Genomic DNA, 288358 nt, shown 5'->3' on the forward strand with positions numbered 1-288358 from the left:
TGAATCCTTACCACCGCTACACCTGGCTTTCAGCAGAGCCTTATCTGGCAGCGAAACAGTTAATTCAGCCTCATTTACTGCCTTTTAAAATAACATAGCTAACATGGCTGACTTAAACAAATGTGGTTCAGATGTACAACCTATGGCATTAGGGAAGGACAAGCGGATAAGAGGTCATCCGTGATTTCGATTAAGACATTAATGAGCGAGCTTGGATGAACGTTGTCAATATAACTATTTGTTCAGCACTTTGAAATGTACAGCGACAGAATTCAGAACATTGGCTGGATAAATAAAGGGGAAATATAAGCAGACAACAAAAGCTCTTACAATATACGATGATTCCATTTCTCTCAAACAGGCTATAAGCTACATGTGCACCATGAGGGAGGAAATGGACCAAATTATTAGGGTAAGGCACATGGGCTACTAACAGCTTACTACACAACATACACTTAATATTACTTTCTTGGCTACAGTATACATATCTCCCTGGCATTTTACATAATTTATGCAACAGCATACAATACATTTTTGGACTCAAAAATGTCCTTCTTGTGGACTCCAGAAAGAGGTGCGAAATCCCGACTTGGAATTCCAAGTTGGATGACCATTCAAAATTATTTTCCATATGTTCGCAGTCGGAGCTAGTTTTATCAGAGTTCTCAGTTGTATTGAACTCCCTGAAGTCTGAGATTTCCCAGTTCCTGGTTTCCAGTTGTTTTGAATGTGTCCGAGTCATGCTGGATTGACAGCATGGACAATGTATTAAAACTTTTCTGGCCCATGGCGCTACCCCCTTTTTTGTGATATCCAATTTGTAGTTATTTGCAGCAACTCTACTACGGACTCGGAGCCAAGCCGCACTGATTCTTGACACACTGCTCGCTTAACCTGAACTGATGTTCGAGGTCAGCTGGCAGGCTGGCAGGCGCCCGGCGCCCAGCCTGCCACAAGGAGTCGCTAGAGCACGATGAGACAAGGACATCCTGGCTGGCCAAACCCTCACCTAACCCGGACGACGCTGGGACAATTGTGTACCGCCTCATGGCTGTCCCGGTCACAGCCAGCTGTGACACAGCCTGGGATTGAACCTGGGGCTGCAGTGGCGCCTTAACACTCATTGTTGAATTTGCGATTTGCATCTTGTTGTGTAATGTTTATGTCCAATGGCCAATAAGCACTGATACGTTTTATCTACAATTTCTCTTCATATGATAAAGATTGAAAAGGATTTGCAAGTAGATTGCCGACTTGATGCATGACGATGACTGCTTGTCTAGCTTGCTAGCTACGATTTTGAAAGTATGATGTTAACATGATCAGTCCAATCAAAGCTACGTGATTTGACATAATTTTATCTGTGGTGTCATGACGTTGGCCTGGGGGATAGGTTTATGACAGTCATAAATACCTCTTCCCCCCTTTTCCCTCTCTCTACCCCACTGAGGTTACATTTGCAAAACCCTTGGTTAACATAGAGATTCTGGGAACATCAGAAGGTGGGGAGAAATTAACTATATTCTGGTAATCCGAACAATTGAACATATGCGGTGGTACTTAATGAATATGATGTCAGTTCGGTTGTCATCTCAGACATTCTCATCAATGATACGATGACATAAACTCTACAGTGGAAAGTCTACACATTAGAGTTATCGGATTCACATGGAATTGTTGTTCAATTTAAATGTTTGAATATGAAATTATTCGTGATGAGATTAAATGTGATTTTAGCTTCTAAAATGTGAGATTTGGGTTTTCATAAGATAGGGCTGCTCAATCAGTGGCCCGCCCCTGTGAAGGGACATGGGCTATAAATCTTTTCAAACACACCCTCCTCTCCCTTCCTATATAAGCCCTTGACGACAATATAACCTGTTCCGAAGATGTGAGGACGACGGTCCTATGTCAGAATGGTTCAGATGTCTCCTGACCCCTCCTGTCTCAGCCTCCAGTATTTATGCTGCAGTAGTTTATGTGTCGGGGGGCTAGGGTCAGTTTGTTATATCTGGAGTACTTCTCCTGTCCTATTCGGTGTCCTGTGTGAATCTAAGTGTGCGTTCTCTAATTCTCTCCTTCTCTCTTTCTCTCTCTCGGAGGACCTGAGCCCTAGGACCATGCCCCAGGACTACCTGACATGATGACTCCTTGCTGTCCCCAGTCCACCTGGCCGTGCTGCTGCTCCAGTTTCAACTGTTCTGCCTTATTATTATTCGACCATGCTGGTCATTTATGAACATTTGAACATCTTGGCCATGTTCTGTTATAATCTCCACCCGGCACAGCCAGAAGAGGACTGGCCACCCCACATAGCCTGGTTCCTCTCTAGGTTTCTTCCTAGGTTTTGGCCTTTCTAGGGAGTTTTTCCTAGCCACCGTGCTTCTACACCTGCATTGCTTGCTGTTTGGGGTTTTAGGCTGGGTTTCTGTACAGCACTTTGAGATATCAGCTGATATACGAAGGGCTATATAAATAAATTTGATTTGATTTGAAATTTGATTTGATTCAGATAATAACTACAGAACGAAGCCAACATCAGCGTGAGCTTTGGTTGCGAATGGTATGAATTTTGAACTCTTATTCACTACAGAAGTGATACCTCCTAGCTGTTGAGTTAGCAACAGCAGATGCAAACGAGGGTTAGGAAGGAACAGACAGAGTACCTGTCTATCACCCAACGACGTTACTACAACCTATCCAATTGACAACCAGAGACATTCTTCAAAGGTCTTGGTTGGGCATCACGGCCTTCCATCTACCACCAACCTACCGAAGCGCAGCTCAGAGTAAATATTTATTGCATTTTCCTTTTCTAAATGGGCGGTAATTTAGAATGCATAAGATACTCTATTTACGATAGCACAGCTTCGCCTTTGTTCCTCAGTCTTCCCGCTCCTTCACTCAAACCCAGCCCTTTTCTTTTGTGTAACAAGCTGTCATCATTATGGATCAAGTCGACAATCTACTGTCAAATCATTTTCAATCCTTGTCATATGAAGAGAAATTATGCAGAGAAATTTTTAATAAAACATTATCGGTGCTCATCGGCCATTGGACATAAACATTACACAACAAGTTGGAAATCGCAAATTCAACAATGAGTGGTTTGAAAGGAATCAGCGGCTAACTGCAAGCATTGCAAAGCAATCACTAGCCTGCTATTTAGTGGAGTGGATGTGTGGTCCAAGTCTGGGTTTAAGGGTCTTTTTTCCAAGTTTAAAAGGATGAACATTCAACATTGGCCCTGCTGTCAATCCAGCATGATTTCTGACGCTTTTAAAACAACTGGAAACTTGGAACTGGGAAGTATCAGGCTTCAGTGAGTTCAAGACAACTGGGAACTAACTATATGTTTAAATATAAAATATGTTTTGAACGGTCATCCAACTCGTAATCCAAGTCGGGAACCCTTTCTAGAGTTCCGACCTGAATATCACCAACGTCATGATTCAACCTTGTTTTTTCAGAGTTCCCAGTTGTCTTGAAAGCATCATAAATCCAGAGAATGCCAGACTTTGATGACAAAGTTTGATGACAAAATAAGCCCAAAAAAATCAGCCGTGCCACCTTCCTGTTCAAGTCAGCACAGCACAACAAGCTGAGTCCAAACATTTCTTGTATGCTGCTGCATAAATTATGTAGTATGCCAGGGAGATATCTATACTGTAGCTAAGAAAGTAATAGCTAAGAAAGTAATACTAAGTGTATGTTGTGTGGTAAGTTGTTAGTAGCCCATATGCCTCACCCTAATAATATGGTCCCTTTTCCTCTCATTACAGCCTACTGTTCAGACGTGGTGTTGCCCATGTAGCCTATAGCCTGCTTTAGAGAAATATAATCATAGAATACTATAAGAGCTTTCTTTGTCTGCTTATATGACCCCTTTATTTATCATACGGTTCTGACTTGGTGTACTGTAAGAACTACCCATGTTCTGAATTCTGTTGCTCTACATTTCAAAAGTGCTGAACAAATAGTTATATTGACTACATCCATCCTAGCTTGCTCATTAATGTTGTAATCTGAATTACGGATTGCCTTTTATCTGCTCGTAATCCCTTTATGCCATAGTTTGTACATCTCAATGGGCCAATTTTGTGCCGCCCTAAAAGTCACTAGATTCCAAAGTTACTTGAAAGTTACCAAAATTCTGGTAGTTTACTGGTAGACTTCGAAAGTTTCTAATAATATACCCTCCCTTTGCGACTCTAGTTATAACACAGGCAGAGTGATCCTTTTTCACCCCCACTAGCATGAAGAGAGGGACTGGAGCTGAGCAGGCAATCAGCCCCTCAGCAGCATACCACAGCCTCAGCTATACTCTGCGATAGAGATAGAGAGATACCCCAAATAGAGCTGGCACCATGCCATGGCAATGGCCATGAGAGGGTCAGAGAGCATGTCTGCTAGAGGTGACCGGGATGTGTGGACAGATAAGACAAGGGGGTCACATTCCAGTATGGCTGCATGGTATATAGTTCATGATCCCTTACTCATACTGTAACTGTAACACTGTAGTATTTCATTTCCAATCCCCCATATCTTTTTTCCTAAATATATATATCCATATACCTACCTACCTACCTACCTACCTACCTACCTACATACATACATACATACATACATACAGTGGGGCAAAAACAGTACACAGTCAGCCACCAATTGTGCAAGTTCTCCCACTTAAAAAGATGAGAGAGGCCTGTAATTTTCATCATAGGTACACCTCAACTATAACAGACAAAATGAGGGGGAAGAAATCCAGAAAATCACATTGTAGGATTTTTTTATGAATTTATTTGCAAATTATGGTGGAAAATAAGTATTTGGTCACCTACAAACAAGCAATATTTCTGGCTCTCCCAGACCTGTAACTTCTTCTTTAAGAGGCTCCTCTGTCCTCTACTCGTTACCTGTATTAATGGCACCTGTTTGACCTTGTTATCAGTATAAAAGACCCCTGTCCACAACTTCAAATAGTCACACTCCAAACTCCACTATGGCCAAGACCAAAGAGCTGTCAAAGGACACCAGAAACAAAATTGTAGACCTGCACCAGGCTGGGAAGACTGAATCTGCAATAGGTAAGCAGCTTGGTATGAATAAATCAACTGTGGGAGCAATTATTAGGAAATGGAAGACATACAAGACAACTGATAATCTCCCTCGATCTGGGGCTCCACGCAAGATGGTCCCCCCCGTGGGTTCAAAATGATCACAAGAACGGTGAGCAAAAATCCCAGAACTACACGGGGGGGACCTAGTGAATGAACTGCAGAGAGCTGGGACCAAAGTAACAAAGCCTACCATCAGCAAGGGCATTGAAGATGAAACTTGGCTGGGTCTTTCAGCATGACAATGATCCCAAACACACCGCCCGGGCAACGAAGGAGTGGCTTCGTAAGAAGCATTTCAAGGTCCTGGAGTTGCCTAGCCAGTCTCCAGATCTCAACCCCATAGAAAATCTTTGGAGGGAGTTGAAAGTCTGTGTTGCCCAGCACCACCCCCCAAACATCACTGCTCTAGAGGAGATCTGCATGGAGGAATGGGCCAAAATACCAGCAACAGTGTGTGAAAACCTTGTGAAGAGTTCCAGAAAACGTTTGACCTCTGTCATTGCCAACAAAGGGTATATAACAAAGTACTGAGATAAACTTTTGTTATTGACCAAATACTTATTTTCCACCATAATTTGCAAATAAATTAATTAAAAATCCTACAATGTGATTTTCTGGATTTCTTTTTGTCATTTTGTCTGTCATAGTTGAAGTGTACCTATGATGAAAATTACAGGCCTCTCTCATCTTTTTAAGTGGGAGAACTTGCACAATTGGTGGCTGACTAAATACTTTTTTGCCCCACTGTACATTTTACAAACCCTGTATATTTTACGTTGGTTATCTTGTTGTTATTAGTCCAACCCTTCAGCTCCATTATCTCTTAACACCATCCATTTTGGATTTCTATTTGCCATATATTTTTCAACTGTGCTGTGATGCTTCACAAAAGTACTGGACCTTTCTGTTCTCATCGCTTCTACAGATTGTAAATTAAAGATAAACATTTTTGTTAAAATAATTATTATATTATTCATTGATTGACTATGACTTTTCAAATCACTCAGTATTGCTATCTGCCAGGTTAGTTCTAGGTAAACGTTGCAATTCTTCAGCCATTCTTGAACCTGTGACCAAAAATGAACTACATATGGACAGTACCAAAATAAATGATTTTATGACTCTGCCTCCTTGCAGTAAAATCTGCTGAGCTCGGAAAATGATATCCCCCATATATATAACATTCTATTGGTTGCAAAATGTTGTATAATAATTTTAATTTAAAATTTTGAAATTTTTAATCCGGTGTTGTTTTGCGTGTCAATTCATAAACCATGTACCATGGAATCGGTACATCGAAAATCTCTTCCCAACTATTTTGCAATTTATATTGCACAGTTGTCAGTTTTTTGGTCCTTAAATGAAATTGGTATATATTTTTTTTCTCTAACCATTTATGGGTTTTAATGCAGGTCCGACAGACAAGTTCTTTACTTTTTCCCCCTTCTACTTGCCTCTTCCATTTTTGTGGTAATGCTGCAATTAGTTGGTTGTCATTTTGGGGAGAGCAGACATCTCCATGTCTGTTTTAGCTGCATGTGTAACATAACTCCACCAGTCCTATTTATGATATCATTTACAAAAATTATACCTTTTTTAACAATTTTATCTAAAAATACGTTGTTTTAATCAATTAGTATATTTGAGTTTAAACACTGACTGTTTTTGTGGAAGCTGTGCTGTGCCATTTACCCTACATTTTCCCCCATGTGGGCTAGCCCCCTAGCAATTTGAGTTCTAGTCAATGAGTTCAGCATCTCATGATTTAAGTGACGGCTAGCAAGATACACACACAGCAGAGAGAGAGAGAGCAATGACGTGGTGCAGATATCTGCACATACAGTATGTGACATAGTACAACATTTTCGGAGACCACTTTTGGCTCATGAGCTCTACTTTCAGAACTACTGGCTAAAAAGTATCAGAAATTCCCAGAGAATCTCTTTCAATTCCTACCACCATTATTGATTTTAATTTGGGGTGCAACAAATTCTTCTCCACAGGTGAACATGCTCAGGGTATTAGATTAGCTTGTTCAATGAATTATTCAGTTGGAATCTAATCCAATATTCTATTCAGGGATTATTTTCTCTCTGCTGAACTCAGAAACCAGATTAATTTCACTCTATACCCTGCCATCACACTACTGTTCACAGTGAAGGAGCTGAGAGAGGGAACCAATAGGCATCTCTAAACCATCACACAATAGAAGACCCCACAAACACACATGCATCTGGAGGACCTTTCCCTTTCAGTCCCATATTCAGCCCTAACAGCATTACTCTGCACAGTCTAAATCTGGGCTACTGGGTTACTCTGGCTGCATTCACACAGGCAGGTCAATTCTTTTTTCCACTAATTGATCGTTTGACCTATCACATCAGATTTTTTCACATCAGATCTTTTTCAGAGCTTATCTGATTGGTCTAAAGACTAATTATTGAGAAAAACATTTTTGAATTTAGCTGCCTGTGTAAACGCTGCCTCTGCTGTTCATTGGCTGTATCCCATATGTGAATGTGGAGGTAAAGCCACCTGAGGAGCCTGCCTGGAGTTGCCTGGGGTTAGGAGTCAGCCAATGGGCGTGTCTACACATTACATTTAAATTCTGACTTCTGCTATCAGAATACGAACCTCGCAATGAAAGTTGCTTCATGGTCTGATTGTGTTCAGATCTGGCTGACCACTTCAGGAGGTGGTCAGGGATGCCCTTTGTGCAGATTTCTCCACAGTCTGGACGCAATCAGACTACTTAAAGTGCAAACAGTGGTCGACCGTCATCAGCACTCCTTCCACAAGTCTCCTGAAAACCTGTTTTTTCCCCCTCACTGTATGTATACAGTACATATAATAATGTGAGGTATGTAAACATTCTTGAAGTGGCATTATTAAAGTGACTAGTGTTCCATTTATTTATTTATTTCACCTTTATTTAACCAGGTAGGCTAGTTGAGAACAAGTTCTCATTTACAACTGTGACCTGGCCAAGATAAAGCAAAGCAGTGTGACACAAACAACAACATGGAGTTACACATGGAATAAACAAACATACAGTCAATAATACAATAGAGAAAGTATATATACAGTGTGTGCAAAAGAGATAGGTTAAGGGGGGTGAGGCAATAAATAGGCCATAGTGGCAAAATTATTACAGTATGGAAAATTAAACACTGGGGTGATAGATGTGCAGAAGATGAGTGTGCAAGTAGCTGTACTGGGGTACAAAGGAGCAAAATAAATAAAATAAATAACAATATGGTGATGAGGTAGTTAGATGGGCTATTTACAGATTGGCTATGTACAGGTGCAGTGATCTGTGAACTGCTCTGACAGTTGGTGCTTAAAGATAGTGAGGGAGATATTAGTCTCGAGCTTCAGTGATTTTTGCAGTTCGTTCCAGTCATTGGCAGCAGAGAACTGGAAGGAAAGGTGGCTGAAGGAGGAATTGGCTTTGGGGGTGACCAGTGAAATATACCAACTGGAGCGTGTGCTGCGCGTGGGTGCTGCTATGGTGACCAGTGAGCTGAGATAAGGCAGGGCTTTACCTAGCAACGATTTATAGATGACCTGGAGCCAGTGGGTTTGGCGACGGATATGAAACGAGGGCCAGCCCATGAGAGCATACAGGTCACAGTGGTGGGTAGTATATGGGGCTTTGGTGACAAAACAGAAGGCACTGTGATAGACTGCATCCAATTAGCTGAGTAGAGTGTTGGAGGCTATTTTGTAAATGACATTGCTGAAGTCAAGAATTGGTAGGATAGTCAATTTTACTAGGGTATGTTTGGCAGCATGAGTGAAGGATGCTTTGTTGCGAAATAGGAAGCCCATGATTCTAGATTTAATTTTGGATTGGAGATGGGTAATGTGAGTCTGGAAGGAGAGTTTACAGTCTAACCAGACACCTAGGTATTTGTAGTTGTCCACATATTCTAAGTCAGAACCGTCAAGAGTAGCGATGCTGGATGGGTGTGGGAAGGGATCAGTTGAAGACCATGCATTTAGTTTTGCTTGCATTTAAGAGCAGTTGGAGGCCACGGAAGGAGTGTTGTATGGCATTGAAGCTCGTCTGGAGGTTAGTTAACACAGTGTCCAAAGAAGGGCCAGAAGTATACAGAATGGTGTCGTCTGCATAGAGGTGGATCAGAGAATCATCAGCAGCAAGAGCGACATCATTGATGTATACAGAGAAAAGAGTCGGCCCGAGGATGGAACCCTGTGGCACCCCATAGAGACTGCCAGAGGTCCAGACAACAGGCCCTCCAATTTGATGCACTGAACTCTGTCAGAGAAGTAGTTGGTGAGCCACGCTAGGCAGTCATTTGATAAACCAAGGCTGTTGAGTCTGCCGATAAGAATGTGGTGATTGACAGAGTCGAAAGCCTTGGCCAGGTCGATGAATACAGCTGCACAGTATTGTCTCTTATCGATGGCGGTTATGATATCGTTTAGGACCTTGAGCGTGGCTGAGGTGCACCAGTGACCAGCTCGGAAACCAGATTGCATAGCTGAGATGGTACGGTGGGATTCGAAATGGTCGGTGATCTGTTTGTTATCTTGGCTTTCGAAGACCTTAGAAAGGCAGGGTAGGATAGATATAGGTCTATAGCAGTTTGGGTCTAGAGTGTCTCCCCCTTTGAAGAGGGGGATGACCACGGCAGCTTTCCAATCTTTGGGGATCTCAGACGATACGAAAGAGAGGTTGAACAAGCTAGTAATAGGGGTTGCAACAATTTTGGCTGATAATTTTAGGAAGAGAGGGTCCAGATTGATTGTCTAGCCAAGCTGATTTGTTGGGGTCCAGATTTTGCAGCTCTTTCAGAACATCAGCTATCTGGATTTGGGTGAAGGAGAAATGGGGGAGGCTTGAGCAAGTTTCTGTGAGGGGTGCAGGGCTGTTGACCGGGTGGGAGTAGCCAGGTGTAAAGCATAGCGCCTTCTTCACCACACTGTCTATGTGCATGGACCATTCCAGTTTGTCGGAGATATGTACACAGAGGAATTTTCACCTTCTCCACTGCTTTCCAGTCAATGTGGATAGGGGTTGCTCCCTTTGCTGTCCACAATCATCTCTTTTGTTTTGCTGACATTGAGTGAGAGGTTATTTTCCTGACACCACACTCTGAGGGCCCTCACCTCCTCCCTGTAGGCTTTTTCGTTGTTGTTGGTAATCAAGCCTAGGAAGTCCAGGACCCAGTTGCACAGGGCGGGGTCAAGACCCAGGTATTCAAGCTTAATGATGAGTTTAGAGGGTACTATGGTGTTGAATGTTAAGCTGTAGTCAATGAACAGCATTCTTACACGGGTATTCCTCTTGTCCAGATGGGATAGGGCAGAGTGCAGTGAGATGGCGATTGCATCGTCTGTGGACCTATTGGGGCAGTGAGCAAATTGAACTGGATCTATGGTTACAGGAAGGGTGAAGGTGATATGATCCCTGACTACTCTCTCAAAGCACTTCATGATGACAGAAGTGAGTGTAAAGGGGCGATAGTCATTTAGCACAGTTACTTTGTCTTTCTTGGGAACAGGAACAATGGTGGCCATCGTGAAGCATGTGGGGACAGCAGACTGGGATAGGGATTGATTGAATATCTCCGAAAACACAGCAGCCAGCTGGTCTGCACATGCTCTGAGGACGCGGCTAGGGATGCCGTCTGGGCCAGCAGCCTTGCAAGGGTTAACACGTTTAAATATTTACTCATGTCAGCCACAGAGAAGGAGAGCCCACAGTCTTTGGTAGCGGGCCACGTCGGTGGCACTGTATTGTCCTCGAAGCACACAAATACATTTTTTTTTATCCGGAAGCAAGACGTCGATGTCCGTGACGGGGCTGGTTTTCTTCTTGTAATCCGTGATTGTCTGTAGACCCTGACACATCCGTCTTGTGTTTTAGCCGTTGAATTGCAGCTCCACTTTGTCTCTATACTGACAATTTGCTTGTTTGATTGCCTTATGGAGGGCACTGTTTTTATTCCGCCATATTCCCAGTTGCCTTGCCATGATTAAATGCAGTGGTACGTGCTTTCAGTTTTGTGTGAATGCTGCCATCAATCCATGGTTTCTGGTTAGGAAAGGTTTTAATAATCACAGTGGGTACAACATCTCCTATACACTTCCTTATAAACTCGCTCACCGAGTCAACGTATACGTCAATATTGTTCCTTGAGGCTACCCTGAACATATACCAGTCCACGTAATCGAAGCAATGTTGAAGCGTGGAATCCGATTGGTCAGACCAGCGTTGGATAGACCGAGGCACAGGCCCTTCCTGTTTTAGTTTCGGCCTGTAGGAGGGCCTTGTATGCTTTGCGGAAGTTAGAGTAGCAATGGTTGAGCGTGTTACTCGCTCATGTACTGCAATCGATATGCTGATAGATTTTATCTAGCCTTGTTCTCAAATTAGCTTTGTTAAAATCCCCAGCTACAATAAATACAGCCTCAGGATATATGGTTTTGGTATCCGCTTACGGAAGGGATATACACGGCTGTGACAATAACCAAGGAGAGTTCTCTTGGGAGATAATACGGTCGGCATTTGATTGTGAGGAATTCTAGGTCAGGTGAACAAAAGGACTTGAGTTCCATTATGTTGTTACAATTACACCATGAGTCGTTAATCATGAAACATACACATACACTTCTTCTTACCGGAGAGATGTTTATTCCTGTCGGCGTGATGCACTGAAAATCATGTTGGCTGTATTGACTCCGACAGCATGTCCAAAGCTAGCCATGTTGCCGTGAAACAGAGTATGTCACAATCCCGGTTATCTCTTTGGAAAGCAACTCTTGCCCTGATTTTGTCGACTTTGTTAACTAGTGACTGGGCATTAGTGAGTAATATACTGGGAAGCGGTGGGTGGTGTACTCGCATCTAATGCCTCACTAGAAGACCGCTCCGGCACCCTCTCTTCCGGCGGTGTTGTTTTGGGTCGGCCTCTGGAATCAGTTAAAATGCCCTGGGAGGTGCAGACAAAGGATCCGCTTTGGGAAAGTTGTGTTCCTATTCGTAATGCTAGTTGTGCTGGCCAGTTGACGTCACTCTGATATCCAATAGCTCTTCCCAGCTGTATGTATTAACAGTTAAGGTTTTCTGGGCTAACAATGTAAGAAATAATATATAAAAACAGTTTCCAGTTTCCTAAGGACTAGAAGCGAAGCTGCCATCTCTATTGGCACTATCTTTCTAATGTCTACACTTGTAAAATATCCAGACGCAATGTGTGCCTGACTACCTCCGGAGGTGGTCAGGAATATCTGATCACAATCAGATCACAATACATCTTTTAATAATCTACACCTTTTAATTTTTTTTAGGACAATCAGAATGTAGACAAGATCAAGACAAATGATGCATGTTAGCACTAGGTATAAATGGGGCTAGAGTGGCAGAACTAAGCATAGACTCTTACTGCTGAAGGTAACCTGCCTTAAAAACGGTTGACAATTGCTTGAGAATTACCGGAAATTGCTTGTTGCTGTTTGTACTGAACCTGGTTTTGTTACCTGATATTTTCCAAGTTCAACAATTCCTGTGCCTTTAGTTTTGTGATAGAATAATTGTGGGTAGAAAGAGGGTAGGTGAGGTTTTACAGAGAGAGGATGATTGAGCATGGGGCACAATCATTTTGCCTGATCCTTTGCCCAGAACTTTAGCTGATCCCAGAGGATCAGATCAGCTATCCATCTCCACCCTGCTCCGAAAGACCAGCAGAATGTAAAATGCTTCTGTTCATAGAAACCCACTGCAGCCCATTGATGCTGTAGAGTTTTAGCCTACTTTTTTAGGACTACATCAAAGTATTAGGACTACCTTAGAATCTCAACCAGCTCCCTGCATTTGACCGTTTTAGTATTTACTCAGTACCGATGTGATGTTACTATAAACAAACATTTGCATAATGAATCCGAACACATCTCTAAAAGGGAGCATAATGACCGCTAATTTGTCCTTTGGTACATATCCAACCCCCTCTTGGTTCCTAATTGGTGGCCATAGATATTGCCCATATCTGGCTTGGCTCCTCTATGTGGATGTGATTAGTTGTACCTCCCAGTGTTGGAGAGACTGCCTGGGAAATGGCAGGGAGGTTAGCAGTCAGATTAGAATGATGGTGGTGGGTAATGGTTATATGGATGGTGAGGTGCAGCGGTGCACCCCTCCAGGGCTCTGTGCTAAGTCTCCTCTGTATTGGGCTTAATCAGGAGCAGGTCAGCTTCAGCCTGCCTCTGGATTCTCCTTTACTCAGGGGGCCGAGTGGGGCTCCCTCTCTCCTCTCCTCCCTTTTATCACACACTCCTCTCCTCTGCCTGCTCTGATTCCCTCCCCAGCTCCAGCCACAATGCTAATTAATTCCTATCCCAGAACACGGAACAGGGAACTGGAGGAGCTGGGAGCTGCACACAGAATAATAAGGGATCTGAGTCAAGGGGAGAAGAAAGGAGAAGGAAAGAGGAGAAAACACATGAAACACAGCAGACTTTCCCCCTACAGTGTTTCCATGTTTCCCTGGCCCCTACGGAGGGTCTGGTACGCTATGCTAACTAGTGAGTCACCATGCAGAGCTCTGATCTCCTATCATACCCACAGCAACGCAGCAACACACATCACAATTAGACCCAAAGCATACAGTATGTATCATCACGAATGGGTCAAATTGACACTTATTCCTATATAATCAAAAATGTATAAAGCAGACACCAAACCAAATAAAGGCAGGAAACACTTGACTGTGTACTGTATATAGGTTACTGAATCTTCCGCAAGAGTATGCAGGCATCTCTGATTTGGGACCTCTTCTACAGCGTAAGAACTCTCAACCCGCTCTACTACAGCCCCTTCAATGTTTTTTCTTTTCTTTTTAAAATTTTTACCCCCTTTTCTTCCCAATTTCGTGGTATCCAATTGTTAGTAGTTACTATCTTGTCTCATCGCTACAACTCCCGTACGGGCTCGGGAGAGACGAAGGTCGAAAGCCATGCGTCCTCCGAAACACAACGCAACCAAACCGCATGGCTTCTTAACACAGCACGCATCCAACCCGGAAGCCAGCCGCACCAATGTGTCGGAGGAAACACTGTGCACCTGGCGACCTGGTTAGCGTGCACTGCCCCCGGCCCACCACAGGAGTCACTAGTGCGCGATGAAACAAAGATATCCCTACCGGCCAAGCCCTCCTAACCCGGACGACGCTAGGCCAATTGTGCGTCGCCCCATGCGTCGCCCCGTTAATGGAGGCGTGCTCGGCCCTCCATGTTGTCGTGTCTTTGGCTATGACGGATTAAGTGATATGACATGCTATTCTATAAAATAATTTATCCGTAATTAATATTACCTGATTGAGCTAATCATGTACTGTAGGTAATGAAGGTAGAATACATGTTCGACAGGAACATTTGTTTAAATGGTAACAGGGCTTCCATGCCTGTTTCAATGAGTAGGTAAGTAAGCTGAACGAAGCCTATGATAGTAAGCTTGTGGGTGTTCATTCCAAGCTTGTTTGACCGTGTTAACCAGTGAGCTATTGTGTTTGCGAGTTGCAGAACCACTGAATACTAATTTCAAAGCTGTGGCAAGTTTAGCGTAGTCATTTAGCACATGTTGCTGTTGTAGGCGAATGAACCTTGTCACGTGTCTATTCGACGTTCGCTTCAACAGCTAAACCCTGTCAGAACCCGTAGCGTTCGGGTAGCCATCCAACGCGTCCTCTATGTCAGCTAGGAACGTCAAGAGAGCGGAGAGGGTTGGCTTCATCCTATGGGGAAAGTGGGGCCGAAAAGCCAAGAGGAGACGCCAAGCTTTGGCTTTGTTGGCCAAGAGGCGCCATATTACGAATTGCCAAGAGGAGAAGACTGAGGGACACTTAATGGAGGCAATGTCTGAAACCTATCATCTTCACTCCTTTGAGTGCAGGGCTCCGGTTGCTTGGATGGGTAGTCACGCTGTGGAGCGTGACCATTCTGGATTTCCTCCAGATGGTACTGAAGGGTGGTATTCTGCTGCATTGCAGAGTCCACTTGAGCGCTTAGAGTACTGATTTTGGAAACGTGAGTGTCGCACCTGCTCCTTTCGGTCTCAAAGTCATGGTTTGCAGATAGAGGTCCTGAGTACGGAGTGAGAGATTCAGTGATGAGATTTCTTCCTCTTGCTTAGATATCAAGATTTCCATCTTCATCACCCGAGTTCTCTCATCATTCATTTGATCAGCGACTTCAATGAGTTCTGCTGATTTGTCATCCAACTTAGTCATTGTGTTCACTAATTGATTGTCTTTGGTCTGCAGAATTGAGTAGAACTGTGCAATTACTTTTAATTGTTCAGATTTCAAACGCAGTTTCTCGACTAGCAGAACGTTTTTATTTCCTGCTTTTGTCAATAGTTAGACATGTTATGACATGTCATGTTAGACATGTCTGACACGTGCTTCAGCTGTGCACTGTGGTATTGGAACGATGCCACATTTTTATGGCAATACATCAGTGCAAAAGTGGGGAGAACTGTCACAAAGCCTGTGTTTGATGGTTGATTTTGGAGAGAGTTCGCAATTTCAGCTGTTTTTTCGCTAATGGTATAATTAGGGTTGGTATCGCTGCTGAGGTCAGAGATCAATCCTTTTATGGGTGGAGGTTCACTAATTAGCGGAGGAGTGGTGACCACCTCCTTTGATAGCTTGCACATTATTAGAAAAATTTAGAGGAAAAATGTTCCTTCTTTTTTTTTTAAGTTTGGGTTTGGAATTCATTGGAAGCTGCAAAGACAAGTTTAATCTATTTATAGATGTTGACGAACTATCAGTACTGTACCAGTAATGTGGAAGTTGGACGTCAATGAATTTGCAAAAGCAAATTGAATTAATTAATCAATGCCAATGATTAATCCTACCTGGGTAGGCTATCTGGGTATTAAACTTTAATTAACCTGAGAAGTTTCTTCATCTAGGTTAATATGAGAAGTTTAAAAGTGTCTCATTTGATTGGAAGAACATTAAGTTATGTTCAACAATTTAACTTATTCAATTGAATGAGACGATAATCCATACAATCTCCATTGATTGGATATCATAAGTGTAAACTGTCACGATTCTTCAAAGTCGAACCCAGAAGCAGACCAGGACAAGGAGAGTAGGAAAAAGGTGAGTATTTATTTACAAGTGAATGGGTAGATATATCCAGGTGGTGTAGCGGGTAGCGGTGATGAGTTGATGGGAGTAAATAGGTGGATCCAATGGGGAAGCGGAATCTGACGACCAGGCGGGAATGGGGTAAATGATCCGGGTGAGTAACTGAAGACAGAACAAACAGAGGTAAGTTCAAGGCAAGCAATACGTAACAAACAAAACAACTTCTATCCAACTTGAGGCTGATACTCTGGCACAACATACTGTTCATGGCTAACGATCCGGCAGGGAATGGATGTCAGGTCCGGGCTTATGAAGAGGAGAGATGATGATCAGGACCAGGTGTGCAGATAGCTGATGGGATACAGGTGCGGATAATCAGAAACCCCAACTGGCTACATTGCCCGGCAACCAGACAGGGTGCGTTCCAGGACGCCGGAAAAACTATCCAGGACAGAACATAGGCAAAAAACAGACTCAGGAAACGGGATTCGTGACAGTACCCCCCCTCCGACGAACGCCACCGGGCGGACTACCCGGAGCGCCAGGGTGGAGGCGGTAAAAGTCACGAAGCAGGTCATCGTCAAGGATCTGACGCCGAGGAATCCAACTCCTCTCCTCAGGACCATATCCTTCCCAATCCACTAAATACTGGAACCCTCGACCCCGCCGTCTGGAGTCCATGATGCGGCGCACCGTGTAGACAGGACCACCTCCGATCATCCGAGGAGGAGGAGGACGAGGGGGCAACAGAGGACTGAGGTGAACCGGCTTGAGGCAGGAGACATGAAAGGTGGGGTGTACTCGAAGCGTTGCCGGCAATTTTAGTCGGACCACAGCAGGGTTAATGATTCTCTCCACCACGAACGGACCAATGAACTTTGGTGACAGTTTCCTCGACTTAGTCCGTAGAGGAAGATCCCGTGTAGCCAACCACACCTTATCTCCGATGGTATAAGCGGGAGCAGGAATACGGTGACGATTCGCCTGGATCTGATACCGGTCAGAAACTCTAAGGAGAACCTTCCTGGCCCAATGCCAGGTCCGGTGGCAACGACGAATGTGGGCCTGGACAGAAGGGACCGAAAGATCCCTCTCCTGAGAAGGAAACAAGGGAGGTTGGTATCCGTACAGGCATTGGAAGGGGGACATCCCAGTGGCAGATGACGGAAGGGTATTATGGGCATACTCGACCCAGGGTAATTGAGATGACCAAGAGGTGGGATCACAGGAGACAAGACAACGCAGCGTGGACTCCATCTTCTGGTTGGCTCTCTCCGCCTGACCATTAGATTGGGGGTGAAATCCAGATGTGAGACTGACTGTAGCTCCAATGGCCAAACAGAAGGATTTCCAGACAGCAGAGGTAAACTGAGGACCACGGTCAGAAACAATGTCACAGGGCAACCCGTGGACCCTGAACACCTCCCTAACCAGTATCTCGGACGTCTCAGTGGCAGAAGGCGCAGGGATGGAGTTTACCGTCAGTGGAGCTACGCTGAGACAGGATGGCGCCCACCCCCACATCAGACGCATCCACCTCCACAACGAACTGACGGGAAGTGTCAGGTTGAGAGAGAATCGGGGCGTTGGTGAATCGGCTCTTCAAATCTAGAAATGCTCGGTCTGCCTCAGGAGACCAACAGAATTTTCTGGTGCAAGACGTCAGTACAGTTAAAGGGGCGGCCACCCGGCTGTAATCACGGATAAACCTCCGATAAAAATTTGCAAACCCCAGGAATCTCTGGAGCTGCAATCTCGAACCGGGCTGGACCCAATCCCGAACCGCCCGAACCTTCTCTTAGTCCATCTTGAGCTCTCCCCTGGAGATGATGTAACCGAGGAAGGACGTCGTGTGGGCGTGAAAATCACACTTCTCAGCCTTCACGAACAGACGGTTCTCCAATAACCGCTGCAGGACCTGCTTGACATGCTGAACGTGGCTAGAAAGCTCCTTCAAGAAGATGAGGATATCATCCAGGTAAACAAACACAAAAATACCAATCATATCTCTCAGAACGTCATTCACCATACTTTGGAACACAGCAGGAGCGTTGGTCAGTCCAAACGGCATCACCTGGTACTCGAAATGTCCCATCGGAGTATTGAACCCAGTCAACCACTCGTCTCCCTCCTTGATCCGAACCAAATGATAAGCATTACGTAAATCAAGCTTCGTAAAAAACGTAGCACCCTGTAAAGAATCGAAAGCCGAGCTCATCAAGGGCAGGGGATACTTGTTCTTGACCGTAATATCATTCAAACCCCGATAATCAATACACGGTCGAAGAGAGCCATCCTTCTTGCTCACAAAAAAAAATCCTGCTCCCAGAGGTGATGACGAGGGCCGAATGAGACCTGCAGCTAGAGACTCCTTGATGTAGGTCTCCAAGGCCTCACGTTCAGGTCGAGAGATACTGTATAACCGTCCCTTGGGTAAGGAAGCTCCAGGAAACAGATTAATCGCACAGTCATAAGGTCGGTGGGGAGGAAGGGACTGAGCCTTCTGTTTACTGAATACTTCACCCAACTCGTGATATGTTTCTGGAACCAGGGACAAATCAGGAGGAACAGAGTCACTGACCTGACTGGAAATGGCAGGAGAACAGGCAGTCCTAAGACAGTTAGCATGACAATCAATGCTCCAACTAGTTACCTTACCCGTCACCCAATCAAACGAGGGATTGTGTTCCTTCAGCCAGGGGTAACCAATAACCAGAGGAACATGGGGTGAGGACAGAATGAAGAAGGAGATAAACTCTGAATGATTCCCCGACAACAACATCTTAACCGGTTCAGTCCTCATAGTGATCCGTGCCAGACTACTGCCGTTCAGAGTGGTTGCTTCAATGGCTTCCGGCAATTGCTCCTTAGAAAGCCCCAGCTGTTCCACCAAGTCGGCATCAATAAAGCTGCCATCGGCACCTGAATCGATAAAAGCGTTAATCTCTAAGCTCTGATCCTTATTCATAAGGGTCGCAGGAAAACGGGGTCTGACAGGATTCTGGAGAGGTTGAATCTGGCTCGCTAAAATTCCTCCCAAAACTAGCGAGCCGGGCAGTTTAACGAGCGCTGTGGACAAGTGGAGATGTAATGTCCTGAGCTACCACAGTAGAAACAGCTGTTGGTCTCACGTCTACGTTGGCGCTCCTCCTTAGTTAGCCCGTGTCGCCCCACTTGCATTGGTTCAGGATCTGGTGGCAAGACCCCTCCACTAATCCCGTGTGGTGAATAACGATCAATACGTTCTGGTTTACTTCCTGAACCGAATGGTAACCGAGTTGCTGATTGATTGGATGGGCCCCACTGCTTCTCCCTCCTCTCTCGGACTCTATTATCTACCCGAATAGATAAAGTGACCAAGCTGTCTAGATCACTAGGCTCTGGATAGGATATCAGCTCGTCCTTGAGTTGCTTCGACAACCCCTGGTAAAAAGCCGCTTGTAGTGACTCCTCATTCCAACCACTCTCCACAGACAATGTCCTGAACTCGATCATAAAGTCTACCACACTGCGAGCTCCTTGGCGAAGAGTGAACAAACGTTTAGCTGCGTCCTTACCTCGGATTGGATGATCAAAAAGCCTTCTCAGCTCTCCCGTGAATTCCTGGTATGAAGACATGCAGGTCCCCTGTCGTTCCCAAACGGCTGAAGCCCATTCCAGAGCTCTTCCACGCAGCAGTTCAATAACAAAGGCTATCCTAGCCTTGTCAGTGGCGTAAGAATAGGGCTGCAGATCAAACACTAACCCACACTGCATAAGAAACGAACGGCATCTTCCCAAATCCCCTTCATATTTATCAGGCGTCGGTACCTTGGGTTCACGGAAGGAAAACGCATCAGGCATGGCAGGTAAGATGGGTGAAATAGGTGGTGAATGAATCGCCAGCAAACTGAGCTGATCCTGGATCTGTGTCAAGCTAGCAGATAATTTCTGGATTGCAACCGCTATCTCCTGTAGCTCCGTCTTGTGTTGTCCCAATGTCCTCCCCTGCTGGGTAATGGCATGGCAAACGGAATCCAGGTCCGCTGGGTTGATTCTTAGCCGGATCGTTCTGTCACGATTCTTCAAAGTCGAACCCAGAAGCAGACCAGGACAAGGAGAGTAGGAAAAAGGTGAGTATTTATTTACAAGTGAATGGGTAGATATATCCAGGTGGTGTAGCGGGTAGCGGTGATGAGTTGATGGGAGTAAATAGGTGGATCCAATGGGGAAGCGGAATCTTCTGACGACCAGGCGGGAATGGGGTAAATGATCCGGGTGAGTAACTGAAGACAGAACAAACAGAGGTAAGTTCAAGGCAAGCAATACGTAACAAACAACAAAACAACTTCTATCCAACTTGAGGCTGATACTCTGGCACAACATACTGTTCATGGCTAACGATCCGGCAGGGAATGGATGTCAGGTCCGGGCTTATGAAGAGGAGAGATGATGATCAGGACCAGATGTGTAGATAGCTGATGGGATACAGGTGCGGATAATCAGAAACCCCAACTGGCTACATTGCCCGGCAACCAGACAGGGTGCGTTCCAGGACGCCGGAAAAACTCTCCAGGACAGAACATAGGCAAAAAAACAGACTCAGGAAACGGGATTTGTGACATAAACAGTAAATCAAATGTTGGGAACATTCAACACTGGTGCACTTCTCCCTAAAGCCGAAACCACATGGGATTCCCGCTGGGGCGGGGCTTCTGTCAGTACTGGATTACTGAATGGTTTTGCAAAAACCAAATTTTACTGATTGATCAATTTAATGATAAATCAGACCTGTATAGACTATTTGGGAATTAAACTTTAATTAACCTGAGAAGTTGCTTCATGTAGGTTAGTTTGGAAAAAGTTTACAATGTCTTATTTAGAAAACTCATCAATTTGGATATAATTTAAAATATCTATTTCAGAATGTAAATTGCCAGATTTACACTTATTAGTTCAATTGGATAAGACATTGATATCCATCTGGATATCATAAGTAATGACTTGAGTGTGACCTGAATAATTCTTCATGAACGAATATAGTAGGCACACGTCAGCGGTCAATGACTTCCCACACTGAAATCAAACGGAACTACCCGGGGCTGAACTCCCGTTCCGCAAGGTGGAGCAATTTCAATGTGGCACAAGAAACTAAAAATTGCTATTTTCCCTTGTTAGCTTTAGTATGCAAGCTAAACCCTCCTTTGTGCCTGAAAATGCAGCACATATGATTCCCTTGGCAAGGGAAAGGTTTTACTTATAACGTATTATGTTCAAACCCTTTTCGGCATTTTTTTTACGATGTTTTAACGAGAACACGCGGCAACAACGAAATGCGCCTTGGTCTACTTGCAAGAGAGACAGAGATATATATATATATCGCTGGTCAAGCTTTTCTCTCCTGAATTTCAATCGGCTGGCTCTTTGTCCTCGCTCAAGAAATTAATAATAACCTAGCCTACCCGCTTCTGAAACGCGCCAGGCAGAAATAGCCCTGCGTTTGGCCAAACGCTCTATTTCTCAGATTTCTATAATTAGCTTTCTCGGCCCTCATACAGAAATTTATTCGCTTACGTTACCCACTGACTACGTTAGCGAACAACAACGGAGGCGGGGGAAACTTCAACACACACACACACCCAATAGTGCTTGTCTTTAACACTCCAAAAATGTGTACAATAACTTGGTATATTATGTCATCTGTTTTTCAATTTTATACAGGCTGAATCAAAATGAAAGCGTCATTCTATTTTGGATTCCTATCAGGGGACTCCAATAATGTTGTGTCTTTGGCTATGCCGGATTAAGTGATATGACATGCTATTCTATAAAATAATTAATATTACCTGATTGAGCTAATCATGTAAATTTAATTAACTAGAGTCGTTATCTTCCGAATAAACTCTTAAAGACCTAGTAATATTTTACATCAATAGCAGTCAATATTAATCGTCATCTTAATTCAGTCTCATCTGAAAGTTGTAAATTCTTGGTTATCTGCACGAACCCTGGCTAACAATTTGAATCACCAATACAAAATTGGGTTTAATTATTTATTTACTAAATACCTAACTAACCACATAGAATTACACATACACATAATTAAATCATAACTTGATTACAAATTACGTCATAAAGGAAAACGTCCCTAGCGGGCGGAAAATATATGTCAGCTTGTTACACAAAGGAAAAGGGCTGGGTTTGAGTGAAAGAGCGGAAAGACTGAGGGACACAGGGAGAAGCTGTGCTATCGGAAATACAGTTTCTTATGCATTCTAAGTTACCGCCCATTTTGAAAAGGAAAATGTAATAAATATTTACTCTGAGCTGCGCTTCAGTAGGTTGGTGGTAGATGGAAGGCCGTGTTGCCCAACTGAGTCCTTTGAAGAATGCCTCTGGTTGTCAATTGGATACGTTGTAGTAACGTCGTTGTGTGGTAGACGGGATTTCTGTATTTATTATCTGAATCATTCTGACATCGGACCATTGTCCTACATTCTCGGAACAGGAGGTTATATTGTCGTCAAGGGCTTATATAGGAAGGGAGAGGAGGGCGTGTTTGAAAAGTTTTATAGTCCATATAGTCCCTTCACAGGGGCGGGCCACTGATTGAGAATAGCCCTTACTTATGAAAACCCAAATCTCACATTTTGGAAGCTAAAATCACATTTCATCCCATCACGAATAATTTCATATTCAAACATTTAAATTGAACAACAATTCCATGTGAATCCGATAACTCTGATGTGTAGACTTTCCACTGTAGAGTTTGTCATCTTATCATTGTCATGACTTCCGCCGAAGTTGGCTCCCCTGCCTGTTTGGGCGGTGCTCGGCGGTCGTCGTCACCGGCCTACAAGCCGCCACCGATCCCTTTTTCGTTGTCTATTTGTTTTGTCTTATTCGTTTCACCTGTGTCCTGTTGTATGTGCTTAATGGGCTTCCTTATTTAAAGTACGTGTACCCGCCCTTGTTTTGTGCGGAATTTGTGTTACGTGTGTGCGTTAGGTAGAGGTGTTCGTGTTCTGGACCTGGCGCCCTGTGTTTATGGGTGGTCCACATTATTGTCCACTGTGTTGTGGGCTTGTTATTTTTGTGCCGCATTAAAGTGCACCTTTTCGCTGTGGAACTCTCTGCGCCTGATTCCTTCCTCACTCACCTAGTCCCGCGTGACAGAATCCCGCACCGGTCATGGAAAACAGCAGGAGCAGCCGCACCTCCTCTCCCATCGATGGAGGAAAGCGTCCTCCATCTTACCAGTATTTTCCACCGGATTGGATCGGCGATGGATCTGATGATGGAGAGGATGGATCGATGGGAGAGGAGTGGCCTTCCCACCTCATCTCCAACACCCCCTCCACCAGCACCTCCTACCCCTGCTACCGGCTCCGGGCTCGTTAGCTGGCGCTCCGAAGGGAGTATGATAGGACGGCGGCTGGGTGTCAGGGGTTCCTCCTACAGCTTGAACTATACCTGGCGAGCGTTCGTCCTACTCCCTCAGGAGAGGAGAGCGTGAGCGTCCTCGTCTCCTGTCTGACGGGACGAGTCCTAGAGTGGGCAAAAACAGTGTGGAATGGCCCAGACTCTGTGAGGGATCACTACCCCAGGTTCACCCGCCGATTCTTAGCTGTATTCGATCACCCACCAAAGGGTCATGCAGCGGGTGAACGTCTGTTCCATCTGCGTCAGGAGACGAGGAGCGCGCAGGACTGGAGTTCAGGACCTTGGCCGCAGGAGCAGGGTGGAACGACAGGCCTTTGATAGACCATTTCCGATGTAGCCTCAGGGAGGACGTCCGCAGGGAGCTAGCGTGTCGGGACACCACCCTCACGTTGGATGAGCTTATAGACATGTCCATCCGTCTTGACAACCTGCTGGCTGCCCGCGGGCGTTCGGTACAGGCCCTGCCGTTTCCACCTCCCGGCCCTCCTGCTCCCATCCCCATGGAGTTATGGTGGGCTGTTTCGAGGGGGACCGGAGGAAGAGTTTCTTCCTGCACCAGTTGTGATCGGCAAGGACACATGGCCGACCAGTGCTGGAGGAACTCGTCTGGGAGTCGGGAGGGCAGGCGGAGCACTACTCGGTCACCCCAGGTGAGTCAGCACCAGACTCACCCAGAGCTTCCTGTCGGTCATATGTATGTGTTAACCTCTTTTCCTGGGTTTTCTCCCTCTCTACAGCATAAGGCGCTAGTCGATTCAGGCGCAGCTGGGAACTTCATGGATCGTGGGCTCGCGTTAAGGCTAGGGATTCCTCTTGTGTCGTTAGACCTACCTTTCCCCGTGCACTCCTTAGATAGCCGGCCATTAGGGTCAGGTGTGGTCAAGGAGGCCACGGTGCCACTGGACATGGTAACGCAGGGGTCATTAGGAGCAGATTAGTCTATTCCTTATCGATTCACCTGCGTTTCATATGGTGTTGGGAATTCCCTGGCTAGCTCAGCACAACCCGGTGATTTCCTGGCGACAGGGGGCTCTTAAAGGGTGGTCAGAGGAGTGTTCAGGCAGGTGTATAGGAGTTGCCGTTGGTGCAACTACGGTGGAGAGTCCAGACTAGGTTTCCACCGTGCGCATTCCCTCTGAATATACAGATTTGGCTATCGCCTTCAGTAAAAGGAAGGCAACTCAATTACCACCCCATCGTCGAGGGGACTGCGCGATAGACCTCCTGGAGAATGCTGCACTTCCTAGGAGTCACGTGTACCCATTGTCCCAGGAGGAGACAGTAGCTATGGAGACATATGTTGCTGAATCGCTAGGACAGGGGTACATTCGGCCCTCCGCATCACCCGTCTCCTCGAGCTTCTTTTTTTGTGAAGAAAAAGGAGGGAGGTCTGCGTCCGTGCATTGATTATCGAGGTCTAAATTCTATCACAGTGGAGTTTAGTTACCCACTACCTCTACGGCGGTGGAATCATTTCACGCTTCTTCACAAAACTGGACCTGAGGAGTGCGTATAATCTGGTGCATATCCGGGGAGGAGATGAGTGGAAAACCGCATTTAGTACTACATCTGGCCATTATGAGTACCGCGTCATGGCATATGGGTTGAAAAATGCTCCAACCGTCTTCCAATCCTTCGTAAATGAGATTCTCCGAGACCTGCTTGGGCAGGGAGTGGTATTGTACATCGATGACATCTTGATCTATTCTGCCACACGCGCGGCGCACGTGTCTCTGGTGCGTAAGGTACTTGGGCGACTGCTGGAGCATGACCTGTATTGCAAGGCCGAGAAATGTGTGTTCTTCAAACAGGCCGTTTCCTTCCTGGGTTATCGTATTTCCACCTCCGGGGTGGTAATGGAGTGTGACCGCGTTTCAGCCGTGCGTAATTGGCCGACTCCGACCACGGTGAAAGAGGTGCAGCGGTTTTTAGGGTTTGCCAATTACTATCGGAGGTTTTCCGGGGTTTTGGTCAGGTGGCTGCTCCCATTACCTCACTGCTGAAGGGAGGACCGGTGCGCTTGTGTTGGTCAGCAGAGGCGGGCAGTCATCTGAAGGAGCTGTTCATCAATGCACCCGTGTTGGCGCATCCGACCCCTCTTTAGCGTTCATAGTGGAGGTGGACACCTTTTCCCTGTGGAACTCTCTGCCTGATTCCTTCCTCACCCACCTAGTCCCGCGTGACAATCATTGATGAGAATGTCTCAGATGACAACCGAATTGACATCATATTCATTAAGTACCACTGCATATGTTCAATTGTGGATTACCAGAATATAGTTAATTTCCCCCCACCTTCTGATGTTCCCAGAATCTCTATGTTAACCAAGGGTTTTGCAAATGTAACCTCAGTAGGGTAGAGAGAGGAAAAAGGGGGAAGAGGTATTTATGACTGTCATAAACCTACCCCCCAGGCCAACGTCATGACAATGTCCTGTAGTCCATGATCAGCTTTTTTGTCTTGCTGACGTTGAGGGAGAGGTTGTTGTCCTGACACCACACTGCCAGGTCTCTGACCTCCTCCCTATAGGCCAGTGGTCACCAACCATGAGTCATGATCACTTTCTGAGTCAAAATGCAAGCCGTGATCTACCATTAAGATTTTATTTAAACATGACTTAGAACACTTAAGCCTATGCAATATTAACCTATTAAAAACAGTTCTGTGGCAATAAGGTTAGTGCAGTAGGCTATAGTCACAATATATTATCACTGCCTATTGGCTATGCATGAATTGCCCTGCCAATGTTATTCTTCTCAGATCATTTGAAGTTATATTTTTAATAACTATATGATCACACTGGTAATAGATCAATTGTTGTATTACTTGTGAGGAACAAGTGAGCATAATAATTTGCTTCATTTTTTTTACTGGACTGATGGCCTGAAGGGAGGGAGCAGCGGCGAGGCTGCCTCTCACTTGACTCACCATCCCTCCGCTCAACTCAAGTTGCACTGCATTATTTCTGCCTCATGAACCAATTCATGTTGTCCAGAGAAAGTGAAATATTCCTCGATATTAAAAAAGTTCTACCTTCAAAATGGGAACACTTTGCCTTCCAGGCGCTAGGGCTGCTGAATCAAATGCACCTAACTCATTAACTAAATAAAACGAATAGGAACACAAGGCTTTATCACTGTTTAAAAAAAAAAAAGTTTGGTGATTGACTAGGAATGCCTCGGAGCAGCCCTAGCGTCGGGAAGGCAAAGTGTTCCCATTTCATGTTGGTGACCACTGCTATAGGCTGTGTCATCGTTGTCGGTGATCAGGCCTACCACTGTTGTGTCGTCGGAAAACTTAATGATGGTGTTGGAGTTGTGCACGGTCACGCAGTCATGAGTGAACAGGGAGTACAGGAGGGGACTAAGCACGTACGCCTGAAGGGCCCCATGTTTAGGGTCAGCATGGCGGATGTGTTGTTGACTACCCTCACCACTTGGGGCGCCCCATCAGGAAGTTCAGGGTCCAGTTGCATAGGGAGGTGTTCAGTCCCAGGGTCCTTACCTTAGTGATGAGCATGGAAGGCACTATGGTATTGAGCTGTAGTCAATGAACAGCATTCTCACATAGGTGTTCCTCTTGTCCAGGTGGGAAAGGGCAGTGTGGGGTGCAAAAGAGATTGCGTCATCTGTGGATCTTTTGGGGCGGTATGCAATTTGGAGTGGGGTCCAGAATGTCTGGGATGATGGTGTTGATGTGAGCCATGACCAGCCTTTCAAAGCATTTCAAGGCTACAGATGAGAGTGCTACGGGGCAATAGTAATTTAGACAGGTTACCTTGGCTTTCTTGGGCACAGGGACTATGGTGAAGTTGAAAATGTCAGTGAAGACACTTTTGCTTGTAAGCAGGAATCAGAAAGATAGAGTTATGGTCTGATTTGCCAAACGGGGCGAGGGAGAGGCTTGTATGTGTTTCTGTGTGTGGAATAAAGGTGATCTAGAGTTTTGTCACCTAGTTGCACTGGTGACATGCTGGTAGAAATGAGGTATAACAGATTTCGGTTTCCCTGCATTAAAATCACTGGCCGCTAGGAGCGCCGCCTCTGGATGAGCATTTTCTTGTTTGCTTATGGCCTTATACAGGTTGTAGAGTGCTGTTTGTGGTGGTAGATAGACATCTATGATAAATAGGTGAAAACTCTCTTGGTAGATATACTCAGCAAAAAAATATGTCTTTCAAAGATAATTCGTAAAAATCCAAATAACTTCACAGATCTTCATTGTAAAGGGTTTAAACACTGTTTCCCATGCTTGTTCAATGAACCATAAACAATTAATGAACATGCACCTGTGGAACGGTCATTAAGACACTAACAGCTTACAGACGGTAGGCAATAAAGGTCACAGTTATGAAAATACAGGTACAGGATGGCAACAACAACTGCCAGAGTTGGACTGAGGGCTTGTAGGCCTGTTGTAAGGCAGGTCCTCACCAGACATCACCGGAAAGAACGTCGTTCAAAAACTACAAACCTACAAACTACATACCTCAGATTTCCCACTTCTTGTTTGGATTTCTTCTCAGGTTTTTGCCTGCCATATGAATTATGTTGAGTTATGTTATACTCACAGACATCATTCAAACAGTTTTAGAAACTTCAGAGTGTTTTCTATCCAATACTAATAATAATATGCATATATTAGCATCTGGGACTGAGTAGGAGGCAGTTTACTCTGGGCATGCTTTTTATCCGAAAGTGAAAATGCTGCCCCCTAGCCCAAACAGGTTAAGAAAGACACACACACTTCCACCACCCAACGCTACTGTTCTGTCCTGCCAATGCATAGAAAAACCAGCTAGATGTATATTGTCCATATCCTTGTTTAGCCATGACTCAGAGAAACAGAACATTTAGCAGTTCTTCTGAAGATGGGAGACAGTGCACATGAATAGATCTCAGTTAATGGAAAGCAACTAATTTAGCGGACAATCCACCATCTACAAATTGACAATTTAATCTCTGCATATCCCTCTTGACTTCCCCTTTAAAAGTATTCTTAGCTATTCTATCTCCTTAAGAAATGAAATCCTCTATCAATGTACTTAACAAGCAACTACAAATAATAGGGGAGAGTGGAGTAAGTTGAGCCATTTTCTACATTCAACCTCACTCCGTCAAGGTAAATATAGCATTCTTTCTAAAAAAAGACATATACATATATTTCAGGATGTTGTGTATCCCTGGAAATAATCAAAATTCATGTAAACGTTACAGTTTCGAAAACATAGCTTGTCCCAAAAAAAGTGGTCGTAAATTGAGTTGCGAGACAGGGTAAGTTAAGCCGCCTATACATTTCGGTACTAAATTAAATATCACCACTACCTTTTTAAAACCATGTCTATCTTTATTTCCCAAACACAATACAACACAATTACAATAGCTTTTTGGTCTTTCAATCATTTTAAGCATCTTTTAAGACAGGCTTAGCACCTAACAAACACTTTGTACTTTTCCCCCCTTAACTTTTAACATAGGCCAGGCTCTGTTGTTACTTTATATCCCAGCGATAATTCCTTGCATTACGCCTGAGGAGAAAACACTTCAATTTGCTCAACTTGCCATTGGCACAACATTTCAACAATTTTAGCCCACACAGCTTCAATGATGCATTTTCATGCATTGTTAAGGACCTCATATTGAAGCTCATAGAGACCCCAACTGATGTGTAGCACAATCTTAAAAGTATCTACTTTGGTTTAGATGCAAGCATCATGACACCTCTAACACAAAATCAGTTTTTGGGACCTAACTTTTCCATGTGGTTTCTTCCATTCACAGACTTCATGAAATGATGACCTCTTCCTTAAATATTGTGTCAAAATATACACTTTGGTATGGTTTCCTAGAAACAAAGGTGGCTCAACTTACCCCATTGGCTCAACTTACCCCACTCTCCCCTACATGCATAAGAAAATGGGGATCCATAATAATCGGATGATCAAAGGATTTCCACACACTGAATCAGAGGCGCGCTTACAGTGTAAATGCGGTGCTTGCACTTTGTAACCTCAGAACAGGCATGGAGACTGTGAAGCCATTACAAGGTCAATACCAGTCCTTTCTCTGGTTCCCTGAACACTTCTTAAAGAAGCCTGCTGCTGTAACCCCATTGCCCAACACACCCCATGGATCACTTTCATTGATCTCACTCTTTCCTGGCATCTGGTTCCCTCCAATAGGACATTAATTATTCAGGAAAAAAAAGTGCAATGAGGTCTGTGTTTGGGGAGGACAGGGGAGGGTCGCCAGCAATCCCTTCCCCAGTAAAGGCCAGTGATGCAGAGAACATAATACTGTCTCCTTTTTTCAAAACTCTACACACAATTCCCAAAACTGCACACACAAAATGCAAAATGCCTCACATCTCCTTCAAAATGTAACACTGCATTCAAAATGCCATAAACACATGTCAGAATGAAGCATTTGCATCAAATGGCAAACACTGCTTTCATAATAGTACATTTTTGGATATACCATGTAAACACTGCTGTTCTAAATCTAAAGCTCTTTGGTCTTTCATAGGCTTATATCTACATTTCAATACAATGTTCTACAGTGAAAGTAATCTGCTGAGAGGGGTAACAAGTACACTGTAAACACAAATGCAATGTTGAAACAGAAAATATTTATTAGGCCAAACATTACTGTTGTATACATTAGCATACAACAAAACCATAAACATATGTAAACCAAAAGTATATTCTTTAGAATACAGTAAAGAACATAATTGTGTGTGTGGGGTCCCGGGGGGGCAGGGGGGGCAGTCCAGGAATTGGTAGGGGGGGGGGGGGGGGGGGCAGTCACCAGTGCTCAGCTACGCTTCATCTCTTCTCCGGCCTGGGTCTGGCCACAATACCACAATACTTCGTCCACATCACAAGATACGTTTTCTTTTGCCAAACATCGAGGGAAGTATCTCCTAGCATGGCGTATCCAACCTTGGACAGAGGCAACCTCTATGTCCCCACATGCTTCCTCCATTGCCTGGAGAAGAGGCATGCGGGCATAGGGTTGGCGATCATACACTTTCCAGCGCCAGGCTGAGAAGGATTCCTCTATGGGATTTAGAAAAGGTGAATATGGGGGTAGGTACAAAACTACAAATTGTGGATGGGTGGCAAACCAGTTTTGGACCAGAACAGCCCGGTGAAAACTAACATTGTCCCATAAAACCACAAATCTAGCAGGCTCCTGATCTGGATCAGGGACAAGCATTGTGTAAATTGAGCATATGGCCGGTGTTGTATGGACCCAGTGTGGCATCGTGATGGAGGACCCCGTTTTGAGTGATGGCAGCACACATAGTTATATTATCCCCACGCTGTCCAGGGACATTGGTAATTGCCCTCTGTCCTATTACATTTCTTCCGCAGCGCCTGGTTTTGGTGAGGTTGAAGCCAACCTCATCCACATAAATACATTCATGGTGAATTACATGGCATCCAGCTTCAAAACGATCTGTAACAAACAAAATGATATACAGATGAGTAAATATGGTATGTCTGAAGTACTGGAAGTAGTGTTGCATACATACCTCTACAAAGTCATGTGGCATTTTCTTGACTCTGTCAGAGTTTATCTCAAATAAAGTTGTTTCATCGTCACTCAGTGCCGTTGGAGGATGCGTTGTGTGGTCGACAGGCTTACAGCATTGATGTTGTTAAATATGATGTCATTATTCAAGATGTGCTCTCTTATCTCGCAAATCCTAATTGAATTGTTGGCCAAAACCATATTTTTAATTGCAGTCTCTTGTACATCTGTAAACAAGTGTCCTCGTCCTCCATGATGTCTTTGCCTTTCCACTCTGTACAGAATTCAAACACAGTATGTGTTCAGCATAGGAACTGTAAACAATGAACAAAAAAATGTAGTACAGCATGATAACCAACCTCATTAATTTAATGCAGTGCAGTAAATGGATGGCTTAGAGTTACAAATGTTTATGCAATACTATGCAGTCATACGTATTTTACAGTACATTACTGTAATGCTAAAATAGTCATTAGATAGTTGCATGTTCTCATTTCTGAAGGTTCGGATTATGTAAATCGACTCTCTCATGGTCAAACCGTGGTTGATCACATTTTTATTTTACCTTTATTTAACTAGGCAAGTTAGTTAAGAACAAATTCTTACTTTCAATGACGGCCTAGGAACAATGGGTTAACTGCCTGTTCAGGGGCAGAACGACAGTTCAAACCCCACTTGTCAGCTCGGGGGTTTGAACTTGCAACCTTCCAGTTACTAGTGCACCGCTCTAACCACTAGGTGAAAAGCTAGTGATTACCCTGCCATGATCAAAAAATATTGCCCTAATCTCATCAGAGATGGCTCTCCTTCCTTCTCTTCTTTGCCCTCATCCTCTTCTTCCTCTTCCTCTCCCTCCTACTCCTCTTGCTCTCTGTCCATTGTTGGCATCCATTGTTCAAAACAGGTCATCTGACCTTTGACCTATTTATAGGCCTATACTACAGTAAAGCAGTGATTGGTTAGTGAAAAGCTAGTGATTAGTGGTAAGCTATTAGTGTTTGCACATGTGAGGAGTGTGTGTGTGACCTGGTGAATAAGTGTAGCATTTTGATTGGTTGTGTTTGGAAAAGGAAAGCGAGTCACTTCCTGTTCGATTTTTGTGTTTTAGGTAGGGAATTGTGCGTAGTGTTTTGAAAAAAGTGTTTTATGCAATTGATAACTGAGTCAAAGGCTGAGAAATATCTTATGGTTTTGGATATTTGGTGTGTAGTTTTTCACTTTGAGTGAGAAGTTTCAAAAATCGTGTGACATGAAAAGATTTTGTGTGTAAGCAGTTGGAAAAAACTGTAATCAACACTCTATGCATGAACCACAGTACCGTCACAGTACCGTCATAGTACCTTCATAGTCCTGCTGTACACCAACAGGCCTGTGAATTTTTTATGACCTCTCCTGAATGGAAGGTGAAGACCAGGCCTAAAAGCCTTATAGAGGTTGACTTCTCTGACGTAAAAAAAACTAAACATACATTTCTCAAAGTGAAGAGAGTTGAACCATCAGAACAATAATGACTGCCTCTTCTGTAGCTGTAAAGCCCCTGTCTGTCCATCTGTGATCCCCAGGCATTAGGGAGCAGTTGGCTAGCCAGATGACAGACAGCCTACTCCCTTAAGCAGGACAGGGCCCCTCTACACCCAACATCCTGCAAGCAGAGATGAATACATGAAACATACTGTATAGTTTGGGTTAAGGGTAAGGTGAGGTGTTATGTGATTTGTGAGGTGCTTTGTGTCTGAAGTCACCCCAAACGTGATTAGTAAAATAATGTCATCCTCACTGATTGGCAGTTACTGTGAGCTGCAGTGCAAGGACACTGGATAGTCTCTGGATGGAGAGAGTGTTCAGATGACAAAAGAGTGTCAGTTAAGATTGCTGAGCCATTATCTTTTCTTAAAGAGTCACATGAGACATGTGAATGAATGAGAACATAATATGAGTGTGTTTTTATTTGTGACAGCAAGATAAGAGCAAAGAGGAGAGAAGCAATGAAGAGAGAATAAATTATTATAGTCATGATATCCCAAGACCAAATCAATAAAAAAGTAAGGTACAGGACTAAACAGTCATTTTCTGGTTGATCCAGCTGTGGTGTAGCTTAACTTTTAACTTCACCTTCAAGCGCAGTGCATGCAGACTGTACTGTGTGTGTGTGTGTGTGTGTGTGTGTGTGTGTGTGTGTGTGTAGGAGTGCGTACATTTTTGTGTGTGTGTGCAATTTATAATGCCCAGGGTAATTAGTCATTGTGGGATTAGTGTCTGGTAGAGGGCGTGTAATCGTTCCTGGATGAGGACTATGGCTGCCCTCCACACACCTCAAGCACTCAGCAGAGAGAGGTTTGTGTTGCCCTGTCCCGTGGGACAGCCTGGCATGGCATCCTGTAAAGACAGGGGAACAATGGAAAGGACAGGACACAACAGGGGGAAAGCATGGTGAGGGAGAAACTGAGGGCAGTGGACATGGAGAAAGGCATATAGCTGAAAGATACTGTACACATAGTCCAATACTGAACCACTGTGACAGAGGACGCATGCAATTTGATTGGAAGCCTGTCAGTAGTATTCAATTTCTATTCTATTTCCATTGAATATACCATTATCTTGATGTAAGTTAAGAGCACAGAAATGCAATTTCCTATCCACCGTCACTAACAAGCATGCTTTCATTGCATGAAATACAAAGGAGAACCAAATCATGTTAACTACATCTTAGAATTGATCCTCTGGGGACCAAAATCATCAGTGAAGAATGAAGGGGGTACAGCCTTAATCATGGATACATCATTGTTACAGAGGTTAAAGCAAGACAGTGTGTGTGTGTGTGTGTGTGTGTGTTAGATAGGTAGCATGTGAATTGATTCTCCATTAGTTAGAGGTATATGTGGGTGTAAAAGTACCACATGGACATTGTGCACTTGGAAAGTGCATTAATTTACCCAGCACGCCCTCCAACATCCCCTTCCCTCTCCTCCATTCATCATCTCCTCCTCCACTCACAAACAGCTCAGTCCAGCACGGCAGGGAAAGAGAGGACACCTCCAAAGTCTGAGCTCAAGAGCATCACCAACATATGTGCATCACATCCTAGCACTGGCAGTAACCTGCTTAGCAAACCCAAAATGCACTGCGGTGAATTATCGGCCAAAAATACATAAACAACCCTTCTGTTCCTTTTCTTCCCTGGTCCCACCGATTCACAGTAATGGTAGTTGGACCCTATCGACTGTGACATCCATGACTCTCAGGAATTTCCCTGCTTCCCGTTTGAGTGAAATAATAACCACGGATTGCAGCCTGGTGATGGTTATGACCCATATCAGTCACGTTGATGTATGCATCATCACCATGCTCAATTTCCCAAACTGCTCTTTTTTCATTACAGGGGGAGAATGGTGCTGCAGACGGAGGCCTGCGCTACGTCATAAACTTATACAGTGCATAAAAGGAAGTTCTAATTACCTGAGAGTAAAAATAGCTCCTGTGCCAGATTAATAGTCAGCACATCACGCTGGTATGTTCAACGTGCTGATTAGAGGTTATTTAATTTGAATCTGAATTGATGAAAAATAATTGGAATCAAGGGAGAGAAATTGGAATTGATTAAATTGTTACAGAAAAATGGAAACACAATGGGATGGAGACGACTGAGAATCACTGAAATTGACCTCAAACTAATTCAGCGCTAATTGCTTGGGGATACAGTTATGAGGTGGTGGCATGGCATGTTAAGGAGAAAAGCCTTGGTGGTCTCTCCTCTTCAGGGAAAAGCTCTGGTGAGCAGCTGGAGGAGTGGAGCGCAGTGTGGTTTCAGCAAGAGCAACTTCCTTGTCTGCTGAGAATGCCACTGTACTTTGTCTTTGCAGAGAGAACAGCTGGTGTGCGTGGCTTGACGCATGACCTTACATGCCATACGAGGAGAAAGGAGCAGTGAAAGATAAAGTAATGAAGAGAAAAAGGCATGGCCTCCATCTTCCCTGGCAACAACCCCAACGCTTCGCCCTCAATGGCTCAATGTTCCAATCAGGCGGGCAGCTGCAGTCCAGTGACATGGTGGATATTTCACCCTCTCTCTACCCGCCTCTCTCATGGCCCTTCTCATTACACTACCATATTGAGTAATTTAGCCCAAGTCCAGGGAGGGGCACTTATGAGCGTTTATACAACGGCTGGGTCTAATCCTGAATGCTTATTGGTTAAAAGCGCATTCCAGACGGTGTGTATTTCACAAGTTACCACCGGCTAGATCTTTGACGTTAAAATGCCTATTTACTCTGTTCCATCTGACTGCGCAATCCACGGTCTCATCTACCCAGCCAGGCACTTTATAAACTCCACTATAAAAAGCATCTAGACATTATCTCACATTTCTTTTAGACTAACATTTAGTTTTCAACAGCGGAGATTTGTATAAACCTTACTGTCTGTCTCTCGACATTTTCAACATTGTTTCAATATTCAAATTTGATCTCCAGCTATCTTATAGTAATGAACGTGTCGGGAGTCGGGATGAGCCAGACAGGCAGCGTTTCTCAGCCAGTCGAAATCATGAATCAGCTGGCATCATTCTTATGGATATATACAAAGAAAGGTCAATTGAAAAAAGGTCAAACAAAACTAAGTGCAGCTAGTTTGCAGTCTTTACAGCTTCAGTGTTTGAAGTGATTGTGTTAGCTGTGTTGTTGGCTAGCTCCTCTGACCAACAGTGTCCTGACGAGAGAGAGCGTTTTCTATGCCAGGCGAAATCGTGCCTCATTAGGTCATTGTTATGGATGTATCCAAATAAATGTCACTAGAAAACAGATTAAACAAATGCAAATGCAGCTACTGTTGTTATTCTTTTTGACATTTGACGTGACTGTAAGTTCGCCATAGTTGACTAGGTAGCAAGCAAGGGATAAGAACGTTGCCAGCCAGTATGTCAATGGAACATTTAGAACGAACCACTGTTCTGTATCCATAGATACAGAATAAAAAGACTGAACGACTGGGTCGAGTCTCTGGAAACCAAACCAATAGAACGAACAACCAGCCAGCTTGAGTAGCACAGGGGCCTACAGTAACAACAACTGTGCCAAAGATCCTCCAAACACCGGCCTCTTGGGCATTATCACTTAATTAAATATATGACCCCAGTGCCTCTCTCTCTCCCTCATCCACTGTGTCTACTCATGTCATTCATTACCCAGTGCCAGGGGGTAGGGGGTTAAGGGTTGGTTAGGCTGGTAAATAAATGTTACATGGTGGAATCTTCAGGGTATTACAGAGCCCTTAGCATGCCTGGAATGAGTGAACTTGAACTGGGGAACGGCGATGGAGAGGACAGCCTTGCTCGTAACACGGCTTTACAGACAATTTGATTTTAATGTGATGACTCGGAGAGAGTCGCATGCAGAAAGAGCTGCATGACTTGCATGATGAGCACAACGACATACTACATGTCACTTCCCATCTAGAGTTCAGGTCATCTCTAAGTCCTTGAGTTCCTTTTAGAGTATGAGAAAGCAGCATCTTAGCCCCAACCCCCATCTCTTCCATCAAGAAACCACATCCAGCCTTTACTGACTCTTCTTCCTATCGATGCTTATCTGTTATCTTCCATCTTGCTTGCCAACTCGGACACAACAGTATTGTCCTCTTGCTATATGACACTTCTAGCATTTTCCTGTGATAAATACACTGTACTCTGGGAGCCTGCATTTCATGTGGGACACCACCTACTACAGCCGGTTAATAGAAATATAAATCTCTACACGGAAGATGGATGTACGGAACATATTTCCCCACTCCAAACTTAATCTTGGAGGGAAAATGGTAGTGAAAGCTAAGGACAACAGTTCCATATATCTTGATACAGAAAACCCATTTGACACAGGAGGGTTTCTCAGTTAGACTGACTCCCAAAATACTGTAAAAGATTCAGACTTAGTAAAATAAACATTTATCCATTTCAAAATCTCATTTCATTATGTGATAAAAAATCAAATATGGCTTAACATTACTGTGAATTTACACAACCAGAAATAATGCCTTTATATTTCCTACTATGCCATTTTATTTTTTAGGTGTGCTCAGCTGTTTGCTTGGCCTAGGCTATATGTTAGGTCAGAGATACAGTATGTGCTTTAAACTGCCAAGCTCTCCATCACTGGGCTGTCTGTTGAGGCCAAAGTCAGAGGGTCAGATGAGGCCATCCATCACAGAGCAGGGCTTCCTGGCCTGGTCCTGGCCTGTTCCCAGCAGTGGCAACACCACTTCCCCACTGTCTGCATTCCCACCCCGGACCACACACCCCTCAACCCGGAGTCAACGATGATTACCCAGCAATCCCAGCATTGATCATTTGACACACCATCATTAATGGATGGGCCTGTCTATAAGTGGGGAAGAGGGTGGAGAATTAGAGAGGAGACATCTCATCTATAATCTAGAGACCCTCCCTCCCTCCGGTTTGAATATTTAATTTATATTCTCCTGGAGATACTGTCCACCTGGACCTCCTCTACATAGACTTATAGCTAGCTATGGTAATACATTATCCAGTTCATCTGAACCATGACAAGGAGAAGAGGCTTTGGATATACACTCCCCTACCTATTTATTTGGACAGTGAAGCTAAAACTTTTAATTTGTCTCTGTACTCCAGCATTTGGGATTTGAGATCAAATGTTTCATAGGATTTAGGATTTTATTAGGATGCCCATTAGCTGGGGTCCACACAGAACATAAAACATTACATAATACAGAACATTAATAAACAAGAACAGCTCAAGGACATAGCAACATACATTTAAATACAACAATTCAAAAGGTTTACAATTCACAATAAAAGTTACTCCAAAATGACATAATACATTATTTTTCATTAATTTCTAGCACAACATAATCTGAAACACAACCAAAACAAACTGCAAATGCATCCAGCAAGTTTATAGAGCCACAAGCAAGTCATTGCATTCTAGGAATATGGGACCAAATACTAAACTTTTGACTACTTATAATTGAATTTGTCTAAATACTTATTTAAAAAAATGTGTTCAAATGGGGGGACTAGACACAAAGTGATTTCATATCTAAATGGTAAAAAAGATATGAATGAAAATATCCTCAAATAAAAGGTGCCATGTTATACTGTCGTCTCATATAAAACATTTAATCTCAAATCCAAAATCATCAAGTATAGAGACAAATGTAACAATTTTAGCTTCACTGATTTGAACAGTGTTTCACAGGCAGGTTCCTACTCTCATCAAACCCACCCAAAAAAAGACTTGCCTGTCGCCTCACTCTGAATACACATCACCTTACACAAACCTGACAAATGACCAGGTGTTGCTATGAATGGTTTATAAAAACAGTTGTTTGGGCTAATACAAATGTTTCCTAGATACACACTTTTGATTATATCACCTACAACGGACAGTAATTGATCATATAACACACATTATTATACATTATTTCCTATGAAGTAAAAAAAATATTGGGCCATCCACCATCCTTTGTTTTTACAGCTTTTCCTTTTTTGTTACATGTACATTCTACACACATTTTACATACATTGCACTTTTGGTTTTACAATGTAGTTACATAGCAGGAATATAGTAATTTGACATACATAACATCTGGATAGATAGTACTTTAACACATACGGTATACACGAGTGTTTTCGTGTGTATCAAGAATGGTCCTCCACCCGAAGGACATCCAGACAACTTGACACAACTGTGGGAAGCATTGGAATCAACATGAGCCAGCATCCCTGTGAAATGCTTTAGACAAATTGTAGCATCAATGCCCTGACAAATTGAGGCTGTTCTCAGGGCAAAAACTCGATATTAGTAATGTGTTCTTAATGTTTTTTTATACTCATTATACATTACAGTTGAAGTCAAATTTCTTGTAAACAAACTATAGTTTTGACAAGTCGGCTAGGACATCTACTTTGTGCATGACACAGGTCATTTTTCCAACAATTGTTTACATACAGATTATTTCACTGTATCACAATTCCAGTGGGTCAGAAGTTTACATACACTCAGTTGACTGTGCCTTTAAACAGCTTGGAAAATGCCAGAAAATGATGTCATGGCTTTAGAAGCTTCTGATAGGCTAATTGACATCATTTGAGTCAATTGGAGGTGTACCTGTGGATGTATTTCAAGGCCTACCTTCAAATTCAGTGTATCTGCTTGCCATCATAGGAAAATCAAAAGAAATCAGCCAAGACCTCAGAAAAAATAATTGTAGACCCCCACAAGTCTGGTTCATCCTTGGGAGCAATTTCCAAATGACTGAAGGTACCATGTTCATCTGTACAAACAATAGTACGCAAGTATAAACACCATAGGATCACGCAGCCATCATACCGCTCAGGAAGGAGACGCTTTCTGTCACCTAGAGATGGATGTAACTTGGTGCGAAAAGTGTAAATCAATCCCAGAACAAAAGCAAAGGACCTTGTGAAGATGCTGGAGAAAACAGGTACAAAAGTATCTATATCCACAGTAAAACAAGTCCTATATCGACATAACCTGAAAGGCCGCTCAGCAAGGAAGAAGCCACTGCTCCAAAACCGGCATAAAAAAGCCAGACTACGGTTTGCAACTGCACATGGGGACAAAGGTCGTACTTTTTGGAGAAATGTCCTCTGGTCTGATGAAACAAAAATAGAATTGTTTGGCCATAATGACCATCGTTATGTTTGGAGGAGAAAGGGGAGGGTTGCAAACTGAAGAACACCATCCCAACCTTGATGCACGGGAGTGGCAGCATCATTTTGTTAGGGTGCTTTGCTGCAGGAGGGACTGGTGCACTTCACAAAATAGTTGGCATCATAAGGGATGAAAATTCCGTGGATATATAGAAGCAGCATCTCAAGACATCAGTCAGGAAGTTAAAGCTTGGTCGCTAATGGGTCTTCCAAATGGACAATGACCCCAAGCATACTTCCAAAGTTGTGGCAAAATGGCTTAAGGACAACAAAGTCAAGGTATTGGAGTGGCCATCACAAAGCCCTGACCTCAATCCCATAACAAATTTGTGGGCAGAACTGAAAAAGCGTGTTCGAGGAAGGAGGCCTACAAACCTGATTCAATTACACCAGCTCTGTCAGGAGGAATGGGCCAAAATTCAACCAACTTATTGTGGGAAGCTTGTGGAAGGCTACCCGAAACGTTTGACCCAAGTTAAACAATTTAAAGGCAATGCTACCAAGTACTAATTGAGTGTATAAAAACTTTTGACCCACTGGGAATGTGATGAAAGAAATAAAAGCTGAAATAAATAATTATTTCTACTATTATTCTGACATTTCACTTTCTTAAAATAAAGTGGTGATCCTAACTGACCTAAGACAGGATCAATTTTACTAGGATTTTAAATGTCAGGAATTGTGAAAAACTGAGTTTAAATGTATTTGGCTAAGGTGTATGTAAACGTCCGACTTCAACTGTAACTTGCCATTGGACGGGTGTGTGTATAGATGGCCATTATTTCCTGGTGTATACAAGGCTGCCAACAGACCCCGTATTTAAACATAGGGAGGAACACAGGTATGCAAACATGCTGAGCTCAAAGAAAAACAATCATCCTGATAAAGATCAAGATAACAGCCTATAGGATATAAAAACAATAAGAAAACAACGCAAGAAGCCTTCTTGCATCAACAGCCTATATTATATGGCAGAATAAAAAGGACAATAAATAATGTAATTGTTTTTTCTATACTTACATAAAATCATAACACAAGAGCAAAGAGGTTTTGGGGATTGGGGTTACCTACACTATATACCTACACTGTATACCTACACTGTATTTTAACACCTCTTGAAATAGAACCAATAGAAGTCGTGCCAATTATTTTCTTTATTTGGAGGATGGCATCACACACACACTTTACAGGCAATCTGTCCCTGGTTTTCAGCTTCATATTGCCAGGCAGAGGCAGGCAGGGCCGTCAGCTACAGATGGGAAACCTAACGAGACAGGGACACTTTCTGCACGCTGTGCAAACATTAGCCACGTAAATGATTATCACTGTCCCAGCACTGGGAGGCCACAGGCACATATAGCCTGGCCATTCATGGAGGACAGTTGAGGAAGACAGGTAGGCAGGCACAGACATTCAGCATTCATCTCTTGATCTCTCTTCATTTCAGCAGTGTCTAGTGTTAAACTACTAAGGAAACAATGTAAGGAGAAAACAAAATGTCCGTCTGATGACCATAAAGCTGTTCCCTAACAAATCATAGGTGGCTCCGTCTTCTCGGATGGCTCTTAATAAAACTAAACAGCATGGAACTGATGACGACGCCAGTGTGACCACAGAGACTAACTGAGCTGGAAAGCCTCCATTCTAGTCTCTCTAAATGACCAGACTCAGAACACCATCACGATTTACTCCAAAACATTCCCTCCACTGACCATTGGAAGTTCTTAAAATGTGGCTACAGTACTCGTTAGCAAAGCTTAAAGGAACAATCCATGACTAACAGTATGTTTTAATGGATCCTTTGTTATCATTGTACTGTCATTTAGGTAGCTGTGATCCCAAGTATTAAATGTTCAATATAGTTCCTTTCCCTCAGTCACAGGCCAGCAGTTCTGCTTTGTGAGGAGAAAGCTGCTCTCCAGAAATAGCTGTTTGACAGTGATGAATGTGGGCCATGCTTCCTGTAGATGTACTGTACTGTATACATTCTGAGCATTGTATTTGTACCTCGGCTGAATCTGGTAATGAATGGTGTGGCTGTTGAACAAGTTGAGGAGACTTAAACCGTCATGGTCAAAACATATAGATTCAATGGTTATAAAGATGGGGAGAGGTCTGTCCGTAATAAAGAGATGCTCCGCTTTTATGACACCGCACTCTATAAAGCAAGTCAAGCAGGCTCTTGATCATTGTCCAGTTGTGTGGTCGAGTGCTGCATGAAAATACATAGTTAAGCTGCAGCTGGCCCAGAACAGAGCGGCACGACATCTTGCTCTTCATTGTAATCAGAGGGCTAATATAAATACGATGCATGCCAGTCTCTCTTGGCTGAGAGTTGTGGAGAGACAGACTGCATCACTTGTTTTTATAAGAAACAATTCAAAAATGTTTGCATAGTCAACTTACACACATCTCTGACACACACACTTACCCCACCAGATATGCCACCAAGGGTATTTTCACAGTCCCCAAACATAGAAAGCGTACAGTATTATATAGAGCCATTATCTCAAATATAACTCCCATCTCAAATTGCTGAAATGAACAGCAAACCTGGTTTCAAAAAACAGATAAAGCAACACCTCACTGCACAACGCCTCTCCCCTATATGACTTAGACAGTTTGTGTGTATGTATTGATATGTAGCCTACGTGAGTCATTTTTAAATGCAAGTAGTTCTGTCCTTGAGTTGTTCTTGTCTTGTGAAGGTAGGGAACAACACTCCACTACGCTGATCCTCAACACAGGGGCCCCACAAGAGTGCAGCGCCCCTTCCTGTACTCCCTGTTCACCCATGACTGCATGGCCACACATGCCTCCAACTCAATCATCAAGTTTGCATACGACACAACAGTAGTAGGCTTGATTACCTACAATGACGAGACAGTCTACAGGGAGGTGAGGGCCCTGGCGGAGTGGTGCCAGGTAAATAACCTCTCCCTCAATGTCAACAAAACAAAGGAGCTGGTCGAGGACTTCAGGAGACAGCAGAGGGAGTACGCCCCCATCCACATTGACGGGACCACAGTGGAGAAGGTGAAAAGTTCCTTGGCGTATACATCACTGGCAATCTGATGGTCCACCCACAGAGAGTGTGATAAAGACAGCACAACCCACTCCAAAAGGCTTTCGGAGCCATCATCGACTCAGTGGGTTTTGTCCAACATGTCTCTGGACCCACTCACTGTCACAGTCATACGCTGGACCTAGTTTTGTCCCATGGAATAAATGTTGTGGATCTTAATGTTTTTCCTCATAATCCTGGACTATCGGACCACCATTTTATTACGTTTGCAATTGCAACAAATAATCTGCTCAGACCCCAACCAAGGATCATCAAAAGTCGTGCTATAAATTCACAGACAACACAAAGATTCCTTGATGTCCTTCCAGACTCCTTCTGCCTACCCAAGGACGCCAGAGGACAAAAATCAGTTAACCACCTAACTGAGGAACTCAACTTAACCTTGCGCAATACCCTAGATGCAGTTGCACCCCTAAAAACTAAAAACATTTCTCATAAGAAACTAGCTCCCTGGTACACAGAAAATACCCGAGCTCTGAAGCAAGCTTCCAGAAAATTGGAACGGAAATGGCGCCACACCAAACTGGAAGTCTTCCGACTAGCTTGGAAAGACAGTACTGTGCAGTACCGAAGAGCCCTTACTGCTGCTCGATCATCCTATTTTTCTAACTTAATTGAGGAAAATAAGAACAATCCGAAATTCCTTTTTGATACTGTCGCAAAGCTAACTAAAAAGCAGCATTCCCCAAGAGAGGATGACTTTCACTTTAGCAGTGATAAATTCATGAACTTCTTTGAGGAAAAGATTATGATTATTAGAAAGCAAATTACGGACTCTTCCTTAAATCTGCGTATTCCTTCAAAGCTCAGTTGTCCTGAGTCTGCACAACTCTGCCAGGACCTAGGATCAAGAGAGACACTCAAGTGTTTTAGTACTATATCTCTTGACACAATGATGAAAATAATCATGGCCTCTAAACCTTCAAGCTGCATACTGGACCCTATTCCAACTAAACTCCTGAAAGAGCTGCTTCCTGTGCTTGGCCCTACTATGTTGAACATAATAAACGGCTCTCTATCCACCGGATGTGTACCAAACTCACTAAAAGTGGCAGTAATAAAGCCTCTCTTGAAAAAGCCAAACCTTGACCCAGAAAATATAAAAAACTATCGGCCTATATCGAATCTTCCATTCCTCTCAAAAATTTTAGAAAAGGCTGTTGCGCAACAACTCACTGCCTTCCTGAAGACAAACAATGTATACGAAATGCTTCAGTCTGGTTTTAGACCCCATCATAGCACTGAGACGGCACTTGTGAAGGTGGTAAATGACATTTTAATGGCATCGGACCGAGGCTCTGCATCTGTCCTCGTGCTCCTAGACCTTAGTGCTGCTTTTGATACCATCGATCACCACATTCTTTTGGAGAGATTGGAAACCCAAATTGGTCTACACGGACAAGTTCTGGCCTGGTTTAGATCTTATCTGTCGGAAAGATATCAGTTTGTCTCTGTGAATGGTCTGTCCTCTGACAAATCAACTGTAAATTTCGGTGTTCCTCAAGGTTCCGTTTTAGGACCACTATTGTTTTCACTATATATTTTACCTCTTGGGGATGTTATTCGAAAACATAATGTTAACTTTCACTGCTATGCAGATGACACACAGCTGTACATTTCAATTAAACATGGTGAAGCCCCAAAATTGCCCTTGCTAGAAGAATGTGTTTCAGACATAAGGAAGTGGATGGCTGCAAACTTTCTACTTTTAAACTCGGACAAAACAGAGATGCTTGTTCTAGGTCCCAAGAAACAAAGAGATCTTCTGTTGAATCTGACAATTAATCTTAATGGTTGTACAGTCGTCTCAAATAAAACTGTGAAGGACCTCGGCGTTACTCTGGACCCTGATCTCTCTTTTGAAGAACATATCAAGACCATTTCAAGGACAGCTTTTTTCCATCTACGTAACATTGCAAAAATCAGGAACTTTCTGTCCAAAAATGATGCAGAAAAATTAATCCATGCTTTTGTCACTTCCAGGTTAGACTACTGCAATGCTCTACTTTCCGGCTACCCGGATAAAGCACTAAATAAACTTCAGTTAGTGCTAAATACGGCTGCTAGAATCCTGACTAGAACCAAAAAATTTGATCATATTACTCCAGTGCTAGCCTCTCTACACTGGCTTCCTGTCAAATCAAGGGCTGATTTCAAGGTTTTACTGCTAACCTACAAAGCATTACATGGGCTTGCTCCTATCTATCTCTCTGATTTGGTCCTGCCGTACATACCTACACGTACGCTACGGTCACAAGACGCAGGCCTCCTAATTGTCCCTAGAATTTTTAAGCAAACAGCTGGAGGCAGGGCTTTCTCCTATAGAGCTCCATTTTTATGGAACGGTCTGCCTACCCATGTCAGAGACGCAAACTCGGTCTCAACCTTTAAGTCTCTACTGAAGACTCATCTCTTCAGTGGGTCATATGATTGAGTGTAGTCTGGCCCAGGAGTGGGAGGGTGAACGGAAAGGCTCTGGAGCAACGAACCACCCTTGCTGTCTCTGCCTGGCCGGTTCCCCTCTTTCCACTGGGATTCTCTGCCTCTAACCCTATTACAGGGGCTGAGTCACTGGCTTTACTGGGGCTCTCTCATGCCGTCCCTGGAGGCGGTGCGTCACCTGAGTGGGTTGAGTCACTGATGTGGTCATCCTGTCTGGGTTGGCCCCCCCCCCCCCCCCCCCCCCCCCCCCCCCCACTTAAGTTGTGCCGTGGCGGAGGTCTTTGTGGGCTATACTCAGCCTTGTCTCAGGATGGTAAGTTGGTGGTTGAAGATATCCCTCTAGTGGTGTGGGGGCTGTGCTTTGGCAAAGTGGGTGGGGTTATATCCTTCCTGTTTGGCCCTGTCCGGGGGTGTCCTCGGAGTGGGCCACAGTGTCTCCTGACCCCTCCTGTCTCAGCCTCCAGTATTTATGCTGCAGTAGTTTATGTGTCGGGGGGCTAGGGTCAGTTTGTTATATCTGGAGTACTTCTCCTGTCCTATTCGGTGTCCTGTGTGAATCTAAGTGTGCGTTCTCTAATTCTCTCCTTCTCTCTTTCTCTCTCTCGGAGGACCTGAGCCCTAGGACCATGCCCCAGGACTACCTGACATGATGACTCCTTGCTGTCCCCAGTCCACCTGGCTGTGCTGCTGCTCCAGTTTCAACTGTTCTGCCTTATTATTATTCGACCATGCTGATCATTTATGAACATTTGAACATCTTGGCCATGTTCTGTTATAATCTCCACCCGGCACAGCCAGAAGAGGACTGGCCATCCCACATATGCTCTCTCTAATTCTCTCTTTCTTTCTCTCTCTCGGAGGACCTGAGCCCTAGGACCATGCCCCAGGAATACCTGACATGATGACTCCTTGCTGTCCCCAGTCCACCTGACTGTGCTGCTGCTCCAGTTTCAACTATTCTGCCTTATTATTATTCGACCATGCTGGTCATTTATGAACATTTGAACATCTTGACCATGTTTTGTTATAATCTCCACCCGGCACAGCCAGAAGAGGACTGGCCACCCCACATAGCCTGGTTCCTCTCTAGGTTTCTTCCTAGGTTTTGGCCTTTCTAGGGAGTTTTTCCTAGCCACCGTGCTTCTTCACCTGCATTGCTTGCTGTTTGGGGTTTTAGGCTGGGTTTCTGTACAGCACTTTGAGATATCAGCTGATGTACGAAGGGCTATATAAAATAAATTTGATTGATTGACAACAGCACCTCTTCAACCTTAACAGAGCCTCTTTGGCCCCTAAGACCCTCACAAACTTTTACAGATGCACCATTGAGAGCATCTTGTCGGGCTGTATCACCACCTGGAATGGCAACTGCACCGCCCACAACCGCAGGGCTCTCTAGAGGGTGGTACCGTCTGCACAACGCATCACCGGGGGCACACTGTCTGCCCTCCAGGACACATACAGCCCCCGATGTCACAGGAAGGCCAAAAAGGACATCAACCACCCGAGCCACGGCCTGTTCACCTGCTATCATCCAGAAGGCTAGGTCAGTACAGGTGCGTCAAAGCTGGGACCGAGAGACTGGAAAACACCTATCTCAAGGCCATCGGACTCTTAAATAGCCATCACTAGCTGGCCTCCACCCAGTAACCTGCCCTGAACTTAGTCATTGTCACTAGCCGGCTACCACCCGGTTACTCAACCCTGCACCTTAGAGGCTGCTGCCCTATGTACAGTGGGGCAAAAAAGTATTTAGTCAACCACCAATTGTGCAAGTTCTCCCACTTAAAAAGATGAGAGAGGCCTATAATTTTCATCATAGGTACACTTCAACTATGACAGACAAAATGAGAAAAAAAATCCAGAAAATCACATTGTAGGATTTTTATTTGCAAATTATGGTGGAAAATAAGTATTTGGTCACCTACAAACAAGCAAGATTTCTGGCTCTCACAGACCTGTAACTTCTTCTTTCAGAGGCTTCTCTGTCCTCCACTCGTTACCTGTATTAATGGCACCTGTTTCAACTTGTTATCAGTATAAAAGACACCTGTCCACAACCTCAAACAGTCACACTCCAAACTCCACTATGGCCAAGACCAAAGAGCTGTCAAAGGACACCAGAAACAAAATTGTAGACCTGAACCAGGCTGGGAAGACTGGAATACTGCAATAGGTAAGCAGCTTGGTTTGAAGAAATCAACTGTGGGAGCAATTATTAGGAAATGGAAGACCACTGATAATCTCCCTCGATCTGGGGCTCCCACGCAAGATCTCACCCGGTGGGGTCAAACTGATCACAAGAACGGTGAGCAAAGATCCCAGAACCACACGGGGGGACCTAGTGAATGACCTGCAGAGAGCTGGGACTAAAGTAACAAACGCCTACCATCAGTAACACACTACGCCGCCAGGGACTCAAATCCTGCAGTGCCAGACGTGCCCCCCTGCTTAAGCCAGTACATGTCCAGGCCCGTCTGAAGTTTGCTAGAGAGCATTTGGATGATCCAGAAGAAGATTGGGAGAATGTCATATGATCAGATGAAACCAAAATATAACTTTTTGGTAAAAACTCAACTCGTCGTGTTTGGAGGACAAAGAATGCTGAGTTGCATCCAAAGAACACCATACCTACTGTGAAGCATGGGGGTGGAAACATCATGCTTTGGGGCTGTTTTTCTGCAAAGGGACCAGGACGACTGATCCGTGTAAAGGAAAGAATGAATGGGGCCATGTATCATGAGATTTTGAGTGAAAACCTCCTTCCATCAGCAAGGGCATTGAAGATGAAACGTGGCTGGGTCTTTCAGCATGCCAATGATCCCAAACACACCGCCCAGGCAACGAAGGAGTGGCTTCGTAAGAAGCATTTCAAGGTCCTGGAGTGGCCTAGCCAGTCTCCAGATCTCAACCCCATAGGAAATCTTTGGAGGGAGTTGAAAGTCCGTGTTGCCCAGCAACAGCCCCAAAACATCACTGCTCTAGAGGAGATCTGCATGGAGGAATGGGCCAAAATACCAGCAACAGTGTGTGAAAACCTTGTGAAGACTTCCAGAAAACGTTTGACCTCTGTCATTGCCAACAAAGGGTATATAACAAAGTATTGAGATAAACTTTTGTTATTGACCAAATACTTATTTTCCACCAAAATTTACAAATAAATTCATAAAAAATCCTACAATGTGATTTTCTGGATTTTTTTTTCTCATTTCTCATATGATGACAATTACAGGCCTCTCTCATCTTTTTAAGTGGGAGAACTTGCACAATTGGTGGCTGACTAAATACTTTTTTGCCCCACTGTAAATAGACATGGAATCACTGGTCACTTTAATAATGTTTACATACTGTATTTTAGTCAATGCCACTTCGACATTGCTCAACATAATATTTATATATTTCTTAATTCCATTATTTTACCTTTAGATGTGTGTATTGTTGTGAATTGTTAGATATTACTGCAATGTTGGAACACAAGCATTTCGCTACACCCGCAATAACATCTGCTAAATATGTGTATGTGACCAATAAAATTTGATTTGATGTTCTGTATTATGTCATGTTTCATATTCTGTGAGGACCCCAGGAAGAGTAGCTGCTGCTTTAGTAACAGCTAATGGGGATTCTAATAAAATACCAAATACCAATACCTTGCCATTTTGATTTATTTAACCTTTATTTAACTAAGCAGGTCGGTGAAGAACATTCTTATTTACAATGACAGCCTACTTGTAAAGCCCCACCGGCCAAACCCTCCCCTAACGATGCTGGGCCAATTGTGCTCCGCCCTATGGGACTCTCGATCACGGCCGGTTACAGCCTGGGATCGAACCCGGATCTGTAGTGACGCCTCTAGCATTGCGATGTTGTGCGCTGCGCCCCTGTGGCACTGGAGAATGCCGATGGCTAAAATCAATTCATGCTGAAACGCACACACACTGACACACATATGCATATGTCTATATTTCATCTTAAAAACACACTGAGGTACACAGTGAAGGAGGCATCAGTCAGAGTAGCCTGTCGTGTCGTTCAAGCTGCCTGTGGAACTGGTAGAGATTGACTGATGGACACACTCTGCCCTTCAGTAACTAGCAATGCAAATGACCTATGAAGACACAAATGACTGGTATCAAATAGTAAAACATACACAATACCTCTGGCATTCTCCATCTAATATCTTTAAAAAAAAATACATGTTAAGGCACACACGTTTAGGTATAAGTCTTTGATTAAGAGCATTGATGTATTGGAGGATGATAAGGTTCTGGGTTCATCCCAGTTTGACCCTGATGTCCTGGCCGTAAAAGAGCACCTGCAGCAGGATGGCAATGTCTATGAGGATCTGGACTGCCCCACACACCCAGAACTGGGACGGGCTGTGGTTCATCACAAAGTACGTTGTCTTGAAAATGTCTCCAGCAGTCCACAGCAGCACCATCTTCACACTGATACAAGAGAGACAATGAGAAAGAGTAAATATGTAGCAAGCTATGACAAAGAACAATAATTATCCACCATTTTATAAATGTTTAAGGTCATTTTCCCTGTAAATAGCCATGTTATTTTCTACTTGTTATTCACTGTGTATTTATTTCTTGCGTCACTATTTATATTTGTATCTTATCATTAACTCTGCATTGTAGGAAATGGACCCATAAGTAAGCATTTCACTGTTAGTCTACACCTGTTGTCTACAAAGCATGTGACAAATAAAACGTAATTTAGATTTAGATTTGATCCACATTTGGGAAAACAACATCTGTGGTCCACACGTAAAGATAGGCACATCAATAAACTGATGCCAGGACTCAACAGTATCATTGTTTCCTAAATGCAATCTGAAATCAGTACACAACAGAACGTCTGAGGAGTAAAAGAGAACAGCAGATAAACAATCAAGGAACAGAGTCAAGTGGCCAGCAAAACAATGATTGATCAGGCAGAGCGCTGCCTGGACATCAGCAGTGCAGGCTAATAACCTCAAGAGGAGCACAGCAGCTATCTCCACAGCAAAACTTATTCAAAGAACATTTTGAGTGAGAATGATTACCATTGAACTGAAGACAGACTGCTGAAAAGCAATTAAAGGCTTTATTGTAGAGTGATTCTATAGATTTGTTTACTGTGAGTTTTGCCTGAGTCCATGTTGTCATGCAGATGAGATATTTGCTCAATTATCATTGTGTGTAAAAAAAATATAAGTGCAGTATCAAAGGGTAAACCGTTTCTTATTAACTTAAAACAGCTGAGACTTGCTTTCACTGTTCTGCTGATTTGTATTGCATGTTTATCAAACTTAAGTTGAGAGTTGATTCAAAGATACTGTATTTAACATCAGAAACCTGCTTGATTCACTCTCCTTTGATCAAAATGCTGTGATGCTACCATTGTCTGTTGTCTGGAGGAAAAACAAATCACTGAGGTCTTATTTATATTCAATGTCAAGCATGTGTTATCACCTATTCTACAATTGAGTACATGAGTAAATGCTTAGAGGTTTGTATGGGTTGAAATAAAGGTGAGGGCATGTGTATGTGGACACATCTATAGCATATGATGTGTTTGTATACAGACCAGGAAGAATACCTTCACTGTACACGAATGTGTAGGTCAGCAAAGGTCAGTCTGCACTGTAGAGGCTGTAAGGCTGTGAGGAAAAACTCATATGTTGATGCATTAGTGGACAAAGGATGACTATACATAAACAATTCAAGTCACATACAGACAAATCTGTGAATAGGCTACAGTACAAAACAGTTATGCTGGCTATGCTCACAGATGGGGACTCTCCGAATTGCCATTCCACAGGGAAATCCAGTCTTTCTGATGGGCTAAAAGTTTTCAGAATATGTCCTCTACCGCACAAGATGAGCTCTCCTTTCCAGCAGAAACCCTCCCACTAATCCCCCCCACTTACATGTTAGATTTTTTTACATTCCCCCTCTCTTTTCTCTCCCGCCGTCATATTTGCTAATTTCTTTGCTCTAGAGACGGCAAACATCATTAACAAGGATGAATCATTAACGAGGTAATTAACAGGGGCGGGTCATCTGTACAAGAGCAGCACATCACAATGGAGACATTTATATGTCACTTGTTAAGTCCTATTCAATCAGTGTAGCTGAAGGGGAGGAGACGGGTTAAAGAACGATTTTTGACAATTGAGACATGGATTGTGTGTGTGTGCCATTCAGAGGATGAATGGGCAAGACATAAGATGTAATGCCTTTGAAAGAGATATGGTAGCAGGTGCCAGGCTCACCGGTGTGTGTGTGTCAGGAACTGCAACAGTCTCTCGTGTGTATCAAGAATGATCGACCACCCAAAGGACATCCAGCCAACTTGACAACTGTGGGAAGCATTGTAGTCAACATGGGCCAGCATCCCTGTGGAACACTCAAGACACCTTGTAGAGTCCATGCCACAACACATTGAGGCTGTTCTGAGGGCAAAAGGGTGTGCAACTCAATATTAATAAGGTGTTCATAATGTTTTGTACACTCGGTGTATGTAAATATGCTGTCCACAGACTACAGCTCAGCATTCAACCACATAGTTCCCACCAAGCTCATCACCAAGCTGGTGACCTTGAGCCTTAACACCTCCCTCTGTAAAAATATCCTGGACTTCCTGACAGGACGGCCCCAGGTGGTGAGGATAGACAACAACACCTCCGCCACGCTGACCCTCAACACAGGGGCCCATCAAGGGTGTGAGCTTAGTCATCTCCTGTACTCACTGTTCACCTACGCATGACTCCAACATCAAGTTTGCTGACGGCACAACTGTGGTAGGCCTGATCACTGATGGCGATGAGACAGCCTACAGGGAGGTCAGAGACTTAGTGTTAGTGTGGTGCCATGACAACCTCTCCCTCAACGTCAGTAAGACCAACGAGCAGAATGTGACTACAGGAGAGAGGAGAGAGCACCCCCCAATCCATAGGTTGTCTGGAGGTTAGAGCAATGGGCCAGTAACCGAAAGGTTGCTAGTTCAAATACCAGATCAGGCAAGGTGAGAAAAAATGATCTGTTGCTGTGCCCTTGAGCAAAGCACTTAACTCTAATTGCTCCAGGGGCGCTGTACAATGGCGACCCTGGCTGTGACCCCACTGTGACCCCATCTCAAAAAACATTGCCCGGGTCATACCATCACTCTCCCAGCCAAATGCAGAGAAACTCATTCACACCTTCGATTTCTCTTCGATCAACTACAGCAATGCACTGTTTGGGGGCCTCCAAGCCAATCACTACCAAAGCTCTCAATATTAGGAAAGTGTTCCTAATGTTTGGTATACTCGGTGTACAGGATCGATTTCAAAATTCTCGTGCATTTAAAGCCTTGAATGGATTGAGCCCCACCTATGTCTACAACCTCATCTCAATAGCGAGCCACCTGACACTCTCCTCTACAGCCACTGCCTCAAGTCCCCAAAACACATCTCCAAACTATGGGGGACCGAGCCTTCTGCTCCCTTGCCCCTCACCTATGGAATGCTTTCCCTAATAATCTGAGAGCCGCTCCATCAATCAAATTTCAATCAATCAATCAAATGTATTTATAAAGCCCTTTTTACATCAGCCGATGTTACAGGGTGCTATACAGAAACCCAGCCTAAATCCCCAAACAGCAAGCAACAGAAGCACGGTGGCTAGGAAACACTCTCTATAAAGGCAGGAACCTAGGAAGAAACCTAGAGAGGAACCAGGCTCTGAGGGGTGGCCTGTCCTCTTTTGGCTGTGACGGTGTGGAGATTATAACAGTACATGGCCAAGATGTTCAAACATTCATAGATGACCAGCAGGGTCATATAATAATAATAATCACAGTGGATGTAGAGGGTGCAACAGGTCAGCACCCCAGGAGTAAATGTCAGTTGGCTTTTCATAGCCGATCATTCAGAGTTAGAGACTGCAGGTGTGGTAGAGAGAGAGAGAGCTTCGAAAACAGTAGGTCTGGGACAGGTAGCACATACAGTGGACAGGTCAGGGTCCCATAGCCGCAGGCAGAACAGTTGAAACTGGAGCAGCAGCACGACCAGGTGGACTGGGGATCACTCAGAACTTTTAAAACGGGCCTGTCACGCTATCCAGATTCTCAAACCGTCATACCGTTTATGTACCATACCAGGGTATACGGTATTACTGAATGTGCACACAAGGGGCACTATTTTTGACGCACAAAACAATTAAGGCAACAGGGATCTTGATCCAGGAGGGGGTTGAATGTCTCTGCTGTAACCAAGAAGCTTGATCTTAACATCTAGACAAAAGTATAGCTGGGGCCCTGAAATGGACATAATTTATCTGACACATCTTAGATTACTTATAGTTAGAAGCAATGGCGTAGCACATACCCCCACAGCACCTGCTTCTCAAATTAAATGTATTATTATACTGTATAATTTTTTTATTTATTTTACCTTTATTTAACTAGGCAAGTCAGTTAAGAACAAATTCTTATTTTAAATGACAGCCTAGTAACAGTGGGTTAACTGCCGGTTCAGGGGCAGAATGACAGATTTGTACCTTGTCAGCTCGGGGATTTGAACTTGCAACCTTCCAGTTACTAGTCCAACGCTCTAATCACTAGGCTACCCTGCCGCCCCAAGCTAACATAGCTGCTGTCACAAACTCCAAACACTACACAGTTGTTACTGCCTAGTTGGAAAAACAATTTCTGTATTTACAGCATTCATATAAATAGATTATTATCAGGTTTTTGCTTTGGTGGACCTTTTTTAAAAGTGTACATTTGTAAATAAAACTCATGAATTAAACTATTTATATCAAATTGTTCTTCTTGTAGCCCTATTTAACATTGTTAAATAGTTAACTGTGAGATTGAACATAAGGCATCCAGATAAATGCTGATTTTTGCTCGGGTCTCGGGACTGATAGGGTTATGATGGTCCACACACCCACACAGTCGTGAAGAGAGCACAACAGCACCTCTTAGGAGGCTGAAAAGATTTGACATGATCCTCAAAATTTTCTACGGCTGCTACAGTACATCGAGAGCATCTTGACTGACTGCATCACTGCTTGGTATGGCAAATGCAGCGCACTCAACCGCAAAGCGCTACAGAGGGTGGTGTGGACAGCCCAGTACTTCACTGGGTCCAAGCTCCCTGCCATCCAGGACCTCTACATCAGGCGGTGTCCGAAGAAGGCCCGAAAATTGCCAGACTCCAGCCACCCAAGCCAAAGACTGTTTACTCCGCCACCATCCGGCAAATGGTACCGGAGCATCAGCTCTCGGACTACACAGGCTCAGAGACATATTCTACCCCCAAGCCATAAGACTGCTAAATAGTTATCAATGGTTACCTGGACTATCTGCTCTGACCCCATCTTTCACCAACTCTATGCACACTCAGAAGATACACACATACAGTGGGGCAAAAAAGTATTTAGTCAGCCACCAATTGTGCAAGTTCTCCCACTTAAAAAGATGAGAGGCCTGTAATTTTCATCATAGGTACACTTCAACTATGACAGACAAAATTAGAAAAAAAATTCAGAAAATCACATTGTATGATTTTTAATGAATTTATTTGCATATTATGGTGGAAAATAAGTATTTGGTCAATAACAAAAGTTTATCTCAATACTTTGTTATATACCCTTTGTTGGCAATGACAGAGGTCAAACGTTTTCTGGAAGTCTTCACAAGGTTTTCACACACTGTTGCTGGTATTTTGGCCCATTCCTCCATGCAGATCTCCTCTAGAGCAGTGATGTTTTGGGGCTGTTGCTGGGCAACACGGACTTTCAACTCCCTCCAAAGATTTTCTATGGGGTTGAGATCTGGAGACTGGCTAGGCCACTCCAGGACCTTGAAATGCTTCTTACGAAGCCACTCCATTGTTGCCCGGGCGGTGTGTTTGGGATCATTGTCATGCTGAAAGACCCAGCCACGTTTCATCTTCAATGCCCTTGCTGATGGAAGGAGATTTTCACTCAAAATCTCACGATACATGGCCCCATCCATTCTTTCCTTTACACGGATCAGTCGTCCTGGTGCCTTTGCAGAAAAACAGCCCCAAAGCATGATGTTTCCACCCCATGCTTCACAGTAGATATGGTGTTCTTTGGATGCAACTCAGCATTCTTTGTCCTCCAAACACGACAAGTTGAGTTTTTACCAAAAAGTTATATTTTGGTTCATTTGACCATATGACATTCTCCCAATCTTCTTCTGGATCATCCAAATGCTCTCTAGCAAACTTCAGATGGGCCTGGGCATGTACTGGCTTAAGCAGGGAACACGTCTGGCACTTCAGGATTTGAGTCCCTGGTGGCGTAGTGTGTTACTGATGGTAGGCTTTGTTACTTTGGTCCCAGCTCTCTGCAGGTCATCACTAGGTCCCCCATGTGGTTCTGGGATTTTTGCTCACAGTTCTTGTGATCATTTTGACCCCATGGGGTGAGATCTTGCGTGGAGCCCCAGATCGAGGGAGATTATCAGTGGTCTTGTATGTCTTCCATTTCCTAATAATTGCTCCCACAGTTGATTTCTTCAAACCAAGCTGCTTACCTATTGTAGATTCAGTCTTCCCAGCCTGGTGCAGGTCTACAATTTTGTTTCTGGTGTCCTTTGACAACTCTTTGGTCTTGGCCATAGTGGAGTTTGGAGTGTGACTGTTTGAGGTTGTGGAAAGGTGTCTTTTATACTGATAACAAGTTCAAACAGGTGCCATTAATACAGGTAACGAGTGGAGGACAGAGGAGCCTCTTAAAGAAGAAGTTACAGGTCTGTGAAAGCCAGAAATCTTGCTTGTTTGTAGGTGACCAAAATTTGCAAATAAATTCATAAAAAATCCTACAATGTGATTTTCTGGATCTTTTTTCCTCATTTTGTCTGTCATAGTTGAAGTGTACAGAGGCCCATTATCATCAACCGTCACTCCTGTGTTCCAATGGCACATTATGTTAGCTAATAGTTGAGTGTCTGGAGCATTTGTGGGTTCAATTAAAGGCTCAAAATGGCCAGAAACAAAGACTTTCTTCTGAAACTCGTCAGTCTATTCTTGTTCTGAGAAATGAAGGCTATTCCATGCAAGAAATTGCCAAGAAACTGAAGATCTGGTACAACGCTGTGCACTACTCCCTCCACAGAACAGCGCAAACTGTCTCTAATCAGAATAGAAAGAGGAGTGGGAGGCCCCGGTGCACAACTGAGCAAGAGTACAAGTACATTAGAGTGTCTAGTTTGAGAAACAGGCGCCGCACAAGTCCTCAACTGGCAGCTTCATTAAATAGTACCCGCAAAACATCATTCTCAACGTCAACAGTTAAATTGTGACTCCGGGATCCTGGCCTTCTAGGCAGAGTTCCTCTGTCCAGTGTCTGTGTTCTTTTGCCCATCTTAATCTTTTATTTTTATTGGCCAGTCTGAGATATGGCTTTTTTTTTGCAACTCTGTCTAGAAGGCCAGCATCCCGGAGTCACTTCTTCACTGTTGACGTTGAGACTGGGGTTTTGCGGGTTCTATTTAATGAAGCTGCCAGTTGAGTACGCCAGTTGAAGTGTCTATACACTACATACGCACACATAAATACACACGTATCATATGCTGCTGCTACTCCGTTCTTTATTTTTCTTGTATTATTATCTATCTTGATGCCTTGTCAATTTACCCTGCCATGTACATACAGTGCCTTCAGAAAGTATTCACACCTTTAGGCTTTTTCCACATTTTGTTGTGTTACAGCCTGAATTTAAAATAGATTACATTTCGATTTTGTGTCACTGATCTACACACAATAGCCCATAATGCCAAAGTGGAATTAAGTTGTTATAAATGTTTACAAATTAACTCAATGAAAAGCTGAAATGTATTGAGTCAATAAGTGTTCAATCCTTTTGTTATGGCAAGCATAAATTCGTTTAGAAGTAAAAATGTGCTTAAGAAGTCACATAAGTTGCATGAACTACCTGTATGCAATAAGTGTTTAAAATTATTTTTAAATGACTACCCCGTCTCTGTACTCCACACATACAAACAGTTCCCAAAGTCGAGCAACAAATTTTAAGCACAGGTTCAACCACAAAGACCATGTAGGTTTTCCTGTGGTTTGCAAATTACACCTATTGGTATAGTGGTAAGAAAAGTTTACATTAAATATCCCATTGAGTATGGTGCAGTTACTAATTTTACACTTTGGATGGTGTATTAATACACCCAGTGTTATGGGTATGTCATGCCCTGATCTGTTTCCCCTGTCTTTGTGCTTGTCTTCACCCCCCTCCAGGTGTCGCCCATCTTCCCCATTATCCCGTGTATTTATACCTGTATTTTCTGTTTGTTGCCAGTTTGTTTTGTTCGTAGAACCTACCAGTGTTTTGTTTCCCTGCTCCTGCCTGTTCCCTTGCTCCTGTTTTCTAGTTCCCCGGGTTCTGACCGTTCTGCCTGCCCTGACCCTGCCTGTCGTCCTGTACCTTTGCCCCACTACTCTGGATCACCGACCTCTGCCTGACCTGACCCTGAGCCCGCCTGCTGTTCCGGTGCCTTACACCCTCTCTGGATTACCAACCTCTGCCTGACCTGACCTGTCATTTGCCTGCCCCTGTTACATAATAAACTTTTGTTTCTTCAACACTGTCTGCACCTGGGCCATACCTTAAAACATGATAGGGTAGGCTTGCATGTTATGGGTATGCTTAGGGCGTTTTTTTAGGGGATACAACTAAACGGAATAGAGCTAAGCACAGGCAAAATTCTAGAGGAAAACCTGGTTGTTTGCTTTCCAGCAGACACTTGGAGCTGGGAGCTCCCCCTGTTTTGCACTCAGAACAGCATCAATTCTTCGGGGCATTGACTCTACAAGGTGTCGAAAGCGTTCCAAAGGGAAGCTGGCCCATGTTTACCGCAATGCATCCCACAGTTGAATCAAGTTGGCTGGATGTCCCTTGAGTGGTGGACCTTTCTTGATACACATGGGAAACTGTTGAGCGTTACAGTTCTTGACAAAACCAGTGCGTCTGACACCTACTACCATACCCCGATCAAAGGCACTTAAATATGTTGTCTTGACTATTCACACTCTGAATGGCACACATACACAATCCATATCTCCACGTCTCAATTGTCTCAAGGCTTAAAAGTCCTCCTGTGACCTGTCTCCTCCCATTCATCTACACTGATTGAAGTGGATTTGACAGCAATAAGGGATCATAGCTTTCACCTGGATTCACCTGGTCAGTCTATGTCAAGGAAAGAGCAGGTGTCCTTAATGTTTTGTACACTCAGTTTTATTTTCCATTAATCATTTTAATCCCAATTTGTAATACAACAAAATGTGGGCAAAGTCAAGGGGTGTGAATATTTTCTGAAGGCACTGTATCTACCTCAAATACCTGCACATTGATCTGGTACTGGTACTCCCTGTATATAGCTACGTTTTTGTGTATTTTAATCCTTAAGATAATGTTATAAAAAAAAGGTGAAACTCTGCATCGTTAGGCAGGGCGAGTAAGTGAGCATTTCACGGTTAAGTCTACACCCATTGTATTCGGTGCATGTGACAAATAAAATTGACACACAAATGTCACATACAGTACATACATACATACTGTACATACAGTTGAAGTCGAAAGTATACATACACTTAGGTTGGAGTCATTAAAACTTGTTTTCAACCACTTTACACATTTCTTGTTAAACAAACTATAGTTTTGGCAAGTCGTTTAGGACATCTACTTTGTGCATGACACAAGAAATGTTTCCAACAATTGTTTACAGACAGATTATTTCACTTATAATTAACTATATCAGAATTCCAGTGGGTCAGAAGTTTATATACACTAAGTTGCCTGTGCCAATAAACAGCTTGGAAAATTCCAGAAAATTATGTCTTTAGAAGCTTCTGATAGGCTAATTGACATCATTTGTGTCAATTGGAGGTGTACCTGTGGATGTATTTCAAGGCCAACCTTCAAACTCAGTGCCTCTTTGCTTGACATCATGGGAAAATCAAAATAAATCAGCCAAGACCTCAGAAAAAAAAATGGTGGACCTCCACAAGTCTGGTTCATCCTTGGGAGCAATTTCCAAACGTCTGAAGGTAAAACGTTCATCTGTACAAACAATAGTAAGCAAGTATAAACACCATGGTACCACGCAGCCGTCATACTGCTCAGGAAGGAGACGCAGTCGGTCTCCTAGAGATGAACATACTTTGGTGTGAAAAGTGCAAATCAATCTCAGAACAACAGCAAAGGACATTGTGAAGATGCTGGAGGAAACATGTACAAATGTATATATATCCACAGTAAAACGAGTCCTATATCGACATAACCTGAAAGGCCGCTCAGCAAGGAAGAAGCCACTGCTCCAAAACCGCCATAAAAAAGTCAGACTACGGTTTGCAACTGCACATGGGGACAAAGATCGTACTCTTTGGAGAAATGTCCTCTGGTCTGATAAAACAAAAATAGAAATGTTTGGCCATACTCACCATCGTTATGTTTGGAGGAAAAAGGGGGAGGCTTGCAAGCCGAAGAACACAATCCCAACTGTGAAGCACGGGGGTGGCAGCATCATGTTTTGCTGCAGGAGGGACTGGTGCACTTCACAAAATAGATGGCATCATGAGGGATGAAAATTATGTGGATATATTGGCAACATCTCAAGACATCAGTCAGGAAGTTAAAGCTTGGTCGCAAATGGGTCTTCCAAATGGACAATGAACCCAAGCATACTTCCAAAGTTGTGGCAAGATGGCTTAAAGATGGCTTACAGACAACAAAGTCAAGGTATTGGAGTGGCCACAACAAAGCCCTGACCTCAATCCTATAGAACATTTGTGGGCAGAACTGAAAAAGCGTGTTCGAGCAAGGAGGCCTACAAACCTGACTCAGTTACACCAGCTCTGTCAGGAGGAATGAGCCAAAATTCACCCAACTTATTGTGGGAAGCTTGTGGAAGGCTACCCAAGTTAAACAATTTGAAGGCAACGATACCAAATATTAATTGAGTATATGTAAACATCTGACCCACTAGGAATGTGATGAAAGAAATAAAAGCTGAAACAAATAATTCTCTCTACTATTATTCTGACATTTCACATTCTTAAAATAAAGTGGTGATCCTAACTGAGACAGAGAATTTTTACTAGGATTAAATGTCAGGAATTGTGAAAAACTGAGTTTAAATGTATTTGGCTAAGGTGTATGTAAACGTCCGACTTCAACTGTACACACTTAAACAGTCATGTCACTTGTCCTGTGGATCAACAGGAGATGAAAGTAATACTGAGTAAACAATTGATCGGGGCCTTGGGGGCCTTTGTAGGTAGGAGAAGTGATTATGGTATTGATTAGAAATACTGAAAGCGCTTTCTCTACCCACTCACTAGTCCTGACAAGTCCCCTATTGATCCCATCTAACCTGACACCTTCATCTGACCTACGTAGCAGAGCATGGGAGGGAGAACAGAGAGAGAGGGAGAGTGAGAGTGAAGGAAAGAACAGAAAATATGTGTGAGAGCGAGAACGTGTGTGTGTGAGAGACGGAGAAAGAGATTAGACACCTAATCTTCATCTCCAAAATATATATTCATCTCACGCAAACACACACTTCACAAACACAGTGTCAGCAAATCTCTCTATACACCACTTCACTAGATGCAGAGAGAGCAGGGGGATATAGTGGTGCAGATGCCAAGGATAGATGACCGAGAGACAAATGGAGGGAGGGTGTGAGTGAGGTGATAGAGGGTAGCCTGATTGGTACCTGGCTCTGGCTGTAATTGTACTCTGTGTTGAGCCAGAGCTGTCAGCCCTCCTATTAGCTTCTCTTTTGGATGCCTGGGATAGATGGAGCATCTGAAAGGTTGCAGAGGCGCTAAGAGTGCAGATAGCGACATTTACAGTAAACTCCTCCTGAACTTCCTCAGAGCCATCAGAGGAGTTAGACCACCTGACCAGCAATCCCCTCGGCTCCCTGCATCAGGGCTCATCTGTTCCGTCCTTCTTTCTGAGCCCCAGAGCTAATTACTGTACTGACGGGGGAGGAGTGGGGGAGAAGAGAGGAGTGCCGGAGCTGAGGAAATAAGTGAGGGGGAGAGGTGGAGGAGAGGAGAGTGGAAGAAAGGGAAGGAAGGACAGGAGAGAAGAGGAAAGAGGGAGGATATGAGGGAGGGAAAGGAGGCGTCTGGGTGGGACTTTATTAAAGCAGCTCTGTTCAAACCACTGCGGTCACATTGAGACACGTCCCTCATTCCCCTGTTCTCCCTCGCTCTCCCCTTCGCTGAGGAGGCGACTGACACACAGCAGTCTAATGTGGGCACAGATGTACAGGGCTGCTCCAGGGAAGTCAACCCACTGAGAGGACTCAGTGTAGGACACTCTTAACATTTTCACTGGCCTCTCATAGGGCAGAGGTTATTGGCATAGTAGACAGTGGTTCACAATATCATGTGTCCAGCCCTATTGTAATCTGTTTTGAAGTAGACAGCAAACAGTAGGCTGCTGCTTTAATGCCCTGTCTGTAGTGTTACCATTGAGAATTCAGACACGTTTACCAAATGAAATTCAATTACGAACAAAACCGCTGTTCCTGTGGACACAAAGACTGCCCTGAGAAAGACTAGAATGTAACTGTTAATGGGGTCATATTAATGCTAGCCAGCTAACGTACTACAGTACTGTTTCTCAGAGTCAGAAATGGCTCAGCACCAGAGTCTGGTGTGATTACCCAGAGAAAGGCCTTCAGTTGAAACAGTATTACATCGCTACTTGGTGGAGTGATTAACCGTGGGACCGCAGACATCCACACCATTTTCCCAGTGGGGTGATAGAGGAGCAGAAATCAAAAGGCACAGCAGGGGGAAAAGATTCTGCTCTTAACCCAAAGGATGAAATATGCATGTGTATCGATTGTCAGGAAGCAAACACTGGAAGGTCCGCAAACTGCCAGAGAAAGATGGATCTGCTTTCTCAAACGAAGGAGGGGGGAGAGTTTGCCCTCAGATATTTCACATTCTTTACAAGAAAGTAAATAAGTCCACATTCAGGTGAGACAGACAAAAAGGGGCCCTTGACTGTGCAAATTTCCATCCATAAAAATAGTGTACAAATATTGTTGCCAGATCCTCAAAGCCCAGATTTACATAAACCTGCAGTCATTTTTCTGCCCAGAAGTAGGAGAAACACTTGCATATGCATGCAGAGTGACACTTTCTAATTCCCAGCTTTAATGTATTAGTCAAACTTCTGTTATCAACGGCCCCCGTGAGAAGCATGGTCAAGATGAAGGGAAGAGTACGAGGAGGAATACTGATACAGGAGAGGTACAGATTACAGGTAAAACGAGCAGAATAAAAAGTGTTGTTTCACATTAAACCTAAAACCAGGAAAATATTTAAGTCAATAATTAAATTTGCAGTGCAAAAAGCTAACAGCAGGGTATTTAAAAAAAAAAATCTATATAAATTTATTATTTTATATAAGCAAAGACAAACTACTACAAAACTGAAATCCAGGACCTAAAGAAGAAAACTCTGACTAAAACTATACACGTCATCAGATTATAATTTTATGATTCTAATCAATTTCATACAGTTGTAAGGTTTCAGAGTGGAATTATTTTATCATTATCTTTCACATATACATTATTTTATCATCATCATCTCCCGCGCCCAGCATTTCTCGTTCATCAAGTCTGTGCTGGGAAGACTGTTGGAGCATGATCTATATGTCAAACATGAGAAACTTTTGTTTTTCCAGCGGACTGTGTCCTTTTTGGGTTACCTCATATCCACGAAGGGAGTGGCCCATCTATTCAGCGATTCCTGGGGTTCGCCAACTATTTCCGGAGATTCATCTGGGGCTTCAGCACGGTGGTTGCGCCTCTTACCTCCCTGCTGTGAGGAGGTCCCCAGCGGCTTCGTTGGATGGTGGAGAGGGTGTTTGAGACAATGAAGGCACGCTTCACCACGGCTCCCGTGCTGGCACATCCCAACATCTCATTCCGGAGTTATAGATGGGCCATGATCTGACTGCGCTGACAGGTTGTCATCACGGCAGGTTAACTCCAGCTGTACCTCCTCCCGCAGTCCGCTGCGGAACACGGTGATCAGAGCCGACTCGTTCCATCCGGTGGAGGCTGCGATAGTCCGGAACTCCAGGGCAAACTCTGAGGCGGTGCTAGATCCCTGGTGTAGTCAGAGTAGACACTCACCCTCCTCCACAGGATGATAAAACACAGAGAGGAAGAGGAGAGTGAAGCGTTCGTAGGACTTGACCTCGGAGATGACGATGGCAACCCTGTCTCTCCTGGAGGTACAGATTGCATTGCAGAAGGAATCCCTTGCATCTCGCTGGCGCGCAGTCAAAGCGCAGGGGTATTCCGCAGACCGGCTCAGATGGGACGGAGGCAGGTAGTGGTTGTGTGGGGGCTGGTGCCGGAACCGGTGCTGGAGACTGGAGAGACTGCACATTCCTCTCCAAGCACAGGATGGTTGCCAGCATGCTGTCCATGGCGCTGCCGAGTCTGGAGAGACAGTTCTTGTGATGCTGGTCTGTCTCTATGATTGTCGCCACCTCAGACTTTCCCACTGTCTCCATTTTGTGGGTCGGTCATTCTGTCACGTTTTATTAAAAAAAGTAACAGTCAGTATCTGGTGTGGCCACCAGCTACATTAAGTACTGCAGTGCATCTCCTCCTCATGGACTGCACCAGATTTGCCAGTTCTTGCTGTGAGATGTTACCCCACTCTTCCAGCAAGGCACCTGCAAGATCCCAGACATTTCTGGGGGTATGGCCCTAGCTCTCACCCTCCGATCCAACAGGTCCCAGACGTGCTCAATGGGATTGAGATCCGGGCTCTTCGCTGGCCATGGCAGAACACTGACATACCGGTCTTGCAGGAAATCACACACAGAACGAGCAGTATGGCTAGTGGCATTGTCATGCTGGAGGGTCATGTCAGGATGAGCCTGCAGGAAGGGTACCACATGAGGGAGGAGAACGTCTTCCCTGTAACACACAGCGTTGAGATTGCCTGCATTGACAACAAGCTCAGTCCTATGATGCCGTGACACAACGCCCCAGACCATGATGGACCCTCCACCTCCAAATCGATCCCGCTCCAGAGCACAGGCTTTGGTGTAACACTCATTCGACGATAGACGCGAATCTGACCATCACCCCCGGTGAGACAAAACCACGACTCGTCAGTGAAGAACACTTTTTGCCAGTCCTGTCTGGTCCAGCGATGGTGGGTTTGTGCCCATAGGCGACATTGTTGCCAGTGATGTCTGGTGAGGACCTGCATTACAACAGGCCTACAAGCCCTCAGTCCAGCCTCTTTTAGCCTATTGCGGACAGTGTGAGCACTGATAAAGGGATTGTGCGTTCCTGGTGTAACTCAGGCAGTTGCAGTGGAGTAGGCTGAGAGCTTCAAGTTCCTTGGTGTCCACTTCACCAACAAACTAACATGGTCCAAGCACACCAAGACAGTCGTGAAGCGGGCACAACAAAACCTATTTCCCCTCAGGAAACTGAAAAGATTTGGCATGGGTCCTCAGATCCTCAAAAGTTTCTACAGCTGGAACATCGAGAGCATCCGGACCGGTTGCATCACTGCCTGGTATGGCAACTGCTCGGCATCCGACCGCAAGGCACTACAGAGGGTAGTGCGAACGGCCCAGTACATCACTGGGGCCAAGCTTCCTGCCATCCAGGACCTCTATACCAGGCGGTGTTAGAGGAAGGCCATAACAATTGCCAAAGGCTCCAGCCACCCTAGTCATAGACGGTTCTCTCTGCTACAGCACGGCAAGCGGTACCGGAGCACCAAGTCTAGGTCCAAGAGGCTTCAAAACAGCTTCTATCCCCAAGCCATAAGACTCCTGAACATCTAGTCAAATGGCTACCCAGACTATTTGCATTGCGCCCCCACCCTCTCCACACCCCTGCCACCCTCTGTTGTCATCTATGCATAGTCACTTTAATAACTCTTTTTAAACTGCACTGTTGGTTAGGGGCTCGTAAGTAAGTATTTCACTGTAAGGCCTAGCAACTGTCACCATGGACGATGACTGTACTACATGCCTCTACTTCCTGGTAGCCGTCACCATGGTGGCCATGAATGGCATGAGGACCGAGGAGATGGAGAGTTACTCACTATGGTCATGGCTAATGGCTGTATTCGCCATATGACCAATGAATTAAGTGCCATTAAGTGCCACATTTTAATGTTATTTAATGTTTAATGTTATTTAACAAAGATAATAATTACACCTGTTGTATTCGGCGCATGTGACTAATAAAATTGGATTTTGATTTGATATAACTGCCAAAATAAAGCAAACACCAACAAAGTGTCTTAATACGGCGCTGGGCCACCACGAGCCGCCAGAACAGTTTCAATGTGCCTTGGTATAGATTCTACAAGTGTCTGGAACTCTATTGGAGGGATGCAATACTATTCTTCCATGAGAAATTCCATCAGGTGTTTTGTTGATTGTGGTGGAAAATGCTGTCTCGGACGCCGCTCCAGAATCTCCCATAAGTGTTCAATTGAGTTGAGATCTGGTGACTGACCCACACACACGAAACCCCCTATGCTCCTTTGGAATAAGATCCATTTAAGATATACAATATACTGTACCACACCCCCATTCCATGAATTAAACTTCGACCAACCAGCACCATCACCCACTTATCCCAAGGCAGCTCAACTTACCCTGTAAGTTGTGCCAAGACACCAATTTTTTGGGGGGGACAAGCCATGCTTTAAAACATGTTTACATGAATTCTGATTATTTCCAGGAATAAACAAATTGCTGAAATATGTGTTGATATCTTTGTTATAAAGAATACTATTTCCCTTGATGTAATGATGCTAAATGTATAAAATGGCTCAACATACCCAACTCTAATCTATATCTTTGTAGTGAGTGATTTTCAAGCCAGTAACACAATGACATAAAACTGAGGGACATACATGACACAAGTAACAAAAAAGAAAGTATTTTAATAGCCTTTTTTTTATTGATCTATGCATTATATTTAATACTTTTGTTCACTTTCTAGCATTCAAAATAACAGATCTCTAATTTGCTTACCTTAAGTACTTTAAAGATTGCATAAACAAAGTTTTGCAAATAAAGGACTTGCATTGTTTTATCATTGATAAACGGATCAATATGAACTAAAACATGTATGATGTGTGACTATGTCATTTTAAAGTGTTTTTCATGGTTGCAAAGTCCAGGGCCGCAAATACCACTGTAATTCAAGAAAAACCCACCAAGCACATGTTTTTAAGTGCATGGACAAACTGTTACAAACTGTCACAACATACAGGTGGAGGATAGTAGCTATTTAGATACTTCCAATTTATTAAAGACAGTGCCACACACACACACACACACACACACAGTGAGCTGCAGTCAGCCAGGGAAACTGCTAAACTGACGAGCTCTCCCCTGTCATTTCATTGCCCCGCTCCTCTCTCTCTTCTTTCCCCCTTCCTCCTCTCCTGTGCTGGCCTGGAGGGGATATTAATAATTCGGCTGATTTCCCTGTAAAGGCAGGGCCTCTAATTCAATCATGTGGCCGGGTTTGATCAATGACTCTTCAGCAGCTACAGCACCAGCCTATCAGCCTCCATCCCCTGGTTAAGACATGTGGGCTCTTTCAACTCCCTCAAAACTCCCATCACCATGATAAAATGTACCACCACACACTGCAAACAGTTCTCCAACAGGTGCAAATACACTCATTCACCTGGAACTGAAAACAGATATAAACTCACCAAGGCAAGGCAGACATTTGAAATGTCACACTCCAGTGAGAGCAAGATAACAAAGAAAGGAAGCAAGAGAGAAAGAGAGAATTTGACCCCACACACAAACAAACGATATCCTCTTCCGGTATTCACTCAATTTGAGGTAGTCACTCTGGGCTAGGGCTTATCCCAGAAATTGCCTGAGAGTAGGTGAGAGTTTCATGACGTGTGTGTGCATCCTCTTTCAAGTCATCCAGAGGAGAGGACTGGGAGCCCTTACTTGGACAAATTATTGTTATTTTATTGTTACCATTTCCTTTTTTTTTTCTCTTTCTTACTTTTTAACTGTGCGTTGTTGGGTGGGGGCTCGTAAGTAAGCATTTCACAGTAAAGTCTACGCCTGTTGTATTCGGTGCATGCGACAAATACAATTCGATTTGATTCACAGGTCACAGCTGGAAGTAGTCAGAGGACGTCATATCTTTATTCCATATCCCCAGAGCATTCCGTATGGAGAAGATGTGAAATGTACCAACCTTATGTCCTCAACTTTATAGCACCCTATAGATCACCAAATACTAAGACGCACATTAGCACCAGAGAGTGGTGTTCACAACTGTATGTGCGCTGGGCGATCTGCCCCTTCATGTTGCATTTTTATTTTACCTTTATTTAACTAGGCAAGTCAGTTAAGAACAAATTATTGTCTTCAACGACGGCCTAGGAACAGTGGGATTGATCAAAGGAAAGAAGTTATTCACATACTGCAGGACTCCATGACAGGCTCAGTATGATTGGAGAGGAGAAGGAATTAGAATATGACACACACAAACATAAAACACACACACACACACACACTACATGGCTCTATGCTAAAAAAAACAAGGCGTGAATCTGTGGAGGTAGCTAGTCTCGTGAGGTAGATTCCCCAAGTCCCCTATGGTGAGTAATTTCCACACAGCCATGCAGCACTTGGCTATTTTTATATTGTAAATCAGGAAAATGTTATTTTTCTCCCTGGGCCTCCCATGTGTAATCAGCTGCGGTATGGGCTGGGCGTCTCTAGCAATGGCCCATGGAGAAGCAGCCTCACCAGGTGGCCCCATGGGAGGGAGGTGTCTACATGTCCCTGCTCATTTAAGAGACAGATTAAAGCTTTCTCAGCTCAGCTGCACAGCAGGGACCAGCCACTAACTACCTATTTGACTTAAAGAGAAGGACCAGCACTGTGCTATGTGATCAGCACTGTGACCAGCACTGTGCTATGCATTCAGTACTGCAAGGTAGGCTCTTGTTATGGAAACCAAAACGTCAATACCTTGCTCTCACTGCTTCTCGCTCACCCCCCCACCCCATGTCTCTTCATCCTCCTCTCCATGTCTCTACTATAGTGACACTGCAGCACTATTTACAGCACTATATTGCATGATATAAAGCAATAGCATGTAATCTTTTAGAGACTCCCAGTATGATGTCACCATCTAAAAGCTGTAATAGGTCAAAAGGGACACTGTCATCACAAAGTAAATAACTTCACAGGAGGCATCTGGGAATCATCACCATCAACCCACCAGCAGCAGCCCCAGCTCACCATCAACCCACCAGAAGCAGCCCCAGCTCACCATCAACCCACCAGAAGCAGCCCCAGCTCACCATCAACCCACCAGAAACAGCCCCAGCTCACCATCAACCCACCAGAAGCAGCCCCAGCTCACCATCAACCCACCAGAAACAGCCCCAGCTCACCATCAACAAACCAGCAGCAGCCCCAGCTCACCATCAACCCACCAGAAGCAGCCCCAGCTCACCATCAACCCACCAGAAACAGCCCCAGCTCACCATCAACCCACCAGAAGCAGCCCCAGCTCACCATCAACCCACCAGAAGCAGCCCCAGCTCACCATCAACCCACCAGAAACAGCCCCAGCTCACCATCAACAAACCAGCAGCAGCCCCAGCTCACCATCAACCCACCAGAAGCAGCCCCAGCTCACCATCAACCCACCAGAAACAGCCCCAGCTCACCATCAACCCACCAGAAGCAGCCCCAGCTCACCATCAACCCACCAGCAGCAGCCCCAGCAGCCCCAGTGAAGGTGTAGGCTATATGTCATGGATTTATTAGACTTTTTAAAATGGCTTGTAGGCTATGTGTTTATGTTAATTAACGGTCAATTACCATGAAACCGACAGATATTTGCTTGACAATCACCGCCACAGCCCTATGTGGGAGTGCCCTGCAGTTAAACAATTTTGGGAAAAAGTTGTTAAAAAATATTTCAAAGAGCATGAATGTAAATATTCAGTGTCCCCAACCATTATGTTACTTAATGATGATTGAATCTCTCAATCAAATAAGAGAAGCTTACTTCCAGCAGGTAGCACTGCTGCTAAATAAATCAGCTCTAGGAAGAGTCTCAGTGTTCCAAACGTCTTCCATTTAAGAATGATGGAGGCCACTGCGTCCTTGGGACCTTCAATGATGCATACGTTTTTTGGTACCCTTCCCCAGATCTGTGCCTCGACACAATCCTGTCTCGGAGCTCTACGGACAATTCCTCTGACATCGTGGCTTGGTTTTTGCTCTGGCTTGGTTTTTGCTCTGACATGCACTGTCAACTGTGGGACCTTATATATTGGGCTCCCGAGTGGCGCAGCTGTCTAAGGCACTGCATCTCGGTGCTTGAGGAGTCACTACCAGACAACCTGGTTAGAATCCAGGCTGTATCATAACCGGCTGTTATTGGGAGTCCCATAGGGCGGCGCACAATTAGTCCAGCATCGTCCGGGTTTGGCCGGTGTAGGCCGTCATTGTAAATAATAATTTGTTCTTAACTGACTTGCCTAGTTAGATAAAGGTTTAAAAAAGGTGGACAGGTGGACTCCAATCAAATTGAAAAAACATCTTAATGGAAACATGGTGCAACCTGAGCTCAATTTCAAGTCTCATAGCAAAGGGTCTGAATACTTGTGTAAATAAGGTATCTGTTTTTTTTTGTTTTTAATACATTTGCAAACATATTCAAATTTTTTTTTCTCGCTTTGTCATTATGGGGTATTGTGTGTAGATCGCTGAGGAAATTGTTTTATTTAATCGATTTTAGAATAAGGCTGTAACATAAAATGTGGAAAAAGTCACGGGGTCTGAATAGTTTCCCAAGGCACTGTACAAAGCAATTATATTTAATTAAAATGTTGTTACTTTGAGTCACAGGGGACCGGGTTGATACAGGGGTGGGTTCTCTGGTCGTTGTGGGGGGATGGCGGGGGGATTGGGGGGAATGTAAGGAGAGACTCAGGGGATGGACACGTGATGAGCAACCTAGTTTTCTGGGTGTGACGGGAGCGGGCAGGAGGCATGCTTTCTTCAGGTAGAGGGGTAGGGAAGATGAAGATGTGGGAAACATGGTTTCTGGGTTGGGAGGGAGGGAGGGAGGGAGGATGCTGTAGGTCTACAGAAGACACACTGGGCTGGATGCTGCAGTAGGTCTACATATATATATTACTCATTTAGCTATTCTTCAGAGTGACTTACTGGAGCAACTAGGGTTAAGGGCCTTGCTCAAGGGCACATTAGCAGATTTTTAACCTAGTAGATTCAAACCAGAGACCTTTCGGTCACTGGCCCAACACTCTTAACTGCTAGGATATCTTCACAAAGAATGAAGACATCTCACCAGGAGTATCACCCGTTCCACACCATATGCATGTATGGTACATCCCTAGTTTCATACACAGAGTCCTGTATCTCTATAGAAGAACTCTGGGGCCTGTGGGGATTGGTGAGGAATATTTATCCCCTGGGGAGTTCCTCAATGACGCGATCATAATTAGTATTAGGCTGAATATAATTCCTAGGATAATTGATGTTATAGCCTCTACCTCTCTATTAAAAGGCCTTTTATATTATTATGAACACATAGCTTATTGGCTCTGACTTGACCTTGGGTCTGAGTTGGACTACAGTACTGTAGTCTAGGCTTGGGTGGTACCGAGATTTTCATACTGCCAACCCAGGATTTTCATATTACTGTCATGGGCTAAAAACACAAAAAAAGCCCTTTGGGCGTCTATTACCAAAATTATAAAAATATTTAGGACAAGTAATAGTGAATTCTCATGAATGCTTTTAGCTAAATGTTAACGAACACAAATTAAAAAACGAATTGCAAATATAGGCAAATCCAGCTCATGAAGTTATACAATTATAGTCAAAAATCCCAGATTACCGATATTTAACATTTTAGTGACCTTTTAAGCATTCTAGTATAGCTAAATAGTTAACACACACACGGACGCAGTGGTCTAAGGCATTGTATCTCAGTGCAAGAGGCGTCACTACAGTCCCTGGTTCGAATCCAGGCTGTATCACATCTGGCAGTCATTGGGAGTCCCATAGGGCTGCGCACAATTGGTCCAGCGTCGTCCAGGCTGCCATTGTAAATAAGAATTTCTTCTTAACTGACTTGCCTAGTTAAATAAAGGTTAAACACACACACACATGCACGCACACACACTGACCAAAAAAGTATTTTGTTGGCATTTACGTATGTCCCCATTACCAGTAAAGCATAATCAAACCTATTTCTTTCACTAACTTGCAGTGCTGTTTCATTGTTCATTTGTTCAGTCATTTCAATCTCAACCAGGATTTCTATGGAACGCCGTTTGGGTCTTTGCGTGACAAAAAACACTATTCGAAGTGTCAAATAACACTATTTGATGGGTGAAATAACCTTGTTGACCAATCAGGACCTGAATATGACTGCACGTCACATAATAATTTAACGCGTTCATGAATTTTTTACGGAGTTATTACACCTTGATTACACTATCACTCGTATTTCACGTCACAACAATTCATCGATACGTATGCTATGATGCTGGAAAAGCTGTTTCGCGCACCTACAGTGCTGGTCATTAAAAGAAATTGCTAGCTCATGGATTCAAACAATGTGTCACGCCCTGACCATAGAAAGCTGTATATTCTCTATGTTGGTTGGGTGTGATAGTGACTAGGGTGGGTCATCTAGGTGTTTTTGTATTTCTATGGTGGCCTGATATGGTTCCCAATCAGAGGCAACTGTTTATCGTTGTCTCTGATTGGGGATCATATTTAGGTAGCCATTTCCCCATTGGTATTCGTGGGATCTTGTCGACATTTAGTTGCCTGAGTGCACACCAGTAGCTTCACGTTTCGTTTGCGCCTCCGTCTACTCATAACGACGATCGTGACAGAAGATCGCACCTAAAACGGACCAAGCAGCGTGGCGAGGAGGAATGGACATGGGAGGAAATCCTGGATGGAGAAGGACTCTGGACGCAGACCGGAGAGTATCGCCGTCCAAGGGAGCAGTTGGAGGCAGCGAGAGCGGAACGGCGACGATACGAGGAGTTAGTACAATGACGGAAGCGTGTGACCGGTCAGGCACCGTGTTATGCGGTGATGCACACGGTGTCTCCAGTGAGCATTCACAGCCCGGTGCGCTCTATTCCAGCTTCCCGCAGTTGCCATGCTAGAGTGGGCATTAAGCCAGGACGGATTGTGCCGGCTCAGTGCTCCTGGTCTCCAGTACGTCTCCTCGGTCCAGGATATCCTGCGGTCGGCAGGCCGGAGCCTCCAGCGATGGTCTGCGGTCCAGAGCCTTCAGCAGGGGTTCTCTGTCCAGAGCCTCCCGCGACGATCTACAGTCCGGTTCCTCCGGCGACGATCCACGGTCCGGTGCCTCCAGCGATGACCCACAGTCCATTGGTATTTGTGGGATCTTGTCTACATTTAGTTGCCTGAGTGCACACCAGTAGCTTCACGTTTCGTTTGTGCTTTATTTTTTTATTTTCGTGAGTTTCAGTTTATTAAAATATGTGGAACTCTACTCACGCTGAGCCTTGGTCTACTCATTACGACGATCGTGACACAATGTTCTTCCCCAAAAACATAGAAATATGACACATGTTTCAGTAGCTATAGTTAGCTAGCTAACTGTATAGATAGGTATCATCTAAAATAACCCACATTTATAAGACAGTTCATATTTGATTGAAGGTGGTCGGACCAATCTACAGTTGAAGTCGGAAGTTTACATACACCTTAGCCAAATACATTTAAACTCAGTTTTTCAAAATTCCTGACATTTAATCCTAGTAAAAAGTCCCTGTTTTAGGTCAGTTAGGATCACCACTTTATTTTAAGAATGTGAAATGTCAGAATAATAGTAGACATTGATTTATTTCAGCTTTAATTGATTTAATCACATTCCCAGTGGGTCAGAGGTTTACATACACTCAATTAGTATTTGGTAGCATTTCCTTTAAATTGTTGAACTTAGGTCAAACATTTTGGGTAGCCTTCCACAAGCTTCCCACAATAAATTGGGTGAATTTTGGCCCATTCCTCCTGTCAGAGCTGATGTAACTGAGTCAGGTTTGTAGGCCTCCTTGCTCGCACACGCCTTTTCAGTTCTGCCCACAAATGTTCTATAGGATTGAGGTCAGGGCTTTGTGATGGCCACTCCAATACCTTGACTTTGTTGTCCTTAAGCCATTTTGCTTTACTTTGGAAGTATGCTTGGGTTCATTGTTCATTTGGAAGACCCATTTGCGACCAAGCTTTAACTTTCTGACTGATGTCTTGAGATGTTGCTTCAATATATCCACATAATTTTCCTTCCTTCATGATGCCATCTATTTTGTGAAGTGCACCTGTCCCTCCTACAGCAAAGCACCCCCACAACATGATACTGCCACCCCCGTGCTTCACGATTGTTCTTTGGTTTGCAAGCCTCCCCCTTTTTCCTCCAAACATAACGATGGTCATTATGGCCCAACAGTTCTATTTTTTTGTTTCATCAGACCAGAGGACTTTTCTCCAAAAAGTACTATGTCCCCATGTGAAGTTGCAAACCGTAGACTGGTTTTGATTTTGGAGCAGTGGCTTCTTCCTTGCTGAGCGGCCTTTCAGGTTATGTCGATATAGGACTCGTTTTACTGTGGTTATAGAAACTTTTGTAGCTGTTTCCTCCAGCATCTTCACAAGGTCCTTTGCTGTTTTTCTAGGATTTATATACACTTTTCGCACCATAGTATGTTCATCTCTAGGAGACAGAACACTTCTCCTTCCTGAGCGGTATGATGGCTGCGTGGTCCCATGGTGTTTATACTTGCATACTATTGTTTGTACAGAAGAATGTGGTACCTTCAGGCATTTGGAAATTGTTCCCAAGGATGAACCAGACTTGGGGAGGTCCACAATTTATTTCTGAGGTCTTGGCTGATTTCTTTTGATTTTCCCATGATGTCAAGCAAAGAGGCACTGAGTTTGAAGGTATGCCTTGAAATACAACCACAGGCACACCTCCAATTGACTCAAATTATGTCAATTAGTCTATCAGAAGCTTCTAAATCCATGACATCATTTTCTGGAAGGCACAGTCAACTCAGTGTATGTAACTTCTGACCCACTGGAATTGTGATACAGTGAATTATAGGTGAAATAATCTGTCTGTAAACAATTGTTGGAAAAATTACTTGTGTCATGCGCAAAGTAGATGTCCTAACCGACTTGCCAAAACTATAGTTGGTTAACAAGAAATTTGTGGAGTGGTTGAAAAACAAGTTTTAATGACTCCAACATAAGTGTATGTAAACTTCCGACTTCAACTGTATGTGAAGCTAGCCACAATAAGGATCAGCCACAATAGTGGACTTTGCGGTTAACCTTCAAAATAAAAGTGTGGCATAATTATACTACTTGTATTCATTTGCATCACTGTCAATGACAGACTGTAATTTGAAGGCAAACCGCAAATTCCACTATTGTGCCTAATCCTTATTGTGGCTAGCTTTACAACACATAACCCGGTCCAGGCAAGCCTCACTAGCCAGATGAAGCTAGCTGGCTGCTTATAACGTTAGCTTTGGACAACAGGGTAGCTGGCTAGCTATTTATTTTCTTGACCTGAAGTTAAATTTCAATAGGCAAATAACAAGTGGAAACCTAGTGGAAACCTAATACTTACTCACAAGGATTCCTAAATCATTGCTAAGATTAATGAAAATTACTGCAGTTTCTACTGGTCATTGTTTTCAGGCTGGTTGTATTGGTGCTAGCTAGGTACCAAGCTAAAGCTAGCTACCCCAGAAGTTGCGGTCGAACAAATTATGCTTTATTACCAACGCAGTATTGTAAACACATCGTTCGTGGTCGGTGTTTGCTTGTCTGCAGACTTTTTTTGTACAGCTTTGACAGTGCTGCTGTATCTTTTTTGACACGCAAAGACCCAAACGGTGTTCCATAGTATGTATGTCATGAAGCTAAGAGCAGTGATGCTATTACTGTGCAACTCCGGTAGGGAAACCTCTGAAAAATAGCGCACTTGGTGTGTGTACCGGAGCTCGACCAGTTGGCGAAAGCCAACAGCACCAATGAGAGAGAACGGTTGATAGTCAAGGGCAATGAATTCTATTATCTTGGCTTTAATGGATTCCGCCTTTGAGTTGTCTCACTGAAATGTTCTTACTCTTTCAAATGATGGCTCGACATGTTGACTACTCGATCCACACATCAGACATTGTGGGTTAGGTTAGGAATGCTGTGTTGCACGTGTAGAGCCAAATTTTACGTGGCGTCATGTACCTACGTTATATAGGTATGCACGGTAGCTTTGACATCTGTTAATAACATCGGCATTAAACTAGACATCGGGCAGATACTGATGTTGGCATTTTTAGCTAATATCGTCCGATTCCAATATGTTCACCGATATATCATGCATCCCTAGTTATTGCTGGTGTAGCTAAATTTTTGTGCTTCTAGTTCCGACAGTGCAGTAATATCTAACAAGTAATCTAACAGTTCCACAACAACTACCTTATACACACAAATGTAAAGGAATGGAATTAATATGTAAATATATGGACGAGCAATGTCAGAGCGGCATAGACTGAGATACAGTAGATAGTATCGAATACAGTATATACATATGAGATAATGCAAGTAATGCAAGATATGTAAACATTAAAGTGACATTATTAAAGTGACTAGTGTCCTATTTATTAAAAGTGGCCAACGATTTCAAGTCTGTGTATGTAGGCTGCTTCCTCTTTGGCTGTTTAATTAACAGTCTAATGGCTTTGAGATAGAAGCTGTTTTTCAGTCTCTCGGTCCCAGATTTGATGCACCTGTATTATCCTCACCTTCTGGATGATAACGGGGTGAACAGGCAGTGGCTTGGGTGGTTGTTGTCCTTGATGATCTTTTTGGCCTTCCTGTGACATCGGGTGCAGTAGGTGTCCTGAAGGGCAGGTAGTTTGCCCCTGGTGATGTGTTGTGCAGACCGCACCACCCTCTGGAGAGCCCTGCGGTTGCGGGCAGTGCAGTTGCCGTACCAGGCGGTGATACAGCCCGACAGGATGCTCTCAAGCCACATTTCTTCAGCCTCCTGAGGTTGAAGAGGCACTGTTACGCTTTCTTCACTACACTGTCTGTGTGGGTGGACCATTTCAGTGATGTGTACGCCGAGGAACTTAAAACGTTCCACCTGCTCCACTGGTGTTCTGTCTATGTGGATCGGGGGGAGGGGAGTACTCCCTCTGCTGTTTCCTGAAGTTCACGATCATCTCCTTCGTTTTGTTGATGTTGAGTGAGGTTATTTTCCTGACATCACACTCCCAGAGCACTCACATCCTCCCTGTAGGCTGTCTCATTGTTGTTGGTAATCAAGTCTACTACTGTTGTGTTTGCAAGCTTGATGATTGAGATGGAGGCATACATGGCCACACAGACATGGGTGAACAGGGAGTACAGGAGGGGGCTGAGCACACACCATTGTGGGGCCCCAGTGTTGAGGATCAGCGAAGTGGAGGTGTTGTTTCCTACCTTCACCACCTGGGGGCAGCACATCAGGAAGTCCAGGACCCAATTGCACAGGGCAGGGTTCAGACCCAGGGCCTCTAGCTTAATGATGAGCTTGGAGTGTACTATGGTGTTGAATGCTAAGCTATAGTCAATGAACAGCATTATTACATAGGTATTCCTCTTGTCCAGATGGGATAGGTCAGTGTGCATTGCAATTGCATCGTCTGTGGATCTATTAGGGCGGTAAGCAAATTGAAGTGGGTCTAGGGTGTCAGGTAAGGTGATATAATTCTTGACTAGTCTCTCAAAGCACTTCATGATGACAGAAGTGAGTGCGGGGCAATAGTCACTTAGTTCAGCTACATTTGCATTCTTGGGAATAGGGACAAATGGTGGCCATCTTGAAGCATGTGGGGACAGCAGACTGGGATAGGGAGAGATTGAATATGTCCTTAAACACACCAGCCAGCTGAGGACACGGCTAGGGATGTCGTCTGGGCCGGCAATCTTGCAAGGGTTAACACGTTTAAATGTCTTACTCACGACGGCCACGGATAAGGAGACAGTCCTTGGTAGCTGGCTGTGTCCGTGGCACTGTGTTATCCTCAAAGCGAGCAAAGAACGTGTTTAGCTTGACTGTGAGGAAGTCATTGGAGTCCGCGACGTAGCTGGTTTTCCTTTTGTAGTCCGTGATTGTCTGTAGACCCTTCCACATACATCTCGTGTCTGAGCCGTTGAATTACGATTCCACTTTGTCTCTATACTGACGTTTCGCATGTTTGATTGCCTTAAGGAGGGAATGACCACTCTGTTTGTATTCTGCCACATTCCCAGTCACCTTGCCATGGTTAAATGCGGTGGTTCGCTGCCAAAGGTGATTCAACAAAGTACTAGTTAAGGATCTGAATACTTACATTGGGGCAAAAAAGTATTTAGTCAGCCACCAATTGTGCAAGTTCTCCCACTTAAAAAGATAGGGCCTGTAATTTTCATCATAGGTACACTTCAACTATGACAGACAAAATGATAAAAAAAATCCAGAAAATCACATTGTAGGATTTTTATTGAATTTATTTGCAAATTATGGTGGCACAATTGGTGGCTGACTAAATAATTTTTTGCCCCACTGTATGTACATCTGATATTTCAGTTTCTTATTTTTTAAATTAATTTTCATAATTTTTTTTCAAAAAACCTGATTTGCTTTGTCATTATGGGGTATTGTGTGTAGATTGATGAGGGGAAAAATTTGTAACGTAACAAAGTTGTAACGTAACAAAATGTGGAAAATGTCAAGGGGACTGAATACTTTCCAAAATGCAATGTAGAACGCTATAGACTCATCAGCTCCCACTTTCTCCCATTGTGCTCTTTAAAACAAACTATTCTGGGGAAGTACGGTAAAGCTTCATAATGTAAAATAATGTGACAAGATGAAATTAACTCAATCTGCTTTCTCTCGTAACATATTGCACAAGTTGACTGCAGGTATTTACTTAAAAAGTAGTTAGAAACATTAAAAAGTATTAAAAAACTTCCAATAAATAGTTTCAATGGTATTGATGGTATATGAAAACCATCCCATAGGTATTTCCAAATACCCTGGTATACGGTATACTGCCCAACCCTACTGTAGTCCAAATACAATCAGTTACATTTCTCCTCAAGACAGAATAACCATACTATGAGACAGCAGTCACAGCTCAGCACATTAACAGAAGCTATCCTTCCTCGTCCGTCCTCAGTTCCATGTAGATAAGTCAGAGTGGAGACATGCTTCAGGCAGCACAGCCTTTTATGAGGCAAATTAACCATCAAGAGCACAGTTTAAGCATGCAACGGAGGAATGAGGGCTCATTTATATGGTTTCCAACTGTAATTCATATTTTATATTAACACAATAAATATGTCACAGCCCTAGTGCTAGACTGTAATGTCTTTGTCCTTGACGTGATTGCACCGTGGCTCTGGGCGGCAACTTGCTCACCCAATCAGTGAGAACATGAGGCCCGGTTCATCTCTGTCTCTGGGTGTCTCTACAGTGGTGGATCAGTGGGTAGCATGCTCTCTCAGTGTGTTATTCTAGTACTATAGCTACTATCACTACTATGCTCACCTAAGTGTGGTCCCTCTTTCTAGGAGGCCAGCCTCTGTTCCGTATTGCCTCGCTTAACTTCAGGGTCAGCTTCAGCATGTGAAGTAAACAAAAAAGTGTTAAAGAAATCAAAATATATTTTATATTTGAGATTCTTCAAAGTAGCCACCCTTTGCCTTGATGGCAGCTTTGCACACTCTTGGCATTCTCAACCAGCTTCATGAGGTAGTCACCTGGAATGCATTTCAATTAACAGGTGTGCCTTCTTAATGCATTTGAGCCAATCATTTGTGTTGTGACAAGGTAGGAGTGGTAAACAGAAGATAGCCCTATTTGGTAAAATACCAAGTCTATATTATGGCAAGAACAGCTCAAATAAGCAAAGACAAACGACAGTCCATCATTACTTTAAGACACGAAGGTCAGTCAATACTGAACATTAACAACTTTGAAAGTTTCTTCAAGTGCAGTTGCAAAAACCATCAAGCGCTATGATGAAACTGGCTCTCATGTGGACAGCCACAGGAAAGGAAGACCCAAAGTTACCTCTGCTGCAGAGGATAAGTTCATTAGAGCTAACTGCACCTCAGATTGCAGCCCAAATAAATGTTTCAGAGTTCAAATAACAGACATCTCAAAATCAACTGTTCAGAGGAGACCGTGGATCAGGCCTTCATGGTCGAATTGCTGCAAAGAAACCATTACTAAAGGACACCAATAATAAGAAGAGACTTGCTTCGGCAAAGAAACATGAGCAATGGACATTAGACTGGTGGAAATCTGACCTTTGGTCTGATGAGTCCAAATGTTAGATTTTTGGATCCAACCGCTGTCTCTTTGTGAGACGCAGAGTAGGTGAACGGATGATCTCCGCATGTGTGGTTCATCTGTATGCCATCTGTAAATACGAAATTACGAGCCTTGTTGGTTAAGCCACAGAAAAAGTTAGCAACCTTCCCACTAGCCATGATTGGCTGATATAAATTAGTGGGCTGGACATGCCGAGAGAGGAGAGCGGATTGGTCTGCCATATTGAAGGCTGCTGTCTATTTGAGCTCGTCAGTCTGTGTTGGTAATCCTGTCAAACACTGCTTTTTTATGTATTGTGTAGTGGAGCTGCATAAGTGTTGCTCTCCACTTTCTGGAGGATCAAGTTTTGAAATCTGTGGAATTAGAGTATGATAGCTAAAGAGATGGAGAAAACACCTGTCTCCGGATTACATCTTCAAACTAAGGGCAACTGTGGTATGGCATTCCTGACAGGGAGAAGCGTTCATCATGCATGATGATGTATACAGGTAAGATAGTCTAGCAATAGCTATCTACCTTTTTAGATATTACACGTTTTTAATTTTGACAGAAAGTGGTTTCATTTCAAGCTAAAGTGTACTGTTAGCTAACTAGCTAACATTAGCTGGCTGGCTCCCTAGCTGACGTTACTATTTGTTTCTCAGAGCTGTTTGCTTTTCTAGTTAGAGTCTAATGTTAGCTAGCTCCCAACACTGTGGCATTGTTGGCACTTTGTTCATTGTTGTTTAACTACCTAATGTCAGCTGGCTGGCTCGTTAGCTAACATTACGTGTGTGATCTTAAACGCTGTTTACCTAGCTAGATTCATGGTTTACCTTGCTAGCTAGCTAGCTATATGTCTTAAGCTAAAGTGCACTGTTAACTAGCTAGCTAACGTTAACTGGCTGGCTCCCTAGCGTATTCTATTCTACAATGTAGAAAATAATACAAATAAATGAGTAGGTGTGTCTGAAATGTTGACTCCTACTGTATACACACCCACACACACGACAGACAGACCAGGTGAAAGCTATGATCCCTTATTGATGTCACCTGTTAAATCCACTTCAATCAGTGTACATGAAGATGAGACAGATTAAAGGATTTTTAAGCCTCAAGACAATTGAGACATGGATTGTGTATGTGCGCCATTCAGTGGGTGAATGGGCAAGACAAAAGATGTCAGTGCATTTGAACAGAGTATGGTAGTAGGTGCCAGGCACACTGGTTTGAGTGTGTCAAGAATTGCAACGCTGCTGGGTTTTTCACACTCAACAGTTTCCCGTGTGTATCAATAATGGTCCACCACCCAAAGGACATCCAGCCAACTTGATACAACTGCATCCCTGTTGAATGCTTTCGACATCTTGTCAAGCCCATGCCCTAAGGGCAAAAGGGGCTGCAACTCAACATTAGGAAGGTGTTCCTAATGTTTTGTAAACTCAGTGTACCACACAGAGGTTTCATGGAGTGTGTGCCAGCCTGCCAGGCCACTCACTCACCTCATGCCGCGGGTGGAGTGGTTGTGGAAGTTCTGCAGAAGCTGTGGCACCCCCAGCATGGCCTCAAACAGCACGGCCAGGGAGCCCAGGCCCTCCACGAACAGCACAGAGTCCAGCAGGAGAAGGGTGAGGAAGGCACACAGCACCGTGAAGGCAAAACAGAATAGCAGGTAGTCCTCAAACGCACTCCAGCTCCAGAAGTAGCGCAGGTCCAGATCTAAGAGAGGGGGGGAGAGAAGGGGGAGGAAGAGAGAGGGAGTGATAGAGGGAGAAGGGGAGGGGGAGAGATACCTTCATTAGAAAATGCACCATCACAGACATTCATTGAACACACCACACAAATCAATAGATTGCAAGTAAGTGAATGAAACAGAGACTCAGAAGCTTTTTCATCAAATCAAAAACAATCTGGCTCTGGACCCTGCAAGTGTCATCACTGGGCCCTTTCCACCACGTAGAGCCAATACAAAGCTATAGAGAGCTATTCCTTAAATCATTTAACCAGATTGTGCTTTCAAGCTCTGCTTTTTCAAAGTAAAGTCAAATGTAGCCGTTGAGGCGAAGCCTACACTCTGACCAATGAGAAAGGGACGCAACATGGCAGCAGAAAGAAAATGTGGTCACAGACCGAGAGCTCTTTTCTCACTGTAACAAATATTCATTATTCAGATATTCTAAGAATATTTAAACTTCCATCCATTATTTTCTGTTTGCACTGGCAGCCCAATAGGGTCGGCCTACTGTATATAGTAGCAGAGCCCTAGAGAGAAGACTGTTCACAGAAAATAGAGGCATTTAAATACAGTTCCAGATCTGCTTCAGTGACGTTATTATTGCCATTGTTCATCTAACTGTATTCTAATGTAATTCATGGACAAACAACCTAAAAGGAGAGAGAATGAGGAAGACTGCATGACATAAAGCCAAGAACAGTCAGAAAGAGAGAGTACTAAAGAGACCCCCCTGAGGGTCACAAGCTGAAATAAGAGTGGCTAGGAGTGACCTAAAATCCAGAGACAAACATGCATACAGTGTCAGAGGTTCTCTGTCTGGTAATGGTATATATAGGACCAGTCAGCTCTTCACAAGACATACCACATGATCAATGGCCTCATATTCCTTTGAAATTACTGGAGAGGGGGGAATAGAATGAGCTGACATCAGCTGAATGGGATTGATAGTTAAATAAGAGCCCATTTGTTAGTGAGCCGACTGGACTGTGACCTTCCATATAGGAAGTGGTTGTGTTCCGCGTATTGTCATTAGGTTCTGCATTCTGAGCACCTGCACACAACACACGGCAGCACCTGCCAGGGGGAACAGTGGCGACGGTGGGACACACCTGTCAGGAACACAGACCGCTACACACCACCTCCGTTGCCGGGCCCACGGCACTGTGGAAGAGGCAGAGTGAGACGTCTCATAGCGAGCACCGAGCAGCGTGCATGATTAATGATTACGCTCCTACAGATCCAACACAGAGATAGGATCTGGGGGGAGGGGGGGGGGGGGCAGGATGGATGAAGAACAGAGAGGGGGACAGGACGCGTACACTCGCTTATGACAGCACGCACACGCATACGCACACACAGTGTCGCGTCCGTCCTTGCAGGGAGGGCCAGGGCCCACCACCATGAATAATATCTGTAGAGCCAGACGCTGACACTGATAGAATCTGAACAGGGCCTAGCAGAGAGGCCTTACTAAAAAAATAATCCTCCCAGGACTTCATTTCCACCTGCATAAAATTCTGATTTTACACGCTGATTTTCCTCAGTCAGCAGTGGGACTGATTGGCCTCTCATTAGGAAACACTAGACCACTGTCCTGTCTCATATTACACAAGTAGGTATGTTACTGCACATACTCAACATGGAAACAAAACATACAATATGTTTCCTCTTCAAGCTTCACCTCTTTCACGTCAGACTTTACATAGGAACACTGCAGAGCCCAAAAAGTCATTAAAATCTTGCCCCTAGTCAAAATGTAGGATTTTTTTGTATTCATCAAGTTGAATTTGAACGAATGTGACAGGGGGTTTCGATTACAGCTGTATTACAGCATCTGAGACTGACTGGGTACCAGACAGACTGACATGGACATAACTGCTGATCAGAGAGCAGTAATGTGCGCCTGAAAGTGGCTCTACTCAAATTCTACCGGAGAAAGAAAATGTACTGTACCCTTCTCATAAGCTCTTTGAATATTCTGAACAAGGACAAAGACCGTGCTGATATAGCTATGTTATTAAGCTTATATTCAATTAAGCAGCTCTAAGTACACCGATTAAATTGGAATTAAAATACAATTTCTAAATCATTTAGCCATTCAGGCATATCCATATTTGCATTTTGCTATATATATTAGATGACTGCAGTACTATTCTATTGTATTGTGGCCCTGCTGCAGTGTCCTATGGTTCTGACCTGGGTCAGTCACACATCAACCCCTGCCTGTGTTCAATTAACATTTATTCAAATAAATAATGAGGACTGATTTGCATTATATGTCATTATAATATTCATACACATGGTAGTACACAATTTTATCCTGGAAGATAATTTCACAGGCAACACAAACCAAGGCAATCACATCCCTGAATGCTCACTAAAGCAGGTCATGTTAGATGGGCCTTTTCAAGATACTTTCCATAAAAGTATGGTTAGGATTTGTCCTCGACTCCTTTTCTGAGGTAGCCTACAAGACAGACACAGTCACCTAACCTACTACAATAACAAATGTTTCTATTCTGTCAGAGCAGCAGAGATAGACTAGTATATTTGACAATGTGGATTGCAATGACCTCATTGGCCAAACAGGTTAGAACTGATCAATCAATCATCCAGAATCCTCCCAGAACACATCCTGGTAAAGGCCTGTGCAGCACTCTGACGCCTCCCAGAACACATCCTGGTAAAGGCCCGTGCAGCACTCTGACGCCTCCCAGAACACATCCTGGTAAAGGCCCGTGCAGCACTCTGACGCCTCCCAGAACACATCCTGGTAAAGGCCTGTGCAGCACTCTGACGCCTCCCAGAACACATCCTGGTAAAGGCCCGTGCAGACGCCTCCCAGGACACATCCTGGTAAAGGCCCGTGCAGCACTCTGACGCCTCCCAGAACACATCCTGGTAAAGGCCCGTGCAGCACTCTGACGCCTCCCAGAACACATCCTGGTAAAGGCCCGTGCAGCACTCAGACGCCTCCCAGGACACATCCTGGTAAAGGCCCGTGCAGACGCCTCCCAGGACACATCCTGGTAAAGGCCCGTGCAGCACTCTGACGCCTCCCAGAACACATACTGGTAAAGGCCTGTGCAGCACTCTGACGCCTCCCAGGACACATCCTGGTAAAGGCCCGTGCAGACGCCTCCCAGGACACATCCTGGTAAAGGCCCGTGCAGCACTCAGACGCCTCCCAGGACACATCCTGGTAAAGTCCCGTGCAGCACTCTGACGCCTCCCAGAACACATCCTGGTAAAGGCCTGTGCAGCACTCTGACGCCTCCCAGAACACATCCTGGTAAAGGCCTGTGCAGCACTCTGACGCCTCCCAGAACACATCCTGGTAAAGGCCCGTGCAGACGCCTCCCAGGACACATCCTGATAAAGGCCCGTGCAGCACTCTGACGCCTCCCAGGACACATCCTGGTAAAGGCCCGTGCAGCACTCTGACGCCTCCCAGAACACATCCTGGTAAAGGCCCGTGCAGCACTCAGACGCCTCCCAGAACACATCCTGGTAAAGGCCCGTGCAGCACTCTGACGCCTCCCAGAACACATCCTGGTAAAGGCCCGTGCAGCACTCTGACGCCTCCCAGAACACATCCTGGTAAAGGCCCGTGCAGCACTCTGACGCCTCCCAGAACACATCCTGGTAAAGGCCCGTGCAGACGCCTCCCAGAACACATCCTGGTAAAGGCCCGTGCAGCACTCTGACGCCTCCCAGAACACATCCTGGTAAAGGCCCGTGCAGCACTCTGACGCCTCCCAGAACACATCCTGGTAAAGGCCCGTGCAGCACTCTGACGCCTCCCAGGACACATCCTGGTAAAGTCCCGTGCAGCACTCTGACGCCTCCCAGAACACATCCTGGTAAAGGCCCGTGCAGACGCCTCCCAGAACACATCCTGGTAAAGGCCCGTGCAGCACTCTGACGCCTCCCTGAACACATCCTGGTAAAGGCCCGTGCAGACGCCTCCCAGGACACATCCTGGTAAAGGCCTGTGCAGACGCCTCCCAGGACACATCCTGGTAAAGGCCTGTGCAGACGCCTCCCAGAACACATCCTGGTAAAGGCCCGTGCAGACGCCTCCCAGGACACATCCTGGTAAAGGCCCGTGCAGCACTCTGACGCCTCCCAGAACACATCCTGGTAAAGGCCCGTGCAGCACTCTGACGCCTCCCAGAACACATCCTGGTAAAGGCCCGTGCAGCACTCTGACGCCTCCCAGAACACATCCTGGTAAAGGCCCGTGCAGCACTCTGACGCCTCCCAGAACACATCCTGGTAAAGGCCTGTGCAGCACTCTGACGCCTCCCAGGACACATCCTGGTAAAGGCCTGTGCAGCACTCCGACGCCTCCCAGAACACATCCTGGTAAAGGCCCGTGCAGCTCTCTGACACCTCCCAGGACACATCCTGGTAAAGGCCTGTGCAGCTCTCTGACGCCTTCCAGAACACATCCTGGTAAAGGCCCGTGCAGCTCTCTGACACCTCCCAGGACACATCCTGGTAAAGGCCTGTGCAGCACTCTGACGCCTCCCAGAACACATCCTGGTAAAGGCCCGTGCAGACGCCTCCCAGAACACATCCTGGTAAAGGCCCGTGCAGCACTCTGACGCCTCCCAGAACACATCCTGGTAAAGGCCCGTGCAGACGCCTCCCAGAACACATCCTGGTAAAGGCCTGTGCAGCACTCTGACGCATCCCAGAACACATCCTGGTAAAGGCCCGTGCAGACGCCTCCCAGAACACATCCTGGTAAAGGCCCGTGCAGCACTCTGACGCCTCCCAGAACACATCCTGGTAAAGGCCCGTGCAGACGCCTCCCAGGACACATCCTGGTAAAGGCCCGTGCAGCACTCTGACGCCTCCCAGAACACATCCTGGTAAAGGCCCGTGCAGCACTCTGACGCCTCCCAGGACACATCCTGGTAAAGGCCCGTGCAGCACTCTGACGCCTCCCAGAACACATCCTGGTAAAGGCCTGTGCAGCACTCTGACAACTCCCTGAACACATCCTGGTAAAGGCCCGTGCAGCTCTCTGACGCCACACAGAGTGAAAAACTATAGACTGCGGAAGGAGGAAGTAGGCAGGTCAATGCACTCCTCATCTAAATAATGACTTTTTAATGAAGGCCGGATGGTAATTAGACAGGGGTCAGACTGGGTGATGCGGTAATCACACCCCGAGAACGCCTGCCACCTTGGTAACGTTCTGACAGAGCAGCAGCTGGAATGTGCATTCAGAAAAGTATTCAGATCCCTTGAATTTTTACACATTTGTTGGTATTACATCCTTATTCTAAAATGGATTACATTTAAAAAAAACAATCCTCATCAATCTACACACAATACCTCATAATGACAAAGTTAAAACAGGATTTTAGAAACAGAAATACCTTATTTACATAAGTATTCAGACCCTTTGCTATGAGACTCGAAATTGAGCTCAGGTGCATCCTGTTTCCATGTATCATCCTTGAGATGTTTCTACAACTTGATTGGAGTCCACCTGTGGTAAATTCAATTGATTGGACATGATTTGGAAAGGCACACACCTGTACATAAGGTCCCACAGTTGACAGTGTATGTCAGAGAAAACACCAAGCCATGAGGTCGAAGAAATTTGAAGAACACAGGGAGAAGTTTAGAACCACCAAGACTCTTCCTAGAGCTGGCTGCCCGGCCAAACTGAGCAATCAGGGGAGAAGGGCCTCGGGTCAGGGAGGTGACAAAGAACCCAATGGTCAATCTGACATCTCCACTGAGGAACACTGGAGCCCTGGGAGAACCTTCCAGAATGAGAACCATCTCTGCAGCATTCCACCAGTCAGGCCTTTATGGTAGAGTGGCTAGAAGGAAGCCACTCCTCAGTAAAAGGCACATGACAGCCTGCTTGGAGTTTGCCAAAAGGCACCTTAAGGACTCTCGGACCATGAGAAATGGTTTGCTGAAACCAAGATAGAACTTTCTGGCCTGAATGCCAAGTGTCACGTCTGGAACAAACCTGGCACCATCCCTACAGTGAAGCATGGTGGTGGCAGCATCATGTTGTGGGTATGTTTTTCGGCAGCAGGGACTGGGAGACTAGTCAGGATCAAGGCAAAGAAGAACAGAGCAAAGTACAGACAGATCCTTGATGAAAACCTGCTCCAGAGCGCTCAGGACCTCAGACTGGAGTGAAGGTTCATCTTCCAACAGGATAACGAAACTAAGCACACAGCCAAGACAACGCAGGAGTGGCTTCAGGACAAGTCTCAATGTCCCTTAGTGGCCCAGCCAGAGCCCAGACTTGAACCCGATCGAACATCTCTGGAGAGACCTGAAAATAGCTGTGCAGGCACACTCCCCATCCAACCTGACAGAGCTTGAAAAGATCTACCAAGAAAGTGAGAAACTCCTCAAACAGGTGTGCCAAGCTTGTAGCGTCATACCTAAGAAGAGGCTGTATTCACTGCCAAAAGGTGCTTCAACAAAGTACTGAGTAAAGGGTCTGAATTTTTATTTCATCTTTATTTAACCAGGTAGGCTAGTTGAACAAGTTCTTATTTGCAACTGCGACCTGGCCAAGATAAAGCAAAGCAGTGTGACACAGACAACAACACAGTTCTACATGGAGTAAACAATAAACAAGCCAATAACACAAACAAGTCAATGACACAGTAGAGAAAAGAAAGTATATATACAGTGTGTGCAAAAAGCATGAGGAGGCTGGCAATAAACAGGCCATAGGAGCGAATAATTACAATTTAGCAGATTAACACTGGAGTGATAAATGAGCAGATGATGATGTGCAAGTAGAGATACTGGTGTGCAAAAGAGCAGAAAAGTAAATCAAATAAAAACAGTATGGGGATGAGGTAGGTAGATTGGGTGGGCTATTTACAGATGGACTATGTACAGCTGCAGCGATCGGTTAGCTGCTCATTTTTTATTTCATTTCATTTTTTTTTAAAAGTTTTTTTGCAACATTTTCAAAAAAACTGTTCTTGCTTTGTCATTATGCGGTACTGTGTGTAGATTGATGAGGGAAAATTGTTTATCCATTTTAGAATAAGGCTGTAACATAACACAATTAGAAAAAGTCAAGGGGTCTGTAATACTTTCCAAATGCACTGTGTAGAACAGTCCCTATTATAGAGTTGTCAGTTCATTTATATGTTCTAAAGTCTTCATATTGGAAAGCATAAAGTAAACATTATCACAACAATCCTTTAATGGTCTTTGTACACACATTCATGGCATAGACTTGGTTCAAGACAGAGATACAAAAACAGAGGACAAGGTCATTCCTCAACAACAGCCTTTGACCACTGTCTAGCTGTCCAGTCACGAGCCAAATGAGAGAAAAAAAACACCACCAGGCATAGTCAAGGTGACATTGCCATTTCTATATCTTCGACAAGAAAAGAGCCTTGTCTGGAAAGTGGTCTGATAGATAGATTCAATTGTCTGACCAGAAATACCTAAACTCACCCCCCTCAGCCTTTTCTCAGATTATCTATTATTTACACCGGTCTTATCTGACCAGGAAGTCTTCTATTGATAATGTGTCTGCTGGGTAGCAGATAATTCACAGGCGTCATATCGAGCAGGACCTGCTAGTCCCTCTGTGCATTTTCCCTTATCAGGACCCTCCTCACTGCTCCAGCTGCTCACCTGGTGATCACTATCACACAAGTCACCTTCACATGGATTAAGTGTGTGTGTGTGTGTGTGTGTAAACACACCAGCAATAAGAATTGACCAAACCTTGTCTACTAGGCTCTTTGTTGACTGTTATGCCTACCTCTTAGAATGCTAAAAACGTACAGAGCAGTACACTACACGCTTGACCACCCTCCTTCACCAAGGTCAATCCTCTGTGTTCAACCACTCCTCTCTCCTATCCTGATGTCATCCTCTAAACATGCAGCTGGCCTGCCTACCCCGGCTGATGTTCAAATAAAACATACCTCACAGTGCAGTGTGCAACATGCCGCATCACCTCACACTCTCCTCCCTCCACACACTGCTATTACAATCGGTCTGCCCTGCGCCTACATAACAGCCTTCCCTCTAACCACTTCTACAAGAGCACAGCAAGATTACAGCCTCATCCATTTGTGAGTTTTACCTGAACTCTCCTGCCATACAGGGAATGATGAGTCATTAAACTCTATTTATTTAACTCTAATCTCTATATTCTCGTTTCCACATTGTTCCCGATTGTGTGCTATTACAGTGAAGTGTCCTGGGGGGACAAAGGGAGCATGGGCTGTAATGTCACCGTGACCTTATGGTCAGGAGAAACATTATGGAAAAGTCACCATTTTATCCTTACCTACAACATGCCTTTCTGGAGAAAAAAAATTATAATTCCTAGCCCTGAGGGGGAAAAATAAAAATAATACTTTTTCAACAATGTTTTGAGGGCAAGTGGTAGCTGGGGAGTCAGTAATGACTTAGTATGGGTAGAATCAGGACAAGACAAGGACAGAGACAATAAAGGGCTTTTATCTCTAGTTCTCTGAGCTAAATGGAAGTTACACAGCAGGATTAAGACTGCAGGATGATGAGAGCGTGAGAGACAGAGCGACAGAGCGCGAGCGATAGAGTGCGAGAGCGACAGAGCGCGTTGAGCGACAGACAGAGCGTGTTGAGCGACAGACAGAGCGCGTTCAGCGACAGACAGAGCGCGTAGAGCGAAAGACAGAGCGAGCGAGAGAGAGAAAAAAGCAGTTCTGATAAGAGTTACATAAGAACAATGCAAGCCAGACAGTGAGTGGCTTCAAGGGCAAAGCATAACAGCAACACACGCACTGCAGCAGGGTTTCCTACCGCAGCTGGGTTTCCTACCGCAGCAGGCAGATGACACCAGCCAGGCTCCAGACTCTAATCTATACAATGCCAAGCTACACACCTGACTGGGACCCATTTAGGGCCAACTAACTAACTTATAAACTCATTTATGTCTCAAGCTCTGTCAGGTTGGATGGGGAGCGTTGCTGCACAGCTATTTTCAGGTCTCTCCGGAGATGTTTGATTGGGTTCAAGTCCGGGCTCTGGCCAGGCCACTAAAGGACATTCAGAGACTTGTCCCAAAGCCACTCCTGCGTGGTCTTGGCTGTGTGCTTAGGGTCGTCGTCCTGTTGGAAGGTGTACCTTTGCCCCAGTCTGAGGTCCTGAACACTTTGGAGCAGGTTTTCATCAAGGATCTCTCTGTACATTACTCCATTCCTCTTTCCCTCTGTCCTGACTAGTCTCCCAGTCCCTGCAGCTGAAAAACATCCCCACAACATGATTCTGCCACCACCATGTTTCACCATAGGGATGGTGGCAGGTTTCCTTCAGACGTGATGCTTGGCATTCAGGCCAAAGAGTTCAGTATTGGCTTCATCAGACCAGAGAATCTTGTTTCTCATGGTCTGAGAGTCCATTAGGTGCCTTTTGGTAAACTCCAAGCGGGCAGAGGAGTCAACACTACCATATAGACCTGATTGGTGGAGTGCTACAGAGATGGTTGTCCTTATCCCATCTCCACAGAGGAACTCTGGAGCTCTGTCAATGACCATCAGGTTCTTGGTCACCTCCCTGACCAAGGCTCTTTTCCCCCGATTGCTCAGTTTGGCAGGTGGCCAGGTCTAGGAAGAGTCTTGGTGGTTCCAAACTTTTTCCTGTGTTCTTGGGGACAATCAATGCTGTAGACATTTTTTTGTACCCTCCCTAGATCTGTGCCTCGACACAAACCTGTCTCAGAGCTCTACGGACAATTCCTTCGACCTCATGGCTTTGTTGTTGCTCAGACATGCACTGAACAGTGGGACCTTATTTAGACTTTCCAAATCATGTCCAATCAATTGAATTTACAAGTGGGCTCCAATCAAGTGGTAGAAACATCTCAAGGATGATCAATGGAAACAGGATGCACCTGAGTTCAACTTTGAGTCTCATAGCAAAGGGTCTCAATACTTATGTAAATAAGGTACATGTATGTTTAAAAAATATATATACATTCGAAATATAACAATTTTCCCTTTATCATCATGGGGTATTGTGTGTAGATTGGTGAGGTGTAAAAAAATTATTACATCGATTTTAGAACAAGGCTGTAAAGTAACAAAATGTGGAAAAAGTGAAGTGGTTTGAATACTTTCCGAATGCACTGTAGTTGCAATGCAAAATGACTAGTTGATTTGGGAAAGAGGGATGGCTGGAGGGGGTTGGGGAATGAGTGAAAGCAACATCAAAGATTAAGGGAGAGAAATAAAGTATAAGTGACATTACATTACATGGGGAACGAGACAATAGTGTGGAGGTATGCCAACTACTCTGATCTTGCTTCAATGTCAGTCTAAAATGGACAATTAAAACAAAAATATAAATGCACCATGTAACAATTTAAAATATTTTACAGAGTTACAATTCATATTAGGAAATCAGTCAATTGAAATAAATGAATTAGGCCCTAATCGGGGCATTCAAATGTTCATTCAAATTGCCATCGATAAAATGCAATTGTGTTTGTTGCCCATAGCTTATGCCTGCCCATACCATAACCCAACTGCCACCATGGGGCACTCTGTTTCAACGTTGACATCAGCAAACCGCTTGCCCACATTGCCCATTCACGTTGTCTGCCAAACCGGGATTCATCCGTCAAAGCACACTTCTCCAGCATGCCAGTGGCCAACAAAAGTGAGCATTTGTCAGGTCAAGACCCTGGTGAGAACGACGAGCATGCAGATGAGCTTCCCTGAGATGGTTTCTGACAACAAAAATGATTTGGTTGTGCAAACCCACAGTTTAATCGGTTGGCTGGTCTCAGACGATACTGCAGGTGAAGAAGACTTATGAGGTCCTGGGCTGGTGTGGTTACACAGAGTCTGCAGTTGTGAGGAAGGTTGGACATACTGCCAAATTCTCTAAACAATGAAGGCGGCTTATGTTAGAGAAATAAACAAATGATCTGGCAACAGCTCTGGTGGACATTCCTGCAGTCAGCATGCCACAATTGCACACTCCCTTAAAACATCTGTGGAATTGTGTTGTGTGACGAAACTGCACATTTTAGAGTGGCCTTTTATTGTCCTTAGGACAAGGTGCACCTGTGTAATGATCATGCTGTTTAATCAGCTTCTTGATATGCTACACCTGTCAGGTGGATGTATTGTCTTGGCAAAGGAGAAATGCTCAGTAACAGAGATGTAAACAAATGGGTGCACAAAATTTGAGACAAATAAGCTTTGTATGGAACATTTCTGGGATTTTTTTATTTCAGCTGATGAAACATGGGAACAACGTTTTACATGTTGTGTTTATATTTCTGTTCAGTATATATTCCGGTCAGACGGTGGGGCAGTGGGGGTTACAGCAGTTAGGCCTCCGTTATTCCCTCCCTCCCGGGGCAACCACAGAGCATCATGGAGCAATGAGACAGCAAGGACATGGTGGTGGACGATGGGATGGGGGGGCGGCGTTCTCTGACAATGGCTTGGGACGATCACATCACCAACCAAGACATATTGAGGACAGTGGGGTCAGACATTGAGGACAGTGTGGCCAGTTTATTCTGGTGGATGTGGACATATCCTTTACCATTCCCCTGCATGACAAATCATAAGCGGTTGCCTCAATCTTGTCAGCCTTTCTGTCTGAATCTCTAGAACTCCACCAAACTGTATATTTTTTATGCCTTTTTCACTCCTCTGTCTCTCTACTTCCCTCTGGCATTTTCCATCCTCGCTCCATTAACAGGGGTTGCATAGCATAGACAATAGGCGCTTCCTTATGTCCGAACAGTTTTTTTAAGTTCTCTGCATTCCCTGTTCAGTCTGTCAGTTCTGGCATATATTATTCTTACTTTGATCTGAAACAGCATTCTGAGATTGGGACAGAGTTCAGCCAATTGATGCGTCAAGTGTGTGTGTTGGATCCTTCCTGCCAATAGAGCTAATTAATAGGAGCTTGTCAGGGTCAAGGGGCTGGAGGCACCACACTACTCTGCCTAATCACACCCTTACTGGGTATCAGCGCCAATGCAAGGTTAGAGCAGCCCACTGTAAAATGCCAGACTGGCGTTACACTAAACCGGACCTGATATTTCTGGGACACAGACTCTGGAAGGTGTTGTGTTTCTTAGAGTGAGAGGTTTGTATGGAGGGCTGGGTGCTGCTCAGGGCTGTTCTCAGTGAGCTCAGTGAGCCCAGTGTGAGACAAGGTGGAGGAGACGGGAGACGTTCAACGCCTCAGGGAGAGCCCTAGGCGCAAACAGTGCTGGACATTTTTCAGCCCATTTTTGCGTCACAACCAAAACCCACAAAAACAGTCACCAGACATCTTGCGTCCACGTGCACGAACCCACACACACGCACCCTCACCGCTTCACAATTCTTTTGCCAGACATATCACAGCTGTTATACAGTACAGAGGCAAACACCATACAGAGATGGGCTTTTATGGGCCATCTAATGAAATAGAGATCTTTTCATTTCCTTTTGATGGCTGCAGGTGTAGTCTAATAAGGGGTGTCAAACTCATTCTGCTGGTTTTTGTTTTTTCCTTTCAATTAAGACAAATCAGGTGAGGGAAGTTCCTTACTAATTAGTGACCGTAATTAATCAATCAAGTACAAGGGAGGAGCAAATATCAAAGTTTATTGTTATAGCAGGTGCAGCAAAATGTTAACGTAGAATGTCTCACCAATACAAATTTCACTTTTTTTTTATTTTTTTATCTAAACAAGGAATAACAATCCATAGTAGATAGTGAACATGTGTGAGAATCCAGAATATGTGGTGTGTATATGTGGTGTGTATAGACAGTATATAACTCGGAAAATAAAATGATATGTACAGAAGCAGGTATATTAGAATGAGCTGTGAGCGAGAATACAGTATATACATACAGTGAGTAAACAACAGTAAATAAACAGAATATGAAGTGACCAGCGTTCAATGACTATATACAGTGCCTTGCGAAAGTATTCGGCCCCCTTGAACTTTGCGACCTTTTGCCACATTTCAGGCTTCAAACATAAAGATATAAAACTGTATTTTTTTGTGAAGAATCAACAACAAGTGGGACACAATCATGAAGTGGAACGACATTTATTGGATATTTCAAACTTTCTTAACAAATCAAAAACTGAAAAATTGGGTGTGCAAAATTATTCAGCCCCTTTACTTTCAGTGCAGCAAACTCTCTCCAGAAGTTCAGTGAGGATCTCTGAATGATCCAATGTTGACCTAAATGACTAATGATGATAAATACAATCCACCTGTGTGTAATCAAGTCTCCGTATAAATGCACCTGCACTGTGATAGTCTCAGAGGTCCGTCAAAAGTGCAGAGAGCATCATGAAGAACAAGGAACACACCAGTTAGGTCCGAGATACTGTTGTGAAGAAGTTTAAAGCCGGATTTGGATACAAAAAGATTTCCCAAGCTTTAAACATCCCAAGGAGCACTGTGCAAGCGATAATATTGAAATGGAAGGAGTATCAGACCACTGCAAATCTACCAAGACCTGGCCGTCCCTCTAAACTTTCAGCTCATACAAGGAGAAGACTGATCAGAGATGCAGCCAAGAGGCCCATGATCACTCTGGATGAACTGCAGAGATCTACAGCTGAGGTGGGAGACTGTCCATAGGACAACAATCAGTCGTATATTGCACAAATCTGGCCTTTATGGAAGAGTGGCAAGAAGAAAGCCATTTCTTAAAGATATCCATAAAAAGTGTTGTTTAAAGTTTGCCACAAGCCACCTGGGAGACACACCAAACATGTGGAAGAAGGTGCTCTGGTCAGATGAAACCAAAATGTAACTTTTTGGCAACAATGCAAAACGTTATGTTTGGCGTAAAAGCAACACAGCTGACCACACCATCCCCACTGTCAAACATGGTGGTGGCAGCATCATGGTTTGGGCCTGCTTTTCTTCAACAGGGACAGGGAAGATGGTTAAAATTGATGGGAAGATGGGTGGAGCCAAATACAGGACCATTCTGGAAGAAAACCTGATGGAGTCTGCAAAAGACCTGAGACTGGGACGGAGATTTGTCTTCCAACAAGACAATGATCCAAAACATAAAGCAAAATCTACAATGGAATGGTTCAAAAATAAACATATCCAGGTGTTAGAATGGCCAAGTCAAAGTCCAGACCTGAATCCAATCGAGAATCTGTGGAAAGAACTGAAAACTGCTGTTCACAAATGCTCTTAGTCATTTAGGTCAACATTGGATCATTCAGAGATCCTCACTGAACTTCTGGAGAGAGTTTGCTGCACTGAAAGTAAAGGGGCTGAATAATTTTGCACGCCCAATTTTTCAGATTTTGATTTGTTAAAAAAGTTTGAAATATCCAATAAATGTCGTTCCACTTCATGATTGTGTCCCACTTGTTGTTGATTCTTCACAAAAAAATACAGTTTTATATGTTTATGTTTGAAACCTGAAATGTGGCAAAAGGTCGCAAAGTTCAAGGGGGCCGAATACTTTCGCAAGGCACTGTACATTGAGCGTATAAAACATTAGGAACACCTGCTCTTTCCTTGACATACTGACCAGGTGACAGCTATGATCCCTTGATGTCACTTGTGCTTCTACACCTGCATTGCTTGCTGTTTGGGGTTTTAGGCTGGGTTTCTGTACAGCACTTTGAGATATCAGCTGATGTACGAAGGGCTATATAAATACATTTGATTTGATTTGATTTAAATCCACTTTAATCAGTGTAGATGAAGGGGGGGAGACAGGTTAAAAAATTATTTTTAAGCCTTGAGACATGTGTGCCATTCAAAATATTTAAGTGCCATTGAACAGGGAATGGTAGTAGGTGCCAGGCGCACTGGTTCAAATCAAATCACATTTTATTTGTCACATACACATGGTTAGCAGATGTTAATGAGAGTGTAGCGAAATGCCTGTGCTTCTAGTTCCGACAATGCAGTAATAACCAACGAGTAATCTAACCTAACAATTTCACAACAACTACCTTATGTAAAGGAATACAAGTGTAAAGGAATGAAGAAAATGTACATACAAATTTTATGAATGAGTGATGGTACAGAACGGCATAGGCAAGATGCAATAGATGGTATTGGGTAAAATATGAGATGTGTAATGTAGGGTATGTAAACATATAGAAGTGGCATTGTTTAAAGTGGCTAGTGATACATGTATTACATCAAGATGGCAAGATGCAGTAGATGGTATAGAATACCGTATATACATATGAGATGAGTAATGTAGGGTATGTAAACATTATATGAAGTGGCATTGTTTAAAGTGGCTAGTGATACATTTTATCAATTTTACATTATTAAAGTGGCTGGAGTTTTTATTTTTTATTTTACCTTTATTCATCTAGGCAGGTCAGTTAAGAACAAATTCTTATTTTTAATGATGGCCTAGGAACAATGGGTTAACTGCCTTGTTCAGGGACAGAACGACAGATTTGTACCTCGTCAACTCGGGGATTTGAACTTGCAAACTTTCGATTACTAGTCCAATGCTCTAACCACTAGGCTACCCTGAGTCAGTATGTTGGAAGCAACCACTCAATGTTAGTGATTGCTATTTAACAGTCTGATGGCCTTGAGATAGAAGCTGTTTATCAGTCTCTCGGTCCCTGCTTTGATGCACCTGTACTGACGTCGCCTTTTGGATGATAGCGGGGTGAACAGGCAGTGGCTCGGGTGGTTGTTGTCCTTGATGATCTTTAACCTCTTAGAGCTCTAGGGGCGCTATTTCATTTTTGGATAAAAAACGTTCCCGTTTTAAGCGCGATATTTTGTCACGAAAAGATGCTCGACTATGCATATTCTTGACAGTTTTGGAAAGAAAACACTCTGAAGTTTCAGAATCTGCAAAGATTTTGTCTGTAAGTGCCCCAGAACTCATTCAGGCGAAACCAAGATGATGCATCACCCAGGAATTAGCAGAATTTCTGAAGCTCTGTTTTCCATTCTCTCCTTATATGGCTGTGTTTGCGCAAGGAATGAGCCTACACTTTCTGTCGTTCGCCCAAGGTCTTAGCAGCATTGTGACGTATTTGTAGGCATATCATTGGAAGATTGGCCATAAGAGACTACATTTTCCAGAGGTCCGCCCGGTGTCCTTTGTCTAAATTTGTGCGTAATCTTCAGGTGCGGGCATTTTCTCCTGGGATTCAGGAGAGAAAGCATTTTTCCAAGAACGATGTATCAATGAAGAGATATGTGAAAAACACCTTGAGGATTGATTCTAAACAACGTTTGCCATGTTTTCAGTCGATATTATGGAGTTAATTTGGAAAAAAGTTTGCGTTTTGAGGACTGAATTTATGGATTTTTTTTGGTAGCCAAATGTGATGTATAAAACGGAGGTATTTCTAATACACAAGGAATCTTTTTGGAAAAACTGAGCATCTGCTATCTAACTGAGAGTATCCTCATTGAAAACATCAGAAGTTCTTCAAAGGTAAATGATTTTATTTGAAGGCTTTTATGTTTTTGTTAATGTTGCGTGCTGGATGCTAACGCTAATGCTAACGCTAAATGCTAACGCGAAATGCTAACTCTAGCTAGCTACTTTTACACAAATTATTGTTTTCCTATGGTTGAGAAGCATATTTTGAAAATCTGAGATGACAGTGTTGTTTACAAAAGGCTAAGCTTGAGAGATGGCATATTTATTTCATTTCATTTGCGATTTTCATAAATAGTTAACGTTGTGTTATGCTAATGAGCTTGCTGATAGATTTACACAATCCTGGATACAGGGGTTTTTTCATAGCTAAACGTGACGCAGAAAACGGAGCGATTTGTCCTAAACAAATAATCTTTCAGGAAAAACTGAACATTTGCTATCTGAGAGTCTCCTCATTGAAAACATCTGAAGTTCTTCAAAGGTAAATGATTTTTTTGAATGCTTTTCTGTTTTTTTGTGTAAATGTTGCCAGCTGAATGCTAATGCTAAATGCTACGTTAGCCATCAATACTGTTACACAAATGCTTGTTTTGCAATGGTTGAGAAGCATATTTTGAAAATCTGAGATGACAGTGTTGTTAACAAAAGGCTAAGCTTGAGAGCTAGCATATTTATTTCATTTCATTTGCGATTTTCATGAATAGTTAACGTTGCGTTATGGTAATGAGCTTGAGTCTGTATTCACGAACCCGGATCCGGGATGGGGAGATCAGAAAGGTTAAGGTCTTCCTGTGACATCGGGTGGTGTAGGTGTCCTGGAGAGCAGGTAATTTGCCCCCGGTGATGCGTTGTGCAAATCTCACTACCCTCTGGAGAGCCTTACAGCTGTGGGCAGAGCAGTTGCCGTACCAGGCGGTGATACAGTCCGACAGGATGCTCTCGATTGTGCATCTGTAAAAGTTTGTGAGTGCTTTTGGTGACAAGCCAAATTTCTTCAACCTCCTGAGGTGAGGTCTAGGGTGTCAGGTAGGTAGGGTGGAGGTGATATGGTCCTTGACTAGTCTCTCAAAGCACTTCATGATGACGGAAGTGAGTGCTACGGGGCAGTAGTCATTTAGCTCAGTTACCTTAGCTTTCTTGGGAACAGGAACAATGGTGGCCCTCTTGAAGCATGTGGGAACAGCAGACTGGGATAAGGATTGATTGAATATAACACAATCGTAAACACACCAGCCAGCTGGTCTGCGCATGCTCTGAGGACGCGGCTGGGGATGCCGTCTGGGCCTGCAGCCTTGCGAGGGTTAACACGTTTAAATGTTTTACTCACATCGGCTGCAGTGAAGAAGAGTCCGCAGGTTTTGGTAGCGGGCCGCGTCAGTGGCACTGTATTGTCCTCAAAGCGAGCAAAAAAGGAATTTAGTCTGTCTGGGAGCAAGACATCCTGGTCCGCGACAGGGCTGGTTTTCTTCCGTGATTGACTGTAGACCCTGCCACATACCTCTTCTGTCTGAGCCATTGAATTGCGAACCTACTTTGTCACTATACTGACGCTTAGCTTGTTTGATTGCCTTGCGGGGGGAATAGCTACACTGTTTGTATTAGGTCATGTTTCCTGTCACCTTGCCCTGATTAAAAGCAGTGGTTCGCGCTTTCAGTTTTGCGCGAATGCTGCCATCAATCCACGGTTTCTGGTTTGGGAATGTATTAATAGAAGCTGTGGGTACGAGATCGCCGATGCACTTGCTGATAAACTCACTCACCGAATCAGCGTATTCGTCAATGTTGTTGTTTGGCGCAATGCGGAACATATCCCAGTCCACGTGATCGAAGCAATCTTGAAGCTTGGAATCAGATTGGTCAGACCAGCGTTGAACAGACCTGAGTGTGGGAGCTTCCTGTTTTAGTTTCTGTCTATAGGCTGAGAGCAACAAAATGGAGTCATGGTCAGCTTTTCCGAAAGGAGGGTGGGGGAGGGCCTTATATGAGTCGCAGAAGTTAGAATAACAATGATCCAGGGTTTTACCAGCCCTGGTTGCACAATCGATATGCTGATTGAATTTAGGGAGTCTTGTTTTCAGATTAGCCTTGTTAAAATCCCCAGCTACAATGAATGCAGCCTTTGGATATGTGGTTTCCAGTTTACATAGTGTCAAATTAAGTTCGTTCAGGGGCATTGATGTGTCTGTTTGGGGGGGAATATATGCGGCTGTGATTATAATCGAAGAGAATTCTCTTGGTAGATAAGTCAGGTGAACAGAAGGACTTGAGATCCTGTATATTGTTATGATCACACCACGTCTCGTTAATCATAAGGCATACCCCCCCACCCCTCTTCTTACCAGAAAGATGCTTGTTTCTGTCTGCGCGACGCGTGGAAGAAACCAGCTGGCTGTACCGACTCCGATAGCGTGTCTCGAGTGAGCCATGTTTCCGTGAAGCAAAGAACGTTACAGTCTCTTATGTCTCTCTGGAATGCTACCCTTTGAGTGTTAACTGCAACGCTGCTGGGTTTTTCATGTTCAACAGTTTCCTGTGTGTATCAAGAATGTTCCACCCCCCAACTTGACAACTGTGGGAAGCATTGGCGTCAACATGGGCCAGCATCCCTGTGTAACACTTTTGACACATTGTAGAGTCTATGCCCCAACTAATTGAGGCTTCTGAGGGCAAAAGGGGGTGCAGCTCAATATTAGGAAGGTGTTCCTAATGTTTGTGTACTCAGTGTACATGGGGCTTAGTCTCAAGGTGCAGGGCTGAGTCCCAGGCAGGTAGCCGGCTAGTGATGGCTGTTCAACAGTCGGATGGCCTGGTGATAGGCGTTCCTCAGTCTCTCCTTCCCGGCTCTGATGCACCTGTACCGTCTCTGTCTGCTAGATGGTGGCAGAGTGAACATACCTTAGTTCGGGTGGATGAGGTCTTTAACGCCTTGTTCATAGATTTGTCTAAAGCGTTTGACGCTGTAGACCATGCAATACTTTTGGGTAAACTGTCGTCAATAGGACTGGGATTGAATTGACTCGGAAATCCTTGAAGATCATCGGTTGGCGACCACTGGTCCAGGGTGTCAGGCAATATAAGAGGTGATATGGTCCTGAACTAGCCACTCAAAGCACTTTGTGATGACCGAGATGAGTGCTATGGAACGATAGTCACTTAGTTCAGTTACCTTCGCTTGCTTTGGTAAAGGAACAATGATGGACATCTTGAATCAAGTGGGGACAGCAGACTGGGATAGAGAGAGGTTGAATATGTCCGTGAACACTCCAGCCAGCTGGTCTGCGCATGCTCTGAGGACGCGGCTTGGGATGCCGTCCAGGAAAGCAGCCTCGTAAGGGTTAACACACTTGAAACTTCTACTCACATTGACTACAGAGAATGGGAGCCCACAGTCCTCATAAGCATAAACTCTGTTTTCCTCGATGCAGGCAAAGAAGGTGTTAAGTTTGTGTGTATGTATCTCTCTGCCTTTTAAATTTGGAAATTAGTACTTCCAGTATCAAATCTGTTGAAGATTTGAGAAAATGGTAGCGAGAGGAGAACAGCGAGCAGTGTGGTGTGTGGCAGTAGGATGATCTCGGCAGGTGTCCAGGGGCTCCCTGTGTGCAATGTGTGATGAGGTTATTTAAAATGAGGCATCCAGAGAGGTGAGGGTTCAGCCTGAGACATACACTAGCAACTTCCCAGAATCAGAACAGGAAAAAAAATTGAAATACTCCATTACTTCAAGAACAGATGAGAACTTGTGGTTTGACACAAGGCGAGCAGTCTTTGCCGCTGAACACCATATTATGTTTGACATTTTTGACAGACTAAAGTTTGACCCAACACTGACCCTGGTTGAATGGTCAGCCATGCTTTGCCTCATTTACTTGTCTGTTTCAGCTGGTAGAGGAACGGGCTTCTGATAAAATAAATTGAACACTCATAAACACTTATAAACGTGACCTGTGGAATGCACATGTAATTTAGACTTCGGAGCACTAGTGCCCATCATAATACATTAAAATGGCTTGTGGTTACATCTGTACATCATTGTTTCAAGTCCAGTGCTCTCAGGCTATTATATTTGTATCATTTCTGTGGCACACATCACAAGCAAAGTCAGTTGTATCATTTTACTTTGGCTATTTCAGCCACACCTGTTGCCGACAGGTAGGGGTGCAAAGGGTCGGAAACTAACTAGTAAATTTCTGGTATTTTCCATGGGAAGTTAAGCTAGGGAATTTAGGGAGTTTTGCTTAAATTCAAATAAGTTATAAGCTAACAGTCAACCTTTTTTTGTGGGATACACCAAGGACTACATGCTTTCTGTTAAGTTTTGATTACAATACTGGGTGGGGTGAATATATTTTATGACATACATAATTTTTTGTTGACTAGTAAATAGTAGCCTACAGGAAAGTGTGTTTAAATCATTTCTAACTTAACAATTTCTGCTAGTTAGTTTTTGCTACCTTGTGGGTTTTAGCTTGCTTGAACCTGCTAACTGAGTAGTGTTAATTCACCTGTTTCCATACATGTTTCATGTAAAAACATTTCCTTACCAATGAGTTGTTTAACTGCTTAACTATTTATCTGTACATGGAATTGTATTTGTTGTTTTTTTAAACTCTTTTTTTCTAATCTTTACAGGAAAATCTGATGTGTGGAGACATTTAGCTGCTGCTAATGTAGAAGGAAAAGCTGTGTACATTTGCAAATACTGTGCCAAATCATATGAGAAGAATGCAACAAAGCAGAATCATGCAGAATCATCTGGCCAAGTACATATAAAGTTCCCTCAGCACTCACAACAAGCAACCTGACAAAAGTCCCTCTACTTCGATTCGAGGTGAAAGTGATGAAGCAGACACCTTATCGATAGCAACATCCCACGGTCCTCCTGGAATAAGACGTTTTTTTGACTCAATGGAGGAACGTAGTCAGAGAAATGCTGATGAATGTCTTGCTCAAGCTGTGTATGCAACTGGTTCACCTCTGATGCTCACAGGCAATATATAACGGAAGAGATTTCTGAATATTCTTCGCCCAGCATACACCCCTCCAACCAAACATGCTTTATCTACTAAATTGCTGGATGCAGACTTCAACAGAGTTCAAGTGAAGGTCAAGCAAATCATAGAGAAAGCAGACTGTATTGCAATCATCTCTGATGCGTGGTCGAATGTTCATGGGCAAGGAATAATTAACTACATAATCTCCACCCCTCAACCAGTATTCTACAAGAGCACAGACACAAGAGACAACAGACACACCGGTCTCTACATTGCAGATGAGCTGAAGGCAGTCATCAATGACCTTGGACCACAGAAGGTATTTGCACTGGTGACAGACAATGCTGCGAACATGATGGCTGCTTGCTTCAGCCCTCACATCACACCCATTGGCTGTGCTGCCCATGCATTGAATCTGCTCCTCAAGGACATCATGGCACTGAAAACAATGGATACACTCTACAAGAGAGCCAAGGAAATGGTTAGGTATATGAAGGGTCAACAAGTTATAGCAGCAATCTACCTCACCAAGCAAAGTGAGAAGAATAAGAGCATCACATTGAAGCTGCCCAGCAACACTCATTGGGGTGGTGTTGTCGTCATCTTTGACAGTCTCCTGGAGGGGAAGGAGTCTCTCCAAGAAATGGCCATATAACAGTCTGACAACATGGACAGCCCCATCAAGAGGATCCTCCTGGATGATGTATTTTGGGAGAAAGTGGTAAGCAGCCTGAAACCTATAGCAGTAGCCATTGCACAGATTGAGGGAGACATGATGAAACTGCAGTTCTGAAATATATCAAAAAGCGTAAAGACTTCTGCCTGAAGCCCACACACGCCGCAGCATACATGTTGGACCCAAAGTATGCAGGCAAGAGAATCCTGTCTGGTGCAGAGATCAACAAGGTCTATGGTGTCATCCCTACCATGTCTCACCACCTGGTTGAGGGCAAGGTTCTTGGCGGTCTGGTGAAGTACAATTCCAAGCAAGGGCTTTGGGATGGAGATGCAATATGGCAGTCGTGCCAACGTATCTCATCAGCCACCTGGTGGAAGGGACTTGAAACTCCTTCCCCTGTTGCCTCCATCATCCTCCAAATCCCACCAACATCAGCTGCCTCAGAGTGCAACTGGTCCTTGTTTGGGAACACACACACACACCAAAGCACGCAATACAAGGGTTGAAAAATTGGTGGCCATCAGGACAAATTGGAGGCTTTTTGAGCCTGACAACCTCAACAAGGTTTGAAAGTGACAGTGAAGATGAGGTCTCAGTCTGATGTTCAAGAGGTGGACATTGAGGAGGTCCAGGGTGAAGACATCGAAGCCCGAGAGGAAGACTAACCAAAGCTTTAGTTTCTGGACTATAATTTTACAGATGTATGTTGAAAATATTTTTGGGAGATGCGATGGATAATTGGGGATCATTCAATATTCCCTTTTGTTGTTCAGTGAAATCATCCCATGTGAAGAGTCAACTAATTTAATTAAAGTTCAATTCGTAACTAAATAGTTATATTGGAAGGATTTCATCATTTGCAAATAATGTCTACTTATGATAAGGTAAAAGGTTTACGTTTCTGTCTCCATATGACATGGTAAATATATCTTACGCAAAAAAACATCTCAATTTAAATGGTATTAATATTAATTTGCATTTATTTCCGTTAATTCCCACGGAAAGTTTTGACCTCTAAATATTCCTCAAAATGTGCAACCCTACCAACAGGTGTATAAAATCAAGCACATAGCCATGCAATCTCCATAGACACACATTGGCAGTAGAATGGCCCGTACTGAAGAGCTCAGTGCCTTTCAAAGTGGCACTGACATAGGATGGCACTTTTCCAACAAGTCAGTTCGTCAAATTTCTGGCCTGTTAGAGCTGTCCCGGTCTTCTGTAAGTGCTGTTATTGTGAAGTGGAAACATCTAGGAGCAACAACTCCTCAGCTGTGTGACGTGGTACGTCACACAAGCTCACAGAACGGGACAGCCGAGTGCTGAAGCGCGTAACATATAACAATCGTCTGCCTCTGGAAGCAACATCAGCGCAAGACCTGTTCGTTGGGAGTTTCATGAAATGGGTTTCCACGGCCGAGCAGCCGCACAGAAGCCTAAGATCACCATGCGCAATGCCAAGCGTCGGCTGGAGTGGTGTAAAGCTCGCCACCATTTTACTCTGGAGCAGTGGAAACGTGTTTTCTGGATTGATGAATCCCGCTTCACCATCTGGCAGTCCGACGGACAAATCTGGATTTGGCGGATGCCAGGAGAACGCTACCTGCCCCAATGAATAGTGCCAACTAAATGCTACAGCATTCAATTACATTCTAGACGATTCTGTGCTTCCAACTTTGTGACAACAGTTTGGGGAAGGCCCTTTTCTGTTTCAGCATGACAATCCCCCTGTGCATAAAGCGAGGTCCATACAGAAATGGTTTGTCGATATCGGTGTGGAAGAACTTGACTGGCCTGCACAGAGCCCTGACTTCAACTCCATCAAACACTTTTGGAATGAATTGGAATGCCAACTGCGAACCAGGCCTAATTGCCCAACATCAGTGCCCAACCTCACTAATGCTCTTGTGGCTGAATGGAAGCCTTCCCAGAAGAAACTTGATATTCATCATCTCCAACTTATGTGAAAATAGTGAGTTTGTCTTGCAGTCAAAAAAATGGATAAGTGTTTCCAATGACAGACAATTAGTAGGCAATGCCTACTCATAATTGGTTAAAATCCCAATGCACACCGATGAGGTCATTGAAAACACTTATCCTCCTCCATCTTTTTTCCACAAAACATAGAAACGTGCCATTTTCAGATATGTTGGGGTGGTGCTGGAGATGATGAATATAAAGTTCAGAAATGTAGACATTTCCCTTTAAAATAAACCCTGTTTAATCTATAAAAAACATTTGTCACAGAAAATAGATGATTTGCAGAATGGATGAGATGGAGGTCATTACCACTCAATAAATTAATAGGGACATTTTAGACATGCTGCAGAATTTTCTATCCCATCAAGGTGTGCCAAGGTTAAAAAAAGGTTGGGAACCACTGCTCTAGGGAGCCAATTTCAGCAACCTGTCTGTCACACCTGTACCTTGTCATCCTCTGACTCACAGGAAGCGAGAGGGGGGAAGACAAGAGATTAATTAAGGCCTCAATGACTGGAGATAAGAGGGAAGGCAGGGGGAAATTGGAACAGTGGTGGAAAGAGAATAGTGTCTGCTAAGAGGGGATTGAGATATACTGTAGTTAACAGGGAGCTCTAGCCTTGCAGCCCATCTATAGACAGCCCTCTGGGAGCATACAAAACATATAGAGCCCTCTGTCTGCTCTGGATTGACAGTACTGTCAGAGTCATGGGAGAACTAGTGATCAATGGTGTTGGTGTAATAAGTCCTGTTTTCCCATCTTACACTACTGTGTGTGTGTGTGTGTGTGTGTGTGTGTGTGTGGGTGGGTGGGGGGGAGAACCAGGACACTTAGGTCAAAGATGAGCTCATGAATAAATAAATTGGCCACAAATAACCAACGGTATTCTGACAGGCCCACAGTGCAGCAACTGTCAATATGTATTGGTGATAGGAGGCACCGTGATTTGGAATTCTGCACAATGTCAATACGGTGCGACACTATTAAAGGCGCCACAAAAATGTCGATGAAAAACATCAACAAAATAAAGTACAAACACCGGGGTCACACTAAGATACTTCCTACACTCTCTAACTACAAGTCAGTCTGCTGCGTAGGCTATCTGCTGTGTTTCTTGCCCTTTTTAATAATTCATATGACCCTGTGGGAGTAGCCACTGGCAGTAGTCTGACTCGACCTTTCCCAGAAGAGGACTGAGCACTCGGAGTTCTCCATGTTTAAGAGAGCCCAGGCATATCACCAACACCTAACCAGAAACAGAGCTTATGCAAACATTCCCATGGGGATGATTCTAAAACAAGCACACAGTCAGAGCCGTGGACAAAAGCACAACATAACAATTAAGTTAACTTCAGCAAAACCAACTGAAGAACAACAAAACTGAAGGGTTGGCTACTGATTATATTCAGCTTATGTCACCAACTGTACTCTACTTACACACCCGCTAGCTTCATTTGACTTATCTAGGCTTTAATTACACACAGTGTACACCTCTGTGTAAATACAGGGGAGTAATAAACGCTCAGCCTGTGCTGAGAGCGGTCACACCTGAGCGGCAGACAGACTGGCGGTCCCAGTCCAGACCGCAGTAGAGTAGACCCGAACTATACTGAGCAGCACAGCCAAACTCATCCAAAACAAACAGACCACTCCATTAAGGCACCTGGCATAAGTACTCACTGTATACAGTCATCACTACTCAAGGAAGCCTACCTCTGAGTCAACAACACAGCCGCTGTCCATTACCTCATTTTCTACACAGTTACAGGTAGTGTATAGCAAAGAGCAATGAACAGACAGGGTGGTGGGTGCAGTTGTGACCAGTAGATGGCTCTGTTAATTCATTAGTACATACAGGTAACTGCCAAAACAAAGGATACAACATATATTCAAAGCAGGTGCTTCAACATAGGTGTGGTTCCTGAGTTAATTAAGCAGTTAACGTCCCATCATGCTTAGGGTCACGCAGAAGTTGGCATTAATAAAAACTGAACTTGACGAGAGAATGTGCTTTAGACCGTGTGTATGCACTGTTTCTAGTGGTTGAAGTATTGAATTGCAAGACAAAAGTGGCGTAGTAGCCTTGTGCAAATGGGGAGGTAGCAGGTAGCTAAATATAATAACAAGATGCAACAAGATTGGTGTTAGTGAGAGGAGCGAAAATCGATTTATAACACAACCAATGCAGAATAAATTCCTCATCTTTTCTGGCCATGGTGAGTTCATATTCCCTTAGTAGCCATACAACACCCATACGCATCTGTCATTTAATTGGACCTATTAAACAGGCTATTATAATTCCAGTTTTTTTTTGCTCTACGCATCTGAAAAGGAGAGCAGTTTATAACATGCAGTATAATTTAACAGGTGAACAGACAGATAGATGCGCATGGGTTGATCTTTTGCATGGAAGTGCGTTACAACTGTAAGTAGGCCTACTGTAATCCAAATAGACAATGTTTCAGAATTCACGGGCAGTGCCGTATATTTAGGTTTGGGAAAAAGTAAACGTAAAACATTATTGATTCAAACGTTCTGTTTACAGGTCCACAACAATTTAGAATTGTTTTTGTCTTTCAGAAACAGTCAGAGCAAATGTAACTGCAAAAGAAAACTCCGCTCCAGACACATGATGTTGACTCTCACCGACAATAAAGCGAGTCAACCTTTCTTTAGGGACCTTGATGTATTGAGGAGAAATGCTCATTTCATTCCATTGAGTTCCCCATCTATCAGTAAGTTTCAATTAGTTTGTAATTCTTGAAACATTATTTTGGAGCACTCGGCAGCATGAAAAAAACGGTACCTTCATCATTCATTTTTGCAACTTAAAAGTTGCTAAAAGGGTTATAATAACACATCTGTATTTCCTTTTCCTCAGTCCACATCTAAAACCTGCATCATAAGGGCAACCTGTTATGTATGGCCTTTGGGCAGTCAGTGGAAGTCAGAGCAAAGTCATTCAAGTGTTGAGCAGAGACAATAACACTGAACGTAGTGCAGTCCACATTACAACACATTATACAGCACTCTCTCATTATTTCCTGGTGGTATTTTAATGGACTAGTCCTTGAGGTGCTATTCCAAATAATGTGCTGAGAAAACACCTGCTAGGACATATTTAGTTTTACCGTTGAGTGCCTTTAGGGTATCTTATGCACATTTACTACCTACTGACCTCAGGTAACCCCCAATAAAGGAAGCAAAATGGCATCTCTCAACACAGGCACTTGTCTGCATGTGTGTTTTTGGTTTATTGTTGTGTGTGTGTGTGTGTGTGTGTGTGTGTGTGTGTGTGTGTGTGTGTTCAGTGGTTCGTCCTTTGAAAGTTGCAGAGTACTAAGGCACAGCTTGCATAGTGCTGCAGAATTCTATGGCACGTTATTTAAGTGTGAACCACTGGTATCATGAATACTAGTTAGTGCTAGTTTGACCACCAGAGGGCATCTTTGAGAGGCATTTGATAGCCGTCAATAGTGGTTGTACTAGAGAATTTAAAACCTTTTTTGTAAGAACATAGAATACGTGTCTGATTTTAAGAAATGTTGATTAATTAATTTGATTAATATTATGGTGTTTCTATTCCAAGAAAAAAGGAAAAACCCTCTGAGCTTCCAATAGGATGGAACGGAAAACATGGTGCTGTACAAGGTGACGGTCGGGAGTAGCCTACAATACTGGGCTATTTAGCTAAAGAATCCCCGTGTCGTGCGGGCACGCGGGCGACCAGGGTTCAATTCCCCGATGGGGAGGAAGGAGTAGGCTGTCCTTATAAGAATTTGTACTTACCTGATTCCATATGTGTTATTTCATAGTTGATGTCTTCACTACTATTCTTCAATGTAGAAAATAGTAAAAATAAAGAAACCCTGGAATGAGTAGGTGTCCAAACTTTTGACTGCTACTTGCTTAATTTTACAGTGTTTCTATTCCAAGCAAAACGAAAAACCCTCTGAGTTTCCATTAGGATGGAACTTCAACATGCTCTTTAAATAAGACCTACACCACTTTTAACAGCACATTACTCAACACTAGTGAGACTCATGTCGCCTACTGTAGGCCTATAGTATTTAGACAAATATGACGTGACTCTCCGCTAATATTTACACAGAGGATTGGAGGATTCTAAATTAAAACCAAAAGCCGCCTCATGGGTCTCCCGGTGGTGGCCGGCACAGGTATTGAACCTGCATCTGTAGCAATGCATTTTGCACTGCGCCACTCAGGAGTCCCCACCACAAAGTATCAAAATACAGAGAGGTGTTGGTAAAGGTATATTGTCCTGCTAATAGCCCACAATGGGCTATTATAATACTATACATGGTGTCCAGGTCAGGATAACCAAAACATTTCTTTATTTTAAAGACTATCAGAAAGAATGCTATACTTATTTATTTTAATCCAGAGCCATGAATGAGTCACTCAGCTTTATGTAGGTGACGGGCTATATGACTGTGCCATCAACTTGATAATATACATATATAAATCTATATTTCGTTAAAAAAATACAAAAGTAAGCGATAGTAATTTGAATAATGGACAAAATAATATTCAGAAAGGCCAAAACATTAATTTCTTTTTATAGAGAAATGCTGGGCCAATTGTGCGCTGCCCTATGGGACTCCCAATCACCGTGTGATACATAATAATACTTTTTGTTTTGTCTTTTCTGATGGATTAAACTGAAAATTGCAACCAATCACAGCCGGTTGATACAGCCAACCAAACTTAGAAATACATTTCACGGTAGAATTCCTCCCCTACCCACCTTCTAGGCAAGTCTATTGTCCAGCTATCTGCTAATAGCCACAATGGCGCAGTACAACGTGACCGTGTGTGTTTGAGTATTTTCCAGTAAGCAACCATTTGTTACCTTCATTAGACAACTTTGTTCCAATATCTGTAATTCAGTGATATTTATTCCCAGTTATTCGTTATGATCATAACTAAATAAACATCTGCATTTTGAAAGAGTATTTTAATCATCATTTTATTAACTCCAACTAAATTGTAGTTTAAATAACTATCAGCATTTTGAATGTCTTTTTTCTAATCATTTTATAAACCAAAGCATAAAGACGTTGAATAAATACTGTACCACTGTTTTGAGCACTTAAGCATCGAATACATTGCAGGTAGGGATGTTCACACCTACAGTAGCCGGGCAAAAAAAGCAGTCAAAAAAAAAAAAGAAAAAAAGAAGTCTATAGTCTACTGCTGTAAAGAGTCTATAGAGAGTCTATAGAGAGTCTATAGAGAGTCTATAGAGAGTCTATAGAGAGTCTATAGAGAGTCAATAAAGAGTCAATAAAGAGTCAATAAAGAGTCAATAAAGAGTCAATAAAGAGTCTATAAAGAGTCTATAAAGAGTCTATAAAGAGTCTATAAAGAGTCTATAAAGAGTCTATAAAGAGTCTATAAAGAGTCTACTGCTAAATCGGTCTACAAGTGTTTGAAAACCTGAGTTTTCATTTTGCCTCCAGCTGTCCATCAATACTGTAAATAAAAACACAGCATCTTGTTTACATTCTTTATTGTAACCATAATGTCACAAATAATTTGTACCTACCTTTCCAATTACTTTTAAAGTTTGGGATTCATTTGATTAATATTATGGTGTTTATATTCCAAGAAAAACCCTCTAGGTGTCCGTTAGGACGGAACCGAAAATATGGCGCTGTACAACGTGATGGTCGGGAGTTGGCTACAGTGCTGGACTATTTAGCTAAAGAATCTCATGTGTCGTGCGGGCATGCGGGAGACCGGGGTTCAATTCCCCAACAGGGAGGAAGGAGTAGGCGGTCCTTGTAAATAAGAATTTGTTCTTAACTTCTCTAGGGTAGGGGGCAGCATTGGGAATTTTGGATGAAAACCCAAATTAAACTGCTTGCTACTCAGCCATAAAAGCTAGAATATGCATATAATTAGATTTGGATAGAAAACACTGAAGTTTCTAAAACTGTATGAACGATGTCTGAGTATAACAGAACTCATATGGCAGTTAAAAACCTGAGAAAAAATCCAACCAGGAAGTGGGAAATCTGAGGTTTGTAGTTTTTCCAACTCTTGCCCTATCGAATACACAGTGTCTATGGGGTCATATTGCACTTCCTACAGCTTCCACTATGTGTCAACAGTCTTTAGAACCTTGTTTGAGGCTTCTACTGTGAAGTGGGGGCGAATGAGAGGGGAATGAGTCAGAGGTCTGCCAGAAGCCACGAGCTGACCATGCGCGGTCACGTGAAAGTTAGCTTGCGTTCCATTGCTTTTCTACAGACAAAGGAATTCTCCGGTTGGAACATTATTGAAGATTTATGTTAAAAACATCCTAAAGATTGATTCTATACATCGTTTGACATGTTTCTACGGACTGTAACGAAACCAAATTAGTTATTTGGACATAAATGAAGGACATTATCGAACAAAACAAACATTTATTGTGGAACTGGGATTCCTGGGAGTGCATTCTGATGAAGATCAAAGGTAAGTGAATATTTATAATGCTATTTCTGACTTCTGTTGACTCCAACATGGTGAATATCAATTTGGCTTGATTTGTCGTCTGAGTGCCGTACTCTGATTACTGCATGGTTTGCTTTTTCCGTAAAGTTTTTTTGAAATCTGACACAGTGGTTGAATTAAGGAGAAGTGGATCTAAAATGCCATGTATAACACTTGTATCTTTTAGCAATGTTTATTATCAGTATTTCTGTAAATTGATGTGGCTCTCTGCAAAATCACCGGATGTTTTGGAACTTCTGAACAGGTCTACAAACCTGACTCAGTTAAACCAGCTCTGGCTGGAGGAATGGGCCAAAATTCACCCAACTTATTGTAACCTGAAGGCTACAATTTAAAGGCAATGTTAACAAATACTAATTGAGTGTATGTAAACTTCTGACCACTGGGAATGTGATGAAAGAAATAAAAGCTGAAATAAATCACTCTATACTATTATTCTGACATTTCATATACTTAAAATAAGTGGTGATCCTAACTGACCTAGGACAGGGATTTTTTACTAGGATTCAATGTCAGGAATTGTGAAAAACTGAGTTTAAATGTATTTGGCTAAGGTATATGTAAACTTCCGACGTCAACTGTACAGTCCTGCTAATAACAGGGTTAGTAATATATCTGTGAGAATATCCAAGGGGCTTTTATATAAATCTAAATTAATAATAAATCGCTTGGTTTAAAAAATTATATTTTGGAGATGTAAAATGAGTGAGAAAAAGGCCATTCTTAAACATTGTTACTAATTTGTAAATAAAGCCAGTATGTTATTTAGAATGATTTATTTCCATTTGTAGAGGGAGAGAAACCAAAAACCTACAGTCATCTCATGGGTCTCCCAGGCGAGGCCAGCACGGGTATTGAAACAGCATCTGTAGCTACACAGCTTGCACTGCCATGCAGTGTCTTAGACCTTTGCGCCACTCAGGTGCTGTACAACATGACCGGTCGGAAGTGGCCTACAGTACTACAGTAAGAGCAAAATAAAAGAATAAAAACCTTAGTATAACAACAGTTTTAGTAAGTATTACTGAAGTCGGGCACAATTATACGTTTCTATTTAGGTTTATGTCGCCCATTCATTGTCGGAATGAGACACAGTAGGACCCAAAAGCGTAATCAGTGCTCTAACTCCCCTTTAGCACTGGTCTGGAGCAATGAAGTGGTGACGCAGGGTATCGTACTTAACCACAAATTACCTCTTAGTCCGCAGCATAATCGCAAAACTTTTAGTGGAGCAACCACTGTATGTAGTACGGTTACATGGAGACAGGTGCTGCTGTGCTGGCTGCCATAGAGCTGGATGTCCCTGAGGTAAGGAAAGTACAGCAGTGATTAGCAGGTCTCAGATGGGGAGCGAGGGGAGGGGATAGGTGGGGGGGTTAAGGGCTATTCTGAGTATATACCATCACACCCCTCCATCCCCTCTGAAATCAGACACGTTGCCTGCCCTTCAGCAGAAGGAAGTAGCGTTCTTGTGTCGTTGACAGTCTACTGTAGTGTCTGTGGACAGGGTGATTAGGAGCAGTCAAAACAGAATTCTCTATTGGTTTGGATGCTGAGCTCCTGGGAGCACGATGAGAATGGATGGAGTAAATAGTGTGACTCTCCAGCTCCCAACAGGGGACAACAAATTGAGACAGTCTGGAACTCTGCCTTAGAAGACTATACTCATGACAAGACTACCAGGAAATTAAACTCTCATTCCGACACACTCGCTCTCACATCCCCAGTAAGGATTATCTACAGTATAACACAATCTCAGACACGCGCGCATGGGTACTCCCCATACTTACTCACCGATATCTACACCATGAATAACCTCACCATGAATAACTTAACCTCTCTTCACTAATCAATCAACATGAAAGGTACATTATTAGTGCCAAGAAGTTAGAGATCTAATAACTTTTAAATTATTGGAATATTACGAGATTTCATTTCGTTCTCAGTCTGCAGCCTAATAAAAAGCTGCCTTAAGATTGGCTCTGTAATTGTGCTGAAAGATATTAAAATCTGTGTGCAAACATAATTACCCATAAATCCAGTCCATAAAAGCTGACTGAGCATGAACTTGGGCAGACTCTGGCCCTCCCGGGTCCCCAGTACAATGGCTACTAGAGTACAGCCAGTCACTCTAAAAGGGTCTTCACATACATGCTACACATATACTGCACTGTAAACTTGTGACCTTGTCACGTCTCGACCGCTACCTCAGAGGTAACGCACGACACAACCGCCCCCCTTTAAACAGAAATGTCTCATTGAGTCAACACATAATAGCAAAGCAATGTTTTTGAAACAGCTTTGAGTTTTTACCTGAAATAGTAACAGCCGGATACATTCTGTAAATGTCGCAGTGTTTTTTTTGTTTGTTGCTATACCGCACTGTGACACTGAGGTCCAGGCATGAATCAACTTCCCAGGGAATTATTAATATTTTAAAATTCGCAAATTTGCTTTTACCTCATATAATGACTTCCATGATATTGATCAAATGAAGCCTGTTTTTTTCTAAGATAACCTTAAACTACCTACCGCATTAAAGTTAAGAGCAACCATCTAGCTATGGTTCAGCAAAACGTCAGCATTCAGCTACAGCCAGCATGTTTATGTGAAGATATAGAAATGATTCTGTTTCGCTAGCTAACGTTACCTAGCTGTGTAGCCTATATTACAATAATATGTACGACACTATGACAGCGTTACTCTACTTTTAGAGCCGTATGGAAGGGGTAAGCATTCATTATCGATATGCTAACATTACTTGATCATGAAGCATGTTGTTAGCGAGTAGGAGTCAGAGGTGTATTGTAAGCTAATTTAGAAAATAAACCCTTTATTTGCCTGCACATGCTTGTGGAATGTTGCATTATTCAAGAGTGTAATATGGTTTGGTTGCATGATTTAATATCGTAATACTGTACTTTTCAGAATAAAAGTTGTCCGATTGTTAAATAGTTTGTGCTAACTGGCTAGTGGCCATTGTGATAGTTATGGTCAATTTGAGTTGCGGACCAAGAATGTCGTGTTTGTTTTGCTTTTTTTTGCTTCTTTTTATAATTATTTATTACAAAAAACACAAGGGGTAACATTAAAGCATTAGAACATGAAGGACAAACAATACAGCATCAAGACACTATCAAACATGTATCAGTCTTTCCGCAACAGAGCCATCCTTGTGTGTGAAAGTGCGTGTGCATGATAGTGATGAAAAAGTAAACTATGACATATTTTTCATGATCACAATCTTGTGAATCCCGAACCCTCCAAGATCCCCCCACAGTTCCCCAAACATCTTTCCCTCAACCATTCGAGACCCCTCCCACAGACCCCCCCCCCGAAGAAACCCCCCCCCCCAATTACATTCCCCACCAACAACCAAGAGAATGAACTGAAGAGAAAAAAGGAAAAGACAGAAGAAAACAACAAACAATGCAAAAAAATGTAAAAATAAAAACTAATTTAAAACAAAGGACATCAAGGAGAACTGAAATCATAACAGCAATGCCTACTTTATATGTTTGTGTGCAGGTCTGGCACTGTGTGTTCTTGTATGTGTTTATTTGAATGAGAGTGTGTGTATATGCATGGGTACAAACACCTGCACGGCATCAGCCTCAGGCAAATCAGCATTAGTTGTAAAAACCCTGCCACCGTGAAATGTAAGGAAAGGATGTAACGTGAATTGAAAAGTAGAAATCTCTTTCGGAACTCTGCTCCTCAGACTCTCAATCAAGAGTCGAGGAGCAGCCGCTGCTCTGTTGACCGCAGCCGCTGTTCTCTTTTACGTGACAGCCATATGCATATATCCATCCAACATTTCCCCTTCTCACACTAATCCTCGTAATAATATCTAAAAATAATAATAAAATCACTTAATGATAGTGTGTGAGAGAAAGAGAGCAAGCGAGAAAGTGAGAAATAGAACAGCCACTTTAATAATGGGAATTGATGGGAAATGATGTAAATATATCACTAGCCACTTTAAACAATGCTACCTTATATAATGTTACTTACCCTACATTATTCATCTCATATGCATACGTATATACTGTACTCTATATCATCGACTGTATCCTTATGTAATACATGTATCACTAGCCACTTTAACTATGCCACTTTGTTTACATACTCATCTCATATGTATATACTGTACTCGATACCATCTACTGTATCTTGCCTATGCTGCTCTGTACCATCACTCATTCATATATCCTTATGTACATATTCTTTATCCCCTCACACTGTGTACAAGACAGTAGTTTTGGAATTGTTAGTTAGATTACTTGTTGGTTATTACTGCATTGTCGGAACTAGAAGCACAAGCATTTCGCTACACTCGCATTAACATCTGCTAACCGTGTGTATGTGACAAATAACATTTGATTTGATTTGATTTGAAGAAAGATATTCCAGAGGCCCAAGTGATTATACCTTCTCCTATGGCCCCCCCTTTAGGCAAGAGCTCAGTGTTGAAACAGAGCTCCACTACATAGGCTTATATGTACTGTATGTGATGAGTGATCATTTGTCAAATGTGATGAGCTGTAATTGGCAAGTACTGTACATGCAGCATATTTAGCCATATATATTGCCTCTCAGGTGATATTAAAGAGTGTGTGGACTTAATGGTTGGGACTTAATAAATGTGTAATACATGTGTTTTTACAGTAACCTACAAGTGAAGTAGGGATATTTGCCTGATGTGGTTATGGTTTGGTTACCTGTGAAGTGGTGCTGGTTGGTGCTGATCCGATTGGCTTGCTGGATGTTGCAGCAGAGGTGGAGCATAGCTAGCATGGTGATGATCATCACCACACTCTGGAGGAGCAGAGTCAGTTCAAACTGCTTCCCTATCCTGTAGGTAGATATTACAGTAACTAATCAAAATTCAGTGTCTGTACAGACAATGCTCACTTCCTCTAACCACTTAGTTTTTTTCTATCCATATGTTTAATGTAAACACGATAACCTGCAAACTGCTGTATGCTCCCAAGTGATTTGTTTCAACATGTGAGTGAGCATTCAATAGTTTATTCTGTTCACTTTGAAAACAGTCCCAGTGACCTTTCTCTCCCCTGGCCTCACCAGAAGAAGATGCGAAGGATGTTGGCGATGAGCAGCAGCAGGCAAACACGGGTGGAGAATCCCTCAGTGTTGCTGCTCCTCTGGATCTCCTGGTACTGAGGCACGTAAGGCAGGGCCCCTCCAAACACCATCACACAGGAGGCTAGCCACGACAGCAAGGTCCACGAGCCCTCCATGTTCTCCTCCAGGATGCCCACCTCAATGTCCATCTCTAGCTAGGGCCTCACAGACGGCAGCCTGGCCTCAGTCACACCCAGCCCTGTGGAGTGGACAAACAGATACTCCTGATGACCAAGCTTAGAATTAAATAACATGTGTTGTTAGAGAACTTTACCTTCACCCTCTTGTACCCTTAAAAGATGAGTTACCAACAAACTGCATGCACCATCTCCCACTCAGTCAAGACTCAACAATGCCAATGCACCTCCATATCAAATTATTTCTGGCTAACAACCTTACTGTGATTATCAATTAAAATGGTCAAAAACGACAACAATAGCTCTTAGCAAAGAGACAAGTATTTTGCTAAGACTGTCTGGGTTGGTCTGAGTGGGGAGGCGGAAACTGAAAACTAGCCGTTATTGGCAGAGAAGTTAGAAACTCTCTCTTATTGGTCTATTAACTCATTTACTGCCTGGTGATTTCACCAAGCAGGCCAAAACTCCAGCCCACCAAAACAGGCTGACATTTCAGACAGCCTTTTCAAACAGCTCTTACACTAAAGAGGCATTATCATTTTCACGAGGGCGAACGTGCATAAATATGGTAGAATTCAGATATGACGTCATTGTTCTAGCACTATCCACTAAGTTTTTCAACTAAGGAGCGTGATATGGTTGGTTCAATGTGCCAATACATCAGCACAATCTACTTAGTTTTTTAAAATTGACAAGATCTGGAAGATAAACTGTAAATCATGTACACTCTGCTAATAATCATATAAAAAATAAAGAGTAACGGAGAGCAATTTACAATATGGCAAAACAAGGAATTTATGGTAAGTGGATGGGGGCTGCCATCATTATGCACCTCCGCTTTTTCACAGTATCATTCCAACATCAGTGTAGAAATATACATACATACAGTTGAAGTCGGAAGTTTACATCCACTTAGGTTGGAGTCATTAAAACTTGTTTTTCAACCACTCCACAAATTTCTTGTTAACAAACTATAGTTATGGCAAGTCGGTTAGGACATCTACTTTGTGCATGACAAGTAATTTTTCAGACAATTGTTTACAGACAGATTATTTCACTGTATCACAATTCCTGCGGATCAGAAGTTTACATACACTAAGTTGACTGTGCCTTTAAACAGCTTGGAAAATTCCAGAAAATGTCATGGCTTTAGAAGCTTCTGGTAGGCTTTTTGACATAATTTGAGTCAATTGGTAGGTGTACCTGTGGATGTATTTCAAGGCCTACCTTCAAACTCAGTGCCTCTTTGCTTGAGATAATATGGTAAAATCAAAAGAAATCAGCAAAGACATCAGAAAAAGAATTGTAAATATCCACAAGTTTGGTTCATCCTTGGGAGCAATTTCCAAAACACCTGAAGGTACCACGTTTATCTGTATAAACAATAGTACGTAGGTATAAACACCATGAGACCACGCAGCCGTCATACCACTCAGGAAGGAGATGCGTTACGTCTCCTAGAGATGAACATAATTTGGCGCGAAAAGTGCAAATCAATCCCAGAGCAGCAGCAAAGGACCTTGTGAAGATGCTGGAGGAAACAGGTACAAAACTATCTATATCGACATAACCCAAAAGGCCGCTCAGCAAAGAAGAAGCCACTGCTCCAAAACTGCCATAAAAAAGCCAGACTACGGTTTGCAGCTGCACAAGGGGACAAAGATCGTACTTTTTGGAGAAATGTAATCTGGTCTGATGAAACAAAAATAGAACTGTTTGGCCATAATAACCATTGTTATGTTTGCAGGAAAAAGGGGGAGGCTTGCAAGCCGAAGAACACCATCCCAACCATGAAGCACGGGGGTGCCAGCATCATGTTGTTGGGGTACTTTGCTACAGGAGGGACTGGTGCCCTTCACAAAATAGATGGCATCATGAGGTAGGAACATTTTTAGATATATTGAAGCAACATCTCAAGACATCAGTCAGGAAGTTAAAGCTTGGTCGCAAATGGGTATTCCAAATGGACAATGACCACCAGCATACTTCCAAAGTTGTGGCAAAATGGTTTAAGGACAACAAAGTCAAGGTATTGGAGTGGCCATCACAAAGCCCTCACCACAATCCTACAGAAAATTTGTGGGCAGAACTGAAAAAGCGTGTGTGAACAAGGAGGCCTACAAACCTGACCTCGGTTACACCAGCTCTGGCAGGAAGAATGAGCCAAAATTCACCCAACTTATTGTGGGAAGCTTGTGGAAGGCTACCGGAAACATTTCACCCAAGATAAACAATTTCAAGACAATGCTACCAAATACTAATTGAGTGTATGTAAACTTCTGGCCCACTGGGAATGTGATGAAAGAAATAAAAGCTGAAATAAATCATTCTCTCTACTATTATTCTGACATTTCACATTCTTAAAATAAAGTGGTGATCCTAATTGACCTAAAACAGGGATTTTTACTAGGATTAAATGTCAGGAATTGTGGAAACTGAGTTTAAATGTATTTGTCTAAGGTGTATGTAAACTTCCGACTTCGACTGTACATACACTACCGGTCAAAAGTATTAGAACACCTACTCATTCAAGGGCTTTTCTTTATTTTTTACATTGTAGAATAATAGTGAAGACATTAAAACTAAAAGTGTTATTCAGATCAAAACATTTTGTATTCTTCAAAGTAGCCACCCTTTGCCTTGACAGCATTGCACACTATTGGCACTCTCTCAACCAGCTTCATGAGGAATGCTTTTCCAACTTGAAGGAGTTCCCACATATGCTGAGCACTTGTTGGCTGCTTTTCCTTCACTCTGCGGCAAAAAGAAAAGAAAATCCCTGTAATGAGTAGGTATGTGTCACAAGTTTGGACAGGTACTGTATATAACACACGAAAATAACCTTTTTGATTGCACTGGAGCTTTAAAACATGAGTCAACTTGCCACCCACACCCATTCTCTCACACCCTGATCTGAATGAAGGATATCCCAAAAAGCCCTCTGGCATATTACTAATGTCGCAAACCTGTAAAGAGACCAAGGTTTTCCTCTAAGCAACACTGCTATATCATAACCCTGAAGACAGACCCTCTGACACACTCTGCCTTGCCTCTCTTTGCTGGAACACAGAACTGCTGCTAAAGGGTTTAAAGCTTTGAGAATGCAAATGTTTCCAGAACAGTCCATGAGCTGTTACTATTGTCCTTCCATTTTACAGTAAACATTACTACTATACATACCACTACACTTGAGTTGCCTTTTCCATAGAGAGCATTCTTGAGGGGATAAGATAGCATTATCTCTCTCTTACTAGTCTCCTCTACATAAAATGCAGCACGCTGTCTTAATATTTGCAGAAGCCAAATATGGAGTCCTCTTAAATATAATGCATACAGAACTGCCAGTATTTACATTGGATAAAAAAATTAAATACAAAAATGTTTAAGTTTTCCCTCTCGGCCCAATCTCTCAAATGACTTTTGAGAGGGTAGAGTAAAACAAAAGTTCACCTTTTTCCCTAGGAAACCAGAGGAAGAATATTGAAACAACAAAATGTCACTTCTACATCTGCATTGCTTGCTGTTTGGTGTTTTAGGCTGGGTTCCTGTGTAGCACTTTGTGACATCGGCTGATGTAAAAAGGGCTTTATAAATACATTTGATTGACCACCCTTCTTAGGGTGTGCTGAAGAAAATATGGCTGTTGAACTGTTCTGAGCAATGTAGACCACAAGGCCCATATTGATACAATGTACACATTTGCCTTAATACTACCTCCTCATGTCCCCACAGAGTGACTGATCGAGACATCTAGAGCATAAACAGAGATACTTAATTACACTCTGCATAACTCAACTCTACTAAGTGTCTAAGTATGACATGATTTCTACCAGATCATGTCATACTTCCAGGATTCCTCTCAATGAAACATTCAGTAGGGGGACGGCAGGCAATAAAGGAAGAGGGAACTGGGAATACAGAAAGAGTGGGTGACATTTCACAGGCAATAGATACTTTGGTGACATTCAAAGTCTGTCGGGGAAAATACACATTTTGTAATTTCATATAGAGCAGCATGTGAAACGTGAGTGTGCAAGAGCTCAGAGTCATTACAATTTAGCAAAAGGTCACAAGTTGAATGTTCTTTGCTTACTTTTTCAGTTGAACATCAAGCTACAGCGAATAACTGATAGACTATCCAATAATACCCAAAATAAAATGTTCCAGTGTTTTCTTTACCATGTGCTTTTAGGCTACAGAGTTTAGGTGTCATTCAATGTCTTTGTCATACTAGGATACCTGTATTTGGAAGACTTGGGGGAAAAACACTTATGTAAGCAAAGCATGAAGGGGTTGGGCTTCAACATGCCTCAATGTACAGGTTAATTATCATATGCCTAGTTGCATGAAAAATTCCAAATATTCAAAAATTCCAGTGCCTGTACTACCCAAAATCTGAACTTTTTGTACAAGGTATAAAGTGAAGAAACCAGATTTTGTCTTGAGGAATAAAGACATCTCCCAGCAATGGATTCCCCCATTTCAATTTAAATCTCTTTAGATTGACTAAACACCTGGCAGAAGCTGTCCTTGAGATAATATTCCCGGGGCAATGTAGTAAGTAATCTGTACATCGACAGGATAATAAACTGGTAACACGGTGAAAGAAAAAAATTACCAAAGAATGAATACAAGACCATAGAAACATATATAATTGCAGCGTGCGCGCCGATAGACGGCCATCGACAGTTTCGCTTGGAGGAAATTGATGTACATTGTGTACACTAAGAAAACGTGCACATTTTCCTTTAGGTTTTAGGCAGCTGGCCTACCTGCATGGCCGGTTACGCGTATGGTCTTCGAATATCCTGAACAATGACTCAGTAACATAGAAAGTGAGAAAAAAAATAACTTTCTATTTACTTCAAATATACTGCGGTTGCAGACGTTGTTCCACTGAACATACCTCTTCCATTTACGCGCAGATTTATTGACAACTCCTCAGTCATGCGCTCCATCCAACCTGTTCATAGACAAATTAGATATACCGTATACAGTATACTGTCTTCACAATTTGACTTCAACCAACGCAACTATTGGCTATGGGAAAACATCTATGGGAGTCACTGCATGACACAATGATTATTCGTTTCTCAAATATGGTGTCTTTATTATTGTCATATTACAATGCAGTTCACAGTGTTCTGAGTCCAACCTCTAGTTTTAATGTGTACACACGTGAAAACCACGGGATTATAATCAGTGTGGCCAGGTTATGAAGCTCTGCATACCAAAAAAAAACTCTATGTTCCACAATCCTCCATTCCGTCAGTTTCCTGCTTCAGTGTTCTCGCGAGACAACGTGTTTTGCATCTAGAGCTGCTGGTAGGGAAAGGGATCCTGAATTTATTTCAGCCAAAGCTATTTTTAGCTAGTTAGAGTTCATTGTACACCACTTCATAACACAAGTATCGTTCACAGGAAAAACATGGCAGAAACCGATCCAAAGTCAGTTCAGGACCTTACTAATGTGGTGAGTTTATTACAATGACAGTGTGGCTAGATAGCCAAATTAGATTGCTAACACCATTCAACCAGGCCTGGAATGGATATTTGTCAATGTGCATTAGCCAATGATTTCAATAGCCTATAGCCAATACATTGGATCGTATGAAACATCTCGGGAGTAGTGAATCGAACTCTACAACGATCAGCAAAATAGCTCATCACCACCAATGGCTCCTACTGCTGTAGCTTCATCTCCCATGATCATTCTGCATAGCTTGCTAGCTAGTGTAAACAAACTGATTACAAAACGACCAATTTGTATGTGCTTTGAATCATGCTAAATAAAGTTCGACCAAATGATTCTGAATTGACCCCAAACCAGCCTTGCAGTATAGGCTAATTTGCCTTTTGGACCATCTTCATAAATTGCATGCAAGAATGGTCACATTTGGTCATTGAATACCGGTAACTAGATATAACATCAGCCTGTTTTATGTTGATACTGCTCTCTAAACTGTGCCCTCATGTTGTTAGGTCCAGACGCTGCTGCAACAGATGCAGGACAAGTTCCAGACCATGTCTGACCAGATCATCGGGAGAAATATCCTTCCAGACATCTATCACTCAGAACTGTCAGTTCAGTTATGAGCTAAATGCACTGATCAGGAAGGGGACAGCAGCATCCCCCACATATTTAGGAAACTTGGTATGGGCCTAGATCTTTCAAATCATAAGGCCCATTTATAAATAGGGGTGTCATACAGTCACACCCCCATTATATTGCCAAACAACTACCTGTCTTTACTCCCTTTTGATGTTTTTTTTTTAACATAGGCTAAGTTGTCAAATATTGCTGGTAGCACTTTACATTACAGCACAGAATGAAACGGTAATAACATAGTATAGTAGTGCATAGGAGGAATACATTAGATATATGTCTTACCAGTTGTAGTCTGGGGAATATCTGTGGGTGGTCATCATTCATGTTATTATGGAGAGAAATTCCAGCCAGCACAACCCACTGGTCAGTGTTATCCAAAGGCCTATTATGGGCCGGCCCATTGTCTTCCTCAACCATGTTCACTCGATGAGATGAGCACCCGCATTGATGACCTGGAGAAGAACATTGCCGACCTCATGACCCAGGCGGGCGTGGAGGAGATAGAAGGGGTCAAAGAACCACAGATGAAAGAAGGGCAAGGGTCATGAAGGTAATTTGACAGCATCTTAATACATGTTTTCTATTTCTGTATGTTGCAATAAATTATCATTAGTACTCACCTTCTGGCACGCATCGCTGTATCCAAGTCAGTAGTAGTCCTGGAAAAATTAAGATTTTAGGTGAAAGAAAATATCTATAATTTAAGCTGTGTAAATATCCTGGCTGGCGAACATTGATATATACCATTTAGAAAATGTCTTATGGGTAGTATTTACATGCCTAAATTAAATTATAGTTTAGGCCTACCTTTTGATGCCACTACAATTTAAGTTGATCAAATATGTAATTGATGGACAACTGTTTATTAGTTATAAGTCATTTCAAAATGAATTATTCAGAATCTCTGAACTTCCTTTGACTTGAATTGATGGAAAGTGCTTCGTAGGTCTATAGGTAGATGATTGCAGTAAGGAACTGTAAAAAATTGCTGTCATTTTACCAAATTAATTCCCGTCTGGAAAAGTTAATGCATCTCTCCCATACAGTAGATAAGTGTATGCTCAACCAACTAAAAAAAACAGTGTCAATTACAGGTTGCCAAGTAACAAGATGTCAAGGATTTTCTCCAGGAGTAGCACACTTTTCCACTGTAACCATTCATTATTTTGATTTGGCGTGTTGTAAAGTTATTTTTTATATAAACTATTGCAATAAAAGTAACAGTTCTTATGTAGTGACTTGAAGATTTATTTGAAATGTTGTATTTCCCTCAGAACTTTTCAGGCAAGCCAGTGATAAACAGCACTCTGTGCCAAGTAGAATGCATTCCAAATTCAACTGACTTTGGTTTGTATTAATAACTTTAATAGAGCAATCTTAAACCAGTCTCATTCTTAGGAAATAAATCAACATATTCGTTTCTTGTTTGCTTGTTTTAAAAAACAGCCCGAATGCCCTGAACCTACAGTGCCTTGCGAAGGTATTCGGCCCCCTTGAACTTTGCGACCTTTTGCCACATTTCAGGCTTCAAACATAAAGATATAAAACTGTATTTTTTTGTGAAGAATCAACAACAAGTGGGACACAATCATGAAGTGGAACGACATTTATTGGATATTTCAAACTTTTTTAACAAATCAAAAACTGAAAAATTGGGCGTGCAAAATTATTCAGCCCCTTTACTTTCAGTGCAGCAAACTCTCTCCAGAAGTTCAGTGAGGATCTCTGAATGATCCAATGTTGACCTAAATGACTAATGATGATAAATACAATCCACCTGTGTGTAATCAAGTCTCCGTATAAATGCACCTGCACTGTGATAGTCTCAGAGGTCCGTTAAAAGCACAGAGAGCATCATGAAGAACAAGGAACACACCAGGCAGGTCCGAGATACTGTTGTGAAGAAGTTTAAAGCCGGATTTGGATACAAAAATATTTCCCAAGCTTTAAACATCCCAAGGAGCACTGTGCAAGCGATAATATTGAAATGGAAGGAGTATCAGACCACTGCAAATCTACCAAGACCTGGCCGTCCCTCTAAACTCTCAGCTCATACAAGGAGAAGACTGATCAGAGATGCAGCCAAGAGGCCCATGATCACTCTGGATGAACTGCAGAGATCTACAGCTGAGGTGGGAGACTCTGTCCATAGGACAACAATCAGTCGTATATTGCACAAATCTGGCCTTTATGGAAGAGTGGCAAGAAGAAAGCCATTTCTTAAAGATATCCATAAAAAGTGCCGTTTAAAGTTTGCCACAAGCCACCTGGGAGACACACCAAACATGTGGAAGAAGGTGCTCTGGTCAGATGAAACCAAAATTGAACTTTTTGGCAACAATGCAAAACGTTATGTTTGGCATAAAAGCAACACAGCTGAACACACCATCCCCACTGTCAAACATGGTGGTGGCAGCATCATGGTTTGGGCCTACTTTTCTTCAGCAGGGACAGGGAAGATGGTTAAAATTGATGGGAAGATGGATGGAGCCAAATACAGGACCATTCTGGAAGAAAACCTGATGGAGTCTGCAAAAGACCTGAGACTGGGACGGAGATTTGTCTTCCAACAAGACAATGATCCAAAACATAAATCAAAATCTACAATGGAATGGTTCAAAAATAAACATATCCAGGTGTTAGAATGGCCAAGTCAAAGTCCAGACCTGAATCTAATCGAGAATCTGTGGAAAGAACTGAAAACTGCTGTTCACAAATGCTCTCCATCCAACCTCACTGAGCTCGAGCTGTTTTGCAAGGAGAAATGGGAAAAAAATTCAGTCTCTCGATGTGCAAAACTGATAGAGACATACCCCAAGCGACTTACAGCTGTAATCGCAGCAAAAGGTGGCGCTACAAAGTTTATTTATTTTATTTCACCTTTATTTAACCAGGTAGGCTAGTTGAGAACAAGTTCTCATTTGCAACTGCGACCTGGCCAAGATAAGGCATAGCAGTGTGAACAGACAACAGAGTTACACATGGAGTAAACTATTAACAAGTCAATAACACAGTAGAAAAAAAGGGGAGTCTATATATACATTGTGTGCAAAAGGCATGAGAAGGTAGGCAAATAATTACAATTATGCAGATTAACACTGGAGTGATAAATGATCAGATGGTTATGTACAGGTAGAGATTGGTGTGCAAAAGAGCAGAAAAATAAAAATAAATAAATAAAAACAGTATGGGGATGAGGTAGGTGAAAATGGGTGGGCTATTTACCAATAGACTATGTACAGCTATGTAAAGTATTAACTTAAGGGGGCTGAATAATTTTGCACGCCCAATTTTTCAGTTTTTGAATTGTTAAAATTTTTTGAAATATCCAATAAATGTTGTTCCACTTCATGATTGTGTCCCACTTGTTGTTGATTCTTCACAAAAAAATACAGTTTTATATCTTTATGTTTGAAGCCTGAAATGTGACAAAAGGTCGCAAAGTTCAAGGGGGCCGAATACTTTCGCAAAGCACTTTATCTGATGGGGCTTTGAGAATCGTGCCTTCATGTGTGCATCAGGATAATGTCGCATTAGAGCAGAGTTCCCTAACTGGTGCCCCATAGGCCAAATTTGGCCCCCAAGTTAGATTTCATACTGTTGGAAATAAGTTTTTAAAAAAACAGCAAATCAACTCCAACTGGAAATCTGTTCCAACGTATTCCCACGCACAATATAGAGATGTGATCGTTTACAAACGTAACCAAATATTTTATCTGCAGGTCAATTTGCAGTCTACAAATTATTTTTAAGTATGGTCAGGGGGCCAAGAACATCCGCTCAAGAATATATATATATTTTTTTAAACGGCCCGCGGCTAAATCTACACTGAACAAAAATATAAAACGCCACATGTAGTGTTGGTCCCATGTTCCATGAGCTGAAACAAAAGATCACAGAAATGTTCCATATGCACAAAAAAACATATTTCTCTCAAATTCTGAGCACAAATTTAGTTACATCCCTGTTAGTGAGCATTTCTCCTTTGCCAAGATAACCATCCACCTGACAGGTGTGGCATATCAAGAAGCTGATTAAACAGCATCTTCATTACACAGGTGCATCTTGTGCTGGGGACAATAAATGGCCTCTAGAATGTGCAGTTTTGTCACTACACAATGCCACAGATGTCTCAAATTGGGTTATGGTATGAACAGGAATACGCTACGGACAGCGAACAATTGCATTTTATCCATGGAAATTTGAATGCGCAGAGATACCATGACGAAATCCTGAGGCTTATTGTCGTGCCATTTATCCGTCACCATCACCTCATGTTTCAGCATGATGATGCATGGCTCCATGTCACAAGGATCTATACACAATTCCTGGAAGCTGAAAATGTCCCAGTTCCTACATACTCACCAGAAATGTCACCCATAGAGCATGTTTGGGATGCTCTGGATCAACGTGTACAACAGCATGTTCCAGTTTCTGAAGGAGATGTGTCGTGCTCAATGAGGCATATTTCTTTAAAGGTATCTGTATTCCGTCATGTGAAATCCATAGATTAGGGCCTAATGAAGTTTTCAATTTACTGATTTCCTTATATGAACTGTAACTCAGTAAAATCTTTGAAATTGTTGCGTTTATATTTTTGTTCAGTATAGTTGCTGATCCCTGCACTAGAGGTCATCTTGACTAAACAACAATCAGACCCTTACACTTTCAATTCCTGACTCTTTACATTGCACACCAAGTCACACCTGACATCACTCCATCCACATGGCCAGCTCTATGACTGGTGATAACATCCATTCATGATGATCTTCGGTGAGACATGCTAAAGGCATGTCTGATAACAGAGGAGATGACATGCAAAAAACGCAGAAGAGGCTTTGCCATTCTTTTCTTAAGAAACTTTATTAAATGTTTATAAAAGGAAATGTTATCCATACTTTCTATAAGATCATCTTGGTTTACCATTAATAATAGTAAAAAAATAAAATAAAGTGCCAACAGCAATACAACAATTAAACTTGGAAAAAACTTGCTGTGAAGTGGAGTGAAAAATTCAAGGGTTCTGTAGTTCAACACATGGGCAGTTAAAACCAGAGGATAAAACCTGCCTCCTACTCTTTACATTTAGGTAGAACTAAAGGGTAGAGGCTGACTTAGAATAAAAAATCTGCCCCGGTCATGTCAACAGCCCAGGCAAACTTATCCCTCTGAGATTTATTATAAATTTTGTCCAGGGGCACCTCCATGTTCTTACACCTATGGTGAGGGCAAAACATATAAGAAAATAATGCACAACATTAATTACTGGATAATAATGTATGTTGCAAATTCATGTGAGTACATTATTTAGGTGTCAGATGCACATACAGTGTCATATTTCAGACCTGTGTGTGTGTATGTATGTGTGTGTGCACCCTCACCAGGCCACGCTGATGCGTGGGTCCAGGTAGTTGAGTTTGGAGGTGCCCAGTGCGATCTGCTTGTTCTCCTCTCGGTTTGTGGCCTGAACCTCCATCTTCATAAGCTGCTCCTCACAGCGCTGCACAGCCTTCTTCTTACGCTCCACCACCCTGAACACACACAAGAGTTCAGTCTGAATATTGTCTGCCCTGTTGAGCAATAATATTCCGTCTGTTTGCTGCCAGTAAGAACAACTCACGCCTGCAGCTTGCTGTCTGAACTGTGAGCTTTGACCTCCTTCTTGGCCAGCTTCAGCTCACTCTTGGCCAGGGCCAACTGCTCCCTCCTGCCATCAATCTGGAAGTGGTGTATGAAGAGAGAGGGCAGACTGAAGTAAACATTGAGCTAAAATAGGGCACGACAACATCACCATCATATCACCCCTTGGTTTGTCTATGTATCAAGTATCTGTTGATCCTCCTCACCTTGGACTGGAGGTTGGCCATAGACTGATCAAAGGTCTTTGGCGGCACCCGCTGGTGGTTACACAGAACTGCAACAGCTCGGTTGGCCCTGTTGTAGGAGAGCAGCTTCTCTGCCGGCTTGTCGGTCACTGTGTAGCAACAGGGGAACAAAGGACTATGAATGTTGGTGGTGAGTGGAGTTAATACCGTAGCTCATTGGAAATACATAAGCTCACTGGTCATTACAAGTGGATGGCTTAATTAATTCAAGCAATATATACAGAGCAGGAGGCAGGAAGCCCTGTTGTCCATGGTTGGTCTATCAAACTTTTAATGTGCAGAGGGGGTGAGCGAATGTTTGATTACCAGACCACCAGGGAGCACTCCATTTCCTTTCTGTACCTCCAGAGACCCCCCCCTGGCCAATGTACTCTTCCCCAACACAGATCTTTCTCACTTGCACCTGCTTGCCTTTGAACACATGCACATGTCTAATTTAATTAGGAGGTTGCTACCCACACTGAACAGATTTAATCTCAGTAGCCATCCAGAGAGAAACATCCCACCATGAGAGGGGAAAGAGGGGAGGGAGGGCGATACTGGGCCCCAGCAAAACATAGGGACTAACAATGTAATAGCTAAGCACGCTGAGAGAATCTCAGCCAACATACTGCTCGCAGGGACACTAACACTGAGTGAACACAGAACCTGCTGGGACTGAGATACACAACAGTGTTCTAAAGGAATGAATCACTGCTGAAATTAACAGGCAGGGCATGAGATGCAGCTCCATAGCGGGGTCTTGCAGGAGTTCTAAACACAGCCATTGCATTCACAGACATTTGAACAGGTTGATGGACATGTCTGGTAAACAAATGCTATAAAAAATAAATAAATAAACAGGTGCACCTGTAAGGATGGCATGTAAATGTATGTGTGGTGTTTGGGGGACATACTGTTGGACAGCTGTTGGAGCTGCTCCTGCAGGGTGATGGAGGCGTTGAAAGTCCTGAATACCTTAGCAGTCAGGCCAGGCAGCAGGGATGACAGGTGCTTATTCAACAAGCACGTCTGGAGGGAGGAGACACACATACGCAAGAATCGAGGATTGGATCGAGACAGGTGTGAAAAAGTATGTCCATAAACACTAGATGGCAGTATAGTCCTGATGTTTGAACTCAGTCTTCCATAAAAGGCCCAGAGTAGTCAAGAACATGATTTGCCTGTTTTATATATTTTCCCTCACTGAGGTTGGAATAATACCATGACATTTATGATAATGCCCTTTTAGTGTCACAACTATGAATAGACAGGCTGAAATTTCAGCCTGTCTGTGGTATGGCGTTTCATTAGTTAATAGACCAATAAGAAAGAGGGTTCCAAACCTCTGCCAATAACCGCTAGTTTTCAGTTTTCCACTCAGACAGTCCCTGTCCAATTCTTGCTTGAAAGATTGCTATTTTCTAAGATGATGTTTCTTTTTGACCATTTTAATTGAAAACAAATCACATAAAGGTACTGAATAGTTACCCTAAAATTATTTGATATCGATGTTTTATTTTTTTGAAAGTCTGCATTGGACCTTTATCAAAAAAGGAAGAAAATGAAAAATACTGTCTCTGCATTATCATCATTCAGAATAAGGAGTAGATTAAAAAAGGCCATCATATTACTTTCCTCTGACTTAAATAGTTAGATCTGCCTAAAAGACAAGAGTTACATTTCCATTAACTGCACCACCACACAGTAAGGCTCTCCTCACCAATAACAGGGTGGCAAGTAGCCTAGCGGTTAAGAGCGTTGGGCCAGTAACCGAAAGGTCGCTTGTTCGAATCATTGAAAAAAAAAGCGTTGAGCAAGGCACTTAACCCCAATTGCTCCTGTAAATAACAAAATATGCATTGGAGGCTAAGAGCAAAGGTTTACAGCTGTAATGACACCCAGTACACACAATCACATGGGCGTCACATGGGTGTGTGTATAGACGATGAATTAACTAAAGCAATCCCAGTGAGATCCTAGAGCACGACAGTGTTGTGGAGTAAGGGTGATGCTGGTATAATGAAAATCTCAAATCGCAGACAGACCTGGGTCACTCAGGACACACCCATCCCTCCCTTCCCCTCATACAGGGAGGCTGCTGGGTAGAACAACCTTCATACTCCTCCACCCATTCCTCACCCACTGGGGGAGCCCAAAACCCAGGATGCCATCACACACACCCATCCCTCCCTTCCCCTCATACAGGGAGGCTGCTGGGTAGAACAACCTTCATACTCCTCCACCCATTCCTCACCCACTGGGGGAGCCCAAAACCCAGGAAGCCATCACACACACCCATCCCTCCCTTCCCCTCATACAGGGAGGTTGCTGGGTAGAACAACCTTCATACTCCTCCACCCATTCCTCACCCACTGGGGGAGCCCAAAACCCAGGATGCCATCACACACACCCATCCCTCCCTTCCCCTCATACAGGGAGGCTGCTGGGTAGAACAACCTTCATACTCCTCCACCCATTCCTCACCCACTGGGGGAGCCCAAAACCCAGGATGCCATCACACACACCCATCCCTCCCTTCCCCTCATGCAGGGAGGCTGCTGGGTAGAACAACCTTCATACGCCTCCACCCATTCCTCACCCACTGGGGGAGCCCAAAACCCAGGATGCCATCACACACACCCATCCCTCCCTTCCCCTCATACAGGGAGGCTGCTGGGTAGAACAACCTTCATACTCCTCCACCCATTCCTCACCCACTGGGGGAGCCCAAAACCCAGGATGCCATCACACACACACATCTGCATTCTTAATTAGTCCTTAATTGTCTTCCTGCCCTTGCAGAGACTATAATGACACTGGCTGTGAATATGGGGGTCAAATGTTGTCCTGTACATGCTGGTGTCATTACAGTGTTACACTAACAGCAGGAGCTTCTCTCTTACCTGTTCTCACACTGCGTTTGTGTGTGTGTGTGTGTGTGTGTGTGTGTACACAGACAGGTGTGATCTGCTATCTGTGAGCATCCAGGTGTGTAGTGATATTGACCCCTGACAGAAGTCTTGACAGAGGCGATGGATGGAGGTGAGACCGTATCAGACCACATCCATCTGGCCTTCACTGATACCGTGGCTCTGGACTGCAGAGATACCTCAGCCTAGCCTTGTGGTCAGCTACTGTCTGGTTGTGTTATGTTCTCCCTGAACCTGCTCTGACTGCCAGAGATAAAGGGTCAAGAATGCCGTGGAGAAGGTTTGGACAGCAGGACAGGTACATCACAAGGGTTTGAGAAGCTGCTGATGGTGGGATGCTAACATATAAACTCCATATTACACACTCCTAGTTCTCAGCCTGAATATATTGACGTTTTAGTAATTTAACAGACACTCTTATCCAGAGCGACTTGCAGTAGTGAGCAAAACATGTGTTAATTTTCCCCATAGTTTTTCAATACCGGTCCCCCCCCCCCCCCCCGTAGGAATTGATCCCACATGCGTGGCATGGCAAGTGACATGCTCTACCAACTCAGCCACACGGGAGGTAGAAGTTTGAACCAACCACTCACTCCGGTAGCAACGTTGAGTCAGACATGTACTGTACTACCCACTGCGGTTCCTTTATATAGGCTACTGTACATGCACACTGACAGTCACACAAACTCAGACCCTTTTGCCGTCTGTAGCAGGTGGCTAAACAGGTCTCAAGCCTGGCCCAGCTAAACGTGGTGGAGGGAAGGCAGTTATTAGAGCCTGTACCAATTTCTTCCGTGGCTGGTGCTTACATCATCTCCCACCCGCTCACCTGGCCTTTTAAAAAGTGTCCATCAGCTGGGCTCAGAGCAGCGATTAACATTTCACCCTCCAACATGCCCCTCCATTTCTTGATGCCATAGGTCACAAAGGAGGCCCCCCGCCCGCCTCTCAGGAGCGGATCACAACCATGTCATTTCACACCAATCATAGCAATAACCTTGCCCACCGGGCAAGACCTGCTCCACTGCCTGGCGACGATGCCTTCCTTCTGACGAAAGGAGAGGTGAAAGGACAGAGGATTTATATATAATCCACCCACCCAATATTGGCCTCTTTGCCTTCCCGCTCTCCCTTTAAGGCACCGGAGAGGCTGGGAGTAGACAGAGGCTACAGGCAAACACACAGCGGGATGGAGAGGGATCTCTGAGGCTAAATTCACACTTGCGGCTGTTATGGTCACTCACTGGGCTTTACCATATCGTCAGGCTACAGCCGTCTACAGCACAGCAACATGCTGTGAGGGATGTTTTCTTTTTTACATGTTGAGATAAACAAGCCAGACTGGTTCTGTGCGACTCACGTTGAGGCGATCAAACAGGTCGTCTCCAGGCTCCTTGTTCTTCATGAAGAGCTTGAGGTTCTTGAACACCTGGATAAACAAAACAAGGACAAGACAAAGAGAGACTGGTTTTACATCCCACCCTGTCGGTCCTAGACCTCCGGACCAGAAACCGCTGCTCACAGCTAGTCTACACACTGATCATGATAGGAGAGCCCAGGGCTGTCTACCCCATTCTTCCAGCTCACAGGGGAGAGAGGAAAAATGATCCACTCAATTATATTTGACATTTCCAAGAAGTCCTGTTTTCCTCCTGCTCTAAATAAACCAGCTAAAATATGCAAGGAACTAATTAATGGTAGCAGATGTGTTGCTTTTCAAAACAGACTGATTTGAATGACAATTTATTCTTGTGCCAGAACTAAATTAATAGGGAAATAAGAGCCTGTGATGAACGGATGGACGCGTGAGGATTTCGAAAGATTTATTCCAGACTCAGTGTCTGGAGTGGAGCAACAGAGACAACGGCTGATTGATCAACCAATGTGTCGGTGTCATCAGGATGGACCTGAAAACATGGCAACAATCTGCACTCATCACAGGCTGTTTATGTATGAACAGATGTCTACGACACAGCTATGTTTGATAGGAGAATGCAGCAGTATGGTGGTTCAACATTCTAAATTCTGTTGAGATGATAAGCAAAGTGACCAGACACAGAATGCAGATGCTGGCAAGTGAAGCTTGGTAAACAGATAATGAATGATTGTGATGATCTGGCTATCCAACACTTTGCATTGCAATTCATCAGGCTCTCCCATGGAGCTGGAATGAGAATTCCTTCCATCTAATCTGAAATTAACCAGCTATCTATCCCCTTCCCTCGGAATAAACATGCTGAAATATTCAGAACACTCATTAACTTTACCTGATGTGTTGCTTTTAAATATACTCTCATTTGAATAATTACACCTTCTGCCAAAAAAAAAAAAAAAAAGAACTGTCTGTCTGTCAGGTGCAACATTTCCTATTCGATCTTGGAGATAGCATGGCGGAATCATGGCTGAATCATACTGGAGCTGAATCCTGACACTCACCAGCTAATGTTGTTTAGCCTCATTTCCACCTGACAGGCAGCTGCTTGGCAGAACACAGAACGGAACCAGGCGAAAATTGAAAAATACATTTCTCTATTCTGTTTTTTTTTTGTGTCAGAATTGCTTTGATGGATTTAAAGTAACATAACTATCCTTTGAAAATCTCACCTTTTAAAAACTCATTCTGTTAACTCGTACACAAATAATGTGGACTTGGCCTATATTCATGTGGCCAAAGCATTGAGATTTTTTTAAATATTTTTTTAAACACACCTTAAACTTGTATCTCAAACAGACCTTTCCCAAAATGCTTGCCATTTCCTCGTGTAACGTTATGTTTTTTGTCCGAGATGGCTCTTTGGCTGAGCTGTTTACTTGTCATTAATAAAAAAAAATTATGACCGGTATACACCCACACCATTGAAACACAGAAAAGCTGCTTTTTAACATACCTAATTTCCATTTTTTGGAAGGAAAACTATTTCACTCATATTGCAATTAAAGATGCAATCTGCAGTAGCGGGAAACGGGGCCACTGGTCGCTGCACCACCGTTGTTTTTGCTTCCAAGCTGACCATAGCGCAGCATGGGAAAAATGATACAAAATAGCATCACATATTGTGCTCTTCTATCACATGTGCCTTGATGTCCGAGGGAGGAAAAAACAGTGTTCGTTGTTTGCAATAACTTTGTTGATGTAATATCGCCACCGGATGTGGCTGTTTCACCATTAAGGATTCCAGCTTTAATGATAGGTCATATTTTATAGAAATTATGGACGGTTACTTTAATATTGGGCATGATGGGAAAATCAGTCAAAAGTAGTACATTTAGGGTGCAATTTCAGACATCCCTTGTTAGTAGTACCGAGGGTGCTGGCTCCTTACCCTCTTGGTGACAGGAACCTTGTTAGTAGTACTGAGGCTGCTGGCTTCTTACCCTCTTGGTGACGGGAACCTTGTTGTAGTAGCGGATACAGTCTTTACCCAGGAAGTCAAATTCCACCACACACTCCTTGTCCTCCAGCAGGTCGTGGAGGGTGATGTGCTCCACCCTCAGGGAGCAGCAGCCCACCGTGTCCGCCGTCTCGCCCTCCTCCTTCTCGTTACCCGCTCTCAGGGCCAGCTGGAGGAAACCACCAGAGTTAGCATACACAGGGGATATGGTCTGGCAGAATGGGGTGACTGACTAAAGAACTGGAGTATTTACATTTTCCCTTGGCTGTGGTTTAATAACCATCAACCTGTGTATGGCAGGGGAGGGTCACAGAGAGACAGACCTTATCTATGAAGTAAAGGGCCACAGCTCTCTGGCGGATCTCCATCTGTTTGGACTTGATGTCCTGCTGGTACTGCTGGCGGATCCCATTCACACAGCTTTTCAACCGGCGGGCCACCTCATACTTCTCCCAGTCCTTCTCACCCTGGGGAACCACAACACTGAGCCTTAGGAACACTATGGTCACATCTTCTTTACATCGTCTCTCCACATGGGTTTTATTACATGGTAAGGTGCAGCCTCCAGGCAGTGCCTTCTCATTCCATTCAAAAGCCTTGCACTTGCTACAACCGAGCGCCAACACTCAATCATAGCCCTTTTAGTATTTCACGAGATTGTGGCTAAAATAATGTATTCATAGTCATGTGTCTAGTAATCCTATTCTTCCACGTGTCTAACCTGTTAAATGTCTAATGGAGAGAGCCAGTCAGAAAGGGTGACATTGTGTTTGCGTAGTAGTGTAGAGCTAGCCAGCGGCTGTTTAATTAGCTAGCCCCACACAACCTGACTCCCATCTCACTGTTGCCACCACCGCAACGTCATGGCGACAAATTGTGGAGTAACTTAACCTTCAAAATAAAGAACTGGGAGATACGAGTAGGGAGGAGGTATGTGGAAGGAGGAAGGGAAGAGAGGAGATGGTGATGTGAGAGGACCAAGAGGCTCAGCTCAGGAACTAGCCATGTTGATATTACATTCCGATTTGATTGTGAGGGAATGAGAGGTAGTGAACAGTGAGAGAGAGAAGAATCATAGACCCTAGTACTAGTTTATTTCCCTCTGTGTATTGGCAGAATGTCATGAAATGGAATCCTTCAGAAATGCAGTAGAGGAAGAGATTTGTGGGAGTTGTATGGGTAGGATAGCGATGGAGAAGAGGGGACTGTTTATTTTAAGCCTCTGAGTAACCTTGTTAATCTCTGAAAGACTCCAGGGAGATGGAGCAGAGCAGACCATCACCACAGTGGAGATGAAAGGTTGGATACAGAGTGGGTTTACATGTCCTGTAAACAACATGGTCAAAGACCAGTACATCTCTATCTGATCTCTCAGCAGCAGCACCCGCTTTACCCAACAAATCTCAATGCATACTTCTCTCACTAAGCAGTGGTGGAGAGATGGCGATTTGAATCACAGGCACACACCTCTGATCCATATACACCACTTAACACAACAAAGGTGACAAATTGCACTGAATCCCGACATGTTCCTCTCAAGCAACACAAAAGAAAATGGCTTCTAAACATGTGCTCCCCACAGACCTCTCCTTAAAAATCATAACAATTGTTCACAATAGACAAAGCTTCAGAAGTTCCCAGTGTGACTTCTAGGCCTATTCAACTATTCAAAAGCACAAATCACACCCTCAACTTCAACTTAAAAGGTTTGCTCTATTCAATATGCCTTGGTAAAATACAGTACAACGTACACCCAACTGCTCTATGACAAAATAAACTAAACATTTCAACAGCTGCAGAACCTAATCATAATGGCCATGCAGTTTTCAAACTTACTCTATGCAAATAATTGAAGCAATTTCGAGATCAAATTGAGAGTCATTTTCCTAACTGTACGAAGCAAGCAAATGCACTCTATGGCAATCTGTGCGCGCTTGAATGAATGGAAGGTCATCAACTATATATCTTATAAAACATTGTTCAGGACAATTGGAGAGACTAACAACTAGCCTTGGGTTTCTGATACAAGTTTTGCTGTATGTTTTACCCATGAACAAGGCTACCACTTTGTGGCATTGGAGATATTGTAGGCCATTGCAATAAAATTTCTTGTGCTTTCTTAGAGGTTCCGATAAACTAAATTGATTGAAATATCTGTTAGATTCTTACAACTGCACACACACAATGGTAGCCTGTTCTCCATTCAGATGGCTCATTCTTAAAAGGCAACCATGAACATTCTGCTCACAAGTTAAGGAATTTGGTAGCTCCGAAGACAAAGACATACAAAACACGTACACCTCTCGTACGCAGACACCTACAGAGCCTTCAGAAAGTATTCACGTCGACATTTTGTTATGTTACAGCCGGAATTTTAAATATATTAAATTGAGATTGTGTGTGTGTAGGCCAGTGATGACAATTTGTCAAAGTGGAATGTTTAGACATTTCTACCAAAGCTGAAATGTCAAGTATGTCAACCCTTTTGTTATGGCAAGCCTAAATAGGCTCGGGAGTAAAAGTTGATTAGCAAGTCACATAAATTGCATGGACTCACTGTGTTCAAAAATAGTGTTAACATGATTTTTGTATATGGACTACCTCATCTCTGTACCCCACACATACAGATAATTGTAAAGTCCCTCAGTCAAGCAGTGAATTTCAAACACAGATTCAACCCCAGACCAGGGAGGTTTTCCAATGCCTCTCAAAGAAAGGCACCAATTGGTGGATACATTATATTTTTTTAAAGCAGGCAATGAACGTCCCTTTGAGCATGGTGAAGATATTAATTTCACCTTGGGTGGTGTATCAACACATGCAGTCACTACAACGATACAGGCGACTTTCCTAACTCAGTTGCCGGAGAGGAAGGAAACCTAAGGAATTTCACCATGAGGCAATTGGTGACTTTAAAACAGTTTTTTTTTCGTATCACAGCCATTAAACTCTGAGAAATGAATCAACATTGTAGTTACTCCCCAATACTAACCTAATTGACACAGTGAAAATGAAGCCAGTAAAGAAAAAAAATATTCCAAAACATTAAGGTTGGGAGGTATCCAGATTCTCATATCGTCATACCGTTTCTGTACCATACCAGGGTATTACCGGAAAAGCACACAAGGGGCGCTAATTAAATGTTTTAAAGGAGGGGAAAAAGATGGATTCAGTTCTCTTCCGCATTTAACCCAACCCCTCTGAATCAGAGGTTGCCATAATCGGCGCCCAGGGAACACTGGGTTAACTGCCTTGCTCAGGGGCAGAACGACAGATTTCTTACCTGGTCAGCTCGGGGATTTGATCCCAACGCTCTAACCACTAGACTATCTGCCGCCCCTTGAATGTCTCTAGTCTGGGTAACAGTCTTTTTAACTAACATTCCACTAAAGGACACCAATAATAAGAAGACTTGCTTGGGCCAAGAAACACAAGCAACAGACAGACCGGTGGAAATCGGTCCTTTGGTCTGATGAGTCAAAATTTGAAATGTTTGGTTCCAACCGCTGTGTCTTTGTGAGAAACAGGGTAGCGAAATGGAAAATCTCATATGTGGTTCCCACCATGAAGCATGGAGGTGGTGGTGTGATCTGGGGGTGCTTTGCTGGTGACACGGTGATTTATTTGAAATTCAAGCCACACTTAACCAGCATGGCTACCACAGCATTCTGCAGCGATACACCATCCCATCTGGTTTGCGTTTAGTTGGACTATCATTTGATTTTCAACAGGACAATGACCCAACATACCTCCAGGCTGTGTAAGGGCTATTCGACAAAGGAGAGTGGTGGACGCTGCATCAGATAACCTGGCCTCCACAATCACCCGACCTCAAACCAATTGAGATGGTTTGGAATGAGTTGGGCTGCAGAGTGAAGGAAAAGCAGCCAACAAGTGCTCAGCATATGTGGGAACTCCTTCAAGACTGTTGGAAAGCATTCCTCATGAAGCTGATTGAGAGAACGCCAATAGTATGCAAAGCTGTAATCAAGGCAAAGGGTGGCTATTTTGAAAATATCAAATATATTTTGATTTGTATAACACTTTTATGGTTACTACATGATTGTGGTGTTATTCCATAGTTTTGATGTCATCACTGTTATTCTACAATGTTGAAAATAGTGGTACTGGTACTGTAGTTATACTTAACTTATAAGCAGTGCCGTAGCACCCCCCACAGCCCCTGCGAAGCAGTATTGAAAATCACACAGTCTGTATTTTGAAATACCCCGGTAATATTGCCCAAGCCTACAAAAGATGCATCTTGTTTGCAACAAGGCATTAAATGAATTCAGCAAAAAAATGTGGCTTTCCACCAGACACTGGGAGATTAATTCACCTTTCAGAACAATAACCTGAAACACAAAGCCAAATCGACACGAGTTGCTTACCAAGAAAACAGTGAATGTTCCCGAGTGGCCAAATTATAGTTTGACTTAAATCTACTTGAAAATCTATGGCAAGACTTAAATGGTTGTTTAGCAATGATCAACAACCAATTTGACAGAGCTTGAAGAATTTTGAAAATAATAAAAAATGGGCACATTTTTCACAATCCAGGTGTGGAAAGCTCTTTGAGACTTACCCCCAAAAGATTGACAGTTATTATAGCTGTCAAAGGTGACCCAGGGGTGTGAATAATTATTTAAATTAAATATTTCAGCATTTCATTTTCAAAAATGTTTTCACTGCCATTATGGGGTATTGTGTGTAGATGGGTGAGTAAAACTAAGTCAATGAATTTTGAATTCGGGCTGTAACACATCAAAAAGGGGTATGAATACTTTAAGGCACTGTATATGGGAATGGTTACTTTGCAGACAATTGTTGTCCACAGTTACTGCACCACCCTGACTACCTATGTTCCGCAAATTCAAATCTGGACATCGAAGCCAGTTGCACTGCTTTTTTCCCCCCATTCAAGACTTATTTAGACCTGGGATACCAGTTGGGTGCAATTAATTATCAGATAGAAAAGAAAAATCAGGAGGCTCCAGAGATCATAGGGTAATATTTGAAAAACATGCCTCATACCTTGAGTTTGGAGCTGGGGTTGAGCATGACATACTTGCAGGAGCCCTGAACATTCTCAGTCCAGCTGGCCAGCCAGGTCACTGTGTTGTCATGGCGAACCTCCTTCCAGTGGTGACCAGCAGGGGGCTCTGGGATACAAGACTTTCTAAGGGGGGTGGAGAGGTCAAGGGTCAGATACTGTACGCATGAGAGACAGCATTACACAGGGTTTCCACTAGATAACTATGATAGACAATTTTGGCTGTGTTAAAATTAGTTATTTCCCTTATGCCTAAACTTATTATTTATAAATTTAAACTGTTGCCACAAAGTTGGAAGCACAGAATCGTCTAGAATGTCATTCTATGCTGTAGCATAAATATTTCCCTTCACTGGAACGAAGGGTCCTAGCCCGAACCCTGAAAAACAGCCGCAGACCATTATTCCTCCTCCACCAAACTTTACAGTTGGCACTATGCAATCAGCGTTCACCTGGCATCCGCCAAACCCAGATTCATCCGTTGGATTGCTGGATGGTGAAGCAAGATTAAAATCAGTCCAGAGAACGCGTTTCCACTGCTCGAGTGTCCAATGGTGGCAAGCTTAACACCACTTCAGCCAACTCTTGGCATTGCACATGGTGATATTAGGCTTGTGTGTGGCTGCTTGGCCAAGGTCCCGACGAACAGTTCTTGTGCTGACGTTGCTTCCAGAAGCAGTTTGGAATTCAGTAGTAAGTGTTGCAACCGAGGCCAGACGATTTTTTACACGCTACGCGCTTCAGCACTCGGCGGTCCCGTTCTGGGAGCTTGGGTGGCCTACCACTTCGCAGCTAAGCCGTGGTTGCTCCTAGATGTTTCCACTTTACAATAACAGCACTTAGTTGACAGGGGAAGTCTAGCAGGGCAGAAATATGACAAACTGGCTTGTTGGAGAGGTGGCATCCTATGACGGTGCCACGTTGAATGTCACTGAGCTCTTCTACTGACAAAGCCATTCTACTGACAATGTTTGTCTATAGAGATTGCATGGCTGTGTGCTTGATTTTATACACCCATCAGCCAAATCCACACATTTGAAGGGGTGTCCACACATATATATATATATATATATATATAGTCTGAAAATGACACCTTTATGTTTTGTAGTAAAAAAGACTGAAATATAAGTGTTTAAAGTGGCATCAACTAATTAGTAGACAATGCTTACTCAATTTTTTTAACTACAACACATAGAAATGCACCATTTTCACATATGTTGATGCTAGGGTGGTGGGGATGATGAATATGAAGTTTAAAAATTGTGAAGTTTCCCTTTACGGTTAGGTTTAAAATGACATTAAGAGAAATTGTAAAAATAGGCAAGGTTTATGATTTTGTGCCTGTGTTAACTAGTGAAGATCATTACACAGGGGCTGAAGTTTAACCCTGACTACTGCGAAGCTTGCTGATTTACATAAAGACCCCAAAGCCCTCTACAAGCTTCACATGCATAGATCTGCATGTGCTGGGTGGAGTCAGATTTTTTTTTGAGCAAAGTGCACCTTTTGGTAACATAATACTGTGCTGGTCCAGACTCCCAAAAAACAACATTCCCATGGGGGTGACAGATTTTCTTGTCGTCTTCTCATTTGTGGTGAAAGCAAAAGAGTCTCGTCTTCCCTTACTAGCAAGTTGGCTGAACACAGCAGGCTAGCTAGCCTTTTAGCTTCCCACATATCCATATGAAATAATCAGATTCATAATTAAATAATATGCCCTGGCAAATATTGTTATACTTGGCAGTGTAACCTACATTATCCTAATTTTATATTCAATGTATTCACATCCATAACAGCTAAAAATATGTCATAATTTCATTATCAAACCATGTTTTCGTCCACTGTTATGAACGTACTGTCCTACCGTATAAAATTAAATCACAATAGCTGTGATGGAAACAGTTTAAAGTACAATTTAAATGCAGACAAATCATTTGTTTGTTTGACATGGTGGGATCTCGTTGTGTCGGTAAAATGGATTATGCGATAAATGGCGGTGGAAATGCCTTTATGCGTACATAATATAATGGGAAAGGGGGATACCTAGTCAGTTGTACAACTGAATGCGTCTTTCGCATTTTACCCAAGCCCTCTAAATCAGAAAGGTGCGGTGGGCTGCAATAATCGACATTCGTCTTCGGCGCCCGGGGAACATGGGGTTACTCAGGGGCAGAACAGATTTTTACCTTGTCAGCTCGGGATTCAATCCAGCAACCTTTCGGTTACTGGCCCAACACTAATGACCATCATATCGAAGTAAACTTTAAGGCACACGGTGATATGTGGTCCTCCCACTACGACTCGGGGAAACCCTCAGTTTATTAGGCTACAGAAGAAATAAAACAAATGAACTTCACAGGGTGGTGAAAGTGAACGATGATGAGCTTGGTATAAATATCAAAGGTCTTATTCTGGTGGCATGATGATCGATGTATACAAATTTAAATATTCTCGCTCTTATCCATAATTACCTCATGTAAATCTAGCCTACCCGCACAGCCTACACACTGTATCTGTGACCTGTTTGTGCACAAATCCTATTTAACGCAACAGTTTGTGACTAAACTATCGGTAGAGTTGAAAATGTGATGGAAACACATTCAAGTTTCTTTTTTTTTTTATATGTTACATGAAAACTTTTGTGAAAAAGTGGATTTTGTGTGCACTGTCATAACGCACTGATTTTATCTGCAACAAGTCAGTTTGGTGGAATATTTTAAGGTTTGAGCAGTCACAGATTATTTTGGTTACCAATGCAAAATAAAATGCTTATTTAATGCCAAGCTAAACCAAGACAGCAATCTTGAAGTGGTTTTGAAGTAGATTAGTATATTTACGCCATGTGAAATAATCAGATTTATAATACTATACTTGCCGGTGTAACCGACAACATTATCCCAGTTTAATATGCTGCTTGAATGTATTCACTACCATATCAGCTAAAAATAGCATGTCATGTTTTGAAGGAACCAAGAGAGCTTCATTGCCTACACAACACTGCCCCCACTGCTACACAAGGAGTGATACAGAACGTTACAATATTCATGTGACACGGAAGCATGTCAAATGTTGGGGCACACTACAAGGAGTCGTCCCTTTTGTGACGAAAAACATTGCGACACTGCTATGCTCCGTAGGGTCTGTCTCCGTAGGGTACAAATCAGTCCTTAGCTGACACTAATCTAGACCTGTGACTGGGAGGTTAATCACAGACTTGGATCATAATGTCAAGAGACAGTTCTTAGAGGAGTGGAGAAGTGTGGCGAACTACCATACTGTGGTCTTCCTCTAGGTACAACTACTAAACCTAATGGAGGGGATGAATATTGCAAATCCAAACCTGTTGTGGGACTGTTCCATAGTGTTTCTCCAGGCAGTAACCTTCCCTTTTATGAACCCTTTTCACTTCTGAAACCTCCCCTTTACTAGCCATTCATGTTCTGATCTGAGCCGGTCTCACTTTTCACAGTTGATGATGACGTCCTCCGGCTGGATCCTCTTCTTAAGCATGCCTTGTTTGGGGTGCTCCCCCCGTCCTCGGAAGAGACCTGGCGGCTCAATCTTAAAGTTGCCGATGCGTTCCCGGTGGTGGTCCAGTATACAGAAGCCATACTCCTCCACTATCTTCTGATTGGCCTCTTTCATCACCTGGAATATATATATTGGTTATCAGCTATGCCAATAATGCTATGAACCCCCTTCACTCTCATAATATTCTGTATCCATAGCAATTACACTCAATCCAATATTGAAGTAGCCATTTAGATCTACCTTGAGTAATCGCCCTGTTTTGTCCAAGTTCCACTCACCAGTTTCTCCTCTTTGCTCATGGCCTTCCTAGCCTCCACCTTCTCCTTGTGCATGGTGTGGAGCTCCCGAAAATCACACTTATTCAGGTCACTAATTAGCACCCTCTCCTCCAGGGTCATCTCCTGCTCAGACAAACACAGGGACAAAACGAGAGAAACAGATTCACTGCCGAATTGTCCTCAGTCAATCAGAAATCTTCAGAGTAGACCTACCTAGTAAAACACAGAATGCCAACAGGTCCCTCCAACAGGGACGGTAAACAAGTAGCCCTTTTATTCAGTTATGATTAATTTAAATGGGTTTTTTTTTGCCGTAAAATGTCATGACAACACTGACTCCCTTTAATGTGAACTCCTACAGCAGACGATTTGGCCTGCACAGCCCCAGGGATGTCACTATGGCCACCTCATTCTGTCCATAAATCAGGAAGCCTATTTGAGTAAATGTCAATGTACAGTGTACAAAACATTAGGAACACAATGCTTCCCAGAATTGTGTCAAATTGGTTGAATGTCATTTGGGTGGTGGACCATTCTTGATACACACAGGAAACTGTTGAGCATGAAAAGCCCAGCAGCGTTGCATTCTCCGTTCAAAGACACTTAAATATTTTGTCTTGCCCATTTACACTCCGAATGGCACACGTACACAATCCATGTCTCAATGCTTAAAAATCCATTATTAACCTGTCTCCTCCCCTTTATCTACACGGATTGAAGTGGATTTAAGAAGTGGCATCAATAAGGGATTATAGTGTCACCTGGTCAGTCAATGTCATGGAAAGAGGTGTTCATAATGTTTTATACACTTGGTCTATATGACTAATTTATTTCCACTTATTTGATGAAGGATTCTATGAGAGCAGCATGTCAACATATCCAGAATCCAGAACCCCCAAAATAATTGGGGATATTCATTGAGCAAGGAATCCATACTAGCAGCACATCAACCTATTTAAAGGAAGGGGAGTTTAGCTATAGATAAATATAAAAATCTGGGATAACGAGCGCTAATGCATTGTCTTGGCACCAGTAACATTGTGATAGTTTCCCTTATGCAGATCCAGTCCAGACACTCCAATGACCGTGTGGACACTTGGAGCCACCGACCTTCCCTCTAAGCATGATTGACAGGCAGCGGGTGGGCGGAGACTGGGGGCAGTCAGGCGAGGAGAGGTTTCCCGTTATAATAAAACAGTTTAATTGGATTTGTTCATATGCGGGGAGCGACTTGTCTGGATTAGCATATCAATGCCTTTACACAAATCATATTTTCAAGAGCATTGGGCACTAAGCAGCACGAAATTAATTCTGCATGATACGCCTTTGGGCCTGGTGGAGTGTTGTGTACAGAGGACACCCCACATACACCCATGTCTGTCATACTGCATCTATACTGAACAAAAATAGAAATGCAACATGTAAAGTGATGGTCCCATGTTTTATGATCTGAAATAAGATCCCAGAAATGTTCCATACTCACAAAAAGCTTATTTCTCTCAGATTTGGTGCACAAATTTGTTTACATCCCTGTTAGTGAGCATTTCTCCTTTGCCAAGATAATCCATCCACCTGATAGGTGTGGAATATCAAGAAACTGATTAAAACATCATGATCCTTACAGGTGAACCTTGTGCTGGGGACAATAAAAGGACACTAAAATGTGGTTGTCACAACACACTGCCACAGATGTCTCAAATTGAGGGAGCGTGCAATTGGCATGCTGACTGCAAGAATATCTACCAGAGCTGTTGCCAGAGAATTGAATGTTAATTTCTCTACCATAAGCCGCTTCCAACATTTGTTTTAGAGAATTTGGCAGTATGTCCAACCAGCCTTACTAAGGCAGACCACGTGTAACCACGGCAGCCCATGACCTCCACATCCAGCTTCTTCACCTGTGGGATCGTCTTTGACCAGCCACCCGGACATCTGATGAAACAAAGGAGTATTTATGTCTGTAATAAAACCCTTTTGTGGGGAAAACCCATTCTGATTGGCTGGGCCTGGCACCCCCTCCCAGGCCCACCCATGGCTGCACCCTTGCCCATTCATATGAAATTCATAGATTAGGGCTTAATTAATTTAATTTTTTTATATGAACTTTAATTTAGTAAAATCGCTGAAATGGTTGCATTTATATTTTTGTTCAGTATAGTTAACTCTGCAGGGACATTCAACATCTCTTAGTTGAACAGTATAGGGTCCCGAGTACCATGTTCACACTCTCAACCACTACTTGTTTGGTTCTCGGTTGGACTTCCAACTCCAAAATAGTTTTTTTGTTTGTTTTTTTAATCTTAAATATGCTATACCGACAACTTGAGCCACTGATGTTATTCCAAGAACAAGCTTAGAAAACAAAGTAAGATGTTTCAAGGGCTGGTCTCTCTAGGCTTTTCTTCCTCCTCACCTTCCTCCAGTCCTTGAAGAAGTTGTTTCGGAACACATCTTTTGTGGTGTATTCATGGTCAAGCATCTGAGCAAAGAACAGGGCCACCTCCTCTGCAGCAAGGCCCAGCTTCACAACTTTACCTGGTGAACAAGCACATCACACACACAGTTCCCATAAGATCCATCATCTTAGCTGGGCTACATTTTCAGTAAGCAGCTTGCAGGTCCTAGGAGGGAAAAATATATAATGTTGTAGAATAGTTTAGGACTCAGCTTTACTTTTTCCCCCTTGTATTACTGTCTGAAACTAACAGGTGCAAATTCTTGGTAAATCTTGCCCTTGTCATGTTCTCTAAATAGGGGAGCGAAGTGGCACCACTATATGAGTAGCTGAAGTGACTAGAGGAGCTGTGACCTCAGTCAGGCTTTTGGAGCTTAGTCAGAACCAAAATGCACCATATCAACTAGTGATGGGGATTATATGATTGTTGCGCTAGTTGGCTGTACCTGCACCAAAACTCCAGTAATTGTCCTTCATAGCTTGTTCTCCATCTTTTTAAATATGAAGCCAAAATGTTTTCAAATTTCCATGACTGATCAAAACTCGTTTTCTCATTGCTCTTTTGTCCCTCTGCAGCAGACAAATGGTGAGCAACATGTTTGGACCATGGAATCACAATAATCACAGTATTGAATTGCATACATATCGTATCAGACGCTTAAGTATTGTGATAATATCGTATAATGAGGTCCCTGGCAATTCCCCGCCATAATATCATCCCCAGAGGTCCCCTAGGAGCCGGCTCAGCAGGCCAATCAATGCCCAGAGAGAGAGAGGCCTGCAGTGAGCGGCTGTGGATTTACATTCCATACCACTCCAAATGGGTGAATTAGTTGTGGAGGCCTGGCCCCAGAGAGGGACTTCACTACACACAGGAATTAACTTATCAAACCCACTCTTTTGACATAGGTGCTGTCAGGGCTGCACTATGGGGGACAAAATGTAAAAACTATGGTTCTCAATCAAAATGTTTGATCCAGACATAAATAAATAAATAAATAAATAAAAGGAGGCTGATCTTTTGTGGGCAGCTGTTGATCCATGCAAATCAATACAGAGTTGAGAAACAATCTTCTGGGGTGAATGATGAAAGGAAGGATCCTCCCCAGAGTGTCGTAGATAGAGGAGAAAGTGTCAACAACATTCAACTTTCAATCTGACCCAGACAGAATGCTTGGATAGTCTGAAAGTGAGCCCTTCCTAGCGAAACTCTCTCATGCCAGGGAATCTACTTACATATTTAGAGTGAAGAGCCTCGCTTTGAGAAGTGTTAAGTGTTTACTTCTAAATGGTCGATGATCTGACAAGGTGAGTATAAACCTTCAGACCAGCAGGGCTGTACTGACCATTGTAGTAGAAGTTAACGTTGTCTGGGAGATGCTGGTACTCCGGTGGGAAAAAGGGACCCCTGTGCTCCAGAAACTTCCATTTTACACCATCCTCATACTTGTCCTCTTCCCACCTGAGGGACAAGAGTGCGTTTCAGAATGAGCCTCTCTTTCATAAAAAGGTTCATACAACCACCTCCCACACATCGGGCATATAGAAAAACAAACAAGCCCCACCATCTCCAGCGCTGCTGCTCTTCTTCTTCTCTTTTTTTGATCTTCAACGCTTTTGCTGCCTCAATCTCTTCCTTTGACTTCTTCTTTGTAGTGACTGGATGCTCCGCCTCCTCTTTCTTTGGCTTCTGGGAGATCAAGACAGCAGCACAGAAACAAGACAATTTACACAGTAGGTGATTTACACAATCAGTGAGCCCATTGTAAAATGTCCCAAAACAAAGCTTGTTTGTTATTTCAGCTGTACCCATCTGAGTCAAATTCGCAAAGCACTAACATTCCACAATAAAATATTTACTGAACAAAAATAAATGCAACAATGTCAAAGATTTTACTAAGTTAGTTCATATGAAGGAAATCAGTGAATTGAAATAAATGAATTAGGCCCTAATCTATGGACTTCACATGACTGGGCAGGGGCCACTGGAGAGCCAGGTCCAGCCAATCAGAATTCGTTTTTCCCTACAAAAGGGCTTTATTATGTACAGAAATACTCCTCAGCTTCATCAGCTGTCCGGGTGGCTGGTCTCAGATGCTGCCGCAGGTGAAGAAGCCGGAGGTCCAGAGCTGGTGTGTTTACACGTGGTCTGCGGGATGTGAGGCCGGTTCGACATAATGCCAAATTATTTAAAACAACATTGGAGGCAGCTTATGGTAGAGAAATTAACATTTAATTATCTGACAACAGCTCTGGTGGACATTCCTGCAATCAGCATGCCAATTGCACACTTCCTCAACTTGAGACATCTGTGACATTGTGTTGTGTGACAAAAGTGCACATTTTAGAGTGGCCTTTTATTGTCCGCAGCACAAGGTGCATCTGTGTAATGATCATGTTTAATCAGCTTTTTGATAATCTACCTACCTGACGGGTGTGGCATATCTTGGCAAAAGGAGAATGCTCACAAATAGGGATGTAAACAAATTTGAGAGAAGTAAGCTTTTTGTGCACATGGAACATTTCTGGGATCTTTTATTTCAGCTCATGAAACATGGGACCAACAATTTACATGTTGCGTTTATTTTTGTTCAGATATAATTTCCACTTCTCAGTTCATGTGAAAAGTGGGGGGAAATGATGCTACTACATAAACAGCTAAAAACTAGAACATTTGACTGCGGGGAAGATGCCTACCTTCTCTTTCTTTATCCCCTCCTTTGTGTTATTCTCTGTCCTCGGGTCAGCCTCGTCCTTCTCTTTCAATTTCCTATTTAACCTGAGGGCAGCAAATAACATCTGTGTACAGCAACAATGCGCAACACTATTTGCTCACAGGTGAAGAGGTGTGGTGTGGTGGAACTGATGTTCGCATGTTACCAACACTTAGTCATAGGGTAACTGAATGACAGATGGAGTGAGGGCATATAAATAAGGGAGACCTGCTCACGTTGGGGTTGCACTGGAACACGAGGGACCTTCCATGGGTTCATCCTCTGGTCTTTTCCTCTTTTTCCCCCTCTTTTCTGGCACAAAGTCTCCATCTTCAGGCTCCTCTTTTACAGCCAAATTAAACCTGAGGGAAGCACGAAGAGACACTGAACAATGACCAGTCACTTTCACTCCCATATCAAGTGGTTGGAAAGCATGAACACATCCTGCTGCGGTCCACCTTTTACTTCCCAGTAAGACGTAGCTATTCATAGAGTAATACCTCAATCCAAAAGTACACCATTTAGTGACCACATGTAATTACATAATTACAGTGATTAAACATTATAGAAAAGGGCCTGATGATAGTATAATAATAGGACGGCAAGCTTGTATTTCCCTGCAGTATGCCTTGGAAGTGGGAAGGAAATTGACCAAATTAATAAATCAACATTACAACCACCACTGCAACTTAATTACAGTACTGCTTCATTTCAAATGGTTGGATGGAAGGAAAAGAAAGAAAACAGCTGTAGATGCTAATTCCCATTACAGGCAGAACGGAACAGGATAATGTACAGGGTTGCCAAGTTTTGAAAATTGTTGGAGTGAGATTTCCTATGGGGAATGTCATTGTCTCCACCCCTAGCCAGGGGGTCCTTAACTGGGGGACACCGAATTAAAATCGTTTTTTTTTGTTAGAAAATGCTAATATTAGCAGTGGCTAACCACAGGATAGACTGCAGTTTCTTTGTCCATAAGAAACCAATGTGAATGTAATTTGGGTGAACTATCCCTTCAAAATCTCCTGACTAGAGGTCCCGCTCCAAGAGGGTTGGTGGCCCACACCTGATCTACAGTGGGGCAAAAAAGTATTTAGTCAGCCACCAATTGTGCAAGTTCTCCCACTTAAAAAGATGAGAGGCCTGTAGTTTTCATCATAAGTACACTTCAACTATGACAGACAAAATGAGAGAAAGAAATTCAGAAAATCACATTGTAGGATTTTTAATGAATTTATTTGCAAATTATGGTGGAAAATAAGTATTTGGTCAATAACAAAAAGTTTCTCAATACTTTGTTATATATATACCCTTTGTTGACAATGACAGAGGTCAAAAGTCTTCACACACTGTTGCTGGTATTTTGGCCCGTTCCTCCATGCAGATCTCCTCTAGAGCAGTGATGTTTTGGGGCTGTTGCTGGACAACACGGACTTTCAACTCCCTCCAAAGATTTTCTATGGGGTTGAGATCTGGAGACTGGCTAGGTCACTCCAGGACCTTGAAATGCTTCTTACGAAGCCACTCCTTCGTTGCCCGGGCGGTGTGTTTGGGATCATTGTCATGCTGAAAGACCCAGCCACGTTTCATCTTCAATGCCCTTGCTGATGGAAGGAGGTTTTCACTCAAAATCTCACGATACATGGCCCCATTCATTCTTTCCTTTACACGGATCAGTCGTCCTGGTCCCTTTGCAGAAAAACAGCCCCAAAACATGATGTTTCCACCCCCATGCTTCACAGTAGGTATGGTGTTCTTTGGATGCAACTCAGCATTCTTTGTCCTCCAAACACGACGAGTTCTATTTTGGTTTCATCTGACCATATGACATTCTCCCAATCTTCTTCTGGATCATCCAAATGCTCTCTAGCAAAGTTTAGACGGGCCTAGACATGTACTGGCTTAAGCAGGGGGACACGTCTGGCACTGCAGGATTTGAGTCCCTGGCGGCGTATTGTGTTACTGATGGTAGGCTTTGTTACTTTGGTCCCAGCTCTCTGCAGGTCATTCACTAGGTCCTGGGATTTTTGCTCACCGTTCTTGTGATCATTTTGACCCCTTTGGGTGAGATCTTGCGTGGAGCCTCAGATCGAGGGAGATTATCAGTGGTCTTGTATGTCTTCCATTTCTTAATAATTGCTCCCACAGATGATTTCTTCAAACCAAGCTGCTTACTTACCTATTGCAGATTCAGTCTTCCCAGCCTGGTGCAGGTCTACAATTTTGTTTCTGGTGTCCTTTGACAGCTCTTTGGACTTGGCCATAGTGGAGTTTGGAGTGTGACTGTTTGAGGTTGTGGACGTGTCTTTTATACTGATAACAAGTTCAAACAGGTGCCATTAATATAGGTAACGAGGGGAGGACAGAGGAGCTTCTTAAAGAAGAAGTTACAGGTCTGTGAGAGCCAGAAATCTTGCTTGTTTGTAGGTGACCAAATACTTATTTTCCACCATAATTTGCAAATAAATTCATTAAAAATCCTACAGTGATTTTCTGGATTTTTTTTTCTCATTTTGTCTGTCATAGTTAAAGTATACCTATAATGAAAATTACAGGCCTCTCATCTTTTTAAGTGGGAGAACATGCACAATTGGTGGCTGACTAAATACTTTTTTGCCCCACTGTATGTTCCCCAAAAACTTTTCATTTCTACTAAATTAACATACAATCAAGAAAAATCAAATAAATATTAATTTACAGGTGGTTGAGGCCAATGTGCAAAATCTTACTCTCCATAGGAATAAATGCAAAATATCTTGCCTACCATTTCGCTAGGAATAAATGACAAAACAAGATATTTGAGGCAAGGGGCATTTCAATATAGCCTACTCTCATTTTATGACAGCCACACCACACTGTTTTCAAAACTGTCCATAAATGCTTACAAAAATGCACAGCCCTCATTGAAAATAAATAGAATTTTAAAAAGAGTTTGAGGACAAGATGGCAAATCCGATTTTGAATAGACCAATTACACCAGAAGAATTCTTAAGAAATATTAATAAGTTAAATAATAAGAAAAGTATGGGGAAATAACAATAGTCCCGGAAGGGACAATACATTGAAAGATCATTTGGGTTTGGTGTAGCAACAGATTTAGGCTATGTCGTCTTCAGAAGATTTTCTGTAATTTGTTTGGTAATTTGTTTGGTCTTACATGATGTAAGTCACTAGAACTTACATCATCACTAGAACAATTCCCTTTCCCTACAATGGGCTAAAATATAGACTAATTAGTGTGGTCAGTGGTCAGAGTGTTGGGCCAGTAACCAAAAGGTTGCTGGATCAAATCCCAAAGCTGACAAGGTAAAAATCTGTTGTTCTGCCCCTGTTGTTCTGCAGTTAACCCACTGCTCCCCGGGCGCCGAAGACATGGGTGTCAATTATGGCAGCCCCACGCATCTCTTTGATTCAGAGGGATTGGGTTAAATGAGGAAAACACATTTCAGTTGAATGCATTCAGTTGTACAACTGACTAGGTATCCCCCTTTCCCACTAGAATCAGTTACATTTGGGTTCACAATTTGTAAGGGCAAAATAGTGTTCATAATATAGTTACACAAATCAGGTCACCCTAACAACATTTATTCTAAATGCTGCCTTTTCGTTGTTATAGCCTTATCAACCTAGTCCTAAATTGCCAATGATCAAACAAGGGGAATAATGTGGGCTATAGATCTGGGCTAATCTAAATTGTGGAATAAATCCCTAGTAGTAGGCTATATTATCACACAAAGCATTTTGCAACAATTATAGACAAAAACAGCACTACAAGTTGCCGTGCTGCTCTTTTGACAATTGAGGTTCTAAACTTTGATAAGCGGAGAGCGAACATGCCTGTCCAGTCTGACGTGACTGCACTCCACTCTAAATCGTGAGGGGCGTCTTTACAAATGCGCAGCAAATCGCCTAGGTCCTTACTAAACCAATCACAAGCTTCAATCTGCCGCGGTTCACAGTGCAATGGCAGGAAAATGATGGATCTACCAGGTGAAGCTGGTGCAGATACAACACTCATGATGTAGAATTGCAGGTGCATATGCTCCGATTTGAAAAAAAAGTTACACTGAATTCAGTGGAGTAATTAAAAAAATTAAATAGGGAACTTTGTTTCAATGCGTGAGAAAGAGGTGTGGTGTGAGAACAGGGCGAAATGCGTGACTCGCACCCAATGCATGAGAGTTGGCAGCGCAGATAATGCATTTAATGGGATAGTTTGGGAATTTGTCAGAGGTCCTTTATATACTTCCCAATAGTCAGATATATTGATACCATTTTTATGTATCTGTGTCCAGTATGAAGGAATAGAGAGGTAGTTTTGCAAGCCAATGCTAACTTAGCGTTAGTGCAACGACTGGAAGTCTACAGGAACATCCAGTCATTAAACTTCCTTCAAACTGCACGCAGATACATAAAAATTGTATTCCCGAGTTTCTGAATCTGGGGAAGTAAATTGCCAAAATCCCGACCATTCCGTTTAAGGACCTCCAACCCTTCACTTCACCCCTTTTCTTGTCACCGACAACAGTACAGATGGGTAATGATTGGATATTCTCTCAGTTTCTTCCAACGTTCTGTCTGAATGTCACCTAACTCATCTGAACAACTCATTCCTGTATGGCAAATCAACATATTCTTTCCATTTCCTAAGCAAGAGAGGTAGACTTCAATAGGATTAGGAAAATGTTGAAATGCCAATAGGTTCGTCTGTGAGGGAGAAACAGCCTGAGTAAGTCTAAGAGAGAGTCCATAAACAGAGATTTAACTGTATATGTCATTCACTTTGTCAGTGTGACTATAAGGAAGCAAAACCGATACTGTTATCTGTAGCGGATTGTACCTTTCAGACCTAGCCTAAACTCCCACCATCCATCCCCTCAGAACACAGCGGTTTTTAATTTATTGCTTTTCTGACGAGCCACAGACACTTTTCTTCAATACAGCAGGAAATACATTTTCTGATAGACAGCAAACACTCCCTGAAAAAAAGGGGAATGGATCCTGTCCAGGCTCTTGGAAATCCAAATCACAAGAATTAATTTTGATCACCTCCCTATTATTTGAAACGTTAATGGATTAAAACTACATTTCCAATGGCAGCAGAAATGTGCTGATGTGACACTTTGAGCGATATCAAGCCACACAACTTCAACAGAGCTGTAGTTGAGCAAAGCCATGACAATTAGCTGGCTCTCTCATTACCAATACTGTTAACAGGATGCAGTCTCAGAGGAAAATGCCCACCTCACATCATCATCAAAGCTCTCCACGCTCTCCATTTTGAAAGCCTTGACCTAATAGAGGGAAAACAGAAAAACAAGTCAGAGCTCAGCACAAAAGATAAAATACCCAAGCTCTTCACTCAACTCCGTTTGTGGTCTGCATGTACAGTACCAGTCAAAAATGTGGACACACCTACTCATACAAGGGGTTTTCTTTATTTTTACTATTTTCTACATTGTAGAATAATAGTGAAGACATCAAAACTATGAAATAACACATGGAATCATTTAGTAACCAAAAAGAAAAGTGTTAAAGAAATCAAAATATATTTTATATTTGAGATTCTTCAAAGTAGCCGCCTTTGCCTTTGACAGCTTTGCACACTAAGCATTCTCTCAACCAGCATCATGAGATAGTCACCTGGAATGCATTTCAATTGAAGGGTGTGCCTTGATAAAGGCTAATTTGTGTAATTTCTTTCCTTCTTAATGCATTTGAGCCAATCGGTGGTATTGAAACATGGTAGGGGTGGCATACAGAAGATAGCCCTATTTGGTAAAATACCAAGTCCATATTATGGCAAGAAGGCCAGTCCATCATTACTTTAAGACATGAAGGTCAGCCAATCTGGAAAATGTCAAGAACTTTGAAAGTTTGTTCAAGTGCAGTCGCAAAAACCAAGAGCTATGATGAAACTGTCTCTCAAGAGCACCGCCACTGGAAAGGAAGACCCAGAGTTACCTCTGCTGCAGAGGATAAATTCATTAGATTTAACTGCACCCCAGATTGCAGCCCAAATAAATGATTCAGAGTTCAAGTAACAGACACATCAACATGAACTGTTCAAAAGAGACTGTGTGGATCATTCGTGGTCGAATTTCTGCAAAGAAACCAAGAAACACGAGCAACGGACAGAGCGGTGGAAATCTGTCCTTTGGTCTGATAAGTCAAAATCAGAAATGTTTGGTTCCAACCGCCGTGCCTTTGTGAGACAGAGTAGGTGAGCAGATGATCTCCGCATGTGTGGTTTCCACCGTGAAACATGAAGGTGGTGGTGTGCTTTGCTAGTGACACTGTCAGTGATTTATTTAGAATGAATCAGCATGGCTACCACAGCATTCTACAGTGATACGCCATCCCATCTGGTTTGAGCTCAGTGAGACTATCATTTGTTTTTCCACAGGTCAAAGACCCAAAACACACCTCCAGGCTGTGTAAGGGCTATTTGACCAAGGAGAGTGATTGAGTGCTGCATCAGATGACCCGACCTCAACCCAATTGAGATGGTTTTGGATGAGTTGGACCGCAGAATGAAGGAAAAGCAGCCAACAAGTGCACAGCATATGTAGGAATTCCTTCAAGACGGTTAGAAAAGCATTCCTCATGAAGCTGGTTGAGATAATGCCAATAGTGTGCAAAGCTGTCATCAAGGCAAAGGGTGGCTACTTTGAAGAAGTAGAATGTTGAAGAATGTTTTTTTGTTTAACACTTTTTTGGTTACTACATGATTCCATGTGTTATTTCATGGTTTTGATAACTTCAGTATTATTCTACAATGTAGAAAATAGTAAAAATAAGAACAAACCTTTGAATGAGTAGGTGTGGACAACAATTGGGGAGAACGGGCTCGTGGTAATGACTGGAGCGGAATCGGTGGAATGGTATCAAATACACCAAATTCACTCGGTTCCGGCCATTATTATGAGCCTTTCTCCCCTCAGCAGCCTCCACTGATTATATTATTTTTCTAAATACTCATATTGGACAAAAACAGACACCTCAAAGAGGTACTGAAAGTGGTGTTTTGACCTAATACAGAATTAATCTATATAATGGACAACATAATTTACTAAGTAAATTGACACATATCAAGAAACAATGGACCTGTGAATAACGTAGCAATTCAATCAAAAATAAATCGTAGTATGTACAGTGCATTCGGAAAGTATTCAGGCCCCTTGACTTTTTCCACATTAGTCTTATTCTAAAATGTATTAAATTGTTTTTGTTCCATCAAGCTACACACAATAACCCATAATGACAAAGCAAAAACAGGTTTAGACATTTTTGCAAACATAAATAAAATAAAACTGAAACATCACATTTACATAAGTATTCAGACCCTTTTCTCAGTACTTTGTTGAAGCACCTCTGGCATCGATTACAGCCTTGAGTCTTCTTGGGTATGAAGCTACAAGCTTGGCACACCTGTATTTGGTGAGTTTTTCACATTCTTCTCTGCAGTTCCTCAAGCTCTGTCAGGTTGGATGGGGAGCATTGCTGCACAGCCATCTTCAGGTCATTCCAGAGATGTTCGATTGGATTCAGGTCTGGCCGGGCCACTCAAGGACATTGAGACTTGTCCCAAAGCCACTCCTGCGTTGTCTTGGCTGTGTGTTAAGGGTCGTTGTCCTGTTGGAAGGTGAACCTTCACCCCAGTCTGAGGTCCTGAGCAGGTTATCACAGCTCTCTCTACTTTGCTCCATTCATCTTTCCCTTGAACCTGACTAGTCTACCAGTCCCTGCAGCTGTAAAACATCCCCAAAGTATGATGCTGCCAACACCATGCTTCACCATAGGGATGGTGCCAGGTTTCATCCAGATGTGAGACTTGGCATTCAGGCCAAAGAGTTCAATCTTGGTTTCATCAGACCAGAGAATCTTGTTTTTCATGGTCTGAGAGTCCTTTAGGTGCCTTTTTGCAAACTCCCAAGAGGGCTGTCTTGTGCCTTTTACTGAGGAGTGGCTTCTGTCTGGCCACTACCATAAAGGCATGACTGGTGGAGTGCTGCAGAGATGGTTGTCCTTCTGGAAGGTTATCCCATCTCCACAGAGGAACTCTGTCAGAGTGACCATCAGGTTCTTGGTCACCTCCTTTACCAAGGCGCTTCTCCCCTGATTACTCAGTTTGGCAGGGTGGCCAGCTCTAGGAAAAGTATTCCATTTAAGAATGATGGAGGCCACTGTGTTCTTGGGGACATTCAATGCTGCAGAAACTTTTTGGTACCCTTCCCCAGATCGGTGCCTCAACACAATCCTGTCTCAGAGCTCTACGGACAATTCCTTTGACCTCATGGCTTGGTTTTAACTGACATGCACTGTCAACTGTGGGAACTAATATAGAGGTGTGTGCCTTTCCAAATCATATCCAATCAATTTGAATTTACCACAGGTGGACTTCAAATCAACTTGTAGAAAGATCTCAAGGATGATCAATGGAAACAGAATGCACCTGAGCTCAAATTCGAGTCTTAGCAAAGGGTCTGAATACTAAAAAGGTATGTTTTTTTAATATATTTTTTTATAAATATGCTAAAAACAATTAAACCTGTTTTTTGTTTTGTCTGTATGGGGTATTGTGTGTAGATTGATGAGAAAGCATATTTAATCCATTTTAGAATAAGGCTGTAACCTAACAAAACGTGGAAAAAGTCAAGGGGTCTGAATACTTTCCGAAGGCACTGTATGAGAAAATCCCTATGTTGAGAGATTCAGTATGAGGGTAATGGACCTTGGGCACCAGTCCAAGTACAGTATCAGGAAATCCATTTCTATCTAGCTGGTTTGGGGAGCTTCTGGAATCAACTATCATGGGGTTCACACAGGGACACGCTGGCAGCACAGGCTGGGAAGATGTAACCTGCAGTCAAATTTCTCAGGAAAAACTATCCAGTAGTACAAATGTAAGTCCCATAAGATGTAGCGGTGGTGATTTAAACAGCCACCACTAACATTGAGTGGCTGCTGCCAACACACTGACTCAACTCCAGCCACTTGGGAATTGATGGGAAATGTAAAATATATCACTAGCCACTTTAAACAATGCTACCTAATATAATGTTTACATACCCCACATTATTCATCTCATATGTATATGTATATACTGTACTCTATATCTACTGCATCTTTATGTAATACATGCATCACTAGCCACTTTAACTATGCCACTTTGTTTACATACTCATCTCATATGTATATACTGCACTCAATACCATCTACTGTATCTTGCCTATGCCGCTCTGTACCATCACTCATTCATATATCTTTATGTACATATTCTTTATCCCCTTACACTTGTGTCTATAAGATAGTAGTTTTGGAACTGCTCCTGTTGATAACACCACTGCCATAACTATTAGGCTACTACCAACACACAATATGTAGTGTATGATTTAAGAAAAAGGTACTTACCTTTTTCTGAACTTTTACTTTTTCCACCCGCTGAGACTTTGCTGTGGCTTTAGTTCTTTCCTTATTGGGCTTTGTACTGTCAGACCATCAGAACAGAAAGACAGGGAGAAAAATAGAGATTGTCATATTTCTCTCCCCGAGTTGGTACCTCCAACTTAACTCTAGTCTGCCATGAAATGTCATCGGGGACTGTCACAGAAGGCTGCTGCCAGTCATGCTTACAGGTGTCTATTCTTCTCTTTCATCCCATTAATTACACATGCCAGTGACAGATGACTCTGGATTCATTTGTTTGCTCATATAATGCATCCAATATCAAGGAGAATTAATGTATTCATATAAAGATGGAGTACCCTACTCTGGGTAATGAAAGCAGGCATCCACACACATTGTAGCACGTTGCTAGATTTACAATTGCTGGCTTGTTTGGGGACTTAATTTCTCTCAATTTTTTTGCAACATTCTGTGTGTCTACACCACAGAGCTGTGATGTGTATACTATTGGGAAGATGTTGACTGTTGTTTCAGTTAACTGTAATTCAGAAGTATAGAAGACATGAAGAAAGTTAGGATGCAGTGCGTGGAAAGGTAGTGTCTAACTACCTACATGCAAAGACCATCTTTACATAATGAGATATACAACAACAACAAAAAGTTAATGCTGCAGTGAACATATGTTTCAGATTAGGCCTAGCTAGTGCAATATGTACTACTTGGGTCTTAGAGATAGTGAGGAAGACAATTTCATGGATGCCTATGCGAATTTGTTACTGAGATTGATATTGCACATAATATAGGATATTGTATGTCACTGTCTGGACTCACCTTTTCCTAGGTGCGTCTCCACCCGAGCCTCCTTCCTTATCACTCAGCCTCTGTCTGGGTGTCTTCGCTTTGGCCTTCCCTCCTCTGGCTTGGCCAACATTCTTCTCTCCGCCCATCTCCTACAGAGCACTGTAAAACAGACCGTTCATTAGGTAGCAGAATGATTTGCTTGGTGCAGAATGGTTTGTTAACTCAGATGGCAGCGCTAACCTGACAAGCATGGAAGTGCAGTAAAAATGACAAACTAACGTTACATACATGCATTTTCAAAAATGCACGTAATTAGCTCTGAACCACAAAATATAGTGTGATACTATGGGTTGCTAGCGTAAGCAAAATATCCCGGTCACATGGGTTAGCATACGTACTACTGTATTATACTAAACCATATTTGCTTAGCTACATTAGCTAACTAGCGGTGTGTGGTTAGCTGGAAAATATAATTGTCAGTTCCACAAGCTTACCACTTCTTCTGTGTGCTAAATTTGGCCTTGACTGATTACTTTTGCTACGAATGGCGAATTAGCTGTCTTAGTGTACGGCTAAAATCTCCAAACCGCTCTGTCTGTAGAAAGTAGCGCGAGATTTTTAAAGTTCAACGCTATTGAGTCTGATTGGCTGAATAAATTAATTAGCTGGCGATCAACGCCCTCTGTCTGCGAATACGCCTTACTGCAGCTAATATGTGTTTTTTTATGGGGAATATAATGAGGAATGAAAGTACATAATAAAGTAAACAAGGACACTCATAGCACAACAGTAAATATGTTAAATTAATAATATGGTATAATTTTATCTATTTTAAATATGCACTTCTATTTTCTTTCTGACAAGCCCTTTTCTAAAAATATTATGCATTATTCCCGAGTCCTAGCTTCCTCTCCCTTGAAGTAGGTTCTAATTGATCTGACGACTGGATTGGCGTAAGCAAGCATTTTACACAAAACAACCACGTATCACAGTTATAGCAAGTAAACACTTTCCTCAATGATGCAGCTATCATCATTTCAGCAAACAAAGTTGTTCTTGAAGGTCAGTGATTATTTTAATGGAGGAATTAAATATTTATTTAATATAGTATTTGGGGGTCCTAGTTTTTGGTTGGCTACCTATTCACTCATTTCCAATCCAAGCGTTCTCTTTTTGTTACATAATTGCTCTCCCATACACACAAGAGGCAAAGGTCGACGACGTGGAATAAAAAGTAGATTCAAAAACTAAACCAGGTATTTTGTGGTGGGGAGAGTGACATTGGGAAAATAGGTTGGGGCGTTATTTCCTTCAGGCTCGCTGTGATAGTTGTACTGTCTCTTTAATAATATACCGTGAAGGATCAGGTTGCGCACCGGGTGGTACTGGTATTATTTACAACTGGAAAGAGACAATTTACAGATTGCGATGATAATTTCTACATTGCGCAGTGGTGTGAGTTTCTGGCGACATCGAAGTGTTTTAGTAACGGCTTTAAGGCTCCAGGCCTTGGACTTTCGAAGCGTGCGTTGTCGGTTTACCTCGGCACCTGGTACTGTCAGATCCATGGAGGACATACTGACGAGGGTTGTGGTACCGTTACCTACATACGAGACGAGAGATAAGTCCCCGCCTCCACCCGAATCGAACAGTGTGGAATTTATGCATTTCTACAAAAGCCTTGAAAAGGAAGAGAAGTCACAATTACTAGCAACGCTATCACACGATTTTGGTGTGGACCACAAAGGAGTTTCAGAGCTAGCAGGCAAGCTGCTCGACACTCAGTTAAGGGACTTGGCTACAATATTGCAAGTAGAGGACAGGTTACGATACAGTCTGACTCCGCGCTATAAACAGTTGCTTAATCACATAAGCAGGGTTGAGGGGGGAGTGAAGTTCCTGGTGGACCTACGTGCCGATCTGCTTGAAATAATATCATCTAAAGGAAGTGACAGTCCTCACATTCGGGTAAAGCCACTGTTTACAATATTATATGGTGGCCTGCTAATGTCAATTCGCGTAGCGCGTTTTGGAAATAATTGACAGGTGCAGGCAGGAATTATTCACAACAGTATATGTATTTCAGTACTTGGAATCGATTTTGTATTTCTTCTGAGTTATCGTGAAATAGATAAACAATTATCTGACTGCGCCTGCTCAAAAACTAACGTTCACTAAATGGAGCCAGTTCTACTGCCATAACCAGATAAGTGTTATAGAAAATTGAAGTTTTTCCAATGGAAAATAACATACAACACGTGATTTGTTTACAAACAAGCTAATAGATGACATGTTTCTATATTTAATGCTAAGAAACAAAACAGATGTAGGTGCCTTATACAATGTAACCAATGTATACTGTAGGTACAGCACATTTAAAACGTGTGTGTCAAAGGCAAATCAGTTGCAGGCCTAATGTACTATACTAAATAAAGGTGTTGACAACGCTGTATGACATGGAAGCCCCCTTTGACCTACATTGGTATGGGTGTCCCATTTCAACTGACTGCTAGAGCAGCTCATCTCTGATCACTTTTGCCCTAGTGAGGAAACTGTGACTGATCCAAGCATTTCATTTTTTTTTTTTTTTAAGTGTCATGAAGGTTATTCCATGACATTTCAGCAAGCCCTGACACCTACCATTTCAGATTGTTCTGAAATTGTTTCTGTAGTTAAGATTAGCATTCCTGCATCGTTATTTAGTTGAAATATGATTCGATCTGAGAATTTAAGCCATTTTAATTTATAGGATTCATATAATATTTAATAAATATAGCACCCATCATCTGATTTGTGCCAAACATTTTTCTACCAATGAGTAAGACATGAGGAATCAAAATAAATGGTCAAAAGTTACCCACGGACCCTCCCAGACCCAGCCCTATCCCACCCCAACAACCAGTATACAGTATCAGTTCTCTATGTCTGACAAATAGTATGGAGCTGTAGCTCGGAGTATTGTTTCGTCATCCTATGTAATGGACTCTCATGGAATTTGGTAATGCTTTGTCCCCCGTTCAGAGAAGTTAGTCGTTGAAGTTGTTAGGTTTATGCCCCATCCTACATCCTGATATTACCAGATTCTGACCATGAGATAGTGCTGCCCCCCTCCATGTTAAAGGGATAGTTCAACCAAATTACAAAATTACATTTTAGTTTCCTTAGCCTGTAAGCAGTCTATGGGCAATGTATGACCACAACCCATTCTTGGGCACTGTTTCAAATGCTAACTTTTTACAATTTGCTGCACAAATCCAATGAAAGTCAATGCTACCTATATTAGCATTTTCATGCTTCATATCCAAATCATCTATAAGTAACATCTTTGAGTTACAGATACTTTAGAATGATTTGGATATGAACATGTAAAAGTGATCGTATACAAATGTAAGCAAGGTTCTTGGTCACCTCCCTGACCAAGGCGCTCAGTTTGTCCTGGCGGCCAGCTCTAGGTTGGTTCCAAACTTCTTCCATTTAAGAAAGATGGAGACCACTGGGTTCTTGGGGACCAACAATGCTGCAGAAATTGCTCATGGTGTGGTTTTTGCTCTGTCATGCACAGTCAACTAAGGGACCTTTATATAGACAGGCGTGTGCCTTTCCAAATCATGTCCAATCAATTGAATTTACCACAGGTGTTACCAAGTTGTGGAAACATCTCAAAAATAAAATTGGTTCTGTATTGTTGAAAATCCAATAACATGGCGTGGAGACAGTTTTTTTCAATTTCAGTAGAAAAGGAGATTTTTTTAAAGAAAAGTGCAAGGGCACCAATATATTTGGCCACAACTGTTTGTGCCAGCTGTTTAAATATCTATCGAATCAGATCTTTTCCTGTTTTGATCCCATAACTCCCCCATCTCCTATTGAGGCAAGTTACCAACTTGTACCCACATCAGTCTATCTGACAAAGGCCTACCTTTCTCCATCTTGGGTGATGTAGGACATGGAGGTGAAAGGACATTTGTACTGAATGCGAAAATTGCTTAAAATCTAATTGGTCATCAATTGGGAAATGCTTGCTCAGCTTGACTCATTTTACCAGCATCTTCCCGCAGTTATTATTTGGCCTCTTTATATATATGTTAGCTCACACAGGGATTTGTTTATCCGTTTATGTTCTGCCTCATCAGCTCTTTACCTGTGTTTGAGAATGATGCTAAATATGATATACACTATTTCACCAACAGGAGCTCCTTTAAAAAGGTGGCACTGTCAATGCAGTAGGCGAGAACAGGAAAGAGAAATTGGGGTTTAAAAATGGAATAGGTTAGAGTAAAATAAGAGCCTCTCACCTACTGTGGGAGGAAAGAAAGGTGTTCATGAACATGATAGTAATTAAAACAGCGAGTCAAGCAGAATCAAAAGGCCTTATAAAAGTTCTGAATTGCCAAGACTGCAATTACCAAGGTTGTTTAGAAGTGTCTCACATTTCTATAGTAGACTTGTTTCCTGCTGTTGGTCTATCAATTTTTTTTTATCAATCACTATTTTCATTCTTCTTTACCTGTGCACAGAATAACCTGGGAGGTGAGAGATTAGGAAAATAACTGGGATTCATAATATACTTCTGCTGTGACTTTAGTTTAGTGGTCCCTTACATACCCCCTTGAACTTTGCGACCTTTTGCCACATTTCAGGCTTCAAACATAAAGATATAAAACTGTATTTTTTTGTGAAGAATCAACAACAAGTGGGACACAATCATGAAGTGGAATGACATTTATTGGATATTTCAAACTTTTTTAACAAATCAAAAACTGAAAAATTGGGCGTGCAAAATTATTCAGCCCCTTTACTTTCAGTGCAGCAAACTCTCTCCAGAAGTTCAGTGAGGATCTCTGAATGATCCAATGTTGACCTAAATGACTAATGATGATAAATACAATCCACCTGTGTGTAATCAAGTCTCCGTATAAATGCACCTGCACTGTGATAGTCTCAGAGGTCCGTTAAAAGCGCAGAGAGCATCATGAAGAACAAGGAACACACCAGGCAGGTCCGAGATACTGTTGTGAAGAAGTTTAAAGCCGGATTTGGATACAAAAAGATTTCCCAAGCTTTAAACATCCCAAGGAGCACTGTGCAAGCGATAATATTGAAATGGAAGGAGTATCAGACCACTGCAAATCTACCAAGACCTGGCCGTCCCTCTAAACTTTCAGCTCATACAAGGAGAATACTGATCAGAGATGCAGCCAAGAGGCCCATGATCACTCTGGATGAACTGCAGAGATCTACAGCTGAGGTGGGAGACTCTGTCCATAGGACAACAATCAGTTGTATATTGCACAAATCTGGCCTTTATGGAAGAGTGGCAAGAAGAAAGCCATTTCTTAAAGATATCCATAAAAAGTGTCGTTTAAAGTTTGCCACAAGCCACCTGGGAGACACACCAAACATGTGGAAGAAGGTGCTCTGGTCAGATGAAACCAAAATTGAACTTTTTGGCAACAATGCAAGACGTTATGTTTGGCGTAAAAGCAACACAGCTCATCACCCTGAACACACCATCCCCACTGTCAAACATGGTGGTGGCAGCATCATGGTTTGGGCCTGCTTTTCTTCAGCAGGGACAGGGAAGATGGTTAAAATTGATGGGAAGATGGATGGAGCCAAATACAGGACCATTCTGGAAGAAAACCTGATGGAGTCTGCAAAAGACCTGAGACTGGGACGGAGATTTGTCTTCCAACAAGACAATGATCCAAAACATAAAGCAAAATCTACAATGGAATGGTTCAAAAATAAACATATCCAGGTGTTAGAATGGCCAAGTCAAAGTCCAGACCTGAATCCAATCGAGAATCTGTGGAAAGAACTGAAAACTGCTGTTCACAAATGCTCTCCATCCAACCTCACTGAGCTCGAGCTGTTTTGCAAGGAGGAATGGGAAAAAATTTCAGTCTCTCGATGTGCAAAACTGATAGAGACATACCCCAAGCGACTTACAGCTGTAATCGCAGCAAAAGGTGGCGCTACAAAGTATTAACTTAAGGGGGCTGAATAATTTTGCACGCCCAATTTTTCAGTTTTTGATTTGTTAAAAAAGTTTGAAATATCCAATAAATGTTGTGCCACTTCATGATTGTGTCCCACTTGTTGTTGATTCTTCACAAAAAAATACACTTTTATATCTTTATGTTTGAAACCTGAAATGTGGCAAAAGGTCGCAAAGTTCAAGGGGGCCGAATACTTTCGCAAGGCACTGTATATTGGTTGTGGTTTCTCAGAGGCAATTTTAGCCTAAGCCTGTCACATGTCATCTAGGCCTACTGGAGCAAAAGGCACATCGTGTAGTAGGGGCTGGGAGGCTGTCCTGTTGTACCCTGGAAACTTTGAATGCACAACTGAATAACTTTGGCTTTGGTTCCTGTGTCATATGCATCACAGTTTCCTTATAGTTCTCTTTGTGCATGCAATACTAGCAACTGTGTAACAACGGTGCAAATTCCAAATCAATGTCCTCAACGGCATATACTGTAACACAAATTTCAAATTTTACTGGTACAGTGCCAATGAAAGAAAATTTAATTTTCTCTCAAGGATTAGAATCTCTCAAGCTTTTTTTCAAAGGCTCACATTATTGTCACAGCCATTCAGGCCAGTTTAATTTCAAGGTCTTTGATTCCTCAGCCTCTTCACCTGCTCTCCCTTCTACTTCCATGTCACTAAACCTGACTATTGCGACTCTTCCATTTCAAAGGTTTTCATCTGCCGCAAGGTCAACGAAATACAGATTTGTCCCTGAGTTTGCTGTTATTTTGTGTGACTAAGAATTGGGAGCTTCTTTAACCCAGAGGCAAGGCGGTAGCTGCGTTTGTATGTGTCGACATAGCATGTCTTAACGCTTTTTCAGGGTTCATCATCAATCTCAGAATTATTTATTTGCTCCTGTTGTCAGATTCTAAGTTTGTCTTTTTTTTGTGTGAGTCATCAAAGACACACAAACACACACACCGACACGCTTTTAAATACGTTTTGGATACGTTTTTGGCCCTGGCTACCCCAAATCCTTATTCCGGCCAAAAGCTACGCCACACCCATAGATGTTAGTTTCTTCTCCGCAATGAGGTACAGGATGTAGCGAACATAGAGCAGGGTTATAATTCAGTTGAGTGTATTTATGGGGCGGCAGGGTAGCCTAGTGGTTAGAGCGTTGGACAAGTAACTGAAAGGTTGCAAGTTCATGTCCCCGAGCTGACAAGGTACAAATCTGCCGTTCTGCCCCTGAACAGGCAGTTAACCCACTGTTCCTAGGCTGTCATTGAAAATAAGAATTTGTTCTTAACTGACTTGCCTAGTTAAATAAAAAAATATGTTTAAAAAATTCCAGTGTGAAATTCAGCTAGATACGAAAATATGGATGGGATAAAAAAAAATTGCAAAAACAATCAAAATACAAGATAACTAATGTAAAATATACTGTGTCTGTAAAAACATGAGCTAAAATGCAACATGTAAAGTGTTGGTCTCATGTTTCATGAGCTGAAATAAAATTGTTCAAATGCACAAGAAGCTTGTGCACAAAATTGTTTACATCCCTACTTGCGAGCATTTCTCCTTTGCCAAAAAAATCCATCCACCTGACAGGTGTGGCATATCAAGGAGCTGATTAAACTGCATGATCATTAAACAGGTGAACCTGTTGGGGACAATAAAAGGTCACAAAATGTGCAGTTTTGTCTCACAACACAGATGTTTCAAGTTTTGAGGGAGCATGCTGGGAGCAATGGCCACCATTCGGGAGCCCAATTTAATTCATTTCAATTGACTGACTTCCTTATATGAACTGTAACTCAGTAAAATATATATATATTCTTTCAGTATAATTAATGTTTGGTGTATAATTCTAAGTTTTGTAATTAGCTTTTGTTAAGTGTAGAATTCACAAGCACTTTCAGCTACTTTGGAAGGGATTGGCATCAACTATATTTAGGCCCGACAGTTATCAATGTTTATTTTTTGGGGGGCAATGTATAATGCACATTATTATTGGCAGGTACAGTGTTTGGCTGTTGACTTGCCAGGTGCTGCTGTAGATGGACAGAATAGAGTACGTCTAGTCTTAACTCAGTGTGAGTTTATGCAGGTATAATGGTATGTTTGTTTGTTGAGAGAGCCTTTCTCTGCTATAATGAAGTCAGATCCTTGGAGGAGGACTATACCCTGCTCATATGACAATGTGTTTATTGAAGTGTGAGGCCTATGTCTCCCCATATACAGTACCGTAGGCTCCAGATCCACCTGTGCCATCATCACTACCAACAGATATAAATCAAATCAAATTGTATTTGTCACATACACATGGTTAGCAGATGTTAATGCGAGTGTAGCGAAATGCTTGTGCTTCTAGTTCCAACAATGCAGTAATAACCAACGAGTAATCTAACCTAACAATTCCACAACTACTACCTTATACACACAAGTGTAAAGGGATAAAGAATATGTACATAAATATAAATGAATGAGTGATGGTACAGAACAGCATAGGCAAGATGCAGTAGATGGTATCGAATACAGTATATACATATGAGATGAGTAATGTAGGGTATGTAAACATAAAGTGACAGTTTAAAGTGGCTAGTGATATATGTATTACATAAAGATGGCAAGATGCAGTAGATGATATAGAGTACAGTATATACATATACATATGAGATGAGTAATGTAGGGTATGTAAACATTATATTAAGTTGAAAGTGAAAGTTGAAAGTGGCTAGTGATACATTTTTTACATCAATTTCCATACATTTCCATTATTAAAGTGGCTGGAGTTGAGTCAGTATGTTGGCAGCAGCCACTAATGATCTTTATGGCCTTCCTGTGACATCGGGTGGTGTAGCTGTCCTGGAGGGCAGGTAGTTTGCCCCCGGTGATGCGTTGTGCAGACCTCACTACCCTCTGGAGAGCCTTACGGTTGTGGGCGGAGCAGTTGCCGTACCAGGCGGTGATACAGCCCGACAGGATGCTCTCGATTGTGCATCTGTAGAAGTTTGTGAGTGCTTTTGGTGACAAGCCGAATTTCTTCAGCCGCCTGAGGTTGCTGAGGCGCTGCTGCGCCTTCTTCACAACGCTGTCTGTGTGGGTGGACCAAATCAGTTTGTCCGTGATGTGTACGCCAAGGAACTTAAAACGTACTACCCTCTCCACTACTGTCCCGTCGATGTGGATAGGGTGGAGATGTGGATAATGAAAACAAACAAATGCCCAGGAGGACATACACCCACAAAAAGTAGGCCTTGTAGGTGATCATGGAACTGCAGGATTATGTGACAGCCATGCTTTTGATACCAGCCTGTGACGTTATTAATGCTGCTGTCAGTCACTAGATAGTGTGATGACATTCAGTCATGAATTCTACTTAAGTGAACTGATTGAGCTGTTCACTAGTTACAGATTGAGAAAAAAAATAACACCTGTAAGCACTATGGCAGCTCATTGTCAGTGTGCTAAAACCATTTGGATGGCATTAGGTGCTGGGACTGGGAGTGTCAGGCTCCTGAGGCACTAATATGCTTTAAATGATCACTTTAATCAGTAAGCAAATGTTTTTGTTAGTAGGTAAATAGAAATAGATTGTCTCTGGCAGCCACACTCTAGCAGCTACATCCTGTATTTGGTTCTGATTAGTCTCTCTCATGACTAACTAATTATTGAGTAGCTGGCCAGAGCACACAGGAGCTTTACCTCTGGGTTCTGATGTTGTAGGACCTGAATGGCACTCTGAAGAGTCTGCTGTCGGAGTGGTTCTCTGTGGGTCTGCTGCATCTGGAGAGGATCACCTGGCAGTCCCCCTGCGAGATACTGCAGAAGATCAGCCAGTAAGAAGCCCCTGTAGTACACACACAGACACACCGACACACCGACACTTATAGCAGTAAACCCATGTCTGACTGTGTATGTCCTGGCAGGTACGAGGCTGTCCACCCTGTGAGGAACTGGACCGATATAAAACGTAGGGTGGGGCCGTACCGTCGCTGCTATGCCTTCACTCACGCTGCCATGCCAGGGGAACCACTGGTCGTCCTGCATGTGGCACTCACAGAGGACATCTCTGATAACATACAGGTGAGAGGTTTTATATGGAATACCTCATTTATTGAATATGAGAGAGAATGCAGAAATTGAGACGTTGGTTTAGCTGTTCTGTAGATTCATTCCTCTTTATAGTACTGGAGACCACAATTTGATAATAGACTGTATGTCTGACTCCAACAATGTTCTTTCTCCTGTCCCATAGAGTATCGTGAGAGAGTTGGCTACCCTGGACTTGGAGGAGGATGTGAACAAGGTCAACACAGCAGTGTTCTACTCCATCTCCTCCAGCCAGGCTGGCCTGCAGGGGGTGGAGCTGGGGAACGTTCTTATCAAGAGAGTGGTGCGGGAGCTGCAGGTGGGTGGAGAATAATATCACACCACTGTTTCTATGAGCAGAATGGCAGGCAAAGTCGGACTGCCCCTCTCATGGGGCCCCATATCTGAACACTGTGGAACGTCTCCTGAGTCAATCAGCTGCTCCCCTGCGTCATAATACGTGATTTATTAGCCATATCCATGGTCAGAGTTTTTTTACACTCTGTTTGTCACTCGCTTCAGTGTCACCTGATGGATTCCATTCTCTCCAGACTTCCACCAAGTTCTTAGAACCACAACCACTCACGACACCCCAACACTTCTGGCCATTGCCAAGAAACAGATGGCAGTCAATCACAACAGTAGTTCAACATAAGCTGGAGGCTATTTCAGTGTGGGAAGAGTGGTAATTATTATAAGATCAACATTTCTTGTAATATAACCTAGACATGCTCTTTTTAACCTAGACAAGCTAAATTAAACTAAATACTCACACAATCCTGTATTTCCACCTGCATGTTAGGTGTGTGCTTGTGGGTAAAGAGGGGATTGCGGTAGGATTGAATGCTCTTCTCCACATTTCAGCCAAGATAGAGAGAGGAATATTGACATTTCAGCTGTCAGACCTAATCATGTCGAGAGGAGAGGAAACCACTCCCTGTCAGGGTGATCCAGCTATAGCTCTTATTAAATGATTGGAACATTGAATGGAAAAACAAGAGCCACTCAACCTCATGGATTTACATAGCTGGGAGGCTTGTCTGAAAGGTTGAAATGGTCATATCCTGCTTTAATGACATGCAAAGCAAGTGATCGTGAAAGCCTTTATTTATTTGAATCTTTATTTATAGTAAATATGGACTGTTTTTGAAGAGATTTTTTCTGTGAGTGTAGTTGTTAGTCTGGCAGAGTATAGACTTGGTTGGGATAAGAGTATGTAGTGTGTTTCTTGTTGAATTGTACAGTAGTCTGGTCTAAGTATTCTAGCGTCTCCATTGTTCAATCTGCGTTCTTGACATTGGTGAATCGATCTATGAAGTTCTAGGGATGTACATTGTTTTGTAGGGCTTGAACTTTTTTATCTGTAGTCTCGATTCCATCTGAACTCTGCAGATATTGAATTAAAGCAGAAATGTAATTTTGTTTTACCACGCCTTTTCTTGTGACCAATGAGTTCTGGCTTTATCCCGAGGTCATGCTGATAACCCCTCATATCAGTAGGACAAAAGAGAAAAGAAAGATGACATTGTGACTGTGTGCAGTGCCATTACAGTGTTATGCCCCATATTAAGGGCAATAGAACACCTCTACAGCCACTGAGGGACCACTGCAATGGATGGATGATGGGGAGGGAAAGAGAAGGTCACAGTGTGGTTGAGGAAGTAGGGAGGAGGATCCCGTTGTCTTTCAGCATTACTCTCTAGGGCCTTTTCTGTCTCCCTATCATTTGTTCTTACTTATTTCTCTGTGGATTGCATGCCTGCTCTAAGCCTGCTGACCAAGGCTTTACAGTAAATTGAACTGATGAATAGAAAGTGACCTCTTGACATGGTTATGCTCAGATCTACTGACTCGTGTGATGGAAGTACAGAGGAATGAATGAGAAAGAGGGAGGGAGGGAGAGTTAGAAGGAAAGGCTCACTCCAACATCTGCCTCCAGGGGTTGTCTGACACACGTTGCCTCCTCTGCTGCCTCCTGTGAATCAACACACCACACAGCTCTGTACCTTATCAGCCTAGACAAGAAAGATCCAACATGAGAGGGCAGGTAATAGAAGAGAGAGAGAGAGCAAGAAATAGAACTTGTGAAGAAGTGAAAGAAAGGGGGGAGAGAGTGAAACCTAGGCGGCAGGCAGGCAGTGTATGATGGTGGCAGAGAGGCACTAGGGACCAGAGTCAAGAGCTTGGAAGGTATTAAAAGTGAGAGAGAAAGGGAGGGCAGGGTAGAGCAAGAGAATGAGGGGGTCATCCATCTCTATCAATCCCAATGGCAGATATGTGGTGATGGAGTCGATTGGTGCTGTTGCTTTGTGTTGCAGTGGGAAACAAAGCCGTTTGTATCTGATAGGTAGTTCACTGAGTTCAGCTCCTCCGAGAGACATTGGGGTATTACATACTGGGTTCAGCTCCTCCAAGAGACACTGGGGTATTACATACTGGGTTCAGCTCCTCCGCGAGACACTGGGGTATTATATACTGGGTTCATTATCAAGTGTTTGGAAAGTGCATTCCCTTGGATGGATACAGAACATTTAAATTTGACAGGATGAAAATGTATTATTGAACCTGTATTATCCAACCTATCTAACCCTTTCCTTAATGTTACTTTTTCATGTACTTTTCTCTCTGTAATACCTCATTGGTATTATTCATTAACTGGTGTAGACAAAGTTGTTTTAGACTGAGGCTGTCTATCCTCTCTGTCTATCTTTTTGCAGAGTGAGTTCCCCCACATGTCCCAGTTCTCCAGCCTGTCTCCCATCCCAGGCTTCTCCTCCTGGTTACTGGGCCTGCTCAGCCAGCACCGGAAGGAGGGCCGCATGGAACTGCTAACTGAACGTGAGTGGAGGGAGGTGGCAGATGTCACAAACACAGCCCCCGATACCAACGCCCTGGATGCCCTGCGTAAGCTGATCAGCAGTGGCGAGTGGACCCGCTCTGAACGCCTGGTCCACGTCCTGGAGCCTGCCCTGATGCGCCTCTGTGCCTGGTACCTCTACGGAGAGAAGCGGCGCGGCTATACCCTGAACCCTGTGGCCAACTTCCACCTGCAGAATGGTGCCACCATGTGGAGGCTGAACTGGCATGCAGACACCAGCCCCCGGGGAGTGGCCAACTCCTGTGGCATCATGGTGAACTACAGATACTTCCTGCAGGAGACCCCGTCCAACAGCGCTGCCTACATGCACAACAAAGTCATCACAGTTACAGAACAGGTGCTGGGCTTGGTCTCACAGTTTCAGAAGAACAGCAAACTCTGAGCTCCATGGACACCCATGTACACGCACACACACACACTTGGTATCAAAGATGCCTCTAGGTCCAGGACTGGCTGACTTTACGGCTCTGATCTAATGTGCCAAAACAAAACACGTTCAAAACATGGAGACAATTTGTGGAATGATATTCATTTATTTTGTTATTTTCTTTTTACAATCTAGCCCATGTAGCGCATGGATTTTCCTCTCCCTTCCTTCCTGGGGTGGGTATGTGGTGTTATCATCTCCGATAGACTCCCGGTGTTTTATGGTGTGAGAGACTACAGCTAATGAAGCGAGAGACATTTACAGTGCCTTGCAAAAGTATTCATCCCCCTTGGCATTTTTCCTATTTTGTTGCATTATAACTTGTAATTTAAATGTATTTTTATTTGGATTTCATGTAATGAACATACACAATATAATCCAAATTGGTGAAGTGAAATTTAAAAAAAAATACTTTCAAAAAATAAAAAATATTTTAAAAAATGAAAAAGATGTGCGCATGTATTCACCCCCTTTGCTATGAAGCCCCTAAATCAGATCTGGTGCAACCAATTACCTTCAGAAGTCACATAATTAGTTACTTAGATTCCACACAGGTGGACTTTATTTATCACATGATCTGTGATCTCAGTATATATACACCTGTTCTGAAAGGCCCCAGAGTCTGCAACACCACTAAGCAAGTGGCACCATTAGCTAAGCAAGCGTCACCATGAAGACCAAGAAGCTCTCCAAACTGGTCAGGGGCAAAGTGTTGGAGCAGTACAGATCGGGGTTGGGTTATAAAAAAATATCAGAAACTTTGAACATAGCAAAAAATTGAAAGAATATGGCATCACAACAAACCTGCCAAGAGACGGCCGCCCACCAAAACTCACGGACCAGGCAAGGAGGGCATTAATCAGAGAGGCAACAAAGAGATCAAAGACAACCCTGAAGGAGCTGCAAAGCTCCACAGCGGAGATTGGAGTATCTGTCCATAGGACCACTTTAAGCCGTACACTCCACAGAGCTGAACTTTACGGAAGAGTGGCCAGAAAAAAAGCCATTGCTTAAAGAAAAAAATAAGCAAACACGTTTGGTGTTCGCCAAAAGGCATGTGGGATACTCCCCAAACATATGGAAGAAGGTACTCTGGTCAGATGAGACTAAAATGTAGCTTTTTGGCCATCAAGGAAAACGCTATGTCTGGCGCAATCACAACACCTCTCATCACCTCGAGAACACCATCCCCAACAGTGAAGCATGGAGGTGGTAGCATCATGCAGTGGGGATGTTTTTCCATCAACAGGGACTAGGAAACTTGTCAGTATTGAAGGAATGATGGATGAAGCTAAATACAGGGAAATTCTTGAGGGAAACCTGTGTCAGTCTTCCAGAGATTTGAGACTGGGACGGAGGTTCACCTTCCAGCAGGACAATGACCCTAAGCATACTGCTAGAGCAACACTCGAGTGGTTAAAGGGTTAACATTTAAATGTCTTGGAATGGCCTAGTTAAAGCCCAGACCTCAATCCAATTGAGAATCTGTGGTATGACTTAAAGATTTCTGTACACCAGCAGAACTCATCCAACTTCAAGGAGCTGGAGCAGTTTTGCCTTGAAGAATGGGCAAAACTCCCAGTGGCTAAATGTGCCAAGTTTATAGAGACATACCCCAAGAGACTTGCAGCTGTATTTGCTGCAAAAGGTGTTTCTACAAAGTATTGACTTTGGGGGGGTGAATAGTTATGCACGCTCAAGTTCAGTTTTTTTTTATTATTTATTGTTTGTTTCACAATAAAAAATATTTTGCATCTTCAAAGTGGTAGGCATGTTGTGTAAATCAAATGATACAAACCCCCAAAAAACATTTTTAATTCCAGGTTGTAAGGCAACATAATAGGAAAAATGCCAAGGTGGGTGAATACTTTCGCAAGCCACTATATCAGGTCGTGCCATGTTTCTACTTGACAATGTGTGTGATGCTGTAGCACAGCAAATAGGCTGCAGAGCTACTGGAATAAACCATGTTTTGATCATTTGGCTGATCTGTTTAGCTGCAAAGAGGCGTGTGTGTGTGTGTGTGTGTGTGTGTGTGTGTGTGTGTGTGTGTGATCGTGCAGAGCCGGGCAGGTAAAAAAAAAGGGAACAGACACCCACATTGTATAGAATGATGTACAGCAATACAGTACCATATTGTCTCGAACACTGATTGTCACCCTACAATCTCTACTAATCAGTTAATTAATAATGTGTCTACATCTGCATTGCTTGCTGTTTGGGGTTTTAGGCTGGGTTTCTGTACAGCACTTTGTGACATCAGCTGATGTAAAAAGGGCTTTATAAATACATTTGATTGATTTGATTGAATTACTGATGATCAATCAGGCTATTCTTTAATGAGCTGTACTCGCAAGAGATTTAACATTTTTAATTTAATTTACAGTATATGTAGAATTGGTTATTTTCTGCAAAAGGCTAAGTCATATTTCATACCAAAATGTGTTCAGTTGCCATGGCTGACACCATAGTAATTGCAGAGGGTGTTTGGAAATGTTTGCTACCTGCCACCACTCACTCCCCCCTAGAGACACATCTGATGTACTGCTACACCAAAGTACTGAACCAAGTGGGACTCATATCTGCCCCCACTCTATTGTTTTGAAAGACTATATCACAGCAAGTTGACTGTGAAATTACATTTTATCTCTCAAAGGAGCCAAACTTTTTTTCCGAGCCAGCCACACAGTGTCCCAGAAACTAATGAAGTGAGAAATAAAGTTAAAATAAATGGATAGATTTATAGCATTCACTGTAAAGCCGGGAAGGAAATCAGAGAGCATAAAAGGACACTGTTTATAGGATGCCCCTGAGAAAGCATTCCTCTCGTGAGACAGACAGGGAGGGTGGACACCTGCTGATGCTCCAGTGCAAAGTCCAAGGCTGTCACACCCGTCCACAACCATGGATGAGATTGTGAATGGAAACAACAATGACATATCCCAAAGAAAATATTCACTGCTCTATCAATTCAACAACATAGATGGATGGATTTCTGTGGTGTTTATTCTTGAATGACATTGAACTCAAGAACTGGAAAAGTTGTCAAAGAACTGGAGCACTGAGACAGAGATATCACAACATTGCATTTCCACTTTATGTCCTTCATTGTCAGACAAGGGAAAAGAGCTACAGAGCATGTACATGTGCTTGAATTGATTTGATGTGTGAATAAACCTGTCAGTTGTGTTAATGTAAAATTAGTGTGAAGGGTATATATATAACATGCCCATGCTCTCATTCACACATTGCACACACACACGTGTGTGTGTGTGTGTGTGTGTGTGTGTGTGTGTGTGTGTGTGTGTGTGTGTGTGTGTGTGTGTGTGTGTGTGTGTGTGTGTGTGTGTGTGTGTGTGTGTGTGTGAATGAGAGCATGGGCATGTTATTGCCATCATTATAGGCTGATAAATTCAATTTGAATAGAGCACTGCACGAGAGGGGATCATCTTAGAAGCATTTTTGAATCCCGTAGAAAAGCTGATTTATTCTAGGTACCTCTCAACGAATTACAAGACCTGTCAGTCACAGCATTACATTCGTATTGAAGTCCTGTAGACATCTCACTCTCTATTCAGAATCCATCTCATTTGGCACACACTATTTGCTGCTGCTTTAACACACACACACACACACAGCTTTCTTTAACAGCACTCAAAGGATGATTACTGACGATGACCGCTATGGTAAACCTGTATGGAATGGAAACATACAGCTTGTGTTTTCATCAGCTTTCCTTTTGATACTGTGTCATTTTTCCAAAGAAAATGCAAACTGAGTTGTACAAGGGGAATGTGTTGGCAAAAAGATGCAAATGTGTGCTGGCCACACTGACGACCTGGAGATATGTCACAGCATTCTAATCAACACGCCTCCAGCCTCCTGCCAAATGCACATTAACATTTAAGGGCTCATTTGTTAATAAGCAATTACAGACAGAATTGATTAGTAGCCACTTTACACCATTTTTAATGGCTGGAATATGCCATTACAGTTTGGCAAGGTACACAAGCTACAAGGTTCTTTTCCCATATCACAGAACATTTGGACAGCACATACATCAACCCTCATGTTCCTGCTCTTGATATGAATATTGAGTGCCTAACATGAAATATAGTGAAAATGAGAATGAGCTGAACATATTAATACAGCCTGGTCCAGTCTAATGTCAAGCGGATGGCCCGTCTAATTCATAGCACTGGTAAGTCATAAAATCTATAAACCTTAAAGTATATTGAGGACCTGATGAATATGGATTGCAAAAGTTACCAGAAATAGAATTTAACACCTTGGTGAGTTCTCACAATGTCATTGAAACAGTGGATTTAACTGAAACGTCTTCTCAGATGAGACATGAGGAAAGAAAAAGCTTTAAGGGAAAAATAAATGCATTGGCTGTCTCATAATAGGCCTGAGATTATTTGAGTGAAAGAGAGAGCAATGAAAGGGAGAGAGTAATTGAAAGAAAATGAAAACAGTATGTTATTACAGTTGCAGTATAGTATTAAAGGCATACCTAGTACTGTGTAGGATGTAAGAACCACTTGGTAGTTTATATATTCAGAAGAAAATAATGTTTTCATGATTATTACATATGTACAGTACAGTATATTGTGTGTTAAGGATAGTTTCCAAACATGCTAGACTTGTACTCATACAATGCTATTGTCACGCCCTGGCCATAGAGAGGCTTTTATTCTCTATTTTGGTTAGGCCAGGGTGTGACTAGGGTGGGCATTCTAGTTTCTTTATTTCTATGTTTTCTATTTCTTTGTTTTTGTCTGAGTGTGGTTCCCAATCAGAGGCAGCTGTCTATCGTTGTCTCTGTTTGGGAATCATACATAGGTAGCCTTTTCCCCACCTGTGTTTTGTGGGTAGTTGTTTTCTGTATAGTTTATTTGCCTTACAGAACTGTTCGATTTTTCTCTTTGTGTTTTTTGATTAATAAAGAATCATGAACACTTACCACGCTGCACCTTGGTCTCCTTCCGACGACAAACGTTACAGCTATACTATTGCAAAGCAATACTATTATTATTAGTTGATTTTCACACACACCATGGACCTCAGTAGCTACTTTCTTTCCAATTTTTCTTTCCCCCTTATTTCATCTAAATAAATAGCATGGTGTAAACATTTTAACTTGGAAATGTTCTTTTATCACCATTCTACATCTGTGATCATTATTTTCTATGAATTATATGACCAGAGAATGAAATTATATTTTCTCTTTATAAATGTAGGCATTTACACCATATTACTGTACTAAGTGCTGTATGTTGTTTTGCTGTAGCAAGGTGCATTTAGAAAAGCCCAAAAGAGCCTAGCAGTCAATTAACACAACCATCCTGATTACAATATGTTATGTTTACATACTGAAGATGTTGCCACCTTTCTCTCTTTCCCCAATGGAAAGTAAACACAAGATATTGAAATGGGAATAGTGATTTGTAAAAAGGAAATGGAATATAAATGAATTGTGGTATTTCTGAAAGGGTGATTGTTTAATTAAAATGCTAAGCCATAGCAGTTTATTCTCCCCTAACTGCACATTGTAGCTGGTGTTTTCATTTGGTTAGGTTCCGTGGGCCACTGTTCTGTCTCTAATCACAAGCCTAAATCCACAGTGTCTCCTGAGGGTTAGGCTACAGAAGTAATTAAGTCAAAGAACTCAATGAGGGGAAAAAAACGAATTGTTTGCCTTTGTTTTTCTCTTTTTATTCAAAAGGCAAATAGTAAAAGAGAATCACATCATACATGGAGGTGATTGTTTTTTTTTTGGTAAACTTTGAAAATAGTAATCCCGACAATTAGCATAATATTGTCTGATTTTGGATTTGATTAAGTTTTTGACTTGAAGTTCTGTCAATTCTGTTTATGGGAAATAGAAAAAGGAGTTGGCCTTCTTTAGACTAGTTGGGTATCACGGACATAACACGGACATAACACGGACATAACACGGACATAACACGGACATAACACGGACAAGGACATAACACGGACATAACACGGACACGGACATAACACGGACATAACACGGACATAACACGGACATAACACGGACATAACACGGACATAACACGGACATAACACGGACACGGACATAACACGGACATAACACGGACACGGACATAACACGGTCACGGACATAACACGGACATAACACGGACACGGACATAACACGGACATAACACGGACACGGACATAACACGGACATAACACGGACATAACACGGACATAACACGGACACGGACATAACACGGACACAACACGGACATAACACGGACACGGACATAACACGGACATAACACGGACATGGACATAACACGGACATAACACGGACATGGACATAACACGGACATGGACATAACACGGACATAACACGGACATAACACGGACACGGACATAACACGGACAAGGACATAACACGGACATAACACGGACACGGACATAACGCGGACACGGACATTACACGGACATAACACGGACATAACACGGACATAACACGGACACGGACATAACACGGACATAACACGGACACGGACATAACGCGGACATAACACGGACATGGACATAACACGGACACGGACATAACACGGACATAACACGGACATAACACGGACACGGACATAACACGGACACGGACATAACACGGACACGGACATAACACGGACATAACACGGACATAACACGGACATAACATAACACGGACATAACACGGACACGGACATAACACGGACATAACACGGACATAACATAACACGGACATAACACGGACACGGACATAACACGGACATAACACGGACATAACACGGACATAACACGGACATAACACGGACACGGACATAACACGGACATAACACGGACACGGACATAACACGGACATAACACGGACATAACACGGACACAGACATAACACGGACATAACACAACACGGACATAACACGGACACGGACATAACACGGACATAACACGGACATAACATAACACGGACATAACACGGACATGGACATAACACGGACATAACACGGACATAACACGGACACGGACATAACACGGACATAACACGGACACGGACATAACACGGACACGGACATAACACGGACATAACACGGACATAACACGGACACGGACATAACATAACACGGACATAACACGGACATGGACATAACACGGACATAACACGGACATAACACGGACACGGACATAACACGGACATAACACGGACACGGACATAACACGGACATAACACGGACATAACACGGACACGGACATAACACGGACATAACACGGACATAACAAGCAAAAGCTACTGGAATGTTTGCACTGGGTTCTGCACCATGTTCCATTGTGTAGGTAACACATGAAATGGTAACACACGAGTACAGCTTGAACTAACCTTGGTCTGAAGGAAGTGATACAGCCGCCTACTTCTGGCCACAAAGTCCTCACTATGATCAAGGGTTAATTTAGGTTATTTGTCTAACTGAACTCCAACGTGAACTCAGAAATCATCACTAGTTCAAAGGTGAAAGGGTAAGAACTAGCTTTTGGCTGTGCTCTCTGTGGTCTAACTAGGAGTAGTGGGAGAGGGAGGGAGTGAGGGAGTGAGGTTCCGACCACTCAGGGTCATTTTGATCTAAAAGAGCCTGGATTTTTCCCATCACCTGCAGCTGCTTGCCAAGTGTGGGGTCAGGTGTCAACACTCATGCTCATTTGCATAAGAGATATGGAGGCAAATGCATTGTTAATTTATTAATTCCAGAGGCTGATTAAGGTGAGTGTGTGCCAGCTATTAGGGCCAGTTGGAAAGAGCTGCCATCTTCCAGATTCTAAAAATAATGGGTTTGAAAATGGTTTGGTAACTTTAAGATTCAATCGATGTGATTGCCTAGACTACATTGAATCACATATAAACTTTCAACCCAACCTAAGCCCAATGCACTTCATTATTTTCCACATCACATTCAAACTATAAAATATCAGATGCACGCTGCCTAATTAATGTGCCCGTATGTATGAGGTGAGACGTTCAATGCCTAACAAACTATTCTCCACCCATCCTTTGCTCAGTGCCCCAAACCATTCTTCCACAAGAGTTGCATGTAAACACTGACAAGGTCAAAGTTCAATATTCTATCTCTGAGATATTTCAGGAATGTTGAATAATAAGCAATCATATTTCCAGCCTTGATCCCTGACCTTAGGCATTGAATGAATCTGGTCTTATTATGGTCATATCGGCTATGAAGGGCTTTCCTCCATAGCAAAACAGTTGTCTGTAGCAGAGTCATTCATTCTTCTGACAGGTCCCGCTGGGGGCTGAATTCTATTGCCTGTGGAGAAACTAATCTCAAAACCAGGTCATTCATTCGCTGTGTGTGTGTGTGTGTGTGTGTGTGTGTGTGTGTCTTTCTTTCTGGCAGCATGTGAATGTGCCTGTGTAACTAGTGTGATTGTCTTCATCAGTGATTTTGCAATTGTGTTCCTTCCACAGCAATGATTGGTGTAGGAACATGTCTGACCGCAGGGCGCGGTTGATGTTTATATGCAGTAATTATGGATCTCAGGACAGATTGATCTGAAATATCCACTACAATCACGATAAGACCTGAACAACGTCAGCAAGAAGTGCCTCCAGACAGTCTCTGTCACTGTGCTTGATTGTCAGCTACAAATATGGCATGGTGATAAAGGGACAGACTACAGGTACCTGCCTGCCCAGAGCTCACTCTAATATCCAGGCGACACAGGCGGCCAGTGGCACCTTAATTGGGGAGGACGGGCTCATAATAATGGCTGGAACGGAACAAATGGAATGGTATTAAGCACATCAAACACATGGTTTCCATGTGTTTGATACCATTCACTCCATTCCAGCCATTATTATGAGCCATCCTCCAGGCAATTTGATGTGCATAGTGCCATGGATGACTCAAATCAAGGAAAAGGGAATAAATGAAAGAAAAGATGGGATTATGATTGCAGTGGGGAGAAGTGACGAGCTATCATTAAATTACACATTCAGGATGGCATTACAGCGGTGCTGAGGGGATTCATTACTCAGTGTGTCAGTCCTGGCCAGGATTTGTTGAGTAGAAGAGATAGGGGCGTACACAAAAAAAAATAGGAGTTCAACAAGGGTCCTTCTAAGAGCCTCAAAGTTCATTGAAGAACCTTAGGGTTCTTGGCACTGAAAAATGCCCCGAAAGATTCTTCCAAGAACCCTATAGGAGGCACACTACTATTCAAAAGTTTGAGGCCACTTAGAAATGTCCTTGTTTTGAAAGAAAAGCAGATTTTTTGTGTTCCTCTGTCCAGTGTCTGTGTTCTTTTGCCCATCTTAATATTTAATTTTTATTGACCAGTCTGAGATATGGCTTTTTCTTTGCAACTCTGTCTAGAAGGCCAGCATCCCGGAGTCGCCTCTTCACTGTTGACGTTGAGACTGGTGTTTTGCGGGTACAATTTAATTAAGCTGCCAGTTGAGGACTTGTGAGGTGTCTGTTTCTCAAACTAGACACTCTAATGTACAGTACTTGTCCTCTTGCTCAGTTGTGCACCAGGGCCTCCCACTCCTCTTTCTACTCTGGTTAGAGACAGTTTGTGCTGTTCTGTGAAGAGAGTAGTACACAGCGTTGTACGAGATCTTCAGTTTCTTGGCAATTTCTCACATGGAATAGCCTTCATTTCTCTGAACAAGAATAGACTGTCGAGTTTCAGAAGAAAGTTCTTTGTTTGTTTCTGGACATTTTGAGCCTGTAATCGAACCCAAAAATGCTGATGCTCCAGATACCCAACTAGTCAAAAGAAGGCCAGTTTTATTGCTTCTTTAATCAGGACAACAGTTTTCAGCTGTGCTAACATAATTGCAAAAGGGTTTTCTAATGATCAATTAGCCTTTGAAAATTATAAACTTGGATTAGCTAACACAACGTGCCATTGGAACACAGGAGTGATGGTTGCTGATAATGGGCCTCTGTACACCTATGCAGATATTCAATAAAAAATCTGCCATTTCCAGCTACAATAGTAATTTACAACATTAAAAATGTCTACACTGTATTTCTTTCAAAAACAAGGACATTTCTAAGTGACCCCAAACTTTTGAACGGTAGTGTAGCGTTCATTGAGGAATCTCTTTAGTTCTTGGGGGTTCTTGCAGGAACTTAAATGCCCAACTGAAAATGTTTTAATTTATGACGACAGCAGGTGCAGGCACTTAACATTTTTAAGATCTCCTCAATGTCAGGTAAGGTTCTCTCTGAAACAGAAAATGGACACAATTCAATGGATATCAATCAAATAACGAGGTAAGAATATTCTAAAGGCTATAGCTACATTTTGCCCAGATGACTGAACTGCTCACTTGAGTGTGTGTGTCTGTATCTGCAGGTATAGCCTACCGTTAAGGAGGCACACAAAGGTATGTACAATTGATAGTGGTTTGTCTCAATGTTTTATGCCCCACCGTTTCGATTTGAAGAACCCCCTAAAATGATTTGTTTTTAGGGTGTAGATGGGGAAGAGAGGGGTATGGGCAGGGTGTAGAGGGAGGTTTGTTTGGACAGATTGGTGGAGTTTAGACCATTGCAACACTTAGCTGGGTGTCTGAGATCTGTCTTAATTACAGCCATTCAGAGGAAAGCAGAGGGGCCCTGTTTGTTTCTCTGCCTAATGATTTAGATGGGGATTAAGCTTTGCTCGCTGCTAATTAGCTAGAGTTCCCCCGGTACGTACGTCAGACAGGCCTCCGAAGCACCACTATCCACGTTCTGAGAGACATACGTCTCCTTCACTACCTCAGCTCCTCACTACTGTCAGGTTGAATGAGTTTCGTATGAGGTGTGCTATCTCCAGGAAACACAGGCAGCAGCAGCACGTCGTGCGGAAGCTGAGAGGATGTGATGGCACCTATACATTCTGTCATATGGAACTGATGGGATTTAATAGATAGCTCGTTCTCAGCTCTGTCACGTGTCTTTGATTTATTTTTAAAAAATGACTTTCACACAAGTTCTGAAGTCACTGCTCTGTGTTGAAGCAACATATCCTCCTGAGAGCTATAGAGCTGTGTTGCTCCTCCCCTTTAATTATGTTGAGCTTTATAGAGTGACTGCTATTGAAGTCTAAGCCATGGTTCAAAGGGAATTTAAGGCACACACATTTACCACTCTGTTATCCTGTCACATTCAAGTTATAGAAGATAACGCACAGCTAGAGCCAATCTGCAAAACAATTACAGATAAATTAATGAACAAATGGCTGAATAGTCAATGAACAGTCAATAAATTAATGAAAGAACGACTGCCCCTAAAAACCACCTAATATCTTTGAAAACGGCCAATGTGGCATCGATACCAGTCAGAAACATTTATTCTAGAGTCAAAATTGACTACAAAGCATAAATGGTAAAATGTTGGTCATAAAGCCACAACTAGTAGATGAAGGTTGTGTTTGGATTGCAGTTATGTCAACAATTCATGACCCCTTTTGCCAAGCTCCACGTACAAATCGCCTCTCCGCCCACTTCACTTCATTGAATGGGGCTCTGTTGTTTCATCGCCCGCACCACCACCATGTTCGAAAGTACACGGCTGTTTGAGACTGAAAAGCCCTATAGGAGTTGACCATGCAGCAACAAACCCAAACCAACTAGCAGCATCCAACCCAAACCAACTAGCAGCAACAAACCCAAACCAACTAGCAGCAACAAACCCAAACCAACTCATGGCCATAGCAAAACATGTCACACAAATCTGGAGCAAGTCAGTCTACTTCTGTAAAGCATAGAATTAGCTTCCAAATTAGATTATTTCTCGAGCGTTTATAATCCAGGGATGACAATCGTTGACCCTGTTAGACAAAGTGCACAGTTGGGTGCCAGCCTGATCCCCTGGTCATGAATGGATGCCAGGACCTACCAGGAGCAAAGATGGATTCATAACATGTCCAGCAATGTGATTGCAATGGTTGAGCGACCTCCCAAAATAATTTAATTCACTGTTCACTTGCAACTTTCACAGCTTGTCAGGCAAGACCTCAGAATAAAAGTGTGCCATGCGACACAAGTACGCTTGCGACACCTCCGTTGTTGCCAGTCTCCCTCGACTCCCATGAAAAGGACACATCAGGCCTCTGCTAGTGACCTGAGTTACTGCCCTGATGACACAACGACATGTAATATGTGTTAAATTGTGCATTAACAAAATGCTTTGTCCTTTCTTTATAACAAAATGCAATTTACCACTTGGTTGTCTATTATATCTCCCTGTCACAGGCTCCCCCAGTCAACATCAACTCGTAAGATTGCCTGCTGCAGTTGTTTGAGCGATGTCCAGTTCGCAGCCGAAAACAGCATAGAGAAGAGCAGCAAGGGGGACATCATCAGCATCATGCAGACATACTCTCACTATGAATGGAACAGTCAGCCACATGTTGGCAAGTATCCTGCCAGCAACCTTCACCTGTCATTGGCAGCAGCTTTCACAGGCTCATCATTTCTACAAATACAGAAGGTAACCCACTTCATTACTTTGATAACACAATTGTGAAACATAATTTATGTAAACTGACATTATTTGTTGCTTATTTTCTACTTCTTAGATGCATATAATGATGTCCAGGGCATCACCTAGCCTGGTGGAACCAGCCTGATCGCTGTGTTCACCATTCTATTTCACATTTTATGACATCTGTGAAATAGAAAGGTGAAGGTGAAAGCAGCGATCAAGTTGGTTCCACCCTGCTAACCAGAACCACCATTGATAATGTAATCAATGCTCTGTGTGAGTGAGATGTGATGGAGTCCAGACTGACAGGACAGGCTTGTTGCGGATGTCTCTGAATGGAGAGCGGTCTAGAGGCGAAAGAAACGCACACAAATTTAGGCGAGGTGATGGATAGCGGAGTAGAACACTTAAAAAAAATTAAGGAGAGCCGCACACTCTAGGAGCTCAGATGCAATAATTGAATAACCTAATAACCAACGTCTCGACAGAGAAGCGGTCTTCATCAGGGTATAATTTATGAAATGGAGAGAGACCTTGCACTCAGCAATGAAATTATAAGACGTTTATGACTTTTTATCATCTTTTTATTATTGAATCAAATGGTGCTTTCATTGGGGGGAGATATGGGACACCATACAGGAAGTTATGATGACTGACATGTTTGGTTAAGTTTGCCCCAGCACCACCAGACAAAATGTTGATTTGGTGTCTGTATTGACCAGCCTTCGCTTTGTCTCCCCCTCCTGTCCAGCTCAGGCGTTTGGTGTCGCCGGCCTTCTAGCTGCTGCCGAACCTACTGCTGGCAAACGCCCTTCACTCATCAACCCAGGACTTGTCTCGTCATCATTACACACACCTGCCTTGTTCTGCCTTGTTCCGGGGCAGAACGACAGATTTTTACCTTGTCAGCTCGGGGAGTTGAGTTGGTGTCGAAAGCACACAAAGGATCAAATCATATTGTATTAGTCACATGCGCCAAATACAACAAATACTTATTTACGAGCCCCTATCCAAAAAACCTTTAAAAAAAAAATACAGATAAGAATAAGAAATAAAATTAACAAGTAATTAAAGAGCAGCAGAAAAATAACAATAGTGAGACTATATACAGGGGGGTACCGGTACAGGATCAATGTGTGGGGGCACCGGTTGAGGTAATATGTACATATAGGTAGAGCTTTTAAAGTGGCTATGCATAGATAACAACCGAGAGTAGCAGCAGTGTAAAAGAGGGGGGCAATGCAAATAGCTTGGGTAGCCATTTGACTAGGAGTTCAGGAGTCTTATGACTTGGGGGTAGAAACTGTTTAGAAACCTCTTGGACCAATACTTGTCGCTCCGGGTACCGCTTGACGTGTGGTAGCAAAGAGAACAGTCTATGACTAGGATGGCTGGAGTCTTTTACAATTTTTCGGGCGTTCCTCTGACCCCGCCAAGTATAGAGGTCCTGGATGGCAGGGAGTTTGGCCCCAGTGATGTACTACCCTCAGTAGTGCCTTGCGATCGGAGGCCGAGCAGTTGCCATACTAGACAGGGATGCAACCAGTGAGGATGCTCTCGATGGTAAAGCTGTAGAACCTTTTGAGGATCTGAGGACCCATGCCAAATCTTTTCAGTCTCCTGAGGGGGAATAGCTTTGTCGTGCCCTCTTCACGACTGTCTTGGTGTGCTTGGACCATGATAGTTTGTTGATGAAGTGGACACCAAGGAACTTGAAGCTCTCAACCTGCTCCACTGCAGCCCCGTCAATGAGAATGGGGGCGTGCTTGGTCCTCTTTTTCCTGTAGTCCACAATCATCTCCTTTGTCTTGATCACATTGAGGGAGAGGTTGTTGTCCTGGCACCACATGGCCAGGTCTCTGACCTCCTCCCTATAGGCTGTGTCGTCGTTGTCAGTGATCAGGCCTACCACTGTTGTGTCATCGGCACACTTCATGATGGTGTTGTAGTCGTACGTGGCCGTGCAGTCATCCGTGAACAAGGACTACAGGAGGGGGCTGAGCACGCACCCCTGAGGGGCCGCTGTGTTGAGGATCAGTGTGGAGGATGTGTTGTTACCTACCTACCTGGCCCGTCAGGAAGTCCAGGATCCAGTTGTGTTTAGTCCCAGTTGTGAGGTGTTTAGTCCCAGGGTCCTTAGCTTATTGATGAGCTTTGAGGGCACTACGGTGTTGAAATCTGAGCTGGAGTAAATGAATAGCATTCTCACATAGGTGTTCATTTTGTTCAGGTGGGAAAGGGCAGTGTGGAGTGCAATAGAGATTGCATCATCTGTGGATCTGTTGGGGCGGTATGCAAATTGGAGTGGGTCGAGGGTTTATGGGATAATGATGTTGATGTGAGCCATGACCAGCCTTTCAAAGCACTTCATGGCTACAGACGTGAGTGCTACGGGTCGGTAGTCATTTAGGCAGGTTACCTTAGTGTTCTTGGGAACAGGCACTATGGTGGTCTGCTTAAAACATGTTGGTATTACAGACTCTGACAGGAAGAGGTTGAAAATGTCAGTGAAGACACTTGCCAGTTGGTCAGCGCATGCTCACTGTACACGTCCTGGTAATCCGTCTGGCCCTTCGTCCTTGTGAACGTTGACCTGTTTCAAGGTCTTACTCACATCGGCAGTGGAGAGCGTGATCACATAGTCTTCTGGTACAGCTGGCACCAAATCAAATAAAATTAATTTATATCGCCCTTCGTACATCAGCTGATATCTCAAAGTGCTGTACAGAAACCCAGCCTAAAACCCCAAACAGCAAGCAATGCAGGTGTTGAAGCACGTTGGCTAGGAAAAACTCTCTAGAAAGGCCAAAACCTAGGAAGAAACCTAGAGAGGGACCAGGCTATGAGGGGTGGCCAGTCCTCTTCTGGCTGTGCCAGGTGGAGATTATAACAGAACATGGCCAAGATGTTCAAATGTTCATAAATGACCAGCATGGTCAAATAATAGGTCTGGGACGGGTAGCACGTACGGTCAGGATTCCATAGCCACAGGCAGAACAGTTGAAACTTGAGCAGCAGCACGGCCAGGTGGACTGGGGACAGCAAGGAGTCATCACGCCAGGTAGTCCTAAGGCATGGTCCTAGGGCTCAGGTCCTCCGAGAGAGATAAAGAAAGAGAGAAAGAGAGAATTAGAGAGAGCATACTTAAATTCACACAGGACACCAGATAAGACAGGAGAAGTACTCCAGATATAACAAACTGACCCTAGCCCCCCGACACATAAACTACTGCATTATAAATACTGGAGGCTGAGACAGGAGTGGTCAGGAGACACTGAAGCATGCGTGTTTCAGTGCCATTTGCCTCGAAGCGAGCATAGAAGTAGTTTAGCTCATCTGGTAGGCTTGTATCACTGGGCAGCTCTCGGCTGTGCTTCCCTTTGTAGTCTGTAATGGTTTGCAAGCCCTGCCACATCCGACGAGCATCAGACCTGGTGTAGTACGATTCGATCTTAGCCCTGTATTCACACTTTGCCTGTTTGATCTAGTCAGGAGGAATCAGGCAGATAGAATTATTGTCAGATTTGCCAAATGGAGGGCGAGGGGGAGCTTTGCATGCGTCTCTGTGTGTGGAGTAAAGGTGGTCTAGAGTTTTTCTTCGTCTGGTTGCACATTTAACATGCTGATAGAAATTTGGTAAAACGGATTTAAGTTGCCCTGCGTTAAAGTCCCCGGCTACTAGGAGCGCCGCCTCTGGGTGAATATTGTATTTTTTGCTTATGGCGTAAATCAGATCATTCAATGCTGTCTTAGTGCCAGTCACTGACTCTGGTGGTATGTAAATAGCCATGAAAAATACACTCAAGGTAGATCGTGTGGTCTACAGCTCATCATGAGATACTCTACCTAAAGGCGAGCAATAGCGCAAGACTTCCTTAGATATCGTGCAGCAGCTGTTATTTACAAAATACAATGTACTTTCACCCGGTGAGTCCCAGTACATGCTTCTCTCTGTGGGGTCTACCCTCTCCGCTTTCTAAGTGGATGCTGTGATTGCTGCTCTCTGCCACACAAAAGGCTGATCACTGCAATTACACCATGCAGTGTCAAAGATCATGGATCTCCGTGTCAGAACTGCATTTTGTTTTGCCGCCTAAGAGCCTGTAAGTCCTGTAAGACTATAATTCGCAGAGCACCTCCTCCTGACTGACCCAATGCCAATCACCATCTAATTCTCATATTGAAATGTAATTTAATTATATCCATCTCTTTCTCCTGTGCTACCAGTAGCAATAGCTGCAGCACCCTTTAATAACAGCGAGCTTAGTGCAATTCCGGGGTGCATAATCAGGGATAATATCATTACCTGTAAAGAATTTGCTCACCGCTTTGTAATTCAGTGTAAGTGGGTTTCCTTAGCCTATGGGATTAAAGAGACGGGTAGTTTGTCTGCATTAGAATAAACACATTACAATGCACCTCAATAAATAAATGCCTGCCATTGTGCACAGTAACATTTACAAATGTGCACAGAGACAGTTCAAGAGGCCTAAACTATTTAATCAAAAGAAGGCCACACGTACACAGTTGTTTAGATCAAACCGCGTACCTTGTGTATACTCAAGCGACATAAGAGTTCAAAACGAATGACACATTTGATTATCCTGAAAAAAACAATCTGAGGAAGCCCTTTATAATAATTCTGTATAATTGATTAGTATATAGTCTATTTATCATGTATTAATCATTACTCCCACATTGGTAAATGTTAGTAACCTAGTCTTTTAAAGTATTTAACAGTAATTCATAAGATCATTAAGATTTTTAATACATGTCTTTTGTAAACCATTTACTAAATCATTAGTTAAGTCATTTTACGCGTCCTTCAGATGCATGGCCTCATCTAAAGTGTGGGTTAGATGAGGCCATGTGTCACGCTGGTATAAAGGATTTGGAGACAGGCGCAGGAATACACAATAGGGGTTTTTAGTACACCCAAAACAGACACGTATACAAAAACACTGGGCTGTTCCTAAACAAAAGATTGAGGGTAAACCTTGTTGAACGACACGGGACTATACCCGTAATACACAATATTTAAAGTACGTAGCATAACAGCTGCACCAACGCATAGGTACTCACACCACCAACGGACATGGGAACAATAACCGACAAAGACAGAGTGAACACATATAACATACTAATCAGGGGAAATGGGAACCAGGTGTGTGTGATCAGACAAGACAGTCCGGGGTTGGTGGTGATGATCCAGTACAGTGAAGACTAGAAAGCCGATGACGTAGACCTCCGGAACTGGTAAACAGAATGAGCATCATTACCGGGGGGGATCCGTGACACCATGTTTACAACCCATCTTTTTGTAATTTCTCACAAAAAGATGGACATGCCATTAGTATAAATTCCAGCAGTACCTGATGCTCCTTAATAAGGTCTCAAAATGGCCCAATGGTTAAAAAAAACACACAATACAGAGGATTTTTAAGAAAATAGAGACAATTTTATTCCGAAACAGTCCCACTGTTGTAATGGTGTGATGTGCAACTTCTTGGTTGACCCCCTTCTTGGTTGAGGGAGAAAAGTTGTTGGGAACTCCGCTTCATTGCATTCAACAAACGTAATGCAAGGTTGAATTGGGTCGACAGTAAGGAGAAGGGAGTTGAGGGACAGATCAAAGAAATCTGTCTCATCAAAATCAAGGTTAGTGAAAGAATAGGTGGCTGATAGTCAGTATTGTCTCAACCCAAGGACATGAAAGGTGTTTTCACGGTTGTAGCTACACTGTTTCTTCTGACAGATCCGAATCAGAGAGGATTCCATTATAGGCACTTTCACGGTCTCCTCTTTTAGACATAGGACCGCAACCCACCCACAAGATGGATTAAACGCCTTTTTAAATATGGCTAATGTGCTCATCTGGGGCTTCACCTTGTGAGCCTTAAGACAGAGAAGATGCTCCACAAAGCGTGACCGCTTACTGCCCTTTCAAATTGCATATCGTCTTCACACACGATGGCCAGTGGAATTAGTGGATTTAATTAGACCTTTCCCCACTGCCCAAGGTTACTGTGGATGAGCTGTAGCCCCTAAGATATCAGTAATTAGTTACACAGAGAGGAGGTCGCCCCGCTCAAGTGTACTGCCTCAAGTCAACAGAGAGAGAGAGAGGGAAGGAGAAAGAGAGGGAGAAGGAGAGGAAGAGAGGGAAGGAGAGAGAACGAGAGAGTTATCTATGCAAAACGGAGATGTATGGGTAAACCACTTCTCCAATCTTTTTGGCTCTATAACAATGAACAAACCGCCAAAACATATACATGATCAAATACAAATCTTAGAATCAACTATTAAAGACTACCAGCACCCACTGGATTCTCCAATTACATTGAATGAACTACAGGACAAAATACAAACCCTCCAACCCAAAAAGGCCTGTGGTGTTGATGTTATCCTCAATGAAATTATTAAATATACAGACTACAAATTCCAATTGGCTATACTTAAACTCTTTAACATCATCCTTGGCTCCAGCATCTTCCCCAATATTTGGAACCAAGAACTGATCACCCCAATCCACAAAAGTGGAGACAAATTTCACCTCAATAACTACCGTGGGACATGCGTCAACAGCAACCTTAGGAAAATCCTCTGCATTATCATTAACATCAGACTCGTACATTTCCTCAGTGAAAACAATGTGCTGAGCAAATATCAAATAGTCTTTTTACCAAATTACCGCACTACAGACCACTTATTCACCCTGCACACGCTAAATGAAAAAAACGAACCAAAACAAAGGCAAAGTCTTTTCATGATTTTAAAATGGGCAAAAAGCACACATTTCTTTCCACAGGGCTTTGGGGTGCAGCTTAAGCCCCACCCTCTACAACATATATATATCAATGAATTGGCGAGGGCACTAGAACAGTCTGCAGCACCAGATCTCACCCTACTAGAATCTGAAGTCAAATGTCAGCTGTCAACTGTTTGCTGATGATCTAGTGCTTCTGTCCCCAACCAAGGAGGTCCTACAGCAGCATCTTCTGCACAGATTCTGTCAGACCTGGGCCCTGACAGTAAATCTCAGTAAGACAAAAATTATGGTGTTCCAAAAAAGGTCCAGTTACCAGGACCCCAAATACAAATTCCATCTAGACACCGTTGCCCTAGAGCACACAAAAAGTATACATACCTCGGCCTATCAGCGCCACAGATAACTTCCACAAAGCTGTGAATGATCTGAGAGACAAGGCAAGAAGGGCCTTCTATGCCATCAAAAATAACATAAAATTTGACATACCAATTAGGATCTGGCAAAAAAATACTTGAATCCGTTATAGAAACCATTGCCCTTTATGGTTGTGAGGTCTGGGGTCTGCTCACCAACCAAGGATTCACAAAATGGGACAAACACCAATTTGAGAATTCTGCAAAAATATCCGCCGTGTACAATGTAAAACACTAATACATACAATGCATGCAGAGCAGAATTAGGCCGATATCCGCTAATGATCAAAATCCAGAAAAGAGCTGTTCAATTCTACAACCACCTAAAAGGAAGCAATTCCCAAACATTCCATAACAAAGTCATCAACTACAGAGATTATCCTGGAGAAGAGTCCCCTAAGCAAGCTGGTCCTGGGGCTCTGTTCACAAACACAAACAAACCCCACAGAGCCCCAGGACAGGAACAGGACAGCAACATAATTAGACCCAACCAAATCATGAGAAAACAAAACGATAATTACTTGACACATTCGAAAGATTTAATAAAAAAAACAGAGCAAACTAGAATGCTATTTGGCCCTAAACAGAGAGTACACAGTGGCAGAATAACTGACCACTGTGACTGACACAAACTTCAGGAAAGCTTTGACTATGTACAGACTCAGTGAGCATAGTCTTGCTATTGAGAAAGGCCACCGTAGGCAGACCTGACTCTCAAGAGAAGACAGGCTATGTGCACACTGCCCACAAAATGAAGTGGAAACTGAGCTGCACTTCCTAACCTCCTGCCAAATGTATGACCATATTAGAGACACATATTTCCTTCAGATTACACAGATACAACAAATTTGAAAACAAAACTAATTTTGATAAACTCCTATATCTATTGGTTGAAATACCACAGTGTGCCTTCACCGCAGCAAGATGTGTGACCTGTTTCCACAAGAAAAGGGCAACCAGTGAAGAACAAACACCACTGTAAATACAACCCATATTTATGTTCTCTTTTGTACTTTAACTATTTGCACATAATGACACAATGTCTTTATTATTTTGGAACTTTTGAGTGTAGTGTTTACTGTTAATTATTATTGTTTATTTCACTTTTGTTTATTATCTAGTTCACTTGCTTTGGCAATATTCACATATGTTTACCATGTCAATAAAGCCCTTAAATTGAAATTGAATTGAGAGAGAGAGAGCATTCATAGAAAAAAACAGTAAAGGATGGTAGGATGAGTGCAGGGGAGTGAGAGGGAAGATGAAATTGTATCAGAGGAGGATGTAAAACAACAGTATGGTCACAATGAAGAGGTAGATGAATAGAACCGCTAGAAATCCTGTTCTCTTCATCTCTCTCTGGGCACTCCCTTTCACACGGCCTTTCATGTCCACTCCCACGCCACCATAGAAACACCTGTGAGCGCAGTCATTTTCACCCACACCATTAAAAAAAAAAACTCTATCCAAATGACATGTGGAGGCTGTGGCTGGGTCCAACCCGCAGGAGAGACACCTCGCATACTAACCTGTTACAACATTCAATACCACTCATGTAAAATAATACGTTTGTATCAGCTTTGATTCCATTTTCACTAACCCCTTATAGGGTTGTCAGCACCGCAGGAGGTCTGTGCTCCAGCTTTTCCAAATCCCTGTGAACTGTTTAGGGATCTAAAACACATCTGTCTGCAGTAGACTAGATCAATGGATCCAGAGGAAGCATCAATAACAGGCAGCCTCATATTTAACCACACATCCATACAAAGCTATTACAGTCAGAGGCTGGATTCAAGTCGTGACATGTTACAGCCGAATGATTGCTCTTTCGGATACAGAAATCAACACCTTTCATTGTGCTCTCAGTGAAGTACATCATTTCGAACATGTTGGATTACCCATTTCACTCTCTCAATCAGTGAACTTGATTTGGCTCAGTCTAACCTACTGTATGTTACACTGCTGCAATAAAATAATACAATGTTTCTGTTCTGTTACAAAGATAAATCAATAGACTTCACAAGGTGATAGAAATTATATCTTTACAAGACCTCAAATCTGAGAGTGTTTTCTGCTTTTCTAAAGCTGAGGCATTATCAGTCTGTGCAGCTTCATACTGCCTCAGCAGTCCCCTCTACTGGAACAATATAGATCACAGCAAAAGGGAAGGCGTGTGTGTGTGTGTGTTAAAGGCATAGTGTGAGATTTTGCCAATTTATTTTTGCAGCCATTCAATAAAGTTCTACTCTACTCAATGCTAACTTCCGTTTGCACAGTGAGGTAAACAAAAAAAATGGTGTCCACAAATTCCTCTCTGAGGCTTAACTTCCATTTTCTCCCACTATCCCTTTAACAAACTGAAACGCTCTCTGAGTGACAAAAGATGATGTAGAACAATGTGAGGAAGGACAGAGAGGAAGGTGATTAAAGCCTTTTCGGTGTAAACATAAAACTTTGTGTGGGAAGGTGACTTTCAGACAATCTCACCCTTTAAAACAAAGTCATTCTATGCACATTATTTTTTATATCCTCCCTGTCCTAATTAGAATAGAATCTGTCAATCAGCAGCCCTCCTCCTCAACAATTCCCTCTAAGTGTTTCTCTCCAGAGAGGTAGCCTATGGCCTACTAAACCCATCCATAATAATGGGGTCCAATCATCTCTTATTGTCTCATTCTACCACTCAGCTCGTAGACGAACATTTAAAACCAATTAACACGGGATCTCAATCTGAAATGGCCATTCAATTATCATTTTCAGTCACATTCTACGTTCACTTAGCAAGGTTAAGTAAGGCTCTGAACCAAGAAGTTACATTGCATGGGCAATAGCTGTGGTAATTAACGTGAGTTAACCCAGCCCTTCTACTATTCATCAGCTGTTATTTGGTGCTTATCAACCTGATACTCTGTCCTCCCACAAGCAATGTCAACTGCTCCGTTGTATGTCTCTGTCCGTCCCTATGGTGGAAAGAGAAAGGATGGTCTATGGTGGACACAGAGTCTTTGACTATTCACACACACATAGTTAGTCAGTGACTGGTGTAGACATCCCTGTCTCAGATGCCTTCTCTAATGTAGATTATGCAACAGAGTCATTGCCTGAAGTGAACTAAAGAGGAACACCAAAGCCTCTATGTCAAGGACCAATTTGTAAGGCTTTGGCAAAACACGTAGTAGCATTGGTAGACAGAAAAAAAAGAAAGGTAGATGCTCTGTGGGATGACCTTGATTTGTGTAGAGAGAATCCAAGAACATCACTCAGGTATGCTGTCCCATCTTTAGTAGATTTGACATTTTAGTCATTTAGCAGACTGATCCAGAGCGGCTTACAGTTAGTGCATTCATTTTAAGATAGCTAGGTGGGACAACCACATATTACAGGCATAGTAAGTACACTGAATAAGTTCCCTGATTAATAGGCTCTATGCTTTTCTTTTCAGGAGGGCTATTCAGTTAATCTGGACAACACAAATGATAATAAGTAGACAGAGGGACTTTTGGCTGCATTCTGTGCCTCCTTACCTTGAAGTCTCACAGAATCAGCCTCGTGTCAAGAGAGTCATTTAGATGTGTAGTGATGAGTGCCTGGTTAGTATGCACTACAAAGCTAACAGCGGCCATGTCTGTTGAAGTAGATTAGCCCTGCTCTTCACCTCCCTGTATAACAATCAATTCTAATTGAACGCAATCAATTCAGGAAGTAAACAAATATTACAATTATATAAAAGGGGGAAAAATTGCATTTGTTTTCAATTACTTCTCTAAAAACTGAAAGGTAGAAGCTATTTATTTCAAAATGTCTGAATTCTTTATTAAATCACTTCATGAATTGACTGCCTTTCTCCCTCGTTCTTGCTCTCACTCCCATCTCTCTGAATTCTCTCTAGGTCTTTTCCTTTGTCTAATTCTGAGAAGCCAGTGGATGACAAGCATCAGGCTCTATTCCTACCATTAATTACATAGTGGAATACAAGGCTTTTTCTGAGAACATAACTTTTTATTGTTGTTTTATACATCATATACTTCGTGTCAGACATTGTTGCTATGACAACCACTTTGTGGTAAGCATTAGCTGGAAATGCCTAATGCGATCCAGAAAGTAATTGATGGAGTTGTCTGAATGTACATACAGTGAAAGTAACAAGCATAAATGACATTGTCTTACAAAACTGATACTAAAGACAATGAACTCATTTATGCCTGGGAGCAGTAAGTGGCTTTCATAGCTTTGCTCAGGGGCATGACGGAAGAGCAGAACCACCTTACAACCAGCAGAGGTCCACTGGCCACTGCTCCTATCCACCCAGCTCAACAGGCCTGATCAAAGACCAGCTGTAGCTTGAGGTAACAGGACTGAGTGCTCTCTAATTAGGTCAACTGACATGCTGTACAGAGACCATGATTACTCTATGTTCCATCCAGACAGAGCACATACACTGAGTGTACAAAACATTAGGAACACTGAACACCTTCCTAATATCGAGTTGCACCCCCTGTTCCCCTCAGAACAGCCTCAATTCGTTGGGGCATGGACTCTACAAGGTCGAAAGCATTCCTCAGAGATACTGGTTAATGTTGACTCCAATGATTTCCACAGTTGTGTCAAGTTGACTGGATGTCCTTTGGGCGGTGGGCCATTCTTGATACACACGGGAAACTGTTGAGTGTGAAAAACCCTGCAGCGTTGCAGTTTTTGACACATTCAAACCGATGCACGAGGCATCTTTTACCATACCCCGTTCAAAGGCACTTAAATATTTTGTCATACCCATTCACACTCTGAATGGCACACAGACACAATCCATGTCTCAATTGTCTCAAGGTTTAAAAATGATTCTTTAACCGGTCTCCTCACCTTCATTTACAATGATTTAAGTGGATTTAAATCAAATCCAATTTTATTGGTGACATACATGTGCTTAGCAGATGCTATTGCGGGTGTAGCAAAATGTTGTGCTTCTAGTGCCGACAGTGCAGTAATATCTAACAATTTCACAACATCTACTCAATACACACAATTCTAAGTAAGGAATCCAAGTTTATAATTTTAAAAGGCTAATTGATCATTAGACAACCCTTTTGCAATTATGTTAGCACAGCTGAAAACTATTTCTCTGATTAAAGAATCAATAAACCTGGCCTTCTTTAGACTAGTTAAGTATATGGAGCGTCAGCATTTGTGGGTTCGATTACAGGCTCAAAATGGCCAGAAACAAAGGCCTTTCTTCTGAGACTCGTCAGTCTATTCTTGTTCTGAGAAATGAAGGCAATTCCATGTGAGAAATTGCCAAGAAACTGAAGATCTCGTACAACGCTGTGTACTACTCTCTTCACAGAACAGCACAAACGGTCTCTAACCAGAATAGAAAGAGGAGTGGGAGGCCCCGGTGAACAACTGAGCAAGAGGACAAGTACATTAGAATGTCTCGTTTGAGAAATAGATGCCTCAACTGGCAGCTTCATTAAATAGTACCTGCAAATCTCGTCTCAACGTCAACAGTGAAGAGGCGACTCCAGGATGCTGGCCTTCTAGGCATAGGGGCGGCAGGGTAGCCTAGTGGTTAGAGTGTTGGACTAGTAACCGAAAGGTTGCAAGGTCAAATCCCCGAGCTGACAAGGTACAAATCTGTCGTTCTGCCCCTGAACAGGCAGTTAACCCACTGTTCCTAGGCCGTCATTGAAAATAAGAATTTGTTCTTAACTGACTTGCCTAGTTAAATAAAGGTAAAATAAAATAGTTGCAAAGAAAAAGCCATATCTCAGACTGGCCAATAAAATTAAAAGATTAAGATCGGCAGAAGATCACAGACACTGGAAAAAGTGTTAGTCTTTAATAAATAAATGTTTTGGTTATCCTGACCTGGACACCATGTATTATTATTATTATTATTATAGACCATTATGGGCTATTACCAACACATCTCTGTATTTTGATACTTTGTGCAAGGATCAGCATTAAAAACTTTGTGGATGGGGCCTCCTGAGTGGCGCAGCGGTAAAAGACACAGGAGAGACAAACTTATCACACAAGTCAGAGTTATACTTAAACAAAATATTTAATCACTAATAAGGGAGCAAGTCAATACAACGCAGACATATAAAGTGAATTGATTGAGTGCTCTATGATAATGATGGCTGGTCATGGCTGGTTGACGATTCACCGGTCAAATGATTAGTTGAGAGCCCAGAGACAAAAGTACAAAGGTCTTTTATAGCCAAGATACACCCCTTTCAACCTACATGATGAACAACAGATATATAGAATGGATCATAAGGTTAATTAAGATTTGTATTAAAGATACTTATAATACATAGCAGACAGTATCTGCTGTGTCAGCAGTTTTCATTGTATAGACCAGTGTCTGGCCCTCCGACTACAAACTGGAACCATCTCTCTCTGGTACGGTACAGAACAGAAACATTAACTAATGCTCTGGAATGCTCTAGATTTTATCACCCAAAAGACATCTTAAATCTCCTGTCAGTGTTATCTCCCAGAGGCCCATCCTCAGTAGAACACGCAAAACAATACACACACACACACAATAGTTAACAATACTCTATTCTGTTGAATAAAACAACCATTTGAAGCAATAAAAGTATTACAACATAATCTTGCAATTTTGCTCTCACACAGTGCAAACTGCGTTGCTACAGATGCTGGTTCGATTTCCGTGCCAGTCCGCGACTGGGATACCCATGAGGCGACGGTGGGATTTTAGTTTCTCTCCCTCTAAAAACAGAAATAAATCATTCTAAATAACAAACTGGCTTTATTTACAAATTAGTAAGAATGTATCACCCCATGTTCAAGAATGTCCTTTTAAATCACTCACTTTAGGTTATTTGAAAATGAAATAATCTCCAAAATATCATAATTTTTAAAACTAAGCGATTATTATTATCATTAATTAATTGAGAATTATATAAAAGCCCCTTAGATATTTTCACAGATCAGATTTTCCCTAATGAAAAATGCCCCTTAGATAGTAATTTAGAATCCTCCAATCCTCTAAATCAAATTATTGGCTGAGAGTCACGTCATTGAAAAATAAAAATGTTGACATGAGTCTCACTAATGTTGAGTAATGTGCTGTTAAAAAGTGGTATAGGTCTTATTTATTTATAAAGCATATTGAATTTTGAAGCAATAGCCTACCCACACTGCTCTGAGACAAGCATGGGGACTGGTCTTGATAAATCAATGCGATTTTTATTTTCACTGAATCTCAGTTTGGGTATTGGTTAGACTACAATTAGGGTGTGGAAATGTTATGCTCTTAGTACTGTAGCCCACATCTGACCATCATGTTGTTGTTTATTTATTTAACCTTTATTTAACTAGGCAAGTCAGTTAAAACACATTTTTATTTACAATGACGGCCTACCCCAGCCAAACAACGCTGGGTCAATTGTGCACCCCCCTATGGGACTCCCAATCACATCAGATGTGATTCAGCCTGGATTTGAACCAGGGACTGTAGTGACACCTCTCGCACTGAGATACAGTGCCACTCGGGAACCTATATTTCCCCAACGGAAACCCTGAGGGTTTCATTTGAATTTTTCTTGGAATAGAAAGACGATAATATTAATCAAATGAATGAAGTTACATTTCTTAAAATCAATCCCATATACTATGTTCTTACAAAAACGGGTTTTAAATTCTCTAGTACCGCCAATATTGAAGGCTATCAAATGCTTAACAAAGATGCCCTCTGGTGGTCAAACTAGCACTAACTAGCATTAATGATAACAATGGATGACAATTAAATAATGTGCCATAAAATTCTGCGGCAGCCCACAAGGTGTGTTGCAGTATGATGCAACTTTTACAAGTAGAACCATTGAAGAGGTGATATGATCCTTGACTAGTCTTTCAAAGCACTTAATGATGACAGAGTTGAGAGCTACGGGGCAGTAGTCGTTTAGATCAGTTACCTTTGCTTTCTTGGGTACAGGAACAATGGTGGCCATCTCGAAGCATGTGGGGACAGCACACTGGGATAGGAAGAAATTGATTATGCCCGTAAACACACTCAACAGGTGACATCAATAAGGGATCATAGCTTTCACCTTCATTCACCTCGTCAGTTTATGTCATTAGAAGAGCATGTTCCTAATGTTGTGTACACTCAGTGTGTATATAATTTCTGTCACATGACTGAGTACAGAGACAACCTTGCCATTCAAACTAGACTGCAATGTATGGATATGGTATAACCAAGCACTTGATTGCAAGGCAAAACCTATTGTAATACCAATTACACAGACGTTCTTACTACACAGCAGATGTAAGCAAACATGGATCAAAAAGACATAGTATGCTCACTCATGCAATGCGAGTGTCAGTGTGACTGTTTACATGCGAGGAAACTAGTTCTGCTTGACCTTTGAGTGTTCCTCGCCAACGTGTGATAAGAGAGTGTGGAGAGATCTCGCTGGGACTCCGAATGAACACATGTGGTGGTCCAATCCTACCAGCACCCCTACCCAGACCCCAGGGACAAACCACATTATGACATCTACAACAAACTTCAACACAGTATGAAAATGGGAAAAGCATTCCCTGGAGTATCAATTTGTTTTCACTGCTGGCTGCTTTTCACTTTGTAGTGCGATGCCTGTGATTTTTTTCCCCACGACTAGGAGTTGAATCATAAGGAACTTACCCAAGGCTCCACAACAGGAGTCCCACAATCACCATGCCCACATCAGAGATTTTCTCACAGGGCTCCATGGACTGCCAGGCATTTTGAATGTTATGTTTGGGTTACCTTTCTGTTCAGTGATTCATGTTTCACCATTGGCATTTTGGACCACATATAGAATTATTCTATAGAGCCTTAGTTGTTTACAAGCAAGCGCCACGTTCGAGTGATCCTCACAACTTAAAAGTCTGTAGCAGATAGATATACACTGATGTCGGAACCTTGACAAACTTAGCAGTGAGTGAGTGATGACCATTAAAAATCAAACAAGACTGATGGCTATAGTTATGTGTAGCGAATGGAGATGTGTGAAACTCACTCATCAGCCTGTAGTGTCCCCACTTGCACTGCCGAGTAGCTAGCTTTTCAGTGGAGTCTACTGGTTTTTAAGATGTTTCGTGAGGGCAGTCACATGTGCCAGCAAGGCAGAGGTCCTGGGTTTGAGCCAAATCAGGAGGAAGCAGTACTCGCTAAGTAAGCAGTCTGACGTCTGTTACATATGCTCAACAACTATATTATTCTTCTGGCTTTAGCTAGCTCCATTTGTGATATTTTACCTTGCCTCGCTGGCTTTCTAGGTAACTAATCCTGCAATGTTTCAGACAATAACCATTTAATTACGTGTTTGCGAAGTTGCCTCTGAAGTCTGACGTGATCATATTTACTTCTGTTTAGGAACTGCGTACACAACTTTAATGACGAGGCCAGGAGATGGGTCTATACGGCCCATGGCTAGATTTCCTTCATTTAACCTTCATTTAACCTAGGCAAGTCAGTTAAGAACAAATCCTAATTTACAATGACAGCCTACACCGGCCAAACCCTAACCCAGACGACACTGGGCAAATTGTGCGCTGCCCTATGGGACTCCCAATCATGGCCTGTTGTGATACAACCTCGAATCAAACCAGGGCCTGTAGTGACACTTCTTGCACGAGATGCAGTGCCTTAGACCGCTGCGCCACTCAGGAGCCCAAATACATAACTGTCATCTTTGCACAAACCTAAGTTACAACAACCGTTTAAGGTCGAATGTTCAAAATCAAATCAAATTTATTTATATAGCCCTTCGTACATCAGCTGATATCTCAAAGTGCTGTACAGAAACCCAGCCTAAAACCCCAAACAGCAAGCAATGCAGGTGTAGAAGCACGGTGGCTAGGAAAAACTCCCTAGAAAGGCCAAAACCTAGGAAGAAACCTAGAGAGGAACCAGGCTATTAACATATGTTAATGTTAATGTCAACAGACTGACCATAGTGATGTGGGAGACTAAGTTGTTATGATATGTGAGAGTAGATATTTGATAGATATACGTATTGTGGCAAGTAGAAGCCGTTAGACTACACCACCCCTAATTATAAATAAGAGGGGAACCTTTTCAAACTCAACACAAGTATACTCAATAAAAAGCACAACAGTCAGTGTGTGGGTCAAATTACAGGGTATATTATCTGAAGATGAATCCTGTATTTGAATGAATTAAATAAATAAATAAAGCAGCGGGATATGGGAGAAGAAAGCAAGCATGCACCACGGCAGGAAGATTCACCGACCACAAGGTATACTACAGATGCATTCATTTAAAGTAATTTAAACCACTGCAAACTATTTACTATGCCATATACATGTACCAAAATAAAAACACAAGCGTACCTGAAAATTAACCCCACTGCACAGGCCCGGACCCGTGTCCTGGTAACCGCCACCGGCCGTGGTACAATTTGGAAGGCTACAAGAGAGGTCAGAGAATATAAGTGCAATAAACCGGTATGAGAAGCAATCATAAACACTAAATATGTGCTAGTGTTACGGCTCGGTTACAGCAGCTTGCGGTGTGACCACAGAAATCTAATATCAAACAATGCTTGTTGGCAAATAGGACCCACAATGACAACAAAAAAATAGCATGATATTCACAATACCTTGGAGATGCTGCATTTTCTCGCAGCGTCCCTACACAACCGCGTACATCTAGACACTATAGATCTAATGTTGCCACCCTAGTAGCAGCCTAAGAACAGAGTTCCTGTAATGTGTACAAATGTTGTTATTTTTAGGTGGTTTTAATTGTTGTTTTTAAAATCAGCTATTTTGTTTTTGATAACATTTCATTTGTATTGCATATATCTGGCAGTTTTGAGCCACGTATTTGTAGATTGACTGACAGGTTAACACTTGGCTTGGCTAGCTAACTTTTGTTTGAAAAATGCATCTGGAGATGGAACCATCTTTTTTGTTTCACCTGGCTGCCAATTCTAGATCTTTTGAGAGCATCATTTGAGGAGTAGCCTGACTAGTGAGAGGAATGGGAGCCAGAGGAATACAGCAGTGCTGAGGCAGAGAGCTCATAGATGACTGGCTACTATTCAAAACTTTGTGTGGTGAGCTTTCTGGCACCCAGAGCTGCTGAGGCATCACCCAAGTGGCTGCTACACAGAGAGGACAAGGAGAAGTCTAGTGGCTATAGACTCAGCATGGTTCCAAGACTTGCCCTCTACAAGATCATCAGCAGACACCATGCCATCTTAAACAGTGTTAGGTCCTAGCTGCCTTTATTTAGAAAAGGCATTGATCATAACAAGCACATTTTCTCTATCAGATGGCTCCAGGTTGGCATGGTTACATGTGCCAAATTCTCTAAAAAGGCATTGGAGGCGGCTTATGGTAGAGAAATTAACATTAAATTCTCTGGCAACAGCTCTGGTGGACAGTCCTACTTGAGACATCTGTGGCATTGTATTGTGTGACAAAACTGCAAAAAAAATGGATTATCATGCTGTTTAATCAGCTTCTTGATATGCCACACCTGTCAGCTGGATGGATTATCTTGGCAAAGGAGAAATGTTCACTAACAGGGAGGTTAACAATTTTCTGTTCAAAATTTGAGAGAAATAATATTTGTGTGTGCATGGAAAAGTTCTGAGTTTCTGTGTATTTTAATTAGCTACATATACACATCCTTTGTATTTATATTTTGGCCTATTTGATCTGGTTTCTAACATAGGCTTACAGTATTGCACCAAATGATTATAAAAAACAAGATTAGTCAAAAAAAAGTACTTGTTTCATTTTTACTTCGGTTTTGCCTGGCAAAAACAGAGTAGGCCTACATGTATATTATCGATGATATAAAAGTTTAGCAATCTACTACTGATGCATATTTGCCAGAACAATAACATTAGCCTACCTAGTGATTTCATATATCAGATAGGCACCCCAAGTAGGACTATCGGCTATACTGTATGTCTGAAGATAGCTGTAACATCCCACTGCTTTCAATATTATGGGTTGAAAATGGTACATGTATTACAATATTTGTTAGGAAGAAAGGGGCTACCCAGTTAACAACGTGCACTCCTGCAGGCACACGGCCCTCCAAAGCTCGGTGACATACCATGCTTTTCATCAGTCTCTTGCAACCTACTCAGCATACCAGGCTGGTCTCATAGACTAGACGTAACATCGTAAACGAAAATCTGGGGGGGGGGGGGGCTAGCGAACAGGTTGCTGACTTCCTGTACAGCTATAGGATCGGGTGCAGCACAAATGTCAAATTGTAGGGAGACAGGATTGCTATAAATAAATACACAGCTCCAAAAATGGTTTGGTGATCAACAATATTAAGTGTTTACTTTGCAAGCTCACCAGCAATGGGGCATCAAACAACAATTACTAACATGGTCTTTTGGTATGAAATTGCTTGAAATGTTTAGTGAAGCTTGCATTTGGAATTTGTTGTTAAATTTAATGATTACATCATCCAAATATTTTGTAGTTAAATAATGACAAGGGCTCTCTGGTAGCCTTAATACATAGACAAAGATTTGTAGTTGAACTGTAGTGCTGTCCAAACAACTCTGCAAAGCGTTGGCTAATAATGTTCATACCCAGCAGTCCTGGGGTTAGCTCCTTTTTTGAGTAGATTTTTTTTTTAAACTTAATATGAGACTTGACTTGAAAAAAACTTTACTTTCTCTTAGAATGCATGACTCGTGACTTGACCCATTCTACTTGCTACTTTACTTGAGATTTGGACCTTGTGACTTGCTTGTGACTTGGTCCCACCTCTGCAACTCTCCCTGATGACACGGCCTTCTAACAGTCTGATATGAGCTTTAACTGCTTCAAAGACATGGGGGAATTCCATGGCGGGGGATCTGGTGCTCAATTAATTATGTACAGCCAAGGTCATTATCACCTCTTGTGAACACTTTGCACTTTAACAGCAAGCTCTTAATTCAAGCCAGATAGGGTTGAATGAAATGGATCTAGTTAATTTCTCCCTACAACTGAAGTCTGGTGACACTTCACGTTTATGTGACGGACGGACGGACGGAGGGGGGGGGGGGGGGGGGGTGTAGTAGTGTCTTAGTGTCTTTGCTAAATGAGATGGCGGACTCAAGGTTAGATTGTATCAACTCAGTGATCCTTATGTAACTCTAGGCTGGAGATAAACAACACTAGTGCTAATGTCGACCACAGGAACATACCCCGCCCCTTCTTCAAGGGTTAACAGAGCCATTGACTCTAACAGGCCTGCCGGAAGATGGGTCTAGCCATTGTCTGGCTCGAGTAAAACTGCTGAGGGTGTGCGGATGTTTCCTTTGGGACCAGTTGCAGGGGCCATCATGGTTGTGCCAGCAGGAATCTGAACTGGTTGTTCACTTTCACCCACAGTTTCCCTAGTCAGGCTGCACTGCTTTCTGCTTCCAGCTATTGACACTGTAAGAGAGCCTGTCTCCAGCCTGGTTTAGCCTGTGCGATCTGAGGGTAGAGAACAAATCAGTGCCGTGCTGTCCAAACAACTCTGCAAAGCGTTGGCAAATAATGTTCATTCCCAGCAGTCCTGGGGTTAGCTCCTTCTTTTTTGAAAGTCTGTGGAGCTAGCGGGTCTTTGATGATTAGTACTGCACACCCTGGGAACTTTCTCCCCAGGTCTGTGACTTCCAGCTCCAGATATCCCACATGAGGAATGTCAAGTCCGTTTGCAGCCTTAAGCTGTAGCCATCCACAGCTCTGGCTGTAAACTTAATAGCCACATAGACGGGACGCTGATTCAAATTGCAGAGGTAGATTGTAGCTGGCGGGACATTAGTGATTGCTGGGCACTGTTCACCTGCTATTCAATGAAGTTGCAAATAGAAACCCTTTTCTTTCCTGCAGCAGCATACAGTAGTTTCAGTTCATAGATTCAAGAGAATTGTATGGTCACACAGACTAATAACCAACACCGGAGCACTCCGCATATAAATAGAACACAATCTTCCACACTGTCGCTCGTACAGTCAATCTAGCACAATTATTAGCAAGATATGACAAGAGCCTACAAACAAATTGCTTTGCTGAGGGAAGTGTCCCACAGGTAGATGGAGAGCGGATCCTGGCTGAACGGCACATACTTACAATTAGGCAACCAGGCTGCCACACTGGAATTTGGACTAAAGCCACATTCACAGCTTTTGTCCACACCAGGCACAGCAACCTTTACACATGTAAAATAAATCTGCTGGCATTTTATGAGGCAAACCCCACCCCTCAATAACAAGATGCACCTGGGCACAGTTAGGCGACGAATGTCAAAATTATTCACTGCAACTTGAAAATGTATATTCACATTGGACAATTATAAATATAACATGGAATAAGAAAATTATATATACACTATCGGTCAAAAGATTTAGAACACCTACTCATTCAAGGGTTTTTCTTTATTTTTACTTTTTTCTACATTGTAGAATAATAGTGAAGACATCAAAACTATGAAATAACACATATGGAATCATATAGTAACCAAAAGACTGTTAAACAAAATATATTTAGATGTTAGATTCTTCAAAGTAGCCACTCTTTGCCTTGATGGCAGCTTTGCACCAGCTTCATGAGGTAGTCACCTGGAATGCATTTAAATGAATAGGTGTGCCTTGTTAAAAGTTCATTTGTGGAATTTCTTTCCTTGTTAATGCATTTGAGCCAATCAGTTGTGTTGTGACAAGGTAGGGGTGGTATACAGAAGATAGCCCTATTTGGTAAAATACCAAGTCCATATTATGGCAAGAACAGCTCAAATAAGCAAAGAGAAACGACAGTCCATCATTACTTTAAGACATGAAGGTCAGTCAATATGGAAAATGTCAAGAACTTTGAAAGTTTCTTCAAGTGCAGTCGCAAAAACCATCAAGCGCTATGATGAAACTGGGACTGCCACAGGAATGGAACCGTCACAGGACCGCTACAGGAATGGAAGTCCCAGAGTTACCTCTGTTGCAGAGGATATGTTCATTAGAGTTACCAGCCTCAGAAAATGCAGCTCAAATAAATGTTCAAGTAACAGACACATCTCAACATCAACTGCATATGTGAGAACTCCTTCAAGACTGTTGGAAAAGCATTCCAGGTGAAGCTGGTTGAGAGAATGCCAAGAGTGTGCAAAGCTGTCATCAAGGCAAAGGATCTAAAACATATTTTTATTTGCTTAACATTTTTTTGGTTACCACAGTACGTGATTCCATATTTGTTAATTTATAGTTCTGATGTCTTTGATCTTACTCTACAATGAAGAAAATAGTAAATATAAAAGAAAAAACCTCGAATGAGTAGGTAATCTAAAACGTTTAACTGGTGCAAGGCACACTAATAAGAAATCACATCTTCAATACACACTAGAATATTTTAAACATGCAAAGCACAGCACTCAACTAGATCCAGGTTGATTCTGTAGGAAGAAGGTGGGTTTGTGCAGCCAAGCCAGTCATGATTATCCCAGCATATTCAGCTCATCCACACTTGGGAAAGGGATTCAACTGAAATGTGTCTTCCACATTTAACCCAACCCCTCTGAATCAGAGGGGTTGACATCCACTGCACCTGAGAAACAGTGCCTTGCTCAGGGGCAGAACAACAGATGGTAGCTTGGGGATTCGATCCAGCAACCTTCTGGTTACTGGCCCAACACTCTAACCACTAAGCTACCTGCCACCCCATTTTGCAAACCTTCAGTCTTTAAAATGTAACATTAATATTTCAAAAAAATGTCTTTAATAAACCTCCCCAACTGTAACTTGATTAGTGGGTAATAATCTAACGTGATTGTTGAGTAATAATCAGTCTCTAGAAAAAGGAGCTCACAACATACTGCCTGCACTCACATTTACACACTGGGGTTCTGTTGTCACCAAACTGCTTTCATGCGCAGTGATTTCCCCTCACAGGAGTGGTGACTGGGCACCTAAACTCACAAAATTACTGGGACCAGTCTTTCCAGACTCTGGTGGTGAAGCTCGTTTAAAAACGCAGACAGAGATCTGATCGAAGAGGTGCACTACACTCATTGCCCAGCCAACCTTAACACAGGTATGCAATTGTGGTGGGAACCATGAAGTGACATCTTTGGAGTGCCCAGAGAGGATGAAGGAGGATGAGGTGGCTAGAGTCAGGCCTAATCAGAGAATCTCATATGCAGCAACAGTGAGAAGGGTTGAGGGATTGAGTGGTCCTGAAGAGTGTATGGTGGTGGGTAGGCCTTCTCTGCAGGCAACAGGGGTGGCCTCTCACCAGCAGGACCCAGGGATGTTGCATGTGAAGAAGCTGGACTTTGTTGTTATGGCAATGGTGGTCAATGGCACAGCTAAGATGGAGAAGAGGTCCAGAAGGATGGACGTTATTGCGCATGTGGCAGAGCGTTTCCGGGGACTGAAGGATTTTTCGGCAAAGGATTTACATGAGGTACTGGCGCGAGCAGTATTTCAATGCATACCGCAAACCACTGTGCTAGTACTATGGCTCAGTTACAGCAGATTGCGGGTGTGACCACACAAATCTAAAATCAAAAACAATGTTAGTTGGCAATTAGTGGGCCCACAAAGAAAACAACAAAATAGCATGATATTCACAATACCTCGGAGAGGCTGCGTTTTCTCGTAGCGTCGCTACACAATCGAGTACATATAGATTAAAATAATAAAAGTATACAATGTATTTACATACCTCGGGGCACAGCCCTACCGTACCTTAAAACATAGATATTGAAACAATCAACTATTTACAAAGCAATGAGGTTCAGAAATGTTTGTTGGCTTACCAATAGTATGAGCAAAGGAGGAGTAGCAATCACCTATGTCTACCTTCCTTCCTTCCACTACTTCCTTATATCTGCTCTGGTATTTACCACTGAAGCTGCTGGGTCTAACGTCCCACCCGCTATGTAGAAAGTAGCGTGCACAGAAAAACGAACATTTCCAGGCACAATCTTATTATGCATATTTGCTGAGGTAGCTAAGCAAATTTATCACAGAATTAGTGCCATTTACTGCAGATTGAGTGTAATGTCCTACAGTAATTTGGCAAATTTGCATTGGGATTAAATACATTTGCTTTAGAATTAGGTCACCCAGTAGGGTGAGCCCATTCCTCTCTAACATTTCATTTTTTTCATAGAACATCATAGAAATAAAAGAGGAGACTTCCATTAATCTTATATCCCAACAGTAGGAAGCGCAGCATTTAAATATCACCAGAGCGACCCCATTTCTCACCCAGCATTTTGAACTGAACCATTCTCCAGGAGGCCTCATTTACTCAGCATGGCTTCCTCAGAAATCTAGATAATACAGAGACCCCTGTTTTCTTTATTGAGTCAGGACTCTTTACATAACTCTAATTATTGCTAGTAGTCCCTTTAATAGTCTTACTATCTATATCTCCCTCTTACCATATGAACTGCTGCAGCAAAGTCAATTAACTCAGTGAAACACTGGCCTTTCCTGCTCTCTTTTGCTTCTGTGGTTCAGATAATGAGCTATCTATCTCTCAATCCTCTGCCTCAGTCCCAGACGTCGGTGAGCACCTAATCTGCTGCAGCACCTGCCTCCCCTGTGCCCTGTGTGACTCTTGCCTTTCACTAGCTTTAGTTCAATCAGCTCATATCAATGGGCAGGACCAGACCTGGGTCTCTGGGGAGAAATGAACATAGAGGCTCTAAAGGGTATTGAAACGGGACATAATCCTTCAATAACAACAGAGCTCAACCTGCAAGGTAATATTTACAGATGCATTCAATACATGCTAATGGTTTCCCTGGGTATAAATTACAGGAAATTGTTCCTGTGATGGTGAAGACGTTGAGGGGTATGCTGGCTGGCAATTCCAATAGTGCATTGAGCCTTGAAAGTGGGTTGGCTGTCTGAATGGCTGTCATCATAGCTAACAGCAACATATCCTATAAGGACCACAAACCGTCAGGTGGACCTGGCCAAATATTTCACAGACCTCTTTCTCTTTGGCCCTGTGTGTGGAGCAAAGCAAGGGCCCAGATGCCACTCTATTCCTCAGGAGGCCTCCCTCCCAGCCTCAGAGAGATTAGAGTTGTGGGCTGTGTGCCTCCACCGGCCCCAGTGTAATCGCCACTCTCTGCAGGACTTCACCACTAGATCATTATCACGCGCAAGCAGGGGCCAGGGGCCTGTTACGCTGCTCCCTTTCTATCCCCAGGGAGAAGACGGGAAGAGGAGGGAGAGGCAATAGAAAACACACAGGGTGATGAAACGAGATGGAGAGGATGAGGGAAAGAAAGAGTGAGGGAAGGGGAGAGATGTTCAAGAGCTTTATTTCCCCCTCCTTGGAACAATCTAGACTTGACATTCAAGCAATGAAAATAAAGCACTCCTTTGGTACAGTAGTAATGTCATGGATTGCATGGCATTACACTTCTTCCTTAGATACCATCTCTCTCTCTCGCTCGCTCTTCCTCGCTCTCTAGCTTTCTCCTTATTTCTCTCACCTCGGGTTGCAAAACTATTGGTAATTTACCAAAGTTACCAGAATATTCTGTAATTGTGGCAATCCATGGTACCTTTGGTAATTTATACTTGAATAACTTTTAAAATAGGTTTTCATATATAGTAGAATTGTATTATATCTGTGCTCACATTGTCTATGAGTTTCTAGAGAATATACCATATGGTAAAAAAAGCATCTAATCAACATATGCCATTATTTTCTTTTAACACTACAACTCTTCCAACTATTGACTTTTTTTCACAACTGCCACCAGTTTGGCACCAAAACATTTACATCAAAGACATAATGGCATTGTAAAATAAATCAATTGCTCGTAGTTTACTGGTAAACCTAGTTCTGTATCACGATTCCGAAGCTTGAAACTGAACAGGGGATATTCAGTGTGCTGCGTGGCTATGTAGTTGAAAAACCGATTCCACTGGATGGAATGGTGGGCTTTTGTACAGATGGGGCACCATCTATCATGGGACAGGACTCTGTTCTCTTGTTAAGAATGTGTCTCCCTCTGCTATATGGATGCATTGTATGATAAACCCACTGAGCTATAATAGATTGAGAGCAAATGGCAGAAAAAGAGCTGAGCGCAGAAACGTGAGCTATGCAGCAGGTAACTTTGGTTAAACTACATTGCGCACGCCTGTTTGAAAAATTATGTGGAGATACAATGCATATGGAAAGTTTGACTTTTTCCACATTTTGTTACAGCCTTATTCTAAAATGTATTAAATTGTTTTTCTTCCTCGTCAATCTATAAATAATGCCCCATAATGACAAAACAAAGACAGTTTTTTAGAAATGTTTGCAAAAAAAATATAATTAATAAATTAAATATCACATCGGCATAAATATTCAGACTCTTTACTCAACACTTGGTTGAAGCACCTTTGGCATTGATTACAGTCACCTGTATTTGGGGAATTTCTCCCATTCTTCTCTGGGGATCCTCCCAAGCTCCGTCAGGTTGGATGGAGAGCGTTGCTGCACAGCTATTTTCAGGTCTCTCCAGAGATGTTCGATCGGGTTCAAGTCTGGGCTCTGGCTGGGCCACTCAAAGACATTAAGAGACTTGTTCCGAAGCCACTCCTGCCTTGTCTTGGCTGTGTGCTTAGGGTCGTTGTCCTGTTGGAAGGTGAACCTTCGCCCCAGTCTGAGGTCCTGAGCGCTCAGCAGGTTTTTCATCAAGGATCTCGCTGTACTTTGCTCAGTTCATCTTTCCCTCAGTCCCGACTAGTCTCCCAGTCCCTGCTGCTGAAAAACATCCACACAGCATGATGCTTCCACTACCATGCTTCACCGTAGGGATGGTGCCAGGTTTCCTCCAGATTTGATGCTTGGCATTCAGGCAAAATAGTTCAATCTTGGTTTCATCAGACCAGATGTTTCTCATGGTCTGAGAGTCTTTCGGTGCCTTTTGGAAAACTCCAAGTGGGTTGTCATGTGCCTTTTACTGAGGAGTGGCTTCCGTCTGGCCATTCTACCATAAAGGCCTGATTGGTGAAGTGCTGCAGAGATGCTTGTCCTTCTGGAAGTTTCTCACATCTCCATAGAGGAACTCTGGAGCTCTGTTAGAGTGACCATTGGGTTCTTGGTCACCTCCCTGACCTTGGCCCTTCTCCCCCGATTGTTCAGTTTGGCCAGCTCTAGGAAGAGTGTTCGTGGTTCCGAACTTCTTCCATTTAAGAATGATGGAAGCCACCGTGTTCTTGGGGACCTTCAATTCTGCAGAAATGTTTTGGTACCCTTCCCCAGATCTGTGCCTCGACATAATCCTGTCTCGGAGATCTACGGACAATTCCTTAAACCTCATGGCTTTGGTTTTACTCGGACATGCACTGTCAACTGTGGGATCTTATACAGACAGGTGTGTGCCTTTCCAAATCCTCTCCAATAAATTGAATCTACCACAGGTAGACTCCAATCAAGTTGTAGGAAACCTGTTTTTGCTTTGTCATTATGGGGTATTGTGTGAAGATTGCTAAGGATTAAAAAAAAATGTTTTCCATTTTAGAATATGGCTGTAACGTAACAAATTAACGTGGAAAAAGTCAAGGGGTCTGAATACTTTCTGAAGGCACTATAGACAGGTGTCTATAGACAGGTGTCTTTCCAAATCATGTCTGATCAGTTGAATTGACCACAGGTGAACTCCAATGAAGTTGCAGAAACTTCTCAAGGGTGATCAATGGAAACAGGATGCACCTGAGCTCAATTTCGAGTCTCATAGAAACGGTCTGAATACTTATGCAATAAGCTATATCTGTTTTGTTAATTTTCAACATTTGCAAACATTTTTTAAAATCCTGTTTTCACTTTGTCATTATGGGGTATTGTGTGTAGATTGGGGAGTATTTAAAAAAATATATATATTAGAATAAGGCTGTAACGTAATAAAATGGCAAAAAATCAAGGGGTCTGAACACTTTCCAAAGGCACTTTTATGGAATCAGAGCATGCCAATGTTCTTTCACACCAACGCTTGGTGGTTCTCAAGGTGGAGTGTTGGAACGATTTTTTTTAGACATGTTGTCATTCACAATGGATGTAAAAAACAGACTTTGTTGACTTTCTGTGTAATGAAAACAAAATATCTCCTTGCCTATGTAACAGACATATTTGGGAAACTGAACTAACTAAATGCAAGCATGCAGGGCAAATGCAAAAACATTCTACAGATGAGTGACCGAATCAGCGAAATCTGTTTGACTGTAATCCTGGCTTAGTTGATATGCAGGTAAGTGAAATCGAACAGCTGATCGAGCTGTCATGTGACCGAATGCTGCAGACAATACATTCACGGGTCACTATGGAGGAGTTTTGGTTACTGACTCAAAAGGAATACTGTGCCGTCTCCCTCTGAGCATTCAAACTCATGTTACGCTGATTCAGTGATCTATTCTGTATTTACACCAAACCAAAGTCGATCCAGGCTGGATGTGACAGGAGAGATGAAGAGCGCACTGTAGACCACACCCCCTGACTTTGAGAAGCTCCGATGCGACATGCATCAAGCACACCCATCTAATTAGTGGAGGTGAGATAATTATGTCAGACTAATTTGCAATTGACTGTCATAGCACCACATTAAAATTACATGATGGTGAGTTGAGAATACAATCAGAAATACTGCTAGAATTTTTTTGCAATTAACTGCCATAGCCCCAATATAAAAAGTTAACATTGGCTGTTAATTACATAATTTGTTATCACACATGGTTGGGGTCGAGAATTTTCAAATATCAAAATGGAGTGGCAGGCCAAAAAAGTTTGGGAACCCCTTTCCTGGTCTAGCTCCCTTTCGTTGCTCTGCCAGACAGATCAGGCTCTGCAGGGACCCATCTAGAATTCCTTCTCTGACACTTTTTTTGATAACACTGTAGCCGCAGAGCTCTGTGGGGGACAGAAACCTCTGGCAGGGTCACTCAGATCTGTAAATAAGACGGTCTACTGATTGTTAAATATTCAGGAGAGTTTGTTTTCCATGTCACATCAATGTCAACTCTAGGTTTCTGTGTTGTACACCTCACACCCCTGAGAGTCTTTCTTTAGGGCTCTATGCATGTACAGTGAGGCAGAGATAAAATACTTAACTGGGTGGCTGTTGACAATCTGATTCTCTCTCTCTATGTCAGATGGACTCCTGAATCAACAGATTTGGGTTCAATTCGAATTGAAGTCCCTCAATTCAGGACTTAATTGGAATTTAAAATTCATAACTTGAAAAGCTTTTTAAATAAATACAGTTGAAGTCGGAAGTTTACATACACCTTAGCCAAATACATTTAAACTAAATTTTTCACAATTCCTGACATTTAATCCTAGTTAAAATTCCATGTCTTAGGTCAGTTAGGATCACCACTTTATTTTAAGAATGTGAAATGTCAAAATAATAGTAGAAAGAATGATTTATTACAGCTTTTATTTCTTTCATCACATACGCACATACTTGGTAGCATTGCATTTAAATTGTTTAACCTGGGTCAAATGTTTCGGGTAGCCTTCCACAAGCTTTCCACAATGAGTTGGGTGAATATTGGCCCATTCCTCCTGACAGAGCTGATGTAAATGAATCAGGTTTGTAGGCCTCCTTTGCTCGCACACGCTTTTTCAGTTCTGCCCACAAATTTTCTATAGGATTGAGGTCAGGGCTTTGTAATGGCCACTCCAATACCTCGACTTTGTTGTCCTTAAGCCATTTTGCCACAACCTTGAAAGTATGCTTGTGATCATTGTCCATTTGGAAGACCCAATTGCGACCAAGCTTTAACTTCCTGACTGATGTCTTGAGATGTTGCTTCAATATATCCACATAATTTTCCTCCCTCATGATGCCATCTATTTTGTGAAGTGCACCAGTCCCTCTTGCAGCAAAGCACCCCCACAACATGATGCTGCCACTTCCGTGCTTCACGGTTGAGATGGTGTTCTTTGGCTTGCAAGCCTCCCCCTTTTACCTCCAAACCTTTCTATTTTTGTTTCATCAGGTCAGAGGACATTTCTCTAAAAAGTACGATCCTTGTCCTCAAGTGCAGTTGCAAACCGTAGTCTTGCTTTTTTATGGCGGTTTTGGAGCAGTGGCTTCTTCCTTGCTGAGCGGCCTTTCAGGTTATGTCGATATAGGACTCGTTTACTGTGGATATAGATACTTTGTATATAGATACTTTGTACCCATTTCCTCCAGCATCTTCACAAGGTCCTTGCTGTTGTTCTGGGATTGATTTGCACTTTTCACACCAAAGTACGTTCATCTCTAGGAGACAGACCGCGTCTCCTTCCTGAGCGGTATGACGGGTGTTTGGTCCAATGGTGTTTATACTTGCGTACTATTGTTTGTACAGATGAATGTGGTACCTTCAGGCGTTTGGAAATTGCTCCCAAGGATGAACCAGACTTGTGGAGGCCTCCAATTCTTTTTCTGAGGTCTTGGCTGATTTCTTCAGATTTTCCCATGATGTCAAGCAAATAGGCACCGAGTTTGAAGGTAGGCCTTGAAATACATCCACAGGTTCACCTCCAATTGACTCAAATTATGTCTATTAGCCTATCAGAAGCTTCTAAAGCCATGGTGAAATTTTCTGGAATTTTATAAGCTCTTTAAAAAGGTACAGTCAACTTAGTGTATGTTAACTTCTGACCACTGGAATTGTGATACAGTGAATTATAAGTGAAATAACCTGTCTGCAAATAATTGTTGGAAAAATGACTTGTGTCATGCATAAAGTAGATGTCCTAACCGACTTGATGTCCTAACCGACAAAACTGTGGTTCAAAAACTAGTTAATGACTCCAACCTAAGTGTATTCAAACTTCCCACTTCAACTGTAGCTTCTCATTTATTGTTTATTGAGAAATAATTGAGAATAAAATACTTTGGTGACTGACATTAATTTGAATTGAACCCGACGCTGCTGGATACTGATTCATACCACAGGTTGTTTATTGTGGTGGACAAAGCTCAATGAAAATGAAGTGCTCAGGAGGATTGTGCGTCTACTTTAGTATAATGAAGATTTAAGCCAGTGCAACAGAGGTGTCTGTGTGTCTCCACATAGATGGATTGATCTGAGGGATTTATATTAGAGCCACGCCTCCCTCAGGTAATCAGATGAGAGACAAACTTCAGTCATTTACTTATCTCTCTGTAATACACCGTTCAAACCAAGTGTCACGACTTCTGCCGAAGTCAAAGCCTCTCCTTGTTCGGGCGGTGCTCGGCAGTCGACGTCACTGGTCTTCCAGCCATCATTGATCCATTTTTCATTTTCCATTGGTTTTGTCTCGTCTTCCTACACACCTGGTTTCAATCCCATTCATTACATGTTGTGTATTTAACCCTCTGTTTCTCCTCATGTCTTTGTCAGAGATTGTTTGTTTGTTCATTGTTGTTTGTATTGGTGCGTGACGGGTCCTCGTACCCAGTTTGTTTTATTGTTATTTAGTGTTGGAGTTATGTTTCATTTATTGTTATTAAACATTTTCATTTCATTCAGTTTGATTCTCCTGTGCCTGACTTCCCTGCCACCTATACACACGACTCTGACACCAAGATGTTTTTCTGTCAACTTTAGCATCCCTCCAACTTTTTGCAGAATTGTCTTTATATATGAAAGGTATTGCTGGTGACAAAGCCTCTACTTTCATGTCCGCCAACCAACCTATTCATGATTCAAAGATCTGCCTATGGCTTAGTATGAAATGTTGAGGCACACTACACACTATGCTCTTAAACTCCTGATGGTTTCTAGGCAGCTACAGTTACTAATATCCTCCTGATAGGTCTAAACTTTGCTAGGCATGTCACTTCACCCATCTCTTCTCATAGCCCACCACTAAGTATGCACTGTTTTCTTAACCACAACTGGATGGATACAAAGGAATTACTGTGGAAATGTTAGCTAAATTGAGGTGCTGCTCATTATCCTCTTGTCTAGTTGGCTCATTCATTATCACCGATCAGAACATTTTGCCAGAATGTTACTGTATGTACAGTACTTTAACAAGTGGATTATTTTGTTGTTCACTCGCAGTCGCTTAGTAGCCTAAACCTACTCCCGACCAAAGCCCTTTGACTTGTCTGAATCAATCAATGTGATTTTGTTTCACTGAATCTCCATCTGTATATTTGGTTAATTCTCTGGCAGATAAGTGGTATAGCTCATCTATTAGTTTGCTCATTTCCAATTGATCAGAAACATTTTTGATGCAATAATGTAGCCTAAATCAAGTGTAGGCATTTTATTTTGCTCGATTGCGTATGTAACTCCTAAAGCTTGCGCAAGTTGTGAAATAATTTTAAAAGTACGTGAGTCTCATGTTCATCTTATAAACACGAGACTCACATGCTTTTGAAAATATAGATTGCTATAATGTTTTATCGGTATCATGATGAAGATACTCGATGTCAGACCCTACACTTGCTCCATGACAAAGCGTATCAGGAAAGACATGAAGCGTGGATTAAAAAAAAGCATGGATGGGCTCTGTTACAAAATAGAACGTATTTATATGACAGAGGTTCCACACATTGCAGTGAGGCAAGATGTGTGGGAAAACTTTTTTCTGTGTCATATGTCAGTTGTGCAGAGGTGAGGACGGAGTCAAGCGCAGGACACAGAACCGAGTAAAATAACATACTTTACTCAGAAAAATAAATCAGCCAAAATAATCCACCCAGTGATAACAAGCAGTGATAACAAACCCTAACACAAACCAGGAATAATCACGTGTAACAATATAACTTTAGACCGTCCCCTCGCCCATACCCGGGCGCGAACCAGGGACCCTCTGCACACATCAACAACAGTTACCAACGAAGCATCGTTACCCATCGCTCCACAAAAGCCGCGGCCCTTGCAGAGCAAGGGGAACTACTACTTCAAGGTCTCAGAGCAAGTTACTTCACCGATTGAAACGCTATTTAGCGCGCACCACCGCTAACTGAGCTAGCCGTTTCACATCCGTTACACACGCACAAATCATAATGGGAAACAGAGGGTTAAATAGGGAAATAATAATATCTTACTGGGAACCAGGTGTGTACACAAGACATGACAAATGGAAAAAGAAACATGGATCGGTGGCAGTTAGAAAGCTGGTGACGATGACCGCCGAACGCCGAACGCCGCAAGGAGAGGCACCAACTTCGACGGAAGTCGTGACATTCTGTTACATTTCATGATATTCTTAGCCTACTATAAAATATGTGTGTGTTGACTGTGATCAGGGTAGCCTATGTGTGTATTGTGTATTTACTGAACAAAATCACTATTGATTTTATGTGCATGGCACAGCCATGTAACCCATAGGCTGCACAGACCAGTAACATCATTAAACTCAAAATATGCCATTCTATTCTTTGAAAATACATTATATTTGTCTCATAAGACCTTCCTAAAACAAATTAATAATTTATTCCTTTGTGATGGTCTATATTCAATGGAAGTCAACCCACATCTGCCCACGTCTACTCCTAAACTTGCAGGCATGTACACAGGATATATAAAAGGCTTATGTAAAAATGGACTGTATGAATTGGGTTCTAAAAAACGTTGCCAGATTTTTTTTTTTACAGGCAAAATAGTTTGTAAATGTAATAATAATTACCTGTGGATTATCTGGGCTTTTAGCAGTTAAACCCACAAAGCAACATGAGTCCTGTAGGGAAGAGACACCCATTGACTTGTCTTGAAACCTGTTGACCATGCTTTTAACTTTGAACAATCATGATGAAAGTTAAAATGTGATCTGTATCAGTATGTGTGTCTGCAACTGTCTTTGTGTGCTGTTGTTGTGTGTGTATGCATTTGTCTGTTCTTGGCTAAAGTGAGGTGTGAGAATATTTTAGCTTTCATTTTCAAATCAGAAACTGTTCTGGGCAGGATTTTTTTTCACTGTAAAATCCAGACTTACACACACACACACACACACACACACACACACACACACACACACGAGGCTAGTGAGGGGAGGACGGCTCATAATAATGACTGGAATGGAGTGAATAGAATGGTATTAAAACATAGAAAGCACTTGTTTGATACCATTCCATTTTAGCCATTACAATGAACCTGTTCTCCCCAATTAAGGTACCACCAGCTGCCAGTGATGCCCACTACACAAAGGTGAAAGGGAAGTGTTGTTGTATAAAGAGTGTCCTGTTCCCAGGGGCCTCGATTGATGTGTGGTGAAATCCTCTTAAGCTGTGGTTGGCCTCCATTAGAGGATCCTGTGGCCCCTGTGTGTCCCAACTCAGAGTTTAATACGGTTTAGCCTGTAATCATCCCGCTAAGAGCTTTATTATGTGGTGATGGTGATGAACAGACTCCCAGGAATATTAAGAGAGCCAGATATCGAGAAGAACACATCCATTGTGAGGATCACTGTCAGGAAAACAAAGCACAGAGAGGGGAGAGAAAGACAGGAAGGGAGAGAGAGCATCTATAGCTACCTTGATGATGGCTATAGGGCATATTACAGCTTACAGCAGAGTAGTGCTGTTGGGTGATATTGGGAGTAAACTGGGTTGAATAATCTAACACACAGAGGTAATGAGAATGAATGTTTGTCTTTGTTGTCTCTTTTCTCCCCAGCTGTGCTTTATAGATAGCTGGGCCCCAGCTCAAATACACATTTATCTCTCCACCGACTGACACTGCTAACGGAATGGTTCGGATGGCAAAAGAGGAGACAAAACACTAGGGTACAATTGTCACTGGAGCCGAACGTTAAATTAGTTTCTCTCTCCCTTCTATTTGTGCACAGAGCGCATTTCAGGAGAAAGGGTTTGATCAGGCCCCTTGAATCTGTTTAATCATGTCTCACTGGACCGATAGGCTAAACTAACATGTGCTAGGCTCTGTATGCCATGGTGGATAAGGACAGTTAGATTTTTAAACATACATTTAAAGAGCTCTAAAATGCTCTGCGAATAAGTGAAAATAGTGATCCACAGGTTTCAATCTCAGTCTGTGGCTTGAAACTGAACTTGAAGAATTATAATGTATTTCAAGGACAGCAGGAACAACACAGAAGTCCAATAGCCATAATTTTACCCTGAGACCATCCTTGGGAGATAGAGGTTCTTCTTGAGTAGTCAGAGGGATATGGAACTTTAGACCACCTTAAAAATGCTGCCTTTTCATCAACCCAGCTAACCCTCTGGCAATATAATTTTCCTATTATTCTTCACTTCAGTAGTCTGAATGTCCCTTGTTAAGGAATTTATACAGTGTGGGGTCCTCCGAGGATGAAATATCTCATTTACCAGGCCTTGTCAGGAGGGGCTAAATCAATATCTACCATGATGTATATACGTTACGATGGCAGTCCCGGAGCCAAGTAATGTGTAATATATGGATTAACATTCCTGTGTCCCTGCGTTCTGGGCATTAATCTTGATGCCTGACAGGGTAGAGAGAGACCGGCCGCAGGGATCTCCTGTGTCTCAACAGTTTTATTCAAATCAGGTCCGGAGGATTCACTCCCTCCCGTCTCTCTGCATGTTTTTGGCAGGGCTGTGATGGATTGCGCATCCTGCTGGAATTCAGATGTGTTACGTTCCCGGGGAGCTTCTGTGACAGAGCCCAGTCCCCTCTCTGCTCATCGATCTGTGTTCCTAGCTGACCCAAGCCCAGTCCCTCAGACAGCGGCAGCGTTAAGCTACAAGCTGAGCGAATAAACATTGCTGTGGCCCGTGCTCCATCATCCTCCCCTGCTCTTTATGGCACAGAGCCTCCCTCCCTCACTCGGACCCTGCAACTGAGCCACAGACACTTATCTACCATCACAAACGCCCCCAGTCTACTTGTACACACTGATGAAAACAAAACACACACTTGCACACAGAAATGCATGCTCGTGCACACATGCTTAAACACACACACAATGTAACTTACACAGCACATACTGTCGAATCAAATCAAAATCAAATCAAATGTATTTATATAGCCCTTCGTACATCAGCTGATATCTCAAAGTGCTGTACAGAAACCCAGCCTAAAACCCCAAACAGCAAGCAATGCAGGTGTTGAAGCACGTTGGCTAGGAAAAATTCCCTAGAAAGGCCAAAACCTAGGAAGAAACCTAGAGAGGAACCAGGCTATGTGGGGTGGCCAGTCCTCTTCTGGCTGTGCCGGGTGGAGATTATAACAGAACATGGCCAAGATGTTCAAATGTTCATAAATGACCAGCATGGTCAAATAATAGGTCTGGGACACGTAGCACGTACGGTGAACAGGTCAGGATTCCATGGCCGCAGGCAGAACAGTAGACACACCACACTGTGATCTCTCCTCCATCTCTGCACCATGCAGTGACATTGACAAGTAAATGTAGCTCTAAACTCAGTGTTCTGTGTTTGAGGTGTTTGATACAATCACACATTTCCATTTCTTCCCTGGCAGGAGCGTGTAATATACTGGGTAGCAGGGCATAACAGCGTAGTTATCAACCACTTTCACAGCAATCACTTGACATTAAGAGAGACGACACGGACGAAATTAGGAAAAAATTACATGAACACAGGGTCTGAGGCTCAGAAAAAAAACACTAAACTCACTGCTTGTTCCTTGGTCCTGATTGCCACAAATCACCTCTGACTCACACCATTGACTGCATCATCAGATGACTAAATACAGGCTGACTTTAAAATGGATTCAATTGAGATTTTTTGTCCCTGGCCTAAACATAATACCCCATAATGTCAAAGTGGAATTATGTTTTTAGACATTTTTACAAATTAAGCAAAAATTAGAATCTGAAATGTCTTGAGGCAAGTATTCAACCCCTTTGTTATGGCAAGCCTAAATAACTTCAGGAGTAAACATTTGCTTAACAAGGCATATAATACGTTTCATGGACTCACTATGTGTGCAATATTAGTGTTTAACATGATTTTTGAATGACTACCTCATCCCTGTACCCCACACATACAATTATCTGTAAGTTCCTTCAGTCGAGAAGCGAATATCAAACACAGATTAAACCACAAAGACCAAGGAGGTTTTCCAATGCCTTACAAAGAAATTCACCTATTGGTATGTAAAGGTGAAGAAAAAAAATTATCTGACATTGAATATCACTTTGAGCATGGTTAAGTTATTAATTACCCTTTGAATGGTGTATCAATACACCCAGTCACTACAAAGATACAGGCGTCATAACTAACTCAGTTGCCGGAGAGGAAGGAAACCACTCAGGGATTTCCCCATGAGGTCAATGGTGACTAAAACAGTTGCAGAGTTTAATGGCTGTGATTGGAGAAAATGGAGGGTGGATCAACAACATTGTAGTTAGTCCACAATACTAACCTAAATGACAGAGTAAAAAGAAGGAAACCTCTAAAGAATTCCTCCAAGACATGTATCCTGTTTGCAATAACGCACTAAAGTAAAACTGCAAAAAGCGTTATGTTTGGGGCAAATCCAACACAACACATCATTGAGTATCACTCTTCATATTTTCAAGTGTGGTGGTGTCTGCATCATGTTATGAGTATGCACGACATCTGCAAGGACTAGGGAGTTTTTAAATAAAAAAAAGGAATAGACCTAAGGACAGGCAAAATAGAGAATAAAACCTGGTTCAGTCTGCTTTCCAACAGACACAAGGAGACAAATTCACTTTTCAGCAGGACAACACTGGAGTTGCTTACAAAGATGACATCAAATGTTCCCGAGTGGCCTAGTTGCAGTTTTGACTTAAAATCGGCTTCAAAATCTATGGCAAGACTTGAAAATGGCTGTCTGGTAATGACCAACAACCAATTTGACAGAGCTTAGAGAATTTTGAAAATAATAAATCGACAAATGTTGCACAATCCAGGTGTAGAAAGCTCTTAGAGACTGACCAAGAAAGTCTCATAGCTGTAATCACTGCCAAAGTTGTTTCTACAAAGTATTGACAGTTTAGACTCGTCAGACCAAAGGACAGATTTCCACTGATCTAATGTCCATTGCTCATGTTTCTTGGCCCAAGCAAGTCTTTTTTTCCTTATTGGTGTCCTTTAGTAGTGGTTTCCTTGCAGCAATTTGACCATGAAGGCCTGATTCACACAGTCTCCTTTGAACAGTTGATGTTGAGATGTGTCTGTTACTTGAACTTTATCTAGGCAGCAGAGGTAACTCTGGGTCTTCCTTTCCTGTGGCGGTCTTCATGGGAGCCAGTTTCATCATAGCGCTTTATGGGTTTTGGGACTGCACTTGAAGAAACATTTAAAGTTCTTTAAATGTTCAGTATTGACTGACATTCATGTCTTAAAGTAATGATGGACTGTCATTTCTCTTTGCTTATTTGAGCTGTTCTTGCCATAATATTGACTTGGTATTTTACAAAATAGTGCTATCTTCTGTATACCAACCCTACCTTGTCACAACACAACTGATTGGCTCAAATGCATTAAGAAGGAAAGAAATTCCACAAATTAAGTTAACAAGGTACACCTGTTAATTTAAATGCATTCCAGGTGACTACCCATGAAGCTGGTTGAGAGAATGCCAAGTGTGTGCAAAACTGCCAAGGCAAAGGGTGGCTACTTTGAAGAATCTAAATTATTAAATATATTTTGATTTGTTTTACACCTTTTTGGTTACTACGCGATTCCATGTGTTATTTCATAGTGTTGATGTCTTCACTATTATTCTACACTGTACATAGTGTGTCCAAACATTTGACTGGTACTGTACATAGTGTAAAAATATAGTATACTTCTCGCTTATATCATTATTTCCATAAGTCAGTTATTGTATTGGCTGCTGATGAATTTCGTCTAAAATCAGTTTTACCCAGTGTTAACCTGCCAACCGCGTGCTAGCAGAGGTAACAGAACCTTTAGACCAACACCTAACCCATATGCCGGTGTGTATCAGAATAATAATATGTCCTTTGCATTTTTAAATTAGATTTATGGTTTAAATGGTGTGGAAAATATAGCAGCTCCTTCAGGGTAATCTTTGGTCTCTTTGTTGCCTCTCTGATTAATGCCCTCCTTGCCTGGTCCGTGAGTTTTGGTGGGCGGCCCTCTCTTGGCAGGTTTGTGGTGGTGCCATATTCTTTCAATTTTTGAATAATGGATTTAATGGTTCTCTGTGGGATATTAAACGTTTTGGGATCTTTTTTCATAACCCAACCCTGGTCTGTACCTCTCCATAACCTTGTCCCTGACCTGTTTGGAGAGCTCCTTGGTCTTCATGGTGCCTCTTGCTTGGTGGTGCCTCTTGCTTGGTGGTGCCTCTTGCTTGGTGGTGCCTCTTGCTTGGTGGTGCCTCTTGCTTGGTGGTGCCTCTTGCTTGGTGGTGCCTCATGCTTGGTGGTGTTGCAGATTCTGGGTGCTTTTCAGAACAGGTGTATATATACTGAGATCATGTGACAGATCATGTGACAGATCATGTGACACTTAGATTGCACACAGGTGCACTTTATTTAACTAATTATGTGACTTCTGAAGTTAATTTGGTTGCACTAGATCTTATTTAGGGGCTTCATAGCAAAGGGGTGAATACATATGTACACACCACTTTTCTGTTTTTTATTTTTTAGAATGTTTTTAAACAAGTTACTTTCTTAATTTCACTTCACCAATTTGGACTATTTTGTGTATGTCCATTACATGAAATCCAGATAAAAATCAATTTCAATTACAGGCTGTTATGCAACAAAATAGAAAAAATGCCAACGGGGAAGAATACTTTTGCAAGGCACTGTAATCTATACTGTCCAAATAATGATGATCCACACTTCCTCGAAAATATATGTAATTATCTATCTAACTCACAAGAAACAAATTACTCCATTATTGTGGCAGCGTAACGATGTACGCTGAGAGTCGGGAATCAAGTTCAGGGAGTGAAAACATTTAATTAATAAATGAAAAAACAAGAAACACAACCAAAGCACCGACATGAAACAGCAACAATGACGACTGGGGAAGAAACTAAAGGGAGTGACATGTAAAGGGTAGGTAATCAATGAGGTAATGGAGTCCAGGTGAGTGTAATTATGCGCGTAACACTGTTGACAGGTGTGCGCCCTAACGAGCAGCCTGGTGACCTAGAGGCCGGAGAGGGAGCACACGTGACAGGCGGGAGATTATAATACGGTTTCAAGTACCTCAATGGCCTGGAAAAGGAAATCACATTACAAACTATCACCCTCATGCACTTAAGGAAATTATATCATGGACATATTAGAACTAGTGGATATATGCCTTAAAAATCCTGACCTAGTGAGATATACATGGAGGAGGCTTAATCAAGCTTGTCGTCTTGACTTCTTTCTTGTGTCCTCCTCACCAGCACCAAAAGTTTTAAAAAGTTTTGAAAGGGGACAGAAAGCGGTCGGACCATGAAATAATTGGCATCCACATTATTCTTACAGAATTTCCACAGGGCGAGGACATTGGAAATGTAATCAAAGCCTACTGGATGACAACCTGTTTTTAACCAAGACAAAATTATTTATAACTGACATTTTCCTGCACTACATACAGTAGGTACAGCTGAGCTTCTTATTGTATGGGACACTTACAAATGTGCCTTCAGAGGTCATACAATTTAATAATCATCTTTAAACCAAAAATATATCGGTAAAGAGTTCATATTAACAAAGGGAAGAGAGGAAATAACTGCACAGATGGATAACAATAATTTTGTTACCATTGAGACAGAGTTAGAGGAAAAACCAAAGGAAATGGAGGATCTTTTTCAGGAAATATCAAGCGTAATATATTTTTAAAATAAAGTGAACTGGATGGAAAATGGGGAAAATGCACCAATATTCTTTTTGAATCTTCGACATAGAAATGCTACAAAAATAATTTATAGAAACTTGTTACACATGATGTAGTCCTCCATGATTCTCCAAAACAAAATACTTTATTCGGCATAGGTTCTCTTTTCAATATCCTCCATTTCCACTAACTGAAGTGAACTGTAACTGTAAATAATTTCATTAAAAAATCCTACAATGTGATTTTCTGGATTTTTTTTTTTCATTTTGTCTGTCATAGTTGAAGTGTACCTATGATGAAAATTACAGGCCTCTCTCATCTTTTGAAGTGGGAGAACTTGCACAATTGGTGGCTGACTAAATACTTTTTTGCCCCACTGTAGCTATATTTTCTGGTCACAGGTTCAGGAATGGATCTAAATTAACTCTATAAATAGCACTGTTAGGAGAAAACTATCGGCCTATATCGAATCTTCCATTCCTCTCAAAAATTTTAGAAAAGGCTGTTGCGCAACAACTCACTGCCTTCCTGAAGACAAACAATGTATACGAAATGCTTCAGTCTGGTTTTAGACCCCATCATAGCACTGAGACGGCACTTGTGAAGGTGGTAAATGACATTTTAATGGCATCGGACCGAGGCTCTGCATCTGTCCTCGTGCTCCTAGACCTTAGTGCTGCTTTTGATACCATCGATCACCACATTCTTTTGGAGAGATTGGAAACCCAAATTGGTCTACACGGACAAGTTCTGGCCTGGTTTAGATCTTATCTGTCGGAAAGATATCAGTTTGTCTCTGTGAATGGTCTGTCCTCTGACAAATCAACTGTCAATTTCGGTGTTCCTCAAGGTTCCGTTTTAGGACCACTATTGTTTTCACTATATATTTTACCTCTTGGGGATGTTATTCGAAAACATAATGTTAACTTTCACTGCTATGCGGATGACACACAGCTGTACATTTCAATTAAACATGGTGAAGCCCCAAAATTGCCCTTGCTAGAAGAATGTGTTTCAGACATAAGGAAGTGGATGGCTGCAAACGTTCTACTTTTAAACTCGGACAAAACAGAGATGCTTGTTCTAGGTCCCAAGAAACAAAGAGATCTTCTGTTGAATCTGACAATTAATCTTAATGGTTGTACAGTCGTCTCAAATAAAACTGTGAAGGACCTCGGCGTTACTCTGGACCCTGATCTCTCTTTTGAAGAACATATCAAGACCATTTCAAGGACAGCTTTTTTCCATCTACGTAACATTGCAAAAATCAGGAACTTTCTGTCCAAAAATGATGCAGAAAAATTAATCCATGCTTTTGTCACTTCCAGGTTAGACTACTGCAATGCTCTACTTTCTGGCTACCCGGATAAAGCACTAAATAAACTTCAGTTAGTGCTAAATACGGCTGCTAGAATCCTGACTAGAACCAAAAAATTTGATCATATTACTCCAGTGCTAGCCTCTCTACACTGGCTTCCTGTCAAAGCAAGGGCTGATTTCAAGGTTTTACTGCTAACCTACAAAGCATTACATGGGCTTGCTCCTATCTATCTCTCTGATTTGGTCCTGCCGTACATACCTACACGTACGCTACGGTCACAAGACGCAGGCCTCCTAATTGTCCCTAGAATTTTTAAGCAAACAGCTGGAGGCAGGGCTTTCTCCTATAGAGCTCCATTTTTATGGAACGGTCTGCCTACCCATGTCAGAGACGCAAACTCGGTCTCAACCTTTAAGTCTCTACTGAAGACTCATCTCTTCAGTGGGTCATATGATTGAGTGTAGTCTGGCCCAGGAGTGGGAGGGTGAACGGAAAGGCTCTGGAGCAACGAACCAGCCTTGCTGTCTCTGCCTGGCCGGTTCCCCTCTTTCCACTGGGATTCTCTGCCTCTAACCCTATTACAGGGGCTGAGTCACTGGCTTTACTGGGGCTCTCTCATGCCGTCCCTGGAGGAGGTGCGTCACCTGAGTGGGTTGAGTCACTGATGTGGTCATCCTGTCTGGGTTGGCGCCCCCCCCCCCCCCCCCCCCCCCCCCCCAAGTTGTGCCGTGGCGGAGGTCTTTGTGGGCTATACTCAGCCTTGTCTCAGGATGGTAAGTTGGTGGTTGAAGATATCCCTCTAGTGGTGTGGGGGCTGTGCTTTGGCAAAGTGGGTGGGGTTATATCCTTCCTGTTTGGCCCTGTCCGGGGGTGTCCTCGGAGTGGGCCACAGTGTCTCCTGACCCCTCCTGTCTCAGCCTCCAGTATTTATGCTGCAGTAGTTTATGTGTCGGGGGGCTAGGGTCAGTTTGTTATATCTGGAGTACTTCTCCTGTCCTATTCGGTGTCCTGTGTGAATCTAAGTGTGCGTTCTCTAATTCTCTCCTTCTCTCTTTCTCTCTCTCGGAGGACCTGAGCCCTAGGACCATGCCCCAGGAATACCTGACATGATGACTCCTTGCTGTCCCCAGTCCACCTGACTGTGCTGCTGCTCCAGTTTCAACTATTCTGCCCTATTATTATTCAACCATGCTGGTCATTTATGAACATTTGAACATCTTGACCATGTTTTGTTATAATCTCCACCCGGCACAGCCAGAAGAGGACTGGCCACCCCACATAGCCTGGTTCCTCTCTAGGTTTCTTCCTAGGTTTTGGCCTTTCTAGGGAGTTTTTCCTAGCCACCGTGCTTCTTCACCTGCATTGCTTGCTGTTTGGGGTTTTAGGCTGGGTTTCTGTACAGCACTTTGAGATATCAGCTGATGTACGAAGGGCTATATAAAATAAATTTGATTGATTTGGAAAGCCATAGTCAATCAATCAACAATATAATAATAGTGGGTTTAAAAGATCATGTTCTATAATAATTTTTACAAAAAAACACGATATATAATGTATGTGTTTGGCTACTGTGTATGTCAAGTAACTATATTCTTGCCATTTAACTACTGCGAAGAAAAGAACAAGTGAAATACCATGTATGTAAAATGTTTGTGTGGAATGTACTGAAAAAGCTGTAAAAAAAAGAGTACATGTTTGTCCTCGGAAGAGAAAGGTGTGGTGGACAGGCCATTAATAATAATAATCATCATTTAAAAAAAGATACAGTATGTGTGCAAACACATCCATACACAAACAAAAATCAAAAACACACAAACACGTGTGCACACACACTCAACTGTGAACATGTGAATTATTCAAAGCAATCTTCAAAAATAACTATACAAAAAGACATTGTTATAGGTGCCATCCTCTGTGTGGATGGCCCTTAACGCTGTATTTCCATTCAGGATGATGGTGAAAAGGGTGATGGCGTGACACTGAACTGTTGGGAATACTTTGAATAAAACAGAGTATAATAAGAAGACATTTTGTAGCTTTTCCATGTATCAGTGTATCAGCATATCAAAGCCCCAGTTTAAGCATTCACACTTCCAATGAGTGTTATACTGGTATTAATAACATCTCAATGCCGGTCGGATGAATAACCAATACAAAAAAGGTGCTAAAACAGAAAATCTTTCCGAAAACCAATTAGCATCAAAGGGGAGGTAGGTGCAAAAATAAAAATAGAAGCCATCCAAACCCATCTAACTAGTTAAATGCAGCTGAGCTTTCATTGGAAGGGGATGGAGCTCTCTCTACTAGGCTACTTTGGGATGATGACATCCTTATGAAAATGTTTTCACATGCTTTGAGATCACATCATGGCCAGGCACAGCATTATATGTGCACTGCCAGGGTACAATTCGAGATGTGTTGTATTACGTACATCTTAGATTCTGTCGTGTGTGAATTTGTATTACAGTTTGTGCTATGTAAGCTATGTAAGCTATGTTCTATTGTAAATTGCCATCTTATATGTGTTTGTGGGTGTGCTGTGTCTGTATTGTGACAACGACAACGTGTCAAGTCCTGCTTGTGATGGTAACAGTAGGGTTTCCATCCAATTGGCGACAGATTTTCATGCTAATATTCTAAAATCTGCATGAAAACAATATTTTCTCACCAAAGGTTGTTTTCCATCAAACAGACTTGTTGCGAATAAAAGACTGTGCATGATGACATAGTGCACATAAAAATAGTTTTGCGGTTAAGTTCCCATGTACCGAAAAAAAAGGTTAAATGGGTTTCCATCGCATTTTGAACTCTACAGATGGTTTTGACACAAAAACAGTTGCAATAAATCGCGAACTTGTCCAATCTAGTTTTGGGGCATGCTCTTTAGACAACAGCTGATTATATGTGGATTATATGATGAGATATGGATAAGAGCAATATAATATAATTGATCATCCTGTCACCAGTGTTCAAATAATACCCTTGATATTAATTGATCATTTGCATCAAGCTCACTACTATCCATCACTTCACTACTGTGACTCCAAATTTACTTCGATATGATGGTTATTATATCAATATTTGCTCAAAGGCTTTACCATTACAATGTCTCACAAAATGTATTTTACAGACACAAAAAGATCCCACCATGTCGAAAAAACTAATTGTCTGTCGACATTTATTAAATTGAACCCAGCATTTCCTGTTTCCATCAGGACTGTTGTGACTTTTGTATGCATTAGGTAATGCATCTGCATGAAATGGTTGGATGGAAACCTGGGGGCATGTTCAATATGCCGACTCTGTTACAAAATGTTTCTTAAATCGAAGCAAACGGAACAAAAAATGGGGAGAGACTAAATTTGTCCAATAGAAACTTTAGTTTTAGTTGCAAAATGTTTCGTGTTGCAACTGTTTGGACAAATGATTACACCCCAAGTTAATGTATTCATTATCATAATGATGTGCCTTTACTTGTGCTTACAATGGGTATTTATGGTGCGTAGGCCAAGCATAGTAAAGGCTAGCACTGATGTGGTGTGTGTGTGCGTTTGTGGGTGTGTTCTGTGCAATGGTTTGGGGTCACTTAGAAATGTCCTTGTTTTTGAAAGAAAAGCAAAAAATGTTGTCCATTAAAATAACATCAAATGGATCAGAAATACAGTGTAGGCATTCAAGGGAGTAGTACACATCGTGTATGAAAAGTAACACAATAAAATTACATAATTACAGAACAATAACAAGGGGTACCGGTATCGTGTCAATGTACAGGGGTACAGGTTAGTCAAGGTAATTTGTACATGTACTGTAGGTAGTGGTAATAAACAATGAGTAGCCGCAGTGTAAAAACAAAGGGGGGGAAGGGGGGGGGGGTCAATGTAAATCGTCCAGGTGGCCAAATTATTAATTGTACAGAAGCTTGGGTCTAGAAGCTGTTAAGGAGCCTTTTGGACCTAGATTTGGCCCTGGATGGCAGGGTCCTGGATGGCAGTAAACTTGGTCCCATTGATGTATTGGGCCATACGCACTACTCTCTGTAGCGCCTAATTTGTTGAGTAGAGTTTTGGAGGCTATTTTGTAAATGAAATCGGCGAAGGATCAAGGATCGGTAGGATGTTCAGTTTTACAAGGGTACGTTTGGCAGCATGAGTGAAGGATGCTTTGTTGCGAAATAGGAAGTTGATTCTAGATGTAATTTTGGATTGGAGATGCTTAACGTGAGTCTGGAAGGAGAGTTTACAGTCTAACCAGACACCTTGGTAGTTGTAGTTGTCCACATATTCTAAGTCAGAACCGTCCAAAGTAGTGATGCTGGACGGGCGGGCAGGTGCAGGCAGCAATCGGTTGAAGAACATGCATTTAGTTTTACTTGCGTTTAAGAGCAGTTGGAGGCCACGGAAGGAGAGTTGTATGGCATTGAAGCTCATCTGAATGTTAGTTACCACAGTGTCCAAAGAAGGGCCAGAGGTATACGGAATGGTGTCGTCTGCGTAGAGGTGGATCAGAGAATCACCAGCAGCAAGAGCGACATCATTGATGTATACAGAGAAGAGAGTAGGCCCGAGAATTGAACCCTGTGGCACCCCCATAGAGAGTGCCAGAGGTCCGGACAACAGGCCCTCTGATTTGACACACTGAACTCTATCAGAGAAGTAGTTGGTGAACCAGGCGAGGCAATCATTTGAGAAATCAAGGCTGTTGAGTCTACTGATGAGAATGTGGTGATTGACAGAGTCAAATGCCTTGGCCAGGTTGATGAATACAGCTGCTCAGTAATGTCTCTTACCGATGGTGGTTATGAGATTGTTTAGGACCTTGAGCGTGGCTGAGGTGCACCCATGAGCAGCTCTGAAACCAGATTGCATAGCGGAGAAGGTAAGGTGGGATTCGAAATGGTCGGTGATCTGTTTGTTATCTTGGCTTTCGAGGACCTCAGAAAGACAGGGTAGGATAGATATAGGTCTGTAGCAGTTTGGAGAAGGGGATGACCACGGCAGCTTTCCAATCTATGGGAATCTCAAACAATACGAAATAGAGGTTGAACAGGCTGGTAATAGGGGTTGTAATAATTTTGGCAGATCATTTTAGAAAGAGAGGCTCCAGATTGTCTAGCCCGGATAATTTGTAGGGGTCCAGATTTTTCAGCTCTTTCAGAACATCAGCTATCTGGAGAAATGGGGGAGCCTTGGGCAAGTTGCTGTGCGGTGGAGGGCTGTTGATCAGGGTAGGGGTAGCCAGGTGGAAAGCAAGGTCAGCCGTAGAGAAATGCTTATTGAAATTCTCAAGTATAGTGGATTTATCGGTGGTGACAGTGTTTCCTAGCCTCAGTGCAGTTGGCAGCCGGGAGGAGGTGCTCTTATTCTCCATGGACTTTACAGTGTCCCAAAACTTTTATGAGTTTGTGCTACAGGATGAAAATTTATGTTAGAAAAAGATAGCCTAAGCTTTCTAAACTGCCTGTGTATATTTGTTTCTAACTTCCCTGAAAAGTTGCATATCACACTGGCTACTCAATGCTAATGCAGAACGCCACAGAATGTCTTGTGCTGGTCTAGTGCAATCAGGTCTGGAGAGAACCAAGGGCTTTTTCTGTTCCTGGTTCTAAAGTTATTGAATGTGGCATGCTTATTTAAGATGGTGAGGAAGGAACTTTTAAAGAATAACCAGGCATCCTCTACTGACGGGATGAAGTCAATATCCTTCCAAGTGTTTTAGGAAGCGTTTGTCAGTGATGAGGGGTGGTCGTTTCACCGCAGACCCATTACAGATGCGGGCAATGAGGCAGTGATCGCTGAAATCTTGGTTGAAAACAGCAGAGGTGTATTTGGAGGACAAGTTGGTTCGGATGATATCTATGAGGGTGCCCATGTTTACGGATTTGGGGTTGTATCTGGAGGGTTCATTGATAATTTTTGTGAGATTGAGTTTAGATTGTAGGATGGCTGGGGTGTTAAGCATGTCCCAGTTTAGGTCACCTAGCAGCACAAGTTCTGAAGATAGGTGGGGGGCAATCAATTCACATATGGTGTAAAGGGCACAGCTGGGGACAGAGGGTGGTCCATAGCAAGCGGAAAAGGTGAGAGACTTGTTTCTGGAAAGGTGGATTTTTAAAAGTAGAAGCTCGAATTGTTTGGGTACAGACCTGGATAGTAAGACAGAAATCTGCAGGCTATCTCTGCAGTAGATTGCAACACCGCCCCCTTTGGCAGTTCTATCTTGTCGGAAAATGTTATAGTTTGGGATGGAAATTTCAGGGTTTTTGGTGGTCTTCCTAAGCCAGGATTCAGACACGGCTAGACACGGGTTGGCAGAGTGTGCTAAAGCAGTGAATAAAACAAACTTAGGGAGAAGGCTTCTAATGTTAACATGCATGAAACCAAGGCTTTACGGTTACACAAGTCAACAAATGAGAGCACCTGGGGAGTAGGAGTGGAGCTAGGCACTGCAGAGGGCCTGGATTAACCTCTACATCACCAGAGGAACAGAGGAGGATTAGGATAAGGGTATGGATAAAGGCTATCAGAACTGGTCCCCTAGTGTGTTTGGAACAGAGAGTAAAAGGAGCAGGTTTCTGGGCGCGATAGAATACATTCAAGGCATAATGCACAGACAGCGGTATGGTAGGATGTGAGTACATTGGAGGTAAACCTAGGCATTGAGTAATGATGAGAGAGATTTTGTCTCTAGAGACGTTTAAACCTGGTGATGTCACCGCATATGTGGGAGGTGGAACTAAATAGTTGGTTAAGGCATATTGAGCAGGGCTAGAGGCTCTATAGTGAAATTAGACAATAATCACTAACCAGGACAGTTATGGACAAGGCATATTGATATTAGGGAGAGGCATGCATAGCCAGGTGATCATAGGGGTCCAGTGAGTGGTTGGGCTGGCTGGAGACATGGCGATTCAGACAGCTAGCAGGCCGGGGCTAGCAAGCTAGCAGAAGGGCCTTAGAGGGACGTCAAGACAGAGGAAAGTCTGTTTTAGCCTCCGCGTGCGGTGATAGACCAGTCGTGATGGATTAGTAGGGTTCCGAGTAGCAGAGGAGTCCAAGTCCAATTGGCAAAATAGGTATAGTGGCCCAAGAAATTGGCCGATGGATCTATACAGCTAACAGTCCAATATGCTCTAGACAGCTAGAGGCCGTGGTTAGCAGATGGGCATTCAAGGGACGTCGCGATGTAGGGGCCAGTTGAGTACCCCCTTGAGCAGATTACGTCGTAGTCCAGTCGTGAAGGATCGGCGGGGTTCCGTGCCCCGTATCGGCAGTAAAAGGGGTCCGGATATTGTAGCCCAGGATTGGCTGATCAAATCAAATCAAATGTATTTATTTAGCCCTTCGTACATCAGCTGATATCTCAAAGTGCTGTACAGAAACCCAGCCTAAAACCCCAAACAGCAAGCAATGCAGGTGTAGAAGCACGGTGGCTAGGAAAAACTCCCTAGAAAGGCCAAAACCTAGGAAGAAACCTAGAGAGGAACCAGGCTATGTGGGGTGGCCAGTCCTCTTCTGGCTGTGCCGGGTGGAGATTATAACAGAACATGGCCAAGATGTTAAAATGTTCATAAATGACCAGCATGGTCAAATAATAATAAGGCAGAACAGTTGAAACTGGAGCAGCAGCACGGCCAGGTGGACTGGGGACAGCAAGGAGTCATCATGTCAGGTAGTCCTGGGGCATGGTCCTAGGGCTCAGGTCCTCCGAGAGAGAGAAAGAAAGAGAGAAGGAGAGAATTAGAGAACGCACACTTAGATTCACACAGGACACCGAATAGGACAGGAGAAGTACTCCAGATATAACCGACTGACCCTAGCCCCCCGACACATAAACTACTGCAGCATAAATACTGGAGGCTGAGACAGGAGGGGTCAGGAGACACTGTGGCCCCATCTGAGGACACCCCCGGACAGGGCCAAACAGGAAGGATATAACCCACCCACTTTGCCAAAGCACAGCCCCCACACCACTAGAGGGATATCTTCAACCACCAACTTACCATCCTGAGGCAAGGCCGAGTATAGCCCACAAAGATCTCCGCCATGGCACAACCCAAGGGGGGGGGGGGGGCGCCAACCCAGACAGGATGACCACATCAGTGAATCAACCCACTCAGGTGACACACCCCTTCCAGGGACGGCATGAGAGAGCCCCAGTAAGCCAGTGACTCAGCCCCTGTAATAGGGTTAGAGGCAGAGAATCCCAGTGGAAAGAGGGGAACCGGCCAGGCAGAGACAGCAAGGGCGGTTCGTTGCTCCAGAGCCTTTCCGTTCACCTTCCCACTCCTGGGCCAGACTACACTCAATCATATGACCCACTGAAGAGATGAGTCTTCAGTAGAGACTTAAAGGTTGAGACCGAGTTTGAGTCTCTGACATGGGTAGGCAGACCGTTCCATAAAAATGGAGCTCTATAGGAGAAAGCCCTGCCTCCAGCTGTTTGCTTAGAAATTCTAGGGACAATTAGGAAGCCTGCGTCTTGTGACCGTAGCGTACGTGTAGGTATGTACGGCAGGACCAAATCAGAGAGATAGGTAGGAGCAAGCCCATGTAATGCTTTGTAGGTTAGCAGTAAAACCTTGAAATCAGCCCTTGCTTTGACAGGAAGCCAGTGTAGGGAGGCTAGCACTGGAGTAATACGATCACATTTTTTGGTTCTAGTCAGGATTCTAGTAGCCGTATTTAGCACTAACTGAAGTTTATTTAGTGCTTTATCCGGGTAGCCGGAAAGTAGAGCATTGCAGTAGTCTAACCTAGAAGTGACAAAAGCATGGATACATTTTTCTGCATCATTTTTGGACAGAAAGTTTCTGATTTTTGCAATGTTACGTAGATGGAAAAAAGCTGTCTTAAAATGGTCTTGATGTGTTCTTCAAAAGAGAGATCAGGGTCCAGAGTAATGCCGAGGTTCTTCACAGTTTTATTTGAGACGACTGTACAACCATTAAGATTAATTGTCAGATTCAACAGAAGATCTCTTTGTTTCTTGGGACCTAGAACAAGCATCTCTGTTTTGTCCGAGTTTAAAAGTAGAAAGTTTGCAGCCATCCACTTCCTTATGTCTGAAACACATGCTTCTAGCAAGGGCAATTTTGAGGCTTCACCATGTTTCATTGAAATGTACAGCTGTGTGTCATCCGCATAGCTGTGAAAGTTAACATTATGTTTTCGAATAACATCCCCAAGAGGTAAAATATATAGTGAAAACAATAGTGGTCCTAAAACGGAACCTTGAGGAACACCGAAATGTACAGTTGATTTGTCAGAGGACAAACCATTCACAGAGACAAACTGATATCTTTCCGACAGATAAGATCTAAGCCAGGCCAGAACTTGTCCGTGTAGACCAATTTGGGTTTCCAATCTCTCCAAAAGAATGTGGTGATCGATGGTATCAAAAGCAGCACTAAGGTCTAGGAGCACGAGGACAGATGCAGAGCCTCGGTCCGATGCCATTAAAATGTAATTTGCCACCTTCACAAGTGCAGTCTCAGTGCTATGATGGGGTCTAAAACCAGACTGAAGCATTTCGTATACATTGTTTGTCTTCAGGAAGGCAGTGAGTTGCTGTGCAACAGCCTTTTCTACAATTTTTGAGAGGAATGGAAGATTCGATATAGGCCGATAGGTTTTTATATTTTCTGGGTCAAGGTTTGGCTTTTTCAAGAGAGGCTTTATTACTGCCACTTTTAGTGAGTTTGGTACACATCCGGTGGATAGAGAGCTGTTTATTATGTTCAACATAGGAGGGCCAAGCACAGGAAGCAGCTCTTTCAGTAGTTTAGTTGGAATATGGTCCAGTATGCAGCTTGAAGATTTAGAGGCCATGATTATTTTCATCATTGTGTCAAGAGATATAGTACTAAAACACTTGAGCGTCTCTCTTGATCCTAGGTCCTGGCAGAGTTGTGCAGACTCAGGACAACTGAGCTTTGAAGGAATACGCAGATTTAAAGAGGAGTCCGTAATTTGCTTTCTAATAATCATAATTTTTTCCTCAAAGAAGTTCATGAATTTATCACTGCTAAAGTAAAAGTAATTCTCTCTCGGGGAATGTTGCTTTTTAGTTAGCTTTGCGACAGTATCAAAAAGGAATTTCGGATTGTTCTTATTTTCCTCAATTAAGTTAGAAAAATAGGATGATCGAGCAGCAGTAAGGGCTCTTCGGTACTGCACGGTACTGTCTTTCCAAGCTAGTCGGAAGACTTCCAGTTTGGTGTGGCGCCATTTCCGTTTCAATTTTTTGGAAGCTTGCTTCAGAGCTCGGGTATTTTCTGTGTACCAGGGAGCTAGTTTCTTATGAGAAATGTTTTTAGTTTTTAGGGGTGCAACTGCATCTAGGGTATTGCGCAAGGTTAAATTTAGTTCCTCAGTTAGGTGGTTAACTGATTTTTGTCCTCTGGCGTCCTTGGGTAGACAGAGGGAATCTGGAAGGACATCAAGGAATCTTTGTGATGTCTGTGAATGTATAGCACGACTTTTGATGTTCCTTGGTTGGGGTCTGAGCAGATTATTTCTTGCAATTGCAAACGTAATAAAATGGTGGTCCGATAGTCCAGGATTATGAGGAAAAACATTAAGATCCACAACATTTATTCCATGGGACAAAACTAGGTCCAGAGTATGACTGTGACAGTGAGTGGGTCCAGAGACATGTTGGGCAAAACCCACTGAGTCGATGATGGCTCCAAAAGCCTTTTGGAGTGGGTCTGTGGACTTTTCCATGTGAATATTAAAGTCACCAAAGATTAGAATATTATCTGCTATGACTACAAGGTCCGATAGGAATTCAGGGAACTCAGTGAGGAACGCTGTATATGGCCCAGGAGGCCTGTAAACAGTAGCTATAAAAAGTGATTGAGTAGGCTGCATAGATTTCATGACTAGAAGCTCAAAAGACGAAAAAGTCTTTTTTTTTTTGTAAATTGAAATTTGCTATCGTAAATGTTAGCAACACCTCTGCCTTTGCGGGATGCACGGGGGATATGGTCACTAGTGTAGCCAGGAGGTGAGGCCTCATTTAACACAGTAAATTCATCAGGCTTAAGCCATGTTTCAGTCAAGCCAATCACATCAAGATTATGATCAGTGATTAGTTCATTGACTATAATTGCCTTTGAAGTAAGGGATCTAACATTAAGTAGCCCTATTTTGAGATGTGAGGTATCATGATCTCTTTCAATAATGACAGGAATGGAGGTGGTCTTTATCCTAGTGAGATTGCTAAGGCGAACACCGCCATGTTTAGTTTTGCCCAACCTAGGTCGAGGCACAGACACGGTCTCAATGGTGATAGCTGAGCTGACTACACTGACTGTGCTAGTGGCAGACTCCACTATGCTGGCAGGCTGGCTAACAGCCTGCTGCCTGGCCTGCACCCTATTTCATTGTGGAGCTAGAGGAGTTAGAGCCATGTCTATGTTGGTAGATAAGATGAGAGCACCCCTCCAGCTAGGATGGAGTCCGTCACTCCTCAGCAGGTCAGGCTTGGTCCTGTTTGTGGGTGAGTCCCAGAAAGAGGGCCAATTATCTACAAATTCTATCTTTTGGGAGGGGCAGAAAACAGTTTTCAACCAGCGATTGAGTTGTGAGACTCTGCTGTAGAGCTCATCACTCCCCCTAACTGGGAGGGGGCCAGAGACAATTACTCGATGCCGACACATCTTTCTAGCTGATTTACACGCAGAAGCTATGTTGCGCTTGGTGAATTCTGACTGTTTCATCCTAACATTGTTGGTGCCGACGTGGATAACAATATCTCTATACTCTCTACACTCGCCAGTTTTAGCTTTAGCCAGCACCATCTTCAGATTAGCCTTAACGTCGGTAGCCCTCCCCCTGGTAAACAGTGTATGACTGGATGATTCGTTTTAAGTCTAATACTGCGGGTAATGGAGTCGCCAATGACTAGAGTTTTCAATTTGTCAGAGCTAATGGTGGGAAGCTTCGGCGTCTCAGACCCCGTAACGGGAGGAGTAGAGACCAGAGAAGACTCGGCCTCTGACTCTGACTCGCTGCTTAATGGGGAAAACCGGTTGAAAGTTTCTGTTGGCTGAATGAGCAACACCGGTTGAGCGTTCCTACAGCATTTCCTTCCAGAAACCGTGAGAAAGTTGTCCGGCTGCGGGGACTGTGTGAGGGGATTTATACTACTATCTGTACTTACTGGTGGCACAGACGCTGTTTCATCCTTTCCTACACTGAAATTACCCTTGCCTAACGATTGCTTCTGAAGCTGGGCTTGTAGCACAGCTATCCTCGCCGTAAGGCGATCGTTCTCCTGTATATTATGAGTACAGCGACTGCAATTAGAATGCATCATGTTAATGTTACTACTTAGCTTCGGCTGTTGGAGGTCCTGACGAACCGTGTCCAGATAAAGCGTCCGGAGTGAAAAAGTTGAGGAAAAAAAACAAAAATATAAACGGTAATTAAAAAGTAAAAACCGCAAAGTTGTCAGGTAGCAAAATAGGTTGGCAACAAAACGCACAGCAACTCGAAAACAAGTCTGCAAGTTGTGACCTTGACCTGATGGGCCTCTTTAGCTAGCTGGGAGAAAGGGCCTAGCATGGGCTAGCTCCAGGCTAATTGGTGCTTGCTTCGGGACCGACGTTAGCCAGGAGTAGTCACTTGGATAGCAGCTAGCTAGCTGCGATGGTCCAGAGCATTCGGTAGGAATCCGGCGATATGGAGAGAAAATAGGTCCGGTATACTCTGGTTTGAGTCGCGTTGTACAAACTGGCTAGAGCTTTCCGAGCTAAAAGTTAGCTGATGACCGCTAGCAGTGGTTAGCTGACTATTAGCTAGTAGCTAGTGAGCTGGCTAGCTTCTCTTGGGGGATTCCGGTTCCGAGGTAATTCAAAATACTTTAGCAGGAGAGTATTTTGAAGTTGAGGTTTAGAAAAAATCTAAAAAGATATGCGAAGAAAAATATATAAAAGATATATACATGGTACACGACAAGACGAAGGACAAAGACGTCTGACTGCTACGCCATCTTACTTTTATCAATGCGAAAAAACAAATAAAATAGCACAGTTGATTAGGAGCCTGTAAAACGCCAGCCATCCCCTCCGACACCATTATAATCCGTTACAGTAACTACTTACCTTTCCAAAATTGGCATCAGTAACGTAACTTTTGGATTGCTTTCCCCTTAAGAACCATTAGAAGAACACCTAAAGGATCCATGAAACGCATTTGGTGTATCATCATAGTGGTCTCAGTTGGAACAAACTCAAGCATTGTCATTGACAAAACAGAAAGGTGTCATAATTATGTCAGTGCAGTCATGACATTTTGTCAGATGGTTATTGTCATGCAAAAGATGGTAATTGATCGTTAACTAACATAAACACGTTTAGCATCTCCAGGCCTCCATACAGACGAGCTGCATTCAAGCTGCTGATGCGTGTCTTTGGAACATCAAAGTCTAATAAATGAATTTAATATACACCATCACAATAAATCCATTATTTATGTTATGCAGGTCTAAAGAAACATTATGATATGAAGAAAATGTATTGAGTTGGAAGAACAGAATATGAGTTGGCCTACTGTATGTTATCCTGCTATGTGCCATAGACCATAGGCATGTTTATTTAGCAGACAATATATGCTTTAAATACCGTGCCATTATTTTATATTATATGAGTTTATAGTAAGAAGAATATAATTGAACACCGAGCTGAATAAAATAGAAAGGATATTTGTACCATTTCAGAGAGTGCACATATGAAGAGGCTATGTTGAGCGTAAAAGTGATCATTTGAAACAAGTCCTATGTGCTAGATTTAGATTTATTTGGCAACTGTAGTTGGGAATGCTACAAACCATATAATGCCTTAGAAATCCAAAAATATATGGGCTGCATGATGCGACTATAGTCTATTGATTACATGAGAAAGTCACAAAAAAATATTGTGCTCTGTTCCTTGCCTCAGGCTGCCATCACTGTTCTCTCATCAAGTGATCATATTTTCACCCATCAGTCTATTCTCAATTTAATCTTTATTAATATGTACAACTAGTTTCAATTTAGAATGTCCCATTATCAAATGGGCAGGAACAGAGGCAGGGGGAAGAAAACACGCCAGGTAGGCTACTCTGGTTATTTTGCTGTGCGACAGGTGATATTCCACCCAAACTCTGTATGCCATGGGCTCTTCAAGGCTGTTCCTGCAGCTAACCAGTGCTTAATTTAGGAAACGAAGTGAAATCTGTTCAGGAATATTGATAACAAAACATATTTTGTTGAACTGTTGACAGCCCATTTCTCTGTGCGCTGGAGAAAGGAATGAAGGAGAATGGGGAGGATATGGAAAGCATGGTGGTGAGGAATTCTGTAGCTAAAGGTAATTTGTCAGCCTATTATTTATGAAAACATAAACAATGACATATTACTAGGTTCTTCAAAACAAATACAAATTCACTAGAATTGTAGGCTCTGAATTTGTTTAATTTAGGCTAGACGAATTACGTACCAAAGATAGCTTAAATCAGTCTTTTTGAAATTGAAATTGGGGAGAAAAGGGGGTCCATTTTTTTTAAAGAAGGGTACTTTTCATAGTAATATTTACTCCATACTCCATATTTATAGCACAATATAGGTCAAATTTTACATTTGTATCACAAACCATTTTTTGGGAAGGTGACAATTTTAGGCCCTTTTTAGAGCCATACATGCCTCTGGTAAGACCCCTATGATCCATGAACCGCACATGATCACTCAAAAGAGTAATCAAATTAAGATCCTACATCTTCCTCCTCCCAGTGAAGTTTCTATGTAAGCATTTCCAGAGCAATCAGAGAGAGAGAGAGAGCGAGAGAGAGCGAGAGAGAGCGAGAGAGAGCGAGAGAGAGAGAGCGAGAGAGAGAGAGAGAGAGAGAGAGAGAGAGAGAGAGAGAGAGAGAGAGAGAGAGAGAGAGAGAGAGCTCCAACAGATTCAATCGTCAAGGAACATAACACAAATCAGGCAGAAAGAGAGAAAATATATAAAAGATAACTGCAGTTACCCAAGCATCTCAAATTGGATTTTGTCTCACCATCCTTTTATGATAAAGAATACAATTATGAGAATACAATAATATCTTTGTGAAAAATCTATCTCATTCCTTTCCAACTGTTGAAGTAGTTGTTCTCTCATTGAAAAAAAGTTCAGTGCAAATATCTTTTGACTGGACCCACTAAGACAAACTTTTAATGGAGCTATAGTTTCTGCCTTTATCCTTCTATCGCATCAATTATTAATAATAGACCTAAAACAATACAAACAATTATCTGTGTTTTGATATAAATGCACGGTGTGGATGGCTCTCCTTTCATCTCTCTTTCTGTTGTTCACCGATCTCGCCACCCTGGTCTCCATCCTGCTCTTCTGACATGTTGAATTCTCAAGACTCACTTTAGTCAATGCATTTATAAAGCCCTTTAAACATTTATTATAAAATCAAATGTAACCAGGTATTCTTTATACATCAGCAGATGTCACAAAGTGCTTATACAAGCCTAAAACCTCAGAGAGCAAGTAATGCAGATGTAGAAGCACTGTGGCTAGGAAAAACTCCCTAGACAGGAGGGACCCTAGGAAGAAACCTAGAGAGGAACCAGGCTCTGAGGAGGTGGCTAGTCCTCTTCTGGCTGTGTTGGGTGGAGATGATAAATGTACATGGCCATTAAGGCCAGATCGTTCTTCAAGATGTTCAAACATTCATAATAATCACAGTGATTAAAGAGGTCAGCACCTCAGGAGTAAATGAGTAAAATGATTGTACTATATACAATGAACTCCCAACAGCAGCCCCTTTTCTTATAAAACAGGTTGTGTATAGGTTGTTTTCTTTCCTCACTAATGTAGTGAGAGAGGGTGGTGTGATGGATATGTAGAGTGAGGGTCAAAACAGCAAGTATAGGACTAGGTAGGACACATCCAATGAACAGGTAGTTCCATAGCCTCAGGCAGAACAGCAGAAATGGGATCAGCAGTACGACCAGCCAGGAGTCGTCAGACCAGGTAGTCCTGAAGCATGGTCCTAGGGCTCAGTTCCTCCAGAAGGGAAGGGAGAGCGAGACATGGGAGAATTAGAGGGCTCATATTTAAGATCACACAGGACACCAGATAAGTCAGGATAATTACACCAGATAGAACAGATTGACCCCAGACCCCCGGGACATTGCAGTATAGATACTGGAGACTGAGACAGGGAGGGTCGGTGGACACTGTAGCCCAGTCAGAAAATACCCACTGGACAGGGTCAACCAGGCAGGATTTAAACCCATCCACTGCTGGTGTCTTCATGGAAAACTCTGATCATTCATAATTATAAGAATGTTACATACATTCACCTCAACTAATGTAGTGCTCTTGCCAGGCTGAGATCAAACATTCTTACTCTTGTACTTTGTTTTCTCTGTGGCTCCATGACTCAATTACACAAAAATAAACATTTTTCTCCAGGTAATTGTGTCTGAATTATCTTCGCTTCAGCAATGACTTCCACATTATGTTGTTGTGAACCTCTGTCAGCTTTGTGGACAGCAACTATTCTGAAAACTAGACATGGCACAAAAAAGTCACTACAGATTTACTTCAAACGTTTCCTTGTTAGGGCCAGATTAAATCGTGTGAAACTGCATATTGCTCCTGAGTTCCAAGCAAATTTAGTTTAGAATGCAACACCTGAACACCTGCAAAAACAATACAAAAACTACACTGACAGAATCACATTCAATTAAATCATATCCTAAATATCAATCTATTGTTTATGATGATTGGTTGTATCGTGTCACCACTATTATTTACATTATGGTATGCCTAGAGCTTAATTTATATGTGATATCTAATTGTTTACCAATGTCTGTAATGTTTTCTAGAGGTTGTGTACATGTGGGTGTCTCTAAAGAGGAACAGAGGTCCATGTCCATTATTTTAAAGTCAACGGCACGTGCACATCCGAGCTATCTTTTTTGCAGGTGCATGGTAACAGTTTAATAAAATGCGAAAAAAGAAGAAGCCCGCACATAGAAGCTCTGATGAAGGCCTTGAGGCAGCTACGTAAAGCTCTGACGAAGGCCTTGAGGCAGCTACGTAAAGCTCTGACGAAGGCCTTGAGGCAGCTACGTAAAGCTCTGACGAAGGCCTTGAGGCAGCTACGTAAAGCTCTGAGGAAGGCCTTGAGGCAGCTACGTAAAGCTCTGACGAAGGCCTTGAGGCAGCTACGTAAAGCTCTGACGAAGGCCTTGAGGCAGCTACGTAAAGCTCTGACGAAGGCCTTGAGGCAGCTACGTAAAGCTCTGACGAAGGCCTTGAGGCAGCTACGTAAAGCTCTGACGAAGGCCTTGAGGCAGCTACGTAAAGGTCTGACGAAGGCCTTGAGGCAGCTACGTAAAGCTCTGACGAAGGCCTTGAGGCAGCTACGTAAAGCTCTGACGAAGGCCCTGAAGCTGATACGTAAAGCTTATTAAAGAGCAGTGATATTATCAAGAGTGGTTTTGTAGGTTTCTTATTTTTTCTCATTATTTTAAAGTAAAATGGACAGTTTTCTACACTACATCTTCGATGACAAGTATGTCATCATATTCTCATCATGTCACGAATCTGACAAATATCTTAAAGCTGTATCTCAGAGTAAAGTATTTCCAATGAGATGTTCTCAGTGTAAGTGATACATTCGGAGCTCATGTTGCTCTGCCACCCTCCCAACATGAGTATAGGGAGTATCTGAGCAAGAAACCCAAGCAGATGCTACACGATCCCTTAGAAAACAGCAGAGGAAGAAGGGACGCTCTCGTGGTTTGATTATAACAGCCACAGGGGACCATGGAGAGCAGACTTAATTAAAACTCATCTAGATGGAAAATGCAGGGGGGAAATGCCCTTTGTTAAGGTGCTGTGGACTTAGGAGATATATAATCAAGGTGTGGGGGAACTTGAGAGGGGCTCACTAACCAACTGACTAATGTAAATTGAAAAATGATCACAATTAGTGTGCTGTGGCCACTTGGGTCATGGCCAGACACAAACACCATTAGGTTTCAGATAAAACAAATCTCTCTGGTAAATTAAAGCCCAGTGATCAAAGTAAACACATTAGAATATTCTCATGGCAACAGAACCGACCACGAGCTATTATGCTCTCCCACCACCAGAATGAAAAGGTGTTGGGACACAGAGCATGCCGATCTGCCTCTGAATTGGGCCCATTTCCCCTGGCACCTCATTCATTGTTTCTCCCTTTAATCCTGTGCTGTGCCTGGGCAGCTAAATGACAGCACGCTTCTGCAATGGGCCCATCTCAAATCCCTATTAAAAATAATGAGCCATCCATTTCCACAGCCTGTTACTTGAAAACAATCCATATCACACAAGGCTTCACACTGAGAAACAAGCGGAAGGCAACAATTGCAGAAAGTAAATGTATTTAATGACCTCTTGTTATCCTTGGTTGGGCTGCTCCTCTCCAGGGATAAACATCTCTGAGACTCACAGAGTGTGTTGAGGAGGGTAGCTAACTGCTGAGACATAAGACGTGCTCTTATAGAATACATGCGTCTAGGGAGGAAGTGGAAATATTTGTGACATTTACTTCCTTTGTATAGTACCCCTCTGGAAAGTTACGATGCTTGAGATGATTCATTTATGTCTCAGATTAAGAGTAATAATCCAGCCAAAGAAAACATGATTTTTTCCTCACTAAGTACCCCGTTTCAGGGACTGAAGAACAGATTGAGGACAAAGCTTAGCGCAAGGAATTCTGTTTGTGCTACTGCATTCACATCTCCCTCTGTCCTTGTCGATATAACATTTGAATGCACGAGTGGTTGCACAGCAGAGTCACATCATGGCTGAGAATTTGTTTACTAATCGCTTGCTAGTTCTGAGGGAGATGAGTTCATTTTTCTGTCAAAATTAACAACGTCACTGTTGTTTTCTCCCATGACAAAGGAATTGCAGATGTAATTAAAGTCTCTGGTAGTGTTTGACGTGTTGCCAGAGGGACCAGCCAATCACACTAAGTCTATGAATAACTAACATCACTTCCCTCATTTTCTCTGAATCCTGTTGAGGTCAGTCAAAAACATCTAATTCAATCACCTTTCCTCACACGGTGGTACAGTATGTGCCGATAGGGAATGAAACTAAATTATCACACAGGTATGCAGCATGAGGGAATGCCAAACAATTTACATGGCAGCACTGACAACCCGAGGGAGAGTGTGAGAATGGAACATACGCATGTGAGAAGACATGGTCAAATAAAAAAAAAAGAACAGAAAACAACTGTAACAGAGTCTTGGAGATGCCTTAAATTTCTGAGAAAAGGTTGTTGTTATTAGCTCCCTCAGAATGACTTCCTCTCTCTTCGACTATGGCTATAGGCTTCTACCTTCGAGAACAACTCCAGTATGTTACCTTATCTCAACCTTGGTGATTGAAATATGACATATCATATTGTGGAAGGGGAGTTGCCAAATCCAATGTTGTTCCTGATATGAGACACATACAACATAATTTTACTCTCACGTTTTGAGTCCTGCGCCAGTGTTTAAGCAGCAGACAAGTGGTTCTGTCTGTGTTTCTCTGGATGGGGAGCCACTGCCAGGCATTCAGGCAGTCAGGCATAGAGCTTTAAGCTGTGTGAAGAGCAGAGCATTCAGAACTGAGCGTCTATAGGCTTGCACAGTCACGTCCAGTCTTACACTCTCAGCAGCACTGCACAGTAGTACCAAAAATAGATATACACTACATGGCCAGAATTATGTGGACACCCATTCAAATTAGTGGATTTGTCAATTTCCACCACACTCGTTGCTGACAGGTGTAATAAATTGAGCACAAAGCCATTCAATCTCCATAGACAAACATTGGCAGTATGGCCCTTACTGAAGAACTCAGTGACTTTCAGTGTGGCACTATCATAGGATGCCACCTTTCCAACAAGTCAGTTCGTCAAATTTCTGCCCTGTTAGAGCTGTCCCGGTCTTCTGTAAGTGCTGTTATTGTGAAGTGGAAACGTCTAGGAGAAACAACAGCTCAGCCGCAAAGTGGTAGGCCACACAAGCTTACCGAACGGGACCGCCAAGTGCTGAAGCACGCAGCGCTTAAAAATCGTCTGTCCTTGGTTGCAACACTCACTACAGAGATCCAAACTGCCTCTGGAAGCAACGTCAGTCAACTGTTCGTCGGGAACTTCATGAAATGGGTTTCCATGGCCGAGCAGCCGAACACAAGATCACCATGCTCAATGCCAAGCATCTTCTGGAGTGGTGTAAAGCTTGCCTCCATTGGACTCTGGAGCAGTGGAAACGTGTTCTCTGGAGTGATGAATCTCACTTCACCATGTGGCAGTCCGATGGACGACTCTGGGTTTGACGGATGCCAGGTGAACGCTACCTGGCCAAATGCATAGTGTCAAATGTAAAGTTTGGTGGAGGAGGAATAATGGTCTGGGGCTGTTATTCATGGTTCAGGCTTGGCCCCTTTTTTTTTTTTTTTTACCTTTATTTACACAGGTTTTTCTCATTGAGATAACATCCCTTTTCCAAGAGAGACCCGGTCCAATAGCAGCAGGGGGAACAATGTTTCAAACAAAACAACTTACATACACTAACACAACATTAAACAAAACTATAAACACACATACTTTATAACAAAAACATTTTACATTAAAAACACGAATGTCTTGACTAAAAACAATTACACTCCCTTAGTTCCAGTGAAGGGAAATCTTAATGCCACAGCATTCAATGACATTCTAGATTATTCTGTGCTTCCAACTTTGTGACAACAGTTTGGGGCCCTTTCCTGTTTCAACATGACAATGCCCCCGTGCACAAAGCGAGGTTCATACAGAAATGGTTTGCCTCATCGCCCAACATCAGTGCCTAACCTCACTAATGCTTGTGGCTGAATGGAAGCAAGTCCCTGCAGCAATGTGGAAAGCCTTAGAAGAAGAGTTGAGGCTATTATAGCATCAAGGGGGGGACCAACTCCATATTAATACCCATGATGCTGAGATGTTTGACAAGCCATGTAAATACCTACATTTTAGGGGATTTTCTGTCTGAATTGTTGAGCCTCACATTTAAAGACGTCACATGAAGGAATCACCGAGTGAGTATATGTTGCTGACAAACACCACAGTGGTTTTTGAGAACTTGGGATTGATGATATTCATGAATGTTATTCACACCAGCAGAGACTAATTTGTTTTTTCTCCCTTGTTGTATCAAATCTGAGAATACAATCATCGAGCTCAGTTCAATAATGAAGTGTTCAGGAGAAAACAGTTCCACTTATTCAGATACATATTGTAACTCTATTCTTTATTGTCCTCTACATGACTCACTGTATTGTGTTCCTCTGTCTCAGCCATTGTGGTGGCAGACAGAGATTTCAACCCCATCACGAGATATAATGTCTCATTCGTGGAGTATAATGGTAATTCAAACCTTGTTATCAGCATGCTACAGTACTGCAACTCCTGCATTCCAATTGTCTGTCAGCTGGCTGACTCAAACAGCCTTTATACACTGCAGTCCTAATAGGTGCTAAAATGGTGGAGCCTGGAGAGAAGAGTAATCCATTTGATAAGAGTTTGTATTGAATTCTGGGAACAGCTGTGCTTGGACATAGTGAACACAAGGAATGAATGGGATGATTTTTAACGGAATTAGAACAATTCCCATGCTGTTCTCATTCTCAAGATGTATATACTGTACAGTATAGTCTCGGTATTCACACCCCAGGAGAATATAAGGAGAACATTTAAATAACAATGTTCAATTGCCCAAACAAAGAGGAAATGGCAAAAAAAATGAATAATCTAGTGAAATGGGAAATGTCGAGCCATAACATGATACATGTTGGGACATACACAGCCGCTTTGAGGATGGGCGGCGAGGAGGATTTGAGCGCTCACAGTAAGCCTTTGTCTGTCTGCTCACTCCAGCGCATCCTCAACAAGTGAATTAAACATGCAAATCTCCACCCTGCAATTCGCCAGGATGAGCATGTAAACAGCATGGATGAGGAGGAATATTAGTCTGTGAACCAGGGTTGTGTGTGTACTTTGCTTAACGAAGCTTTGCGAGAGGAGCCGCTGGACTGGCTTTGAACTCTCTACACATATTAACCAGACAGGATGCCCACCAGCTGGTCCAGTCACACTCTTCCACCTCTCTCTCCACCCCTCCTCCTCTACTCTCTCTCACTCTCTCTCTCTCTGGACCATGGCTGTTTTATGCCTTGTATGGGCTCCTGAGTGGTGCAGTGGTCTAAGGCACTGCGTCTCAGTGCAAGAGGTTTCACTACAGTCCCTGGTTTGAATCCAGGCTGTATCACATCCGGTTGTGATTGGGAGTCTCATAGGGTGGAGCACAATTGGCCCAGCGTTGTCGGGGTTTGGCTGGGGTAGGCCGTCATTGTAAATAATCATTTGTTTTTAAGTGACTTGCCTAGTTAAAAATACAAAATGAGATTGCTGGATGCAGGTTGATATTTATTGTCATGAATCTTGCCCTGGAGGCAGAACTGAGTAATTCCCGCTAGACGGGCCAGCTGCAAAGTCCAAATCGACTATATCGTAAAAATTCCTGAAAACAAAAATGTGCTTTTTGTTCTTAATTTAAGGTTAGGCATTAGGTTTAGCAGTGTTGTTAACATTAGGATCAAGTTTAGGGCTTTTTGACTTTGTGTCTGTGCCAGCTTGTGTCCACTCTCTAGAGCTGCCTCCAGGGTAAGATTCATACCAATAAATTCCAACATGCTAAATGGATGGGGCCTCTTACGATGGGCAACTGGCCTATAATATCCATTGGCTAGCCATCTCGGCTAATTTGAATACAGTATTCTAGTTGGATTCAAGTTCCAAGATCACAGGTTTAATTGGGAGAATAATGTAGTGGAACCACACTGCATAGTCATAGGCCTCTCAGGCCTCCTACAGTCCTCCTGTTTCCTCTACCCCCTCTCAGGGCTCTTAAAGTCCTCCTCCTGTTCCCTCTGTCTCCTCTCAGCTTGGCTACAACCCTATTTAATATTCAGCCTGGAGATGCTGTTGGGTAATGGCATTTCAGATGTTTAGCAGTGAAAGTGTGTGTAATTGTGCAGTATGTCTCTGTTAGGGCTGACTATGCACAGGCCCAGCAGGTAATGAGATTGGTGGCAGAGGACAGAAAAGAACATGGCGGAGGGGCACCCTGTCACTGAGTTCTAAGAGAGAGAGAGAGGAAGAAAGAAAGAAAGAGAGAAGGGAGAAAGCTGGGGGAGTGAAGGAAGGGAGAATGACATGCTAATGTAATGTTTTACATTAGCATGGCATTTGGGATAGTGAAACATCGTCATATCCATATGACACCCACCATCTTAGATTTTTCAGAAATTGTTTCTGTAGTTAGAAACATGTAAGATTGGTATTCCTGAAACATTAATTTGTTTACATTTTGTTATATTTCTGAGAAATTAAGCTAATTGAATGGACCAAAATTGGCTATTTGAATTTATAGGATTCAGATAATATTCAATACATATAGTGCCCAACATCCAAATTGGACCAAACTTCTCCCTACTAATGAGTTTGACCTGAGGAATCCAAATAAATAGTCAAAAGCTACCCACGGACCCTCAGTCCTATCCCAGTCCTATCCCACCCCAACAACCAGTATACAGTATCAGTTCTGCTGCGGCTTGGATTGTTGCTTCTCCATACTATGTAACATATTCCCTGTGAATCTGGTAATGCTTTTTTCGCCCTGTTCAAAGAAATTAGTAATTGAAGTCGGTTGCCTTATTTACCATAAAGTAGTGTGAAAGTACCAGGTTTTGACCACCATCCTGCCATACCACCACACTCTATTATCCATTTAGCTGGTCTCGTGTTTATTAAATAGATCACATTTTCTTTGCAACTTTGGGTAGAAAACCAATGGATTTGGCTCATGGTTACAATACAGTGTGTGGTCATCCTCACAATTCAAGACAGCCCTCCATGAAAGCAAATCAGTTTGTTCTTCTTTTTTCACTTAATCTGTGTCCAGGAAACAGCCCCTTTGTGTATGGTTTATTCCCTTAAAAAAAGGTGTGGATTAGTTACTGCCAGACCATTCCTGGTGAACAAGCAAACCCTTAGGCTACAGCAGTTCTAATGGTTTCTATGTTTTCTAACACGCTGACTAGACCGGGCATGCACGTGTGTCCACGTGCGTGTGTTAATTTTGTCCATCCCTACCAGATGCGATTAGAACACGCAGGTTGAAATACAATATTTGGGGAAAGTTCGAAACACATGAAACATTCATGGCCATTTAGCTAGCTAGAGTGCTGTTGCTAGCTCATTTGTCCTGGGATATAAACATTGGGTTGTTATTTTACCTTAATGCACAAGGTCCCTCCATTTGGAGTCACACAAAATCGTGTGTTCTCTACTCCACAGATAAAAGAGGAAACCTAGTTTATCTTTAGTAATCTCTCCTCTTTCTTCTTATTCTTCATCTTCTTCTGTGGACTTTTTTATGGCAATTGGCAACCAACTTTAAGGTGCATTACCACCATCAACTGGACTGGAGTGTGGACCTCAGTTCATCTTTCAATCACACACATGGGTATATGCTCCTAAAAACCAATGAGGAGATGGGAGAGGCAATGACTTGCAGAGCGTCAAGGGTAAACAAATAGCATATACCCACGTGGACAATTGAAATATTAACTGAGGTCCACACCCCAGTCCAGTTGGTGATGGTAATGCACCTAAAAGTTGGTTGCCAACCACCATATAAAGTTCAAAGAAGAAGAAGAAGCCTGAAGCACCTGCACATCCTCAGACTCACCTGAACTCCATCACCTCCCTGATTACCTTCGCTATATCTGTCACTCCCCTTGGTTCTTTCCTCAAGTGTTATTGACTCTGTTTTCATGTTGGTGCGTTGTTTGTGTTGCGTGTTTATTGTTTCATTTATTTATTAAAACACTCACTCCCTGAACTTGCTTCCTGACTCTCAGCGCACTCGTTACAAGACGACTGTTTTACGACCTCTGTTGTTTTCACTATATATTTTACCTCTTGGTGATGTCATTCTGAAACATAATGTTAACTTTCACTGCTATGCGGACGATACACAGCTATACATTTCGATGAAACATGGTGAAGCCCCAAAATTGTCCTCCCTGGAAGCCTGTGTTTCAGACATAAGGAAGTAGATGGCACCAAATGTTTTACTTATAAACTCAAGACAAAACAGAGATGCTAGTTCTAGGTCCCAAGAAACAAAGAGATCTTCTTTTGAATCTGACAATTAATCTTGATGGTTGTACAGTCATCTATAAAAAAACTGGACCTCAGCGGTACTCTGGACCCGATTCTCTCTTTTGACGAACATATTAAGACTATTTCAAGGACAGCTTTTTCCATCTCCGTAACATTGCAAAAATACAAAACTTTCTGTCCAAAAATTATGCAGAAAATGAATCTATGCCTTTGTCACTTCTAGATTAGACTACTGCAATGCTCTACTTTCCAGCCACCTGGACAAAGCACTAAATAAACTTCAGTTAGTGCCAAACACGGCTGCTAGAATCTTGACTAGAACCAAAAAATGTGATCATATTACTCCAGTGCTAGCCTCCCTACACTGGCTTCCTGTTAAGGCTAGGGCTGATTTCAAGGTGTTACTGCTAACCTACACAGCATTACATGGGCTTGCTCCTATCTTTCCGATTTGGTCCTGCCGTACATACCTACACGTGCGCTACAGTCACAAGACGCAGGCCTCCTTATTGTCCCTAGAATTATTTCTTAGCAAACAGGCAGGGTTTTCTCCTATAGAGCTAAATTTTTATGGAATGGTCTGCCTATCCATGTGAGAGACTAAGTCTTTATTGAAGACTAATCTCTTCAGTAGGGCCTATGAATGACTGTAGTCTGGCCCAGGGGTGTGAAGTTGAATGGAAAGGCACTGGAGCTACGAACCACCTTTGCTGTCTCTGCCTGGCCGGTTCCTCTCTCTCCACTAGGATTCTCTGCCTCTAACCCTATTACAGGGGCTGAGTCACTGGTTTACTGGTGCTCTTCCATGCCGTCCCTAGGAGGGGTGCATCACTTGAGTGGGTTGAGTCTCTGACGTGATCTTCCTGTCCGGGTTGTCTCCCCCCTCGGGTTCTTGCCATGCGGGAGACCTTTGTGGGCTATACTCGGCCATGTCTCAGGGTAGTAAGTCGGTGGTTGAAGATATCCCTCTAGAGGTGTGGGGGCGGTGCTTTGGCAAAGTGGGTGGGGTTATATCCTGCCTGGTTGGCCCTGTCCGGGAGTATAGTCGGAAGGGGCCACAGTGTCTCCTGACCCCTCCTGTCTCAGCATCAAGTAATTATACTACAGTAGTTTGTGTCGGGGGGCTAGGGTCAGTCGGTAATATCTGGAGTATTTCTCCTGTCTAATCCGGTGTCCTGTGTGAATTTAAGTATGCTCCCTCTAATTATCTTTCTCTCTTTCTCTTTCTTTGCTGTCGGAGGACCTGAGCCCTAGGGCCATGCCTCAGGACTACCTGGCCTGATGACTCCTTGCTGTCTCCAGTCCACCTGGTCGTGCTGCTGCTCCAGTTTCAACTGTTCTGCCTGCGGCTATGGAACCCCGACCTTTTCACCGGACGTGCTATCTTGTCCCAGACCTGCCATTTTTGACTCTCTTTCTCTACCGCACCTGTTGTCTTTAACTCTGAATGATCGGCTATGAAAAGCCAACTTTAATTTACTAATGAGCTATTGCACCCTCTACAACCACTGTGATCATTATTATTTGACCCAGCTGGTCATCTATGAACGTTTGAACATCTTGGCCCTGTACTGTTATAATCTCCACCCGACACAGCCAGAAGAGGACTGGACACCCCTCAGAGCCTGATTCCTCTCTAGGTTTCTTCCAAGGTTCCTGCCTTTCTAGGGAGCTTTTCCTAGCCACCGTGCTTCTACATCTGCATTGCTTGCTGTTTGTGGTTTTAGACTGGGTTTCTGAATTGCACTTTGTGACATCGGCTGATGTAAAAAGAGCTTTATAAATACATTTGATTGATTTAATTCAGGTAAAATAACAAGCTAGCTAAATTGCTATGAATGTTCAATGCTTTTCGACCTGTCCCCAAATTAATATAGTTAGTTCAGAGTTTTGATATTTCAACCTGCGTTACCTGATCGCGTCTGGTGTGGGTGGACAAAATCAACATGCACACAATGGCGCACACACGGTCTAGTCTGCATGTACAGTATGTGAACATTTATTTTGCTACGCTCTGCGCACGTAACGCGAGTGTTGTGGTCAGCATGTAATGGTCTTCAATGGCAAAAGTCCCAAACAAATATTGTATAGTGTTTGGCAATTGCAATGGTATGCAGGTGCATTGGGTTTAATGGTAAATGTCACTCATCACAATAGATGTATAGCTGTTTCCTGTTAATTGTTTTGAAAAACATAAGACTGCCATGCAATTCATTATTTTATTAAGCTTGTCACACCATTTTAGTCCTGAGCCCATTTCTCCATCAAAGTTGAGAATTGCATGTGGATAGCCTTCTCAGAGAGCGTTCACTTGTTGGACCATTCAAGGCGAGTTGGATTGAAGCATTAGGTTGCTATTAGGACAAACAGAATTATTTTCATAATGAGCCAAATATATTGGTTTTCTACCCAAAGTTGCAAAGGATATATTGTAATCTACAGCACTCTGAAGAAAAATATAAACGCAACATGTAAAGGGTTAGTTCCATGTTCCATGAGCCTAAAAAAAAAATCCATACGCACAAAAAGCTTATTTCTGTCACATTCTGACCATAGTTCTTTTGTGTTTTCTTTGTTTTAGTGTTGGTCAGGACGTGAGCTGAGTGGGCATTCTATGTTGTGTGTCTAGTTTTCCCATTTCTATGTTTGGTCTGATATGGTTCTCAATCAGAGGCAGGTGTTAGTCATTGTCTCTGATTGGGAACCATATTTAGGTAGCCTGTTTTGTGTTGGGTTTTGTGGGTGGTTGTCTTCTGTCTTTGTGTCTATGCACCAGATAGGACTGTTTTTTTTTTTTTTCTTCTTCCACATTTTGTTATTTTGTAGTGTTCACGTTTATTGTCTTTATTAAACATGATGAACACTAACCACGCTGCGCTTTGGTCCGATCCTTCGTCCACAGAAGAAAGCTGTTACAATTTCTCCCAAAATGGTGTGCACACATTTGTTTACATCCCTGTTAGTGGGCATTTCTCCTTAGCCAAAATAATCCATCCACCTGACAGGTGTGGCATATCAAGAACATTATCATAACACAGGTGCACCTTGTGCTGGGGACAATAAAAGGCCACTTTAAAATGTGCAGTTTTGTCACACAATGCCAAAGATGTATCAAGTGTTTAGGGAGTGTGTAATTGGCATGCTGACTGCAGGAATGTCCACCAGAGCTGTTGACAGAGAACTCCACCTTCATCGTTTTAGAGATTTTGGCAGTACGTCCAACCGGTCTCACAACCGCAGACCACATGTAACCACGCCAGTCCACGTCTGGTTTCTTCACCTATGTGATCGTCTGAAGGGAGGGAGGACTGGCTGCCAAGTGGGTGGGCCAATGCCCTCCAAGGCCCACCCATGGCTGCACCCCTGCCCGGTCATGTGAAAACCATAGATTATAGCCTAATTTTATTTAAATTGACTGATTTCCTTATATGAACTGTAACTCAGTAAAATCCTTGAAATTGTTACACGTTGCATTTATATTTTTATTCCGGATATTTAATGAACACAGGAGACCAGTGAAATGGATAAAAAGTGAGGCGGTATAGCAGGATCAGTGGCATCTGTTGGTTAAAATGTGGTACTTTCACACTGATTTACGGTATATAATGCAAGTGACTTCAATTACAAATGTCTGTGAATGTGGGAAAAAACATGAGATTCACAGGGAATACATTTACTACGGAGAAGCAATAATCCAAGCCACAGGCTCATATTACTTGTCAAACAGATAACTCATTCTGTATACTGGTTGTTGGAGTGGGATTGGCATCGGTGTGGTGGCTCCATTGGTAGCTTTTCACATTTTGGGGGGGGGTTCCTCATGTCTTAATCATTGGTAGGATGAAATGTGGCACAAATCATATGTTGGGAACTATATTTATTCTATATTATTGTCACAGTCGTCATATGGAGGAGACCAAGGCGCAGCGTGGTAAGTGTACATACTTCTTTATTAAAGAAAGAACACCGAACAAACTATCAAAACAAACCGTGAAGCTAATATGCGTAGTGCAGACAGGCAACTAAACATAGACCAGGAACCCACAAACTACCGAAGGAATATGGCTACCTAAATATGGTCCCCAATCAGAGACAATGACAAACAGCTGCCACTGATTGAGAACCAATTCAGTCAACCATAGACATAAACACCTAGACTTACGAAAACCCCTAGACAATACAAAAACTAACAAACCACCCGTGTCACACCCTGACTTAACCAAGAAAACAAAGAAAACTTAGGTTAGGGTGTGACAGTACCCCCCCAAAGGTGCGGACTCCCGACCGCAAACCTGAAGTTATAGGGGAGGGTCCGGGTGGGCATCGACCCTCGGTGGCGGCTCTGGTTCTGGACGCCGCCCCCTTTTTTATACAGCTCCCTCCGCCTTTGTAGCACTGACCCGAGGATCTGGACTGCGGCTCATCGTTGGAGACCATGGGCTGGGGACCATCACTGCGTGGATCATCGCCGGAGGCCCCGGACTGGGGTTCATTGCCGAAGAGCCCGGGCTGGGGACCGTCGTTGGAGGCTCCGGACTGTGGCCCGTCGTTGGAGGCTCTGGACTGGGTACTGTCGCCGGACACTCTGGACCGCACTGCAGGCCTGGTGCGTGGTGCCGGCACTGGTGGTACCGGGCTGGGAACACGCACCTCAGGGCGAGTGCGAGGAGCAGGAACAGGGCGTACTGGACTGCCGAGGCGCACTGTAGGCCTGGTACGTGGTTTCGGCACTGGTGGTACCGGGCTGGGGACACGCACTCTAGGGCGAGTGCAAGGAGCAGGAACAGGGCGTACTGGACCCTGGAGGCGCTCTGGAGGCCTTGTGTGTGGTGCCGGCACTGGTGGTACTGGGCTGGTGACAATCACATCAAGGCAAGACCGGGGAGCAGGCACAGAATACACTGGGCCGCGGAGACGCATTGGAGATCTGGAACGTATAGCTGGCTCAATGCGTCCTGGATGGATGCCCATTCTAGCCCGGCAAATGCGAAGAGCTGGAATAGAGCACACCTGGCTAGAATAGCGCACTGGAGACACCGTGCGCTCCACCGCATAACACGGTGCCTGACCAGTAACACGCTCCCCACAGTAAGCACGAGGAGTTGGCTCAGGGCTCCAACCTGACTCATGCAATCTCCTTGTGTGTCCCCCCAACAAAATATTGGGATTGCCTCTCAGGCTTCCGTGCTAGCCATGTACCCTCATATTGTCGCCGTTCCTCCATTCTCCAAATACCTCCTTAGGACTGCGATACTCCCCAGGCTGCGTCCAGGGTCCTACTCCATCCAGTATTTCCTCCCATGTCCAGGATCATTTTCGTCCAAAATATCATCCCAAGTCCATAATGTCTGCTCCTCCTGATCACGCTGCTTGGTCCTTTTATGGTGGGTTCTTCTGTCACGGTCGTCATATGGAGGGGACCAAGGCACAGCGTGGTAAGCGTACATAATTCTTTATTAACCTGTCTACGATACTGGTTCCCAATTGGGAATCAACCCTCCCACGTGCAGCTGAAACGGTGGCGCATGGAACGCAAAAATATTCTTAAAAATATTTAACCTCCACACATTAACAAGTCCAATAGCTCAAATGAAAGATAAACATCTTGTTCATTTAGCCAGCAAGTCAGATTTCTAAAATGTTTTACGGCGAAAACATAGCACATATATATGTAAAACCACCACCAGACACAGCTCATTTCAATAGCCAAAACATGCAATCAACAAACGCAGGATTAAAAAATAAATCGCTCACTAACCTTTTGAAAATCTTCATCAGATGACAGTAATATGACATATTACACAGTACATATTTTTTTTTTTCAATAATATGCCATTTATATCCATAAATGTCCATTTACAGTGAGTTCACCTTCAGAAATTACTCAAAAATGCCCGCAGGAAATCTATGTAGCGCGGCAAGATAACGTAAATAGACATCATAAACTTTGACTAAATATACATGTTCTACATATAGTTAGAAAGATACACTGCTTCTTTATGCAACCGCTGTGTTAGATTTATTTTTAACGTTACAGAAATCGCACACTATTCCATATTGTGAGACAGCGCTCAGTTCCAAGCTACATTTCCACGTAATGTTGGAGTCAACAGAAACACAGATTTAAGCATAAATATTCCCTTACCTTCGATGGTCTTCGTTCAGAATGTTCTGGAAGGCTTCATACTTACCCAATACATCGTTTGGTTTCAAGTCTTGCGTCTTTGTATTAGCTACTGCTAATAACATCAGCTGAAATGCACCCAAAACGTCCTCTGGTCCGGATAAGTTGCGCATCAAAACTTCAAAATTACACATTATATGTCGACTAAACAGGTCAAACTAAGTGCAGAAGCAAGCTTTATGATGTTTTAGACGTGCAAAACAAACTTCAATTCAATCGGCCATCGTCTGCCCTTCTCTTCAGTGCTGGAAACAAAGGAATGGCTGTGACCAATTCGCGCCCATACGCACAGCCTATTCTCTCGTGGCACGCACTAATTTCACTCCCATAGGGTTTGAAGCCCTAATGAAAGAGGACATCTAGCGGAAGAGATAGAAAGTGTCCGCAGAATCATAGCTGGTTGGGAAGGGTGGGGGCCATGACGTCAAAGTTGCTCCAACTTTCATGGCCACAAAAACTAGTTTGGAAGAATGCCTGCCCTGTGAGTTCTGCTATACTTACAGACATAATTCCAACGGTTTTAGAATCTTTAGAGTGTTTTCTATCCAATAATAATTTTTATTTGCATATATTAACAATTTTTGACAGATTTTTTTTCCAGTTTACTAGGGGTACCCAATCTCTCCAAAGGGGGCGTATGTCTGCCATATCCTCAACAGGTTTTAAAGAAAGAACACAGAACAAACTATCAAAACAACAAAACAAACCGTGACGCTAATATGCGTAGTGCACACAGGCAACTAAACATAGAGCAAGAACCTACAAACTACCCAAGGAATATAGCTACCTAAATGTAGTCCCCAATCAGAGACAACGATAAACAGCTGCCACTGATTGAGAACCAATTCAGGCAACCATAGACATATAAACACCTAGACTTACAAAAAACCCTAGACATACAAAAACCCCTAGACAATGCAAAAACTAACAAACCACCCTTGTCACACGTTGACCTGACCAAAATAATAAAGAAAACTAAGGAAACTAAGGTCAGGGCGTGACAATTATCTGAATCCTATCAATTCAAATGGCCAATTTGGGTGCAATCAATTAGCTTAATTTCTTAGAGATCAAATTATATATCAACAAAATAATGTTTCTGATACCATAGACCACATGGGTACTCAGAGAGCATGCTGTGAGTGACTATGGTCATAATAGTTCAGTGGGGCAATTTTTCTTGGCTCTTTACAGGGCCATCATAATCACCAGACCATACTCCACAAGGAAAAGTAGAGCACTCACTCATCAGCACATACAGAACATTGCCAAAATTATTTATATTATTCCTTCTGTTCATTTTTTTATTTTTTCTTTAACCTTTATTTAACTAGGCAAGCCAGTTAAGAACAAATTATCATTTACAATGACAGCCTACCAACAGGCAAAATGCCTCCTGCGCGGACAGGGGATTAACAATACAAAAATAAAATATAAATATAGGACAAAACATACATCACAACATGATAAACATCACAACACTACATAAAGAGAGACCTAAGACAACAACATAGCAAGGCAGCAACACATGACAACACAGCATGGTAGCAACACAACATGAGAACAACATGGTAGCAACACAACATGGTAGCAGCACAAATAATGGTACAAACATTATTGGGCACAGACAGCAGCACAAAGAACAAGAAGGTAGAGACAACAATACATCACGCAAAGCAGCCACAAGTGTCAGTAAGAGTGTCCATGATTGAGTCTTTGAAAACTATCAAGTTTGAGTGTTTGTTGCAGCTCGTTCCAGTCGCTAGCAGCAGCGAACTGAAAAGAGCTTTGGGGACCTTTAACAGAATGTGACTGGCAGAACTGGTGTTGTATGTGGAGTATGAGGGCTGCAGTAGATATCACAGGTAGGGGGGAATGAGGCCTAAGAGGGTTTTATAAATAAACATGAACCAGTGGGTCTTGCGACGGGTATACAGAGATGACCAGTTTACAGAGGAGTATAGAGTGCAGTGATATGTCCTATAAGGAGCATTAGTGTCACATCTGATGGCCGAATGGTAAAGAACATCTAGTCACTCGAGAATACCCTTACCTGCCGATCTATAAATTATGTCTCCGTAATCTAGCATGGGTAGGATGGTCATCTGAATCAGGGTTAGTTTGGCAGCTGGGGTGAAAGAGGAGTGATTACGATAGAGGACACCAAGTCTAGATTTAACTTTAGCCTGCAGCTTTGATATGTGCTGAGAGAAGGACAGTGTACCATCTAGCCATACTCCCAACTACTTGAATGAGGTGACTATATCAAGCTCTAAACCAAGGGTGGGCAACTCCAGTCCTTGAGGGCCTGATTGGTGTTACACTTTTTCTCCATCCCTAGAAAACATTGAGATATTAAAGACATGATAGATCAGACGCATAGTATATAAAGGACTGAGATCTGTAGAATGACAGAGTGGCTGTGGAATGTGCTGGGTGGACGGGAGGAGATCACAGGATTGCTATAGGGGAAGCAGATGGACATCTAAGGGTTTAATAAGGGTTTATTATCCTGTTACCCTCTTCCTGTGGAACCATAAGATGTAAGGATTGGAGATAAGGAGGAGTGTCTAAAGTGGGGTATATATGTGTGATGTGATGGTGAGAAATGTTTTTTTTTGTCTGAATACAGCTGTGTCAACCCTTTGGGAAGAATTACAATTGGTTAAGCTTCTCTAGTGTTTGTTTCGAGTTATTTACTCAGAAATATAAGAACCTAACACTAGCAAACACAGCTGATTAATCTAATTGCATTCTAAACTGAAGAACATGATTAGGTGATTATTGGACTCAGGTGTGTTAGCTGGGGCTGGGGAAAAACTGTGACACCAATCAGGCCCTCGAGGACTGGAATTGCCTACCCCTGCTCTAGACCCTCATAGGTAGTAATCACACCTGTGGGGAGAGGGGCAATCTTCTTACCAAACCACATGACCTTTGTTTTGGAGGTATTCAAAACAAGGTTAAGGGTAGAGAAAGCTTGTTGGACACGAATAACGCTTTATTGTAGAGCATTTAACACAAAATCAGAGTATAAGACTGTATCATCTGCATATAAATGGATGAGAGAGCACCCTACTGCCTGAGCAATGTTGTTGATGTAAATTAAGAAAAGTGTGGGGCCTAGGATCGAGCCTTGGCGTACTCCCTTGGTGACAGGCAATGGCTGAGACAGCAGATTTTCTGAATTTATACACTGAACTCTTTGAGAGGTAGTTAGCAAACCAGACCAAAGACCCCATCGGAGACACCAATACTCTTTAGCCGACGAACAAGAATGGAATGGTCTACCATATCAAAAGCTTTGGCCGAGTCAATAAAAATAGCAACACAACATTGTTTACAATCTAGGGCAATGGTGACATCATTGAGGACCTTTAACGTTGCAGTGACACATCCATAACCTGAGCATTTTTTTAAACACGTTTGATAAACAGGGAAAAATAGAAATAGGCCTAACAGTTAGGATCAGCTTGATCTCCCCCTTTAAATAAAGGACGAACCGTGGATGCATTCCAAGCAATGGGAACCTCCTCAGAAAGGAGAGACAGGTTAAAAAGGTTGGAGATAGGCTTGGCGATGATAGGGGCAGCAACCTTAAAGCAACCATCTGACCCTGATGTTTTTTTGGGGTCAAGTTTCAGGAGCTCCATCAACACCTTGGACTCAGTGACTGCCTGCAGGGAGTTACTTTGTAGCGGGGCAGGGGGAAAAGAGGTAGAAGCATCGGGGATAGTCAAATTAGAAGAGGTGCGAGATGAGGAGATGTTGGATGGGCAAGGAGGAATAGGAGTCAAATAGGAATAGGACTTAATGAAGTGGTGATTAAAGAGCTCAGCCATATGCTTCTTGTCAGTATCATCAATGTCAAGGGACATAGGCAGCTGTGAGGAGGAGGGTTTGTTCTCCAGGTCTTTAACTGTTTTCCAGAACTTCTTGGTGTTAGACCCACAGAGAGAGAACTGCTCCTTAAAGTATCTAATTTTGGCCTTCCAGATAGCCTGAGTGCACTTATTTCTCAGTCAGCATGAGTATGCGTGTGCCGAGCATTTCGCCAAATGCAATTCTTGAGGTGAAGTAACTCTGCAAGATTACGGTCAAACCAGGGGCTGAACATGTTTTTAATTCTCATTTTCATCTCTGCTAAGGGTTGAGAACATGGGTCAAGTGCTGAGTTACACTATTCAGTGATTTGCATTGAATGCACATACAGTGCCTTGCGAACGTATTCGGCCCCCTTGAACTTTGCAACCTTTTGCCACATTTCAGGCTTCAAACATAAAGATATAAAACTGTATTTTTTTGTGAAGAATCAACAACAAGTGGGACACAATCATGAAGTGGAACGACATTTATTGGATATTTCAAACTTTTTTAACAAATCAAAAACTGAAAAATTGGGCGTGCAAAATTATTCAGCCCCTTTACTTTCAGTGCAGCAAACTCTCTCCAGAAGTTCAGTGAGGATCTCTGAATGATCCAATGTTGACCTAAATGACTAATGATGATAAATACAATCCAACTGTGTGTAATCAAGTCTCCGTATAAATGCACCTGCACTGTGATAGTCTCAGAGGTCCGTTAAAAGCGCAGAGAGCATCATGAAGAACAAGGAACACACCAGGCAGGTCCGAGATACTGTTGTGAAGAAGTTTAAAGCCGGATTTGGATACAAAAAGATTTCCCAAGCTTTAAACATCCCAAGGAGCACTGTGCAAGCGATAATATTGAATAAGCGATAATATATCAGACCACTGCAAATCTACCAAGACCTGGCCGTCCCTCTAAACTTTCAGCTCATACAAGGAGAAGACTGATCAGAGATGCAGCCAAGAGGCCCATGATCACTCTGGATGAACTGCAGAGATCTACAGCTGAGGTGGGAGACTCTGTCCATAGGACAACAATCAGTCGTATATTGCACAAATCTGGCCTTTATGGAAGAGTGGCAAGAAGAAAGACATTTCTTAAAGATATCCATAAAAAGTGTCGTTTAAAGTTTGCCACAAGCCACCTGGGAGACACACCAAACATGTGGAAGAAGGTGCTCTGGTCAGATTAAACCAAAATTGAACTTTTTGGCAACAATGCAAAACGTTGTGTTTGGCGTAAAAGCAACACAGCTGAACACACCATCCCCACTGTCAAACATGGTGGTGGCAGCATCATGGTTTGGGCCTGCTTTTCTCCAGCAGGGACAGGGAAGATGGTTAAAATTGATGGGAAGATGGATGGAGCCAAATACAGGACCATTCTGGAAGAAAACCTAATGGAGTCTGCAAAAGACCTGAGACTGGGACGGAGATTTGTCTTCCAACAAGACAATGATCCAAAACATAAAGCAAAATCTACAATGGAATGGTTCAAAAATAAACATATCCAGGTGTTAGAATGGCCAAGTCAAAGTCCAGACCTGAATCCAATCGAGAATCTGTGGAAAGAACTGAAAACTGCTGTTCACAAATGCTCTCCATCCAACCTCACTGAGCTCGAGCTGTTTTGCAAGGAGGAATGGGAAATAATGTCAGTCTCTCGATGTGCAAAACTGATAGAGACATACCCCAAGCGACTTACAGCTGTAATCGCAGCAAAAGGTGGCGCTACAAAGTATTAACTTAAGGGGGCTGAATAATTTTGCACGCCCAATTTTTCAGTTTTTGATTTGTTAAAAAAGTTTGAAATATCCAATAAATGTCGTTCCACTTCATGATTGTGTCCCACTTGTTGTTGATTCTTCACAAAAAAAATACAGTTTTATATCTTTATGTTTGAAGTCTGAAATGTGGCAAACGGTCGCAAAGTTCAAGGGGGCCGAATACTTTCGCAAGGCACTGTACATATTACAATGCCTAAAGTAGGAGAAACTGGTAATTGCTATAATATTTCATCAACCTTTGAAACATTGTGGGTATGCACTGAAGGGATATTAATGAGCAATACAGTGTACTGCTAACTACAGTACAGTACACTACTGTACACTTATAAAAAATGTTAATGAATGTAAAACTGTCACATACAGTCCAAACTGACTAATTAACCATTTAGCTAGAAATAGAAACCAGTACAAAAATACTTAAAATTCAGAAGAAGGTAAGTAATTAAACGCCAACACTGATTTCCTTTCATATTAATGTACATAATTGCATGTAACATGCGATTATGCACATTAGTGTGAATGGAAAGAGGTGTTAGCATTTAATTACTTACCTTCGTTTGAACTTTACGATTTTTTCTACTGGTTTCTATGGGCGGCACGTAGCCTAGTGGTTAGGTTGGCTTGCCAGTTTGAATATCGTTTTCAGAGTGGAAAAATCTGTTTGGAAGTGAGCTAGCAACCGAAGGGTTGCTGGTATGATGAAATACTAGATGCCCGCACACAACAACAGCACCCCGAGTATCTGTACACAACCAGTCAAAAGTTTTAGAACACCTATCCATTCAAGGGTTTTTCTTTATTTTGACTATTTTACAATGTAGAATAATAGTGAAAACATCAAAACTATGACATAAAACATATGGAATCATGTAGTAACCAAGAAAGTGTTAAACAAATCAAAATATATTTTATATTTGTCACGCACTGGCCTTAGTTATCTTTGTTTTCTTTATTCTTTTGGTTAGGTCAGGGTGTGACATGGGGGATTTATGTGTTTTGACTGGTCTAGGGGTTTTTGTATGTTTATGGGGCTGTATCCTTTCTAGGTAGTTTGTAGGTCTATGGTTGCCTAGATTGGTTCTCAATTAGAGGCAGCTGTCTATTGATGTCTCTGATTGGGAACCATATTTAGGCAGCCATATTCTGTGGGTATTTTGTGGGTGATTGTTTCCTGTCTTTGTGTTCTCTGCAACAGATAGGACTGTTTTGGGTTTTGCCACGTTTGTTATTTTGTATTTGTGTAGTGTTCACGTTATCGTCTTTTATTAAACATGTTGAACACGAACTACGCTGCATTTTGGTCCTCCTCTCCTTCGACGGAAGAAAGCCGTTACAGAACCACCCACTACAAAAGGACCAAGTGACGTGGTAGCAGGCAGCAGCAGCAACAGCAGCAGCAGGAGAGGCAGCACTATTTGGAGAAATTGACTTAGGAGGAGATCCTAGACGGGAAAGGACCTTGTGCACAGCCAGGAGATTATCGCCGCCCCAAAGAAGAGCTGGAGGCAGCGAAGGCGGAGAGGCGCTGGTATGAGGAGGCAGCATGGCGGCGCGGATGGAAGCCCGAGAGTCAGCCCCAAAAATGTATTGGGGGGAGGGCACACAGGAAGTGTGGCGAAGCCAGGTAGGAGACCTGCACCAACGTCCTGTGCTTACCGGAGGGCGAGAGAGACCGGGCAGGCACCGTGTTATGCTGTGGAGCGCACGGTGTCCCCAGTGCGGGTGCATAGCCCGGTGGGGTACATACCAGCTCCTCGTATCGGCCGGGCTAGAGTGGGCATCGAGCCAGGTGCCATGACGCCGGCTCTACGCATCTGGTCTCCAGTGCGTCTCCTTGGGCTGGCATACATGGCACCAGCCTTACGCATGGTGTCCCCGGTTCACCAGCACAGCCCAGTGTGGTCTATTCCACCTCGCCGCACTGTCAGGGAGACCGGGAGCATTCAACCAGGTAAGGTAGGGCAGGCTCGGTGCTCAAGAGCGCCAGTGCGCCTGCACGGTCTGATCTATCCAGTACCACCTCCACGCACCAGCCCTCCGGTGGCAGCTCCCTGCACCAGGCTGTCTCTCCGTCTTAGCCCTACAGGTGCTCCCGCCTGTCCAGAGCTGCCAGAGTCTCCCGCCTGTCCAGAGCTGCCAGAGTCTCCCGCCTGTCCAGAGCTGCCGGAGTCTCCCGCCTGTCCAGAGCTGCCGGAGTCTCCCGCCTGTCCAGAGCTGCCGGAGTCTCCCGCCTGTCCAGAGCTGCCGGAGTCTCCCGCCTGTCCAGAGCTGCCGGAGTCTCCCGCCTGTCCAGAGCTGCCGGAGTCTCCCGCCTGTCCAGAGCTGCCGGAGTCTCCCGCCTGTCCAGAGCTGCCAGAGTCTCCCGCCTGTCCAGAGCTGCCACAGTCTCCCGCGTCTCCCGTGTCTTTCGGATAGGTTGGGTGAAAAGCAGAAGTCAAATTTCGTTTGGACCTTGTGTGCAATTGACCAATAAAGTGATGTCAAGATGTGTGGCAAGTGAGTGCCGTTAAGTATGCATATTTTCATACATTTTAATTTCACTACGTGTTAAATATAATTTACTTTGTGTTTAAAAATATATATAATGTATGATGAGAGATAGCGAGAAGGGGAGTGTGTGTGTGTATGATAGAAAGAGTGTGAGTTAGTGAAAAGAAAGAGCAAGAGGATCCTTTGCAGGATTTTCTCTTCATTTTCAATTTCAAAAGCATTATGAAGTTGTTAAACCATTAGATGACTCCACAATGTGTTAATGTGATGTATAGCATCCTCGTGGCAGCAAAACTAAATAAATTGCATTCATAACTTTACACACACAAATGTGGCTAATTGCAATCAGAGCCATCAGACGCCACAAACTTCTGTGAATCTGCTACCGCTCCTGCTCTGAATCTTCACAACTGTATAGTACAGCGGTTATAGTAGTATAGCATTGTAATTTTTGCCAGTACTCCCAGACCCTTGTTTTGAGAATGAGTACTGAAAATGCCAGTACTCCCAGACCCTTAGAGAGAAGAAGCCTCGTGAGGTATTGGTCTGTCATATGCATGACCCAGTATTGGTCGGTCACAAGAATGAAGCAAATGTTAGTGATTCATTAATTATGAATAAGCTAAATCATGCAAATATGACTTGTCTGCGGTATATATGAGAACTAATGGGACAGGAGAACTCCTGACAGACGTTCACTATCGTGCATCAAGTTTGGTGGAACCACTCCAGCGAGGTGACAAAGAATGAGTAATTTAAAATTGACTTTGAGTGCCCCTGTGTAAGAATTTCCACGACAACAGAAGAATAATAACCACAAGGCACAACCGCAACACCACAATTTCAACAAATAAACCACTACAATCAATCGAAACAACTGCAATCCCTAATAAATTAATTTGACACCAGAGTCTTAAACTTCCCCAACGGCTATCACGTTTCAGGTAAGACCCAGATGCAGACAACGTCAAAGTAACAACAGTTTATTAATCCAACAGGAGCCGGCAAAAGATAGGTCAAGGGCAGGCAGGGCTCAGTAATCCAGATAAAGGTACAAAGGTACATGACGGCAGGCAGGCTCAGGGCAGGCAGAAAAGGTCAACACTGGGAAAAACTAGAAACCAGGAACAATCGAGAGACAGGAACAGAGGGAAACGCTGGTAGGCTTGACAAAACAAAATGAACCGGCAACAGACAAACAGAGAACACAGGTATAAATACACAGGAGATAATGGGGAAGATGGGCGACACCTGGAGGGGGTGGAGACAGGTAAAACAGATCAGGGTGTGACAAGCTGCACCAGGGAATCAAGATGCAATGCATTTTGTAGGTTATTCCAACAATGGGGGCTAAAAAACTAAAGGAGGATTTACCTAAATTCAGTGGTGTAAAAAGTACCTGATTATCATACTTGAGTAAAAGTAAAGATACCTTAATAGAAAATGACTCAAGTAAAGGTGAAAGTCACCCAGTAAAATACTACTTCAGTAAAAGTATAAAAGTATTTGGCTTTAAATTTACTTAACTTAAGTATCAAAAGTAAATGTAGTTGCTAAAATATACTTAAGTATATAAAAATAAAGTAAAGATACCCAAAAAACTACTTAAGCAGTAGTTGAAATAATTTTTACTTAAGCTCTTTACACCACTGCCTATATTTTAATTAGGGAAGTCAATTAAGAACAAATTCTTACTTAAAATGATGGCCTACCGGTGAACAGTGGGTTAACTGCCTTGTTCAGGGGCAGAACGACAGATTTTGACCTTGTCAGCTCAGGGATTCAATCCAACAACCTTTTAATTACTGGCCCAATGCTCTAACCACTAGGCTACCTGCTGCCCCAATATGTTATACGTTAGCAATGAAGTTAGGTAAGTTGGAATCTTGTGTAGTAGGGCTTTGTAAACAAAATGGGAGTAATACATTGATCTAAGTGACTTTAATGAGGACCAGCCACCCTTTTGATACAGGATGCAGTGGTATTAAACCTGTCACCAGTAATAAAATGAATGGCCCCATGTTAGACAGCATCCTAAGGTTTAAGAGTAGTGGCTGTTGCAATCTGGTAAACGGTGTCACCATTATCAAGAACTGGCAGGAAAGTTGACTGTACAATCTGATTCCTGCTATTTAGGGAGAGGCAAGATCTATTTCTAAAAAAAATAAGCCCACTTTAAATCTTAGCTTTTTAACTAGTTCATCAGTATGTTTTTTAAACAGGAAGTCTTTGTAAATCCAAATGTCCAGATATTTGTAGGCGGGAACCCGATCAATGGAAGAACCATCCAATGAATAAATATGTAGTCCATCGGTAAATACACCCAAATGAAAAAATGTAATCAAACAAATGGACTCTAGAATGTTCAATTTAACCTTTTGCAACAAACAGACTCTAGAATATTAAACTTAACCTTTAGCAACAAACAATTCACTCTCAACAATTTGTTCACTCGCTCTCCTTCCAGTCAGAGTGGAATGTCTTATGCGCAACATCAGAAATTGAATAACCTTTAATTTCCATTCTCAGAATGTTAATAAAACCTCCCAGGAAAACTTTCTGGGAACCATACTAAAACATTCCAGAACCTCCCTGAAACCAAAAAATGAACATTCACAAAACAGGCAAAACTTTCACTTCCATCCTCAGAACGTTTAAAAAACTGTTTACTAGTTAGGAAACGTATGGCTTCGTTCCCAGAAGCAATGGAAAACCAAAACCTACATTCCCACAACTTCCAAGGAAACAGCTACTGTTTGTCACAGTGTGTATATCGTCATGTTGGATTAACTCTGAGGTTGAGGGAATGTGTGTGTGAGAGAACAGAGCGAGAGACAAACTCAGTGTGTGCCTGCATGTGTGTGTTACATTGGCTCTAAAGCGATAATTGGGGTGGAGATGTGGTAGAGTAGCCGGCCTCATGCTGTTGGCTGTTTGATTGGAGTCTCATGCCTACCATACTGCAGCCCTCTCTCCTCTGGCACCTCCATAATGAGATCACCCAGGTGATCCCGTTGGGTTCAATAATTCATGAGTCAATACTGGGAGAGAGGGCCGCTCTCCACTGTTCCCAGGCCACACAACACTGAACAACACAGGAGCAGGGAGGGAGACAGATGGAGACACTAACACATTCTCTCCCCTACAGTCAATTACCTCCACAACCAGAATCCGTCTCAAGAATAGTAAACCAATGAGAACTCGTAAAAGTGAGGACATTTGCCGGTCCTAAAAAGGAAAAAGGCTATTTAAGGGTTAGGGTTATAATTAGGGTTAGGGGTTAGGTTTCGAATTAGGATTAGGATTGAGGGTTACGGTTAAGGTTAGGGTTAAGGATAGGGTAAGGTTTAGGTTTAGAGTTGGGGAAAATAGGATTTTGAATGGGAATCAACGGTTGGTCCACAAAATGTCCTCACATGTTTAGTAATACACAACTATCTGTGTGTGTGTGTGTGTGTGTGTGTGTGTGTGTGTGTGTGTGTGTGTGTGTGTGCAGAGAGATGAGACAGGTGGTGTTGATTATTTTTCTTGTAAGGACACGTACAGAGGAGGGGAACACAGTGCCTAGGAGTGGTGGTGTGTTTTTCTGAGTACGTTTAGAATCCCATCCCAGTGTTCAGCCTGTGGTGAAGATGAAACATGGATGACTCACAGTTTGTCTGACAGAGGAGCCTTGGGACAGTGGGAGGACAACCTTCTATGTGTTGGGAAGCTTTTTCAAAGATAGTGACACTCTCTGACCTCAATTGTAGGTATTAAACTACAGGCCCACAGGTGTCCTCCAACAGGAAAGTGTTATAGGTAGTTGCCAGTTGCTTTCTGTATCTGTTATCAGCCGTGTCCTGTACAAGAAGCCAAAGAAGGGTATTTATGACATGCTAATTAACTCCATAGGACCAGCAGGTTAAAAAGGTTTCCATCTTCTGCCTGCCGCAGGATATCAGTATAAAAAACATGGGGCAAAAATCCATACTGCTTCCTCACAGCCAACACACACAATGAGTGTACAAAACATTAAGAACACTTGCTCTTTCCATGACATAGACTGAACAGGTGAATCCAAGTGAAGATGTCACTTGTTAAATCCAATTCAATAAGTGTAGATGAAGGGGAGGAGACAGGTTAAAGAAGGATTTTTCAGCCTTGAGACAATTGAGACATGTATGTGTGTGTGTGTGTATGTGTGCTATTCAGAGGGTGAATGGCCAAGACAAAATATGTAAGTGTCTTTGAACGGGGTACGGTAGTAGGTGCCAGGCGCACTGGTTTGTGTCAAGAACTGCAACGCTGCTGGGTTTTTCATGCTCAACAGCTTCCCCTGTGTATCAAGAATGGTCCACCACCCAAAGGACATCCAACCAACTTGGCACAACTGTTGGAAGAATTGGAGTCAACATGGGCCAGCATCCCTGTCGAATGCTTTCGACACCTTGTAGAGTCTATGCCCCAATGAATTGAGGCTGGTCAGAGGGCAAAAGGGGAGGGGTGCAACTCAACATTAGGAAGGTGTTCCTAATGTTTGGTATACTCAGTGTACAGTACACACATACACTCTCACACTGACAGACAGACACACATAGACACACACCCTTGTGAGAGCATTGTGTTGACACATTGAGCTGCCTGATTTCTAGGAGTCAGGTTGGAGGCCATCTTGCCCCTTTTTTCCCCATCAGGAGCTCTGCAGGAACAATTAGGTGTCTGACAGCTCTGGTTCTCTTCCTGACTGAGGAAGCATCTATCTGCCCCCAGGGCACTCACATGTCACGTCAAACACACACCTACCAGTACCGCTGCATCCTCCAGAGCAGCTTCACCATAGCACCTGTAACAAATAAAATACATCACGTCTCTTCTCCTCACAGAGAGAGAGGGAGACAGACAGAAAGAAAGAGAGAGAGAGCGGGAGAGAGAGAGACAGAGCGAGAGAGAGCAGGCTTATCATGAATAATCATCTCTGGGATGCGTCAGGTTGAATGTCCAGATCCCTCCTCAGGTCCACTGAGTGAACCTAGTCAGTTCAGTTATCTGGTCCATTGTCAGAGCCCTGTCTGTATGCCCCTGGCCTCATAGCTGGCCTTAGAGAGGCAGTTAATCCCTCTGTAAGTACTCTTACTCCACTACATTCCTAAAGAAAATATGTACTTTTTACTCCCATAGAATTTTCCTGACACCCAAAAGTACTACACTTTGAATGCTCAGGCAGTACAGCAATACGGTCCAATTCACACACATAAATATAACACAATGTCATCCCTACTGCCTCTGATATGGCGGTCTCACTAAACACAAATACTGCATTTGTAAATGATGTCTGAGTGTTGGAGTGTGCCTCTGGCTCTCCGTAAATTGAAAAAACAAGAACATTGTTTTGCCAGAGTCCCCCTTTTGTAGTCTCGCAGATCAAGTGTCCCTGCCCCCACAAAATACTCAGTAGAGGACTCAACTAACTGTTAAGAGTTAGAGTAGTAGCCTAGTGGTTAAGAGCATTGGGCCAGTAACTGAAAGATTGCTTGTTAGTATCCAAAACCTGAAAAATCTGCCAAAAACTCTGCTGTTCTGCAAGGCAGATAACCCCAATGATTCAACAGGCGGGTCTAATCCTAGGTGCTGATTGTATAAAAACACATTCCGGCTGGTGTCTATTCCACAAGTTACCACTGGCTAAATCTATGACATTGAAATGCCTATTTACTCTGTTCCATCTGACTGTGCAATCCACTGTCTCATCAGCTCAGCCAGGCAATTTACTGTATATTCTAGATCAACACTGTAAAAATGATCTAGACATTATCTCCCATTTCTTTAAGACTAGCGCTTGATTTTCAACATCGGAGATTTGTAATAACCTTGTTGTCTGTCTCAGCTCGCAACTTTGTTCCAATATTGAAATTCGATCTTCAGCTGTCCTATGGTAATGAATGGGACGAGACAAACAGGCTAGCATCTTTTCTCAGTCAGTCGAAATTATGAATCAACATCACTTATATGGATAGAGACAAAGAAATGTTAAAAGAAAAACATTAAATGGAGCTAGTTTGCTGTCATTCCAGCTTTAGTTTGAAGTGATTGTGTTAGCTGTGTAGTTGACAATCTCTTCTGAACAGTGGCCTGGCGAGAGAGCAAATGTTCTATGCCATGTGAAATCGCACATTATTAGCTCATTGTTATGCATGTATCCAGAAAACAGCTTAAACAAATGCAGCGACTTTGCTGTTATTCTGGTTGTACTGTTTGACGTGACTGTGTTAGCCAACGTCGGCTAGCTAGCAAGCAAGGGATAATAATGTTGCCAGCCATCATGGCAACGGAACATTTAGAACGAATGGCTATCTATAGATTTAGAATTAAAAGACTTAACAACTGGGTTGCTTCTCTGGCAACCAAACTGATAGAATGAACGACCAGCCGGTTTGAGTAGGAACCCTAGGTTTTTGTCAGGACTATATCTCGTAGAAGGATTAAATGGTATTATTAAATTAATCAAAACATTTTTTTTTAATGAAAATATATAACTCATTATTTGAATATGTTGGTGACCCTTTGTATAAAAGTGATGATGCCCTCGACCGCATCTCGGGCCTAACAATACCTGTGCCAATATATCCTCCAAATACTAGCTTCTCTGGCATTATCACTTAAACAACAATTGCTCTCCGGGCGCTGATGATGTGGACGTCGATTAAGGCAGTCCCCGCAGCTCTCCCTATTCAGAGGGGTTGGGTTAAATGCGGGAAGACACATTTCTATTGAATGCATTCAGCTGAGCAACTGACTAATGTAGAAATGTGGTTGTGCATCAGCAGTTTTCCTCTTATGTCAGTCACTGACAGTCACACAATTAGCCCTTGTCAGCTAACATTTTTTAGATCGGTAAGTTAGTCTAGCAGCCAGCTATCTGAACATAGAGTAATCATGGTCGAATTGCTGACCGGGGGGCCACCATTGATTTGGCAAAATGAAATTAGTTATAAAATTGCAAAATCTTCTCTCAGCCACAAGTTAAAATAGAATTGCAGCAAATTTGCTTTAAACAGCAGCATTTTTTTTCAATGGCCCATGTGTAGAATTGCAGGAAATTAACTGGGGGCCAACAACATTTCACTATGGGCCCCCTAAAGGCTCGAGCTGGCTCTGACTGCATGTGTGGGTATGGATGTGGGTATGCAGGCCTGATGAGTTCAGATTTTTTGTGGCCCCCACCCCCATCAAAGTTGCTCATCCCTGCCCTATACCATGACAAAACTAATCAATCAACAAACCTCTCAGCCTTTTCAGCTGCTCCTCCATTTTACATAGCAGATCTTTCATTATCTGATTGTAGACCAATTATCTGATGGGCAAAGCAAGCAAACATGGGGAAAAAATAATTCATTACATTTTTTAAAATAAAAAATACAAAATATAACCTGTAATTAAGTGAGTTGTCTTTTTAGGAGGAAACTTTTTCTGAAATAAACTCAAGTAGAAATAGAACAAGACCTTCTCCTCTCTTCTCTAAGGTAATTCAGTCCTGAGTTACACACACGTAAATGGAACTTAAATACCTTTTTTATGCACTTTTTTATGCACTCTCTCTATGCGTATTCTTACCTTGAACTTAAGCATGGGAAAAAGCCAGTGCCAACCAGGTACCCGTTTGGGGTGGAGTTCACAGAAATGGAGGTGTGGCACAGTTGTGTCCACAGATACGCCATATTCGGACCTTGACTTAATTCCCTCGTAATTCCACCACCTTTATGCATGAGGAAACCATGAATAAGGTCGAGCAAACCTGTCAGTTCCAAGTAGAAAACATCTTCTTTCTTTTTTCTGATAGTAATAACACCATTCTCCATGCACTGTAATTTATAAATTGATAAGAGCTGTTGATAAGAGCTAGCTAAATGAGTAATCCGTTTAGATAAGGGGATTGTAAATACAGGCTAAATTACAACTGTAATTGATATAAGATCTATTTTACCTTATGATCGCTGGAAACCATTCATATGTCAGGAAACTTTTTATGCCACTCCCACAGTGAAGTATGAAATGCTGTGCCATTATGCAGAATTTTAATTGTATGGCTTTTTTACGTGCAGGGAATGCATTTTGATAGGCAAGCCAAATGAGATGACAAGCCAAAGAGTCACACAAAATGTAACATCTGTGCTGTCTAGAACGTTTTAATCATATGCCCCAACTTTTCGTATTTCCTTCAATTTGTAGGTTATATGTTAAATATTATTAGCCACTATTAGTAGCGACCACAAGTAATAATCACGTATATTTAACTGCCAATTTAGTGTTCGTAGGTAGGCCCTACCCTACCTTCTTATCATTCCATTCCATTGTTTGAATAAGGCTACCTTTTTTTGTTTCCTCTGTAAACACAGTCACGTACATGTGGTTGTTACTGAGGGTCAAGTAATTGTGGAAAATATTTCATTAAGACAAAATACAAATTGTAGTAAAAATAAATCATAACACGCAGACTTTTTAAATCATTATGGAACACAAACCGTTAGATATTTTCAAATACATTCATCTTAAAAGTTTCATATCACGAAATTTCAATTTGAAATCTTTTGGACATCAGAGCAATCTTGAGGGAATCCTATTTGAGTCAGAAAATGATATTCATATGATAGGTAAGATATACAAAACCTTGCAGATAGGCTTTCCAGTCCAACAGTTATGGATGGAAGTAGAAAGTTGGCTGTCAGAAGTATAACAATGGAAATGTACTTTTAATCCGTCTGTCTGCATATTTCAAGAAATGTCATAAGAGGGTGCAGTGAAATACTTGATGGGTTGGACCATACTCTTCTCATCAATTATCTTGAAAAAGACAGACTTAAAAACTGAAATGTCCTCTTGTCTGATGAAACAAAAATAGAGCTGTTTGGCCATAATGACCATCATTATGTTTGGAGGAAAAAGGGGGAAGCTTGCAAGTCGAAGAATACCATCCCAACCATGAAGCACGGGGGTGCCAGCATCATGTTGTGTGGGTGCTTTGCTGCAGGGGGGACTGGTGCACTTCACAAAATAGATGGCATCATGAGGGAGGAACATTATGTGGATTTATTGAAGCAACATCTCAAGACATCAGTGAAAGCTTGGTTGCAAATGGGTCTTCAAAAGTGACAATGACCCCAAGTATACTTCCAAAGTTGTGGCAAAATGGCTTAAGGACAACAAAGTCAAGGTATTGGAGTGACCATCACAAAGCCCTGACCTCATCCTATAGAACATTTGTGGGCAGAACTGAAAAGGCGTGTGCGAGCAAGGAGGCCTACAAACCTGACTCAGTTACACCAGCTCTGACAGGAGGAATGGGCCAAAATTCACCCAACTTATTGGTGGAAGCTTGTGGAAGGCTACATGAGACGTTTGACCCAAGTTAAACAATTTAAAGGCAATGCTACCAAATACTAATTGTAAACTAGAATGTTGAGGGTTCGAAACCTGCTCCCTGCTTGTTTCATTACATTATTATGTAGGTCTCAGATCAAATAGCCTGGATTGTTACTCCCATCTCATTCCTCGCTCTCCTCCACGCATCATTCAGCACGCTTGTGGGCGTGCCAGCAGGATGTACTGTTTTTATTCTGTATATATGAATTACAAAATCATGTTTCTAGTCTAGTGCATAGTTACAATGTTTAATCATTTATGTCCCAGGAGCAGGAGTGGTAAACACTGTTGAAGTGTAAAATTGCAATACATTTATGCAGATACAGCATCATTCACAGAATGGAGTTTGATACACCTGGTATTGGATATGACAGAAAAAAACTAGCAAAATAGCGATTTTCCTAAATTTACTTTATGACAAAAAAATATGCACAATCATTTGTCTCTAACATATTCCTCCCAATTTTACATTTTTTGCTTGACTCGTTATGACGTTATAACTACTTACATTTGACTCCTGTAGCCATCTCTGCTGAAGAAAGTCACAAAGGAGGAGTGGCTCACGTCAAATTTGTCATTGGAACCCAAATGCATAATGAGTGCTCTAACTCCTCCTTGTGGTGGTCTGGAGCAATGAAGCCATGACGCTGGATACCTAAAGTCGAGCGGTGTAAGCTCACAACTTTTAAAGGAGGAACCAATGTACGTACGGTTACTGTGTGGACGAACCCCTCAATGCATTTATTGATGAAGCTGGTGACTGAGGTGGTATACACCTCAATGCCATTGGATGATTCACGGAACATATTCCAGTCTGTGCTAGCAAAAGTGCTAGCAAAAGTCCTGTAGTGTAGCATCCGTGTCATCAACCAGTTCCGTATTGAGTGAGTCACTGGTAATTCCTGCTTGCGTTTTTGCTTGTAAGCAGGAATCAGGAGGATAGAGTTATGGTCAGATTTTCCAAATGGATGGCGAGGGAGAGCTTTGTATGCATCTCTGTGTGTGGAGTAAAGGTGGTATAGAATGTATTTCCCTCTGGTTGCACATGTGACATGCTGGTAAAAATTAGGTAAAACAGATTTAGGTTTGCCTTTCCCCTGCCACTAGGAGCGCTGCTTCTGGATGAGAATTTTGTTGTTTGCTTATGGCCTTATACAGCTCGTTGAGTGCGGTCATTCTTAGTGTCAGCATCGGTTTGTGGTGGTATATTGACGGCCACGAATAAAATACATGAGAACTCTCTTGGTAGATAGTGTGGTCTACAGCTTATCATGAGGTGTTCTACCTCAGGCGAGCAATACCTGTAGAATTCTTTAACATTCGACATCGCGCACCAGCAGTTATTGACAAATAGACACACACCCCCGCCCCACGTCTCTCCAGATGTAGCTACTCTATATTAGCTCTATATCATCATTGTCGTCATTCAGCCACGACTCGGTAAAACATAAGATATTACAGTTTTTAATGTCCCGTTGGTGCGATAGTCTTCGACCATAGATCATCCAGTTTGTTTTCCAGTTACAATTGCACGTTGGCCAATAGAACCAATGATAATGGGGATTTACTAATTTGCAAGGCAACCCAACCTTCTGGGGATTTACTCATTTGCAAGGCAACCCAAATGGGGATTTACTCATCCTAGCAAGGCAACCCGACCTTCTCCATCGGTATCTCAAATCAAATCAAATCAAATTTTATTTGTCACATACACATGGTTAGCAGATGTTAATGCGAGTGTAGCGAAATGCTTGTGCTTCTAGTTCCGACAATGCAGTAATAACCAACAAGTAATCTAACTAACAATTCCAAAACTACTGTCTTATACACAGTGTAAGGGGATAAAGAATATGTACATAAGGATATATGAATGAGTGATGGTACAGAGCAGCATAGGCAGGATACAGTAGATGGTATCGAGTACAGTATATACATGAGGTGAGTGTGTAAACAAAGTGGCATAGTTAAAGTGGCTAGTGATACATGTATTACATAAGGATGCAGTCGATGATATAGAGTACAGTATATACATATGCATATGAGATGAATAATGTAGGGTAAGTAACATTATATATGGTAGCATTGTTTAAAGTGGCTAGTGATATATTTACATAATTTCCCATCAATTCCCATTATTAAAGTGGCTGGAGTTGAGTCAGTGTCAGTGTCACTGTGTTGGCAGCAGCCACTCAATGTTAGTGGTGGCTGTTTAACAGTCTGATGGCCTTGAGATAGAAGCTGTTTTTCAGTCTCTCGGTCCCAGCTTTGATGCACCTGTACTGACCTCGCCTTCTGGATGATAACGGGGTGAACAGGCAGTGGCTCGGGTGGTTGATGTCCTTGATGATCTTTATGGCCTTCCTGTAACATCGGGTGGTGTAGGTGTCCTGGAGGGCAGGTAGTTTGCCCCCGGTGATGCGTTGTGCAGACCTCACTACCCTCTGGAGAGCCTTACGGTTGTGGGCGGAGCAGTTGCCGTACCAGGCGGTGATACAGCCCGCCAGGATGCTCTCGATTGTGCATCTGTAGAAGTTTGTGAGTGCTTTTGGTGACAAACCTAATTTCTTCAGCCTCCTGAGGTTGAAGAGGCGCTGCTGCGCCTTCTTCACGATGCTGTCTGTGTGAGTGGACCAATTCAGTTTGTCTGTGATGTGTATGCCGAGGAACTTAAAACTTGCTACCCTCTCCACTACTGTTCCATCGATGTGGATAGGGGGGTGTTCCCTCTGCTGTTTCCTGAAGTCCACAATCATCTCCTTAGTTTTGTTGACGTTGAGTGTGAGGTTATTTTCCTGACACCACACTCCGAGGGCCCTCACCTCCTCCCTGTAGGCCGTCTCGTCGTTGTTGGTAATCAAGCCTACCACTGTTGTGTCGTCCGCAAACTTGATGATTGAGTTGGAGGCGTGCGTGGCCACGCAGTCGTGGGTGAACAGGGAGTACGAGAGGGCTCAGAACGCACCCTTGTGGGGCCCCAGTGTTGAGGATCAGCGGGGTGGAGATGTTGTTGAGATGTTGAGATGCCTACCCTCACCACCTGGGGGCGGCCCTTCAGGAAGTCCAGTACCCAGTTGCACAGGGCGGGGTCGAGACCCAGGGTCTCGAGCTTGATGACGAGCTTGGAGGGTACTATGGTGTTGAATGCCGAGCTGTAGTCGATGAACAGCATTCGCACATAGGTATTCCTCTTGTCCAGATGGGTTAGGGCAGTGTGCAGTGTGGTTGAGATTGCATCGTCTGTGGACCTATTTGGGCGGTAAGCAAATTGGAGTGGGTCTAGGGTGTCGGGTAGGGTGGAGGTGATATGGTCCTTGACTAGTCTCTCAAAGCACTTCATGATGACGGAAGTGAGTGCTACGGGGCGGTAGTCGTTTAGCTCAGTTACCTTAGCTTTCTTGGGAACAGGAACAATGGTGGCCCTCTTGAAGCATGTGGGAACAGCAGACTGGTATAGGGATTGATTGAATATGTCCGTAAACACACCGGCCAGCTGGTCTGCGCATGCTCTGAGGGCGCGGCTGGGGATGCCGTCTGGGCCTGCAGCCTTGCGAGGGTTAACACGTTTAAATGTCTTACTCACCTCGGCTGCAGTGAAGGAGAGTCCGCATGTTTTCGTTGCAGGCCGTGTCAGTGGCACTGTATTGTCCTCAAAGCGGGCAAAAAAGTTATTTAGTCTGCCTGGGAGCAGGACATCCTGGTCCGTGACTGGGCTGGATTTCTTCTTGTAGTCCGTGATTGACTGTAGACCCTGCCACATGCCTCTTGTGTCTGAGCCGTTGAATTGAGATTCTACTTTGTCTCTGTACTGACGCTTAGCTTGTTTGATAGCCTTGCGGAGGGAATAGCTGCACTGTTTGTATTCGGTCATGTTACCAGTCACCTTGCCCTGATTAAAAGCAGTGGTTCGCGCTTTCAGTTTCACGAGAATGCTGCCATCAATCCACGGTTTCTGGTTAGGGAATGTTTTAATCGTTGCTATGGGAACGACATCTTCAACACACGTTCTAATGAACTCGCACACCGAATCAGCGTATTCGTCATTATTGTTGTCTGACGCAATACGAAACATGTCCCAGTCCACGTGATGGAAGCAGTCTTGGAGTGTGGAGTCAGCTTGGTCGGACCAGCGTTGGACAGACCTCAGCGTGGGAGCCTCTTGTTTTAGTTTCTGTCTGTAGGCAGGGATCAACAAAATGGAGTCGTGGTCAGCTTTTCCGAAAGGAGGGCGGGGCAGGGCCTTATATGCGTCGCGGAAGTTAGAGTAACAATGATCCAAGGTTTTTCCACCCCTGGTTGCGCAATCGATATGCTGATAAAATTTAGGGAGTCTTGTTTTCAGATTAGCCTTGTTAAAATCCCCAGCTACAATGAATGCAGCCTCCGGATAAATGGATTCCAGTTTGCAAAGAGTCAAATAAAGTTCGTTCAGAGCCATCGATGTGTCTGCTTGGGGGGGGATATATACGGCTGTGATTATAATCGAAGAGAATTCTCTTGGTGGATAATGCGGTCTACATTTGATTGTGAGGAATTCTAAATCAGGTGAACAGAAGGATTTGAGTTCCTGTATGTTTCTTTCATCACACCATGTCTCGTTAGCCATAAGGCATACGCTCCCACCCCTCTTCTTACCAGAAAGATGTTTGTTTCTGTCGGCGCGATGCGTGGAGAAACCCGCTGGCTGCACCGCCTCCGATAGCGTCTCTCCAGTGAGCCATGTTTCCGTGAAGCAAAGAACGTTACAGTCTCTGATGTCCCTCTGGAATGCTACCCTTGCTCGGATTTCATCAACCTTGTTGTCAAGAGACTGGACATTGGCGAGAAGAATGCTAGGGAGTGGTGCACGATGTGCCCGTCTCCGGAGTCTGACCAGAAGACCGCCTCGTTTCCCTCTTTTTCGGAGTCGTTTTTTTGGGTCACTGCATGGGATCCATTCCATTGTCCTGGGTGAAAGGCAGAACACAGGATCCGCGTCGCGAAAAACATATTCTTGGTCATACTGATGGTGAGTTGACGCTGATCTTATGTTCAGTAGTTCTTCTCGACTGTATGTAATGAAACCTAAGATGACCTGGGGTACTAATGTAAGAAATAACACGTAAAAAAACAAAACACTGCATAGTTTCCTAGGAATGCGAAGCGAGGCGGCCATCTCTGTCGGCGCCGGACCTCCACTCCATCTCTGCCCTTTCTTCACGCAAATGACGGGGAATTGGACCTGTTCTCCTGAAAGCAGTATATCCTTTGCGTCGGACTCATTAAAGAAAAAATCTTCGTCCAGTTCGAGGTGAGTAATTACTGTTCTGATGTCCAGAAGCTCTTTTCGGTCATAAGGAACGGTTGCAGCAACTTTATGTACATAATAAATTACAATCAATGCGAAAAAATGAGCAAATAGCACAGTTGGTTAGGAGCCCATAAAATGGCAGCCATCCTGTCTCGCGCCATTATTATCATTGGAGCCATTAGAAATCTGTCCTTTTGTCTGATGAAATTTGAGATTTTTTGTTTCCAACAGCCTTGTCTTTGTGAGACGCAGAGTAGGTGAACGGATGACCTCTGTATATGTGGTTCCCACCGTGAAGCATGGGGGAGGAGGTGTGATGGTGTGGAGGTGCTTTGCTGGTGACACTGTCAGTGATTTATTTATAATTCAAGGCACACTTAACCAGCATGGCTACCACAGCATTCTCCAGCGATATGCCATCCCATCTGGTTTTTGCTTATTAGCACTATCATTTGTTTTTCAACAGAACAATGACCCAAAATATACGTAAAGGCTGTGTAAGGGCTATTTGACCAAGAAGGAGAGTGATGGAGTGCTGCTTAAAATAAAACATAGTGGCGGGTGAGGGTCTACCTGGGAAGAGTGGGTCCATCAGATGAGATAAGTGGAGGTACGGCAGATGCTTCACTGAAGGCCCTCCCAGACACCTGCCCCTTCTCCAGTATCACCAATATCCACCATTGAATCTTAGCTATTATGGCAAACAAGAAATAACATCCTCTCCTAATCTGACCAGAACTCCTATTCATTTTACAGCAGGTTTGCAAGTCACAAATATAAATATAATTAAATTGTAGTATAGTTAAATATTTCCTTCTCCCTCTCCCAAGCCAAACTGACCCCTCTCCACCTCCCCCTCACAGTTCTCCCCCTTTATCCCACCCAAGCCAAGCTTGTCCCTATATCCCATCCTTGCCCATCCAAGCCAAGCTCACTTCCTCTCAGACACACTTATTCCCATCCATTGACTTCATCCATTCATTCCCACATAGCATATACCCTATGCATCCACACACCCATTCTCTCCCAGCCTTCTAGACATATTCATATTCACCATCCCTCACTCCGCCCTCACACTCCCATTCATATACAGACACACACACACATCTACACTCACACGCACCCCCACACACACATATAAATAGAACAGTCATTGACATACATTGGGTGTACAAAACATTAGGCACTGGAGATAGGGGTGAGAAGAGGTGGGTCTGGGCCGGTATGACGTCTTTGATGTTTGTGTGAGTAAAAAAAAAACATTACGAACACCTTCTCTTTCTATGACCTAGACTGACCAGGTGAAATCAGGTGAAAGCTATGATATCTTATTGATGTCACCTGTTAAATCCACTTCAATCAGTGTAGATGAAGTAGAGGAGACAGGTTAAAGAAGGATTTTTAAGCCTTGAGAAAATTGAGACATGGATTGTGTATGTGTGCCATTCAGAGGGTGAATGGGCAAGACAAAATATTTAATTACATTTGAATGGGGTATGGTGGTAGGTGCCAGGTGCACAATTTTGAATGTGTCAAGAACTGCAATGTTTCTGCATGTTTCCCGTGTGTATCAAGAATGGTCCACCACCCAAAGAACATCCAGCCAACTTGACACAACTGTGGGAAGCTTTGGAGTCAACATGGGCCAGCATCCCTATGAAATGCTTTTGACGCCTTGTAGACCATTTTCAGTTGTTCAATCCATGAAATATTGGAAGGGGAGAAAAGGGTACAAAATTGATTGAACAGTCCTATACAGCGACCATTGATCTTGGAACTGTAATGACAACTTGTCCCGTCTTTGTTAACTGTGCGCCAGGTTCCATGTTCAACCTGCCACGTTCCATTATTATTCTAATAGGCTACATGTCCCAAATTATTACACAACTTGTAATATGTTGAATAATATCCACCACAGTCGTGGCCAAAAGTTTTGAGAATGACACAAATATTAATTTCCACAAAGTTTGCTGCTTCAGTGTCTTTAGATATCTTTGTCAGATGTTACTATGGAATACTGAAGTATAATTACAAGCATTTCATAAGTGTCAAAGGTTTTTATTGACAATTACATGGAAGTTGATGCAAAGAGTCAATATTTGCAGTGTTGACCCTTCTTTTTCAAGACCTCTGCAATCCGCCCTGGCATGCTGTCAATAAAGTTCTGGGCTACCCCTTGCATAATCAATGCTTGGAGTTTGTCAGAATTTGTGGGGTTTTGTTTGTCCACCAGCCTCTTGAGGGTTGACCACAAGCTCTCAAAGGGATTAAGGTATAGGGAGTTTCCTGGCCATGGACCCAACATATCGATGTTTTGTTCCCCGAGCCACTTAGTTAACACTTTTACACCATCATGCTGGAAAAGGCATTGTTCGTCACCAAACTGTTCCTGGATGGTTGGGAGAAGTTGCTCTCGGAGGATGTGTTGATATCATTCTTTATTCATGGCTGTGTTCTTAGGCAAAATTGTGAGTGAGCCCACTCCCTTGGCTGAGAAGCAACCTCACACATGAATGGCCTCAGGATGCTTTACTGTTGGCATGACACAGGACTGATGGTAGCGCTCACCTTGTCTTCTCCAGACAAGCTTTTTTCCGGATGCCCCAAACAATCGGAAAGGGGATTCATCAGAGAAAATAACCTTACCCCAGTCCTCAGCAGTCCAATCCCTATACCTTTTTGATAGGGGAATTTATATGTTTAAAGTAATGACTAAAGAATTCCACCCTGAATCGTATTTAACAGTGTGAAATGTATTAGAATTATAAGACTATAATCCAATAATGTATGTGTGGGACAAGTTAAGAGGGAGAAATGTATGGTTGAGAAAACAGAGGCTGGTAGACTACACATGAAAAAGCTGACAACAGGAAAGAGGGCCCTTCTAGGGAGGAGAGGAACGGTGAGAAACTGCCAAGGCTGGTAGGAAAGTGATGTGCGTGTGTGTGTGTCTGGGGGGGAGGGGGGGGGGGGGGGGGACGTTCTCTGAATAAAAAAACAACCTTTTGCAGAAATCTGGGACTTTGCCTAATTCTTATTAACCCCAGTTTTACAACCTAGTGGGAATTGGTCAAAGCTATAGTGATAGTTGAGTTCAACCATTGGGATAAAAATTCCCATGACACTTTTGCAGAATATCAGTCTGTCCCTGATATTCTTCCCAGAGAGAAGTGGCTTCTTTGCTGCCCTTCTTGACCATCCTCCAAAAGTCTTCGCCTCACTGGGGGTGCAGATGCACTCACACCTGCCTGCTGCCATTCCTGAGCAAGCTCTGTACTGGTGGTGCCCCAGCGCTTGCTGGACTTTCTTGGGCGCCCTGAAGCCTTCTTCACAACAATTGAAGTTCTTAATGATCCGATAAATGGTTGATTTAGGTGCAATCTAACTGGCAGCAATATCCTTGCTTGTGAAGCCATTTTGTGCAAAGCAATGATGGCGGCACGTGTTTCCTTGCAGGTAACCATGTTGACAGAGGAAAAACAATGATTCCATGCACCACCCTCCTTTTGAAGCTCCAGCCTTGTCCTCGTCAACACTCACACCTGTGTTAATGAGAGAGTCACTGACATGATGTCAGCTGGTTCTTTTGTGGCAGGGCTGAAATGCAGTGGAAATGTTTTTTGGGGATTCAGTTCATTTGCATGGCAAATAGGGACTTTGCAATTAATCTGATCACTATTCATAACATTCTGGAGTATATGCAAATTGCCATCATACAAACTGAGGCAGCAGACTTTGTGAAAATTAATATTTGTGTCATTCTCAAAACTTTTGACCACGACTGTATATTGACCCTCAGGAATGACTTCACTAACCTGACAGAGGAAAGAAAGGTAAACTAAGCAATTTAGAGAACAAATAGAAGGAAACTGTCACGCCCTGACCTGAGAGTGTCACGTTCTGACCTTAGTTCCTTTGTTTTTGTCTTTGTTTTAGTATGGTCAGGGCGTGAGTTGGGGTGGGCAGTCTATGTTTGTTTTCTATGTTGGTTTTTGAGTTCGGCTTAGTATGGTTCTCAATCAGAGGCAGCTGTCAATTGTTGTCCCTGATTGAGAATCATACTTAGGTAGCCTGGGTTTCACTTTTGGTTTGTGGGTGTTTGTTTCCGTGTTGAGTGTTTGGGCCACACGGTACTGTTTCGGTTTTGTAAATTCACGTTGTCATTTATTGTTTAGTGTTCTGAGTTTTAATTAAACATCATCATTAACACTTACCATGCTGCGCTTTGGTCCTCCTCTCTTTCTCCCGAAGACAGAGTCTCCCGTCTGTCCTGAGCTTCCAGAGTCTCCCGTCTGTCCTGAGCTTCCAGAGTCTCCCGTCTGTCCTGAGCTTCCAGAGTCTCCCGTCTGTCCTGAGCTGCCAGAGTCGCCCGTCTGTCCTGAGCTGCCAGAGTCGCCCGTCTGTCCTGAGCTGCCAGAGTCGCCCGTCTGTCCTGAGCTGCCAGAGTCGCCCGTCTGTCCTGAGCTGCCAGAGTCGCCCGTCTGTCCTGAGCTGCCAGAGTCGCCCGCCTGTCCTGAGCTGCCAGAGTCGCCCGCCTGTCCTGAGCTGCCAGAGTCGCCCGCCTGTCCTGAGCTGCCAGAGTCGCCCGTCTGTCCTGAGCTGCCAGAGTCGCCCGTCTGTCCTGAGCTGCCAGAGTCGCCCGTCTGTCCTGAGCTGCCAGAGTCGCCCGTCTGTCCTGAGCTGCCAGAGTCGCCCGTCTGTCCTGAGCTGCCAGAGTCGCCCGTCTGTCCTGAGCTGCCAGAGTCGCCCGTCTGTCCTGAGCTGCCAGAGTCGCCGTCTGTCCTGAGCTGCCAGAGTCGCCCGTCTGTCCTGAGCTGCCAGAGTCGCCCGTCTGTCCTGAGCTGCCAGAGTCGCCCGTCTGTCCTGAGCTGCCAGAGCCACCAGTCAGCCAGGAGCTGCCAGAGCCGGCAGTCAGCCAGGAGCTGCCAGAGCCGCCAGTCAGCCAGGAGCTGCCAGAATCGCCCTTCACTCCGGAGCTGCCGGAGTCTCCTGCCTGTCCGGTGCTGCCGGAATCTCCCGTCCGTCCTGTGCTGCCGAAAGGCCACGGAGGCGGGTAAAGAGGCGGAGAAAGACTATGGTGGAGTGGGGTCCACGTCCCACGCCAGAGCCGCCACCGCGGACAGACACCCACCCAGACCCTCCCCTATAGGTTCAGGTTTTGCGGCCGGAGTCCGCACCTTTGGGGGGAGGGTACTGTCACGTTCTGACCTTAGTTCTTCTGTTATGTCTTTGTTTTAGTATGGTCAGGGCGTGAGTTGGGTGGGTTGTCTATATTCGTTTTTCTATGTTGTGTTTTGAGTTTGGCCTGGTATGGTTCTCAATCAGAGGCAGGTGTAGTTAGTTGTCTCTGATTGAGAATCATATTTAGGTAGCCTTTCTCCACCTTTGTTTCATGGGTGTTTATTTTCTGTTGTATGTCTGCACCAGCCAGAACTATTTTCAGTCGTTTCCCTTTGTTATTTTGTTATTTCCATGTTCATTCCAATAGATATGGACACATACCACGATGCATCTTGGTCCTCACCTTCTTCCACCGACGACGACCGTTACAGTGATAGTTTATAAATGTGTCTGGTTAATACTGATGGTGGCTACAGATAGTGGCCAATATTTGACATGATACAAATTGTAGAAAATAAAAAAGTATTAGAAAATATTCTAGAGCGCACAAAAAACTTGGTAGGTTCGGCGAACCTATCATTGTGCAAGGCATTCATTCCATAGTCTACAGCCTATTTGGATTGGGTCTCCAACATTTTATCCCCACAAATTACAAGGCCAAATAATACAAATTCTGATAATGGCACAACTATTTATAGGCCTACTTCACTGTGGAAACGGGGCCGAAATGTTGATATGATTTTGTCTTCAGCAATCATAAGGGAAAACAATTCAAATCAATCACTATGCATTTCCTGTCACACCC

At 42.9% G+C, this 288358-nt stretch overlaps 4 protein-coding genes and 1 long non-coding RNA gene across 9 annotated transcripts; 2 read left to right on the top strand and 3 right to left on the bottom strand.

Annotated features, from left to right (window-relative positions):
- Positions 1-20342: 20342 nt before the first annotated feature.
- Positions 20343-20683, bottom strand: LOC149985194 (uncharacterized). The gene is made up of 2 exons (XR_016490399.1): positions 20608-20683; positions 20343-20505 (listed from the first exon to the last, which is right to left on the bottom strand). It is a non-coding gene; the product is annotated as an uncharacterized LOC149985194 (long non-coding RNA).
- A 28402-nt stretch (positions 20684-49085) lies between these two features.
- On the bottom strand, positions 49086-122661 carry si:dkey-246g23.2 (solute carrier family 66 member 2). Of its 4 annotated transcripts, none has more exons than XM_090205793.1 (6): positions 122396-122661; positions 117293-117551; positions 116929-117062; positions 81413-81629; positions 79907-80019; positions 49086-49876 (listed from the first exon to the last, which is right to left on the bottom strand). In XM_090205793.1, exons 2-6 carry the CDS (start codon positions 117499-117501, stop codon positions 49872-49874), a joined length of 678 nt encoding a protein of 225 aa, XP_090061919.1. In that variant the 5' UTR covers positions 117502-117551; positions 122396-122661; the 3' UTR covers positions 49086-49871. The 4 variants fall into 4 exon arrangements, with proteins under 4 accessions (XP_090061919.1, XP_090061930.1, XP_021425344.1 ...); XM_090205804.1 differs by having other exon boundaries at positions 122262-122547; XM_021569669.3 differs by lacking the exon at positions 79907-80019.
- On the top strand, positions 122662-124832 carry hsbp1b (heat shock factor binding protein 1b). Its single transcript, XM_021569688.3, has 4 exons — positions 122662-122962; positions 123472-123538; positions 124022-124148; positions 124693-124832. The coding sequence occupies exons 1-3, from the start codon at positions 122918-122920 to the stop codon at positions 124144-124146; spliced, it is 237 nt and encodes a 78-aa protein (XP_021425363.1). The 5' UTR covers positions 122662-122917; the 3' UTR covers positions 124147-124148; positions 124693-124832.
- A 3610-nt stretch (positions 124833-128442) lies between these two features.
- On the bottom strand, positions 128443-162039 carry zgc:173742 (DNA topoisomerase I, mitochondrial). 2 transcript variants are annotated; one of them, XM_090205833.1, is made up of 20 exons: positions 161940-162039; positions 160058-160186; positions 159233-159308; positions 155063-155112; positions 150055-150180; positions 149802-149883; positions 148670-148794; positions 148451-148566; positions 147063-147184; positions 144650-144772; positions 144301-144488; positions 140822-140966; positions 136111-136254; positions 135771-135956; positions 133756-133824; positions 130380-130494; positions 129445-129572; positions 129219-129316; positions 128980-129129; positions 128443-128815 (listed from the first exon to the last, which is right to left on the bottom strand). In XM_090205833.1, exons 2-20 carry the CDS (start codon positions 160171-160173, stop codon positions 128713-128715), a joined length of 2262 nt encoding a protein of 753 aa, XP_090061959.1. In that variant the 5' UTR covers positions 160174-160186; positions 161940-162039; the 3' UTR covers positions 128443-128712. The 2 variants fall into 2 exon arrangements, with proteins under 2 accessions (XP_090061959.1, XP_021425377.2); XM_021569702.3 differs by lacking the exon at positions 161940-162039 and adding an exon at positions 160522-160662.
- LOC110494554 (malonyl-CoA decarboxylase, mitochondrial) lies at positions 161250-173857 on the top strand. Its single transcript, XM_021569726.3, has 5 exons — positions 161250-161995; positions 169739-169851; positions 169942-170098; positions 170271-170423; positions 172822-173857. The coding sequence occupies exons 1-5, from the start codon at positions 161456-161458 to the stop codon at positions 173362-173364; spliced, it is 1506 nt and encodes a 501-aa protein (XP_021425401.1). The 5' UTR covers positions 161250-161455; the 3' UTR covers positions 173365-173857.
- The last annotated feature ends 114501 nt before the right edge of the window (positions 173858-288358 follow it).

The sequence above is a fragment of the Oncorhynchus mykiss genome, chromosome 2 (assembly GCF_057628025.1).
Source record: "Oncorhynchus mykiss isolate SJ-2025 chromosome 2, ASM5762802v1, whole genome shotgun sequence".
Lineage (NCBI taxonomy): Eukaryota > Metazoa > Chordata > Actinopteri > Salmoniformes > Salmonidae > Oncorhynchus > Oncorhynchus mykiss.

Coding starts and splice junctions, on each gene's coding strand:
- zgc:173742 (XM_090205833.1), bottom strand. CDS start 160,173: ATGGGCGGAGAGAAGAATGTTGGCCAAGCCAGAGGAGGGAAGGCCAAA. Junction 147,185..148,450: donor CGTTAACTTCTACTACAATG/GTCAGTACAGCC, acceptor CTTGTTCACCAG/GTAAAGTTGTGAAGCTGGGC. Junction 144,773..147,062: donor TCTTCAAGGACTGGAGGAAG/GTGAGGAGGAAG, acceptor TTGTCTGAGCAG/GAGATGACCCTGGAGGAGAG.
- LOC110494554 (XM_021569726.3), top strand. CDS start 161,456: ATGATAATTTCTACATTGCGCAGTGGTGTGAGTTTCTGGCGACATCGA. Junction 170,099..170,270: donor ACATCTCTGATAACATACAG/GTGAGAGGTTTT, acceptor CCTGTCCCATAG/AGTATCGTGAGAGAGTTGGC. Junction 170,424..172,821: donor GAGTGGTGCGGGAGCTGCAG/GTGGGTGGAGAA, acceptor ATCTTTTTGCAG/AGTGAGTTCCCCCACATGTC.
- si:dkey-246g23.2 (XM_021569669.3), bottom strand. CDS start 117,501: ATGGACATTGAGGTGGGCATCCTGGAGGAGAACATGGAGGGCTCGTGG. Junction 117,063..117,292: donor ATCCTTCGCATCTTCTTCTG/GTGAGGCCAGGG, acceptor ATCTACCTACAG/GATAGGGAAGCAGTTTGAAC. Junction 49,877..81,412: donor CACTCCACCCGCGGCATGAG/GTGAGTGAGTGG, acceptor CTCTTGTATCAG/TGTGAAGATGGTGCTGCTGT.
- hsbp1b (XM_021569688.3), top strand. CDS start 122,918: ATGGCAGAAACCGATCCAAAGTCAGTTCAGGACCTTACTAATGTG. Junction 122,963..123,471: donor TTCAGGACCTTACTAATGTG/GTGAGTTTATTA, acceptor TCATGTTGTTAG/GTCCAGACGCTGCTGCAACA. Junction 123,539..124,021: donor TGACCAGATCATCGGGAGAA/ATATCCTTCCAG, acceptor AACCATGTTCAC/TCGATGAGATGAGCACCCGC.